Here is a 288,358-nt window from a genome sequence, read left to right on the forward strand (position 1 = left end):
CTGTAACAATGTATATAGTGTACATTTAGTTTGTCATGAAAGGCTAGTTTATTATGTAACATGGTTTGCTTCTGAGGCATTTCTATAAATAAAGTATGGTTTACATGAAATGGAAAGCAAAACCTTAATAAATACCTATATCAACTAAACCTGTGAAAACGTGGTCAGTTACTTAAATGGTCCATATCCCGGTTTCACCATTTAACCACAGTGTGTGATCCTGGGCAAATCATGTAATCGCTCTGTGTCTTATCTGTAGCCCCGGAAGTGATTAGCTTATGTTAATATGTCATGCTATTATTAAAAAAAAAGTCTAATGACTATAGAGGTGCTGCATAAATAATAATAGTGCAATTGAGGTATTTTGCACCACAAAGTTATTTGCCACTTGGCTTACTTATGGCAACTTATTGTAAAGTCACGCCCATGGTGCCTCCAAGTATCAAAGACTAATGATGCTCCTTGCAATGGCCTTTTCTATTAAGTCAATTTTGTTGGTGCAATCCATATGCAAATTAGGAGGTGTGCATGTATTTTGCCCCACAGAGCCTGGACAGCGCTGTAATAGAGGAGTTTCCTGCATCTGTAATCAGGGTCGGACTGGGCCATAAAATTGTCTCGGGCACCAATGAAAAAGTGGCCCACAGTTGCAAATGGCTATTCATTCCTTTTGTGACACTGTTTGAATAGTACACACGGGGGAGTTCTTTTGCAAATTGTGCATTTTAAAGAATATTTATTCAGCAAGACTGGTCAAAACTACTAACCACTTGTTGAAGTAGCTCATCAAACTGGCCCCCATTGGCCAAAAAGGTGGCCCACTTTGACCCAAAAAACTGGCCCACACAAGCATTCTGTGTTTTTGGTTGGGCCATGGGCCTATTGCCCTATAGGCCAGTTCAAGCCTGTCCACACCTGCAGAGAAAAGGATGCTTCTCTCCCCTGATCCAGAACAACAAAGGCATTCTGAGGTACACTGACAGCTTTGAAATGTACATCCGCATCTAGCGTGCGCTTGCAGCTGTGGCAGTGGCCTGCCTTCTGCCCTTCACACCCCTGATCAGCCACGATCAGCCAGAGACCTCTCTACGAGTGCTGCGGGTGGGATTTTTTTCGACCTCAAACTGAGGGAGGCATTGTGAAGTAATGGGATTCTCAGGCTCACACACCACGCTGGAGTCAGGAGGTACGTTACAGGTAAGTTTATTCCTGACTGTGAGCACAGGTAAGTCAGATGATAGAAATACTGTGACATCCGCCTAGCCAGCACAGAAACTCCAACTGTCACTGTAGGAACCCATAGAATCCAGTCACACCAAAACTCCAGGTTCCATGTGACATCGCCATCCTGTATCCACACCCAGATGCCATTACTACACTTCTGCCTCCCTAATAATCACCACAAGGAGAAAATCCACAACACTGCCAATCATTTGTCACACGATCCACGTGTGGCCAGCACGCAGACCAATGAAGACCAACAACAAAACTCCCTGACCTGTGCATGCCAAGCAACTCCCACACCACAATAAAAACACACTGTAAACGTCACACACCCGCATGATGACCCCATGAAAACCCTGTAATGTTATGACCGCCTAAACATGCACATGTGCCAGCGAGGGAAAACTGGAACATGCCTAGATGGCAACAACAAAAATTAAAAACAGGAATGGCGAAACAAACCTGAACACGCCCATGCACCAAGGAACAATAATGAAGACTGGAACTGGCATGCCTAGATGTGAAAACCAACACCATGGCAAAGCAAACCTGAAAACGCACACACTCCAGGAAAAATGGAGAACTGGAACAGGTATGCCTAGATGAAACCACCAACTCCAAAGGGAAAGTCCAAAAGCAAATGAAATCCAAACTCCAGCTAAACTACCCACTGCAAACAAGTGAAACCCAAAGTCAACTTTGAAACACGTCCTAAACACACTAACCTATTGGAACTCACAACTCACCAACTCCACTCCCTTCTTTAACACTCCAGCAACCACAGACCGACACACACCAAATCCAACCCACCAAACAAACCCCACTATACGACTACCAGTAAGCAGTCAAACAAAGGAACATGAAAAATGCTAAGTACAACACAACCCAAACAAGTCCATGGCCTGAGCCTGACGTCTAGCAAAGAAGATAGAGGAGAAATTGCTTAATGCAAGGCACAAAAATAATACCAACCCAGCAGCACCTCATTGCAAAAACAGCCAGGACCCACCTGGTCATCACGAACCCCGCAGCACCTCACTGCAACAAAACTCAGGACCCACCCAGCATCCTGAACCCTGCAGCACCTCACTGCAAAATCACTTAGGACCCACCCGGTATCCTGAACCCCGCAGAACCTCACTGCAAAAACACTCAGGACCCACCCGGCCATCCTGAACCCAGCAGCACCTCACTGCAAAAAACAATCAGGACCCACCCAGTCATCCTGAAGCCCGCAGCACCTCACTGCCAAAATCCTGTAGCACCTCACTGCACAACCACAAAACTCCCAGAGACCACCCGGCCCTTCTGAGAAATGAGTAAAATCCACCAGGGGAAAGTCCCCTACGAACAACACACAAGACATAAAAACATGCAACTACATGGAATATGCTATGCCCAAAACATGAAACCAAAACTCGAATCTCGAGTTCCAGCACTTGGGTTACAGCACTTAAGTCCGAACGCTTGAGTTCCAACGTTGCCCCACACCCTCATGTCCAAAATAGCAACAGAAACAAACGATACAATGCGGAACCCATGTAACCTGGCACCCACATGAACAAGTGTAAGTCCCAAAACAGTCCTGTGCATCCCTGCACCCACGTGTCCACATAGCCCCCTGAAAAAGAAAACATGTAAAGTAATGCAAAATTAAACATCAAACGATTGTTCCAAACCACCCACATGTCTGGTAAGGTACACACACCCTTGCAGAATCTAAAAGCTCCTTAAGACCCTAAACTGCATCCTAAACAGAAAAGGCCACAACATGAACACAAAACACAAAATAATTTTCACCAAATTATAGGCCTTACTCTAACAATAACCCACAATCCTACCCACTGAGCAGGTACTAATATTCCTGAGACCACAACACTAAATAAACAATGCAAAAGCATACAGGCCTCCCCTAAAACAACACCCTATTCCTCATCGGAAATGTTGAGGTCTTTGAGCTGCATGTAGAAATTCAACAAGTCTGGATTCAACTATTCCCAGATTGCTCACAAACCTTTTACAGGGTGGGCAAATATGACCCCCGTGTAGAGCCTTCTCTTTGCACACAACAGACACCTGAACAACATCAGCCTGGCCCTCCACACAGCAAGTCTTTCCTGTCCTCAGACCCCCGACATCAGAACAGTGCTTCTTGCCCCTCACCGCTAATAACGAAATACCTTCTTTGGAAAACCGAGGCATAGGACAGACCTCTCTGTCTGTAACGGTCTCCCACCTCCTCATCAGCAACACGCCCCATGGCTCCTCGGCATGTACCAAAAAGTCCTTCATAGTATCTGTGGAACACCGTCTCCGAAACTCAAGGCACCCTTGACCACTGCACCACATCCTGCACCCAACTCGTCAAAACTGTAGCAGGTCACCCAACTAGAACGTCAGCTGTGTGCGGCGGTTAACGCAGCAGCTGCCATCATCAGTATGACTCCACCCGCGTACCCAGCAACACCTCCAGGGTCACCCAAATTCGCCACGCTCACTCCGAGCTCCGGCTGAGATGCATAGATGACCATGCCTGGCAACTCACCCAAAGACACTGCGGCGGGCCCCAGGACACTCCTACACCACAGCCAAAGGTGCAGCCGCTTCGGTGCAGGTGCTCCAAGGCATTGCGCACCCGTCCCCTGGAGACTCAAACCACAGCTGGCGCCGCCCAGCCATGGATGGACTACTAAACTGCAGCTCTTCCTGCATCGCCCGGCGCCGTAACTCTGTCACAGCCGACTCTTGCCCAGTACAGTGCACCTTTTTGGCCCCCAGCTGTTTGTGAGTCTCCTGGAACCTTATTGCACCGCCTGCCAGCTGACACCAGTCGGCCAGCCCAGACAGCGCTCTGCCTGGAGCGCAACACCTTCCAGGACCCCGGACACCAGCAGCACCTCCACCTGTACTGCCCGCCCGGACAGTAACAACAAAGGCCACCCTTCCTGGGCCTCGTCCCATGTCGCTGCTGGTCATGCCCTGCCTCCCCTGGACTGCCAGCTCGGACAGACCATCAAGGCCGCCCAGCTTGGGCCTTGACCCTGGACAGCTGCTGCTCCTGCATTACCCAGCCTGCAGGATGCTCCGGATCAACTCCTTCTGGCCCTCAAGGAACTGGCACCTGCCTGGCTGGATGTCACACCTGGAGGGCAGTACTTCATCCCCTACTGTCCCCTCCCAGCAGCCAAGACATCCTCGTCGCCAGTGAAGTAATGGGGTTCTCAGGCTCACACACCACGCTGTAGTCAGGAGGTATGTTACAGGTACGTTTATTCCAGACTGTGAGCACAAGTAAGTCAGATGATACAAATACTGGGACATTCACCCCATCCAGCAAGGCAACTCCAACTGTCACTGTATGAACCCATAGAACCCAGTCACACCAACACTCCAGGTTTCATGTGACATCACCCTCCTGCATCCACACACAGATGCCCTTGTTATATCGCCATCCTGCATCCACACACAGATGCCGTTACAACACATTGTCAGAAGGAGCACCAGAGGACGGCTTGGCCTTTGCTTTGTGGCCTAGCCCAGCCTGGCCCTTCTTCAACCATTCGGGGCAGCTGGCCAGCAGTCATTGGGCCTGCAGGAATGGGCTCCCAGTAGGTTCTAGCATACTCAATGCACTCGCTCTTGCCCCCCCCTCTCTCTAATGACCCTGTTTACTCCACAGTAGCATCAGCATTGAGGTGGAAGTAGGAAGCAGAAACTGGGTAACTCTAGAAAGATGTGTCTGCGTTGCTTAGCTGCCTGCCATCAGCAGAGACCAGGGCCTGATAGGCAAGCTGTGGCACAGAGGGAAGTGCTGCGAGATTTCAGTAACCTGTGCAGAAAGCCGGGGTCAGAGAGAACATCTTGCTTGCAGCCCTCCAACAGGGTTGGACAGAGCCATAAAATTGGCTCAGGCACCAATGAAAAAGTGGCCCAAAGTTGCAAATGGCTATTCATTCCTTTGTGACACCGTTTGAATAGTAACCAAGGGGGAGTGTTTTGATAAAATGTGATGCAAATTGTGCATTTTAAAGAATACAGTTACTCAGCAACACTGGTCAAAACAACTAGCCACATAGTGAAGTAACTCATTGGCCAAAAAGTGGCCCACTTTGACCAACAAAAACTGGCCCACACCAGCATTTTGTGTTTTTTTGTTCGGCCATAGGCCAATCCAAGCCTGGTAACGATCCTGCAGTTTTTTCGTTTTTTATGTGTATGTGTTAAATTGCCATCTGCCACTAATGTTACCAAAAACGTTGATTGGGGAGTGTGGATGATACCGTATGGAATCGCGCGCACTACATTTGCGGGGAACGTAGCATTACTTTTTTCGTGCCGCCCCCCTTTAACCCACTCCACAAACACACACTCTTGCAATGCTAGATACTTCTCTTCTAGTACGGACCAGAATATACGTGCTGTAGTACAGTGCTAACGGTAGTAGCAGAGCCCACGATACTGAACTACGTAGCGGGAAGCCACCGGACAGCAAAAGACAGAACTTGTATATGACTGACACCAAAAACTGCAAAAAAACAAAAACACGTTGCCGGGCAGTTTTGAAAAGTATGTAGTGTAAATGCACCAGTATCTAATTGTGATATAGAACATAACCACTAGATGGCAGGATTGAATAAGAAATTGAAAATGTTCTCCCATTTTTGTAAATGAGGGATTGTTTGGCGTTGTATTTTTATGCCAGAGTCATTTATCAGTTGAAACATGGAAAGAGCTACTGCCTATTTCATTGTGCCTTGCAGTGTGCTTGTGTCATTAGATGTGATCTCGCTATGCCGGTGCAACCTTTGTGTTACTGGATTTCTATACAGCCCATACTGCCGGATTCTTTTGACTTCGAAGCTCTCTATATAAGCGATATAGTTATTAGCCAACCAAATGGTACCCCTTTGATACACCTTGATAGATGCAGGCTGGGTTGGCCCTGCTGGGATTTGAACCACTGAATGCAGTGTTCACACTGTATAGCACCTGGCACAGTCCAATAAGGCACCATTACCCATTGAGAATGGCACGTGCCAACGGGAATAAAACGAGCCCACTGCTTATTTACCAGTAACACACAGCCCCACATACGCTGGCACCAGAACTTTAAAAGGACCGACTGATTGTAGTTCTCCAGCTATGGGCAGGCTTATATGATTACACATGGTGAGCAGTGTCAACAAGCATTGCCGCTATCGCTGGCCTTTTTTAAACATACTTGTAAACAATATGGACGGCTGTGAATTGAAAAGGTAAAGTAGTTGAGCGTGCACAGTAAAAGTGCTAGGAATTGTATAACTCGCGTAGGAGCATTAAAGGGGTAGCTCGGTCAGAAACGTTATTGGCCGAATCGATCGGGCATGTTTTTTAAATCATACATCGATCGTTTTTAAAAAACATTCCAATGCAACTTACCAGAGTTTTTCTCACTTTAACACATGTGAAAACGACGCGTCGGGTGCCGCCATCTTGTGCTAATCTTATATGTTGATCCATCGACCTAAATTCAAGTGCCCTTGTGGCACTAATTCAGATCACCCGCCCCTAACGCTGACATCACTAGACGCTCACGCTCCATTTCACAAAGCTGATGCATGTCTCATATCAACGTCCTCTGTGCGCAATCTATTGACGTGTCTCCATGGAAATGCCAAGACGCCTCATTCCTAGACAAGTGTAAACATACCCTTTCTGATCCCACAACGTTGTTAGCTTCTTTTTCCTCTGTGTCAGTGTATTTCATTTCAAGCTTCCCTGACTTGTTTCTGCTCTGTTCAGCTATCTACCAAGTGCGATACGCTCAGAACCGGTACTTACACTGCCTAAAATGAACTAACTCAGTAGTCGCTTTTCATTTCTTTTATTATGTACAAATGTCTTTACCAAACCATACTTAAACGTGTGACCTTGAAAACTTTTAAAGTTTGAGCCTATAAATCTTGCCTTTTCACAATGTGTTTTTGTAACATGGCTGGTTCTTCGCTTGTCTTTCTTTAACATTCAATGTTGATGGGAAACGTCTTTTCTTTACTGTATAGAAACAAAAAAAAAAGGTTTTTATTTAACTCACTGTTGATTCAGTGCTTCCTCACTATTCAGGAACTATGGCAACAATTCAGCCCTACCTGTACGAGCCCGAATATTCAGAAGAGGAAATCCTTGAAAGACAAAAAAGTCAAGACAATGTGGAATCAGATGAAAGTCATGAGGATCAATCACCGGAGCCTCAACCCAGCCGCATGGAACACGTTTCCACCTGGTGTACCTGCCATTGTTGTGAGCTTATGCCTACTCTGGTGGAGAACTTCTGTTGCAGAGAAAACACGGCCTACATTGCCAAAGAAGACACACCACCGCTATGCGTTACCCAACTTCATGACTTCAGGGCCGCCTGCCTTACAAGATCCATGCTGCAAACTATGAGGGTCCTTCTGCATGAACTTCGAGCTACAGATCGCCCTCGTAATCTAAGTAATGAGTATGTTCACAATATATATATTGTGTATTTGACGACCGAGTCGGCTAACATAACATGCTGTTCCTCTACATCAATATAACTTCGATGGATCACTGACAAAAGAATTGTTCTGTAAATTGAATAAATTCATCATTCTAATCTGAAACCAAAGTGTTCATCTTTAGATTTATCATCCGAACAATTACGTTTCTTTCACTTGGATGTATCTCCCAAACAGTTTTTGCTGGAATGTGCGTTCACATTTCTAATTGATCCCTACTTGAAACCAGATGTAATGTCAGTACTTTGCATAAAAAGGTACTTTTTAAAGAATAACAATGCCTTACGTTTTACAAGGTTGTACAAACAAAAGAAATTCAATGATTGGGTTTATTCAAGTAAACTATTTCTGTATCTCTTACACAGGTGGTACAGACTTGTGTCATATCATGTCTTTACATGGTGGATTCATGGAAGACTGGGATTTTGCATTCGTCAAGGCCGCAGTGTTGACTGATGCAGGTGTTTGGCGATGAAGGAGTCTGAGACGTAGACAGTGAGTGCAGATGTTTCACCACCCTGTCTGCGGCCACCAGGTAAGAAGTTGGGGAATCTGCTTGCTCTGCGCTTCTTAGCCCTCCCGACCGTGCCTCATCACTGATTGTGTCTCTCCCTTTCCCCTGGCAAACCTGCACCTCTTCAAAGTACACTAAAAAGGGTAGCTGCAGACTCCTTCACAAATTACTTCTCAATGCAGTTCCAACTGAGTTTTAGCACACGCTGACCCAGGTTGAGCATTGGATCTTGAATTTTTTAATGTATTTGACCTTTTTCTAAATATGCCTGTATAGTATGTCTTATAAATGACCACTCAATATATTGAAATAGTCTGTGAACAGGTATCATACTGAATTGTTTTCAGTTTTTGAGGAATATTTACAATGATATTTTATTACACAAGATCCTTCGTGACACGATGTACTGTGGTTTGTACATTTTGATCTTTAGATTGCTTTGTCTATCCGCACTTTAGAGATACTCAAATAGTTCAGTGCAATGGGAGCCTTTCCATACACTCACTGTCAGGAGTAGGGTTGGCCTAAGGCCAGGTACTATTGGAGTTGTGGGGCCAGGGACCTTGAAGAAGCCCATTTCCAGAAGGGTACTGTACTTTAAAGGGCTGCTATGCCCTTTCTGCAGACAAAATGCGGCTGCAAACTACAAATCCCAGCGTTTGACTCGCCAGGACTACAATCCCCAGCATGCTTCGCGGGTTCGGGAGCCAATGGGAAGCCGCGCTGGGTGTGGCTCGCGAATGCCCATGCGCAAGCCCCGAGGCACGGGGCTTGTGCTCGAGACGCCGAGGAGAGAGGACGTAAGCCCAGCAGCTCCCCGGAATCCATACGCGAGGGGCCTAGAGCCACAGGAACAACGATCCGGCCCCTCGCTGACACAAGATAAGTGCCGCTCAGCCCAGGCAGAGTCTGGGATCCTTGGGGAAGCGCAGGGGGCATAGCCCGACCCCTCCCAGAGCCCCTGCGCATCACGTAAAAGCTAAGTGGGCGGATTGACGGGAAAGTCATATTTGCTAAAGTGAAGGAAGGAAGTGTGCATGGTTTCACGTGCATTCGTCTCATGGGAAAACGCCGGAAGGGCGCGTGAGATGAAGGAGCACTAGCTTGGGGAACCCGGTCTGAGGAAAGGCCGCGTTTGACACCCGGTCTGAGGGAAGACCGTGTTTAGGGGCAAATTGTAAACTTGGGGCTTGATAAGCCACGTGCGGCAGCGCACCCTAAGATTCGTGGAATATTTATATTAAAACGCTGAATGCGTGTTGAGAGAGTTTGTGAGAGAGTGTGAGACCAGCAGAACGTAAGACATACGCTAATGCTTGTCCTTTGTTTTCTTTTAGTTTGAACCTGATTCGAACCTGAATCTCGGACTGCTAGGACGTGGCACAGGACTTGACAGCCTTTGCAGGACAGGACTTCAAAGACTAAAGCAAAAGCTAACTGTGCTAGTGCATGTGACTGTGTTCATGAAAATGTAAATGGGCTAATGTCAACAATTGTTTGTTGCTAATCCTGGTATGCTGCTGTAGTGCTCAAAGGAGCACCTTCATGTTTGTTCTAAGGGTAAGGTGAAGGTGACAACACCTTTACATGTAAAGGTGTTACGGCAGTTCCATCAGCCAGTTATTGGAAAGTGTGCAGACATCGTTTACCCTAAAATCCCCAGCCCCATCCATAACCTCTTCCCAACCCTCAATCCGGTTATCCTAAAATCCCTCTACCTATCCACTCATCGAGATCCTAACCCTCCTTCCCCGCTCTGGTTAAAGAGGTCTGTGTAAGCTCTGTCTTGCAGGCACTGAAACCATTGAGGGGGTGGTTGGTACTGTGTCGCTCCTGCGCCTAGGACCTGAGCATCTCTGACAGAAGCACAAGCCCACATGATATTCAGGCGCCTGAGTGGTGTAGCCAACCCCCATCACCATTATGGAAGAGATTGCCAAGGTCTTGCAGGACCTACAAAGCGAACTAGCGGCGTCCAGACAGGATTATGCCACGCTGTCAGCGCAGGTACGTAGCTTGGCCGCACAAACAGCACCTTTGCCGGGTCACGCACCAGTACAGGTGCAAGTCACCCCAGAGCCCATGATTCCTCTGGCTCCACCTGAGCGGTATGCAGGAGACCCGCAGAAATTCTCTACCTTTATTACGCAATGCCGCCTCCATTTCCTTACGAAACCGGCAGCGTTCCGGTCCAATCAGTCTAGGACTGCATTCGTTATCTCCTATCTCACAGGAGATGCTGCAGGACAATACTATCCTATATGATTGGGACGAGTTTCTCAGTGAATTTGAGAAAATATTCAATCGTAGGGCTGCCACCCTGTGTAAGGATCGGGAATTGCTGACATTGAGGCAGGGAAATAAGGAACTAGTGACGTATGTCACTCAGTTCAACCGATTGGTAGCCGAAGCCGAATGGCCACGCGACAAATGCATGTCCCTATTTTATCAGGGATTGAGGGATGATCTGAAAGATCTTATTGCCCAAGTTGACCCCCAACCCCGAGAATGCTCGGATATGATTGATCTGGCGATGCGGTTGGATCATCGTCAGGCGGAGCGACGGGGTGATAGGAAGAAAGGGGAGTCACGTCCAGCGGCAAGGTTTGACCAATTTAAAGGGACACGAGGGTCAATGGACAAGTCCGAAGGAGACGAGCCGATGCAAATTGGGTCGGTTCGAGGTCCCCTATCAAAGGAAGAAAAAGAACGAAGGAGAAAAGATGGTGTATGCATGTACTGTGGGAAGTCCGGACACTTTGTTCGTGAATGCCCCACAAAGCCCAAGACTCAGGGAAACGCCTCGGCTCGTCGGTAGTGGGGGTCACCCGGCCGAGCCTGACCGACTGTAGGGCCCCAATAGAAGGTTGTCCCAATTTTGCCCCACACATTTCGGTAAGGGGGTGTCTTGGTTTTCAGGGTATATCAAAAGAGGTCACCATGTTGATTGACTCAGGGGCAACGGGTAACTTTATAGATATCCAGTTTGCGGCCAGGTTGGGTATCCCTATCCAGCAAAAGGTAAAACCTGAGCCTGTACGCGCGGTTGATGGTACACCTCTATGCTCGGGACCCATTACACATAACACTCATTTAGTGACCCTGAGTTGTGGTATTGGGCAATGGGAATACATTGCCTTTGACTTAATTGCTGCCCCGCAGTTCGGCCTTATCTTAGGGTTACCTTGGTTGAGAAAACATGATCCTCAGGTTTGTTGGACCTCCGGCTTGGTAAAATTTAGCTCTCCTTATTGTCGGGAACATTGTGAACAGCCGGTGGCCGCGGCCTTTCAAGTCGCAGGCATTACCGGTGTTCAACCCGAAGCGCGCTTAGAAGAACTACCCACAGAGTACTCAGACTTTGTAGACGTCTTCAATAAGAAAGCCGCTGAAACTCTGCCCCCACATCGGCCATTCGATTGCCGGATCGATCTTGAGCCAGGGGCAACGTTACCATGCAGCCGTATATACGCCTTGACCGAGGCTGAAAACAAACACCTTCGGGAGTATATAACAGCCAACTTACAAAATGGCTTTATTAGACACTCTAATTCGCTGGTATCTTCTCCCTTGTTCTTCGTACCGAAGAAGTCCGGGGAACTCAGGACTTGCATAGATTACCGCGGGGTGAATCGGATAACCATCAAAAACCGTTACCCACTTCCACTCATCCCCGCCCTTCTAGATCAGGTCAGGGACGCGGTCATCTATACTAAGCTGGATCTTCGTGGGGCTTACCATCTTGTGCGGGTGCGCGAAAGTGACGAGTGGAAAACCGCCTTCCGAACAAAATTTGGATTGTATGAATATCAGGTTATGCCATTTGGTCTCTGTAACGCACCTGCTGCCTTCCAGCATTTCTTAGATGAGGTTCTTCGGGAATATTTGGACGTATGTGCCGTCGTATACATCGATGACATCCTCATTTATTCCCATAGCCTAGAAGATCGCGTCCAGCATGTACGCGCTGTCTTACAAAAGTTAAGAGAGTACCATCTATATGCCAAACTAGAGAAATGTGAATTCCACCGTACTACCGTGGAATTCTTGGGGTACTACCTTACTCCGACAGGCGTACAAATGGATACAAAAAAGGTGAGGGCCATTCTTGATTGGCCCCCGCCAGCCAATGTCAAAGACGTACAATCCTTTCTGGGATTTGCAAATTTCTACAGACGGTTTGTCAAGAATTTCTCTGTGCTGGTTACTCCGATCACGAGACTTCTGCGCAAAGGCTGCCCGTTTATTTGGGACGCCTTGGCTGAGCAGGGATTTCAACGGCTCAAGAAGGCCTTTACCGATGCACCGGTATTGAAACATCCGGACTTGTCCCAACCATTTGTGATGGAAACGGACGCTTCCAGCTATGCGCTGGGAGCCGTTCTGTCCCAACGCGATCCTCAGACGGGCCTCTTACACCCAGTAGCCTACTATTCGAGGAAACTGCTTCCAGCAGAAGTGAACTACATCATAGCAGATAGGGAACTATTGGCCATAAAGGCAGCCTTTGGCGAATGGCGGCACTACTTGATGGGGGCACGTCACACAGTGACGGTTATTACCGACCATCGCATCCTTCAGTTTATTAGGACTACCAAGACCTTGAGTCCGCGTCAACTGCGTTGGGCCCAATATTTCGCAGAGTTTGATTTTATTATCACATACAGACCTGGAACGAACAATCGGAAAGCTGACATTTTGTCCCGCTAGCCAGACAAGGTCTCTGAGGAAATAGGAACTGTACCTCGGCCAATAGTCTCTCCAGCACAAATAGTGGGTTTAACCGCCGACATTTTTGAGAGCATCCAAAAGGAGCTTTCCATTCATGACCTTCATCAATGGTGCAAACTGGATCCCAAGCACACCATTAAGGATGGGCTCCCGTATCATGGGCATTCTTTGTATTTGCCTACTATACCCCTACGGGAAAAGGCGATGTCATGGTGCCATGATTCCTCCCTAGCGGGTCATCCCGGTAGGGCAAAGACTTTAGAATTGGTAGCAAGACATTTTTGGTGGCCAAGGTGGCGGCTTGATGTTCAGCAATATGTGCAACAGTGTGCAATTTGTGCCCGGAATAAAGCCGACCATCAGAAACCAGCGGGCCTCTTACGTCCCCTGCCAACACCTAATACACCATGGCATACAGTCACTATGGACCTCATAGTCGAGCTCCCACAAGTGCAAGGCTACACCTCCATACTGGTGGTGGTAGACGCCTTTTCGAAAATGGCTCATTTCCAACAGCCAAGGAAATTGCAGATTTATTCTTGCAAAATGTGGTTCGCCTTCATGGCCTTCCATGCCGTATAATCACAGACAGGGGTCCGCAGTTCACTTCCAGGTTCTGGCGTGAGTTTTGCAACATCATTGGAATGGAAGTTCGATTATCCTCGGGTTATCACCCTGAGACGGACGGCCAAACCGAACGTGTGAACCAAGGACTAGAACAGTTCCTGCGTTGCTTGGCCGCGGGACGAGAGACGACCTGGGTTCAACACACATGGCTAGCAGAATTGGCATACAACAATGCTGTTCACTCTTCCACAAAACGATCCCCGTTCTTCTGCTTGTATGGAAGACATCCACGGATTTTACCTTTATCCGTCGGCGCAGAAACGGAATTGCCTACATTGGCAGGACAACGGATCGGAATAGAGCAGGTTTGGAAGGAGGTGCAGGATAAACTCGTAAAAGCCAAAAATACATACAAAAAGTATGCCGATAAACACCGACGTGCCAGCCCAGTGTATCATAAAAACGATCTGGTATGGTTGTCCACCCGAAACTTACGGTTAGAAGGGCCCAGAAAATTACAACCCCGCTATCTAGGCCCATTCAGTATAGAAAAAGTGATCAATCCAGTGGCGGTTCGGCTAGCCCTGCCACCCCAGATGAAAATTCACCCTACTTTCCACACGTCACTGTTGAAACCAGCCCCGCCTGGCGCGAGCATCCAAAAAACACCCCCAGTACTCATACAAGGGGAACCCGAGTATGAAGTTCGAGCTATTCTGAATTCAAAAAAATTAAGGGATGGCCAAGTCTATTATTTAATTGACTGGGTGGGGTACGGGCCCGAAGACCGCTCCTGGGAACCCTCACGCCATGTGCATGCCCCACGGTTGCTGCGCACTTTCCACAAAAACCACCCTGATAAACCAGGAGGACCTGCCTTCTGTGGGAGGGGGAGTGCTGTCAGGAGTAGGGTTGGCCTAAGGCCAGGTACTATTGGAGTTGTGGGGCCAGGGACCTTGAAGAAGCCCATTTCCAGAAGGGTACTGTACTTTAAAGGGCTGCTATGCCCTTTCTGCAGACAAAATGCGGCTGCAAACTACAAATCCCAGCGTTTGACTCGCCAGGACTACAATCCCCAGCATGCTTCGCGGGTTCGGGAGCCAATGGGAAGCCGCGCTGGGTGTGGCTCGCGAATGCCCATGCGCAAGCCCCGAGGCACGGGGCTTGTGCTCGAGACGCGGAGGAGAGAGGACGTAAGCCCAGCAGCTCCCCGGAATCCATACGCGAGGGGCCTAGAGCCACAGGAACAACGATCCGGCCCCTCGCTGACACAAGATAAGTGCCGCTCAGCCCAGGCAGAGACTGGGATCCTTGGGGAAGTGCAGGGGGCATAGCCCGACCCCTCCCAGAGCCCCTGCGCATCACGTAAAAGCTAAGTGAGCGGGTTGACGGGAAAGTCATATTTGCTAAAGTGAAGGAAGGAAGTGTGCATGGTTTCACGTGCATTCGTCTCATGGGAAAACGCCGGAAGGGCGCGTGAGATGAAGGAGCACTAGCTTGGGGAACCCGGTCTGAGGAAAGGCCGCGTTTGACACCCGGTCTGAGGGAAGACCGTGTTTAGGGGCAAATTGTAAACTTGGGGCTTGATAAGCCACGTGCGGCAGCGCACCCTAAGATTCGTGGAATATTTATATTAAAACGCTGAATGCGTGTTGAGAGAGTTTGTGAGAGAGTGTGAGACCAGCAGAACGTAAGACATACGCTAATGCTTGTCCTTTGTTTTCTTTTAGTTTGAACCTGATTCAAACCTGAATCTCGGACTGCAAGGACGTGGCACAGGACTTGACAGCCTTTGCAGGACAGGACTTCAAAGACTAAAGCAAAAGCTAAGTGTGCTAGTGCATGTGACTGTGTTCATGAAAATGTAAATGGGCTAATGTCAACAATTGTTTGTTGCTAATCCTGGTATGCTGCTGTAGTGCTCAAAGGAGCACCTTCATGTTTGTTCTAAGGGTAAGGTGAAGGTGACAACACCTTTACATGTAAAGGTGTTACGGCAGTTCCATCAGCCAGTTTGAGGAAAGTGTGCAGACATCGTTTACCCTAAAATCCCCAGCCCCATCCATAACCTCTTCCCAACCCTCAATCCGGTTATCCTAAAATCCCTCTACCTATCCACTCATCGAGATCCTAACCCTCCTTCCCCGCTCTGGTTAAAGAGGTCTGTGTAAGCTCTGTCTTGCAGGCACTGAAACCATTGAGGGGGTGGTTGGTACTGCGTCGCTCCTGCGCCTAGGACCTGAGCATCTCTGACACTCACACTGTGTCCTTTAAAAATAGGTCATTTATTTTTTTAAATGACCATATCTGTCTTTAAGCAGACCACACTGATGGAATTACAGACTGTTACCATGGAGGAAACCATAGACATGTCGAAGATCCTAATGGTGAGTCCAAGCAACTTGCACACAAACCTTTTTTTATTGTTTTTGATGGGGTCTAAATTATAATACTAATGTCCATTTTCTATTGATCAATAGTATGAATATATACAATGATTAAAGGACTGTGATGCTACATCGGCCACTATTCCGGAGTCAACAGCAACCTCAATCACCTTTCAAGTAATTTTTTTAGAATATTCCTTCAGATGCGACTATACAAAATATTGTTCAGGTTCAACTTAACACATATTGATTATTGCTATATATAACATTAGCTTTTGATACAAACTGGTTTATAGGCGTCTTTGTCAATATCAACCATCTTTTACATGTAATTTCTTTTTTGATGTTACATCTTTATTATCACAATTGCTGTTATATAGGCAGAGCCTGGAACATCAACAACGTACTATTCTTCTAAAGCACCCGGTGTGGAGGATGAGGTAAGAGAAGTGATAATTTATTGATTTATACTAATAGTTATTGATTAACAATATCTTTTTACATTAAGATAACTTTTTTTGATAATTTGCAATACTGTCAGCAATTTCCAAAACATTAGATCAACAACCTTGATGTATTTATCTCAGAAACACATGCAACAATGAAAGTAAACCTTCAGAAAAATGTACTTTGTCACTGAATAACAGACCCTGTCACTATATGAATGGTGTATGTTTTTGTTTATAAACTTTAGCTGCTTAGCGAAAAATGCAATCAGTGAAAGAATATAACATTACAACGCATTAAAGGGGCCATAATTTAATCATGTTCTGCAGGATGATCTCGCACCAACTCCCTGCAACAACTCGGAAGGTTATCAGGTACAGTTTGCAAATATGTCTTTTTAGAATGTTACATGTACACAGTTTTCAACTTTATGTCAATACAAATTTAAACATTTTAATCTGATGACTAACCATATCCTTTTACATAGTTAACTGATATTGTAAGGTCAACAATAATGAAATAAACGTTCTCAAGATGTACTTTTTGAAATCAATGATTTTAACATTAAATTGTTTAACAATTGCATCAATGTTCTTTGAATTTGTTATATACAAGGAATGTACCACTGAAGTTGTCGAAGTTGAAGAGACACATGGACAAGAGGTATACATAGGATATTGTAAAATATCAGTTATCATACATTTTAACTGTGATTTGATTTAATATGTTTTAATGGTTTCCATAGTGGCATTGTGTTATATATGGGTGTATGTATATATCATTCTTTAAGTGGAAGACTACATTTCAAGGTTTATAAAATTTCAAAATGCTGCTTTTTTCAGCTTGGTCTGGTGGTCAGCAAATCCAATTTGACTGTTTCAAGGAAAATTCAGAAAACAAGGATACATTACAGAAAGTTTAAAAAAAAAAATAGATCAGTTATTTAATTGATATTACGTTTTCATGTTGTAATTCATATATTCTGTATGTGTGCTATAAATTAAGCATGGTTTTTTTTCTCTTCGATTAGAGGCCTAGGAAGAGGAGGAGCATAAAAACTCAGACAACTACACAAACTAATGATGTTACTTGCCAAACTGGTGTCTCTTGGGAGCAGCTACATTTTGAGGCTCAGCATGGTCCTCGCAAGATTCAGTGTTGTGATGCAGATGTCCAGTGGCCATAATTTGAATTGAATGTCAGCAGTGACTCATGGAAAGTAACCCTGGATCATTGTTACAGCAAACAATGCCACTCAGAAGAAACAGACAACACAGAAAATGTTTCAGAATTGCTCGCAGAACTGCTCACACAATCCACACCCTCTAAAAAAAAATGCTATCTAAGAAACAGACAATGTTCCCTGTTCCCCAATACATGTGGACAAATCGGCAATATCACACACAGAAATAACCGAAGCATCTTTGCTACTGATTGACAATTGTGCTTGTGATGTGGACTTCATTCTTCCTAGTGTTGAGGACATATCCAGCACCATGGAATTGCAAACCACTATACTTCTGAACGATTGGCTATTAAAGGAAACAAAATACATTTTAATCGAATGCTGTCTGATCGAGATTATGAAAATTATTAAATGTGAACATAAATTGCGCAGGAAGATTTGTGGGGAGCGATTGGTGAAGTTTACTCGTGTAGTCAAGGCACCAACCTGAAGATCAAAGGTAGCTGTGTACACCATCATAACTCATTTTCATGGTCTGCTCAACGTATGCTTGGAAAAGTGCCTGCTGGAAATGTACTTTGTTCATCTTCTTCTTTGTTTAGCAAATCAATGTACAGTACAATTTCAAGTTTTCTAACTTTGTGGGACTCAAGTTCCTTTAAAAATCCCACTAGTACAAATATCAGAAGGCTTTCTTGTTCCCCACTATTAGCCAGGCATGGACACTCAAACAGATGTCAATGGACAATGTTCTCGCTGGAAAAAGGCTCTGGCTTGCTGGTGATGGGCAGTGTGACAGTCCAGGTTTTTCTGCTAAGTAGTGCACTTACCACTTCCAAAACATGGAAACCAATTAAATAGTGAGTTCAGTCATCCTGCAAGTATCTGGATGTACATCTTCTGTTGCCATTTAAAAATATGGTTTCATTAAATCCATTCAACTTCTGCAATCCATAGGAATGCAAATAGACCTGGTAGCCACTGAAAGGCACGTTTCACTTGCCAAGGCCACGCGACAGCAGTTCCCAGACATAAAGCGTCAATATGATGTATGGCACGTCGCAAAATCAATTTAAAAATAAAAGCTGCAGGAAAAAAGGCTACAGAATGTTGTCACAACCTTCTTTGGTGGAGCACAAAAACGTGTGATAGATCTGTAGATATTACGTGTGATAGATCTGTAGATATTCTTATTGGAAAATGGCGTTCATTGATGCACCATTGTTCTAACATACTCTTGGAAAGAAAAATAACATTTCCACAAATGTGCACATGGATCATTTAGCAAGGAGCAGGAGTCTAAGGGAAGGTGGTTGGTTCCAGGCTCCCCCCCTCACACAGCACTGGAGAACATTGTGTATAACAAAAAGCTTTCAAGAGACATAAGGGGGCTCTTCGAGTTCTGCCACATTGGAGATTTGGTGGTATTCCATAATGTGTGCTTATTATTATCTCTTTCGAGATGGGGTTTCATTCAATCCAACCAACTCTTTGAGGTAAAGGGGGCAAAGATTCCTCTATGGTAGAATCATGGTGCAGTTTCCACAATAGACTATATGTTTCTAAAAAATGTGAAGCCGAGAAACATCTATGCATTTAAAGTGGAAATGACGCCACTAAGCGACCATGCTTGGCTCAGCTTCAACAACAGAAGGGGGATGGCAGGTGGCACGGTCAGGGTAGGGCCTACTAATTTGATAATTACTAGCAATAACAGAGTCCAGAAAAGACGGAGGTTCGAAAAAGCCAATCATAATCTGGACCGTTGGTGGGTCACTCTGACGAAGACCAGTGGAATTAACTGAGCTATCTCGTCCAATTCAGCAATATTTTAGCCAAACTGGGTTCCCGAGGGAGGATACAGGGGCACACGCAATGGTCCGTTTGTGCAAAATCATACTTGTATGTATGATCAAAGCATACATGATAAGAAAAAGGAGCTAAGAAAGAAACTGAAAAAAAATCTAATCCACCACCAGAAAAGGGGAACATTTCTTAGGAGGAGTGAAACTCGTCAAAAGAGAATGCAGTTCATGGCTAAAGACACACAGACTAAAACAATACATTGCCAAAAATCAAACTCTATTACAAAAATGGTCGTTAAAAATACCTGAGCCATTTGGCAGACGCTGAATGGTACCCAGAAGCAGCAGTCAAGTCTACAATCCTGCTGCGTATCAGAGGCTGAGTAGTGTGAGTACAATCATAAGAAATTCAACGCTGAGGGTCAAACCCATCAAGGGCAGAAATACACAACACTAAGCCCGAGATATGGAATTTTGAGTTCGATACAACAGACATCTCAATGGCAATCAAAACACTGACTAACTCAAGGGCAAGTGGTCTGGATGGGATGTCTAATCAATTATATAAGGAATATCCTGATCATTGGTCCGACATCCTATTCAGAAGTTTTCAGTGTATTTCAAGGAGCACAGACTGTTCGGCCTCCTGGCGCTCTGCAAACGTAGTTCCAATCTTTGAAGGCGTGAGAGAACAGGCCCAGCCAATTACAGACCAATAGCATGATGGACTTGGCAGCTAACATCTTTGCCAAATTAGTGCTAAGGGATTTATGCAAATGGATAGACAAGGAAAGAATCCTTAGCCCTCTTCAAACTTGATTTAAGAAAGGCGTGGACACTGATGAGTGCTTTGGCTCTGTCTGCTTGTACCTTAGACATTGGAGGACATTTGGGTAAAACACTCTATATAGCTGTACTAGATCTGAGTGCCGCCTTCGATAACGTCAATACTCAAATACTATGGGGGAAATTAAGGCTCTGGGGTATTGAAGAGGGCATTTTAAGAATATTACAACATCTTTACAGGTATAACTCAGTAAGAATCAGACTAAATAGTCAGGGGGACATGTCCAATTCCATCCCAATAAATAATGGGGTGAGGCAAGACTGTGTAGTGGCCCCAACCATCTTTAATTTATATCTAGCCGATTTATGGAAGGAAAGCCTGGCATGGGGAGGATACTCGCCTAGATGGCAAGATCTAAAGGTGAATATTATCGCCTATGCTGACAACCTAATATTAATGGACTACACCCTGGAAGGCCTTCAAAGGCTTCTTGATGGTGTGGAAGCTTGCTAGAAACCTATGAATCATCGTCTCAAATGCAGACTTGACTCTGTAGAAGCATCATGTTTCTGCTGAAGAGACCGCAGAACTGAACTCGGAAGCCATTAATGTGACCTTCTCGAATGCTGACTCAATCCAATGGGAGGCCGCACTTTGGACCAACTTAACTATGCCTCGTCATTGGGATCACACGTCTCAATCGTCTCCACAGTGGGTCGACTATAGCAAAGCGCCCAAAGGTTCTGCTCCATGCTGTCGAGCCCCAAAGACAAGATACAAAATGTGTCTGAAAAGGTCATGTCACGCTGGTTTAGCTCAAAGGACCATAGTGACTTCTAAGTCCCTTCTCTGTCGTCTTAAAGACATTTACTTGAACACTGATATTGCTGCTAAACTCTCTTTGCCTGAACAAACCTACACATCATTCCAGGGTGTCATTTCTTACCAAAAGTCTGCATTCTCTGTGTTTCTCTTGCATGGGTGGGACTGAAGAGGTTTTAATTAGTTGTCTGCATTGATAGTTTCATTAAAGGTCATATATTTGTATAGAACCTTGAATGGACATTCTTATATTTGTGGAATCATTGTACTAATGTTGTTGGGGTTGTTGCTGTTGCCAGCTCACATGCTCCTCTAACAATATATAACCTGCCCATGACCCATGTTACCAAAAGAGGCGAAGGAGGAGTACCATTCTGGTTGTGCCTTGTTCCCCTTTTTGATTGGGATGACTGCTGGTTCAATAGTAGTGTGGGGCTGAGTAGGCACTTTAGTCACTACTCATCTTTGTACGTCTGCAGCAGGGTACTCATTTTGTCACACACAGAGTAAGGAGGAGAGTGAGCAAGAGTGAGAGAGAGAGACAGACAGAGGGAGAGAGAAAAAAGATAGAGCTAAAGAGGGGGCCTGATTTTGATGGGCTGTGATCGCTGTGCTGGGGGAATATTTCTGTAGCCTGCGCTTGCTCTGTGCTTCTTAGGAAATGGCATATTTTAAATATACCATTACAGGCCAACAACATAGTGGAAGGAATGCGCCATAGGGGAGTGTTCTGGCCTTTATATGCCAAAGCTCCAGTCATGCCCCATTAATAGCAGATGCACTATGTCCCGGTAACTCTAATGCAGGGCCAGGGTTCCCATTATACATATAAAACAGTCACAATTTCAAAAATACATAAATGATGCATTTGGACTTATATGGTTGGTTGGTGAATTCTAAACTGGTTGAGGTGTGTACTACTGACATGGTGCAGAAAAATACAGTCCTGCTGATTTTAATCGTAGCATGTTTGCTGAAAATATATGACAAAATGTTTTTCAGGGCTTCACTCTTCCTAGTGTTCTTTAGAGTTGAATGAGCGATGCTTCAGCCTTTAATAAAAAGCAGCCTCTTACATAGGTTCAAACCCAGCAGGTTACTTTCATAGTTTTCACTATCAATTGGTTACAAAAATTAAAGTTGATCTGCAAACTATATTGTTGACAGAAGCTAGGCTAGCACACTCTTCCATTAAAGTGCATTTAGCAGCTGTCTCACATTACACGCGGGCCTCAGATACACCTTCCCTTTGGTCACACAGGTTGGTCAAAGAATTCCTCAAGGGACGGTTTTGCACTTTACCCTCTGCTCGAGCTCCTGCTCCAGCTTGGTAACTGAATTTGGTGATCTCAAGGCAAATATGCCCTCCGTTAGAGTCTCTACATATAGCCTCCCTGAAGTTTCTCTCCTGGAAGACATTGTTCCTCTTTGCCATTACTTCAGCCAGACAGGTAGGCGAGCGGCAAGCCCTTTCCTGCAAACCTCCCTACTTGAGTTTTCACCAGTCTGAGGTGGTTCAGCTTGCAAACCCTTCCTTCATGCCAAAGGTCCCTTCTGCATTCCACTTTAATGAACCCTTGATCTTACCAGTGTTCTTTGGATCTCCTTTGTCTCTGGTGGAGTGATCCCTACACTCTTTGAATGTCGTCCGAGCCCTCAAGTTCTATGTCGCTCGTACAAGGAAGTTCTGAAAGTCGTCTCATCTGTTTGTTGCCTTTGCACCTGTAGGCAAGGGTTCTGCCCTGTCTAGATCTACCATTGCCAGGTGGCTGTCAGCGTGTATTTCCTTCAGCCACCATATAGCCAACAGGCCTGTAACAGGAATACCAGGAGCAAACTCAACAAGAGCTGCAACCTCTACTACGTCGTTACTGTCCAGTGTTCCCCTGCTCGACAACTGCAGGGTGGCCATGTGGGGGTCTATCCATACCTTCACATGGTTCTACTGCGTCGATAGGGATTCCAGGGAGGAGTCCCGAGTCGGCCAAGCAGTGCTTCGTGACCTGTTCAGGTGAGGTGAGTGTTCCAGAGGTGAGTTTTGTTGCTTCTGTTGAGCTGTGCCTCCACTCGTTTTGTTTGTGTATATGTACTGCTGTTTAATCTAGGCATAAGCATGTGAATTTGTTGAAAGACCCAATGATGGAGAAGGAACAAGTTACTTGTAACTCCTGTTCTACAGCATTGGTATCTTACATGGATTCACATGTGACCCTCCTTCCTACCCCTCTTTGGCTCTTTTTATGGCTCATCCTGCCACATTACATGTCCTGCCAAATCTGAAGCTGGCCGCCAGGCGTGGAACTAAGGGCAACTGCCTGATTGGCTTGGGCAGTATGACCCAAAGTGACTGTGATAGAGCATTAAAGTGACAAACCGTTTAAAAGTTTAAAGGTAAACTGCTTTAATATTTCTGAGGATTCCCAGCCTGATGACAGGGAATATTCATAAGCATGTGATTCCATTACATATACCAATGCTGGAGAACAAGAGTTCCAGGAAAGTGACGTGTTCTATACCCGGGTTACAATTACCCTTTACCCAGCAGCACAGGCCTATTGGTGTGATCCTGCTAACTTGAGTTCCCACTGGTTCAGATTTTCAGCCAGAGGATGGCCTGTTATGTAAGACATTTTTCTCAGTGGAGAAACGTGAAAAAAACATATGTAGCTCAGGGCAGTGCAACCCAGAGTCCCAACTGTTTTTCTATTGGATCACTTCAGATCTAAATCCTGGACTAGTTTGTTGTGGTGCAGTTTCACAGAAATTGTGCAAACACCAGAGCCCTCTCATCAAAAATTAATCATAATAAAAATAAAAATATCACATTTCTCCGTAGCACTTCATTACATATTCTTTCCTCTACTAAGCACTGATATAATTGAATTCTAGACACTATTCCCAAACGAATCATATCTGGTGCTGCAACCGCAGCGCGGGCTCTCTGAGGCAGGCAATCCTCATGGTCAGATATTCTCCCAGCACCGGTCCCTTTCAATAGGAAATAGCACTGTCCTGAGGTTCCAGCAGAGAAGTGGCATACCAGACCAGGGTGTGGGGGCCAGCTTGCCCCCCGTGGCTCCTTTAAGAGCCAGACTGGGACATTGAATGAATGGTGTCCTGCTGGCAGGGCAATGTCCCGAAATGACAGGTCGGTCACGCGATCTGCAGACCCCCTTAGTGGGATGGCCAAAGTCTAGCTTTTGCTTTGAGCTGACTGTGAAGGGGTTTGCAGGACGCGGGACCCACCCTGTCATTTCGGCTTTTCTAGCACTCAAACGTTCGTGTTTACGTTCGAGCTCCGCGCATCAGAGGGGCTCTCCCAGGGACCTGACACATTGCTCTGTTTCAACAGAGCATTACAATCAGAGCCATTATACATTGATGGGAGGGAGGGGGGATTATTAGCAGGGACTTTTGTCCCTTAAGAAATGGGAATGGGAGTGATCAGAAGTGAGAAGGCTGCATAATGCTGCATGCTTTATGAAATAATGAATATGACTTTAAAACCCAAGGGGGATTTGTTAGGCTCACATTAATCTGCATGATGCTATTGTGACTTTGCATGTAGGATAGGGAGAATAAAACTAAAACCATACTCTTATTGCTCAACATATTTCTGTAACAATGTATATAGTGTACATTTAGTTTGTCATGAAAGGCTAGTTTATTATGTAACATGGTTTGCTTCTGAGGCATTGCTATAAATAAAGTATGGTTTACATGAAATGGAAAGCAAAACCTTAACAAATACCTGTATCAACTAAACCTGGGAAAATGTGGTCAGTTACTTAAATGGTCCATATCCCGGTTTCACCATTTAACCACAGTGTGTGATCCTGGGCAAATCATGTAATCGCTCTGTGTCTTATCTGTAGCCCCGGAAGTGATTAGCTTATGGTAATATGTCATGCTATTATTAAAAAAAAGTCTAATGACTATAGAGGTGCTGCATAAATAATAATAGTGCAATTGAGGTATTTTGCACCACAAAGTTATTTGCCACTTGGCTTACTTATGGCAACTTATTGTAAAGTCACGCCCATGGTGCCTCCAAGTATCAAAGACTAATGATGCTCCTTGCAATGGCCTTTTCTATTAAGTCAATTTTGTTGGTGCAATCCATATGCAAATTAGGAGGTGTGCATGTATTTTGCCCCACAGAGCCTGGACAGCGCTGTAATAGAGGAGTTTCCTGCATCTGTAATCAGGGTCGGACTGGGCCATAAAATTGTCTCGGGCACCAATAAAAAAGTGGCCCACAGTTGCAAATGGCTATTCATTCCTTTTGTGACACTGTTTGAATAGTACCCACGGGGGAGTTCTTTTGCAAATTGTGCATTTTAAAGAATATTTATTCAGCAACACTGGTCAAAACTACTAACCACTTGTTGAAGTATCTCATCAAACTGGCCCCCATTGGCCAAAAAGGTGGCCCACTTTGACCCAAAAAACTGGCCCACACAAGCATTCTGTGTTTTTGGTTGGGCCATGGGCCTATTGCCCTATAGGCCAGTTCAAGCCTGTCCACACCTGCAGAGAAAAGGATGCTTCTCTCCCCCGATCCAGAACAACAAAGGCATTCTGAGGTACACTGACAGCTTTGAAATGTACATCCGCATCTAGCGTGCGCTTGCAGCTGTGGCAGTGGCCTGCCTTCTGCCCTTCACACCCCTGATCAGCCACGATCAGCCAGAGACCTCTCTACGAGTGCTGCGGGTGGGATTTTTTTCGACCTCAAACTGAGGGAGGCATTGTGAAGTAATGGGATTCTCAGGCTCACACACCACGCTGGAGTCAGGAGGTACGTTACAGGTAAGTTTATTCCTGACTGTGAGCACAGGTAAGTCAGATGATAGAAATACTGTGACATCCGCCTAGCCAGCACAGAAACGCCAACTGTCACTGTAGGAACCCATAGAACCCAGTCACAGCAACACTCCAGGTTCCATGTGACATCGCCATCCTGCATCCACACCCAGATGCCATTACTACACTTCTGCCTCCCTAATAATCACCACAAGGAGAAAATCCACAACACTGCCAATCATTTGTCACACGATCCACGTGTGGCCAGCACGCAGACCAATGAAGACCAACAACAAAACTCCCTGACCTGTGCATGCCAAGCAACTCCCACACCACAATAAAAACACACTGTAAACGTCACACACCCGCATGATGACCCCATGAAAACCCTGTAATGTTATGACCGCCTAAACATGCACATGTTCCAGCGAGGGAAAACTGGAACATGCCTAGATGGCAACAACAAAAATTGAAAACAGGAATGGCGAAACAAACCTGAACACGCCCATGCACCAGGGAACAATAATGAAGACTGGAACTGGCATGCCTAGATGTGAAAACCAACACCATGGCAAAGCAAACCTGAAAACGCACACGCTCCAGGAAAAATGGAGAACTGGAACAGGTATGCCTAGATGAAACCACCAACTCCAAAGGAAAAGTCCAAAAGCAAATGAAATCCAAACTCCAGCTAAACTACCCACTGCAAACAAGTGAAACCCAAAGTCAACTTTGAAACACGTCCTAAACACACTAACCTATTGGAACTCACAACTCACCAACTCCACTCCCTTCTTTAACACTCCAGCAACCACAGACCGACACACACCAAATCCAACCCACCAAACAAACCCCACTATACGACTACCAGTAAGCAGTCAAACAAAGGAACATGAAAAATGCTAAGTACAACACAACCCAAACAAGTCCATGGCCTGAGCCTGACGTCTGGCAAAGAAGATAGAGGAGAAATTGCTTAATGCAAGGCACAAAAATAATACCAACCCAGCAGCACCACATTGCAAAAACAGCCAGGACCCACTTGGTCATCACGAACCCCGCAGCACCTCACTGCAACAAAACTCAGGACCCACCCAGCATCCTGAACCCTGCAGCACCTCACTGCAAAATCACTTAGGACCCACCCGGTATCCTGAACCCCGCAGAACCTCACTGCAAAAACACTCAGGACCCACCCGGCCATCCTGAACCCAGCAGCACCTCACTGCAAAAAACAATCAGGACCCACCCAGTCATCCTGAAGCCCGCAGCACCTCACTGCCAAAATCCTGTAGCACCTCACTGCACAACCACAAAACTCCCAGAGACCACCCGGCCCTTCTGAGAAATGAGTAAAATCCACCAGGGGAAAGTCCCCTACGAACAACACACAAGACATAAAAACATGCAACTACATGGAATATGCTATGCCCAAAACATGAAACCAAAACTCGAATCTCGAGTTCCAGCACTTGGGTTACAGCACTTAAGTCCGAACGCTTGAGTTCCAACGTTGCCCCACACCCTCATGTCCAAAACAGCAACAGAAACAAACGATGCAATGCGGAACCCATGTAACCTGGCACCCACATGAACAAGTGTAAGTCCCAAAACAGTCCTGTGCATCCCTGCACCCACGTGTCCACATAGCCCCCTGAAAAAGAAAACATGTAAAGTAATGCAAAATTAAACCTCAAACGATTGTTCCAAACCACCCACATGTCTGGTAAGGTACACACACCCTTGCAGAATCTAAAAGCTCCATAAGACCCTAAACTGCATCCTAAGCAGAAAAGGCCACAACATGAACACAAAACACAAAATAATGTTCACCAAATTATAGGCCTTACACTCTAACAATAACCCACAATCCCACCCACTGAGCAGGTACTAATATTCCTGAGACCACAACACTAAATAAACGATGCAAAAGCATATAGGCCTCCCCTAAAACAACACCCTATTCCTCATCGGAAATGTTGAGGTCTTTGAGCTGCATGTAGAAATTCAATAGGTCTGGATTCAACTGTTCCCAGATTGCTCACAAACCTTTTACAGGGTGGGCAAATATGACCCCCGTGTAGAGCCTTCTCTTTGCACACAACAGACACCTGAACAACATCAGCCTGGCCCTCCACACAGCAAGTCTTTCCTGTCCTCAGACCCCCGACATCAGAACAGTGCTTCTTGCCCCTCACCGCTAATAACGAAATACCTTCTTTGGAAAACCGAGGCATAGGACAGACCTCTCTGTCTGTAACGGTCTCCCACCTCCTCATCAGCAACACGCCCCATGGCTCCTCGGCATGTACCAAAAAGTCCTTCATAGTATCTGTGGAACACCGTCTCCGAAACTCAAGGCACCTTTGACCACCGCACCACATCCTGCACCCAACTCGTCACAACTGTAGCAGGTCACCCAACTAGAACGTCAGCTGTGTGCGGCGGTTAACGCAGCAGCTGACATCATCAGTATGACTCCACCCGCGTACCCAGCAACACCTCCAGGGTCACCCAGATTCTCCACGCTCACTCCGAGCTCCGGCTGAGATGCATAGATGACCACGCCTGGCAACTCACCCAAAGACACTGCGGCGGGCCCCAGGACACTCCTACACCACAGCCAAAGGTGCAGCCGCTTCAGTGCAGGTGCTCCAAGGCATTGCGCACCCGTCCCCTGGAGACTCAAACCACAGCTGGCGCCGCCCAGCCATGGATGGACTACTAAACTGCAGCTGTTCCTGCATCGCCCGGCGCCGTAACTCTGTCACAGCCGACTCTTGCCCAGTACAGTGCACCTTTTTGGCCCCCAGCTGTTTGTGAGTCTCCTGGAAACTTATTGCACCGCCTGCCAGCTGACACCAGTCGGCCAGCCCAGACAGCGCTCTGCCTGGAGCGCAACACCTTCCAGGACCCCGGACACCAGCAGCACCTCCACCTGTACTGCCCGCCCGGACAGTAACAACAAAGGCCACCCTTCCTGGGCCTCGTCCCATGTCGCTGCTGGTCATGCCCTGCCTCCCCTGGACTGCCAGCTCGGACAGACCATCAAGGCCGCCCAGCTTGGGCCTTGACCCTGGACAGCTGCTGCTCCTGCATTACCCAGCCTGCAGGATGCTCCGGATCAACTCCTTCTGGCCCTCAAGGAACTGGCACCTGCCTGGCTGGATGTCACACCTGGAGGGCAGTACTTCATCCCCTAGTGTCCCCTCCCAGCAGCCAAGACATCCTCGTCGCCAGTGAAGTAATGGGGTTCTCAGGCTCACACACCACGCTGTAGTCAGGAGGTATGTTACAGGTAAGTTTATTCCAGACTGTGAGCACAAGTAAGTCAGATGATACAAATACTGGGACATTCACCCCATCCAGCAAGGCAACTCCAACTGTCACTGTATAAACCCATAGAACCCAGTCACACCAACACTCCAGGTTTCATGTGACATCACCCTCCTGCATCCACACACAGATGCCCATGTTATATCACCATCCTGCATCCACACACAGATGCCGTTACAACACATTGTCAGAAGGAGCACCAGAGGACGGCTTGGCCTTTGCTTTGTGGCCTAGCCCAGCCTGGCCCTTCTTCAACCATTCGGGGCAGCTGGCCAGCAGTCATTGGGCCTGCAGGAATGGGCTCCCAGTAGGTTCTAGCATACTCGATGCACTCGCTCTTGCCCCCCCCCCTCTCTCTAATGACCCTGTTTACTCCACAGTAGCATCAGCATTGAGGTGGAAGTAGGAAGCAGAAACTGGGTAACTCTAGAAAGATGTGTCTGCGTTGCTTAGCTGCCTGCCATCAGCAGAGACCAGGGCCTGATAGGCAAGCTGTGGCACAGAGGGAAGTGCTGCGAGATTTCAGTAACCTGTGCAGAAAGCCGGGGTCAGAGAGAACATCTTGCTTGCAGCCCTCCAACAGGGTTGGACAGAGCCATAAAATTGGCCCAGGCACCAATGAAAAAGTGGCCCAAAGTTGCAAATGGCTATTCATTCCTTTGTGACACCGTTTGAATAGTAACCAAGGGGGAGTGTTTTGATAAAATGTGATGCAAATTGTGCATTTTAAAGAATACAGTTACTCAGCAACACTGGTCAAAACAACTAGCCACATAGTGAAGTAACTCATTGGCCAAAAAGTGGCCCACTTTGACCAACAAAAACTGGCCCACACCAGCATTTTGTGTTTTTTTGTTCGGCCATAGGCCAATCCAAGCCTGGTAACGATCCTGCAGTTTTTTCGTTTTTTATGTGTATGTGTTAAAATGCCATCTGCCACTAATGTTACCAAAAACGTTGATTGGGGAGTGTGGATGATACCGTATGGAATCGCGCGCACTACATTTGCGGGGAAGGTAGCATTACTTTTTTCGTGCCGCCCCCCTTTTACCCACTCCACAAACACACACTCTTGCAATGCTAGATACTTCTCTTCTAGTACGGACCAGAATATATGTGCTGTAGTACAGTGCTAACGGTAGTAGCAGAGCCCACGATACTGAACTACGTAGCGGGAAGCCACCGGACAGCAAAAGACAGAACTTGTATATGACTGACACCAAAAACTGCAAAAAAACAAAAACACGTTGCCGGGCAGTTTTGAAAAGTATGTAGTGTAAATGCACCAGTATCTAATTGTGATATAGAACATAACCACTAGATGGCACGATTGAATAAGAAATTGAAAATGTTCTCCCATTTTTGTAAATGAGGGATTGTTTGGCGTTGTATTTTTATGCCAGAGTCATTTATCAGTTGAAACATGGAAAGAGCTACTGCCTATTTCATTGTGCCTTGTGGTGTGCTTGTGTCATTAGATGTGATCTCGCTATGCCGGTGCAACCTTTGTGTTACTGGATTTCTATACAGCCCATACTGCCGGATTCTTTTGACTTCGAAGCTCTCTATATAAGCGATATAGTTATTAGCCAACCAAATGGTACCCCTTTGATACACCTTGATAGATGCAGGCTGGGTTGGCCCTGCTGGGATTTGAACCACTGAATGCAGTCTTCACACTGTATAGCACCTGGCACAGTCCAATAAGGCACCATTACCCATTGAGAATGGCACGTGCAAACGGGAATAAAACGAGCCCTTCTGCTTATTTACCAGTAACACACAGCCCCACATGCGCTGGCACCAGAACTTTAAAAGGACCGACTGATTGTAGTTCTCCAGCTATGGGCAGGCTTATATGATTGCACATGGTGAGCAGTGTCAACAAGCATTGCCGCTATCGCTGGCCTTTTTTAAACATACTTGTAAACAATATGGACGGCTGTGAATTGAAAAGGTAAAGTAGTTGAGCGTGCACAGTAAAAGTGCTAGGAATTGTATAACTCGCGTAGGAGCATTAAAGGGGTAGCTCGGTCAGAAACGTTATTGGCCGAATCGATCGGGCATGTTTTTTAAATCATACATCGATCGTTCTTAAAAAACATTCCAATGCAACTTACCAGAGGTTTTCTCACTTTAACACATGTGAAAACGACGCGTCGGGTGCCGCCATCTTGTGCTAATCTTATATGATGATCCATCGACCTAAGTTCAAGTGCCCTTGTGGCACTAATTCAGATCACCCGCCCCTAACGCTGACATCACTAGACGCTCACGCTCCATTTCACAAAGCTGATGCATGTCTCATATCAACGTCCTCTGTGCGCAATCTATTGACGTGTCTCCATGGAAATGCCAAGACGCCTCATTCCTAGACAAGTGTAAACATACCCTTTCTGATCCCACAACGTTGTTAGCTTCTTTTTCCTCTGTGCCAGTGTATTTCATTTCAAGCTTCCCTGACTTGTTTCTGCTCTGTTCAGCTATCTACCAAGTGCGATACGCTCCGAACCGGTACTTACACTGCCTAAAATGAACTAACTCAGTAGTCGCTTTTCATTTCTTTTATTATGTACAAATGTCTTTACCAAACCATACTTAAACGTGTGTCCTTGAAAACTTTTAAAGTTTGAGCCTATAAATCTTGTCTTTTCACAATGTGTTTTTGTAACATGGCTGGTTCTTCGCTTGTCTTTCTTTAACATTCAATGTTGATGGGAAACGTCTTTTCTTTACTGTATACAAACAAAATAAAAGGTTTTTATTTAACTCACTGTTGATTCAGTGCTTCCTCACTATTCAAGAACTATGGCAACAATTCAGCCCTACCTGTACGAGCCCGAATATTCAGAAGAGGAAATCCTTGAAAGACAAAAAAGTCAAGACAATGTGGAATCAGATGAAAGTCATGAGGGTCAATCACCGGAGCCTCAACCCAGCCGCATGGAACATGTTTCCACCTGGTGTACCTGCCATTGTTGTGAGCTTATGCCTACTCTGGTGGAGAACTTCTGTTGCAGAGAAAACACGGCCTACATTGCCAAAGAAGACACACCACCGCTGTGCGTTACCCAACTTCATGACTTCAGGGCCGCCTGCCTTACAAGATCCATGCTGCGAACAATGAGGGTCCTTCTGCATGGACTTCGAGCTACAGATCGCCCTCGTAATCTAAGTAATGAGTATGTTCACAATATATATTTTGTGTGTTTGACGACCGAGCTGGCTAACATAACATGCTGTTCCTCTACATCAATATAACTTTGATGGATCACTGACAAAAGAATTGTTCTGTAAATTGAATAAATTCATCATTCTAATCTGAAACCAAAGTGTTCATCTTTAGATTTATCATCCGAACAATTACGTTTCTTTCACTTGGATGTATCTCCCAAACAGTTTTTTGCTGGAATGTGCGTTCACATTTCTAATTGATCCCTACTTGAAACCAGATGTAATGTCAGTACTTTGCATTAAAAGGTACTTTTTAAAGAATAACAATGCCTTATGTTTTACAAGGTTGTACAAACAAAAGAAAGTCAATGATTGGGTTTATTCAAGTAAACTATTTCTGTATCTCTTACACAGGTGGTACAGACTTGTGTCATATCATGTCTTTACATGGTGGATTCATGGAAGACTGGGATTTTGCATTCGTCAAGGCCGCAGCGTTGACTGATGCAGGTGTTTGGCGATGAAGGAGTCTGAGACGTAGATAGTGAGTGCAGATGTTTCACCACCCTGTCTGCGGCCACCAGGTAAGAAGTTGGGGAATCTGCTTGATCTGCGCTTCTTAGCCCTCCCGACCGTGCCTCATCACTGATTGTGTCTCTCCCTTCCCACTGGCAAACCTGCACCTCTTCAAAGTACACTAAAAAGGGTAGCTGCAGACTCCTTCACAAATTACTTCTCAATGCAGTTCCAACTGAGTTTTAGCACACGCTGACCCAGGTTGAGCATTGGATCTTGAATTTTTTAATGTATTTGACCTTTTTCTAAATATGCCTGTATAATATGTCTTATAAATGACCACTCAATATATTGAAATAGTGTGAGAACAGGTATCATACTGAATTGTTTTCAGTTTTTGAGGAATATTTACAATGATATTTTATTACACAAGATCCTTCGTGACACGATGTACTGTGGTTTGTACATTTTGATCTTTAGATTGCTTTGTCTATCCGCACTTTAGAGATACTCAAATAGTTAAGTGCAATGGGAGCCTTTCCATACACTCACACTGTGTCCTTTAAAAATAGGTCATTTATTTTTTTAAATGACCATATCTGTCTTTAAGCAGACCACACTGATGGAATTACAGACTGTTACCATGGAGGAAACCATAGACATGTCGAAGATCCTAATGGTGAGTCCAAGCAACTTGCACACAAACCTTTTTTATTGTTTTTGATGGGGTCTAAATTATAATACTAATGTCCATTTTCTATTGATCAATAGTATGAATATATACAATGATTAAAGGACTGTGATGCTACATCGGCCACTATTCCGGAGTCAACAGCAACCTCAATCACCTTTCAAGTAATTTTTTTAGAATATTCCTTCAGATGCGACTATACAAAATATTGTTCAGGTTCAACTTAACACATATTGATTATTGCTATATATAACATTAGCTTTTGATACAAACTGGTTTATAGGCGTCTTTGTCAATATCAACCATCTTTTACATGTAATTTCTTTTTTGATGTTACATCTTTATTATCACAATTGCTGTTATATAGGCAGAGCCTGGAACATCAACAACATACTATTCTTCTAAAGCACCCGGTGTGGAGGATGAGGTAAGAGAAGTGATAATTTATTGATTTATACTAATAGTTATTGATTAACAATATCTTTTTACATTTAAGATAACTTTTTTTGATAATTTGCAATACTGTCAGCAATTTCCAAAACATTAGATCAACAACCTTGATGTATTTATCTCAGAAACACATGCAACAATGAAAGTAAACCTTCAGAAAAATGTACTTTGTCACTGAATAACAGACCCTGTCACTATATGAATGGTGTATGTTTTTGTTTATAAACTTTAGCTGCTTAGCGAAAAAAAAAATGCAATCAGTGAAAGAATATAACATTACAACGCATTAAAGAGGCCATAATTTAATCATGTTCTGCAGGATGATCTCGCACCAACTCCCTGCAACATCTCGGAAGGTTATCAGGTACAGTTTGCAAATATGTCTTTTTAGAATGTTACATGTACACAGTTTTCAACTTTATGTCAATACAAATTTAAACATTTTAATCTGATGACTAACCATATCTTTTTACATAGTTAACTGATATTGTAAGGTCAACAATAATGAAATAAACATTTCAAGATGTACTTTTTAAAATCAATGATTTTAACATTAAATTGTTTAACAATTGCATCAATGTTCTTTGAATTTGTTATATACAAGGAATGTACCACTGAAGTTGTCGAAGTTGAAGAGACATGGACAAGAGGTATACATAAGATATTGTAAAATATCAGTTATCATACATTTTAACTGTGATTTGATTTAATATGTTTTAATGGTTTCCATAGTGGCATTGTGTTATACATGGGTGTATGTATATATCATTCTTTAAGTGGAAGACTACATTTCAAGGTTTATAAAATTTCAAAATGCTGCTTTTTTCAGCTTGGTCTGGTGGTCAGCAAATCCAATTTGACTGTTTCAAGGAAAATTCAGAAAACAAGGATACATTACAGAAAGGTTTTTTAAAAAAAATAGATCAGTTATTTAATTGATATTACGTTTTCATGTTGTAATTCATATATTCTGTATGTGTGCTATAAATTAAGCATGGTTTTTTTTCTCTTCGATTAGAGGCCTAGGAAGAGGAGGAACATAAAAACTCAGACAACTACACAAACCAATGATGTTGCTTGCCAAACTGGTGTTTCTTGGGAGCAGCTACATTTTGAGGCTCAGCATGGTCCTCGCAAGATTCAGTGTTGTGATGCAGATGTCCAGTGGCCATAATTTGAATTGAATGTCAGCAGTGACTCATGGAAAGTAACCCTGGATCATTGTTACAGCAAACAATGCCACTCAGAAGAAACAGACAACACAGAAAATGTTTCAGAATTGCTTGCAGAACTGCTCACGCAATCCACACCCTCTAAAAAAAATGCTATCTAAGAAACAGACAATGTTCCCTGTTTCCCCAATACATGTGGACAAATCGGCAATATCACACACAGAAATAACCGGAGCATCTTTGCTACTGATTGACAATTGTGCTTGTGATGTGGACTTCATTCTTCCTAGTTTTGAGGACATATCCAGCACCATGGAATAGCAAACCACTATACTTCTGAACGATTGGCTGTTAAAGGAAACAAAATACATTTTAATCGAATGCTGTCTGGTCGAGATTATGAAAATTATTAAATGTGAACATAAATTGCGCAGGAAGATTTGTGGGGAGCGATTGGTGAAGTTTACTCGTGTAGTCAAGGCACCAACCTGAAGATCAAAGGTAGCTGTGTACACCATCATAACTCATTTTCATGGTCTGCTCAACGTATGCTTGGAAAAGTGCCTGCTGGAAATGTACTTTGTTCATCTTCTTCTTTGTTTAGCAAATCAATGTACAGTACAATTTCAAGTTTTCTAACTTTGTGGGACTCAAGTTCCTTTAAAAATCCCACTAGTACACATATCAGAAGGCTTTCTTGTCCCCCACTATTAGCCAGGCATGGACACTCAAACAGATGTCAATGGACAATGTTCTCGCTGGAAAAAGGCTCTGGCTTGCTGGTGATGGGCAGTGTGACAGTCCAGGTTTTTCTGCTAAGTAGTGCACTTACCACTTCCAAAACATGGAAACCAATTAAATAGTGAGTTCAGTCATCCTGCAAGTATCTGGATGTACATCTTCTGTTGCCATTTAAAAATATGGTTTCATTAAATCCATTCAACTTCTGCAATCCATAGGCATGCAAATAGACCTGGTAGCCACTGAAAGGCACGTTTCACTAGCCAAAGCCACGCGACAGCAGTTCCCAGACATAAAGCGTCAATATGATGTATGGCACGTCGCAAAATCAATTTAAAAAAAAAAGCTGCTGGAAAAAAGGCTACAGAATGTTGTCACAACCTTCTTTGGTGGAGCACAAAAACGTGTGATAGATCTGTAGATATTCTTATTGGAAAATGGCGTTCATTGATGCACCATTGTTCTAACATACTCTTGGAAAGAAAAATAACATTTCCACAAATGTGCACATGGATCATTTAGCAAGGAGCAGGAGTCTAAGGGAAGGTGGTTGGTTCCAGGCTCCCCCCCTCACACAGCACTGGAGAACATTGTGTATAACAAAAAGCTTTCAAGAGACATAAGGGGGCTCTTCGAGTTCTGCCACATTGGATATTTGGTGGTATTCCATAATGTGTGCTTATTATTATCTCTTTCGAGATGGGGTTCCATTCAATCCAACCAACTCTTTGAGGTAAAGGGGGCAAAGATTCCTCTATGGTAGAATCATGGTGCAGTTTCCACAATAGACTATATGTTTCTAAAAAATGTGAAGCCGAGAAACATCTATGCATTTAAAGTGGAAATGACGCCACTAAGCGACCATGCTTGGCTCAGCTTCAACAACAGAAGGGGGATGGCAGGTGGCACGGTCAGGGTAGGGCCTACTAATTTGATAATTACTAGCAATAACAGAGTCCAGAAAAGACAGAGGTTCGAAAAAGCCAATAGTAATCTGGACCGTTGGTGGGTCATTCTGACGAAGACCAGTGGAATTAACTGAGCTATCTCGTCCGATTCAGCAATATTTTAGCCAAACTGGGTTCCCGGGGGAGGATACAGGGGCACACGCAATGGTCCGTTTCTGCAAAATCATACTTGTATGTATGATCAAAGCATAAATGATAAGAAAAAGGAGCCAAGAAAGAAACTGAAAAAAATGTAATCCACCACCAGGAAAGGGGAACATTTCTTAGGAGGAGTGAAACTCGTCAAAAGAGAATGCAGTTCATGGCTAAAGACACACAGACTCAAACAATACATTGCCAAAAATCAAACTCTATTAAAAAAATGGTCGTTAAAAATACCTGAGCCATTTGGCAGACGCTTAATGGTACCCAGAAGCAGCAGTCAAGTCTACAATCCTGCTGCGTATCAGAGGCTGAGTAGTGTGAGTACAATCATAAGAAATTCAACGCTGAGGGTCAAATCCATCAAGGGCAGAAATACACAACACTAAGCCCGAGATATGGAATTTTGAGTTCGATACAACAGACATCTCCATGGCAATCAAAACACTGACTAACTCAAGGGCAAGTGGTCTGGATGGGATGTCTAATCAATTATATAAGGAATATCCTGATCATTGGTCCGACATACTATTCAGAAGTTTTCAGTGTATTTCAAGGAGCACAGACTGTTCGGCCTCCTGGCGCTCTGCAAACGTAGTTCCAATCTTTGAAGGCGTGAGAGAACAGGCCCAGCCAATTACAGACCAATAGCACTGATGGACTTGGCAGCTAACATCTTTGCCAAATTAGTGCTAAGGGATTTATGCAAATGGATAGACAAGGAAAGAATCCTTAGCCCTCTTCAAACTTGATTTAAGAAAGGCGTGGACACTGATGAGTGCTTTGGCTCTGTCTGCTTGTACCTTAGACATTGGAGGACATTTGGGTAAAACACTCTATATAGCTGTACTAGATCTGAGTGCCGCCTTCGATAACGTCAATACTCAAATACTATGGGGGAAATTAAGGCTCTGGGGTATTGAAGAGGGCATTTTAAGAATATTACAACATCTTTACAGGTATAACTCAGTAAGAATCAGACTAAATAGTCAGGGGGACATGTCCAATTCCATCCCAATAAATAATGGGGTGAGGCAAGACTGTGTAGTGGCCCCAACCATCTTTAATTTATATCTAGCCGATTTATGGAAGGAAAGCCTGGCATGGGGAGGATACTCGCCTAGATGGCAAGATCTAAAGGTGAATATTATCGCCTATGCTGACAACCTAATATTAATGGACTACACCCTGGAAGGCCTTCAAAGGCTTCTTGATGGTGTGGAAGCTTTCTTGGAGTCAAACCATCTGAAAGTTAACCCACTTAAATCTTATGCCATGACATTTACTACCAAATGCACAGGCAGGAGATATGCTTGGCAAGTAAATCGTACTGCAATTAAACAAGTCACTAGCAAACATTATTTGAGTTTCCAGATATCGACAAAGGAACATCTCAGTATTCAAAAGGGGAAGGTGGAGGGGCAACTTAACTTGTTGATTTCCCTGATGAAAGTCATAAACAAGAAGCTATGCGCATATTCCATAGTGCCTTTAATTGAGCTGTACATACTCCAAAAAACGGCAACAATATTGTATGGGGGTGAACTTATATTATTTGCAGATCAAGCCTTCCTAGATCGCTTAGAAAGCAAAATATGGAAGTCAGTTCTCAACTTATCAAAGTCCACCCCGATCAGTATAATAAGACTAGAACTGGGTTTGAAATCATGGTCGGCACAATATATAAAAAAGATCCCTGCCCCTACTGTCTAAAATAATGGAAGGTGAAGAACATTCTTTGAGGTTTTACATACAAAATCGGATTCATACGTATTCCGAACACAAATCCTTCCTGAAAAAATTCTATAAAAAGTGGAAGATCTACGCAGCTATGATGCAAGTGGGGATCAAAGATAGCGTGTATATAGTTTAGAAAAGAATAAAGAGATGGGACAGAAATTCTGACTATGAAGATCTTAACAGACTGCAATTATACAGAAACAACAAGCATCTATGTTTCCTGGCAAATATGCCAAAATCTTATATACAAAAATGTCCCTCTAAAAAGCATAGGCACTTATATTTAAGATTTCGGTTGAATATTTTCCCAGACAATGGAAGCTATGGGGCCGAAACTCCAAATCAGTAAAGAAATGCGAGGCTGCCGCGCATGTGGCAGAGCTCCAAACAAATCCCTGTATCACCTGGTCTTGGAGTGCCCAGCATTCTGAGACTAAAGAATCTGTCTACTCAGAAACTTTACCCACTCGATCCATTGGGTACTGTCAGACAATTCTTGGGTGGGACTGATGTCAACCACAAATGAGATTGTAATAATAGCTCTCACTACTCTGCTGGCATATATTTTTGAGGAACTAAAAAATAAAATGTTGCAAGGTGAAGCAGGTTGGAGAGCAATTTGGGAGTACGACGACATGGGCTTGCACGGTCCCCAGGGATTATGATCATGTGATACATGAATGATTGTCAGATCATTTGGAATGGACACAACTTAGGTTGAATAGGAAAATTGAGTCTATGTGGAAACAGTTAATTGGGTGATAGCAAAATTGACAAGACTAGCAAATGGAAACATGATTAGATGATGTGACTGTACCATGCTTTGTATGAACGTGCTTCTACACGTACGTTGGTTTATTTTGTATTGTATTGTACATTTTATTCTACGGAAGTGTTAAAGTTTATTATTTGTTGAAGTGTAAAACGTTTATGTATAAACTAAACACACTTGTTCTTGTTCTTAAATAACAAACAACAACAATAATAATAATATGTGCTTAAAGTATAGGCCTAAAAGGTTGCATTTTGGCATATATGGTATGGAGGCCAGAAGAAGACTGGCTGTACTTGCACACAACGAGAACGCTGGAAGAGAACAAGCAAGAACTGCAGGAATTTTCAGGATGCGTCGTTACAACAAGGAGTTTACCAAACAAAGCAAACAGTGGGTGACAAAACCAATCTTCCAGCAGATGGATTTTGAATTTATGGAAGATCTGACATTGAATGTACTGGCCTTGCAAACACATAGAATTTATCCAGATTTTGTTGGCAGGGCCCAGTCTATGCCACGGACCATTCCAAAAGAGGTTTGCCCTCCCAAACTTGAACTTGTTGAAACGTTGACTTCAATAATCAAATGATGTGTGGCTCTGTTCACAATGTTTAACAAAGCCGGTTTCAAGCTTTTGCACAGTGTTTGGAAACTGTTTGTGAAGTAATGTCACTATGCCTTAACATTTCAATTTTTTCTTGATTTATATTACAACAATAAATGTCAGTATGATTATTTCAAGGATGTGACTTCAATCAAATCAAATGTAGAGACTGGTGAGCTTAAAACCAACAGTTACCAGGAGCTACTTTTGGGTCCACAGGCCAACTAATGTAATGCTATAAACTAGCTCCTTGTTCTCTAGTGGTAGCTCCTGGTCACTGGTTACTGCTGGATACCAGGCACTGCTTGTAATGACTGCTTATGCAATCCTAATTATGAGCCCTATTTGTAAAGAACTCACAATAGTTGAAGAAGCAGGAAATTGGAGCAGCAAACATACAGGAACTCAATGTCTTCAGAGCTCTGGTCCTCTCCAGGCTGGACTACTGCAACAGCCCCTTGCTCAATCTGTCTAAATCCTCCCTTTGACCCCTGCAACTAATCCAGAATAGGACTGCAAGACTTATCATTGGGCTCAAGCACAGGGACCGCATATCTCAAGCACAGAAATATCTCCACTGGCTCCCGGTGGCTGCGAGGATCATGTTCAAGACCCTCTGCACCATCCACAAGTCTTTCTGGGGCCAGGGACCCCACTACATCTGACTCTTTCCCTAAATACCTCCCTGCTAGAGACCGTTCAGTCATCTAGCTGCAATTCTCTTATTATCAGATGCTATTCCAAGCACAGAGTGTGGGGTAGATCTCTCCCTCTGCAGGAACAACCCTCTGTAATGGCCTCCCTGCCCCTCTCAGGCGTCTGCCTGATCTCCTCAAGTTCTGGAAGATTCTCAAGACTTAAATGTTCTCTTCTTCATTCCCACCCCATGCTAATGCCCCCCTCTGTCGCGTTGACTGACTGCCTGGTCCCTTCTGAGCTCCACAGGGCAACAGGCCCTCCTCGCTCAGTATACTTCAGCACCCTGTCTTCCTGCCCCCCCCTCACAACCTAGACTTGCCCTCCCAGGCCCCTTTCTCCTGACAAGCTTGGAGGGGTGTGCATCACTACCGAGCCTGGTCCACCCCGTCTTCACGATTTGCATGCGGTCCTCACTCCATGCTTCCCCTGGCACTTGCCCACCTGGCCTCCCCTTAGCACTTGCCTAGTCCTATTGGCCCTCTTTTCCCCCTGCCTTCTGCACTTGTATACCTCCTCTTTCCCCGTATGCACCTCTCTTCCACCCTAGCATTTTCCCTTTAGCCCAACCTACACCTCTCCCCTCCCTACCCCCTCCCACCTGCACTTCTTGTTACTGCTCTTGCACAATCCGAATGACACAAGGCCTAGTAGGACCATTATTGTTTTTTTCTTCCCTGCCCCACCCCCCCTTTTAGTCTTGTGTCACCTTGAAACACCATTTTAAGTAAAGGCACATTACAAATAACCAATAAATAAAAAAAATAAATGAGGTCTAACCTTGCTGGAAAGTCGGAATCAAGATAAGTGGCTGCAGATTGCAATAGACCAAAGGTTTATGTGCCACAGTGTTAGCCAACATTGAAATAATGAGTGAATGAATATGTCTTGCCAATGTGCACTATGAACCATGCGCCTGTGGCCTTTGCACATTTACATCTTACTATGGAGGCCCATATGTGGAGGATAACCAGGCGTGCCTGCATCAATCCAGAAATTAATATGATTGCTGGTATATATACACACAGAAGCCAGTAAGCCTTTCAAAACTGCACTCATTCAAGGCATGCTGGAATTTTAATACAGCTTGCCATTAATATTGTTCATTTTTGTGGCATGTGTTCCCAAAACAAAACTCTCTCTGACACGCTGTGAATGCTGGATGAAGGATCGCATTATTTGTCCTTGAATCCACTGCACTAACAATTTGAAGGACAAAATGTGTTGAATATCTACAAATCAGTGATAAGATTCACTATATTGAAAGCTAATATAAGAAAGTTACATTTTTATTGCTGAGATCTGTCTTTAGAAGCAGTTGGTCCTCCATCACATAGGGAGAATGGAAACACAAGACACAACAGTGCCGGTAAACTACCAGCACTGTTGTTACCGGACCGGCACACTCTGAGTTCAGCGAGCCGATGCCTTTCCGCCCGCCAGGTCTGACCTGGTGGGTGGAATGGCACCCGCTTGCAGACCTTGACGGTAGCACCGGCACCATTATGAATGGTGCCGGTGCTACCATCCTCCCCATTCCCATTTAGTCCTATGGGACTCGAATGGGAATGGGAGAGTCATTTTATCCGGTGCCTGGCTATGGGGAATTGCCGGGACCGTCAGGGGCTGTAATACCCTGGTGATTCCCCATTGTCAGGCGCCAGAAGAAAAACAACTCTGGTGGCAGCCATGCGGTTTCTACCGGCACGATTACTGCCAGGGTCGTAATGAGGCCCAATGTCAGCACAGTTTTAAATAATATATATGCAAGTGAGTATGCAAGTGTGCTGTATGATACATGATTGACGTTGTGACTGATGAATGTTCATTTTGACACAAATAATAGACATCATACATGTTAATTGTAAATTAAATCGATAGTTAACATAAATACTTACTGTGTATATACAATTATAAATTGGGTACTGAAATATATTTTTGCATTCTCTATTTTACATAGTTATACTATACCGATGTGCCTATGTCATGGGTACAGTGTACTGGTTGACAGCTTCTTCAACCGTAATTGGACAATAATCATCAACAACGCAACTGTGATAACCATTATCTGGGATGATCGCCAGACAGGAATCTGTCCTTTTGTGGTTGCAGTAATAACAAACAACATGGCAGCCTATACGGTCAGAAAACTTGTGGATGTGAAAGTGTTGCATTTGAAATTAAAACCACTCATTTCTTCTCTGTTTTGGAATGGCATGTGTGTCGATCAGAAATCAGTAATGGAAGATAACTTTCTGTGAAGAATGCAAAGACTGGAATTAGTCGATCGATGAACGGAATCAGCATTATAAGATCACTGTTAAACAAAAAATCTGCCATGCTAATCAGAAATTGTGTGTGAAGCCGTATGTGAAGGAAACTGACAAAAATGCTCTCCTCCATTATAAAAGTCATCACGCTAAACATGTCCGTGATAATTTACCATTTGGGCAATTTTTGCGGATTAAACGCAACAGCAGTACCAATGAGAACTACGAGAAAGGAGCTAATGTCTTGATCCAAATAATTGAATAATCGAGGATACCCTGTGAGGGTTGTGAAACAGGCCGCTAAGCGAGCTTTTAACAATGATCGAGAGTCCTTGTTTGAGAAAAGGAATAAAGATACACAAAGCCCTCCTTTAGTTATGGTAAATACTTTCAGCAATTTATCCTACAAAGTGAAGGGTATAATTTGTAAGAACTGGAGAAAGATCATGCGTACTCTTCCACCGGTGGTGGCTTTCTAGAAGAGTACTAATATCAGGAATTTGGTGATGAAAAATGATGTTCAACGAACAGAAATTCAACCATGTATAAGAGCACTCTGTGGGACCTACCCCAGGTTGTGGGTCACCACCCGTGTGGGAATTGTGTAATGTGCCCTTTAACACAAAAAGTATCTGTGGTAAATTTAGGGTTGAGTCATGATTGGATCTTGCAAGAACACATGAATTGTAACACAACCAATGTAATTTATATGATTAAATGCTCATGTGTACCTTATAAATATCGGCAAAATCAGTAGGAAGTGCAAGACTAGTATGATCGAGCATAGGAGGTTTCTTAGGAACAATACTGAAAACGCCCTTTTGATAGCTCATTTCAAAGATCTGGGTCATTCTGATAATGATTTTGAATGGTGCATTATAAAAAAGGTGAAAAGAAAGCGCCAAGAACTGATTAATAAAAAAACGGTTGAATCTGGAACAGAAACTTATCTTTTTGACAAAGAGTTATCTTACAGGACTCAACGAAAGTATTGAATGGCATAATGTGAAATAACCAATTATCAAGTTTATATATGTAATAGTGAGAACAGGTCCTGTTGAGATTGTAATAGATGTACAATTGTTTTGAAAATGATTTAAGCATTACCCGACTTTTGGTGATGCTGGGACAATGGAATGTCTGCACCTGATGTAAAGAATTATGACCTTTAGGAATGTTTTCCAATGATGGGGTTCAGTCATATTGGTATCCTTCCACCATCTTTTGAACAGTTGTTGGAGCGGCAGTATTTATACTCTTGTTCTTGTATGTATTAGGGTTACATGCAGTTGTGTGGCCTTTTTGTCGCTGGCGGCTCCTATGGGTCTTTCTAGTGGATTGCGTGTGTGTCTTTTGTGATGGCCACGATTTTGAGACCGGGTGACATGGGAGCCTGATGCATTTTAGACGTGTCTATCAAGAACGAGTAGGAGAGGTCGCCTAGCAACTGAGGTTTGTTTGTGTATCACGTGACACTAACCGTGGTTTGTTTCTGCTTCATGTAACGTGATCATGTGATTTCCGCTGGTGACTTTTTGCAGATTCCACGGCTAATGGCGTATTGAAACCAAGCCACGGTCGGGTGTTTTCACATGTACGTGTACGTGTTGCTAACTAAGGTAAGGAGCGTTTTCTGCATACAGTGGAAGCGGAGACTGGCTGTGAGGGGTATTTTGAGTATTGATTCTAAATAGCTGTTAATATGTTTTGGCAGCATTTGAAAACAACCAAACAGCGAGTCCTAATACTGTGGGGTGAACTAACACACTCTTTGGAACTAATGAAAATTTAAAGTTTTCTTCCGGTCCAGTATTGACAGACAGAGAACAATGCAGTTCTGTTAAGGTGGGGGTCTCAATGGAGTGTTGTCTTTGTCTCTATGTTTTGCGTATTGGACATAGGGGTATTTTTACCTTTATCACGTGTGGATTAGTAATGTAAGCGGTTCCATCTACACGTGTTTTTTGTGTTTTTTTCTGTACAGTTTGACCCAATGTAATGTGTGATATTATGACCAGTGCTCTTTCAACTGAGAATTATAATCGTAATATGGCTTAAGAGATTCACACCCTTTGGCTTTTTGATACAGGTAGAGATAAGCTGTATTACCTACTTGTGTGACCCTTTTTGGTATTGAGGGTTATGGCGAGGTGAAGTTTATCAAACCTTTGACGCCTACATAGTGATATGTATGTATATATTTGTGTACCTACAGATATTGGAGTACCGCTTTGAAGTCAGAACTGAAAATTAGAATCAGAAGTGGGAAGGAAAAGCCACATTTAAGCACAAGATACATGACTGCCCCTGAGGAATGTCCAGTTATCTTATAACATCTAGGACAGAAATTTATATAAGTCGGGCTATGATGGGAACAGCGTTAAACAACAACAATTTATTTTGCTCTGTGTCCCTCCTGTTCTAATAATTGTTTCTGTTTTTTTTTAGTAAATTAATTTTTATGCGTTTTGTATACTGTATTGTAACATGTGTATATGTTTTTTATGTCTTTTTATATTTGGCATGATATTGTTGCTTTGAATACATAATAATTAAAATTGATATGTGAGATAGTTTTGGACATGCACCTTTTAATTTTTTTCCCAAAGGTGTCGTTGTCCATGTACTTACTTTGTCTGTTGGAATATATGAGAGTGGTGTTACTATATGTATACCCTTCCTTTTTTGAGATTTAAAAACACAAAATGAGAACCATGCAATGTTCGATAGGTATATCCACTATTGGAAAAAGTTACCCATGTTTTTGTGGACTTAATTACTTCCTTTCAGCGTTACATCAAAATTAAAAGTACTTGTTACGCTCCCGACCATTGATTTTTTTCGTCAAAATAAACAGTTTTGATCATTTTTGTGAAAAGAAACAAAGGTTTTGTGTCTGTTGTGGATTTGTGTGTTTATGTTCCTGGTTCTGCATTAGATAACATTATGACGTTGGTGATGACAGGGAGCGTTTGGCCATGCTGCCCACTAACGTCATTAAAATAGGTGGAGCTCATTGTGAGCGTTTAGAAATGTCAGCGTTAGGGGCGGGTGATCTGAATTAGTGTCACAAGGGGACTGGAACTTAGGGCAATAGATCAACAGATAAGATTAGCACAAGATTGCAGTGCCTGACCCATCATTTTGTATGTGTTAAAGTGAGAAAAACTCTGACTGATCGAATGGGCCAATAACATTTCTGACCGAACTACCCCTTTAAATGGCATGATAATCATACAAGGAATGGAAACATTAAAAAGTGTGACGTTAACTGGCATGTAATGCGTAGAGGACATTAAGAGGTACTAAGAAGCATTAGTACATGGATTCCAATACTGACCACCTTTCAACCAATTGGAGCAGTCGAAATGCAGTTTGTAATTCCTGGTATAGGCATTGTTCAAACCATTCTGACTTGAGCAGCTGCCTAAAATCATGTACTTAGCTTTTTAATTGCACATTTCCATGTGCTAGTTGCCTTATAGTCCTTGGGTGGGGGTGACTAAACTTGGCGGCTGGTCAATATCTCAGGACAATGAGCCATCCCTACGAATAGAAGGCTATATTTAGACATTAAATGTCTTTAAAAGCCATATCTTAAGCGCATGGGTAGCATGAAAAAGACATTGATAGCGCTACCAATGTGTTACCGTCTCTCGCCAACTGTCTCCACCTCTCTACTTCCTCTCCCTGATTCACCCTGTGCAATTTGGATAGCCAAACTGCTGTAAAAGCAACTAATGTAAAATAACGTAGAAAAGCATAACATAGTGTACCAAACCAATATAGCATAGTGTAATCTTGCACAGCATTAACACATAGGGCAGAATAGCATGGCCTAACTACATAGAATAATAGCATACCATAACATGAATGAGGTGGTATATAGCAAATAAGATATTAGAGGGGGTGCTAGAAGGCGGGGGTTCACATGGAGCAGGGAGATGTAAACCGTGAGGAAGGTAAATAGGAATGCAAACACCCGCAAAAACATCTTTTAAACCACATTTTTTCTCGGCCATTTCTTCCTCCTTCCTGCAAAACAAAAACAGACACACACACAGACCTACACACCCAGCCCTGCTCCAGACTCACCACTTTCAGTGTTGAGGCCTGCTTGCTGGTATGCTGCTGCTGACACCCATGTGCAACCTGAAGCCACATGTTTAGATCCTGACAGGTCTACTCTGCATTATCTGATAAATCCAGGGTGTTCGTCCCTTCTCCCGAAGGGGGAGCCACCCCCTTTGAGGCTAGGGAGGTGAGACCGCTCAGAAAGACACTCCCTAGGGGTATGGGTAATTGACTTGCTTCTCTGGGACAAGGACTCCCATTCCGATAAGTAACTCCTAGCCTGGAACACACTATATGCCTACTTTGGAACTAAAAATACTGTTGCTGTTTTGAATACTTCGGTTTTGAATTCACTGAATAGTGATATTTCTCCTATCTCTTTGGCTTCAGATAATGCTGGATCTCGCCTAAACTGCACAGTCAAAAAAGAAAGACACACCCTTTTTGTTTGTGACAACATACATATAAGTACAAGGAACTTTGAAAAGAAGAGAGACTCCTACCGTGGGAGGAGAACCAATATGTAGAGGCGAGCCTTTCCATCGTTGGAGTCCCAGGAGGTGTGGAGCCATGCAGGGCCGCAGAGCTTGTGGCAGCAAAGAGGGTGAGCGAAGTGCTAGCTGAACACCTGAGAGTTGGGGTTATAACCGAAGGGGAAGCCGAGGTTGGAGAAGAGGCAGAGACGGAAGCACAATCGTCCCCTCTGGTGGCATGACCACGAAGAAGTTGCAGTGGGCCAGCAACCCTGTAACTGACACCAAGACCAGACTGCATGAGGGAGCCTGGGTCCCCGAGCTCCTCACACGCTGGACCATAGCTACCGAGCCAAGTTGCAACGGGGAAAGCCGACGAGGTCACAGGAGCCTGAGGAACTCAATAGAGACATTGAGTGAAGGATACGAGAGCCAACAAGGTTACGGCAGCCTGGTACACCTGCCAGAGACATTGTGTGAAGGCTGCAAGAGCCAATGTGTTTACGGGAGCCTGAGAAACCTGAAAGAGACAGAGTGAAAAGTATGAGAGCCAACAAGGTTACGGGAGCCTGAAAACCCCGACAGACATTGAGTGAAGACCATGTAAGCCTATGATATTAAGGGAGCCTGAGAAACCTGAGTGTGTAAATACCATATGAATGGGGAAATGAGAATGATATGAACCTTGTGATCAACGACTGGAGAAAACTACCCAGGTTACGGGAGCTTGAGAAACCAGAGTGTGCAAATATCTTATGAAAGGGGGAAGAGAAAAGGATCTGAACACTTTGAATCGGAGCTACGAAAGTCACAACATTTATTTTGAACTTCAACAAGCCCAGTGTGAAATAACATCGGAAAGGAAAAGTAACCTGTCCGAGGATAACAAAACTCAAAGGTGGAACAGAAAATAGTTATTTTTATTTTGTTTCCAAGAAATCCTGGAGGAATGGAAATGCTCACATCAAGAGACTATTTTCTTTGTTAAAAAGGGGAGAGTGAAAACCCATCACTAGATACAAAGACTGAGGAGGATATCCTACTGCGTTTCAAGAACATTTTTCGTTGAACATGAAATCCCAGTGTTGTACTAGGCAGAAGATACCCACTGGTCTCCATTCTTTTTTTTCTTTCTAGAGTGGTAGGGCTAGTTAGCTGGTTAGGATCTGGAAGAAGGACTTTTATTTTTTTGGACTTTAACGTTCACTCCTAGCTTTTGTTTTGTTAGGTAGGGAACTTCCCTCATAGAAATAGGGCAAGTTAGGTGTTTTGACTCTTTGATTTCGAATAAAACCCTTGAACATGTCACTAAGTCGCCCGACTCCTTCTTCTGGTTTGCCACAATTCCTTCATTCAGATGTCCCACATTCAATACCAATGACGTGCAGTTATTGGAACACTTCTTAGCCACAGTGATTTGAAGCTTCACGTCAGTGTTAAATACTACCACACACATGGCTTGATTACCCACTGCTGGGCTTCGTTACTTTGAGTTCAAGAGGCCCTCATCGCACTGTGAGAGATCAGAGGTTAAAGACTGAAGAGGGCGATGGGCGTGGCAGGAATGGCCTGATCACTTACCGATAATCTTCATTACTCTAATTACAAGGCTTCCTCGTAACAGCTCTTGGGATCCCGAGTTCCTGCAACACATTGGGCTCTATCATGAGTGGGCGGTATCTTGGTGGTAAATCCACCAGGTTACTGCCCAACACAAATTACGTTACCACAACTCGGTCTGGTGCTATTAGTGTCAGATACCGAGTTGGGGGGAGAGGCAGTTAGTACCCATTCCCAGTGGGTCTATTGGACCCAATGGGGCATTTTGGGCTCTATGACCCGCGGTAATAGTGCTGTAAATGGACGGAAAGTGGTCAGATTTACCTCCAGCTGAATGCTGGAGGTAAATATGCAACTTTCTGCCCAAACTCGGGATTGGGTCGAGCGGTAATGCAGTGGTAGTAGCATTACCGCTGCGTTTTTTCTGCTCTGCCCAAACCGTGATGGCCCACATTTAAAACCGCTTAATGGTCAAATATGAAGCCTTTCTTGAGTGACAGCTGCTTTTATACCCAGCTGCGGTGTCACCCGGGTGAGTATTTACCACATAGAGTAAGGACTGAGTCGAGGACGCCCCATGAGCAGATAATAGTGCAGATATGTGTGTTGCTGTGTGCTGCAGGCATCGTACCGTGCTGTTTCATATTTCTTCAATGGAATATGGGGCTGCACGTTCCTGCACGAGAGGGTCCCTCAGTGCAGTGGAGTAGAAGAACCCATCCCCTCAGCGCCCCCAGATCCCTTCTGCACCCTTTGTGTTAGAAAGTTGGGGGCAGAGGGTGTACTTCAATCGGCTTGCATTCCTGCGGCGAGCCTCTCGTTTGTATCTGCATAAACAGCGGGTTGAACGCACCAGGACACTTCAAAGGCTCACTCGTTGATATTTCTGTGCACCGTTTCATTTCCTCAAAGCATCAGGCTTTAAAGGCATGCCTCTGTAAACAGGGATTAACAAACAAATCGAGACACAAGACATAGGGTTGAAGTAGGTTTGTTTTACAACACAAAATGGGTATTGGGCTAAGGGTGGGCTGAAAGTAGAATGGGGGAGTTTCACAACAAACTAAAAAAGAGCAAATCTATGCTTGCATGAGGAAGGGTAGAGAGGGACCAGGAGACCAGTCATTCTCACAGCAGTCCATAAGTGGGTGCTTTCAGACTTAAAGGAGAGAGTTAACTGCTTGTAACATTGAAGCTGCACTAGAATAGTCTCATTAAAATGCGTAAAGAAGTTAGATGCCCCCACACAAATAAGTTTGCTCCTCCCACACCACACGTGAAGTTAGCGCCTCTCCCAACATTTGAAGGGTTAGCCTCCCTGAAATGTAGGTTTTGTTGAGCCCCTGAACACAAGCAAACACACCATTCACCATATATACACACGCACACCCAGTCATCCATACATTTGAGTTTGTACTCTTTCACCATACAGGCACACCCAGGCAGCCACATATACATTTAAGTGTGCAACCTTTCACCATAAAGGCACACACACCCAGGCGCCCATGCTTTTGTGTGCACCCTTTCATCATACACTCACACAGGCAGCTACCTATACATTTAAGTGTGTACTCTTTCACCATACACTCACACTCACACAGACAGTCACCTATACATTAAAGTGTGCACCCTTTCACCACACAGGCACACCCAGTCAGCCACCCATACATTTAAGTGTGCACCCTTTCACGATACACGCACACCCAGCCAACCATACATTTGTGTGCACCCTTTCACCATACACTCACATACGCACACATCATGGGGTTGAGGGGAGCCATAATACTTCAAAAATAAATTGTTTCTTTTTGAAAAAGAAATTAATTCCGTTAAGGACTGAACCATAATGGAAATAATGTCTTTATGAAGGCAGAGTGACTTCAAAAATAAACTATTTATTTTTGAAGTCATAGGGCTTCCCCACCCCATCACATGGAGGCCTCCAGCCTAGGGTCTTCACGTCAAGGGTTGAGGGTAGTGCCCATACTCCAAAAAGAAAGTTTCTTTTGGTATTCACTCTGCCTTCATAAAGAAATTATTTCTTTTACAGAGAAGCAGATGACGGAATACAGAAATAATGTCTTTATAAATGCAAAGTGAATTCAAAAAGAAACATTATTTTAAAAAAGAATTGACATTTTTTAAAACTCCAAGTCGGGCCCCCTCCCAGGACATGTGATCGCGGGGCTCCCCGGACCGCGGGGGCTCTGGGGGCCCCTGTTACGCCAGTGGTCATAGCAGAAAGCGCTAATGCTAAGAAAGGAAGGAAATGCAGGTCAGAGTGGAGGGCGTGCAATTACTGGGGGGCGTGGGCTCCTGGGCTAGGCGAGTCCAGGGGGAGGCCAGGTGGAAAGAAGAGAGTGCAGGGGAAAGAAGGCCCAGGTGCTAACTGCAAAGGAAGAGGCTGGATACCCTCAGTAGGGGTGAAGCCCCAGCCAGGCTAGTGCAGGGGAGGGAGCAAGTAGGGCAAGTGCAGGTGGGGAGGGTAGTGTCAGAGGAGACCAGGGTGCTGGGGCAGACTGGTCGAGGTCGACCTGGTGCCCTGTAGGAATCAGAAGGAACCAGTCAGCCTGTCAAAAAATGGCAGAGGGGGACATTAGCAGGGGAGGGGGAGAGGGAAGGAGGAAGAGAAAAGGAGCGTTTTGAGAAGCTTCCAGAAATTAAGGAGATCCAGCTCAAGTCTGAGGGTTAGGGAGGCCATTCCAGAGGGAGGCACCTGCGGTAGAGAGAGATCTTTCCCCACTCTCTGCTTGGAAAAGCATTTGACCTGCAGAGAGATAGAGCTAGAAGACTGAAGGCTCTAGCAGAGAGAGAGTTGGATGTAGCAGGGTCCCAGGCCCCAGAAAGCCTAGTGGATGATTGAGAGGGTCTTGCACTTGATCCTCACAGCAACCGGGAGCCAGTGGAGAAATGACAGGGCTGGAGAGATTGCGGTCCATGGGCTCGAGGCCAACGATAAGTCTTGCAGTCCTATTCTGCATTAGTTAAAGCAGGCAAAAGGAGGATTTAGGCACATTGGGAAAGAGGCTGTTGCAGTAGTTCAGCCTGGAGAGGACCAGAGCTATGGGGACATTACGTTTCTGGGGGAAGGTGAACATAAGGAGAATGCCTCTGAGCAGGTGCAGCTGGATGTGAGCCTTTTTGGCAAGGTTCATGATGTGAGGAGAGAAGGAAAGAGAGGAGTTAAAGAGGACACCAACGTTTTTTGCCTAACAAGAGGGTGAGGAGAGGGGGCCCATGGATGGCAGCCAGAGAGTAGGAGGGAAAGAGGGATCTGGGGTCCCAATAAGAAGGATCTCAGTCTTATTGGTTTTAAGGCAGAGATCATTAGCAGCACGCCATGCCTAAATTGCAGCCAGGCAGTCAGGAATGAAAGAGGATGCAGTGGAGGGAATCTTGAAGGAGAGCTGGGTGTCGTCGCATAACACTGGCAGTCAGGAGAGAAGGCAGAGATCAAATAGACTGGAGGGGCAAGGCAGATGTTGAAGAGCCACAGCGAGAAGATAGAGCTCTGGGGGATGCCGCAGGTAGAGAGTGTGATGCAGGACAGGAAAGTGCCCAGTTGAACCTGGGATGGTTGGTCAGCGAGGAAGGAGGTCAACCAGTCCAGTACCAGGTCCATCACAAAGCCGGTTTATAAGGGTGGCATGATTGACTGTATCAAAGGCAGAGGAATGGTGAAGAAGGATGAGAACAGAAGGAGAGTTGGAATCAACATTTGAGAGCACGTCTTCATGGGTGTTCAGGAGTGCAGTTTCCATGCCTCTGGCCAAACTGGTGGTTGTGGAGACAACCAACAGAGTCAGTGTAGTGGATCAGTTGGGAGATGACCAGCTTCTGCAAGAGTTTTCCCGGGAAGAGGGCAATGAGATAGGGCGGAAGTTAGCCTGACAGGTTGGGTCGGCAGAAGGCTTTTTGAGGAGAGGGTGCACAAGAGAGTGCTTGAGGAGTGGCAGGAAGGAGCCAGTGGCAAAGGAGTGATTGCAGAAATCAGCCAAGGCAGGAGGAAGGGAGGCAATTTTGTCCTTGATAGTTCTGGAGGAGCAGGGGACCACCTGTTTGGAAGAGACTTTCATAGAGAGGACTTGTCGGGAGACCTCATCCGGTGATATGGGCGAGAAAGACATGACTAGGCGGGACGGGGAGAAGGGGGCCAAGGGAGGCCTGAGAGCAGGTGAGGGAGAAAGGATGGGTGAAGAGGTGAGTGAGGACAGGATATCCTGAGTTTTAGTTATGAAGTGAGAGGAAAGTGCAGTGCAGAGGGTCAGAGATTGCAGAGGAGAAGTGGAGACTGCAGTAGGATTGGTGAAATCCTTGAAGATTTTGAACAGTTCAGAAGTGTTGTTAGTCATCTCAGAGATGCGGGCTTCGATATAGCCTAGGTGTTGACCCCCACTAGGGAACCCAAAGGATGTCCGGGGTTGAGGGGCAGGCTCTTTAAAATATAATCAGATTTTCTACTGCTTATATTTGATATTACAAGCAGTCACCTTAATCCCTTTTCGAAGAGTCTGCTCCCCCATCCCCTCGGACATCCTTTATGCCCCCAGTTAGAAGACCACTGCTCTAGATGGTCCTTACTCATGGGTTACAGTCTTGTCATACTTTCCCATTCCCTCAGATATCACTGGCTCAGGGAGCTTTACGTTCACTTCCTGGAGTACTGGTGGTAGGCTCTTCCACAGTCATTGCCAGCACTGGTTGGCCAAGTGCCCCCTTTGCAGGACCTCTCTATTTTCCTGCACACCTTTCTTGGATGACTCCTTCATCGCTCTGCCACCTTTCTCTGTTTGCTCTTTGACGTCATGTGGTTGGGTCCTATTTACCCCACTCCTGGCTTCATTCTCCAGCCTTGGATGATTCTTAATTTTGCACCCCTCTTTCTCTTCCTTGCTGAATTTGTTACTTACGTTCCAGTCTTTCTTGTGCTCTTTCTGCCTCCTGCTCTCTTCAGCACATGGGCCTGATTACAAGTTTGGTGGTAGCTCAGCGGTAAAACCACTGAGATACCACAAAATTGATTTACTGTTACCATCACCTGGTCTGTCGGAATTACAGCCGGATCATAAGTGGTGGTAGTCAGTGTTAGACCCCATTTATTGGAGTCCACAGGACTCCATGGGGATTTCATCAGAATTACCCACCAGCACTATCGCTCTCTGGGTTTCTGCTGTTCTCTGCTACTCGCTGGCTCTCTTCACTGCTCCAGGTTACCGTTGCATCCCCCAAAGCCCGCTTTGCCCAACTGAAAGGACAGGCAGATTTTATTCTCCCGTGGACCCACACCTTAGGTCAGTGACTTACAGGTCTCCATCAGCTGCTGTGTGTGGTTTCCTCCATGCAGGGATTGGCTATTGCAATTCAAAGTAAAGTTCTCAGCTGTGTTTCATTGTGCCACCATTTGAAACAGGTTCCTTGCACCAAACTGTTTAGTAGGGCATCTGCTATCTTGCTCTCCGAAATGCTGTCCTTGCCCTTCATATTTGCACACTGCACTGCAAAGTGAGTAAACGCTGCCTGGCATGTTGGCATTCCAGGCAGCGTTTACTTTTCAATGTGAGCACTGCTTGCCATGCTCGCATGGCAAGGGTTTCATTTCAATTGTTTATGCTCCCTGACATGCTTGCATGGCAGGGAGCATGTACACTGGATCCCTATAGGTTCTGCCTGCTTTATGCTGGTGTATAAATATGGCAGACACCATAGCATTTGCACCGGGATGAAAATCCATGCCGGCGCAAATGCTAGAGCATTTGTATGGTGAAGAGGAAGAGAGGCAGCAGAAATAAAAGCTGCGTTCCACCCCTCCTTGCCGCCATACCAATGAATGAAAATGAGCTGTGGCATCAATGGAAGGTGTAAAAGCCTTACGCAAGGCTTTTACGCCTTCCGTTGACATCACCGCTCAATTAAACATGAGCCCCTTAGAGTTTGTTGGGCGTCCAACCATTGGTTCTGCATGTTTATTGTGACTATAGTTACTCCAAACTTTTTTTGGTAGTATTTTTGTTGTTGTTATTTAAATCTTGTTATTTTATGTAGTTCTCCCATGGACTAGAGCTTCAAATCGCTCCAGCAGCTGTCTATATGCAAGCCCTTATGGGACTTCCAAGCTATGCCAATCTGTCTAACATCCGGTTACCGGTTTGGCCATCCTTGGGCATGGAAACATTCCGAGCAGGCATGTCTCCGGCGGACAACTACATTTTGTGATGCCACCTCGCTTTACTCTGCCCTCAGCCTCATGCCAGAATCGCTTAATCACTGCACACTCCTAGAACATGTGAATCATATCTGCCTCCTCCGCTGTGCATCTATGGCACCCTGTGTCTATTTAGCCTGAGAATTGGGATATCCTATACAGCGTCATATATGCTCTATGCAGGACATATAGCTGAGTGAGTTGAAATCTTGCATTTCTGGATACTCCTTTGGTGTATAATAGTGTGTTTGGCCATTCCTGATCAGTGAATTCTTTACCCAGATCTGTCTCCCATTTGAATGTTACCCTCAATGTGCCTGTTTGAAGAATCAATAACAGCCTTTGACCTCTGAAGTGTCATAAGAACCCAAGAGTGTTGTCTTCCTCCAGGTTGTCAGGAATCCCTTCCATCTGGTCCTGACATCATGTAATAATCTTGAGTACGTCAACATCTGGCCAGTGTTAATTTCCTACTATTTCGTGAAACTCCAATAGCTCCCTGTCTGGAATAGATCCTACCATGCCACCAACCCTTTTTCTTTCCATTGAGACCAAATGAGTTTTAGGTCTCCTCCATCCACCCCATACACCGTTGCCAGCAGTATGTTGGGGGGAAAAGGGTTCGCTAAGATTTAGCAGCTTCTTGGTTTGTGTTCAGATTCTCCTGCCTAGTTGTAGTATGTGCAAAGAGTATGGGATTCTGTCATCTGTTAACCACTGCATTTCTTTATATAGCTATGGTTCTATTGCTTTTTGCAGTAACATAGTTTCCTGCATTTCTTCATTCTCCATGCAACATACTGCAGAGGCCGTGCCAAATAACACACCTTCACCCCACCATCCATGAAATCTTTACACAACGTGCCTAAAGTGACTCTGCATCTAACCGAGCCCAATATGAACCTGCTCAGTGTGGCATTTAACTCCCTGAAGAAGGACCCAGGGATATAAAATGGTACATTAATGAAACGGTACAACAAGCGAGGGAGGGCCACCATGTTAATCAATGCCGCCCTGCCCATCATTGAAAGTGGCTCTCTCTTCCAGAAATCAATAGATTGCTCTATACTGTGAGACAGGCATGGCATCAAGAGAGACACAAACTCAGGTGTTGCAGTTCCAAACCCTTAATTTACTATAATGCTGGGGTTGGTGTAATACCTAACTGGCCCCAACTCTAAAGGGATGGTTCCCTCAACTGATGTTTCTAAGGGCTGTCGATGTCTGAAAGTCCAAAACCAAAATCTGTCTGTGTCTACACCTATGCTTGTCCTCACTCTCGGGTAAAATGTGATAGGAAGTCTTTAAATAAGGATAAATAGTGGTTCAAAAGAAAATGAGAAACCAAGGTTGGATTCAGGCGATCTTCCCACAAGGTGTAGTTTGGTCAATGTCACAAAAATGTGTTAAATCGAAAAGGGCTGTTCGTAAGACCTTATCCAAAGGGCCCTTGTGTTATTTTCAAATACTTTCAATGGGCTTCATTCCGAGTGCGGCGGTAAGGGGTTAACGGCGCCAGTAAGGATGCCGGTGCCGTTAACCCCTTACCGCCGCATTCCGAGGTCCTTTAGCGGGTCCCGCTAAGGGCGGCTGGTAAAACCAGCCACCCTTAGAGGGAGCCGCTAAATGACCAGGGAGCTAATAACGGGCCCGATATTAACGGGCACGTTATTAGCTCCCTCCCCAATTCCATTGAGCCCTATGGGGGCTTGAATGGGGATGACTTCCCTGAATGGGGAAATACCGGGCCCTCCAAGGTTGGAATGACCCGGTAAATCCCCATTCAGGGAACCTGGACCTGAGTTTGGAGGCAGCAATGCCGCAAATAGAGGCATGGTTACCTCAAACTCATAATGAGGCCCAATGTCTTTAGTTCCTTGGGATTCCCTTTGCACAAGCTTCAACTTGTCCAGGTTCAACAGAACAAAAGAAATATAAGACAGCTCCTCTTTCAACTTCTCAGGGATCCCTTCCCCAAGCTTCAGTTCCTGTGAATATTCTCACCATAACGCTTCGTAGTTTTCTAAATTCTGCGGAGGTGCCGTAAGGGATACATTACTCACCGTAATCTGCTTAGATTCACATGCTTTGCATAGGCTCACATCTAGTGGAAGCTGTGGAGTATTACAGTTCGTTTTTTTCGAAACTCGAAAAAAGGGGCGTTGAACCAGGGCGTGCCAGTTATACTATCCCTAGTGTGACATCCCCTGTACCCATGATCCTTCACATGTGTAGGATCCTCAGATTGTATTTTTCCTGACATGATGTAGCATGAGGAGTAGTGTGAGTACAGAGTATCCAAGCAGATAAGATAGATAAGACTACAAGCATCCATGCGCCTTCTCTCAGAGGGGAGGCGGGGCGGGCGCATGTGAATCTAAGCAGATACAAGCATCAGAAATACGATTACGGTGAGTAATGTATCCCTTCTCGGGCTTGTGGAATCTGCTTAGATCACATGCTGTGCATAGATTAGCGAGCAGTGTTAGTAGAAGGAGGTGGGATGTGAGAAGGGTCATGAGCAAAAACAAATGTCTTAGAACCGCTTGTCCCACTTGAGTATCTGTCTTGGAATGAGTGTCAATGCAGTAGTGCTGAGTAAAGGTGTCAATAGAGCTCCATGTAGCGGCTTTGCAAATGCTGTCAAGGGGTACATTTGCAATGAAAGCCAGAGTGGCTCCAGTAAATCTTTTAGAGTGGGCCCTTGGCGTAAAAAGGCAGCATTTTATCTGAAAGGGAATAGCACAGTTAGATACATCTGACTATCCACCTAGAGATGGCATTTTTAGAGATGCGATCTCCTTCTCTGCCTGGCGCTATGGAGACAAACAGTTGATCTGTCTTTCTTAGTGGTCTGGTCTTGTCTACGTAGTAGAGGACCGCCCTCCTCACATCTAGTGTGTGGAGTTTCACTCTGCTCTTGGGTTCTTGGAAGAAAGCCGGTAGCTCAATAGACTGGTTAACATGGAATTTGGAAATGAACTTAGGTGAGAACCTAGGATGAGTGCATAAAACCAGTTTGTCCTTATGTATAGTAAAGAAAGGATCCTGCACTGACAGAGCTGAATTCACTGACCTTTCTTATGGAGGTGATGGCTACTAAGAAGGCAGTTTTATAAGTCAGGTGTTTGAGACTAGATTTGTGCATGGGCTCAAAGGGAGGTCCCTTGAGCTTTGCAAGTACCACATTAAGGTCCCAACCTGGTGGTGGGTTAGAAATTGGAGGGTGGTGTCTCTTTATCCCTTCCATAAATGCTTTGACGACTGGCACTTTCCACCATGACACCTTGTTATGGGAAGTGGTGTAGGCTGATAAATCTGCCAGGTGCACTTTTAGTGCGTTAAACACTAACCCTGCATCCAGTAGGTGGAGCATGTAGGTGACCACATTAGAAGGAGTACAATCAATGGGGCTGATTTGCTTATTCTGGCACCAAATTACAAATTGTTTCCATTTATCATAGTAACAGTGCCTCGTGTTCGGTTTTCTTGACTCTTTCAAGATATCCATACATCTTTGAGGTAAATTGAGATGTCCGAACTCTATGACTTCAGGAGCCATGCTGCCAAGTTCATGGAGTTGGGCTGAGGGTGCACTGTTAGCCCCTCGTGCTGGGAGAGTAGGTTGTACTGGCACAAGAGTTTGATGGGGTCGCACACTGCCGTGTGGATACCGTAGTTGTCTGACGCACATAGGAGCAATCAGGATGAGCATCATAGGTTCACTGTGGATCTTGTTCACCACTTTCCTCATCAGAGGGGTTGGTGGAAAAGCATAGGCAAATATCCCTGACCAATTTATCCATAGGGCGTTCCCCTTGAAGCCTGCCTGGGGGAACCTGGATGCGAAGTCTGGGCATTTCCTGTTTTCGCTTGTGGCGAATAGGTCTATAGTGGGGAAACCCCACTGAGAGAAGAGGTCTCTTACGACCTCTTGGTGTAGTCGCCACTCGTGTTCTTCTGGGAGGGGGTCTCTGCTCAGAGCATCCGCTAGTGAGTTGAGTTCCCCTGGAACATGTTGGGATGACAGGTAAATCTTCCGTTTGAGTGCCCATTTCCAAATTTTCTGGGCAAGCTTGGACAGATTTTGAGAACGAGTGTCCCCCTGTTTGTTTAAGTAATACATTGCAGTTGTTCTGTCTGTTAGGATCTGCACTGACTGGTTGGATAGGAGGGGTTCGAATTCCCGAAGCGCTCTGAAAACTGCCAGATGTTCTAGCAGATTGATGTGGTTCTGAGCCACTGTGTGAGACCAGAGACCCTGAGCTGTGTGGTGAAGGTAGTGAGCTCCTCACCCTGCCAGGGAGGCGTCTATTGTGACAACGGCCTGTATCTCTGGATCGTAGAAGGGTTTCCCCTCCGTAACATTCTCTCTTGTCCACCAGCGAAGACTCTGTACTAGTGTTGGCGAAACGACCACTAGATCATCCCACTGACCACTTGCTTGAGACCATTGTTTCACCAACCGTTCCTGCATGGGTCTCATGCGCAGGCGTGCGTGGGGGACCACGTAAATGCAAGATGCCATCATGCCTTGCAAACGCATAGCTTTGCGCACACTTATTTGGCGACCGCCTGATATTGAGGAATATGCAGCAACACATTTCGAATTCTTTCCTCTGATGGAAAGGCCAACCCCACTTGGGTATTTAGGAAGCTCCTAACAACTGTTTTGCTTGGCACCAGGCTTGACTTTTTCTCCTTGATTGAGAAGCCCAATTGAAAGAGGAGGTTGATTGTTCTTTGGATGTTTAGTCTGCAAATTAGGGGGGACTCCCCTGTAATGAGCCAGTCATCCAGATAAGGGTATACTGGGATTGCCTCCCTGCGTAGGTCGGCCGCCACCACCGCCAGTACCGTGGCGAATACCCTTGGAGCCGAGGCTATTCCGAAGGGCAGCACCTTGAATTGGTAGTGTTGGTTGTTTATCTTGAAAAGCAAGAATCTTCTGTGTGCTGGGAACATTGAAATATGAAAATAGGCATCTTTCACATCCAGTGTTGCCATGTAATCCCCCTTTTTTAGTAGAGGGATTACCTCTTGTAGTGTAGTCATTGGGAATTTTTGTGGCTTGACATACTTGTTTGCAGGTCGCAAATCTAATACTGGGCGCATTGTCAGATCTTTCTTTGGCACAAGAAAGTAGGTTGAATAAATACCCCTGTTTACCTGGTTGACCGGGACGACTTCTATAGTGTCCTTTGCTAGCAGAATGGCGATCTCCTCGAGAAGGATCTTCTAATGTTCCAGCAAGTGTACCTTTTGTCGCGGAGGATGGTTGTGGGGGCGCCCTAGCAACTCTATGCAGTATCCTCCGGACACTGAGGACAGCACCCATCTGTCCGAAGTGAACCCCTCCCATGCGTGGGTGAAGGTGGAAATGCGCCCCCCTATTGGGGATACATGAGAGGGGACCTGAAGCGGAACATCACTTTTGGGTGGCGTAGCACCTCTGGCGGGGCTGCCTCTACTCCTAGTGCGGCCCCTTCGCTGCCCTCTGGGGAAGCCCTGTGAGGATTGGGATTGATTGTTGCCCCATGAGTTACCCTGATTCTGGTAATAGTTCGAACCCCTTTGGGAACTTTGGCCCTGAAAGCGGCGAAAATTGTTGTTTCCCCTCTGCCCATAGGGTTTATTGGTGAGTTGGCCAAGAGATTTTAGGGTCTCGTACTCATCCTTTGCCGTCTTTAAATGTTCCTCCACTGCCTTGCTGAATAGTACGTTCGGCTCCACAGGCATATCTATCCGGGTTGCTTGGGTTTCAGGTTTGAACCCTGACTGCCATAGCCAAGCATGACGCTTTATAGCAGTGCCTTCTACAATTAACCTCCCTGCATTATCTGCTGCATCAAAGTTTGTCTTTAGTATGCAATCTGATACAGACCTTCCCTCTGCTGCCAGTTGAGCCAACTGGCTCTTTAAGGGTTTGGATGCGGAGGATACCAAAGCAGATACCTCCTCCCACTGATGACAATTGTAGCTTGCCAAAAGAGTGCCACTGTTGGCAATTCGTGCCTGATAGGCGGAAGTGGAGGCAACCTTTCTACCCAGAGCATATAGTCTTTTACTTTCCTTATCAGGAGGTGCTTCCGAAGAAGCAAGCAGTGTACCTGACCTCTTTCTGGTGGTTGTTACGACCATGGAATCCGGTTTTAATTGCCCCCTAATGTACATGGGATCGTAGGGTGTGGCATGGAACAATTTCGGGTTAACCACTCGAGTGAGATTCAGGGTTACCAGCGAGGGATTAATCCTACGCTGGATGGATTTTAACAGAGGGATAGCCTGAGTAATGGCTCTCTTGTCTCCTAGGATTTCTTCAGCAAAATCCATGTCTTCTTGGACATCCTATGTGTCGATATGAAAATGGGCAGCTGCCTTAGCCAGTACCTCATTGAGGAGTGGTTGGTTATCTACAGGTGAGTCATGCACCGGGGGGTCTTTAGGAATCAGGGAGTCAAGATTGTAGGCTTCAGCCTCATCCTCCTCCTGTTTGTTTTATTCGTATTTATATAGCGAACAACAGCTCGAGGACATTGTGGCACTTGTTACAGTACAAAACTTAGTTACATGGTCATTAGCAATATATATACAGGTTGCAATATAGTTACATAGTCATTAGCATCATATATACACACAGGTAACAATATAGTTATATTACATTTGTGTTATATTACAATATACATGGCAGAAGTGGAGGAAGCAGTCCTCCACTTGCTAGTTGAGGAGAGTGGCCTTGAGGTTGTTGCGGAAGACAGAGATGGAAGTTTCAGTTCTAAGGGTGGCAGGGAGTGAGTTCCAGAGGTTCGGTGCAATATAGGAGAAACCTAGACCTCCTGCTGTGGCTCTCTTTATGCGTGGTATGTGTAGCTGGTTGGTGTACTGAGCTCTGGTGGGGCGAGTGGATGTGGTCCTTGATATTGCTTCAGATAGGTATGGTGGAGCGGTTTTGTTGATGCATCTGTGAGTGATGGTGAAGATTTTCAGAGTAATACAGTCTTTGACCTGGAGCCACCGTGCTTCACGTCTGCCGTGGGATATATGGTCTCTTCTAGGGATGCTCATGGTGTCTCTGAGGGAATTGTTTTGTGTGGTTTGCAGTCTGTGAATGTTTTTGGTGGAGGTGCCAGCTAAGAGGACGTTGCAATAATCGAGTTGGGCTCCTATAGTTGCTCTAGCTATGGCTAAGCCGTTGGGGGTGGATAAGTAGGGTTTAATGGCATTGATGAGTTTGGTGCTGAACGCTGATGCAGAGGCTATGGCGCTGACTTGTTTGTTCATCGATAGATTTGCATCAATGTGAACACCTAGAGCCTTGACAGAGGATGATACGAAGATGGTTGAGTTGTCTATTTTGAAGTTGTTGTATTGGGGGCTTAGTTTCGATAATGTGTTTGTCTGGCCCAGGATGAGAATTTCATTGCGATCCAAGCTTGGATAGTGGCATAGATATTGTGAAGGGCCGTGGCGTCTTGGTGATAGAGTCCAGATAGGGGTAAAAGTACTTGAGTGTCGTCTGCATAGTTTGTATATGCAACACCCATGGAGTCAAGTAGGTCGAAGAGGGGTTTTTTGAAGAGGTTATAGAGGGTGAGGGCTGTACAAGATCCTTGGGGGACACCGCAGTTTATAGTGGTGGGATATGCATTAGCTAGGTCGGATTAGACCTTTATGACTCTTCCTTCAAGGAAGGAGGTGATCCAGGATGCTGCTTGATTAGAGAAATGGGCTGCATGGGTGAGGTGGGTGGTGAGTGTTTTGTGATCTACCAGGTCAAAAGTAGCTAATAGAAGGAAAAGGAGGAGCAAGGCAGGTTTGCCTTTGTCCATGATCTGTGAGATTTGATTTTTTAGGTCTAATAAGGCGGATTCTGTTCCATGCCTGACACGGAAGCCAGATTGTCTTTTGCCTAGCATGGAGTTAGCTTCTATGTATGATTGGATCTGGATGTGAGCTGCTTTGTCCAGGATTTTTAAGAGGGACCGGGCCTGTCGTTATCGGTCTGTAGTTGGTGGGTTGCGCTGGGTCAGGTGTGGCCTTTTTTAGAAGTGGCCGCACCCAGGCTTCCTTGAGATTGTTTGGGACAGTTGCTGTTTGGAAAGAAGCGGTAATGAAGGCAGTAATCAGGGGTGCTAGGTCATTGGCGCATTCCTTGATGATTTTGGGAGGGTAAATGTCTGCTTTGCAGAGGGATGGTTTGAGGTTTTTGATGAGATTAAGGATCTCAGGTTCAGTTACGTCCCTGAAGGAGAATTGAGTGTGATTGAGATTACTATGCTTGTCTTGAAAAGGGCGGTTGGTTTTTTGGTTTGGGAGGGCTTTGCAGTGGTTTTGGATTTTGTTCTGGAGGAGTTTTGTTTTGTTGAGCATGGCGAACTGAATGCTGGCACACCAGGCTTTGTTCATCAGCGGTAGCCGGAGGAGTGACTAATTCATTAAAGATTGCAAATAGTTCTTTAGCTTGGGAGTTGGCCTTTGAGATCCTATCATTGAAAGAGTTGGGTTTTGCTGCTAAGATGGCTTTTTTATATTGGAGGGCTATTTGTTTAAAGAGGCTCTTCTTTAGATCACTCGGATCAGTTTGCCAGTTTTTAAGCGACTGACGCTTTTGAGCTTGGAGGGTTTGGAGTTCTTCCGAGAACCAAGAGTTGCAGTGAATTTTTTTTTTTTCCTTCTTGCTTTCAAGTGGGGCTATAAAGTTTATAGCATTGGTGAGAGTATCATTGAATATAGCTGATAGTATATTTGGGTCCTGAAAGAAAGGTGGTGCTAGGCAGGGGCTTTTAAGGTGGGGACGCAAGCTGTCTGTGCTGAGTTTTTTAGAACTTCTTATTGTGACAGGTGGTGAGTGGGTGAGAGTCTTAGGTTTAGGGTTGGTGGGGATGAGGAATTCGATGCATGTGTGGTCCGTCCATGGAAGGGCGGTGTTTGAGGTAATGTTGGATGCAGTGTTGTGATCCATGACCCAGTCAAGGGTGCGGCCTTTGGAGTGAGCGGGGGTGAGGACTCCTTGGGAGAAACCTAAGTCTCTGAGTTCTTTAGCTAGGGTTGCGGCGGATTTATCCTTAGGATCATTGTATCCTAAATTTAAGTCTCCTAATAGAAGGAGTTTGGAGGACTTTTTAATGTTGTTGCTGAGTTGATGGGAGAGGTGCTCTTGGAAGTCAGCTGGGAGTCCGGGAGGTCTGTATAGGATGTGGATGTTGATTAGATTATTGGGGGAGAGCGTAAGCTTGGCTGATAGGATATCAGCATTACCACCCCATGTACTATGGTCTGCTAATCTAATGGATAGTGAGTCTTTGTGGATAAGGGTGACTCCCCCTCCAATCTTATCACATCTATCTTGCCTAAGGATGGTGTGGCCTGTAGGTAGGGCTAGTGCGATGGCTGGGCAGGAGGCAACATTGAGCCAGGATTCGGTGATGCATATTAAGTGTGGATAGTAGATCATGTATTCATCCCCATAACAAGAGACCCCTGTCTGGTCATCCACCAATTGAGGTTCTGTTTCATCACAATATGAATCAGGGTGGTAAAGTTCAACCACAAAGGAGTCTGTGACCAAGTCCTGAGCCAGGGGGTCAGAGCGGAATTTCTTAGCAGGGGGCTGAGAGGACTTAGGTGTTGCCCTGGACCCCGAAAGGGGCAGAGGTAGCAGGGGTGTTAGCGTAACTATGAAAGTAATTAGGGTCCTTTTCATAGACGTCAGCCATGAATTACATCCTTCTCATGACCCTATCAATGTCTGCTGAGTTTCATTCTTTAGAGCTAGGAATAACAACAACATGTTCTGGTTCCTCATCAACGCCCATATCCTGAGCAGTGGGAGGAATGAGTTTACCTTTAGTGGTAGGATCTGAGACCTTGGACTTCCCTATTGATTTAGGGTCTTTATGCTTCTCCTTATGAACATGGTGTTCTGAAGATGTCTTTTTATGTTGTTTATCCCCCTTCCCATGACTAGAGGAGTGTTTTCCAGAGTTTTTAGGGGCCTCTGAGAGGTTTGACGCCTCGCGTCGGGTTTCGGAGGTGGGATTCGAGGAAGGACGTCCAATCTAGGGTGTACGGTCAGACGCTACGCACCTTGTCTGAGGAGGATAGAGGGCAGAATCATCATCTGATGATCGGGCCTTGGGGACTATTGATAGAGCGACACCTTTATCAATCGAAGACGGTTGACCTTTGTCATGAGGCGAACGGGAACGGGAATGCCCAGAGGACACAGATTCATTGGACCGCTCTCTTGGTGTCTTCCGTTGCCAATCGCTCGACACGTGTGTCGAGTCACGGGCGAGGCTGATGTGCTTAGTGGAGGTAGCATGTGCAGCGCTCTTGCCGCCGGGTGTTGTCCCCAGAACGTGGCCGCCGGCCAGTCCTTCGGGGTTGGGGGCCTGCACATGGGTGTCCGAAGTCACTCCTTTGCCCTCGCCGTCCGATTCAGCAGTGTTGCTGCCATCGCTGAATGTCCCCTCCACTCCCATGGCCTCTAGCTGCCTGGCGTAGTGGGCCAAGCGTTTAGTTGAGCGGTCCTTAAGAGTTTTCGGCTTAAAGAGCTTGCAAGCTCGACAGGTAGCCTCGGGATGGTCTCTTGGGAGACACAGATTGCACGTATTGTGCTTATCCACCCAGGGAAACTTCCTATTACACTTAGGGCAGAATTTGAATGGAGTACTCTCCATATGTTATAAAATGGCAGCGGGCGGGTATATGTACGAAAAGGTAGGAAAGAAGCCTGTATGACCACCCTCCCCACTCTCCCTACTGTACAGGGCTGAGGCCAGAGGCCTTCCAAGGCCCGAAATCTATTGTGGTAGTCCTCGACAGCTGGCTTCCTCGATCTACACCGGCGTCGATCTTCGGTGTACGGTGGAAGTGAACGGGAAGTATTTAACGGTAATTGTAACTATAAATGGCTAAGAGCCGAGGGAACTCCGCAACATGCGTCCGACTAGTACATCATCTTCACCACTTTCGTTCATACTGGGAGGTTCCTCACCTAAAACTTTGTCAAGCTCAACTTTATTCAATGACATTATATGGTGTCCCTTATACTGGTGACACTTACACCAACCGATGACCCACCGGCTGACATAGATTACAACAAGGATAGCGACGAGCAGAGGGACAGTTATTTTGAACGTCGCTACCAACCAGTTGGGCATCCAAGCAAAAAGTGCATCCAGTCAGGTGCTTGACGTAACGTCCTGTGTATCTCTTGTAATTTTCTTGTGTATTGCTTTCATTTGTTTGACAGCTTCTCTGAGTGTTCCATTTGCTGCATCATTAGCGGGAATTGCCATGCAGCAGATGCTGCCAATTTTGTGGCACACGCCCCCTTCTATTGCAGTCATGAGGTCCAAAACATATCTGTTCTGGAGAGCCATCAAATGCAGCGCTCAGAGTTCTTCCCGGAACATTTTCAATCCTTTTTCAGTTTCATTAGCCAATTGGAGCAACTCATACCTGGTTATCTACAGTCATTTTGCATTGGCTGCATTTTGCACTCCAGGCAGCAAGAGAGAGGTGAAAAATATGGATGCCTTGTTGAACAATCTTAGATGGGCCGGAATGTCCTCCAAACTCTTAGCGGATTCTGCCAATAGATAATTACTCTTTGTAATCTTTTGTTGTTCTCCTTTTCTCTCCAGCGTTGATGGTTTGTTGAACGGCATAAAATCTGGATGAGGCACAACCAAAGCAGGGCTCTGAAGGGTCACCAGTGCACATACACCTTTCCAGTCTGGTGGCAGCTGGGCATATGCATTTGTTCCACACGGCCACCATGAGCCCATCATTGCGCTGTCCCCTTCTGCAGTGCTGCAAGGCACATCGCCCTCTTGCAGCGAGTGTTCACCCCCAGCGCCAATGTCTCATTTGCTCTGAAACACAAAGAGTACTGTGTAAGTGGTTATATGTAGACTGGGCAATGGTGTTCATCTATCCAAGTTAAAGCATGGACATTATCGTTCCATATTTTCCTACACCCGGCATCTATCTTTTTTACCACATTCTGTTCAAACCCCACCAGCCCTTCTGCCGGACACTGTACCATCCTTCTTTTTTTTCCATCTGTCATTGTACAGTACCAAACCCTGGATTTGCATCAAGGGCCTGGTGTGGCATCATGGCACATTGTATCCGGTGGAGGTCTTGCAGAATATCCTTTTATGGGTACCTTTATTAAGTACTTGCTTTCCTTTTTATGCCCCTTCGTTTTATATCCAGTACTGTGTGCTTGGTTTTCTCTCCCTGGGCCATGCTTTCCATGTGTATATAATGATCCGTGTACACTTCCTCCTTTTCATCTATCCATTTCACTTCCACTGTGTGCCCCTGGAACATTCCCCTGGTTTTGCACAAGGACATATGCATTAGAGTACCTCCCATCACTTCTTGTGGTAAAAATTATTTTGGTGCCCCCGCTAGGTGTGGGATGAGTGAACACACATAGCATGTACCATTGGTGCTCCCTCGTCCCACTGTCTTCATCTCTTTATACCAGATGTTTCTGATGCCAGGTCCCTTCCCTCCCCTACTGCATTATAGTACTCTGCAATACTTGATATACTTTGCCTGGTGCACATCTCCCCACTACTATCAGCAGCTGTGCTTGTATAGCTCCTATGTATCAAAACCTAGAAGAGGAGTAGAGAGAAGAGAGAAAAGAGAAACACAAACCAACCCAAACCCTATTATATTTACATCACTTTTTGTTCTCCACCCATTTCCCCTAATGTTTTTGTGCCCCTCTCCTCTTTCAATTGCAGCCCTTCTAAGGAGCCTTGCTGACATACATAATCTTAGTGTAAGTTCATAAATACTCCCCATCAGGTGATGCTTTCTCTTTCCAACGTGTTGCTGGTGTCTCTGCGTATGTCTGAAAGTTGAATCCATGTGTGCGTTCTTTGATTTTTACTGCTGTGGGGGTAGAGTAAATTACCTCATAGGGACAGAAGAACCTGGGTACTTTCCACTTTCTTAATGTATTTCAGATTAGAATTTGATCACCAGGATAGAGGGGTTATGCTTGTGGAAAGTCCTCCCTTTGATGTGCTTGCATGTTCTCATCAACGTTGGTTGGCTGACTTTTTGGTCGCTGAACCTGGCGGGAGAAGTAGCAGAGCACATTGGTCATCTCAATTAAGTATTGTTTAATTTCATCAACAAGGATTTCTGAGCTAGTGTTAGCATCAGAAATTGAATGTGTAGGAGGGACAAGGGCATGCATCATCCTACGTGTTACAATTTCGAGCAGAGTCAGGTGATGAACCTCATTGGGTGAGTTTTAGAGAGCAAGAAGGGCAAGAGGGATGCAAGAAAACAAGTTTAGGCATATGGTAGATGTTAGCTTGGCTAGGTGCTCCTTGAGTAAAGCCATTGAGCCTCTCGGCATTCCTGTTTGCTTGCGGCCGGTACACTGTGCAAAGCTTGAGTTTTATCCCTAGTAGATGAGTTATTTCCTCAAAAAGATTGTTGGCAAAGTGCTGGTCATTGTCCGACCTTATCTCTTCACACAGACCCCATCTTGGGAACACTTCCCTTACTAAGAATTCTGTGGCAGATCTCATTCCATTCTTTGCACAGGGTCCTGCCTCAAGCCAATGCGAGACTGGACTGACGACCTCAATGAGGTACCTATAGGAGGTACATCTTTCTTGCATGTCGACATAGTCGACATGCAGGTGTCAGAAGGATTCTTCTGGCCAAAGTATGTTCCTTTCAATTGTTGGCAAATCATGCAGTTTCCCATAAACTCAGACACTATTTCATGCATGTTTGGCATATACCACCCTTCACCCAGTTCTGCTGCTATACTTTTTTTTATGCATGAGTGGGAAAGTGCATTTGTTCTAATGCTACACCTGCATCACCGGCTTCCCTGTTCTATTTGGTCACCACATCAGGTCGGTAGGAGAAAGTGAGCATCCCCTCCTTATCCATAGATGTTTTTCCTTTTTCAATACCTCTCCGTGTAATTCTATTATTTGAACAATGGGGATGGTGTTTAAACTCTCCTCTTTCTTCCACCCCATCTGCTTTCCTTTCTGCTGCCATGTCAGGATATTGTCGAATACTTGTCTAATATTTCCCTCTGACAGATATTCTGCTTCTTTTGCTGCCCTGTCAGCCATAGGTGAAATCCTGTCTTGCCTACCTGTGTGTGTGGCACATATTTTACGGCCACCTCCATTGGTACCTTTAGGGCCTCTATCAGTTGCTTGAGCAATTCTGCATCTTGCATGGGGGACCATCACTCCTTTTGAAACCCATCCTTTCCCATCGGGCCATTCTCGAATGTATTGTTGATGTGACATAGGCTAAGTCTGAAAAGATGTTAGCTGCAAGTCCTTCCATCATATTTAGTGCTCTGATCATTGCCAATCGCTCTGCTGCTTCGGCTTAATAATGTGAAGGTATCCAGTGTAGGGATGCTATTACATATTTACCATTTATGTAGGACACTACTGCTGCACCAATATGTCTTCTTCCTGTCTCCGGGTCAATACTTCATGTCTCATCAATATAGACCATATCAGCCCCTGCTATTTCTTCTTCCTTTACCTGTACATCCCCTTGCATCCTGTCCATGTGTGCAACACAGTCATGTATGCAATCACCTTCCGGTATAGGTTCTGCTATATATGTGGCTGAGTTGACCACTAGGCACCTTACCACCTGTATGGCTGTGTTTGTTAGGATCACATCATATCCTTATGCCCTTTGCGTTGTCAATGTGCTTTTGGCTTTCTATAGGAGGGTGAATTGTGAGTGTTCTACATACAATACTATGGAGCACCCTATGGTTATAGTTGCTGCTTTCTCTATTGAAAATGCAGCAGCTGCAAGCGCTTGTTCATAAGGGAAGTGTCCTTGCATTACTGGGTCGAGAAGACCACTGTAATAAGCCAATGGCTGATGTCCCTGTGGCTTCTTTTGCATGAGGACAGACGTCATCCCTGAGCCATCTGATGTGGAAACAGATAGAATTTTTCTTTGTAATTCAGGGTGACTAGCACTGTTGCGTGGCTAGGTGCGCATTGCAATTCGGTGAAACTCTCCTTCATTTCACATGTCCATTTTAGTTCCCTTTTTTCTTTTTATGCTTTCTTAAGGCCCTGTAGTAAAGGTTTATTGTAAAAGGAGTAATCAAACAACCAGGCTCTGAAGTAATTTCATAGTTCCAGGAATTTCTGCATCTCCTTCACTGTACATGGACGGGTTGTTCAGTGAATAACATGTACCCCGTCTTATCCTATTGTTTGTCCCAGGTAGACAACCTCTTCCTGGCAATACTGTAATTTTGCTTTATCCACATTGTTTCCATTCTCTGCTAGCAGTGTCAAAATGTGTACTGAATCTGCTATACACTCTTCTTCTGTTTCACTGCATATCAACAAATCATCAATGTACTGAACCATTGTACTTGGTATTTGTATGTTACCCAGGTCCATCTGTATCACCCTGTTGAAAATGCTAGGTGACTCGCAATACCCGTGTGGTAAACAAGTGTGCTAGAATCTGGTTTTGCGATACGTAAACGCTGTTAGGTATCTTGAGTCTGGGTGCAGAGGTACGGAAAATAAGGTGTTATTTATCTCAATTACTGTGAAGTACTTTGTCATTGTTGGGATATTACACAATATTGTGGTTAGGGTTTGGAACTACAGGAAATTCATCCTCAAACACTTCATTTAGTGGGTGCAAATTCTGAATAAAGCACCACAACCCATCCTTGAATTCCTTTTTCTGGATATATCGCTGTATTAAATGGCGAGGTGGATGTCTGAAAGATGCCCTGCTGCCATAATGTATGTACGATGGAGTATATTCCTTCATCTGCTTCTCTGGACAATGGGTATTGCCATGTTTGGAGCAATAGCACCTCCTCCCTCAGTTTTATTTTCACTGCACAACCTCTAACAGTACCCCTACATTGTGGGGTCCCTGGGTCAATAACTACCCGGGCACTTTTTTTAAGATGATCTTCTGTATGTCTGTTTTCTCTTTGCACTACCTGTGTTAGAATTGGTACCAGTTTCTCCATTATTTGAACCGAGTAAGGTAGCTGTATCTGAAAAAACATTTCTCCTTCCTCTTCTTCATTGGAGACCAGTTGTTCATCTGATACTCCTGTAATTGTTAGCATTGGGTCAATGCACAGCACTGTACGCCATTCCATATTGTGTACGTCCATCCCATACAGTATCACCATGTTTTTGTGTATCACTACTTCTTCCAGGTGTAGTGCCTATGTGGTTCCCTTCAAGTCATCCTTCTGACACAGTGGTCGGAACAAGAATTTCAAAGCCAATCGGAACACCTTCCCCTGCATTCCCGCAACACACACCAGCAGGATCTTGACCCTGTACAGGAACATGCTTGGGTACAATGGTTGTGTTAGCAGGGTGCTTTGATCATGTGCTGCCAACAGGAGGGTGTCCACACGGGCATAATAAATGGCAGGTGTAGTGAACACCGTCCCCTTCTCTATGAATGAAAATGTGGCATTTATTTTGCTGAGCAAATCTCTCCCTAGAATATTAACAGGAGTGTCTTTGGAGTATAATAAGGGTGCTATGAGGTCTTGTGTTCCTATTGTCAGTGGTAACTCTTTTGTAACTGGAACCGAGACCACCGCCACAGAGAAGCCCTGCATATCCATTACCTTGTTGGATAATGGAAATCCAACCTCTCTGATGCAGGATTGTGTGGCTCCTGTGTCAGTAAGAAAGGAACATTCTCTCAGTCCTAGTTTCACTGCTACCTCAGGTTCTGGGTCTTGACCCATTGAACACTCACAGCTCTAGGATTACGGTCAACTAAGCAACAACCTGCCTTCCAGTCACAATCTTTGCCTTACATGAAGAAAGGCATGCATCATTTGCTCCACATCTCAACTCTTTTGCCACTGAAACTGCAGCACCGGACATGTCTGTCAAGCCATGTAAGAAACTTAATTTTAAGTCTTATGATCATATTTATTTTTTATTTTTAAAAGAAATGTATTATAAAATTGTATTTTGGTTCAACAAAGAACCTTTACAAAACATTAAAAAAACAATCACAGCAAGAAAATATGTTTAGAAAATGCTCATGAAATATACATATTAGCATCAGCTGTTACATCATTAGCAATCAAATGACATCAATGTCTATCATAGGTCAAGTCATCACAAAAAATTTACAAATCCCATCATTTAACTCTCACAACAAATTAGAGAGTTCTGATGAACAAGCGCCTCTTCAAGTTTAAAAAAAAGCCTAGCCAATGCCAAGATCAGTTTGGTACTATCCCCTCTCATTGCTCTAGACCAGAATGATTCACATTTTATTTCTGAGGCCACAGGACAACTTTCGCCCAACAGTAGTTTTCTTATTGGCTCAAAGTTAGAACAGTACACAACCAGATGTTTCAAAGACTCTTTTAGATCATGCGATTGGCAAAAACGACAATAGTGAGCTCTCAACTCTGCTTCACGCAGTTTGTAATGTACGCGTTCCAAAGTCGGAAGTTGATATAATTTAAATCTCATATAAATGTTTTGAACTTTAGGACACAGACATTTCAAAATATAACCTGGACGAAAACTCCTTTCTGTATCAAAAAAGGCATGCTCTCTATATGTTTTGTAAATTGTATTCATATCAATGGTCCCGATCCAATCTAAGTCAAATAGCTTTCTCTTGACATTTGGAAGTCCTAACATCAGGTCCTCAGGGGACGCATTTATAATCACAAGCAGCTGCTGCATTTGATTAGAAAATGTTGTGATAGATCTAACATTCCCCTTATGTATAAGAGCATTCAACTCTTGATATAATGAGTTTTTAACTGGCGCTAGCATTCTCGAATACATTGACAGTTTGCGCCATGTGGCTCTTGCTGATAAAGAAATTAGGCTAAGTTTGTGCGAACTATCGAATTTGACATGGCCAGTGCCAGACCCAACTTTTTTTCCCACAGCTGCCCCTGCAACCTGTCCAATGCATCGTACATGTTCAGTAAGCATAAATCCAAGCCGTAAAATAATTGGTTCTACTTTAAGCACGTAAAAGTCTATTAATGGTTTTAGGGAAAATGTACAGTATTTTTGATGGATGAGTCTCATTTGTGAGAGTAAGGGACGCGATTTGTCTTTCAGCGCCTTCATCCAGTTTTTGAATGAATTTGATACTGCAAGATGGTATCCCAAATAGCACATTGCTGCTACCTTTGAGATATTTGAGACATCCAAGGTCCACTGATAGAATTTAGTTCACCTAGCATTGGAGAACACTATAGTATTAGATTTCTTAGAATTTGCTTGGAGATTTTAATTGCAATCCTGATGGTGTTCTATCAAATAGAATAATGTCATCGGCAACGCTGAGCCAGTGTAGATGTAGAGTACCCAACCATGCAGCAAACATTCCCACCTCTGCCCACAGATGTTCTATGTCAGCTATATAGAGATTAAAGAGCGTTTCCTCAAGGTTACAACCCTGCTTCACCCCTGTCAAAGTTGGAATTGGCCCAGTAACCACACCCTCCTGATTCACTCTAACTTGAAAGGATGTATTAGTGTGGAGTAGTGCAATTAGTTGTACGAAGCTGCTTGAAAACCCCATCTTAAGCATTTTTGCCCATAGTAAGTTTCTCATCACAGCGTCAAATGCGCACGACAGATCTAAGGCGGCCACATATATGAGGCCGGTAGCTGCAATATTAGTGGAAGTCAAAAAGTTTGCAAGTATTACTGCATTCAGGGAAGTACTCATGTTCTTTCTAAATCCTTCTTGCGCTTTAGAGTATATATCATTAGCCTCAATATAACTTTCTAGATGTTTTAACAGTAGAAGCGCAAATATTTTAGCTGCTGAGTCCATCAGTGCAATCAGACGATAATTTCTTAGATCACAGGGGTCACCTTTTTTCAAATTTTGGATGCAAAACCACCGCCCAAAATATGAGGTCTGATTTAAAAATACATGGTGGCATCCCATCTGGCCCCGGTGCCTTTGAGTTTTTAGATTGTCCAATTGCCCATTCGATTTCTTCAATAGAGAATGTTAAATCATTGCTATGTGTGGTATTTAGCAATAAATTATTTGTTACAAGAAACGACACTGGCAAACTAAATTTTGAAGAAATATAGGTTTCCCAAGCATCCACAGTAATTACAGTTGTCATGATGATATCAGTGCATTTGTTAGAGCCTTTTAATATATCCCAGATGTTACGGGCATCTTGTTTACAAATTAGTGAGAGTATCTTCTGATTTTCTGCACAATTAATTTGATGTTTAATCACCTTAAGATTGCACTTATATTTCCTCAAAATGTGTTGTTTACCAATGACATATTGCTCAGGTGCCAAACAAGCCTTTTTTTTAACAATCTTAGCATCTTTTTCTTAATAGATTTATATCTTGCTATTTCAGAGTTAAATGGTTTCCTATATTCAATTATTTCTTCTGTGCAGCCAGCATAAGATATTTCAAATGAGATCTTATTAAGTTCGGATTCCAATTCTCCCTTTCAAAGGAAGAGGTCATACAGTCTTTCACATCTGTGCGCTTCAAATCTCTATTAACCATATAACTCAAACTTCTGCATAATCTAGGTGACCAATGCACAGAAATCGTGGATCTGTGCACTTGCGTCATAGCAGCTTCTAGTTTGACATCAAGCAACACATTACGAGCCACAATTTCAAGACTAATGGGCAGATGATCGGTATACGACGCGGATGCTATCAGCACAGGTTTTACCATTGTTAAAACGTTACATGATACTAAAAGAATAGTCAATACATGCAGGACCCCTTGTCCAAGTTATTGGCACAATATTAGGACAAAAATCAACCAAATAGCAGTTCCAGTTTTCAAGATATTGCATCCAAGCCTTTCCTCTATGAGTCGCAGTAGAAGGGCCACTTAGCAATGTATGAAGAACATTAGTGCGGGAACTAGCCAGACATAAAGCATTAAAATCCCCACCAATGATAATATGGTAATCAGGATTGGCAATTGCTGCTGCTTTAAAAACGAAGTCAAGAAAATCAAAGTACTCTTCAAGGGTAAACTTCAGAGGATTGAAATAAATACATATCACTAAAAACACAATAAGGGAGCTTCTAAAAGCGGGTATTCTTCTGCCAAGATATTGGTCTGCATCCAAAATACTGTTGAATTTGCTTGAATTGATATCTTAATCAAAATAGCCAAACCTCCCGAAGGTCTGCCACTATCACCCGTCGCAGCACATTGCGAATACGTGACAAAACCATCCACATGAATCAGGGTTTTTGACATCGTTTCCTGAACAAACAACATGTCAGGAATTGCTGCCCTTTGACAAGAGTCTAACCATGCCTTTAAATTTCCATAACCACAGCAGTTCCATGAAATGAATCTAATTGAATCTTGCTACGTAGTGTTAGTAGATTTAGGAGCTAGCCATGCCATATTGGCAGAATTACCAGCCAAGGCAGCTAATTGTGGCATGATATTAGTAGTTAGCTGCCCTAAAGCTGCCGTTTCAGTGTGCCCTAACATCGCATGCAGAGGAGACCCTCCACCATAGAGTCAAACAACCGAAACGAAAGACCATACTCCTGAAGGCTTTTATGTGAGATTTTCTCAGCCGTCAAATTTTGTTGGCCTGTATAATCTCCTGGGACTACAGAAGAGTTCAATTTTTTACCAACCAGCACCTCTGATTCCCTAATGTTTGAAACTATGTCAACCGCCCCAACCCTTGAAGGTGGCTCCACAATGGGCGTTGAGTGGTCTTATCTAAGGAAGATTGAACCTCCAAGGGAGATCACACAAAATCAAAGTCATCCTCTTTTTTGACAGACTTTTCTAACACAGCCACATTCAACGAATTAACAGTAGGGGGCATTGTATTCTGTTTTACTGGTGTCTGAGGACTTTTTTCGTTGTTTTGTTTTTTTAAGCTTTTTTTTTGTTTGCCAAGCGTCATCTTGATTCGCTAGATTTAGCATTCTTTCTTACTCATCATTCAATTGTTCTAGATCTATGTGCGTGTCAGTGTTTGATGAGCGTCCCGCTGAACTCAATGTTTGGCCTATCTCCATAGTATCTTGTGAAGAAATATTTTTCGATTTTTTTGTTGTAGGGCCTTGGCATCTAAATTTTGTTTTTTTGGGATTTGACTAAGTTAGATCTTTTTGATGCTCTTGCGTGTTGTCGTTAAAGTTTGCGGGAATACAGTCTTGGATCAGGCTCCTTAACTGAAGTATGCTCAACTGCACTCATTGCTAGCTATCGAACACTCTTCAGCTTTGCTAATCTCTTCCATAACTTCAAGGAGTCATGACGGACTGCTCAGATTTTCGGTAGACTGGGATTGAGCTGTTTGAGGAGGCATTGTCTCAACTATTTTGTAAATGGGTCTTAGTTCCGTCATAAGGAATCTAAAAATATCATCTAATTTTAGAGAGTTTAGATCCAATTTTGAAGTATTTAAATTCACTGTCTCCATCAATGATGGCACAAAGCTTTCTTTGTTCATACAAATATCTGCAGCATCCATTTACACGGCTTGAGCGTATGTTCCCAATGCAGTATTCATTATTAGATCTGTCGCTAGGGTCTGTGTCGCTGCATTTACTATGCGTATAGATGGAATGGGAACTTTAGCCATGATATGATTTTTTTCATCACAGTTCGCAGGGGCCAACATATAACCCTCAATTTTGTTCATTTTTACATTTTGTACTACAATAAAATGCATAATGTAATCAATTGCACTATTACATTTTGTTCTACAATAAGATGCATAATGTAATCAATTGCACTATGCGTCCTCTCATGCCCTTTATCAAGAAGGTTTAACACACGTGACATTACAGGAAATTCACTTAATTCACCACTGCCTAATTGCGGTACTGACATTTTGCTCACATCTTCATCAAAACGATTTTGTACATTAGGAAGGGACCGTGAGGAAGATAGGGGCAACCCCTCATTCTGACTAACCATACTCCCTGGAAAAAGGGCTTTAGGACAATTAGGCAAACTTGTTGAAAGATACCGGGGCTGTTTCGAATCGGGTTCATAAGTCACTGAATGGAATACAAGGTCTTGACCCTGCAGTGAGTGCACACACATTTCTTCTTCTTCAAACGGGACCGCCATCATAGTAGAAGCGTGTGTCAAAGGAACACGACAGCACTTACTGTTAAGATGGATTTCTGAACTCTGACCTGGAGGGACAGAGGTTCAGAAGTCCAGCCTAGTTTCTTGGAACAGGGTAACCTCTGGACAAGCCAGACCAATCAGGGTAGCGATGGCGGCTGTCAAGACTAAGTCTCAAGAGGGGTGAGGGTGACTGAAAGACCTCAATGAGCACACAAAGCAAGGACACTTACAAATTACTCTAGACAGCTGTTATATTAAAAATATAGACACATTTATTACAAGGCCTTTGACCATAGCAAAGAATCACAATAATACTAAAGTACACCAACACATCACAATCAATACAATATATATACAAGACCGCGGGATCTAAGGAGTTAGAAGCACAAAATATGCAGACCACCTAGATGGGGAGGAAAACAGGCAGTGCAAGTAATCGTTAGACCCAGTTCGACACCAGAAATACACCTAACTAGGAGGCAGTCCAAGCAATACGAAGAGAGGAGCCTTATGCTCAATAGTACATGCACACGCTTGTGCCAATGGACAAAATAGGGTCTCTTCAAGGGTCTCTGACAGTTCAGGAAGGTGGATGAAGTGATGAAGAACAAGTCCCCACTACTCAAGCAAGACCTCCACTTGCCGACTTGCAGGCAGAGGCAGGGTGAGAGTGTGGGATGGATTCGCTATTTCGCAACAGCGGTAGAAAAGAAATGGGTTCCTGCGCTAGGTGCCACCGGTTGGGGTATGGACTACTCACCGGTCCCCGACGCAGGCAGACCCAGACTTCGCCAGTTCAGTTCACGTTGCTGGCAGGTTCGGATGCGACAAGCAGGACGTCTCAACACCGTGTAGATTCCGCTGTAGCAGAACTCAGGGTCGAGGGGGTCACAATTGCAGCGAACGTGCACATGTTGTTACACCAGCAGGGTAACACGGCAACCGCGTTTACTCTGATCCGGGCGCACTCGTCTCACTTCAGACCTTGGAATGCCAAGTGTATGAAATTCGGTGTGAGGGTGCCGTGGACACAGAGCTAGCAGTAGGCCACGTTTCAAGGGCTTCCCCGAAACAGCGGCGGTGACAGAGCAAACATCCTGTATAAGCTGGTCAGCCTACTGGTTGGCCCAGGGACACTTCCGAAGAGGCTTACTTGCAGGGTTTGATGAAGGGGCCGAGCATAGTTGTTCCCACTATTCCAATGGGTCGAAGTGCCTTCGCAGACCTTCTAGGACGATCAGATGAAGAGGGGTCTCGCAGGACGACAGCGGGCTCATGGTGCCAAACATTCCAGCGGGTCACCAGTGGTTCCTCGACTCAGCTTCTTGTTGCAGGATACTTGGCTTCTTATCCCTTGTTCAGTGTGAACTCAGGAGATCGACATGGTAGTGGTGTTTTCAGCCTCCTCTTATCCAAAGTTCCCTTCGTGCCAAAACGGAGAGGACCCAATGGGAGATCTGCTCACAAACACTCACTCCATATGTGGACCAATCGCGGACCACAGTGGTCCCAGGCATTAAGGACACTCCAGACCCTCTGACACCCAGGATGTGTATTGGGAACAGACATCCCAGCCCACATCCTGGAGGCACACACACAAGGCATGCACAAGCACGCAAAAGCTTTGGGTTTCGCGGGAAAGTGCATGACCAAATAAGGACTGACCCGGGTCTACTCGACCTGGGGAAGGTGAAGGGGCAAGATGGCCAAAGGACTGGACAAAGAACCGCGTGGCATGGCCATTCTGGAGCCAGGCCACCTATTTGTGCCAAACGCGGTAAGTGCGGATAACATGGCAAAAAAGGGTTAAAAAAATAAGATAAACTATAGCTGCCACCAGTCCTGTCCGTGACACACCTGCACAGTTCATAATAAGTCTGCGAGAGTTTCTAGGGCCTTTGGAATGACTAGAGACCCAAGAGTGCGGTAAAGTAAGTTACATTGCACTCTTGTTACATGTTGCACAAAAGCTGCAGCATGAGGAAAGGACAAAGTCGCCCAGTACTGACTGTCTTAAGGGCATGTCAGTTTCCTCATAAGAATTGAGCGAAAGCCCAGAGGAGTGCAGCTGAGGGCTTTGCTTCTCTGGCAAAGTTTAGATCAGGGTGTAAAACAGCAGCAAAAAGTTTGGGGGTTGCCACATGGAGGGAAAATGACATTCAAATATGAAATCTTTCCTAAAACTAACTCCACTCTGCCTCCACAACAGGAGAAAGAATGGAGACATCGGAGTTGCATAAACCCAAGGCTTTAAGCTGGTGATAACCTTGAGCAGTTTGGCTCAATTGCACCACCAATTTACGATTAACGCCGCTTGTAATAGGGGTTCTATGCTTAAGAGGGTCAGCCAGCTGCACAGTTGAATGATTAGATCATCCCCGCTCCAAGCCTCCACACGGCTGGAGGCTTCCATCGTCCCCCACCGGAGACCGCGGTACGTTATTTTTTTCTTCCTCCCCATCCCCTTCCTTCTGCCCTCCTGACCCCACTTACCTTCTTTTTTCTTCTGGTCTTGGAAGCGAACACGCTGGGAACACTGCTGTTCCCAGCGCGTCCGCTCCCGATGGCCGCCATGGAAAGGGAAAACGGACTACGTTTTCCCTTTCCATGGCGGCGGCCATTTTTTTTGCAGTTTTTTTTTTTTCTGTTCCGAAACGTGTTTCGGAACAGAAAAAAATGTCATTAGCACCCCGATCCAACGGGCCGGGGTACTAATGGCAATAAGACCCTCGGCGGCGGGCCAATACCGCCGCAGGTAATGCCCGGGGCTTCGTTAAGGCCATAGCTACACTCAGGCCTATAACTACGGCCCTGGGCATTACCTGGGGCGGTATTGGCCCGCCGCCGAGGGTCTTATTGCCACAGTAATGAACTGTATGTCTTTAACACTTTTTGAACTATTCTGTTTGCAGCCAAAATCACACAAGAACAAGTCTTAAACCAGAAGCCTCACAAGAGTACAATGAAGAAGATGAAGTCTTGATCTGGGATTTCAGGATGTGAGTGTAATACCTACCCATCTTTCAAATGTGTGCTGGGAACATCAGGTTTGCAAGTACTTTCTTTATCAAATTTTGGGTAAGGATGCAGCACTAGGATGGCAAAGAAGAAGTCCTCCACAAGTGGAATAACAGATTTTTAGTGTTGGTAATCAGGTTTTGTAACACACTAAACTTTTACAGACCTTGTATGGTATAATGTGTACATGAAACAAATAAATGATACTTGTTTGAAACTGTGAGAGCGCGATACTAGTAATGTATAGAAATAAGAACATTAAATGTTTTGTTCCTCTTGAGTTATGCAAGCATTTTGAAGCGATACAGGAAGATGATCAGGTAGCAGTATTTGCCAACGCACTAATCAAACCCCTTTTAAACTTAGCTGTAGTTTCTGAAGGAGATGAATATCGGAGACAAAGGACCGTTTTTGCAGGAATACTGAAGTCCATGAAACAACCGCAAACAGTACAACACAACACATCCTACTAAGGGGAAACCCTGAAGGTAACTTGTCGAATTAGAAGAAAATGCTGAAGGTAAGTTCCAAAATGATTGAAGACTGTGGATGCCATCAACTATAAGAACACATGGTCTGCGGTGAAATATTTTCCCTCCCCCTTCTACCCTGGCTTTCCCTATCCCTATGCCCATGTTCCCCCAGAATGTGAGTTTGCTCTGGAGTCATGTTAAAATAACAGGGCGGATCCACATAAAGCAGGGATTTGGGTTCATACACTTCCCATGGTAACATGGGCCTTGACACACTGATAATAATGCTATATATGATGATCCAGTCTTGTATGAAATGTATGTCACATTACAGTGATGTGATATAACCATATTTGTCTTAGTGTATTAAGGGATGATGCTATGTGATGCCACTTCCTGTGATTTCAAGTAGTGAAAGGAAGTGTACCACCACTTCCTGTGATGTCATTTTGGGGTGGGGTCAAGTAACATCACATCATGTGATGTCATGTGGGGTGGAGTCAAATGATATCACTTCCTGTGGTGCCACAGAGGGTGTGTCAAATGACGTCACTTCCGGCTGCGTCACTTGAGACGGGGTCAAATGCCATCATGTCCTCTGATGTCATCAGGGAGGTCAAGGGTCATGTGATGTCACTCTAGATGCCCCAGTCATTTTGGTGAAATGACGTCCCTGACTCCCAGCAGCCTTACCCAGCATTATCAATGGTGAAGGTTCATGGGAGTCATAGTCCAAAACATCTGCATAGCCACAGGTTGTGAATTGGATAATCCGGTCCCAAGCCTGCTCTCCAGTGCAGATTGACTGTATTGACTGTATTGAATAATCCTTTCATCAGCCAGCACAATGCAATTTTGAATTAAATTTAAAAAACCCTTGCCACAACTCATATTCACGCTGGGCATAATGCTTGCCTCCTTTGTGCATATGTTTCTACATAACTGTCTTTTCTGGTGCAATGTTTGTGTACGTTAATCAATATAGACCAGACTTTTTGTGGTTCGCCAGGTTTTGGCGCAAGCATTTTGGCACCAGCCGTTTTTGTACTCCACTTTGCCTGCAGTTCATTTTCGGCACAGCCAGAATGGCGCAAAAGCCAATTCTGCGCTGGTCATCTGGCGCGAGGCTCGTTTAGCCACGGCTGACATTGCATCCTATGTGTAAACACCCCTTGTGCCAAATGATGAAGCAGTAAGAACAAGGTAAGGGAAACCGTCCAGCATGAAGTTCCCACGTCATCCTGGATTCTGTTTTGTGGGGACGAGTCCCGTACAAGATGATGGCCTGAGGGAGCAGAGAAGAGCAGACACAGCTCGTTAGCACACAGGGAACACATTGCGCATACAGCAAAAGAAGCTCCCTCTTTCTACTTCATGCATTTAAAGTGTTATCATTAATTCTGCCTGTTGATATTCATACAGCGTAGTGGTGTTTTAAAAAAAAAAAGAATGGATCTAATTAGAAAAATGACCAAGCCGCCCCTGGCCAACAATCGTGAGTTCTTCATAGGGTATGGGACTTCTACTGCACTATGCGTTAGCCTTGTGCAGGTCATCTTTCCTCATGTGTTTCATATGTATATTTCATTGCAGTGGTCTTGCTGGTGAGCACCCCTCCTCTGCCACAGAGCTCCTGCATCTCCTTGCCCTCTTGTGTCAGCTCTTGCCCCAATACTCATGAACTACTCATACTCCCAGCAGTCAGGAGAGGGCTGGCGTGGCGAGCTTGGTGCAGCCGCAGTTGATGACGCTCAGTGCTCACAGATTATGACCATCACTGCCAGGGAAGGACCGTGTGAGTTATCCTTTTGATGGGAATAAGATAAGTGCATCGGCTCTTTGGGACATGTCCCCCCCACCATGGGAGGCACAATCCGCAGTTTGCATAGGCTACTGAACATTGAAAGAACAAGTTGATGTGCTGCAGCGCAGGAGCTGTGCCCACAGGAGTGAACTGGGTGATCCCCAGCCCGTTAGGATGTGTAGCATTACCCTTGAGATGGATGGGGATGCAGACTTTATTCATACATCAATAATCAAAACAACTGACGTAGTTGGCAAAAAGATAACTGTTTTAATATCAATTATCTAAAACAGGGGGTACAACGGACATCAACGGACGTCTCAGCGCATAGTCTCTAAATGCATTATTTAAAAAAACATTCTTTTATAGCAAACAATCGTCATTGATGATGTCAACCTACATATTACTAACGTCATCCTACGTGGCAAACTAAAAAAACCTATTGCAGAAAGTGATAGGGTCTAAGGGAATATCTAAGTATACGTTCTATACTAGTATGAGACAGTGAGTGAAAGTAATTGGTTTCTTAACATCAGGTGGGGCAACTAAGCCCTTCCTTCAAAATGGCCACTATGGATGTCACTAAATACACAACGTCCCATTGGTTCTACAAACTATAGGACCCTTATTTACGTGGTCCTCTACAATTGGTTGGCACTCTAACCTCCGTCAGTACTTTTTCACCTACGTCTAGCAGCAGGCAGACTGAACTTCCAGGTGCTGGTGAGCTCGTCTTAAACAGAGCTTCCCACCAATTAGCATATACATCTATCATCACCTCAGCAGTCTGCTGTCAATTAAGGCTTTGAACTTGTCCTTGGGAGTGTTCCTCGCTCTGGAGAATTCAGGGGAGTGAAGGCACGCTCTGCCCTCATGCATAGGTGTGGTCATCATGTTCGTCCAACTTCATCCTTCGACGTGGCTGAAGACCATGATTTCGAGTTTTTGGTGTATTAAAATACTATTTTCTAATAAGACTCCGACGTCTTCCTTGTTTTGTTCATGCCTTCTGAACAGGAGTTGTTCTTTCACACGATTTTGTATCCAATTTCAGCTCACCCCAGCCTGATAAGATCTTGGCTTCTTGGACTCATCCAGCCTTGCCTTTCTGAGATTCGCCTGTAATTCGATTGTTCTTTAACTGCGACACACTGAAAAAGAGGCCTTCCTTTCTTAGCCCAGCTCTGCTATAACATGTAGTGGAAACATCCATCCTTTACTTATTTATGTACATATATATATACGTTGGCGCTTGCCGCAATCTATTCACTATAAAGCTAGCCTCAAGAATACTTTGTCTGCTTGCGTTTCTTTGCATCTGTACACGTGAAAATGACTTGATATCTTCATCCATTCTGTGGCATAAGCTTCTTCACCTTGATCCCAAGATGTCACTTATCTTTGATACTCTATTGATGCCTTATAGAATTTCTCCATTCTCTTGTCTCTGCATCCTTTTTATGCTGGTCAGCTTGGCTCTGTGTAACATCACCATTCGTCTTGGCCATCCATTTGCTCTGCTTCTTCTGGGATCTCATTCAAATGGCCAGCATATTTTCTCGTATGCAGGTATTGTTTTCTCAATGGGAACCTTGCTTCCAGGATTCTCTTTGTTATCAGTATTTTCACTGGTACCGCACGTGTCTCACACTCTTTATAGTTCCCAACATATAGGCAATATGGGTGACGTGGTTGAGGTGGGGGACTTGGCTCTTTCTCGACAGGGGACAACAGTGAATAATTGTGTCAGTAAGAATGTGTCAATTTGTCAGCAGCAATGCTCTGTGTTAACCATACCTGTGTGTCAATTGAAGTGCGTGTCAGTAATAGTGTGATATGTGTCAATTACAATGGGCCTCATCATGACTCTGGCGGCAGCCGTGCCGGTATTCACTGGCACGGCTGCCGTCAGAGTCATGAATTTTCCGGCACCCGCGAATGGGCAATTACCGGGGCATTACAGCCCCAGCGGACTTGATAATTGCCCATTCCCGGGCGCATGAAAACTGTATCCCTGTGTTTCATTGGCCAGTTGCCTGTGGCACAGCAAGTGTGCATGTCCGTCTCACAGTTTGCCTGTAGCTCAGTGACTTGATCTCTTGTTTCAGAAATGTAGAAGCACCTATGGTCCAGGGACAGTGTGCAAGTCATCAACGTGCCTCAGTAAGTGTGTGCCCAAGTGAAAGCAGGAGAATGCCTGGTCTGTAAGTGACCTAGAGCTTGTGTAAACTGCCCACAGTTACTTTTTTTGCCAACTCTGCTAGCTCAAAATGCATATGTCTGTTTCCTAGTGATGGCGTTTACAGCCAGTGGCGCATCCAAGAATCAAATTTAGGGCGGGCACAGAGGGGGCCACAGACAAAAGTAGGGGGGGGCCTATATAAGGGCAAAGTGTATGCTTTTCCCAAATTGATGTGGCCGTAGGCCGGGGGGGGTAGAAATCGTGCATTTATACAGCAAGCAATTCTGTTGTATATAAGTGATATATCTTGATGTTACTGATATTGTCTCATCCTATATCGAAAATATATATCGGTATATCTCCAGAATTCGGTATATCGCACAGCACCAATTAAGTTCACTCCTGGTTTCGGGCCTTTATGGGCAATTTGTTCAGATGTTGTCTGTGGTCATTGGCTGGTAATGGATACCTGCCATTTTATGCACTTTGGAATGATCGTGTCCATATTGTGTCCCAATCGCGTCTGCTGTAGGGGGCCTTTCCCAAGTGTGCCATTAATACCCACGGTTCACAAATGCCTTTTTGTGCATCTCGCATCCAGCTGCGGGTGCTTTCCTGGAAGGTCTGTGCAGATCGCAATTGGGGCTGTGGGTTCCTTTCTCAGCAGTGTCTTTTTGTGGATATTTTATAGTGCAAATGTAGCAAGAGCACTGATATTATCCAGATGGGCATGTGAACTAGAGTAGCACAGAATGTGTCCGTGTGCATGCTATAAAAGCAGCCAACTAGCAACAAGCTATGGTCCTTAATAGTAGTGTCTTCTGCAGAGATGGAGCTACTGTGATGTCTTAAGGGCAGTGTGTCCCTTTCAGGTCAGTAGAAAGAAACAGGCTCAGCAAAATTCTTGCAAACGTGCAAGTGACTGCTGGGGACTGCAAGTGACTGCTGGGGAAAGGAGGAAAGCAGATTAGATCACCGAGCATCCTGCTTCCCTCAGCGAAGCTGGGGGCTCGGCCGGGAAACCCTTGTCAGGGTCGAGCTACTCGCCAAGACCCCAATTTGAATTTCAACAATCGACGGCCGGGCCAATTGTGTAAATTCAAATTGGGGATCTTTTTTCACTGTGTCCTCACTCCCTCAGGCAGGGCAGGGGGCAGGGCTTGCCTTTTCACCTAGCTGTGCATGCCTGCACATGCACGCAATAGCAATGGCAGGTCCTGGACTGCTGACCATCACCCCTGTGCCGCTGTTCTGTGTGCACCTTTATGGTGCGCTCTTCACTGCATTTGCTGTGCCCGTAGCCAGCCCCAGCAGCAGCATTGAGGCCCTCTGTATTATGGCCCTGTGTGTGTGTCCCGTGTGGGTGGACCACAGGCAGCACGGCAGAGTAGCCCAGATAGGGAGGCATGGGAGTAGCCAGCATTGCAAGAGTTTAGGGGCGGGGTATGGAAAAAGTCCTGCTACCCCCCCAAATGCTGTACGCCCAATTCCATACGGTCTCCTTCGTGCCCCCAAACCGCCAACCCCCGCCCCATTCTACTTTTTTGGTAATATTAGTGGCAGGTGGCATTTTAACACAACACAAAACATGAAACTCCAGAATCATTACAGATGCTGGAAACTCATCTATTAGAGCTCTGTCCAGGTGCTCTGGAGAAAAATACATACAAACCACCTAATTTGCATATGGATTGCACCAACAGAAATGACTCAAAAGAAAAGGACATTGCAAGAAGCACCATCAGTCTTTGATACTTGGAGGCACCATGGAAGTGGTTTAGGATAAGTTGCCATAAGTAAGCCAAGTGGCAAATAACTTTGTGGTACGAAATACCTAAATTGCACTATTATTATATATGGAGCAACTCTATAGTCATTAGGCTTTTTTTAAATAACTGCATGATATATTAACTTAAGCTAGGATGTGAATCACTTACAGAGCTGTAGATAAGGCACAGTGTGATTCAATGATTTGCCCAGGATCACACACTTTGGTTAAATGGTGAAACCGGGATGTGGGCAATTTAAGCAACTGAGCACATCTTCCAGGTTTAGTTGTTGTAGATTTTTATTAAGGTTTTCCATTTTATGTGCTTAAATAATGGTCTTAAATAATACTTCATATAAAACTATCCTTTCATAGTAAACTAACTATACACTATATACATTGACATAGAAATGTAGAGCAATAAGAGTGTGGCTTTAGTTGTATTCTCCTCATCTACATGCAAAGTCACAATAGCATCATGTAGCCTAACCAATCCCCCTTGGCTTTTAAAGCCATAACAATGTAATAAAGCATCCAGCATTATGCACCCTTCTCACTTCTGAACACTCCCTCCCATTCCCATTCTAAAGGGAATAAAAAAATCCCTGCAAATACTCCCCTGTCCCCCCATCAGCGCCTAATGGCTCACATTGAAATGCTCTGTTGATAACAGAGCAACGTGAGAGCCCCTCTGCTACTGCCCGGCGTTTGGAAAGAGTAAGGTGTCATGCTGCCAGGACAATGAGCGTGCTGAGCAGGAATTGCTCAGCGCACATCTTTGAGGTGCCTAATGGGAGAGGTGTCCCACTGACAAATATCCCGGTGTTGCCCTCCCTGCCCCCCCCCACTCGGTACGCCACTGTATGGAGGTGACAAGGGAGGGGCACAGGATTTCAATGGAGGGGCCCAGGCCTCCCCTTGCCCCACCTTAGCAACGCCACTGTAGCTATACAGAACTGTTCATATTTTCTTAAAAATCTGTATATCGGACAGGACCGAGAATGCAATCGTAACACGTATGTGCTGTAGGGTGGTCCTCTTGCTTTGCATTTCATCTCTCTGTCGCCTCTCCTTTTACAGTTCCAGGCGATGCCTCGCGCCATGACGGCGCTGTTACTTAAAATTCCAAAATCAAGACCATTGTAAATTAATTTACCATTACACAAGTGAAGCAGCAAAATTGTGCAAACAAAACTGTTCTATTATTACAAAAGCTATATTTTGAAACGTCCATTGTACTTTTAAACCATATAAATGGGCATGTTTTATTTTAACATTTGCCACACATAAGGGGTGTCAAAATTCAACAATTGGCAGGGCATCACTTTGGTTCTTTTCGCCGTTTTTGTTTGATAAATGGCCGAAATAAACTTGCAAAAACGTGGGTTGGAGGTGAAAGATTCCCTTAGATTGCACCGAGGTTAAAAAATGATCTCTGCTTTGGACTCTCAGAAGTATTCATAACCATTTTAATATTTCTTGTTCTCTTAATAAATGGACCACAGAAGCACTCTAGATCAGATAAACCTTTCCTATGTTTGCAAACAGGTCTGATTTGTCTATGAGCACTAGAGGGGGTACATGTCTTATCAATGGCATGTTTCTGTGCGCCGAAACGGCCAGTGCGGCAAAACAGCCGCGTCAGAACGTCATGCGCCCAAACGGTCGCGCCTAAACGACCTGCTCCGGACTTTTTGGTATCTTATTACTGAAATGTCATCTCTGTGCGCCCTCTAGTGGACGACTTTGAGGCATATTACTACATATTAGACACACCAGTGTGAAATCAGCGCTGGTATTTTCAATGCAAAGTTTGTCAGCATTTATTACCTTGCTATTTCCTTACCTTGCAAAACAAGTATCCTAATTAGGAGCAGAATTAGGAGAAACACCAAAATCATGTGTTAAGGCCATCGCATGTCTTCGACAACTATGCACTCTTTGATCTTTCCATGGAAAATGCCTTTCACTTGCTGCAGAACTTTTCAGCATGGCGCCTTGTGGCACATGACTTGACACAGAACTAGGCATTTTTGAGTTCTTCTCAAGAGAATTACAGAGGTCAGATTCTGCCTATTTTTTCTTGGGCTAGTACCTAGCCAACCACTTCCAGAAGCACACCCCAAAGCACTGTACACGTGATCATGCGGCATTTATAGAACGCCAATTTCCAAAAGCTTGCAGCTTCAAAGTGCTACTTTAAATAGTAAATAGTAAATATCGCAATTGTACTACAAAGCTGAATGAGTTAAGCGCTCACTGCTGACATCTGTGTGAAGCACTATTAATTCCGACTGTGTCAGCTCACGCCATCTTCCTTCCGGTGTCAATAAAAAGAGGACCTTTGAGTACGGGCACGCGCGCTACTTACGGAGCTGTTATGATTGTTCCCGCACCCCCACGGGTGTCCGTGATCCCCCTCCCACCACAGACTGCACCCAGACACATCCGCTCGGTTCGGGCTCCCCGGTCGCTCTGCGTGACTGGGAACGCCCCCTTTATTTATACTGCACGCGGCGGAGTGCAACGTCACTCCGCCGCGTGCATGCAGCCCTTAAAGGGGTAGCATTATACTCCTCCTTTTTCATATCAAACAGAACAAATGAACAAAGGATTACTATCTATCACACAATTAACTTCACTGCAAACAAACCCCGGAACCCCTTTAATAACAACCACCCTGGTTCCCCGGACATTCAAGACTCCCTATAATGCGCTTAATACCCAGAGGTTTCTAAGCACGGACCCGGGGATCAAACCTGTGTTGCTCTGTGTCGTCTTGCTTCTAAGGCGAGCATGTTGCCGCTGAGCTATCCTCCCGAGACTCCAGTACATAATCGTGAGACGGGTAGGCTTCCCTCGCCCAGTCCTCTGGGGGTACCCCCTGCTAGCATCTCGGGTCGGAGTCCCTTCCCCAGCCAGCTCACAGGCTGGAGATCCTGGCAGGCACATGGGGCCACCGCCCTCGTCCGGCACCTCCATCACTTGCTCACTCTTGGATTCTCCAGCCGTTTAAAGAAGCTGGCATTCCTGGTCACTGACACAGTTCCGTCAGAGGCTGTCACCATTGACCACTTTGCCGCCATCACGTCCAATGGCTCCGGCTCGTAGGTCAGGGACAGTTTCCCTTGAGGGTGCCTGTTCCTCATCAGCACCTCATCCCCGGGCGCCAGCCTCTGCGGCCTCAGTCCTCTCCGGAGGATCTCCTGCGCTGTCCTTTCACGATGCTCCTGCTCTACTTGATCATCGTCAATCACAGCAGGCTCCCACTCCCCAATTTCTGGCAGCAGATCTCGTGGGCACCGCTGGAACATGGCTTCAGCCGGGTCCACCCCTGTGGATGTGTGGGGGGTAGTTCTGTACCCCCTCAGGAACTTGTACAGCACCCTCTCCAGACACTTGCCCTCCCCTTGGGTAATGCGAAACACCTTGTTGAGAGTCCGCATCATCCTCTCCGCCTCACCGTTGGCCCTGGGCCACAGCGGGGTTACCTTGCGGTGGTGCACGCCATACTCCTCCATCAGCCCAGCAAAGCTTTTGCCCTGGAAGGGTGGGCTGTTGTCAGAGCACAGCATCCTGGGCAGGCCGTGCGTGGCAAACGTTTTCTCAATAGTCACCACCACTTTGTCAAAGGCCACAGGCTCGATGAATTCCACTTCCACCAGGAAGTGTGTGCCCCTTGGCGTGGACCCAAAATCGGCCTGGACCACTTCCCGCGGCTTCGTTCCTCACGGCATGGTCTCAATTTCAGGCTCTCTCGGGTCAGGGGATGCTGCCTGGCACCAAATCCAAGATGCCACAAATTCTTCTACCATCCGCTCAAGGTCCGTCAAGGTCCGGGAAACAGACCTTCTGGCGTAGGCGCGCTTTGGTCTTAGCCGCGCCTTGGTGTGCTTGATGGGCCAGCACGATCATCTGCTGCGCCCTGCTCTGTGGAATGACAATGCAGTCTCCTCTTAACAACAGGCCAGTTTCTGTGAAGGTCAGTTCGCCCGCACTCTCCACAGTTGTTCCAGTGCCGACTTGGCCTCTTGGGTTCTTGCTGCCAGAAAGTCTATCACCATCCATCACGAGTCCTGCTGGATGGCCGCTTTGTGGATCCGGAAGCAGTCATCCTCAGCCGACGCCTGCTCTAGTTCTTTTACTGACACAGAGTTGGGCGTAGCAGCCTCCACCACAAGCTGCACATATTCATCAGCCTGCTCTGCACACCTGGACTGTGCCCCGCCAGTGCCGTCTCGCGGGTGTCTTGCCGGAGGTTTGGATGATGACCCCGCCAGTATGGGCAGCAGTGGTTTGTGATCTGTAACCACGGTCACCGGTCCCAGCACATAGAGTCTGAAATGGCGACAGCCCCACAGCACGGTCAGTGCCTCCTGCTCATTTGGGAGTATTGTTGTTCTGTCTCCGATAGCGCTTTACTGGCATATGCGATGGGGCGGACCTACTGATTCGCATCAATCTGCGTCAGCACTTCCCCGAGGCCAAACGGACTGGTGTCCACCACTATTTCTGACTGTAGGGCGGGATCGAAAAACGCCATTATGTCTTCAGCCATGAGTGCTCCCTTGATGTCAACAAAGGCCGTCTGCTCGAGCGGTCCACACTGCAAGGTTGTTTCCTTCTTAGTGAGGGCCCTGAGGGGCTCAGATTGTGATGCTAAGTTCTTAATGAAACAGCCACAATATGTGATCATTCCCAGGAAGCTCCTCACTTCTGAAACATTTTCAGGGGGCCGGACCTCGACAATGTCTTTCACCTTGCGCGGGTCTGGGGACACACCTCCCTCCCTGAAGACGAACCCAAAGAACTCAATGGTTGTCCTCAGGAACTCACACTTATCGCGGTGTAGCGTCAGGCCCAATGACTGGAGGCGTTCAAAAGTCTTGGCCAGCTTGATCAGGTGTTCTGTTTCCGACTTGGCAAACACGAGGATATCATCGCTGATATTTAGTATGCCATCCAGGTCAGCCAGCACCCCTCGATTTATGTTTTGAAACACCTCCGCCGCCGATGACACACCAAAGCTCAGTCTTTTATATCGGTAGAGGCCCGATGAGTGGTGAAAGTTGTTATACACCTGGATTCAGGGTGCAGCACCACCTGATGATATCCAGCATGGAGGTCAAGCTTCGAGAAGAAGCGGGCACCCTGGAGTTCAGTGATGATATCATCAATTGTGGGTGTCAAGTGTCGTTCCCTCTTAATGGCCTTGTTGGGTAGGCGCATGTCTACACAGATTCGAACAGAGTCAGGTTGTTTCGGCTTTCAGGCAACCACGATTGGAGACACCCATGGTGTTGGGCCCTCCACGGTCTCAATTATGTCCAGCCTGACCAGATTGTCCAACTCCTTGTCCACCAATTCCCTGAGATGAAATGGGACCCATCTGTGTTTGAGGGCGATGGGCTGAACTGAATCATCTATGTGCAACTTCACCGGCTCACCAGCCATTCACCCAATCCCCTCGAAGAGAGCTGCATACTTCTCCAGAAGTACCTGAATGTCTTCGACGTAGACAGAATATGCAAAGGTAACAATGCCCAATGCTTCTGCCGCTGCACAGCTCAGCAAGGTGTTGCTGCTGACTGGGGTAACGTAGACCAAGGCTCTTATCACTGATTCACCATGTTTCACATCCGCAATGAATGCACCATCCAGCGGGATTGGGTCTGTGCCCCCAAAGGTGAATATGCGCACCTTGGGCGTGGTCAGGCTGGGTGGACACACCATGGCGTCGTAGTGCTCTCAGGCCATGATGTTCACTGATGCACCAGTGTCCACCAGGACAGGGGCGGAGGAATCATTCAACAATCACTTGACATTGAGGTTGTCTCCTTGTTTTTGCTTTCAACACTCCCACGTTAGAAACAAAGAAGACATTTTCTTCCTCCTCCTCTTCATCATCCGGAGTTGGGTTGTCTTCAGCTTGATCAACCTGAGAAACATTTGATGGGCGCTGCTGCCAGAAGAACCCCGCCCTGACCGGGCCTCGAGGGACTACTACTGGAGTAGTGGCTCTGCACATTCGTGCATAGTGGTGAGCACCCCCACACCTGCCACAGGTCTTCCCCACCACTGTGCACTCTGCAGGGTGAGGCAGGTCATACCCACACTTGGAGCATGAGTTGACCGGGGCCGACCCCCCCTCTCGTGGATTCATCCCTGAGTGTCTGGCTCCTCTACCACGGCCCACCGCACAGATGTCCTCCGTTTTGCTGGGGCGTACCCCAGCCTCCATGCGGGACGCACGTAGTTCAGAAACCTCCTGGCACAGCCCCAGCTCCAGGATACATGGAAGGGTGCTGCCCGGCTCCCTCAGGACTTTTCTGCGCAATTTACCAGACGTACACCCCTGGATTAGTTGGTTCCTGATCATATTCTCTGGGTCAACGCATGCACAGCTCTGTGCCAGGGCCATTTTTCCTCCCCTGCACCTAAAATTATTTTCTACCTCCTTGATTTACAAACACTAATCCTGTGAACCTAGGTGTGCTCCTTCTAACTCCTCTCTTGTAGTTTCCTTGTCACTGGTCTCAACACCAGTGTGGCACGATTTAGAGGTAGCACCCACCCATAGACAAACACCTTTATAGCATGTCCTTTTCACTAATTAATGAGCTCACAGACAAACGAGCAACAACATAAGCCTTCAACGCTGATGAAGCAAAGCGCATATTGTTGTTGATAAAGGAGACAGAGAAATCCTTACAAAGCAGAGCTATTCCAGAAAGGCTAATATTCCAACTGGAAAAACTCCTTAGGAGAGAAATTTCCCAGAAGTTACATGCCACCACATTGGTGGAATATTATAAGTCTCAAAAAATACCTCGAGGTCTTAGAGTCTACTTACGATCAACTTTGTGCAGCGACAATAAAAAATGTGTGGAGAAATGGGATCAAATTGGGGCGTGGCCTGGCAGCCATGGACTAGGCTGCTCTTCATGTGTGCTCCTGTGATCCGTCAACTGATCCGGCAATGCGCACATATTTTGCACTGGAATCTTAACTAAGGAACAACATCACGGCAATGCGAACATATGGGGACTCCAGCGCTAGCATCTGCATGTGAATCGAGTAAGCAGAACAGAAGTTATGGACTTTAAACGATTGCGCTGGGAAAACGAAACCAACGGCAAAATGGCGGCGGTCCCCGGACAAAGGAACTTCTGAGGTGAGGACCGCGATCGCATACAAGCCCAAGAAGACGGAGGATCCTGCACCCCTCGCGCGTGATGATTGCAGCCTCAGCATGGAACATCGGGAGTAGAGACGGAGGCGGTGCGGTCCAATGAAGTTCGTGCTGGAGGGATCGTAGCTGAGGAAAGTGGCCCCGGGAGCGCGCGAGACGGCGGATGCGACGAACCCTGACGGGGTGTGGAGGTGGCGGCGCGGCGGGGGCCAGGAGATCCGAAGCTGATGCGGAGGACCATCTGTGAGCCGGGACGAATCCGCAGCGGCGTGCGGGCTGGTGGAGAAGATCCCAAAGCACAACGAACAACGGATGCGCGCGCGTAATACGGCGGACATCTCAGATGTAAACACAACGCATCTGCAACGAACGGCCCATGAGAGGGAGAGAGACATGAACCCACGCAAGTGATGGTGGGGCCTGATAATAATAAAATAATTTAAAATGAAAAAGGGGGAAATAAATAAATAAATCAAACGACTACTGCAGGTGGCCTCAGCACCTAAATTCCTGGCCCCCGTGGCCATGAGCACCTCCACAAGAAACGGGGCGCGGGTCCAGTCCCGGGGACCCCTAAGGCCTTGGGCCTGAACATTGCAGTGGCAGCCTGGGAGGCCATATCAATCGCTTCTTGAGGAAAAGAGCGCCAGAGCGCAGATCACGGGTGAGTGCAATTCCAAAGAAGGTGGGAAAGTGCAGCTGAGCCCTGACAGACTCGGAAAACAACAGAGGGCCTGCTGCATGAAGCTGTACCTCCCACATTAATAAGAGGTAGCGGACGGTGGTACTGGTGGCATGTAGGCCAGTTACCCCCTGCGACAGAGGTGAGGAACATTGAACTGCCCAGATTGGGTGCCAGCCAATTGCGAGGTAGGGGCGGCCCCGTGGAGCTCCGCTGGGGCAATAGAGGGTCAAGCTGCCAATATACAAAGATAGACAAGGGCCCCGCCACACTGTATCAGCGGCAGGAGGGCGGTACACTGGCTTGGCCTCCCGCAGTGCACAAGCTGACCAGGACACAGAACGGGTGGATCTGAAACGAAAAGGCGCCCAGTCTGGGCGGTGGGTGGGAGTGTGTGGGTTTGTTGGCTGCGGCAGGCTGATCCAGATATGCAAAGGAGGAGGCCATATGAGCTTCTGAAGCGCTGATGCCTCCGGGCCTGGGTAAGGCCTGAGATATTGAAACTAGGTGTGTGTCCCCCCCACTGGTGGAGCACAAGAGGTGGGCTGAACCACAGGATTTGGCTGCAGCGTCATGTCTAACAAACCTTCAAGACCGAAAGTGAAGCAACCTACGCTGGACGAATTTGCCAGGACACCGCCGGGCCCGGAAAGCGCTAGGAGCAAAGACAAGCCCCTCGCAGGCGGCATGGCCGCCGCGGGTACGAATCGGGAGGTCCTGGCTGCGATTGCAGACTTGAAAGCAGACTTGAAAGCGACCTGGGAGGCCAAGCTCGAAATAGCGGTGTCGGAACTGAAGACAGCGTTAGACCTCAAGGTCGGTGAAGTGCAGGAAGAAGTGAATCTACTCCGGCAGGACGTAAGGTCCCTGGCGGAGCACACAGAGAGCCTTGAGAAGGAAGCGAGCTCGAACACAGCGGATTGTGCCTCACACAAGTCGGAACTGCATGCCTTGATACAAAGAGTAGGCAACCTGGAGAGTAGGGCGGAGGAAGCGGAAGGACGCGCCCGAAGGAACAACATCCGCATTGTGGGCTTGCCGGAGGGAACGGAGGGCCACAACCCCACGGAGTTTGTCGAAAGCATGTTGCTGCAGGAGATACCTGGAGGAGCCCTGTCTCAAGGATTCGCGGTGGAACGAGCGCATAGGGCTCTAACGAGGAGGCCGCCGCCAGGCAATCCACCTAGGCCAGTTATTGCCAAGATCCTTAACTACCGGGACCGAGAGAGGATACTGGAACACTTCCGCAAAGGTGGAACAATTAAGCGGGGGGAGGCAATCATAACGGCCTACCCAGACTATACTCTGATGGTGCAGCGGAGTCGAATGAACTTCGGGGCTGTTAAAAGGAGACTGAGGGAAGCAGGCCATAAGTATATGCTACTTTACCCGGCGAAATTGAAAGTTTTTCACAGAAACAAGACTTTGTTTTTTGACACTCCAGAGGATGCCATGGGATGGCTCGACATGCAGGGTTCCCCCCAGGAGCCTGACATCCAGACGAGAGAAGAAGACGGACGAGATAAGTAATGAGTAATGAGAACATTGGGAGAGGGAGTGGTTTAAGACTATGAGACTTGACTATAGTCACTGATTTGACCTGCCAGTAGATGAGACCAGATTACGATAGATAAGGTATGGTGTGCACTGAGATTGGTGCTTTACTAAGGAGCCCTGCAGGGCTAGTCTTAATACCCCCATTTAGTATTAATAGTTAGGTGGCCATTAGGGCGACTTCACCCTACTGAGCCCTGAGTATATTAGACAGGGCTAGATGTGGGGGTGCCTGAGATCCAGGGATGGAGCTGGGCAACAGTTGGGAAGGGTGTTGTTGGGGAAGGGATGGGAGGGGCGAGGGGAGGCAGGCGGGGAGCCTGATATGTATATAGTTTCGGGGAGTTTGAGTTGCAGTTTGAATATGAGCCTATATAGCAAATTTGTAAGGTTGAATCTGTGTCGCGCAGGAGGGTGGGATTTGCTGGAGGTAGATAAGGAGGACGGGAATGAACTATGGGAGATCTTAAAATAATTACGTGGAATGTCAGGGGACTTAACAGCTACCTGAAAAGGAACAAGGTCATGTTGTATTTGAGGAGGCAGAGGATAGACATCGCGCTGCTGCAGGAAACGCACCTGACACGGGAGAAGATGGAGCTGATTGTTAAGAAATGGAAAGGGGTGGTGGTGGGCTCGACATACTCTGCGTATGCTAGGGGAGTACTAATCTGGGTGGCGCCGCATGTTCCGTTCCAACCATTGCAAGAGGTGGCGGAGACGGATGGGAGGATGGTCATGTTGAGAGGATTGGTAGAGAATAAAGAGATCAGCATCATAAACACATATGCCCCCAATCGGGATACAGCGGCCTATTTCAGGACTCTAAATGCCAACCTCGGCAAATGTATGGGTAGTGCAGTGATTTGGGGTGGTGATTTTAACTGTGTACTGAATCCCAACGTAGACAGATCCGACGGCAGGGTTGATAGGCCCTCCCCAGCGGCGAAAGCATTGCAGACACTGTTAGACGATTTTCACCTGGCCGACGTGTGGAGAACTAGATACCCCCAAGAAAGGCAGTACTCCCATTATTCCGCCCCTCATCAGCTGCGTACGAGGCTGGACTATATCTTTGCCACGTCGGATGTGATGGTGGATGTGACCCAGGTAGATTATAAGGCGAGGGTCCTCTCTGATCACTCGCCATTGGTCCTGGGGTGGCAGTACCGCCCCCCGAGGGCACGGATCCCGACGTGGCGCCTTCGTGCTGAAGCGCTCAAGGATCCAGTCTTTAGAGAGGACATGAGAGAGGAGATTGCAAATTACTTTGAGGAGAATACGGGCAGCGTTGACTCGGCAGGTACATTATGGGAAGCCTTCAAGGTAGTGATGCGAGGGGTTGCAATAGCAAAATCAAAGGGCCTGCAGGGTGGGGTTCTAACTGATCTACGACAGACAGAAGAGGAACTAGAGGGAATATTGAAGGGTGGATGCGAAGACATGGAGCGAGTACTGGGGCTGCAACAGAAATGTGCGGAACACTGGGAAAGGCTCAGCAACCTTAATTATAAGAAGTATATTGAGAGACAGCATGCGGGTGGTGATAAAACAGGACGGTTGCTGGCGTGGCTGTACAAGAGCGAGGCGCCAAGGCCCCCGATTAGAACAATAATGAGGGAAGATGGTAGCGTAGTAGACACCCAAGAGGGTGTCAACGAGGAGTTTGCAGAATATTATAAAGCGTTGTATGCGGATGAGATGGGGGGCAGCCGAGAGGAAATACTGGAAACATTAGGAGATATAGGACTACCCATGATAAGCGAGGAGGAAAAGGAAGAGCTAGATGCACCGATCACCTTGGAGGAGCTAGAGGGAGTAGTGAGGCAATTACCTACCTGTAAGACCCCAGGGGCGGATGGGTTCCCGAGTGAATTCTATAAGACATACAAGGCAGAGGTGCTCCCCCCGATGTTGGATATGCTCAACGAAGCGTTTGAGGTGGGCCAGTTGCCGGAAACACTCAGAGAGGCGGTCATAATACCGCTCCCCAAGCCTAATAAACCTGCACACAGCTGTGGCTCCTACAGACCTCTCTCAATGTTAAACCAGGACAGCAAGATATTGACGGCGGCCCTGGCAAACAGATTACAGAGAGTGATCAGCAAGCTGATACACCCAGACCAGACGGGCTATGTCCCGAATAGGAATATAACCCATAACCATAGGCGACTCCGACGGGTGATTGAGTGGGGTAGTACGGCAGAGGGCGAAATGGCGATCGTGTCCCTGGATGCGGTCAAAGCTTTCGACTCGGTCAAATGGCCGTGGTTGTTGGCGGCCTTGGAGAAGTATGGCATGGGGCCCGGTTATGCGAGGTGGGCGACGATGCTATATAGTGAGCCACTGGCCAGAGTTAGAACGGGTGCAGTGGTATCTGAGAGGTGGCAACTGAGTAGAGGCACTAGGCAGGGGTGTCCTTGGTCCCCGATGCTCTATATATTAGCCCTAGAGCCCCTAGCGATATACCTCAGACAGCAATACGACACGATAGGTATTGAAGTGGGAGGGGAACGACACCTGATTTCCTTATACGCAGATGACTTGTTGCTATACTTAAGATACCCAGAAGAAAATCTCCAGTACATACTGGAGGTGATGGCGAGGTATGCAGAACTGTCCGGCATAGCGGTGAACCCTCAAAAATCCAGCATGTTTCCACTAGGCGACTATAAGGGAACCCCTGAGACGCGGTTACCGGTGTTACAAATACCGTGGGAGGTTAGCTCTTTCCGGTATCTAGGGATAGATGTGTACCATACGGTGGAGGAGGAGCACAAGCATAATACCGAGGTGGCACTCAGGAAAATTGAGAAGTGTATGCAGTTTTGGGTTAAGTTGCCCTTAGCAATGATGGGACGGGGTGCAATGCTGAAAATGGTGGTCCTGCCGAGGCTTTTGCACTACTTTAGCAATGTCCCATACATGATACCCAAGAGGTTCTTTGCTAAACTTAACAGTATGTGCAGGGATTTCTTGTGGCATGGTACCCGGAACAGAGTGGCGCTGTGGAAGCTGCAGAACTTTTACGAAAAAGGGGGGATAAGACTGCCCAATTTTGAGGTGTATTATGTAGCAAGTCAGCTGCAGTATGTGGCTCAGTGGCTTTCGGACGAGGCGACCCCTGAATTTAGGTTATTCGGATATGATTGTACCCCATTTTACTTGAGAGAGATGATCTGGTTGCCCAAGGCCGAAATGAAAGGGCGCCCCAGGATGATGATGCTTGGGTGGCAGATGTGGCGTAGGGCGGGCCGGATGATGGAGAACCCATTTCCTTGCTCCACGCAGGTGCCGCTGGTGGCGTTGGCAGGGGAAGATATGCAATTGAGAGCTATACTCAGGACCCATTGGGAATCTGTGGGGCTGGTGACACTAGGAGATGTCTGGCAGATGGGGCCATTTTGGATTTTGAGGTCCTTGGGGAAGAGACAGGATTGCATGCGGGCCAGTACATTACATACCACAGAATTGTTCAGAGAATCCGGGGGACGTGGCCTGAAACTGTGTTAGGAGAAGAACCAGATGCCATCATAGAAACAATATATGATATAACAGAAGGGGGGCATGAGATTTCCAGGCTGTACGAGATGGTGATGTCTAAAGTTGGGAAGGACCTGACGCAGCTGAGGCTAGACTGGGAGGCGGAGGTGGGAACCCCGATAGAGGATGGGATGTGGGAACGGGCACTCGGACACCATGAGAAGGTGTCAAGGAATGCTAGACTTAAACAAATACAGCTATATATAACGCACAGAGCATATATGACGCCCTTGAGGATATCCAAGTTTGAAAACGCTGGACGACAAGCATGTCCCAAATGTGACGAGGAGAACGCGGATATGACACATATGTTTTGGTCATGCCCAGTGATTGAGCGTTTCTGGGGAGAAGTGGCACAAAAGCTAGCTGAGAAAGGGGTCACGCTGATTATAGACACAGCTTGGGCTTGCTTGCTGGGAGGGTTCCCCAGGTCGCCAAAACGTAAGCATGTTAATAAACTGAAAGACCTAGCATATGTGCTTGCTAAACGGAGGATCGCCATGGGATGGAAGACTTGTCACAAGCCGCGGGTGGAGGTATGGTGGAAGGAGTTACAGAAATGGGCAGAGGCAGAAACAATAGTATGGCAAGAGTCGAATGCTGTAGGGGGGGAAGAAGAGATAGGGACCCTGATGGCATGGAAATCACTAATAGCTGAATTGTTTGGAGCAATACAAGATCGGACCGAATCTACAGGAAGCGAGACCCAGCCGCATGCGGCGGACACAGAGAACGATGAACAGACAGGCTCATGAAGGGGGGTGGGAAGGGGGGAAGCAGTGGCCAAGATTAAGAGTTAATATGATTATATTGTTGTAAAATGCACTGCGTGTTTGGTTGTATTTTGGTTTTGTTTTGTTTGATTAAAATTAATAAAAAAATAAAATAAAAAAAAAATTAAAAAAAAGAAAGAAAAAAAAATGGGATCAAATTCTGAAGAAATGTTCACTAGATTTGATACTTCTGACATTTGAAGAGCTTTCAAAGTCCCTTACATCTATAGACACTGAAATAACCACCCTGAAGAACCAGTTGAGCAAATTTAAATCTACTGAAGAACTCTCGGATCTATTAGTTGACATTAATTTGAAACTCAAAAATTACAAATCTGAGATTGAACAACGTAAATTCAGAAAATTCAAAAGGGACACCTTTGACTACCTGAATGAAATCATCTATACATGGCAGGCAAGAGTATTATCATCATCGTAACCAAAGGAATAAACCGAATAATCTGAATACAACAAATTCTGGTAGCGATAGCAGCAACAGCAGCATTGACGACCCTATACAACCAGAAGAAAGACGGCGACCGACAGATAAGGACAGTGGCAATACTGAATTGGAAGACTCCACTTCAAGTAATTCTGCAGTACCACCGACATCAACTAGCCCAGGAACATGAGGTGTTTTTTTAGGAACACGGTACAGACCAAAGGAAAAACGAGGAGAGGTAAAAGGAATACAAAAAAGAAAAAACAAAAAACAGAAAACCTAGTAGTTACTATATCAAGTGAAAATCTCACAAGCGGCCAGCTTGATATGTTGAACCGCGGTCTCTCCTTTGTTCCTATCAGTAACACAACCTTGTTTGAAGAGAAAGTCTCTTTCCATAGACCATTAAGAAAACTGAGACTAAAAAATGTTTTCAATTCCGAAATGGACATGGAACCGACTACTTCAGATGATGGGTCATTAGAATTTCGCCCCAAAAGCAATTTTGACCCCTACATCCAGAATTAAATGCTTCACCTATTTGAAAAAAACAGTCATTTCAGATTTTGAAAGAATCCATTTCCATAAAACATTACCAATTAATGTAAAACAAATTCAACTAGAACACATCGAACTGTTAGCCAAGGATGAGGAATTGACCATTAAGCCTGCTGACAAGGGAGGAGCAATCGTAGTAATGGACACCAAGGACTACACACAGAAATGCCTGGAACTCCTCAATGAGGTGAATACATACACAAAACTGGACAGTGATCCTATACACTAGATCAAGATACTCATTGAAAAAACCATTCAACCATTCATAAAGAAGCATTAGGCCACAGTTGGATCAATATCAAAACAAGTGAATTCTTGAGAAATCCTCACCCGATCACTCCCGTCTTCTATGACCTCCCGAAAATTCATAAGGATCCAGTCAACCCTCCACTTAGACCTATAGTAGATGGCTCAGACAGCATTTTTGACCCATTGGCAATATACGTTGACAGATCCCTACAACAACTTGTACAAGAGACTACTACTTATCTTTGTGACACAACTGGCTTCCTGAACTGTATCAATAACATCTCAGCTCTAAGTACAGACTGTATCATCTTTAGCATGGACGTATGTAGTCTATATACGTCCATAACGCACAAAGAAACAAAGAAGACATCAGAGCAGTTGAATGGCTCCTTTTGAATTCATCAACTACAAGGGGCAACACCTGTCTGATCCTGAAACTTTTAGATCTCATACTGTACAACAGTTATTTGAGATTTCAAGGAAAGTACTATTTGCAAATCACAGGAACATCGATGGGCTCTTCCATGGCCCCTGTCTATGCTAACACATTTATTTATAGATTTGAACCTCAATACGTATTGGACCTTCCGGAATGGTCATGTAAGATACTAACATGGAAACGTTACATTGACGATATTTTTGGCATTTGGTGTGGAACCCGAGAAGAACTTGATTCCTTCTTTGACCATCTCAATACAGTTGATGATCACATTAAATTCACCATGAAAGTGGGGGCACCCATATTACACTTTTTGGATGTCAATTTGGAGATTAAAGACAATCGGATTAAAACATCTGTATATCACAAACCCAAAGATGCTAACAATTTATTACATTTCACAAGTTCCCATCCCAAATCAATGTTAAAAAGTCTACCATTTAGTGAAATTCTAAGACTTAAGTGCATCATCTCTGATCCAGCGGGACTCCATACAGAATGTTCTATGCTAATGGAGAAATTTGAGACTAGAGGTTACCCTGACACAGTCTTACAAGGGGCCAAATAAAGATCAGACTCGATCAGCAAAGAACATCTATTGACTCCAAGAAAGAAGAACAATGAGACTTGTCTACTTTACATTTCAAAATGTTCCAGGGAGAGCTTTCAAGTGGGGAAAGCCATAAGAAAACACTGGAGCATCCTACATAATGATCCCTTACTACATGATCTATTCCCCAAAGCATCTATGATTGCGTTCAAACGTGGGCAGAACTTTCGTGATAAAATTGTGAGAGCAGAAAGACCCCCCCAGAGACAATCGACTGATCTTCAAAACAAGAAAGACTGGCACATTCCCGTGCCTATGTTGCTCACATTGCAACAATGTGACTAAGGGGGACATGATTTCCCATCCCCATACAGGGAAGAAAATCAAATTGAGAGATTATGCGACATGCATGTCTACAGATGTCATACACGCCATCAAGTGCCCATGTGGGAAGCTATACGTGGGACAAACCACAAGACCGATTAAGGAGAGGGTAAAGGAACACAAATCCAACATTAGATGTAAAAACAATAAATCACCTCTTGCAAGACATTTTCTAGAGAACAATCATACCATTGCTCAGTTTAAATTTCAAGTTCTTGAGGTAGTGAAAAAACCATACAGAGGGGGTAATTATCAAGCAACTCTATCCCGCAGAGAACATTTTTGGATACACTACCTTGACACCCTATTCCCTAGAGGGCTGAATGATGAATTTTCATTGAAATGTTTTGTGTGAACTGGTTACCTTATTTGTCTGCACTATAGTATGGTGGCTTTGAGACCTGATGTTGACCTCAATCTTTTGATTGCTCTTCATTGAATCATCATCACAACAATGAATCTACAAATGACCTAATATTGAAGACTCCGTCAGCATCTGTACCCTCCATTCATGAGTATCTTCTCTGATGTTTTTTTAAATGGAAATTTTCTGTTAAACCAAAAATGTTAGCAACTCTAAGCAACTCAATAGTCGTACAATCAGACTCTGTTGTTGACCTCAGGATACCAAACATCTTGTAACCCATAACTTTACTCAGTAAGACATATTCTAATTAAACAATACCTGGTTGTGTATCTGTATTCAAATTATATGTAAATCCGAAGTCACCACCAACATGTCACGAGCATCTCTTTTTACCACGTACGTCCTGTCACTCTTTTTCTTTGAATACCATTCCTTTTAATTTTCTGTTACATCATTATTATTCTGGTCAACTTTGTTTATATCTTCTATTTCTATTCATTCTGCACTGACTCCCATGCGGATACATTCTAACTAGATTGACAAAACATGCTTTTTGTATCCACTCCACTATGGCCGCCCTCACAGCATTCTCTTTTACCTGACTCCACACGGGATTCTTGTCCTCTTTCAGTTTTTACTGATCTTGTATCCATCACGTAGTGAATGCCAGGGTCAAGCTCTAGGGAGCTTGCGTCTTTCCCCTAGCAACTATTTCCAGTGGTTACACCTGACGAAGCACACCTCACAAAGGAGATTGCCTCTGCATTCTCGTGCACGGGCGAGCATGTCCACTATATGAATCACGCGACATTAAAATAGACTGTAAGTCATTTTCCTTATAGCGCACACAGCGTACATGTACTACTCCTGACTTTAACTGGATCCATTCATTCCAACTCCTCTAAATCCATCACCTTGTTTCTTTTACAGTTTTTCATGTGACACACTGCATCGCCCTTTGATGCCACTATTAGTGCACGTCGTCTCACGCTCAAAACATTTCACTGTATGACAACACGTGTGTGACTCAATTTTTTTTATATCGGTGAGTTACACATTTGGCCCTCGATTTCAGATCCACTGATTTTGCTGTATGTCCGCCGAATCACAGCTTCCACTACAAGGGACCACTCTGGACAAAGACGCATTGGTCCTGCCATTTACTAGCTCGTTGAGCCATAGAACTCAGTCACTGGCTGACTCCATGGGCTTTGGTGAGTGACATACTCAGTTCTTCATTCCCTGTTCTTTTTTTCAGCTATTAGGCATACAAATTCGGCTGTTAATATTGTTACTATACCCACACCAATGGAGGTGATATTAGATGACAGCCAGCATCCAGGCTGAGATTTATTTCATTCCTTAGTATCCATCATAGAGAGTCGTTTGTAGTGACTTCGGATGAGTTTCTTTGTCATGCATGACAACCAGTATTATGTGAGCATGACAATATTGTTATGTGCTATACTTCTCTTACAAGCACTCCCCAGTTACATATCTATTCAATACAGCCTTATTATTTCTCTCCTATAGCTTTAATCTACAGTTCAGAAACCCCATCTGGCTCTGGAAGAAGAGATCATTATTCTCGAAACTCTTCAGCCATTTTATGTTGAACTGAACTTTCTCTGTCTTATGTGTTTTTTTGCATTAAATTACTAAACACTTTTGTGTACTACAGTAAACTTAATATGTGTTTCTCTTTTTTGATTTACTAGACAATACATAACCTTGTGTGAATTCCTTTCATTAATGAATGATTTAACCGTCTATTGACGGGATTGTAAGTTGTCCAGGGGACGGGAGGGTTCCATCTACGGATCCTTTTTTCTCTGTGCTAGTGTATTTTGGTGGCTCTGTGCCAGGGCCCTTTTTCTTGCCCTGCACCTAAATTATTTTCTACCTCCGTCCTTTACAAACACTAATCCAGTGAACCTAGGTGTGCTCCTTCTAACTCCTCTCTTGTATCAACCCAGGCACAGGGCACCGCACAGCCTCCTCAATCTCCAATAGAAAGTGTCAAGTGTTTCATCCTCTTTCTGGCGGGCTGCCCCCATGAGGAACCTCTCATAGTCCGCGTTTGCACGGGGGAAAAAGTAGTCATGGAGAGCGTCTTTCGCCAGCGCTTAGAAAACATCACGTGGTTGAAGAGACAAAAATACCTTGTGCACCGCCGGCCCAGCGCAGTATGGCAAGGTGGCCAACTTGCTGTCATCATTTGTCTCCATCGTGGCCCTGAAATACATTTCAAGTCTGTCCATCCACATCTTCCAGAGTGGCCCCAGGCTCGAAGGTGCACCTGAGATATCAAACTCAGGCATTGGTGGGAGAGCACCTGGAGGTCTTATCCCAGGTGGTTGTTGGGCAGCCATTGCAGGGTCTGCGCTGGAGGTTGAACCAGTGGCACGGGAGGCTGCCCTTGAGGTGGAATGGGCAATGCAGGGGGTTGCGTTGGAGGTTGAACAGCCACACCAGGAGGCTGTGCTGGAGGTCGGCCTGGTAATACAGGGGCTTGCGCCTGAGGCTAAACCTTGTGCCAGAGGTTGTTGTTGGTCCACTTGCTGTTGAGGCGCTGCTTGTCTGTCACCATCCATGGCACTGAGTGCACAAGCATCCTTGTAATAGCACACAAAGGCCGCAACTCATGCCACCTTCCTTGCAGGCTGGATGAGTATCACCTTCCCTTGACCAGCTGATTCATAGGCAATGTCCAATCCACCACCAGGAGGAATCACCACCAAATGCAGAGTTAGTTGGTTGTACACCCATGTGGGTTAGAGTCCCAAAAATGGAGCCAGGTGGGCCCAGGGTTTACACCATTAGCCTAGCAGGCATCCCCTGGATCCACCTTACACTCGGTGAAAACACGATGAAAATAGTCAAAATCCTCATCAAAACCACATCATGTGGTAGAAGCAGCCTTCTGTTTCCAAGCGTTCCAGAAATTGGCCCTGGGTGGCCCACCAATACTTCAGAAATGAAGCTGCGACCTTCCTAGGCCTGGTTCACAAAATTGCCGCCGACCGCGTGGTTTGCATCCTCCCCTCCGGCATTATCAGACAGTGAAGTTGTTATAAAAGAAAAAATAATAATAATTCACCGCTGATGTGACCGCCCGGCCCGGGATGCAATCCTGCTTCGTCGTCACTTTTATGGTTGTTCCTGCACCCCCACGTGTGTCCGTGAGCCCACTCCCGCCACAGACTGCACCCGGACACGTCCGCTCGGGTCGGGCTCCCCAGTCGCTCTGTGCGGCCGGGAATGCCATCTTTATTTATACGGCACGCGGCAGAGTGCAACCTCACTCTGCCGCGTGCGTGCAACCCTTAAAGGGGCAGCATCACAGGAGCCATAAAAAAGCAAAACTGAGGTGGCGGTGCCATTTAAACAACATTATTATGGCTAGGTAGCCAGCAGAACTCCAATGAGCTACCAAAGGCCTCTCCTGCCTGACTAGGGAGAAACTGGGGCCTGTTTTACAAAAGCATTGTCAATGGGAAAGCCCCATTGAAAAACGCTTTATAAATCATGGCCAAGATCTAACAGGGCCGGTGCATTGATGGCATAGCATCATGCCACAGAACTGATTGAATTAATATTAGCACCTGGGGGAAGCCCTAGGCCAACCAGGATGCATGGAACAGGGGCTGAACGGCCAGTGACAGCCAGCGTTCATCCAATGCCACTCTTGCGTTTGCACTCGTTTCATTAAAAGTGTTGTGTAACTGCCTTTAATCCTCGCCACACATCCCCTTTTCCATCCCACATCTCTAATCTGCCATCGCACATCCACATCCTGGGACGGCATCAGGGCCTTTCAATCATTTCGGTTGAGATGGGCCGCGGGCCTCAGAGGGGTTCCCGAGCACCTGCCCTCTTATTGGTAGTGTTATGGCACAGCCTCATATTTTTAAACTCCAACGGCAACATCATTAAATGTGTGGTTTGCAGTGCGCATTTGACAGTCTGCCTTTTCAGTTACCCTCAGGCTGTCACCTCAGCCTCACCCGTGTAGCCTTTTTTCTCGGGTGTTGTCAACATTAGCCCCGTGCTGAGACACCAATCAGTAGCTTTTCAATGGACATTTACTGTTTCAGTGCTCCATTAGCTGCCTGTCTGTGAATGATCTGCTCCCATTAACGCCTTCCTACATTCCTTTGTCTCTATTATAATTCAAGTACCCCACAGGTGCCTCAGATTGTTTATCCTACACGTAGCAAAGGGGCCCCCAAACATCATGTTGAAATGGGCGCACAATCATCAATCGGCCCTGTCCATGTCCCTCCACTCCAATTACCAAAGGGACGATGTCGCCTTTCTACGTCATAGCCTGCCATTTTCAGTTTTTAGCCTTTTTTAAGGGGAATCGGCTGCACACCAACTGTGCAGCCCATTTTTCCTTAAAAAAATATTGGTACCCCGGAACAAAAATCCTCTAGATCAATAGAATAAACTACCTTGTTAGAAGGCAGGCATGGGTGGTAATTGCTGTTATCCATTGTTGAGGCCCTTTCATTGCTCAACCCTATCTGGCGGGCCGTTAATGGCAATGTCAAACCCAGGTCAGTAGTTAAGAATCTATGAATGTATGGGCGTGGCTAAGCGCAGTGCGAGATGGCAGTTTAATCCGTCTGCTCCCGGTCCGGCATAAAAGCATTATCCCTTTTATTTCTTCCCGGCATATAGCACTCTCGGTAAAAGGCCTTTTTACCTTACTAATATCCCTGGTGGTCCGTGGAGTATCCTGTTTGCATTGCTGTGGCTGTGCACGATGTCCTGCATATGCCTAAAAGCCGCGAGGTCCTGTGACTCTGGCGCTGACGTTTCAGTCAGCTGATGCAGTTTGCATGTCGGACGAGGCACACTGTAAGAGGGGGAGGCTACTTTCCTCACAACACAGGCTCGGCTCCTTAATGTAGTTCTGCAACCTTCTTGTTCCACGGGATTTAAAGGTATACACAACAATTGGTGAATTATAACCAGTTCACATAAACGCATGGGTGCCATTTTATGATACAGTAGTCAAACGTCTTCAAGAACATATGACTGAATATTAGCGTGCTACTTATTCTTATAACCCGGCGCGGTCACCAGGACCGCCTTTAGAGTTGAAAACTCACCTGATAAGAAGGTATCCTTAACAACTTAATGAGCATTTGATGGAATATAGTTATTTCAGATAAAAGCAGAGGTGCTACTTTAAAATATAGCGGTTAAACGCTTTCAAGAATTTATGGCTGAACATTAGCAGGCTACAATTCTTACAACTGGACGCATCCATCAACGCTGCATTGAGAATTGAATACTACGTGTTTAGTTGTTTTAAACTGATGCCAATATTCCCTCGTTGAGCATTTGCCATGACACGCTATTGCCTTTAGGCATTTTATCTGTGAAAGAGATACCTGTTTATGAAACAATTGTACCAAAAGGCAAGTGGAGTTCAAGTGTACAATGAATCGTAGGTGTGACGTTGGATTTACTTTCTCAATATGGCATCAAAGAAAAGCCAAGTCAAAGAAATACCCATCTCTCCATCAAACAAGAGACAGACAAGGCCAATGCCTGAAGAAGACGCTCCTGATTCTACCATGCATGCTATTCTTATGGAAATAAAAGCTCTGAAATCTTTTATGGAGGCAAACAACGTCAAATTACAACAAATCGATGACAAATGGTCTGCTTTTCAAGCCAGGATCACTGAAGTTGAGCAGAGAGTTAGAAATACTAAAGATGTTAAGGGGTAGAGTTCAGGTGCTTGAGAGTACTCTTAAATCCCTGCAGAAGCATACCGAAAATGTGGAAAATCGCAACAGAAGGAATAACTTACAAATTATTGGACTGCCAGAAGGTATTGAGGGAGATGATCCAATTCTGTTCCTTCATGCTCTCCTAACAAAGCTCCTTGAACTCCCATCGTCAGTTCAATTGAACATTCAGAGGGCCACTGGATCCAACCAAGGAACTCAATACAGCCCTCCAACAGTACAAGCAACAATTCATCTAGAACCATCATTTTTGGTCTATTGGACTACACTCATATGCTTCTGATTTTACAGAAAGCCAAATCAATAAAACAACTTGCATGGAATGGTAAAAGGATTTTCATCACCCAGGATATATCTAATGCTACAGCGGCTAGAAGGAAAGAACTACTTGCTCTTAGACCTGATCTTAAACAGCTCGATGCGAGATATGGCATCATACATCCAGCCATTCTTAAAGTGGCTCTCAATGGCCACATATCTACGTTTCATGACCCAGTTGCCCTAAGACACTTCAGCCAAAGTCAGAGGATAGATGATATGGATACATCGATACCACTTACTTGATCATTACTACTCATGCTTCTTTAACCACTACTGATTTTTGCCATAAAGTTTTCTCACCGGAGTGGGGTGTGAGGATGGCTGTCTCCTCTGAGGCTATCCCACCCCCATTATCTTCTTTTTGCTCAACAAGGAGTGGAGTGGCCACTTCCTGTTAGCCACAACTGGTATCAATGTTTTTCTCTGGTTTGATGTTATCCATGTTGATCTTGTTGGTTAACCCACTCCCCTTATGTATCCTTCCTTATGTGTCCTTGTCAAGTGCGCTCGTGAAGTTTACCCCCTTTTTTAAAACAATATCGAGTTCTTGGTTTAATAAGCTCCCTACAGCATTTCTTGTACTGTTCATAACTATAGCACTCCTAGGCTTTGTTTCATGTTTACTATCCTGCTGTTATTTCTTACATTCAATGTAACAATGTGTAATGTTACATAACCCTATTAAAAGGCGGAACATTCTTTCTCATTTTAACAGAAGCAAACCCTCCATTGCCTGTATTCAGGAATCTCATCTTTCTAATGCAGAAGCGCTAAACTTAAGCGTCATTGGGTTGGCCAAGTCTTCCCATGTGCCGCTAATGGAAAGAAAAACAGTGTTATAACTCTAATTAAGAAATTCAATTGTCAACTATAAGCAAATGAATCCAGTGACATAGGCAGATGGCTAATGGTAAACCTCTTAGTCAACTCCACTAAATATACTGTCCTCAACATCTATGTACCTACATCGCCAGATCCCTCTTTTTGGGTGCAACTAAAAAACCACATCTTTCTTTCTAATCCCAACAATTTTATTGTTTGAGGGGACTGAAATGAGATTATGGACCCATTCTAGGATAGGAAATCCAATATTCGCTACAAATTTACCAAATCTCATATACAATTCACCAAATGTATTTCAGAATTAGGCCTTATAAATACCTGGCGCATTACTCATCCCTCTGACTCTGAATGCATGTTCTTCTCCATCCCTCACAAAACTCTATCTAGATTAGACTATATATTTATTTCTAAACCCCTTGAGCGTTGCCTTTTGGATGCCAAAATTGACTGTATAGCATTATCAGATCACCCACCTGTTCATATCCAATTATCTTTCCTATAAAAGTTTAGAAACTGTAACAGGTGGAGATTCAACTCAGCCTTCCTCAAGGATGAGGCATTTACTCCCTTCATAACACAACAACATTATAACTACTTCTCAGAAAACTTAAGCCAAGACACTTCAGTTACTAACAACTGGGACTGCTACAAAGTGGTCCTTCGAGGACATATTATTTCCTTTGTAGCGAATAAAAAAAAAGTTGCTCAATCAGGAGTCGGAGAACATTTTGAAAGAACTTAAGGCCCTGTAATCTCAATACTCACATTAGAATTCTGAAATAATCTTAAATTACATTATTGAACTTAGAATTCAATACAATAAAATCGTAACACAATACTCCTGTGATAACCTTTTAAATTACAAAGCTAAAATCAACCAACTTTCTAATAGATTGAGTAAGTCTCTAGCTTTTTACCTGAAACTTAAAAAAGGGAAAGCCACAATTGCAGTCATTAAAGATTGCATAGGCAGTGGGAAACTTTCTGATAAGAAAATTATCAAAGTCTTCTCTGATTTCTATAAGAAACTATATACCTCTGAAACATCTCCTAATAATGAGCTCATTCAGAAATGTCTTCATGATACACCTCATTCTACATATCCATTAACCAACCTTCAGTCGCCCAATGTGTCAGTACTTATGTACAATAGGTCAGAAAAACCTGGAAGTCGACTGGACAACTCCGACTAATACCGCCAAACACGACTTGAACCCAAGAAATGTCTCCTCAATTGAGGGAAACCTTTCTTTTGATACACCGTGGTACATGTAGTAAAGAACGAGTACCGCAGTGATTCAAATGAAAGAGCAGGGTACAACAAGTACACGCCAGGCTGAAGGTAAAAAAGAAGGAATGAGGTATCAGATAAGGTATACTTATTGGAAAGTAGAACAGAATAAGATTGAAGTAACACTAACCTAAGTAAGCAAAAATCCAGCTCCAGATGTGCGCTAGACATGTTATAGCCAAAACCTTGTGGGCAAAGTGTAGAACACAGTGAAATGAGAGGGACTGGATGGATTAGTGATTAGTTGGTTAGTGGGAGCTAACCTGAACGGAACAAGGGCACACTATAGTTCAAGGGACTTACTAGAAGGAAAGTACTGCATAGTGTCCATGTCCCAACGGAGGATGAAGTCCAAGAATCCTTCTTTGTAATCCAGTCTGTAATGGGTTCAACAAGGTTGAGGTGAAGTTCCAAAAAGGCACTGCAAAAGTAACAAGGTGGGGATTGCAGGTGAGGACTGACTGTGGAAGGCCCCTCTGAGTAAGAGGTAGGAACTTGCGGAAGAAATCAAAACAGGGAACAGAAAGGGCAGTTCATGGAGGTTCCAGAGACAGAGCACTAGGAACTTAGAGAAGAGTAAACAAGGAGCAAGCAAAGCAATCCGTGGGCATTACAGAGTCTGAGCATTCGAAATGCAGGACAGAGCTGACAAGGAGCGAGCAAGGTAGTCCGTGGACGTTTCCAGAGTCAGAGCATTGGAAATACAGGACAGAGCCAACAAGGAGCAAGCAAGGCAGTCCGTGGTTGTTTCCTGAGTCTGAGCATTGGAAATACAGAACAGAGCTGACAAGGAGCGAGCAAGGTAGTCTGTGGACGTTTCCAGAGTCAGAGCATTGGAAATACAGGACAGAGCCAACAAGGAGCAAGCAAGGCAGTCCGTGGTTGTTTCCTGAGTCAGAGCATTGGAAATACAGGACAGAGCCAACAAGGAGCAAGCAAGGCAGTCCGTGGTTGTTTCCTGAGTCTGAGCATTGGAAATACAGAATAGAGCCGACAAGGAGCAAACAAGGCAGTCCGTGGACGTTTCGGAGTGAGAGCATTGAGTGACAAGCAAAAACAGCAATCAGAGCAGAAACACAATACAGCGTACAGGACGTCAATCAGAAGCGCATTGGTCAGGGAAGGCAGAAGGAAATAGGGTTTTGTGCGGCCACATGTTACGGAATCTTTCATTGTTGCCCAGGCGACAGGACGCTGGGAGGTCTCTGTGAGCATGCCTGGTGCTGATGAAGGCGCCATGGCAACTGCCGAAGACGCAGATACAAAGGACGCCTAACAGGCATTTGGCCCGATGTGAAGCGCACCGAACCATGCTTTGTGACAGTATCCCCCTGCAAGGACCGGCCCACCCTCCACAATGCACGGAAATGGGCTAAAAGGCGTGGGGCTTGAATGTTCCCTGCAGGTTCCCGAGATCTATCCTCAGGGCCGTAGTCTTTCCTGTCAATGAAATAGTAACGCTTTCCCATGTGTACTTCGGTGTCCAGTATAGTCTGTACCTCATACTCATTCAATCCTTGCATGGTAAGTGGGGCTGGGCGCACAGAAAAATTAGTAGCAGGGAGACAGGGTTTCAACAGAGACACATGAAACACCAGATGGACCCGCCAATGTGTCGGTAAATCCAACCGGATGGCAACAGGATTGAGAACATGAAGAATGGAGTATGGGCCAACATAAAGTGGAAGAGGTTTTCGCTTGCCCGGTATACTTACATTTTGTGTGGATAGCCACACCCTGGAGCCACTCCGGTAGGGACGAGCCAGCAGGCAGCGGGCATTAGCAAACTTCTTAGCTCGAGTTTGGGCTTGTACGAGATGGTCCTGGACACTAGTTTGAACAGTTGTCAGATCTCTGATATATGCATTAGCTGCCAGATTATCGAATGGAAGTGATGGGTCCAAAGGAATCGATCTGGGATGTTGGCCATAGAGACAAAAGAAGGGGGATGAATCAGTAGAAGAATTTCTTGTCTTGTTGGAAGCAAATTATGCTACAGATAGTAAAGATAGACAATCTGTCTGGTATTGGAGACAGAGGCAAAAGAGATATTGTTCAAAAGTTGAGTTGAACCGCTCAGTCTGCCCATCATTTTGTGGATTATAGGCACTGGAATACCTATCCTCGATCCCAAAGGAAGATGTTAGGGTTTTCTAAAAACGTGAGGCAAACTGAGAACCACTATCTGAAACGATACCAGAAGGCAGACCAAAGAAACGCAAGACGTTTTTGAAATATAGATCGGCCACCTTAGGAGCAGAGGGGAGATCCACACATGGAATGAAAACAGCCAGTTTGGTGAAGTAGTCTATGCCGACCCAGATTGTGTAGTATGTCGAAACGAGTGGAAGTTCAACTATAAAGTCCATCGAAATCATGTACCATGGTTTATGTAGAATGGGAAAAGGGTGCAAGAGGCCCACTGGTTTACCCATTTTGCCCTTACACTGAGCACATGCAGAGCAAGTTTTGACATAGTCTATAACGTATCATGACATATTGGGCCACCAACACCATCTGCGTAACGAATCTAGAGTCTTCAATCTGCCAGGATGAACTGCGAGCAGATAATTGTGACACCATTGCAGGGCAGAGGCACAGATCTCTTCATTGGGCATGTATAGGGGATACCATGGGTGATAGATCCAATTCTACCAAAAGATCGGGGTTCTGGCATACACATTCCTGTAGTTTTTCTTTGAGTGTGGTTTGTGGGGTACAAGCACAGACTACATGTTGTGGTAGTAGGATGTTGGCGTCGCTTTTGTGTAATGGACCAGAATCACCTAAGGCATCGGCTTTGGTATACAGTGCAGCCAGTCTATATGTAATGGTGAAATTGATCAGTGAGAAAAAGTAATGCCAACGTGCTTGTCTAGCGTTAAGACATTTTAAGGATTTGAGGGTCAGAAGGTTACGATGGTTGGAATACACAGTAACAGGATAATGGGCTCCCATTAAGTGATGTCTCCATTCAGAAAAGGCATCCTTAATTGCCAAAAGTTCCCGGTCCATCACCGAATAATTCCTCTTGGCGGGGGTGAGTTTGCGGGAATAGTAAGCCATTGGGTGAGTCTCCCCATACATGGACATCTCTGTGAAAGGATGGCACCTAAAACCATGCTACAGGTGTCAGCTTCCACCCAAAACAGTTGTTGAGCATCAGGGTGTTGCAGAACCGGGGTGGTGGTAAAGGCCAGCTTAAAGGCATCAAAGACTTTCTGGGTGGCATCGTTCCATTCAAAGGACACCTTGGGGCTGGTAAGAGCGGTAAGAGGTACCAGTATAGCTGTGAAAGCATGGATAAATCATCTATAAAAGTTGGCGAACCCAATAAAAGACTGTAGTGCATTTCTGGAAGAAGGGACAGGCCATTCAGGATGACCCTCACCTTGGAAAGGTTCATTTGCAGCCCCTCACTGGTAATGTCATAGCGCAAAAACCCAACCCATGTAGCATGAAAAACACACTTTTCAGATTTAGCGAAGAGATGATGATCCTGTAGCCTCTGGAGGACCGAACAGACATGTTTCACATGGTTCTCAAATGAGTCTGAATAGATCAAGATATCATCTAGGTAGATGACCACATAGTGGGTCAACATGTTGTTGAAAATTTCTTTCATAAAATGCTGAAGGTCACATGGGCATTGCAAAGTCCAAATGGCATAACCAAGTATTTATAGAGCCCATACCGTGTCTAAAAAGCGGTCTTCCACTCATCACCCCTGCGGATATGCACCAAGTTGTAGGCCCCCCTCAGATCTAACTTAGTGAAAACTGTGGACAAACCTAATTGGTCCAGCAACACCGAGATGAGAAGTAGGGGATACTGGTTTTTAACGGTCACAGCGTTGAGGGATCTGTAATAAATACAAGCCCTCAGATCACCGTCATTTTTGGGCACGAAAAACAGGCGTGCGGGGGCCAGAGATTTGGAGGGTCGAATAAATCCAGTAGCCACTACCTTGTCCAGGTATTCCATCAGAACCTGGTCCTCCTTAGCTGTCAGCAAGTAGATACGATCAGTAGGGATCTTAGAACCCAGAATAGGTCGTAGGACAATCATAGCTGCGATGTGGCAGGAGTTGTTCAGCCTGTCCCTTGTCAAATACATTGGAGAATGTGTTATACTCTTTAGGGATACCCATACCAGGGCAAATTGAATACTGCTCCAATCAATGAGACGGAATCAAGGATGGCAAGACTAGAAGCTGCAGTATTGTCGATGCTGGGGTCAAAACAATTAGCGTTGCACTATTCAGACATGAATGTGACCTCCTGCGTCTCCCAGTCAATGTGAGGATTGTTTTTTTCAACTTTGTCATACCAAGTATCATTTTGTATAAGGGGGCAGATATGAGATCCAGTGTAACTGTTTCCTGATGTTCAGAACCCATGGTCATGGGGATGGGTCGTGTCTGCTCTGTAACAAGACCAGAAAGTAAGGCTGTACCATCTACGGCATTTACCACTTCGGGTTTGGTTTTCAGCATAATGGAGGCATCTATCTATCGGGCAAAATCAATGTCTATATAGTTGCCCATAGCCCCAGAATCAACTACAGGTTGGGTTTGTAAGAGAGTATGAACTGACAACTGGAGATTAAGGCATGATGGGTAAGAAAATGGGAGTCCAGAATCTCATCACTCGACTGTCGGACCCCTTTTACGACTGAGTTCTGGCATTTCCCTATTTCCTTGCGGGTTTCTTAGGACAGTCCTGAAGGAAGTGGTCGGGAGAAGTATAATACATGCATAGATTGTTCTTTCGTCTGTGTTGGATCTCAGTATTTGACAAAGGCCCTCTCAGGGCCCCTATCTGCATAGGTTCTGCACCATTAGAGGAGGACTTTAAGATGTCGGTTTTATGATCGGCGGGTAACATGGTTCTCCTTACACCCCGTCGCTCATCCTTACGGGTGTCAATTTGAAGAACCAAATCAAGTTATTCTGGGAATTCCAGAGGAACCACAGGGACAGTCTCAAGGGCATCCTTTTGTTCCTCAGACAGTCCTTTATAAAAGACAGCTGCCTTCTTTTCCACAGGCCAAGCCGTCTCTGCAGCCAATTGGTTGAACTTGGCAAGATAGGTTAAGAGCAATAGCGAACCCTGTTTCAAGCCCAAAAACTCAAGATCACTTGCCTGAGTCTTGTAACAGGTATCAAAGACTCGATTCATTGAGTTGATCAGAGCATCACAATCCTAAAGATGGTAACGATTCGACTCTAATAATGAGTTAGCCCATGCCGCTGCAGTGCCCCCTACATAGGACAGAACAAAGGCTGCTTTAGTGGTTCAATCAGGAAAAGATGCGGGGCGACACAGAAAATGAAGCTTGCATTGATTAATAAAGGTGCAGTATGTTCTGGGATTGCCTTGGAATCTTTCAGGAAGTGCTAATGGGAATTGTGTTGACATTAACACCGGAACAGGGTTCTGTGGCAGGGTAGGATAGACTGGCGCGGCAGCTGCAGAAGCCCCCGCATAGTCAGCACCTTGGGGTGGATTTTCATACAGATTGTCTATCCTATGACAGAGTGGGCCGTGGTCATATCAGTCCTATGGTGAGCAACTTATTGCAACAGACTAGCCAGCGTGTCAACGGTTACCATGGCTTCTGTCAGAACTCACATGCAACGGGTCAGAAAAACCTGGAAGTCGACTGGAGAACTCTGACTAATACCGCCAAACACGACTTGAAACCCAAGAAAGGTCTCCTCAATTGAGGACGACCTTTCTTTTGATACACAGTGCTACACGTAGTAAAGAACGAGTACTGCAGTGATTCAAATGAAAGAACAGGGTACAACAATTACACGCCAGGCTGAAGGGAAAAAGAAAGAGGTATCAGATAAGGAGTACTTATTGGAAAGTAGAACAGAATAAGATTGAAATAACACTAACCTTAGGTAAGCACGAATCCAGCTCCAGATGTGTGGTAGACATGTAATAGCCAAAACCTTGTGGGCAAAGTGTAGAAGACAGTGAAATGAGAGGGACTGGATGGATAAGTGGGTTAGTTGGTTAGTGGGAGCTACCCCGAATGGAACGTGGGCGCACTATATAGTTCAAGGGACTCACTGGAAGGAAAGTACTGCATAGCGTCCATGTCCCAACGGAGGATGAAATCCAAGAATCCTTGTTTGTAATCCAGTCTATAATGGGTTCAACAAGGTTGAGGTCAAGTTCCAAAAAGGGACTGCAAGGGTAACAAGGTGGTGATTGCAGGTGAGGACTGACTCTGGAAGACCCCTCTGAGTAAGAGGTAGGAAGTTGCTGAATAAATCTAAAGAAGGAACAGAAAGGGCAATTTGTGGAGGTTCCAGAGACAGAGCACTGGGAATTCAGAGAATAGTAAACAAGGAGCAAGCAAAGCAATCTGTGGGTGTTCTGGAGTCAGAGCATTGGAAATACAGGTCAGAGCCAACAAGGAGCAAGCAAGGTAGTCCGTGGATGTTTCTGGAGCCAGAGCATTGGAAATACAGGACAGAGCTGAAAAGGAGCAAGCAAGGCAGTCCGTGGTTGTTTCCCGAGTCAGAGCATTGGAAATACAGGACAGAGCTGACAAGGAGCTAACAAGGCAGTCCATGGACATTTCAGAGTCAGAGCCTTGAGCAACAAGCAAAAACAGCAATCAGAGTGGAAACACAATACGGTGTACCAAACTTCAATCAGAAGCGCCGTATTCAGGGAAGGCGGAAGGAAATCGGGTCTTGCGCTGTCACGTATTACAGAATCTTGCGTCGTTGCACAATCGACGAGACGCTAGGAAGTCTCAGTGAGCGTGCCTGGTGCTGATGAAGGCGCCATGGCAACCGCCAAGGACGCGGATACAGAGCACGCCTTACAGGCGTTTGGCACGATGCAAAGCGCACCGAACCATGCATTGTGACACAATGCTTCCATATCCATAAGTAAAATTCATAAAGACATCAAAGACCTCAAAAAAGGCAAAGCTCCTGGACCTGATGAATATACCAGCGATTTCTATGCACACTTTAAAGACATTTTAGTACCTAAACTTAATGAACTCTTTTCTCAATATATCCAGGACGGTGGGGCTGGGGGAAAATTTTTGGAAGCCATGCTCATAGTATTCCCGGTATACGGCCGCTGGTATCATTTTTTTTCTGGCACCCGTGAATGGGCAATTACTGGATCATTACGGCTTTGCTGGACCCGGTAATTGCCCATTCGCGGGTGCCAGAAAAAAATGTCCCCATTCCTATTTGAGCCCGATAGGAGGCCGGATGCACCAGCACCATTTGTGAATGGTGCCGGTGCATCCGACATGCTCTGCTCGCGGGTTCCAGTACGCCCGCCAGGTCAGACCTGGCAGTCGGGAAGGCACCAGCGAGCAGAACTTGTAGTTTGCCGGTGCAGTAACAACAGTACCGGTAGCTTACATATATTGTCTCTCGGTGAACTCAAACTACCATGGGTAGCTGGAGGGGTTGGATTTCCTGACTTTAAGAATTATCATATAGCCTTTGTGTTAAAGAAAGTTGAGTTATGGTTTACCTATGAAAGGTCTAATGGAAAACCCAATGGTTATGCCTTGAGAGAGCGATGGTATCCCCCTAAGTCTTGTTGATTGCTCTTTTATTAAAGCAAAAACTAGACTCATTAAATGTACGTGTACCATTTTATCTGCCTGCTACCTCAGAATGTATTTATTCCCCCTAAATCCCAAGTCCCATCATTACATCTCATTGTATATTTGGTTAAATTCTTTAATTAGAATCAATAAAAAATAAATGTTTTGGAGCCCACAGCTCTCTCTGGGTACCAAATAGCTTGATCAGCTATTTGTTCAAGGTATTCTAGTCAAATTTAATGTACTTGTCGAACAATTCAATGTCCCATTCTCATTTCTGTGACAATTCTTGCATAATATTGATGCAATTGTTGAGAACTATGATTCTCTCATCAATAAAATCATTGTTCCAAATGCTGAAAGGCTACAATTTCTCAAAAAACCGACTATGTCTGCTTCTTTCAAAACTCTTCGGCAACATTCTTCTACACATACGTTGCATGACTGCTTCACAGCCTAGCAACAAGACTGTATACTCATGGATAATCAACTGGAATGGCCTAAAGTTTGGAACCACGTATCTAAGGTCGCAGCATCGGCAAACACACTGCAAACTATGTACTTTTTTCATCACAGAATTTGTATTACTCCTTTGCATCTTTTCAAGTGTGGCCTTATACAAAATGACAATTGTTGGAGCTGCCATCAATCTCCTGAATCCTTTAAGCATATGGTTCTTGATTGTAGATTTGTCGTATCCTTTTGGCTTGCCGTTTGGAAAACCCCCAAAAGTAGTTTTGACATAACAATTGACTTCCGTCCTCAAGCTCTTTTTGCTGGAAGCTCTATTGTTCATGATGTTACTAGCAGACATGAGAACTTTTTTGTTTGATTTGTTTATTATGCTGACTATCAGAACTATTTCTTGCAACTGAAAACATCTAGATAAACTTCATTACAGAATGTGGTGCAGTACAATATGTAAAACTTATAGATTAGACAGGTGTCTCCATTATGAAAACATGAACTAAAATGGAAACCTTTTATTGAATTTCTTGCACATTCATAGGTGATTTAACTGTCATTTATCTGATACCTGTCACGCTCTCTCTCTCCCATAGCCCCCCCTCTTTAAACTCATCATTTCTCTTGTGTATGTTCTGTTCCTGTCATGTTCTTGTTAGTAAATGTATCTCTATCCCCCCTGTTCCCCTCTAGAATCGAAATTTTAATGATTAATGAATATGTATTCATGCAAGGCTGTCTCATATTTCAATAGTTACGTTTATATTGTTAATCCTTTATGCTCAGAATGGATACAAGATATAACATGATCCTTTTACATGTATATGTGTGAATATGTATATTCCTTTCAGTTGTACATGCAGAGAGCGTTGTGCATTAGACACCAGTGCCAAAGCCGGCTGTAAAAGGTACTGCAGCTGTTGCAGGCGCTTTTTGTAAGTATTTCAGAATTGCTGGATGCAAAGACTACACTGCTTTGCATTTTTAAGCTTTTAAGCTATCATTTTAAGTGGTGTGCCAAATCTTAGAGCAGAACAAAAGAAGTGACTGGCAGAAAACAAAACTAATCACAACTATTTTCCTTTCTTTGCGTCGCTGGCTAACACAGTGAGCTTTGCAACAGTTTTTGCATATAGAGGTCTGTTTTTGTCTACTTAGATTTTTTTCTGCCTGTGCTTAAGCCTCCAGTTAGAGGTCTGCCCCCTCACAGACCCGAGGGTGTTTTATATATATATATATATTTTTTTTACTTTTCTTTTTTTTTTTAGAAACCAGGCCATGGCTGTTAAAGCATTCTTCATCAGAACAGTTATAAACCAAATAAATGCCCCGATTCATAGAAAGCAAAACCCCCTTGGGAAAAGCTCTGTGAATTAGGCCCAAAGATTCATTTGGTCGGAGGTCCACTACCAGCCCCGACCCCTCTAGGCCATGCCCTCTCGGGCACCGGGCCCCCAATTCCTCCCCCACCCTGGCCCTTGTGGGATCCCCACCACATTTTTTCCATGTCCATCACTGCAGATAGCAATTCCTCGCACAGACATTTTTTCTTTATGTATTTTTTAAAAAGAATAGGAATGCAAGTGGCTATGCCTGGCTCCGCAGGTTGTATGTCATGAATTGTGGAGCCAATGGGCCTCATTATGAGGAGGGCTGTTAGGGGTCAACGGCGCCAGTAAAGGTGCCGGAGCCGTTAACCCCTTACCGCCCCATTACGAGGTCCGCTCGAGGGACCCGCTCAGGACGCCTGGTAAAACCAGACGTCCTGAGCGGGTCCCGCGAGCGGCCCAGCATGCTAACAACGGGCCCGTCATTGACGGGCCCGTTGTTAGCATGCTCCCCATTCCCATTGATCCCTATGGGAGCTCAAATGGGAATGGAGATGGACTGGGTCCGGGTTTCCTGAATGGGAAAATACTGGGCCCTCCAAGGTCGGAATGGCTCGTTATTTCCCCAGTCAGGGAACCCAGACCCGGGTTTGGGGGTAGCCATGCCCTTATTAAGGGCATGGTTACCTCCAAACTCGTATTGAGGCCCAGTGGGCCTCATTATAAGTATGGCGGTACTATACCTATGGGGCCGAATGGGGATTGTGAGTCCCCTATTACCGGCACCCGCGAATGGGCAATTACCGGGTCCGCCAAACTCGGCATTACCCGTTAATTGCCCATTCGCCGGATTTTTTTGCAAGTTTGGAGGTAGCCTGCCTGGTTTACAGGCATGGCTACCTCCAAACTTGTAATGAGGCCTGTCTTGAGCTGCTATTCACGTTGAGTAGTAAATACAATAATTAGTGACTAAGCTAAGGTTCTAGGTTACACAAATGCACTAAGAAACACAAACATTAACGATACAAATTTGATAAACATGTCACGCATTCGAAAAAAAGTGTGTTCTACACTAATACATGCTGAGTGACCTTATTTATTACAAAAACACTTATGTAAACAATACATTGTGACACCCTATACGTTTATGACAATGTTGCAGGCTAGAAATTAGCAATTAAAAAAAGATTTCAATCCAATGGTTTCTGAAATGGTGAGCTAGGAATGTTATGCTTATGGTGGAGTTGTGCCTGGCTCAATCACGTTGTATACACAACAATGCGATTCTCGCCAATTTGTTTACATGCCGGAATTGGCGGGCGTTCTACAAAGCTGTTTGGGGAATCTTTCTCTTGCAAATTACAGACAGGGGTCTTGAGGTAAGCATATTCAAAATTCGGAATTAAAAATACTCAGAAATGACCAAATCTTTATGTTCTCGACAATTGTATATATTCCGAAAAGCCCCCTGAAGTATAGCTACAATGAAAATACATGACCTTTCATTCAACATAAGTAACGACCATTGTGGTAAAATATGCCTCTGTTTGACAGAACTTTTAAACCATAAATCCTATTTTTCTAATCCCTACACTTACTTCTTGTCATTTTGTTTACTGTGGGAATAAGATTAAAGAGCAAAGACTGATTTTAACAACACATAAGGAAACATTAAAGAATCAGAAAGCAACAGGCCTGGCAATGCTTGCTGAATAAATCGAACATTTTCAACACCACCACAATACATTGCTGGTGAAGATGTGGTGTGTTTTGTTGTACCTACAGGCTATTTTCCCAATGTAAAGAATAAGGAGGAGACGTAATTGATGAATTCAAACCGCTATGGTACCTTTGACAAAAAGGAGAAGGTACTGTCGTAAATTCAGGGAGATCGTCACCTCTCCCCAAGGGGGAGCCGCGTCCTTTGGGACTAAGAAGGTGAGTCTGCTATGCTTAACACCCCCTAGGGGACAGAGTAAGAGGATCTCTCTGGAGATGACTCCACCTTAGAGAACAGGAACCCTGATAGGGTTACATGCCACCATCCCTTAACCCCTATTACTAACACCTTTATAGGGTATCTACGGACTAGGGTTTATAATGAGCGCATACACCCTTTTGTTATAGCTGACTTGGCTTCTTAACGGACTTGTGTCCAATCTCCTGCGAAGACTCTGGAGAAACGAGTGTCCCTGCCCCCTGGAGGAGCCTCCCTGGTAGAACCAATCACGAGAGGTCCTCAACAGACACTGTGGAGTTTAACTAGAAGATCCAGAGGAGATGTGGCCGGAGAGAAAGGAGGGACACCAGTGTCGGCGGTGAGGCCCCGGACCCATACCCAGAGAAGCTATGAGAACATGGAAAAAGAACCGCAGAAGGCCATCACGGAGTCCAGCTAAGAATTCACAAAAGAGATTCTGTGCAGACCGAGCTGCACGACCGAAGAAGTTGAGCCTCTGCAGACTGATGTAGAGCCCAGTTGAAAAGTTTCATAAGTGGCTCTGTGATGGGAGGAGACCAGAAGAGATCCAACGCCCCTCCCAAGGAGCACCACTCGATGCCATCCGGTATGCAGTGGCTCCCCTGGGGAGGAAGGCGGGCAAAAGTGAGAGAAAGAAGGAAAGGAACCCAGACTGGGGAAAGAGGAGGAATACCCCACAGTTGGGGAGTACGAAAGAGAAATGCCCCGGAGTTGGGAGAAAAGGAGGACACCACAGAGTCGGGGCAAAAGCTTGCAACCCCAGAGTAGGGAGTGAAAGGGAGAAAGGCCCCTCAGTGGGTAGAGAGTGAGAAAACCCCAGAGTGGGGAGTGAGAAAGAGAAGCACCACAGAGCAGGGCAAAGGGTGAAGAACCCAGAGTGCGGTGTGTGAAAGAGAAGTACCCCAGAAAGGGTAGAAATGGAAAAGACTCAGAGAGTGGGGATTGAGAAGGAGAAGAACCATAGAGTGGGAAGTGAAAGGAGAAGAGCCCCGTAGTGGGGGAGAGACTGAGAGAACCCCAGGGTGGGGAGAGAAAAAGATGGACAGAATCCCAAAGAAGGGAAGAGAGACAAAGAAAGTGGCCTGGGCTGGTGACTTCTAGACAAAGTCCAACCCACCAAAATCTGGCTATACTTTCGTACTTAAACTATGGGCATAATGTGTTACTAAAATGGAACAGTTTGGGGGTCAGAAGACACCAGCCAGCCCTTCCAGTCCATAGTTTCCCTCTGTCTTGCCATTTGCCCGTTATCATGTTCTATTGAAAGATGGGGAAAATGGGTAGGTTACAATAGGATTCCGAACTGAGAGCTTGTGAATTTTGATTTGACATCCCGATGCGTACCCTTGTGACTTTCTTTTATAGAATTAGGTTTAAGATTAGGGAAAGATTATTTTGATTGGCAAAATAAAGACCCTTGAAACAATGGGCCTCATTACACGTTAGGCGGTAAGGGTTTACCGGTACCGGTAAGGGTAAACCCTTACCGCCTTACTACGAGTTCCCTTTGCGGGACCCGACCTTAACGGCTGGTTTTACCACAAAGGGATCTCGGTGCTAGTTACGGTACCGCAATTTGCGGTACCGTAATTAGCTCCTTCCCCATTCCCATTATGCCTTATGGGGGCAAAAATGGGAATGGGGAAGTGCCTTGGTGAATGGGGAATTACCGCCCCCGCTCACCTTGGAGTAGGGCGGTAATTCCGCCATCCACCAAGGCGGACACGGTAAAATACCGGCGGCAACCATGGCGCTAATAGCGGCATGGTTACCGCCTACCGTGTAATGAGGCCCAATGTCTGGTAGTCCGAGTCCTGTTTCTGACCTGCCACAGTATACAATTTTTTCGACCCTTGGGAGAAAAGCAATTATCTGTTAATTCTTCACAATTAATCTGTATTAGGGAACTAAAACACCGTTTTATGCCTTTTTGATATTCACAGATTAAAAATATGCAAATTAAGAAAAAAAAAAAGAAACCCAATTTAAGAAGAGATTGAACTCATAACATGTTATATTATTCACGCTAGTGAAGTGAAAATAAGAAAGCAATACGTATGAGCTCAACCTGTGAAGAATGTCATGCATGAGAAGCAGTACAGGACAGAAACATGTCGGCTACAGAATGAACCACAAGTAGGGTCCCATGGAGCTTTAGATTTACATCATACTCTCCAGTAAAGGTTCTTACACCACAAGCCTAACATGTTCACTGTTTCAGAAACAATTGGATTGAAATCAATTTTTTTAATTGTTCATTTCTGGCATGCATCGTTTTTTGCTATAAACTTATACTGTGTCATAATTAATTATTTACATAGTTTCTTTGTAATAAGTAATGTCAAATCAACATGTATTTGTATAGAGCACACTTGCTCGAATAAGAAACATGTTTACCAACATCGTATAATTAACTTTTGTGATTCTTACGGCATTTATGTAACCTTGAATATTAACTTCATAACTAATTAAAATCATTGGGCCTCATTATAACTCTGGCAGTACCCGTGCTGGTAAAAATGGCAGGCTGCTGCCGGAGCTATGCTTTTTTCCCGGTGCCTGGCAATGGGGAATCACCGGGGCATTACAGCCCTGCCGGTCCCTGAAGCCATGCGCCGAAAAAAGTAACTCTCCATTCCCATTCGAGTCCCATAGGACTCGAATGGGAATGGGGAGGACGGATGCACCGGCACTGTGTGCAACAGTGTTGGTGTGTTAGGAAAGATTTCGTAATTGTAGGTAATTTTCCTTCCATGTGGCAACCCCTAAACTTTTTGCTGTTGTTTTTCACCTTGTTCTTGACTTTGCCAGAGAAGTGCAGCCTTCTGCCGCACTCCTCTGGGCTTTCGCTCCTTTCTTACGGGGAAACTGACATGCCCTTAAGACAGTCAGTACCGGGGAACGCTGTTTCCCGTAGTTTCTTTTATCATGTTGCGGCTTTCGTGCAACATGACACAAGAGGGCACTGTAAGCTAAGTTACAGCTCTCTTGGGTCTCTAGCCTTCTACAGGCCCTAGATACTCGTTTAGGATTGTATCTGATCGGTGCAAGTGATTCAGGGACGGGAATGGTGGCAGCGATCGTTTCTTGTGTTTTGAGCTCCTTTTGGCGTTTTAAGCGCGTTTCTCGCGCTTAACCCAAAATGGTGGCCTGGCTCCCAAAATGGCCAGACCACGAGGCTCCTTTGTCCTGTCCGCTGACCGTCTTGCTCCCTTCACCTTCCCCAGGTCGAGCTGACCCGGGGCCTTCCTTATTTGGGCATGTACTTTCCCGCGAAACACGGATGCTTTCGCGGGCTTCTACATGTCTTGTGTGTGCCTCCAGGATGTGGGCTGGGATGTCTGGTCCCAATACACATCCTGGGTGCCAGAGAGTCTAGGGTGGTGTGAATGCCTGGGACCACCGTGGTCCGTGATTGGTCCACGAATGGTGTGAGTGTTGATGAGCGGATCTCCCATTGGGTCCCCTCCGTTTTGGCGCGAAGGGAACTGTGGATAAGAGGGGGCTGGAAACACCACTACCAGGTCGATCTCCTGAGTTGTCACGAACGAAGGAATACAGGAGCCAAGTATCCTGCAACCAAGAGGCTGAACCGAGGAATCGCTGGTGACCCGCTGAAGGACTTCTCCTCTGCACTGCTGTCGTCTTGTGAAACCCTTTTCACGTTTGATCGAACCAGAAGGCCTGTACTGGTACTTCGACCCTTGGAATAGCGGGAACAGCTATTCTCGGCATCTTCACCATCTCCTGCCAGTAAGCCTTCGGAAGCGTCTCTGGGCCATCCAGCTGACTGACCAGCTTACACGGGAGTCTTGCTCTGTAACCGCCGCCAGGTTGTGTAGTATTTCGAGTCCTTGTCACTCTCACACGCTTCGTACACTTGGCGTTCCCAGGTCTGAAGTGAGTAGTGTACATTTGGCTCAGATACACACGGCCGCTCCGTTGCCCTGCTGTGGTAACAAACTGTGCGGGTTTCTTCGATTGGGACGTCTTTTTACTCAACACGACGATGAGGCGTTCTCTGCTCTTCTGAACCTGCCAGCTGCTGAAACTGACGCGGAGAAGCCTGGGTCTGCTTGCATCGGGGACCGGTGAGTAGCATAGCTAGGATCTGGTCGCCCTCCTGCAGGAGCCCATTGCTTTTCCCCGCTGTGTCAAACAGCACCCTTTTCCATACTCGCGCTCTGCTTCTGCCCACTGTGGAGGCTGCGCTTGAGTCGCGGAACTTGTTCTTCTTCTTTTGTGCACTAAACTGAACTGCCTGATTTCCCTCGTTGGCACCAGCGCTTGCAGGTACTTTTGAGCACAAGGCTCCACTCTTCGCAGGGCTCGGACTTCCATCTAGTTAGGTGCCTCTGAAGGCGAACTGGGTCTAAGCATTATTGCTCACTGCCTGTTTTCCCTCCCTTTTAGGTGGACTACACATTTCGTGCATATAACGCTTGAGACTTGTTGTATTTGTATATATATTGTGTTGATATGGTATGTGTTGGTTTTCTATCGTTATATTGTGATTTTCTCGCTACGGTCATTGTTTTAAAGGCCTTGGAATAAATGTGTATATATTTTTAATATAACAACTGTTTGGAGTAGTTTGTAAGTGATCTTGCTTTGTGTGCTCATTGCGGGCTTTCAGTCACCCTCACCCCTCTTGATACCTAGTCTTGACCGCCGCGATCGCTACCTTGATTGGTCTGGCTCGTCCAGAGGTTACCCTGTTCCAAGTAATTAGGTTGGCCTTCTGAACTTCTGCGCCACCAGGACAGAGTTCAGAAATCCGTCTTAACAAATTGGTGTACAGCGGTGGGATACGACTGAAGGTATCCAGTGTTGCTCACGAACTAAGGCATTTCAAGTTATTCCAACCAGGACACGTAGTGAATTGTTGTAGTATAACTTTAAAAAGGCCATAGTCCTATCTAACAGTATGGAAACAAATACCTTGTTAACTTTAAGTGCTTCCAAATCAGAAACATTGAAAAAGATGTGTGCGGAGAGAGGTGTTTCCTCTCAAGGCACGAAATTGGAAATGATCCAAAGAATCGTGGCGTGGCAAGAAGCGCAGCTTGACGCTATAACTTCTGAGGACAGTGCGGAAGGAGGTGGGGCTGCTCTCACTGGTAGAACCGACGGTTCTGCCGCTGCAATGATCCATCACGACCACGAGGACAGGGAGGACGAGATGTCTAATGTTTCCTCTGCCAGTACTGATGGGGAGGCTATGCTTGAATTCAAGAAGCAAGAGCTGCGGTTTAGGCAGCAGGAGCTTGAATTCAGCATAGCCAAACTAAAAATCGAACAGGCAGAAAAACAAAAAGACAGGGATCACCAGTTGGAACTGGCCAAGCTTCAGTTTGCAAATGGGTCCAAGGGTCCTGGACATGGGTCTGGGGCTTCCTCTCATCCACAGTTTCCGAAAGATCTGCTCAGTGTGTATGAAGAAAGGAATGACATTATGGACTGGCTGAATGCGTTTGAGTATGCATGCGAAGTTCAACAAGTTGACAATGCTGATAAGATTGCCTGGTTACTCAGCAGACTGCCCCATTCTGGCTGTAGTGCCATTATGGAAATGTCGAAGGCTGAGCGAACTGATTTCGCAATGTTAAAGCAAACTCTCATTTTAAAGTTTGGGAAGACTCCGGCCCAATATTTGAAACGTTTCAGAGAGTATAAGAAAAAGGAAGGTGGTACTTGGGTATCTTATGTCACTGACTCCTTGAAAAACTTAACTGGCTGGGTCGAAGGTTATAAGGTTTCTACCTTCGAAGGCATGATAAATCTTGTCATGCTGGAACACATTTTTGCATCTTCTTCCCCGAAGCTTAAGCAGCATTTGGCCGATTCGAAGGAGATAGATCCTAAGAAGCTGGCCATTGCAGCCGACTTATGGTTGTCACATCGAGTGTCCCAAAAGGACAAAACTCATCCTGGTAAGCAGGAGGAAGGGAAAAAGTCCAAAGATAAGGAGGGTGGAGAATCTGATAAATCTTCTTCTCATAAGGGCCACAAAAAGAAAAATAAGGGTAAGACACAAGAGAACTCACAGGGTAGTGGAGGTCAGCCTCCGAAACAGAACTCTGGTTACAATAAGCCTCCCTATGTAAACAGACCCAATGGATCTTGTTTTGCTTGTGGAGCAACTGACCACGTGAAGGGGGAGCCCCGGTGTAAGGTTAGACCTTTGGGGGTCCACTCCGCTAATCTGGCCTTCTCCTCCTACGAGGAAGAAGAGATTACAGGAGCACCCTTCTCCTCAGACTCATTTCCCAGCGGGATAGAGGCTGAGGTAGTTTTAGTTTCCCTGGGTTCCTGGGAGCCTAAAGTCGCAGAGGCTTATGCTAGGATTCCGGATAATACCAAGCACTACTTTAAAGACAGCGTGCTGATCAATGGAGTAGATACTCCAGCTCTTAGGGATAGTGGGTGCAGTCGCACTGTAGTGGATTCTACCTTGGTAGACTCAGAGGAAGTTGCCAGAGCTACTCTGATGCCCACTAAGTTGGCTGACGGCCCACTCCGTATGTTCCCAGTAATACCTGTAAATCTTACTTTAAATGGTACAGCAGTCAGGATTCCAGTGAGCATTCAGAGAAACGTCCCGGGAAAGGTCTTGTTAGGTAATGATCTCAGAGCTTTAGGGCTCGTAGGAGACACTGCCGAAAGACCCTACACACGGTCTCAAGCACGGGCAGCATTGGCCAAGACCAATACGCTGCCCCAGCCGAAGGGGAAACCCAAGGCGAAAGGAGTCGACAAGTCAAGACGAGGGAAAGAGAATATTCCCCCGAGCTCGCCTACCACTGCGGTGGAGGAAGTTGGTCAATCGCCCGGGCCTGACGAGGAGGTGGCGATGCCTGAAGTATTTGACCCCAACGATCATCCTGAACTAAAAGACTTATTAGTTGAAGGAGGTCCTGATAGGGACGAATTCAGTAAAGGCCAACGTGAGTGCCCATCTCTGGAAGGCCTAAGGAGACAGGCCTGCTCCCAGCTTGAGGGTGAACCTCCTGGGATGCATAGGATTTATTGGGAAGGTGGACTCCTGTATAGTGAGCCCACAGAGTCTACAGAAGGAGACCATAGGAGGTTGGTGGTTCCCCTTGCTGTTAGGCCCTTCCTCCTGCAGTTGGCGCATGAAGTTCCCCTTGCTGGTCACCTTGGTATGAAGAGGACCAAGCAAAGGTTATCCATGCACTTCTACTGGCCCAAGATGGGGGTGCAAGTAGAAAGTCACTGCAGGAGTTGTGCCTCCTGCCAGTTGTCTGGTAAGGTTGGCGCGACAATCCAAGCTCCGTTGGTACCACTCCCAGTTGTGGGGGTACCATTTGAAAGGGTAGGGATCGACATTGTTGGTCCCCTTGACCCGCAAACATCCTCGGGCAATAGGTTTATCCTGGTGCTGGTCGACCATGCAACCAGATATCCTGAGGCCATCCCATTGAAAACTGTAACTGCCAAGTCAGTTGCAAAAGCTTTACTTGGCATATTTACTAGGGTTGGCTTCCCTAAAGAAGTTGTGTCGGATCGTGGCAGCAACTTTATGTCGAAGTATATGCAGGCTATGTGGAAAGAATGTGGGGTCACCTACAAGTTCTCTTCTGCATACCACCCCCAGACCAATGGTCTGGTGGAACGTTTCAACAGAACGTTAAAAAGCATGATTGGGGCTCTGGAGGAACCTCAGAGAAGAAAATGGGATCTTCTTTTACCATGCTTACTGTTTGCCTACCGAGAGGTACCACAGGAGGGTGTTGGCTTCAGCCCCTTCGAACTTCTGTTCCGTCATCCCGTACAGGGACCCTTAGCCATTGTCAAAGAGGGATGGGAGATGCCCACTCCCCCTGTTACTACCAACGTAGTTGATTATGTGCTAGGGCTCAGAAAACGGATGGTACTTCTGATGGGCTTGGCTAGTGATAAATTGAAGGCAGGACAAGCGCTGGTGAAACATTGGTACGACCAGAAAGCTTCCCTCATCAACTTTACACCTGGTCAGCAAGTCCTGATCATGAATCCCATAAGGCCTCAAGCTTTACAGGACAGATGGTCAGGCCCTTACACAGTGGTGGAGCCCCTGGGTGAGGTTAACTATTTAGTGGACCTTGGAAGGCCTGGAGAGGCTCCAAAAGTGTTTCACGTGAATAGGCTGAAGGCCTTCGTCCCAAGAGTCGAAATCGCAGCACTGGTACTGGCTTCAGATGTTGAGGAAGAGGAGGCTGAACCTCTCCCCGACCTGTTCCAAAGCGGTCCTTCAGATAGCTCCTTTGAGGGTGTCCGAGTGGCCCCTCACCTGACTTCTGATCAGCAGGCTGAGGTGAAAAGTTTGCTTAGGCAGTTTTCCCCCCTGTTTTCACAGTCGCCTGGTTTGACACCTTGGTGCAAACATAACATTGACACAGGAGACAGTGTACCTACCAAAAGTAGGGGATACAGGATGTCAGATAAAGTACGGTCTTATATTAAGACCAAGGTCAACAAGATGTTAGACCTTGGGGTGATTGAACCCTCTAGTAGTCCTTGGTCCAGCCCTGTGGTTTTGGTTCCAAAGGCAGGCACTTCTGAATTGAGGTTCTGTGTGGAGTACAGGGCTCTGAATGCTGTCACCAAGACAGATGCACACCCCTTGCCTCGAACAGATGAGCTGGTGGATACTTTGGGTGCCTCCAAGTACCTCAGCACGTTTGACCTCACTGCTGGCTATTGGCAAATAGCTTTAGCAGAACATGCCAAGGAGAAGACAGCATTTTCTACTCCAGACGGCCTTTACCAATTCCGGGTAATGCTGTTCGGGTTGAAGAATGCAACTGCCACTTTCCAGAGGCTTGTGAATCATGTGTTGAATGGGTTGGACGAATTCTGTCTTGCATATCTGGACGATATAGCAGTTTTCAGTGCCACCTGGGAAGACCATGTGAAACACCTCGGGATTGTGCTCCAGGCTCTTCAGAAAGCACTCCTGACCATAAAGGCTAGTAAATGCCAGATTGGACAAGGCTCAGTGGTTTACCTTGGACATGAAGTAGGTGGAGGGAGGATACAGCCTCTTCCCAGTAAAGTACAAGCAGTACAAGACTGGCCTACCCCCACTACGCAAACCCAAGTGAGAGCCTTCTTAGGACTCACGAGGTATTACCGCAATTTTGTGGCAGACTATGGCACCATAGCTGCCCCTCTGACTGCCCTCACAACTCAGAAGAAACCCAAGAAGGTAACTTGGACCGACGAGTGTGAGAAGGCCTTCAATGGCTTAAAAGACTCCTTGTGCCAGGCCCCTGTCCTCAGGGCCCCTGATTATCAAAGACCTTTTATCGTGCAGACGGACGCCTCTGACACTGGGATAGGAGCTGTACTATCACAAGTAGATGAGAAGGGTAAGGAACACCCTATTGGTTTTATTAGCCGCCAGCTTAAGGACAGAGAGCTCAGATGGTCCACGGTAGAGAAAGAATGTTTCTCTGTTGTGTGGGCCCTAAGGAAGCTGAGGCCCTACCTCTATGGGACCCACTTCACTGTGCAAACTGACCATAAGCCCTTAAAGTGGCTAATGAACATGAAGGGGGAGAATCCAAAGTTGCTTAGGTGGTCCATAAGTCTACAAGGCTTCGACTTCACTATTGAGCATAGGCCAGGTGTCCAACATAGCAATGCTGATGGGTTGTCCAGAATGTTTAACCGACCTGAACAAGAGACTCATCCAGGGGTGGATTAGTTCCCCCTGTCCATAGTCTGGGAGGGGCGAGTGTTAGGAAAGATTTCGTAATTGTAGGTAATTTTCCTTCCATGTGGCAACCCCTAAACTTTTTGCTGTTGTTTTTCACCTTGTTCTTGACTTTGCCAGAGAAGTGCAGCCTTCTGCCGCACTCCTCTGGGCTTTCGCTCCTTTCTTACGGGGAAACTGACATGCCCTTAAGACAGTCAGTACCGGGGAACGCTGTTTCCCGTAGTTTCTTTTATCATGTTGCGGCTTTCGTGCAACATGACACAAGAGGGCACTGTAAGCTAAGTTACAGCTCTCTTGGGTCTCTAGCCTTCTACAGGCCCTAGATACTCGTTTAGGATTGTATCTGATCGGTGCAAGTGATTCAGGGACGGGAATGGTGGCAGCGATCGTTTCTTGTGTTTTGAGCTCCTTTTGGCGTTCTAAGCGCTTTTCTCGCGCTTAACCCAAAATGGTGGCCTGGCTCCCAAAATGGCCAGACCACAAGGCTCCTTTGTCTTGTCCGCTGACCGTCTTGCTCCCTTCACCTTCCCCAGGTCGAGCTGACCCGGGGCCTTCCTTATTTGGGCATGTACTTTCCCGCGAAACACGGATGCTTTCGCGGGCTTCTACATGTCTTGTGTGTGCCTCCAGGATGTGGGCTGGGATGTCTGGTCCCAATATACATCCTGGGTGCCAGAGAGTCTAGGGTGGTGTGAATGCCTGGGACCACCGTGGTCCGTGATTGGTCCACGAATGGTGTGAGTGTTGATGAGCGGATCTCCCATTGGGTCCCCTCCGTTTTGGCACGAAGGGAACCGTGGATAAGAGGGGGCTGGAAACACCACTACCAGGTCGATCTCCTGAGTTCTCACGAACGAAGGAATACAGGAGCCAAGTATCCTGCAACCAAGAGGCTGAACCGAGGAATCGCTGGTGACCCGCTGAAGGACTTCTCCTCTGCACTGCTGTCGTCTTGTGAAACCCTTTTCACCTTTGATCGAACCAGAAGGCCTGTACTGGTACTTCGACCCTTGGAATAGCGGGAACAGCCATTCTCGGCATCTTCACCATCTCCTGCCAGTAAGCCTTCGGAAGCGTCTCTGGGCCATCCAGCTGACTGAGCAGCTTACACGGGAGTCTTGCTCTGTAACCACTGCCAGGTTGTGTAGTATTTCGAGTCCTTGTCACTCTCACACGCTTCGTACACTTGGCGTTCCCAGGTCTGAAGTGAGTAGTGTACATTTGGCTCAGATACACACGGCCGCTCCGTTGCCCTGCTGTGGTAACAAACTGTGCGGGTTTCTTCGATTGGGACGTCTTTTTACTCAACACGACGATGAGGCGTTCCCTGCTCTTCTGAACCTGCCAGCTGCTGAAACTGACGCGGAGAAGCCTGGGTCTGCTTGCATCGGGGACCGGTGAGTAGCATAGCTAGGATCTGGTCGCCCTCCTGCAGGAGCCCATTGCTTTTCCCCGCTGTGTCAAACAGCACCCTTTTCCGTACTCGCGCTCTGCTTCTGCCCACTGTGGAGGCTGTGCTTGAGTCGCGGAACTTGTTCTTCTTCTTTTGTGCACTAAACTGAACTGCCTGATTTCCCTCGAAGAGCTTCTCCTTTTGCCCGTTGGCACCAGCGCGTGCAGGTACTTTTGAGCACAAGGCTCCACTCTTCGCAGGGCTCGGACTTCCATCTAGTTAGGTGCCTCTGAAGGCGAACTGGGTCTAAGCATTATTGCGCACTGCCTGTTTTTCCTCCCTTTTAGGTGGACTACACATTTCGTGCATATAACGCTTGAGACTTGTATTTGTATATATATTGTGTTGATATGGTATGTGTTGGTTTACTATCGTTATATTGTGATTTTCTCGCTACGGTCATTGTTTTAAAGGCCTTGGAATAAATGTGTATATATTTTTAATATAACAACTGTTTGGAGTAGTTTGTAAGTGATCTTGCTTTGTGTGCTCATTGCGGGCTTTCAGTCACCCTCACCCCTCTTGAGACCTAGTCTTGACCGCCGCGATCGCTACCTTGATTGGTCTGGCTCGTCCAGAGGTTACCCTGTTCCAAGTAATTAGGTTGGCCTTCTGAACTTCTGCGCCACCAGGACAGAGTTCAGAAATCCGTCTTAACATGGTGCATCCGTCAAAGTCTGCGAGCGGTTGCCTTTCCGCCCGCCAGGTCAGACCTGTCGGGCGGAAAGGCACCCGCACGCGGAACTCGGAGTGTGTCGGTCCGGTAACAACGGTGCTGGTAGATTACCGGCACCGCTGTTACCGGACCGGCATACTCTTAATGCGGCCCATTGTATATTTACACAAGGGCCTCATTCCGATGTTGGTGCTAGTCATAGCGCTATTAGCGCCATGACTAGCACCATTACCGGTACTGTGTCCGCCCTGGTTCAATGGGGATTTACCAGTCTAGTCCGACCTTTGCGGGACCGGTAAGTCCCCATTGAAAATGTCAATCCCCATTCCCATTTGAGCCCCCATAGGGATCAATGGGAATGGGGAGGGTGCTAATAATGGTACCGTAAATTACGGTACCGTTATTAGCTCTGAAGTCCTCTTGCGGTCCCGTCCTTAACGCCTTCTAAAACCAGGCGTTAAGGAAGGACCCGCAAAGAGACCTCGGAATAGGGCGCAAAGGGATTACCGGCACCGGTATCATTACCGGTGCCCGGGATCCATTTGCGCCCGGGTCGTAATGAACCCCATAACACTAAAAAACTGTTTTTCCTTCCTTTCTGTGTGTAGCATTATGACTGTACCCAGCTAGTAGAAAGGTTTTAACAAAAATCTGGGTATTTCTGGTGGATTCCCTTCAATGTTACTGGCTATGATTCTCCTTCCCACATGCTCCCCTAACCTGGCTGGCCTGCAACCAGGATTCAAACCAAGGTACCCTCAGCTGTTTCTGGCACTGCAGCACTTTACTTGAGTGACAATGCATCGCCCTGGAAAGCTCCAAGGCGCTTCTAATTACCTGTCCAGATAGCATGTGCTTCTCGATCGTCAGGGTCTGGGGTGGGGGATATCCCATGGACCGGCACATGGCCAAATTAGCTGGCCAACAGGGGAAGGTCCAAGAAGGGACAACAGGCAAACCTGCCCACAGGTGCAAGACTGAACCAGGAGGAGAGGAAGCCACTGGACCATCTGGGAGATGTGGAATACAGGGCTGGTAAAGAAAGACGCCTATGGTGACATTGGGCCTAGAATGTACCTCAGGAGAGACCCCAGGAAACAACTGGTTGATGGGATCGTACCTGGAAAAATGAACGATAACATATTATAATGATCCCAGCAACTCTGCACTGTATCAATAACAAAGAAATCTAAATGTAATCGATAAGTGAGAAATTAATAACATACCCATCTCAATTTAATAACTCACTCAATACGGTTCTAAATCCAACCAGCATGAAGATTAAATACAACGGGCGTCATTACAACTCTGGCGGTAGCCGTGCCGTTAAAAACGGAGTTGCATGTTTTCCGGCACCCGTGAATGGGCAAGAACCGGGTCATGCAGAGTTAGGCGGACCTGGTACTTACCCATTTTCGGGTGCCGGAATCAAGGGCCTCCATAGGGCTGAATGGGGATGGGGACGTCGGATGCACCGGCACATGCAGAGTTGTGCCAGTGCATCGGACGTGCTGGCGAGCTGTCAGGCACCCGCGAGCACAGCCTGTAGTATGGGGGCCCCGGAACTACTGTACAGGCATGCTGTCCGATACCGTAGTTCCCGGACCGCCATCTTTGTAATGAGGTCCAGCATATTTTATTAACATTCTTTATCATAAAATCAATAATATAAAAATACAATAATTCACTCTTTAAAGTGACGTGTAAATAGTATAAGTGACTTGTGCCAAACTCATCTATATAACCAAACAATAGATACGTACATATAACAAAATATATTTATCAAAAAGTTAGAGAACATAGCCAAAAAATGTACATACTACCTAGAGAACACAATTGGATTTCGAAGCATGTTTTACTTTTAAATCGTACTACCCTTTTGAAGGTCTTATAATACGAATGTTACTAATATGTAGCCCACATCAACCTAAATGTTTGATTGAATTAACAGCTGATCACTGCAGTTGAACATGTTTCGTTCTTCTACATGTATTTATACAAATGACAGAACTTCTTTAGGGGGCCAATTTCTCTTGACGTAGAGACAGTTCTCAGAAGATATTCTTTCCTTAATCAAAAACGCTCTTGGCAATGCCCAGAAGAAATCAATTATTTAGTACTGTGGTGTAGAATCACCACCAGATTCCAACTTTCTCAATAATGGTGGGTCAAGCCTCTTATCAGTAAACATATCCTGGAATCCTATTTAAGAACTTAGCATTCTTCATTAGATGTAATAGTTGGTGCTGTCATGGATATTTATACAGGTACTAATCCTAGAAGTGGAGCTGGATGTCGAACAAACACTATATAGACATCGGAAGCATGATGTGACTTGCAGTATTACTGACACATCAGCGTGCAATTACTGCATTTAGCATTGGAATACGCTGTCATACGTCTGTGCCGTTGGACATTGTTTGCATTAGTTTAGTCTCAGTTAGAAACACAACTTGCGTTGGATCAGCTGATATTACCTGTGCGTGAGCCGCGTGCAGTAAACTGGCCAACAGGGGAAGGCCCAAGAAGGGACAACAGGCAAATCTGCCCACAGGTAGAAGACTGAACCAGGAGGAGAGGAAGCCACTGCACCATCTGGGAGATGTGAAATACAGGGCTGGTAAAGAAAGATGCCTATGACAACATTGGGCCTAGGCCTGAGGAGTGGTGTGGCAGAAACTGCGCTGAGACCGACCTATCCTCATCAGCCTCCTCCTATCAGGGGCCAGAACAGATGGGAACCCTTCCTGGGTTCAGGGATGAAAAGTGGGAGTTGTGACAACATTCACCTGACATCCGGATGCAGCGACCAAGTGGGGAACCAGGGCGCCATCTAGCAGAACAATATGTTGGCATGGAGGGGATGGCGGAAACATCCAATTGGAATCCTGGGGGAAATAAAAGAGAGTGTCAAAAGACCCAACCAAACTATCAGGAGGAGGAATGAAGCAGAAAGGGGGTTTAAATAACAACAGATCACTGCCTGAGCCTTCTCTCTCTCTCGGTTTCAGTAGCCCACAACGGAGAAGGAGCGGCCCGCGTGCACCTGGGCTTATTAGACCTGGCAAGACTACCTACTTCATACAAAAAGGCCATCAGAAAAGTTATCACCCCTATCACAGCGTTCAAGGGAAGTGAGACAATGTGTGCATCCCTTAGTAAAGGAAGTGTGAAATTCGCTGCTCTAGCCTCAACTCTCTATACTACAGTTCCATTAAAACAATTTCTGGTAAAAGTCTCTGATGTAGTTTTGTGGTTCAATACAATTTTCGGTGACATAGACATTGTTGCTGGTTTGTATCCCTCATGTTAAACTGACTGCCGGTGCCATGGTCAGGGATGTAGCGTGTTCACATGGCCGTCCATGTTAAAAGCATGTCTCGAACAGCTTTGGAAAATGTGTACAGATATGAGCACAACGTTGTTTGGGCCAGCTGATCTATGTGAGACACTCTTTCTGCTGAAGCGAAGTGGGTTGGGGCGTGGCATGTCTAGTTTGATGGCAACATTGTATTTCCCCAGTGTAACGGAAGGATTGTCTACCCTCAAGGGGGTGCCATCCTGTCATGGCCAACCTCCATTCTTTGGCTACTTGATGGATTTCCTTGCTCCTATCCCAGTTGCCTCGTGTTTCTGAGAACCTACCCCTTGCAGGGTCCTATCCTATCTCGGGGTCGACACTGTTAATGGATAGGTAACTTGTTTAAGGGTGGTGATAGCCTGGGGAATTCCCAATGTACCTCATCTGTTGCCTACATCATGGAGCGGGCAGTAGCACCCGAAGCCCATGGGCCCCAGTTCGACCATCCAGTCTAAAACATTGGATATCGTCACAAAGGGTTTACCTCTACAGCAATAGGAAGCTGTTGCCTTATCCCTCAAGATAATAATGCTGAATGGAGTCCTTCACATCATCTGTTGGCATAAAGGGGGCATCAACCAGACATCATCGCTGCCCAAACACGCCTGAAACAGGAACACTGACAGAACTATAACCCACAATCCCCCGCCGAGACTGCAGACATCCTGCAAGAAGTGTGCAGGGAAGGGAGACTTCCAATTCTGGGGATGTGTTTTTTCGGCTGAACATTGAACTGGACAGATATCTGAGAGCCTGGATTTGATGTTTTAGAAAAGGGGTGGACTTCCGACCTTGGGTCCTTTGAGATCCGCACCACAGTCCTCTAGACTAGAAATGTCCTCCTGAATTGTTGTGTTTTCTACTGACACCTTGTGCTGATTGACATAGCTAGCTATCTCACCCATAAAGTACCAAAAGGCCATCCTCCAACCATCGCTTCTTGATGCATTTTAATACAAAATGTGACCCTATTCTTGTGTTGCCTGGTCCTATCATCGCCACCCGTGGCAAAATGGACTTAGCATTGCAATCTACAATGGCCATTGGGTTCACCCTGGCAAGACTGCTCCTACTACCACTTAAATGAACATTGTTGTCACTGAAAGCCAAACTTTTATATATCAAACTACTTCTTGGTAGCCACATTTATTTGTAGAGTGCTGTGGACATTGTAATCTCTGCAAGAAATGTGGTCTATGCACAGATCATCTTTGAGTATACTAATGCTCAGCGGCACATGTAGACGAATAACCCCTAAGTCAGGGTTAGCTGCTAACTATGGGATATAGATGTAAATGCTGGGGGGGGTACATGGTTTACACAGTAATGCTATGGCATTCCTAATTATGAATTGCCCCAGTCATTACACTGTAGAGAGTGGATACCTTATTGCCCAATGGATATGCAAGTTAGTATACTCCAGATGTACTGGAAGGCCCAGAGTTACTAACTATATGCAGAGGGAGGCCTCCAAAACTCCTGCTGTTTAACTTAAGACAGGCCTCCCCAATGCCAGTGACTTTACTGTGGCCCAGGGGAAGGACTGCATCCTTACAGAGAGGCATTAACCATGTCTCCCCAGAGACAGGAGGTCAGGATAAGTAGTGTCTCCTCTTTGTCGAGGAGCAACTAGTGCAAAAGGGGATGTGGAGGACCGATTCCAACTGCTGCTATCCTGACCCTTTCAGCATCCAGGTATGGAGATGGCCCATTCCCACCTTGGTGCAGGCCATTTCAGAGTGGCAAAGACGCAGGGCCATGTGTTATCTGAGTTTTACTGGCTAGGTGTATATTGCCACCTAAAGTATACCCAGAAGTGTTCCATATGAGTGTCAATACATCCGAATAGATTTTTAAACACTGTGTGCCATTTTTTACTTGGGTGGGTTTCATACGGACATTAATAAATCATCCGCAAAATGATGGCCTGATAGAAAGATTCAAGCAAAACAAAAGGAATGATGCTGTAAGGATTTTAATGAATCTTAACCTTTGGCACTGCTCTGATCAATCCTCCAGATCATTATTCTTCATCCTGTCAAGCCATTACAGGAAGGGTAAAGACTACATGCAAATCAGGCTTGGCGCCACCGTGAAAGGTCGAGTACAGCCAGGACTGCTCGATCTCATCCCTTCTGCTCCAGACCACAAGCATCTCCAGCCATGCTTTGGACTCAGTGGGCCTCATCAATGAGCTGAAGCTTGGTTCTCATGCCTGGTAGTCTTGGGACCCATGTCTGGGTATGCCAGCCCCACCCGGGGTGACTTAAGCAAAGAAAAGAAGTGATGGCTGGAAGGTTCTGAATTAATCTTAACCTGTGGTGTTGCTCTCGGCAACTGTCCAGATCATCACTGTTCAGCCTCCCTAGCATTTACAGAAAGGAGAAAGACCATAATGAAATAAGGCTTGGTCCCACCCCAAAAGTTGAAGTCCAGCCCGAAATTCTTGTTCACATCACTTCTGCACAAGACCACAAGCAACCCCATGCATGTTTCGGTCTAATTGAGCTTCATCAGTGAGGTGCAGCTTGAGTCTCTAGGCCCACATTGGGGAGTAACTTAAGCAAAATAAAAGGAATGATGGTTGGTAGATAGATTCAACTAACCCCTCAAAAACCTACTTAGATGTTGGTAGTCAAAGGCAGGAAAAACTGGGATGGGCTCCATCCTAGGTCCTTTTCCCAGTCTGGAAAACGCCTCAGGCATTCAGAAGTGTTTATATCATTTGATATGTTATATGGGAGGCAATCCTATGATGTTCTGACATGTCAAAAGAATTCTGGAAACGAAGACAGACCTGAGTGCCAATACCTCCCGGTATTTTTACAAAGAACCAAAGGCAGAATGATGCCAATTCGAGATCAGGTACATCAGCATTTACAGAAAGCCCAGGTTAAACAAAAGCATCAATAAAATATCAATACCAGGAAGTTCCAAGTAGGAGCTAAATCATTGTATTGCTACCGACCCTTGACTATAAACTCTTATCTAGACACAGTGGCACGTATGTGATGACTAAAGCAGTGGGAGATATTAACTACAGGGTACAGCAGTCAGGTAAGGAAAAGATATATCAAATCTACCATGTCAACTGGCAAAAAACATGGAAGATAGTAATGGCATCCTTATGGCAATCACCAAGCTGATCTAGTTGACTATGAGTCTTACCTGAACATCTACTCAAAGACCAAAGGAGAGATTTACATATTTCTCCATCATTTTTCAGATGTGTTTGTCGGAGTTGCCAGGCAGTGTTCAGGGATTTTACCATCATATAAGTAGCTTTCCCAAGAAATATGTCAGGGCTCAGTGGCAGATTGTCAAGGACGGAATTATGGAAATTAAGGAAATACTTATAGAACGATCCTATGGCCAATGGTTGTCCCCAATAGTCGCAGTGGATAAACCCAATGGCAGGGTGGATGAATTATTGAATTTAATTGATTGTTTGTTTGTATAGCGCCTATACACATTGTGTTTCAAAGTGCTTCAAGAGGGAGGGAAACATGGGAGAAATAACAGTTACATTCTTACAAGTCCTTGAAACAAATCAGAATGTGAAAAAAAATAAAAATAACGATCTTAATCAGCCTGATGACATTTCAGATAGTGCAAGGAACAAATAAGGATGGTGGGGGGGGGGGTGAGACAAAACAGGCGGTTACATTACTATGCTAGACGACAATTGACGTAGTGCCGGAAAATTAAACAAGAGGAGGGGAGGGGGCGGGGATATGGAGTGAAGGGAGTGAAGGGAGAAGGAGAAAAGCAACACAAGCAGCTAACATACCAGGTCTGATGATGATTCAGAGTAGTGCTGGAGGGGTAAGTGGGAGGAGAAACAAGGAGGGGATGGAGGAGAGACAAACAAGCTGCTATCACAAGGTCAAGGGACAAATGATAGAGTAAGTGCTAATGAAAGTAAAGTGAGGGGAAGAGGAGAGAGGATGAGAAAGACAAGCGGCTACAATTACTATGCCAGAAGGCAATTGAGGTAGTGCCGGAATAAAACAAGATGAGGGGAGGGATGCGGAGGAGGAGGAAGAGAGGGAAGGGGGATGAGGAAGAACAGGCGGCTAAAATGACTATTCACTATACTTAAGGTAAATCCAATACCCCAAAATGAACCTAACTCCACGGTTCGGGGTTTACCATCATTATTTATACAAAAAATAGAAAGGGTGCATAACAATTAATCTAATAAGTCTCTCATCTGTCTAACGAAGGATGTTAATTATGAACTATAACCATTGGCCCTGAAAAAATGGACTTGGTACACAAAGCATTCTTATAAATGTGACCATTTTAATTCTCCAAAATCAGTAAAACACTACTGAAAAACCTGTTAAAAACACATACAATATGACCCAAGATTTAGACCCACATGGTGGGTGTAACAGCAACCTAATGGGATAATTTACATTACAATTAACAACATGTAAAATTCAATAACCACAATTACAAAGCACTGTGTATTTAAACAAAGTGTAAATTCACAAACAACCATATCCTGACATGTTTCAGTTCTTTATAGCTTCTCAATGCTTGAACTGTCTTCAGGGGAAATAAATGTTGGGGAAAAAAATTTTTTCACATAAATTCTTCACCACCATGTAATCCTGGGTAGAGAGCGCAGCGATCCCAAATGAGGCCACCTGCACAGAACAAAACGAACACCTCCATATAAGACAGTGGGCTACGTTCTCAATGTAACACACATCACTTCTAGACTACACCAATGCGTTGGCTAGAAGACTAGGACCAGGTCCTAAATAGGCCTGCCCTAAACAAGTTATAACTACCATACCTCTAAGTGTGGCTTTAGTAGTGCTGCTGTCGATATTAATAGCTTCAGACTTCTTCAATCAAGTCTATTTTAATAAATGGGTTCTCAAAGTACCCCTTCCAATTCCAAGGTCTGTATAGGTGACAAAAAATAATAAACAGGAGACACAAATAAAACAATATACTAAATACCAACAAGTTGTGTCGGAAAAAGAGGCGTCTACACCTTATAACCCACATATTTGCCTAAGTGTCTGAAGACTACCCCAAAAACCATAGTGCACCAAATAACTACCACCTAGTGGCTTAGATGTCCAAAAGTCACACACACACCACCTAGTGTGCCAACTAGATACACTGTGACAAAAGAAAACAATCGTATCTTACCTTATAGCCCCCAACTTAAACACCCTGAATATATCTACATCCAAAGTGTGCGTACACCACACAGTGAAAATTGATGTTAAAACTACAATACCTGCAGCACCCAGATTTTACAGACATTCACTTGGGAACAGCTTTGGAGCTGGCAATACAACACCACGTGTGAGTAGTCTATGAAGTACACTCAACTCTGCAACAACAAATAAATCTGCGTGTCAATACGTGTTATAAACAGAGCGGCTGGAAAACCAGCACGTTGATACGCCAGTATATTACTGTGTCTATACATGTTTAAAACATAACACAACATTACACTCTATAACTGGAATGAAACCACGCATATAAAAGAGTTTCAAAGGGGCAGTAGCCATTGCATTAAAACGCTATGGCTCAAAGTACGGCATATTGAAAACGAGACAGCGTATCAAAAACGTGTTTAAAACAAACGATAAGCAATGTCGGCGTATCAATGCATTTAATTGCCATTACTGCTGTAGACAAAGGTACGGAGCATTAAATACCTGATCAAACAGAACTCCAAACGTTCTCTTGTGGCCGCGGCATGTACGGGCAACAACGCACCGCAGCCATGCTGCAGATTTAAACCGGCACAGAAACAAACAATGGACTTCTAAAGCCAGGACACAATAATAAAACTTGAGAAAAGACTCACCCACAACAACGATGGATAGCGTGGGAACAACCCTAATCTAAGTGTCACATCCAAACAAATGAAGGGGTGCACCATGGCCCAACCAATTAGAAAGCAGATTACAAGTTGGTGAAAAAACAAAAGATAAATGTCACATGTGTCCAGGTAAGCATTGAATGGACTCCTCCCTCAATTAATTTACTAAGTTACATGTCAAAATGCTTGCAAAATTCTAACGTAATAAAATAAAACGTTATACAAGAACATAAACAAAGAATCAAGAATTTGAAATTTGAAATTTGAAAAGGCATGTATATAAAACCAAGTCTTACACAAAAAACTTCAAAAGCAGGCTTATACATAGATGTCATATACCTAAAAACCATTTACAAGTTCATTTACAGAAATGCAGTTTCATTTACAAGTTCATTTACGAAATTGCAATTCAAAAAATAGATAAACCCGTCATTGCAGTGATTAAGTACGTCAAAAAGGGCAGAGTAAAATCCCATAACAATTCATAAATTGACATGGTGCCACACCACCTCCTCGTTCAGTCCTCTAATATGACTCCGGCACTTAAAAATCATTTTCTGTTCGAAATTCAAAAGTCTGCGGTCTATCTCCTATTTAGAAGAGCCATGAATTTTTTTGAGGATGACCCATCTGAAGTCTTCATGTGTGTGTTTCATTTCTAAAAAATGTTTCACCATAGGAGCAGCAATCACTTTATTTTTAATGCAGCTCCTATGTTCTGTCATTCGTGTTCTACATTTCCTATTCTTTTTTCCAATATATTTCAACTCGCAGGGACAAGTTATCAGGTACACCACATTTTCAGAATTGCAATTAGTCATTTCGTTCAAAACCCAAATTCACGATTGATTCAACTTAATTTGTTTGATCTCTTCCGTATATCCACACATCAAACAATTACCGCATGGAAAATGACCTTTGACACTGGGTAAACCCCACAGAGTGGTCTGTCTGGGTGCTGATATCTGTTTAACTGTAATGTCATTCCTGAAGAGCATGTTTCTTATATTTTCGCTCTTTTTGAATGCTATAAGAGGAGGTGGGGTGACGCCATTTTTGTATACATTTTTCCAAGCTTTTTTGATGATACCCTTTATCTTGTAGGACAGATTGGAAAAAGTATTAACAAACACAATACCAGTTTTTTTGTTTCCTCTCTCCTTCTTTTCCAACAAGGACTCCTGATTATTATTGAAAGCTCTTTTGGATGATTGTTTTACGAGTCTGGCTGGATATCCCTTACTCAACAATTTGTCCGAAAGCTTAGCTGCACTGTCACTGTAATCCTCCTTACGACTGCTATTCCTCTTCAGCCTCAGAAATTGGCCAAATGGGAGTTTGTTTTTGATGTGATTGGCATGGTGACTGTTATAATGCACTAGTGCATTCTTATCTGTTGTCTTCCTATAAGGTTTTACTTTTAACACGCCATTGAAGTGAAAGATCGTAATGTCCCGGAAATTGATTTCCTGTTCACTAATTTCTTATGTAAACTTTAAGAAAGGATTACATGTATTCAGCCAATCCACAAAAGAAACAGCCTCCTCTTTCGTGCCACGCCATAGCACAAAATATCGTCTATGTAGCGTGGCCACTTTACAAGGTTAGATTTAAAAGTATTAGCGTCAGTATAAACCGATACCTTCTCAAAATACTCGAAATACAAGTTTGCCAGATTTGGTGCCATAGCCGCCCCCATTGCAGTGCCCTCTGTTTGTTTATAAAACACGCCCTGAAATTGAAAAAAGTTCTTGGCGAGCGCAAATTCTGCACACCACAAAATGAAACCATTACTGACTGGAAGGCCTTCTTCTCTTCCGTTCAAAATTTCTTCAATAACCTCCAGGGTAGCTCTCTGCGGAATGACGGTGTACAGAGATTGAATATCCAGACTGATCAAAAAATGTTCACCGGGGACAAAAGGGAGGTTCTCTATCTTGTTAATAGCGTCCATAGTGTCTCTTAAGTCACTCTCCATTTTTAAGACAAAAGGTCTTAAGTAAAAATCCACAAACTTGGATAGTGGTTCCAGAATAGAACTCACTCCAGATACTATCGGTCTTCCAGGAGTATTAATTAGACCTTTATGGACTTTAGGCAAAATATAAAACACAGGCACCCTGCCCTGATCTCGAATGAGATAATCATGTTCTTGTTTACTGATCATCCCTAACTCAAAAGCTCTGGCGACCTTAGATCTTATAACTTCCATGAGGTCCTTAGATGGATCATTAGGAATACGACAGTAGCTTCTCTCATCGCTCAGAAGTCTCAAACACTCTTTTACATAATCTGAGCGATTTAGGAACACTATAGCTCCTCCCTTGTCTGCCTGTCTCACAATAATATCATGATCTTTAGCCAACTTGGAGACCACTGTACTTTGTGCGGTACTGAAGTTGGAATGGTTCGGAATGCCAAACTGTTCCAGCTTCTGTAGTTCCAACAGAACTTGCCTCTCAAAGACTAGCGATTCTGCTAAAAAACTATTGGAAGGAGCATTAAAAGTCGATTTATTCCTCAACCCAGTACGGTTGAGATTTACATAGTCATTCTCTGACTCAAAAAATTAATTTAGATGCAATTTCCGCATGAAAGCTTGGAACTCCAATCTACATTCAAACGGATCATGAAACTTCGTAGTAACGAAGTTCAATCCTTTGTTAAGTACATTTTCTTCATCTTGACTAAGAACATGATCAGAGAGGTTGATCACCACTGACTCCTTGCTCTGCTGCATGTCTGTATTTGGTTTCCCCAGACTCCACGGCTGGGCCCCTGTCCTAAAAAAGGACGGCCTTGTCTTTGGCGATTGGGATACCGTTGTCCTCTGCCTCTACCCGGTCCTTGTGGATTTGCAGGACCACCTGAACCTGTACTCCCATCATCACTAGAGCTGTTGGATGTATTCCGAAAGTGTACCCTTTTCTTATTGGGATTTGTAGGACTTTGGTAGGTTTTACCAAATGTATACCCATCTAAGGTATATGGAAATATCTTTTCATGACTGTAATTTAGCAAGTATTTCTTCATTCGTTTGACACGCTCCAATGTGGTGTCATTTTTAAAATCAACTAACTCTTTCAAATGTTGTTCTAGTTTAGTTTTAAAAGTTTCCAAATCAAGATCTTTTTTTTATAACTTCCTGTAATTTAGTAATATCAATTTCTATCTGTTTGGAGACTACAGTGGCAGTGGCTAAAATTACTATGCCTGACATTAATTGATATAGTGCTGACTTTAACAGGTGAGGGTTGGGGTGAGGAGGAGGAAGAGAGGGAAGGGGGATGAGAAAGAACAGGCGGCTACAAATACTATGGCTGACGGCAATTGAGGTAGTGGTGGACTTTAACAAGTTAGGGGTGGGGAGGAGGAGAGGGCAGGGTTATGAGAAGCCAAGCAGCTACAATTACTATGCCTGATGGCAATTGAGGTAGTGTCAGACTTTATCAGGAGAGGGGAGGGGTGGGGAGAAGGAGAGGGCAGGTGTCACGATTCCAGTGCAGGTACAAGGCAGATGGGTCAGGAGGATCTTCCCCCATGACAGTGTAGAGAGATGATGGGTTTGTGGGATGGCTGGCTGGCAGAGGCGTATATGGAACAAGGCAGCAACCCACCCCAACATGGCTGCCAAGGGGGAGCCCACTGTGGAACCCAAGATGGCACCGGATAGATACATGGATCTGACATCATTGGTGGTCTAGTGCTGACAGGGCATGGTCCGCGGCTATAAAACAATGCCCCGGACCACACCCTGTGCTTAGCGTTTCGTCTGCTTCCTAACAGAGCAGTGTCATGCTTACCGCTCCTGTTTCTTATGCACGTGCAATCTGCACCTATGCGAGTTTGCAGCATTCTTACCTGGAATTGAAGAACGACTTGCTCCAGCGGGCTCCTGCTTCGTGTTCGATCTTGATCCTTACTTTGACCTATATAGACTTGTGGCGTCCCATCCTGGTAACTCAGTGTCTCCAGTCCTCCGTCTGCAGTCCACAGTAATCACAGTTCCTGGGAACCTGAAATCAGAAAATGACAATAGTAAGAGACTGAAATACCACGTACCTCCCAATTCCCATACCCGGTTTAACTTGGACTCATTTGCATACAAGTTCCATTTTTTTCGCTCTGCGTCTAGACAGCTTCCGGCGTGTCACCTAGAAGTGAAGGAATAAAGAGACTATTAATATTCGACGCATCAACAAAAACATTGTACATACAAGCTATGCTTCACATTGAGAAGCAGCCAGGATCTAGCATAATGCCTCACCAGAACTTACCTGTTCATCAACCGTATCCAGTGTGTCGCAGCCGGTCTGGACCACAAGTCTTCAGTGTAGTAAATGGGGTCGGATACTTACCGGCATAACCTAGGCCGTCATTCCTCAATTCATTACGGTGAGCAATACCCGCGATGCGCCAGCCAGCCAGCTATCTCAGGGAAGGGGAGGGACGGTAGGTGAGAGAGAAAGCAATAGTACTAAATACATACACTTACCTTTAGGTTATCCAGGCTCCCCCCTGAACGCCATTTTCCAGAGGAACCAAGCTCAACCAGGTCCCTCCCAGCCTCACGGTCCTCTGGAGGTTAATCCACCGGAAGACCGCTGGGGAAGAGAGTGGTCAGGGTATTCTTCAGTGCAGAACTAACCCGAGTGAGGGGGCAACGTGTCAGAACAGTCCGGACCAGGCACTCCTGCAGGGCACCAGAGGTAAGAATTACAGCAGGAGGATGAGAAAGCCAGGCGGCTACAATTGCTATGCCTGACGGAAATTGAGGTAGTGCTAGACTTTATCAGGAGAGGGGAGGGGTGGGGAGGAGGAGAGGGCAGGAGGATGAGAAAGACAGGTGAGAAACGCCAGGTGGCTACAGTACTATGCCTGGTGGCAGTTGAGGTAGTGCCGGAAGTAAACAAAAGGAGGGGAGGAAGGATAAGGGTGAGGGGGGGAGGAGGGGGCACACACACCATCAAGGCAGGCAGGGGGGCTCACAAACAATAAAGGTGCGCAGGGGTCAAGCAGATCAAGAGGGGTGGCGGGGGGTCTAACACACCATGAATGAAGGGGGGCAGGGGGAGCATATACACCGTGAAGGAGGGCAGGGGGAGCATACACACCATAGTGGGGGGCAGGGGGAGCATACACACCATCAAGAGGGCAGGGGAAGCATACACACCACAGCGGGGCCAGGGGAAGCATACACACCATAACGGGGGGCAAGGGGAGCATACACACCATCAAGGGGGGGAGCATTCACACCATAGCGAGGGGCAGGGAGAGCATACACACCATCAAGGGTGCAGGGGAAGCATACACACCATAGCGGGGGACAGGGGGAGCATACACACCATCAAGGGGGCAGGGGAAGCATACACACCATAGCAGGGGGCAGGGGGAGCATACACAGCATCAAGGGGGCAGGGGAAGCCTACACACCATGGCAGGGGGCAGGGGGAGCATACATACCATCATGGGGGCAGGGGAAGCATACACACCATAACGGGGGCAGGGGGAGCATACACACCATCAAGGGGGCAGTGGAAGCATACACACCATAGCAGGGGGCAGGAGGAGCATACACACCATAACGGGGGCAGGGGGAGCATACACACCATCAAGGGGGCAGTGGAAGCATACACACCATAACGGGGGCAGGGGGAGCATACACACCATCAAGGGGGCAGTGGAAGCATACACACCATAGCAGTGGGTGGGAGGGGGCATACACACCATAGCAGGGGGCAGGGGAAGCATACACACCATCAAGGGGGCAGGGGAAGCATACACACCATAGCAGGGGGCAGGGGGAGCATACACAGCATCAAGGGGGCAGGGGAAGCCTACACACCATGGCAGGGGGCAGGGGGAGCATACACACCATCATGGGGGCAGGGGAAGCATACACACCATATCGGGGGCAGGGGGAGCATACACACCATCAAGGGGGCAGTGGAAGCATACACACCATAGCAGGGGGCAGGAGGAGCATACACACCATAACGGGGGCAGGGGGAGCATACACACCATCAAGGGGCCAGTGGAAGCATACACACCATAACGGGGGCAGGGGGAGCATACACACCATCAAGGGAGCAGTGGAAGCATACACACCATAACGGGGGCAGGGGGAGCATACACACCATCAAGGGGGCAGTGGAAGCATACACACCATAGCAGGGGGTGGGAGGGGGCATACACACCATAGCAGGGGGCAGGGGAAGCATACACACCATCAAGGGGGCAGTGGACGCATACACAGCATCAAGGGGGCAGGGGAAGCCTACACACCATGGCAGGGGGCAGGGGGAGCATACACACCATCATGGGGGCAGGGGAAGCATACACACCATAGCAGGGGGCAGGAGGAGCATACACACCATAACAGGGGCAGGGGGAGCATACACACCATCAAGGGGGCAGTGAAAGCATACACACCATAGCAGGGGGTGGGAGGGGGCATACACACCATCAAGGGGGCAGGGGAAGCATACACACCATAGCAGGGGGCAGGGGGAGCATACACAGCATCAAGGGGGCAGGGGAAGCCTACACACCATGGCAGGGGGCAGGGGGAGCATACACACCATCATGGGGGCAGGGGAAGCATACCATCAAGGGGGCAGTGGAAGCATACACACCATCAAGGGGGCAGTGGAAGCATACACACCATAGCAGGGGGTGGGAGGGGGCATACACACCATCAAGGGGGCAGGGGAAGCATACACACCATAGCAAGGGGCAGGGGGAGCATGCACACAATCAAGGGGGCAGGCAGAGCATACACACCATAGCGGTGGCAGAGGGAGCATACACACCATCAAAGGGGACAGAGGGTGCATACACCATAGCGGGGGCAGGGGCAGCATACACACCATCAAGGGGGAAAGTGGGGAGCATAGACACCATCAAGAGGGTTCAAAACACTGGACCTTTCTCAATAATATGAACCCTAGTTCTTACTAAAGTATAGTGGTGGATTCTCCTGGCCCCACAGGATAAAGAAGAAATCACATTTTGCACTATTGGATCACTCGCTATCAGTTCAGCATCTTACTATTCAGGTTGCATAGGGCTCCAGCCATCTTCCAAGGCTCATGGGTACCTTGCTGCAGTGTTAACGGTCTTTTGCAGCTGCTCATATAGATGATTTATTTACAGCCGATCATTGGAGGAACAAATGCACCATTTGTATTTAGTTGGGCAAGCCCTAAGGAAGTCAAACCACAGTGAACCTGGCCAAATACCAACTGGACCAGTCCTTGTTTAGGTATTTCGGTTGACACAACCTAAAAGTGCAGTTTTTCACAATGTCCCATGTCTAAGCAGCACGAAAGAACTAATAGCTTTCCTAGGTCTCGCTGGGTACAGACCACTTATTGATAAATTGAATGCCGGCTATCCCACTCAATTTACAGAACTGACAGTCTTCCGGACACTCCGAAAAGGTCCTGTTTCTGCCCCACTACTAGTCATGCCTGATTTCTCACAACCATTTATATTACAGATCGATGTTTCTAAAAATGGGCTGTGGGCAACTTTATCAAGAAGTAGAACAAGCAAAATAATAAGTAAGCCGGAAACTTGTTTCCTGTGAACAAAAACAATGCCATCAAGGAGTGAGAATGCTTGACCATCAAGTTGGCTAATGAGGCACTGAAATATGATCTGACTGGGAGATAATTCTGCGTACTCACAGATCATGCTCCTCTGAACTGGTTGGCCCTTAATAAGGATATCGACCCTTAAATTATGCGTGGGGTTTTGAACCTTCAAAATTATTTCTCCTGTCGAACATAGAAAGCAAACTTCAAACAAATGTAGATTACCTCAGTAGATGTCTTATATACAATACCAAAAAAATGCAGGGTGGTGTGTACTCAGAAGGGGTGAAGGTGTGTGACAATATCACTAGTTTTGTGGTGAAAAGGAGGGATTTGAGAGCTCTGAGGGTCAGTGGGAGCCACCCTCTCTGTGAGGAATCCTCTGGCTGTGGTACCCTCAGAGCTCTCCCAAACAGGGCTGGATCTAGAACTTGCAAGGTGCTGTACAGCAAAAAACTCGAGTGACCCCCTAATGGCCCCCTAATTTGTATTTATATTGGCATTGCCAAGAGTGACAAAACAAAGAATGACATCACATGGAGAGGCAACAGCCTGTTAAAGTCTGGTGCATCGTGGGAGGTTACATGTGTAGAGGAGCAGCGGCATGCATCTGCAGGAAATCCCGCTCCCCTGCCTCTATATGTTGGAAGTCGGAGACTGTGCCATGTTTGACACCAGCAGTTGTGCCAATACCTCAGCGAGTATTTGAGAAAAGGTATCCACTGAGAAAACCCTATCAAATGTATCCCCGAAGAGACGACAATCTGAGGGAGGAACTACCTGAAGGAATATGAAAAGGAGTAAAAAGAGAGAAGCTAGTGATGTCACAAGAGACAAGCGTGACGCACTGAGAATACTGGCTGAAGAGAATGCATGGATCTTACAGAAACTGATGATGAAGTTAAGAATCGTGTAAACTTTCATATGCAGAAACAAAGATTGCACTTATGCAAAGTACTACAGAAATGCAACAGTTCAATAATTGTACAGATGAAGAAACGCAGGTAGATTAAGTAATGATAGAAGCTGGCTGTATGTAGTGAATAGATTGCCAGCGAAACCGCCATTGTATAGAAGCTGGACATCAGTGTCATGAATTTTAGTGAGCCAGAACCCATTGATAGGGAAGACCGAGAATTGTGTTGCAGCAATAATAAGCTGAAATCGTGATGGTGACTGGCGAGGCTGTCTGGCCTGGCATTAAAACAGAAGCAGCCATGGTCTGTTATCTATTCTTAAAAGCATTAAATGTTAGAAGGATGAATCATCCCTTATTAAAGGGCAAATAAGGAACACCAAGGGCATCATTAGGACCCTGGTGGAATGGGTTTAACGGCACTGGTAAAGGTGCCGGAGCCGTTAAACCCATTCTGCCTTATTACGAGGTCCCCTTGTGGGCCGCTCTGGACGTCTGGTCAGACCAGACGTCCTTTGCGGGTCCCGCAAGAGGACCAGGAAGCTAACAACGGGCCTGTTATTAACGGGTCCATTGTTAGCTCCCTCCCCATTCCCATTGAGCCCTATGGGGGCTCAAATGGAAATGGGGATGGGTAAATTGAATGAGGAATTACCAGGTCCTCCAAGGTTGGAATGGCCTGGTAATTCCTCATTCAAGGAACCCAGACCCGAGTTTGGAGGCAGCCATGCCCTTATTAAAGGCATGGCTGCCTCCAAACTCCTAATGAGGCCCCAAGAGTGCCACGTTTTATTCATTTAAGACATTTAAATGCTGCAGAATGGACCAAAATCATCTCCTGTCAAGTGAGCTGAGGATGGAAATAGAGTTGAGCTTGGAGTCCTAGAACAATGATCGTGAAAGCCTGTACTCCCATATATTCCCACATACAAGGATACTTTGCAAGGCCAAGTTCAAAAACAATCTGCATGGCAGAAGGCATGGGTGATGAGAGATGTTGGGCTAAATGGGTGGGGGGGGTAAAGTCAAGTCCACCACCTGGCACTTGGGTATGAGCTTATGTGCTGCTAAGTGAACTGAATGTTCCAGACATTGCATGAGCGTGTCAACCAATTGTAGAGGGCAGTATAACGAAGGGCATTATAGTTTGAGAGCCAATGATAAACCGTGTACTTAGTAGTGTTGAAGATTTCATGTTTTAGAGGTAGGCATAAGTTGTCCACCTGACCGTAGGGCAGACATACACAATCCCAGTCCTTGTAGGAAGTATACTTAGATGTTATCCTTGAATCAATTATAATCAGTTGTAGGCTTTTCCTATTTTCCATGTAGCATGATGTCACTGCTGATGTATTTTTTGCATATAAGGATATTTTTATGGGAAATGTGTCGAGAGCTGAGCGAATGTCTGTTGGTGTACGTTGTAACCTCCCTGTTTTAGATAATTGTTAATAAAACAGCAACCTTTGCCATCTTTCTGAGTTGGTTCAATTATTTGGACTCAGAGTTCTTCTGTGAACCCATCCATTGTATGCACGTTACTAAAGAACAATAAGTTCACGTGGTAGCAGTGCGGATGGTTGGAGAAGATACAAACGAGTTTATCCCCAGTCTTTCGGGTGATAGGACATCCTCTGCCATTAACCAGAAGATCACAGGGTTTCCTGTGGAGATCAGCCGATAGAAATATACGTGCAAGAAGAACCGAGACAGTGGGCAGGTCCCCCTTTGATGAAATCCGTGCCCGGTTTCCACAGGTGCTCTGCGGACGGAAGGCCAAGTAGTCAGATTGAAGGAGGAGTCGATATCAAAAGCCTCGAATCGATTAACAAATGAATGGTGAGTAGACTAAGGGGAATTGCAAATGAAGGGGATGGGATTGTGGTCATGTTTAAGTAACAGGAAATATTGTGTGAACTAACGGTAGCGCCTAGGAGTCCTGACTCAAGCGAGTTTCAGAAGGAGATGTTTCAAATCCCAACAGGGGTAGAGCACAAACATAAAACACGTAATTAGAATTACGTAAGGTGATGTCTCAAACCCTGTATAGGGTATAAAGTAACGGCAATAGAGAAAAAGGTGATCACAGTGTTTATTAATGTGTAATGTCGACTAGTCTGTATGATGTTTGTTGAATACAAATATCGAAGAGCGATAGAAGTTGTGAATAAATTGAAAAAGTTGAGGAGCAACAGTGATTGATCATAGCGAAATGATTGGCGCCAATCAAGAGAACAGATAGCCAATTAAAAAGGTAGAGATAGCTAATCATCAAGAAATTAGAGGCTTGAGCAGCGATTAATGGTGCATGCTCATATTTTTTGTTTTAAAGACGTTGAAAAGTGGTAATTTAAGTAGAAGTATAAAGGTATAAAGGTTATTTCATAAGTCTGGTATTGACAGTCATATGAGACTTGTCATTTTGAGAGATACTCCTCTGATGCACTTAGGTAAAACATTACCAAAGCACATTCCCACGCTCAAACAGGATTATGTGGAATGGGTGAAAGGCACGGCAGATAAAATGTTCATGCCATGACCACAAGAGGTATCATTGTCAAAAGCGGTATTGCAACACATGACCACATATTTGCACGCTGCGTACACAGGGACAACATTAGGGAAAAGATTAGCGATTTTAGAGCCTCCACCTGATGAGTGGATGCTTAGTCAGCAAAAGGAGGAAGGTGTTTAGCCTCCAGCTCCCCTTAACTCGCCCGAAGTAAAAGGTGCTAGCACAGAAGAACTAGGGTTGTACCCTTTAAAGGAGTTGAAAGTGGCTGATTCCAAGATGGCCGCCAGCGCAGGGAGACGTGAGTGAGTCTCGCTCCGGCCGGGCCAGACATCAGCACCACTATTAGCAACGACCCTGAGGGTACCGCTCCAGCAATAAGCGGCCCCACATGCCCAGGGACAGTGGGCTTGATCGGGAAGTGATCTCCAAGCCGTACGATCAAAGGCGACGCTGCGGGAGCGGAATGCCCATCCCCCACTGCGGCAACAGCACGGCACAGAAACCGAGGGCGGCCGCGTCCGGGAAGCCCGAAGGCAGAGAGGAGAGACTCCGTGGGCACATCGGAGACACTGCGGGGGAAGGCACAAGGTGTCAGCACAGATCGCTAGAACACCGCGATCGAGCAGTAGCGGGACCCCCCCTCCCCTCCCTCGGAGATCATCGAAACCCACTCCGAGGAAGGAGCGGGAGAAGGCAGGATGATATGCGGAGGACGGCAGAGGAACACAGGGACAGAGGAGTGAAGTCAGAGGCGCACAGGGACAGAGGCATACGGCTACCACCCCCTCCAGTAGCGCGGAAGGCCCCGGGGAGGAGGCAGACAGACAGCACTGGAGACAGTCTGACGCTCTGGCCCAGAGGTGGGAGACTCTCGTGGCAGTACCCGGAGCGGTTGACAGACAGGTGAGAGGCTCGCCCTGCCCCCCCCTCCAGCCCCAGCATAGAGAACACGCGACTCACAGAGCAGGGGGGTGACCTCCATACACCCCGTATAGCAGATAAAGGAGGCTCGCACCCCCTGAGTCAACAGGGGGCAGGCCCCCCCTCCTACCCCAACATCCTGCACACTGTCATTGAACAGAGAAGGGGCAAGTGGAACAGAGGGGCGTGACGGGGCGAACAGGGCCTCAACACTCACATCCAGGGTAACAGAGGCACTACCAACAAGCTTGAATCTCAGGCACCACACAAGGGATTGGAAGCCCAGCGGCCAGCAGAGGCACAGTAACTCCAAGGGGTCATGTCCAAAGCGAAAGGAAAAGGGGGGATCCCAACAGAACCCACTACCCCCCAAACAAGACTCGAGTCTGCTTCACATGTGGGCAACAGACACCCCGGTGGCCACCAGGGGTAGATCACAGGAAGACCCAATAATGCCTACCACAGACTCCACCCACTCCACCGGAGGCAGTCAGCCCCCATCAAAGGACGATATGCACGCCTGGTTTGTTGAACTACAAGACAAGCTTATGTCGACAGTGCAAGACCAATTCGCCTCAATAAAGAACGAAATGAAACAGGCAGTCCAAGACTGTAAACATGATATTGCCAACCTCGAAGAAAGGACAGACACCCTAGAAAAAATCATGCAAAACGTCGAAGACGAGGCAACACAGAACAGCGAAACACAAGAACACCTGGTACGTTTAACTCACAACCTGGAAATACAATGTGAAGACCTAGAAAACAGGTCCCGCAGATCGAACATCCGCATAAAAAACATGCCAGAAACAGTCCTAGACAAAGACTTGAAGAAAGCGATGCAGGAAGTGTTCAGGGACATCATTGAAGAACAAGGACCAGACAACATCGGGATAGACCGTAGCCATAGAGTGGGCCCAGAACGAACAGGGGCACCAGGGGAAAGACCACGAGACCTGCTGGCAGCTCTATCTTCATACCCGCAAAAAGAACTCATCCTGAGGAGAGCGAGGCAGATGGATCAAATTAGGATGAACAGTGTGGGCATTCAGCTCTACCAAGACCTGTCAGCCGTAACACTCCTAAAGAGAAGAGAAATGGCCCCACTGATTAGGGTACTGGTCTCGAACTAGATAAAGTACAAATGGACATTCCCTTTTGGTCTACTGTTTGAGTGGAAAGGAAAGCAAAGGAGGGTGACCACATGGGAAGAGGGACTACACATTATGGACATACCGACTGCTGAGGCTCCTAACGAATGTGAAAAGGCAAAAGGGGACCAGCAAAAGAGGCCGAGAGGTTGGGATATGGTTCGGCAAAAAAAAGAAACGGAACGGAAGGGGAAACAACATCCCGGTCTCATCAGAATAAATGCAGCAACTCTGCAGTGACATGAAGGGGACCATCACTTACCCGAGGAACGCGGAGTGGTACCCTATGAAGGGTATCAAATTCATCGGACTCACAGGCCCAGTGCGGATCAGGAATGAGTCGCATTAAGGTCTGAGGAAGATGCAGGGTTTAGGACCCCCCGCAAATGTAGTCTCGAGCCTACAGAGGGCAGGGAGCGATTGGCGCAACGCCAGAGCTACCATAGGTACCCGGGCCCTTCTCGGGAGCAAAGTTGTTATACGGTTATTGGCTGGGGAACTGTTGGGGTGTTATGGGGGTGGATAGGGGGGGTTTATCCGGAAGACATTCAAGATCATTACTCCTGGGCTAAGTGGAATTCCAAGAAGGGCCGGCTGAAATGGGGAAGATAAGAATACCAACCCTAAATGTTAGGGGCCTAAACTCCCCGGTGAAAAGGAAAAAACTAGAGAATATGCTCAGGAGGGAAAGGGCTGAAGTGCTTCTGCTACAGGAAATACACATTAGAGCCCTGGACAGGGGGAAAGTACGCCTTAGAGGATACGATGTACTAGCACAATCAAACGCACCAGGGAAAAGAGCAGGGGTAATGATTGCAGTAAAGGGGGGAATGGAAGCAACAATGACAGATAAGCACACAGACAGGGAAGGGAAATATGCATTTGCCAATATTAAAATACACAACTCCATGCTCACTCTGGCATCCATCTATGCTCCAAACACGGGCCAGGATGGTTTCTTGATGGATTTTATGTGGCGACTGGAGGGGTTCGCGAAAGGGGAGCTAATAATCGGGGGTGATTTTAACTTGGCATGGCACCACCCTCAGATAGATAGGAGCACGGGTGGACCCCACAACCAGGGCGCCCCATCTGACCAGCTCAAAAAAAGGATGGAATGTATGGCACTATGCGACGCATGGCGGGAACTTAAAGGCCTAAACAAGGGGTTCACATACTACTCGCACGTACACAATACGATGTCGAGAATAGATTATTTCTGGGTTTCGGCAGGGATACTGGGTAAGATCCAGGGAATGGCACTGGGCCCCATAGCACTGTCAGACCATGCACCACTTTGGATAGATCTAACGACCCCAGGGAACGAGGGAGGCCTTTGGCGATGGAAACTACCGCAAGAACTGCTCTCCGACCCGGTGATGGCCGAGGCCATTAGAGATAAAATCTCGGATTTCTTAGAGCACAATGATACGGACGACGTCCCCTTGGGCACCGTATGGGAGGCGCTTAAGGCAGTAACCAGGGGACACTTGATTGCCCTGAAGGCCTCCAAGGACAAGCAAAGGCAAGGATGGGAACGAGAACTCGAAAAGAAACTGACGGAGATCCGAGAAGAACTGTTGACCCACCCCACCAGAAACTTAAAGAGGGCATTGAAACACACGCAGGGGCAACTGGAACTCCTCCGTAACAAAAAGGCAGAGAGATCCCTCCTCTACCTCAAGCAAAGATACTACCTTAAAGCCAACAAAGCTGATCGACTTCTCGCAAGACAACTCTCTGCAAAGCAGAAATCCATGATCATCCTCAACATCAAAAACGCATTAGGAGATACGCTGACGCGGACCGAAGATATTGGGGAAACATTCAAGGAATTCTATCAGGAATTATGCACAACAGATCACCCAGATGAGGAAGACCAAAACAGATTCCTGCGGTCACTTCCCATCCCAAAAATATCAGAAGAAGACAAAATAGCACTAGATTCCCAGATAACGGAAAGTGAAGTAAAAAAGGCAATAAAAGATCTCCCACTCAACAAGGCACCTGGCCCTGATGGGTTCACGGCACACTTCTATAAAAAATACACAGACATCCTAACCCGAATTCTCACTAGATTGCTAAACTCCTTCAAAGACAACGGCAATGTCACCGCATCCATGAATGAGGCAAAGGTCCTGGTATTCCATAAACAAGGGAAAGACCCCGCCCTCCCCGCCTCGTATCGACCCATTGCACTGATAAATCTGGACTCTAAGATATACACGAGAATTCTGGCAGCAAGGCTCTCCCCGCTACTGCCCTCTTTGATAAACCCGGATCAATCCGGTTTCATCCTGGGGAGGCAAGCCCACGATAATCTCAGAAGACTAATACACCTAATAGAAAAAATAAACTTTACCCACACCCCAGCAATATTACTATCACTCGACGCCGAAAAGGCTTTCGACCGGGTGGAATTGTCCATACTCTTTAAAACCCTGGAACACCTGGGATTTGGGAACCACTTTATAAACATGGTCAGGGCCAACTACACCTCCCCATTGATAAGAATAGCGGACAATGGGGTCATCACGGATAGTGTTAAGATCACTAGGGGGACGAAACAGGGCTGCCCACTTTCCCCCCTCCTGTACGCAATATTCCTGGAGCCGCTGTTAATCAAAATAAGGGAGACCTCCCAAATCAAGGGGATAGAGATGGCGGGCAGACAGCATAAGGTAATAGCCTACACAGACGATATGCTATTGGCGCTAGAGGACCCAGTGAACACACTTCCTTGTGCAGTACAGGTTCTAGAGTCATTTGGGGACATCTCGGGCCTGAAAATAAATAAGAGAAAATCGGAGATCCTACACTTAGCAGGGAGTAGAGAGCCACTGGAAGGGGAGGCGGTATCATGGGGCCTAAAAATAGCGAAAGATGGCATAAAATATCTGGGCATAGTGCTTACGCATAAAGTAGACGTGCTCTACAGACGGAATTACCCCCCTCAACTAACCAGAGTTAAAAAAAGACTTGGAACGCTGGTGCCCGCTAAATATCTCTTGGTGGGGGAGGATACAATCAGTGAAAATGAACACACTCCGTAAGCTGTTATATCATTTCCATGCCCTTCCGATTATAATCCCAAACTCATTCTTTAAAGAACTGGCAAAAACTATCTCACGCTTCATTTGGAATGGGAAACCCGCAAGAGTTGCCAGAGCAGTCCTCATGACCCACATCAGAGAGGGGGGACTAGCACTCCCACACTTCAGAAACTATTACCACGCGGCGCAACTTTGGGTCCTGAAGGAATGGCTGGGGAAAACCAAAGATCGATCTGGGTGACCCAGGATAGGGCAGTAGCTAGAACCACCCTAGAAGACCTCTTATGGAAAATCAAGCAACATAGACACCCAAACCTTCGAATCAGCAAGATCACGAAAGCCACAATGAACGCCTGGGACGAGCAAACGCAGAAAGGAAACATAACTACGGCAACTGCCCCTTTCACACCGATATGCAGGAACCCACAGTTCCCACCAGGTCTTGAGCACGGGGCCTTCGAAAAATGGGAAGAGGCAGGGTGCAGGAAAATAGGGGAAATGTTCCAGGACAATGAAATAAGACCTTTCGCAGAATGCAAGACTATGTGGAAACTAACGAGTGCAGACAGGTACAAACATGAACAACTCAGACACTGGCTAAGTACGCCGGAGATGGCCCAGGTGGCGAACAGGGAACTGGCCACATTTGAAAAATTCCTCCTTGCCAACTCAGGGGACAAGAAGTTAATCTCCACACTTTACAACTTCATAAACAAACAGGAAGAATATGTAAAATGGGCCTACATGAAAAAGTGGGAAAGATCACTGGGGGAAGAAGTCACGAACCACCAATGGCAGGCGCTTTGGGCGGTCATCCCCAAACTAAATCGAGCAGCCCAGACCAGGGAAATGTGGATAAAAATAGTCACACAATGGCACTACACACCAGAGAGGCTCAACAGCATGTATCCAAATTCGCCAAACCGATGCTGGAGAGGCTGCACAGAAGCAGGCACGTGGAGACACATCTGGTGGGACTGTCAAAAGGTCAAAGGCTTCTCGACTGAAGTGATCTTAGAAATGAAAAAGATATTCCCAGAGGCTGATCAGGTAGGGGAGAAAGTTTGGCTATGCGGACTGAAAGACCAACAAACCCAAAAATACACCAAGGCGCAACGGAGAAGCTTCATGGGCCTGGTCATTGCGGCATGGGCCACAATAGCACAGAACTGGAAGAAACAAGACCCACCACTGTTATACTCTTGGCTACAAAAGGTCTGGTCGCAAATGACCATGGAAAAAATCCCACATAATCTTCAGGGAACAAGGGACTCCTTCATGAAAGAATGGGGGGAAGTACTAGAATACCTACAATCGGACTACATGGTACAATGGTGCCCACATAACATTAGAATAACAGACATATTCACCTCATAGATTAGCCCGAGGACAACAGAACATTGATACTTCTTCCGGAAGGGGGTGAGTAGGGGGGGAGGCGTGATGTTCAGGGGGAATGTTGGTATTTTGTAATTGGTTTATACTATGAAAACAATAAAAAAAGTATTTAAACATTTTTTTTAAAAAAGGAGTTGAAAGTGGCAACGAGGTATAGTAATCTGATATACGAACCCCCAGCTTACAATAGTGACAATAGTCCAGAGGAGAGTAAGAGAAAAGAAGAGATCTATAAGATCATACAAGACAAAGAAGAAAGGAGTGAACGGTTGAATTTGTCGACAGGAATAGATAGGGAAATTAAGAGATGAAGGAGTGAAGGATAAAGCTGATGAGATAGCACTCATGCAGAACGAATGGATGGGAGGACAGATCTTGCTTAAAATAGATGGGAAGAGTATCGAGGAAGTTAGGCAAAGAGAAGAGAAGGATGACAAGAAAGAAAGGATAAAGAATGAGAGAAGAGATTGAGAGAAGATGAGCAGAAAAGGAAGAGCAGAGAGTGACAAGAACAGATATATCAGGGGGAGCAGGAGAGAAATGATAAACAGAAAAACAAAGAAAGTATGACAATAGACAGAGAGTGATAGAAGAAGGAGATAGACAGGAAAGGAAGAAAAACGAGGAGGAAGCGCAAAGACTAAGGGACAAAAGATTACATGGAAGATGGAAGAAGAGGAAAGACGGGAAGGACTAAGGAGAGGGGAAGAACGAAAGCAAGAGGAAGAAAGATTTAGAAGGGATGCGAGAAAGTGAAGAGAGATAGAGGAAGAAATGGAATGAAAAAAGATGCAACAAGGTCTTGATACCAGTCTCACTCGTAAGGAACCAGTTGGGCAAAGCCCAGAAATACGATGGGATAGAATAGAAGAGTTCCTTCTGCTAAAGGAAGCAACATCAAGGGCATCTAGAGTTACATTAGACAAAGAAAGATTTGATGTGGAAAGCATTGGAGAAAGGATCGATAAGGTCTATCAACAGTTGAAACGAAATAGCGAGTATGAAACTCGAGGGAATGATGATCGATCTCCAATGCCTTGATCACGAAGAGAGAAGGGAAGCATAGTCAGTGATGAACATCGAGCATTGTCTTTAAGTAGATTGAATTTGGATAAGGGTGAAGGGGATGATAGTTACACTAGCTGGGGACAAGACATGTCAGACGAGGAAAGAGAGTCAACCCTCGAGGTAGGAGGAGGGAGCGTGTTCGGCCATGAAGGGAGCTTGCTGATGGATAAAGAAATGAGATGGTCTGATCTGGAACAACCTAAGGATAGGATGCCAGATCCCATAGCATATCCTGAGCATCCTCGAAGACGATCATACAGTGAGAAGGGAGAGTCACCCCCGTATGTGAGTAAGTTAAGGTCTTTACCCACAAGCAGACAGACAGGGACGATCGTCCCGGCCAGGGTTTACGCAGTTTCCCTTATTGCAAAAAGGGATGCAAGACCACAGTATAGTCCATGGCGGCAGATGGACAAGGATAATTTAAGGTGTAAGCTCCCGAGTTTGACGTTGGGCACTGGGCAATGGATATACGAATTAGAATAAAATACCAGGAGGAAACACGTTGGCCATAGGGGACATAAAAGGTCTCCTGGTAGCTATTATTGGGGAGAGAGCTGATAACATATGGAGAAGAGCGGGGGTATTCAAGTGTGACCGCACAGAATACAGCGCATGATTGAGTGGCGTTTAATAATTGTAGAGCAGATGTTTGTAGAGCACTCAGGGTACAGGATCCTGTCACATCAGATATGGGTGCCATTATGACATGTAAGATGAAGGAAGATGAATACCCTATTGCTTACATTCAGGATATTCAGACGAAATGTCAACTTGAAACTTGCGAGCCATGGGAAAAGACAGTGGCATTATTTTACCACATTTTATGTCAGGGTTTGCCTGAGCCAGTACAAAGACAAATGAAGAAACAAGTGGGGATGGAAGCACAGCCTTGGGCTGAGATACAGCTGACAATAGTTCACCATTGTCGGCTATTAAAAGAGAAAAATAAGAAGAAAGATGTGAATAGGAAAATCGAGGAAGCCAAGTTAGTTCAGAATAAATTGTCCAAATCTGCCATAGAAGGGGCGGTATTGGCAAGCGGAGAAGGATTGGGAATGCAGGAAGCAATGGGTACATCGCAGGTGAGTTATCGCGCCCCATGAATCACGGTGGATATGGGTTTGTGCCACGTGACAGAGGTATAGGCTATAGAGGAAGAGGGTTTCAAGTTGCGCAAAATGGGAACCAGAGTGCTCAAGGAGGGCTTGTCATATGGGCTGCCCCAGTATGTTGGACCTGTGGGATGACAGGGCAAATTGCACGCATATGTGGGAGCCAAGCAAATATACAAAATGGCCAATCTTCAAGCTTATCCTCCACCATATAGCACACAGACTAGAGAAGGGTTCGCCCAAGATCAAACATTGTATCAGACCCAAGCACTGCTAGTGCAGTAGGTGCAACAGCAAGAATGAGTGCAAATGAATACACCGCTAGGGCAGTTGCAACAAGCCCCCATGCAGACATAGCAGTATGCAAATACAGGACAAGTATTGACACCCAGAAAAGGAAGTGTCACTGTGGTAGGAGGAATCCTTTCATAGGGACGGGGATGAGCCTGTACCCACAATAGGACAGCTCACAGGGTGACTTGATGTGTTCAGTACTACCTGTGGCACAAGACGCCCAAGAGGACCCAAGGTTTGATGTGACAAAATGAGGCAAATCTTTTATTTTCCAGTAGACACTGGAACTACTCGTTCATGCATACGAGAGGGAAAATATCCAATGTCGGGAATTGCCATGAATGCTCAAGGGTTCTCCTAAGCTATGAGTCGAGTTCCTTTTACTAATGAATTACCAGTCTCTATAGGAGACTGTGAAATGTCTGTTCCTTGGTTATATTCACACCAGACACTGGTTAACATTTTGGGAAGAGATTTAATGACAAAACTTAACATGACGATTTAATTCACTGATCAAGGAATAGTGTGTTCCACTCCGGGAATACATTATTTGAACGTGGGAGAATGTATACTGGCATTCACAGGGCAAGTGGCTGTCCAAGGCATCCCAGTAGATCCAGAGATGTTTCTGTATAGGGTGAGCATTCTACTGACATGGCTACCTGGTTTAGTGGGAAGAATTGCGAGGATACCTGACAGGTTTTTGTTTAGACCACGAATACCTATGGATGAAGAGGGTGGACAGACTATCCCTACAGAATTGGAATCACCCATAGCACAAAAGGAAATGGCAATGCTTGAGGGAGTAGATGATGAGGGTAGACCATGGAGAACAGTAATAGCTCTTGAGGAAGGGCACAGATTGAATGACATCACTGATGACGACATGTTCAGGGAAGACCAAACAGATGATGAAGTAGTGTTCTTCATGAGCATCACATGTTTGATAAAGATAGAAAAGAGGGAAGTCTCACAGTGAATGGTGATAATGCAGCAACGTCCAGCATTTTTTTAGGAAGACTTGGAAAAGGTGCCAGGCTTCGTTTGGACCACAGGCCCTTATGATGTAGGTTTATTGAAGGGAATATGGGAGGTTAAAATAAGGTTTAAGGCAGGAGTGATTTTGCCTCGAGCAAAGCCGCATCCCATGTCTCGAGAAGCTGATGAGGGTATATTTCAGACTATCTCAGCACTGATGAAACAAGGAGTTCTAGTACCATCAAAATCACTGTGTAATACCGCTGTGTATCCAATTAAGAAATCTAAAGGAGGGTCGTGGACAGTTATACAAGATATGAGACCGATTAACCAGATTATAGATGCAGAGTTTCCTTTGGTTTCTAATCCGGCGATGATACTATGTAGTATCCCAGTGGAAACTCGATTGTTACGATGATCGATTTGACAAATGCGTTTTTCTCGATCCTGTTGCACAAGGTTTTGCAAGACTTGATGTCATTTACGTCCCGCCAAACTCAACTGAAACATACTCGTTTGCCCCAAGGCTACTGTGAGTCCCCATCAATCTTTAATAGAGTCCTAAAGATGGATTTAGGCAATATTGATCTTAAGAGTGCAGTGATACAATACGTAGATGACATTTTAATTTTAAGTACCACAGAAGATGACTGTAGACAAGATTCTGTTCAGCTGGTGACTATTCTAGCTGACAAGGGATATAAGGTAGACAAAGAGAAGTTGCAATACTCTCAAGAAGAGGTGTTATACATAGGTCAATTGATTTCGCATAAAAGAAAGAAAGTGACACCTGAAAGAGCCGAGGAGATTATGAAAACATCAAAACCAAACACAGTGAAACAGATGCAAAACTTCTTGGGGTTATGCAACTTTGTCAGATCCTGGATGTTTAATTACAGTACGTACCTAAGACCACTTCTGCAAGCTTTAAAGAAAGCACAAGTGGAAAAAATAAAAATAGAATGGACTGAAGAAATGGAGGAAGGGTTTGAGGTGCTAAATATGCGATTTGTACAGCTCCTGTTTTAGGAATTCCCAATTATGCTGAGGAATTTTATTTATTTTCGCAGACAAATTGGACAGTCATGACAGCAGTGCTTACACAGAGAACTACCTTGGGATATAAACCTTTTGCATATTACAGTGGGATTTTAGACCCAGTTATGAGAGGACACTTTCCTTGTGAACAATCATTGGCTGCTGCTGCGTTCACAATTGAGGAATCTACAACTATTGTCATTGGCTGCTCTATGACCCTCTTCATGGAGGATGCTCTATATGCTATTTTAGAGAAACCCAAAGGCACATTAACATCCCAAAGACCTTCAGCTTATGACATAATGATTTCTAACCCAACGATTAAGAATGTAAGGTGTAAAATAGTGAATCCTGCCACGTTTGTAGCTGAGCCAATAGAAGAAGACGATCATGTGCATGATTGTGCAAATTATGTTGAAATATAGGATGATATACCCTGCTTGAAGGAGACTGCTTTAGCAGGAGGGGAAATTCTCTTTATTGATGGTTCTTTGAAAATTGATCAGATTAGTGGGGAAAGCCATTCGGGTGCAGAAGTAGTGAGGCATAGATTAAATGGAGAATTTGAAGTTGCAGCAAGTGCAAGGCTACCACCTCACTTTTCAGCGCAAACAGCAGAATGAGTGGCGCTCATTGTCACGCTCGAGAAACATGGAGGACAGGAAGGGACAGTGTACAGTGACTCCGCCTACATGACGTCAACCATACACGCAGGGTTTGCACATTGGAAGAGGAAGGGCTACCTCCACCCAGATGGCACTCCAGTACAGCACGCATCCTTATTGGATAGGCTTATTAAGGCATTGCAACTGCCAGTAGCCATAGCAGTCGTTAAATGCGCAATGCACACTAAGTGAACAGAATCTCTTGTGGGAACGAAGCCGCAGATGAAGAAACCAAAACCAGACATTTTGGGGGCAATTCATGGAACAAACGTGCACCAAAAATCCCAGCTCAAGCAGGCGCAAGGAGGCGCAAGCGTGAGAAAGCAAGTGCACGCGTGCTATTCAAGGAAGGCGCTGCGCTACTTTCCCACTGGTTGTGCGCCAAATCCGTGCATGGCGCATGCTGGCGCACACGCCTCCAAACTGCGTGCGCTAAGCGCACAGCGAAAGCGCACATAGCACAGCGCAAACAACAAAAGTAGGCGGAACAGGGGGCATAACACGCGGAATGGGGAATAACGCATGAAAAAGAAGGCGTAACGGGGGAAGTACTGCTGGGAAGTACACGGAACGCCCACATGCACGCGAACCACACGTATTCATGGAATCGAATAGGGCAAACCCGCGCACGGGCAAAGACACGCACAGGCCTAAACACGTCCGCCACGCGTCCCTGCGCATTACAAAAGTGTGCACAAATAAAAAGCACGCATATACTGAGTGGGGTACGTGTATTCCTGGGGGAAAGGGCCCTGTGCGAGTGGGGTACGTGTATTTCGGGGGGTGTGCAGGAAGTTTCACATGCGATTTCAGCAGGGTACGTGTATTTCGGGGGTGCGCGGGAAGTTTCACATGCGATTTCAGCAGGGTACGTGTATTTCGGGGGTGCGTGGGAAGTTTCACATGCGATTTCAGCAGAGTACGTGTATTTCGGGGGTGCGCGGGAAGTTTCACATCCGATTTCAGCAGGGTACATGTATTTCGGGGGTGCGCAGTGTGTTTCACACGTGATTTCAGCAGGGTACGTGTATTTCGGGGGTGCGCGGGAAGTTTCACACGTGATTTCAGCAGGGTATGTGTTTTTCGGGGTGCGCGGGAAGTTTCACACGCGATTTCAGCAGGGTACGTGTATTTCGGGGGTGCGCGGGAAGTTTCACACGTGATTTCAGCAGGGTACGTGTATTCCTGGGGTTCGTGGGAAGTTTTACACGCGAATGGGCAATGCCCGTGCGCGATACGTCACAGACGCGCTTACGCGCTAAGGGCCTTTGGTCCAATGAAATCGCGTACGTGTGCTGCCACGCTTACGCACTAAGGGCCTTTCCTTGAATTACACGCTGACATGCAATTTTTTCACGTGCCAAATCACTCCGTATCAAGCTGGCCACGCGAAAACACATGGAAGACCACACTCCTGCCCTGAAGGCCATTTTCCGGCCCCATAGAGCCCCGAGCACGCTCCCATCTGCCATCTGCTGCTGCCTGACTGCCTGCTGCCCACGTGCCCTGCTATTTGGTGCCTGCACATCAGCCATCTGCAGGGGTCCAGTTGCTGTGTCCACCCCTGCTGGAACAGAAGACTCCCGACTGGGATACCATCGCTCCACAGCCCAGCCCCAGGACACAGTTGCCCACCCATGCCTGCCTCGGGGGTCGCCATGTCAGGGCAAACACCATCTGAGACCACTGGCGACCCCCAGCCAGAGGTGCAGAGGGCCACCAGCTTCAGTCAGAAGGAAGTTGGTGTCCTGGTGGAGCATGTCCTGGGGCATTATGATGCCCTCTTCGGAACATCACGCGCCAACAAGGAAGGACGGGATAGGATCTGGGACGACTTTGTGGTTGCCATCAACGTGGAGGGGGCGGCAACCCGCAACATCAAGCAAGTCAAGAAGCGTTGGGAGGACTTGAGGTCCAGGACCCTCATAAAGGCCCGGCGCCTCATGGAGGGGGCCGGGCAGCATGAGTACCATCCAGATGAGGGTCCTGGAACGCGTAGGCCCAGCGCTCCACGCCCAGATCCTTCAGAGGCAGACCCGTCTGGAGTTGAGCGGTAAGTGGCCAAGCATTGCTGTGTGAGACAGGGCATGTTGCAGGGTGCTGTTTGTCTGATACTTGCCTGTATGTGTGACATAGGCCATGTACGTATGTGTGTGTGCAGGGACATCATGGTCATGCATGTGAGACCAGTAATGTGTGAACCACATGGTAGGTGCATGTGTTACAATGCAACATGCGGAGCAGCATCCAGAATGCATGCATTAATGCATGCCTGTCTCTGTTATTGGACATGGATGGGGTGTGAGAGATGGGTGCTGCTGTCATGGGCATGTATGGTGTCCATGTCTGTGTGTCTGACTTGCGTGTCTGTGACTTGTAAATGCCATGGATGCATGACACATGTCTGTGACAATGTTCAGATTCACTGATGCAGCTTACTCATCCTTGTATCCACTGTGTCTGGGGTGTACGAGGCCAGATGGATGAAACTACGGTGAAGTGTGTGCATGTGATAGGCATGACCCATGATGCATGTGAGTTTCAAACCAGCATTGTATGTTTCAAGAGTCCCTTGACATGTATGCTAATGTTCATAGCATGCGCCATGCCTGTTACTGCATGTATTTTGCCTGCACTGACCCATGTGTTGTGGAGGGACATGATGGAAGTGATGTTTGACAGTGCCACTCATCTGCTATTGCTTCCTGTCTAGGGGACCATTGTACAGTACCCTGATGCTTGTGTTCTATGTCTCCCTCTACACAGTGGCAAGTGATGAAGAGGGCGGAGATGGCGCTGTGGAGCATTACCATTGTCTGGGAGTGAGGGGACTGGTGCTGCGTCTGCCACTACGGCTGCAGCAGAAGGGGTGGGTAAGCCCCCACAGGGGCTTGCAACGGCGGAAGACGGTGTGGAGCCATCCAGGTTGGTGGTTTCCACAGAGGAGGAGGAGGCCGCTATTGAGCCACACATGGGGACTGGTGGGGGTGGTACCACTGGTGCAAGTGGTGCAGTCCAGGGGCAGGAGGCAGCACAGGTCGCCGTGGAGGGGCCTGTGCATGTCACTGTCCCTGACACTGTGACTGCACCACCATGCACCAGCAGGGATGCCCCATCCCAGGCCCGTCTGCAGTTAGGGGGATGTCCATGTCATCTGACACTCCTCTACCTGCGGACGAGGGGACCCCTGGCCGTATGGAGAAGGTCCTGATTGGTGTCGCATTGTGCACGCGTGACATTCGTGATGACGTGCATGCTTCCCGGGGGGAGCACGCACGTCATCACGAAGAACAGCGTGCCAACGTGGCCCAGTTGGGAGTGTCCATGGTCAGGGGTTTTGTACATGTGTCAGCCACTTTGGTGGCCCTCTTCTCCTCTGTGAAGACATTGCACCAGTCGTTCTCCATGCCGTCTTCCGGCCCAGATGCCACCAGGGCCCCCTGTGGACCTGCCCTGACCAAAGCAGCCAGCTCGGTGGGGATCCCATCCTTGCCACAGTCGGGAGTCGGAGGTCCAGCAGGACCCCAGCAGATGGAGGATGTGCCGGCATCATCGGGCAGGGCACGTGCACGACGGCGTCGGTGGATTCAATCAGCCTGGATGCCGTTGTGCTCGCAGAGGCAGTTGCGTCGAAGGCAGCGGCAGGCTCAACGTGGGAGGCATCATGGCTCCGGGCCATCTACATCAGAGGGGCAGGCATCGGTCGGAGGGCAGGAGGACCCTGGAATGGGAGTGTCTTCCGTGTGGCAGCGGTTGGGCCAGCAGATAGGTGCGGAGCGGCGGCGGGCGGAGGAGGCACGGCTCACAATGTTCAGGGCGGAGAACTCCATGCGCAGGGCGCTGCGGCGGGCTGAGTGCCTCGAGGGAATTCGCAGGGAGTTGGAGGTGGACATGGCGTTATCCCTGCGAGACCTCGGGGCCAGAGAACAGGCCCTCCTCCAAAACATTGAACAGGAGTTCGATGATGCCCTGGCCCATGACATCAACAAGTGAGCCGTTGGACTTGCCCGCCACCATTGTATATAGTTCATTAGTGTTAAGTTTCATTTCTTTTTTCTTTCATTTGGGGCGCATGGACTATGCCCCACATTTTTGTATATAGTTAGTAATTAGGTAGGTTTCATTGTCGATTTCATTTATGTCATTGGGCTCATGGACCCTGGATTTTCTATTTGTACATAGTTTTACAGTGGATTTTTCTCCTTCATCTTTTTTTTTCCACCGTAGAGCAATGGATATTATGCTTTTCTTTCCCTTTGGATTTGCTTTGTTGGACGGTGACTTTGGACACATTTTCATTTGGATTAATTTGGATTCTCATTTTATTTATTTATCATTTTTTGGGACATGCTGCATTTTGATTATTATTGGAATTAGTGTGTGTTTTTATTTCATTCCCTTCATTTTGACTTGAATACATTTTTGTTTCTTACTTCAATGTGTGGTCTTCTCTCATTGGTTTCATGCATGTCACAATGTGGGTTTTCTCAGTCATGTGTTGCCATTGTGTGGGTCTGACAGACTTGTACTCATGTGCATACTGCTTATTTGTGATCTATCATGTAATGGGGATTTCAATTTGGTGTGGATGTAAAGCTTGGTTGGGTGTTTGGACTGGGGTGGCGTGGGGTGGGATTTGGGTCGCCATAAGAGCCAGGGATCTAGATTGTGATGACGTGTTGGCTGGGGGACATGTGTCGGAGCCTGCTGGCAGGTGCCTGTCAATGATGGGGGGTGGGGTTGCTGGGGGACATAGTGGGTGCCTGCTGGCAGGTGCCCCTCACTGCTGGAGGGTGGGGGTGCTGGGAGACATGAGTTGGTGATCATAATGCAACGTAACATGTGGCTTGGCTGGGGGGCATGCCCATGGTGGATGGGCTGTCTGCGGGACATGACCAGGGGTGCAGAGTAGTCCCCTGTGGTGTGGGCTGCCTGCAGGGGCCGTGGAGGGGGTAGAGGGGACACTTGGGAGGACCCACACTGCCAATTCACCTGTAAGACTCCCTGCGCACCACCGAAATATGCGTTCCCCACTCTGACAGCAAAATCGCGTGTGAAACCCAGTAATACACGTACCCTGCTGAAATTGCGTGTAAAACTTCCCGCGCACCCCTGAAATACATGTACCCAGGCCAATCGCGTGTAAAACTTCCCGCGCACCCCTGAAATACACCTACCCAGGACAATCGCGTGTAAAACTTCCCGCGCACCCCTGAAATACACGTACCCTGCTGAAATTGCGTGTAAAACTTCCCGCGCACCCCTGAAATACACGTACCCTGCTGAAATTGCGTGTGAAACTTCCCGCGCACCCCTGAAATACACGTACCCAGCCCAATCGCATGTAAAACTTCCCGCGCACCCCTGAAATACACGTACCCTGCTGAAATCACGTGTAAAACTTCCCGCGCACCCCTGAAATACACATACCCAGCCCAATTGTGTGTGAAACTTCCCGCGCACCCCTGAAATACACATACCCTGCTGAAATCGCGTGTGAAACTTCCCACGCACCCCTGAAATACACGTACCCAGGCCAATCGCGTGTGAAACTTCCCGCGCACCCATGAAATACACGTACCCAGGCCAATCGTGTGTGAAACTTCCCGCGCACCCCTGAAATACACGTACACAGGTCAATCGCATGTCAAACTTCCAGCGCACCCCTGAAATACACATACCCTGCTGAAATCGCGTGTGAAACTTCCCACGCACCCCTGAAATACACGTACCCCGCTAGCACAGGGCCCTTTCGCGTGTGAGACTTCCCGCGAACCCCATAATACACGTACCCTGCTGAAATCGCGTGTGAGACTTCCTGCAAACCCCATAATACACGTACCCCGCTCGCACAGGGCCCTTTCGCGTGTCAAACTTCACGCGAACCCCAGGAATACACGTACCCCACTCGCACAGGCCCTTTCATGTGTGAAACTTCACGCGCACCCCAGTAATACACGTTCCCCGCTTGGCTTTGCTGTTTGGCGGCCCTGTAAACTGGTCCAGGGTTAGCGCAGCCCTTTGTGCTGAATTGGGGATTTTGATGGCTTTTCCTTGCATGAGGGGCATTCTTGGGGGCGTAACTGGCGCTGCTGCAGGGTCGCTGCGCCACTGTGCGCCACGGCTAGTTTTGATAGGTAAAATCCATGAATACGCTGTGCGCGGAAATGGATTTTAGTGCACGCGTCTGGCGCAGAGATTCGCACGCGCACACTGTGCACCAGCCGCGTGCGCCACTTGTGCATTGAATTCTATGAATTACCCCCTTTGAGTTTTGATAATGAGAATGTTCAAGAAAAAGTAGTCACAACTATGTTGGTGCAAGAAGGGTTTAATAAATTATCGATAACCCAGCTAATGGAGATTCAAGGGAGTGCACCGGAGGGAGAGCAGGAATTATGGAAGCAAAGGGGGTGTTCTTTATCCCCCACAGAAGTATTATGATGACAAGACAGCACTGGAAAGTCAGTGATGCCAGTATCATTATTGAAGGTCACTCTTAAACAGCTGCATTACCCCAAACATGTAGCTTGGGAGAGTCTTGCTGCTACGGTTGCAGAAGACTGGTTCATCCCAAATTTGTTGGAACACATTGCACTATTTATGGTAAACTGTATCATGTGTCAAATGTTTACTGCTGGGCATACACTGGGAACGATTAGAGGTGTGATACCTCAACCGAATGATCTGTTTCAGCATTTACATATCAGGCATGTCAATATGCTGTAGGTGTGTAATGGATATAGGTATCTATTAGTGGTGGTGTGTCCCTTTTCTAGGTGGATCGAGGCAGGTCTGTGAACACACCCTGATGCCACTTGCACAGTGAAGTTTTTAATGCGTGAAGCCTTTCCAAGATGGGGTGTGTGTGAAGTGCTGAGATCTGACAGCGGGCCACATTTTGTAATTGAACTATTTGAACATATAGGGCTTCTATTCAGTATAAAACACACGTTTTTGTCTGCTTTTCACCTGCAAGTGAACGGAATATGTGAGGCACTCAACGGCCTCCTTCAAGAAAGGATTGCCAAGATTAAAATGATTTTGAAGAAGGAATGGCTATATTACATACCCCTAGCTTTGTATGCCCTTCGGAATCAGCCAGGATCAGACCGCCACCTCACCCCTCATGAACTGGTGACAGGGCGGCATATGGGAACACCCCTCACACCTCCATCTAGGAGTAGAAGTGATGCCCAGAGTGTAGCTGAAACCTTAGGTGATGAAATGCACGACTATTTGACATGTATGACCTCTAGCATCTCTCTCATTTCAGATCAAGTCAAGCACAATGGGGTTGGTCTCAAAACACAGAAGAAGACAATTCAACAACCAACCCAATTAATTACTACTGGCACCCAAGTTATATGTTGGTGACCTAGTCTTAATTAAGAACTTTACTCGACAGTGGCATAAGCCACGTTTTAACGGTTTCTTTTGCATTAAGAATTTAACTTCTTCAGCTATGAAAGTCCAGGGGAGACGAGCTTGGCTTCACCTCTGTGATGTAAAGACCTATAAAGGTGAGACCCGCCCTCCCACTGTTGCCGATCCACAAGCACCACAAGAAGAAGAATTTCAGCATGTGCAGACTCGATCGATGACGAAGAAGAAGGACGATAAAGCAAACAGCGGTTAATACAGAATTATGTTGGACTGAAATTCAAGAGGACACTCCTTTATAGATATTTTAGCAGAGAGTGAAAAGACTTGCAGAGATTTCAGCAGTTTGAAAATGAAGTTTTAGAAATATTCATTGAAGCATCAGAGTTATGCCTAAACGTCAGTTCTTGATTCAAAATTGGAAACAAGATCAGTAATCAGATATATTTTGTGGAGAATACCTGTTCTAAACAGTTAATCATATGGTGATTACCGACCATGACGTTCATCGACTTTTGCTTGCTGTCTTTTTGTTTATACTTCAAGAGTACCCTGCTCTTGTGAGAAGAAATATTGAAGTTTGCACTTTCTTACAGGATCCTAAAAATGGCCCAAGTGATAAGGAGGCTCCTTATTGCCATCATCGAGCAGATTTTGCAGTTACAAGTATAAAAGAATTTGATGATTGTATTAAAAATGATTAAAGAGGAGAATGGCACGGTTCTAGGAAAAGAACAAGTGCAAAGAGTAGTAGGATGGTACGAAAGATGGATGCCTATGTTTTTATGCATAGTATATCCTTTCGTGATTGTTCTCTTTGTGTTTCTGTTCCTCATCTTTCATACTCTCTATTATGTTAGTACTTTCACTGAAGTAGAGGTTCCTACGGTTCTCCCCACTATGAGATCTACTTATGGTTTGCTTCATGATTATTATACAATATTTGCGAGACACATGAGAAATGCAGAGGAAGATAGTGAGGGGATACATACCTATCTAGATAATGCAGCACATTTGGGGAATAACATGTGGTATCAGTAGAGTAGAAAGGTGGCAGAAAAAACGTCTAACGAGAGTTGCTATGTCTGCTCTCTCATACCCTATTCCATGAATACACTGTGAACTTTCATTGCCAGAGAAGTTCCAGAACACAATGCTAGGTGCCTCAGCCAACTTGCACCATGCATGACCAGAGAACAATTTCAATGAAGTTGGGCCACTTTGCAATGGAGATCGAAATATTTGTTTCCATACCAGGATGACTATATATTTTTTTTTAACTGTTTTATTATTTTCAAATAATCATTAAACATTGTATCTGGACAATAAGAAATCAAAGGAGCAAAAACAGTGAGTCTTGTGATGTGCATCATCCCTCGTGCCCCTTTTGCATGACCATTCTTACTGCTCCAGTGTACTTTTCCTCAGTCCTGCGATTCTTTCCTCACCCTTACCCGCCTCTCCAGCCAGGCACATTACTATCCGGGCACCGTTCACCGTAGTCCAATGTGACTCCTATGTCACTGTAGATCATGACCGGCTCCGGTCACTCCGGAATCCCCTTGACCGGCCTGCTATACTTTCTATTTCAAATCAACTTGTCTCCTTATCCGACAAACTCCCGCTTCCCTCCCTCCCTCCCTATCCCCAGTGTACCCCCGTCCCCATTTTTACTGACATCCTTCCCCATATCCCTCAGTGCCGCACCATCCCACCTTCTCCCATAGGTCCCTCCTTCTACTCCCTGTTATCATGGACTAAGGGCCGTTCCTGTGCCCGCCAGTTCCAGTTTCCTCTTTATTTCCCACCTGCACTCGTAGTTCTGTCTGCATTTAGGGTGGTTTTAAATCTTGCGTGGATGCAAGCTCATTTAGCAACTGACCCCAATCCACCAACAAAGCACTTTCCCCCTCCAGATCGCTGTGCTTATTTAGGTATTCCATTTCTGCCATGCCCCAGCGGCCTACGTCCTGTAATTACTGTTGCACTGATGGGCCAGTATCCCCTTTCCATTCTATCGCTATGCGTCTCCTAGCCAATATTAAAAGGAATTCTTGCGATTCTGTTCCTGTTTTTGTGCCTCTTTGCCCCCGGGAGGAGCCCCCATAGACACACCTCATGAGTGCACCAATAGTTACCTCCTACTTTGGCATTAATTTTGGTTACCACCTCTTCCCAGCATTTCACTACCACTTGGCAAGCCCAGACCACATGCCAGAAGCCTGCGTGTTCCCCCTTGCACCTCGTGCATGCGTGTGAAGCTGCAGGGTTGATCGCGTGTAGTCTTTCTGGTGTCATGTATGCCCTATGCAGGTAATAGGATTGGGTGAGATGGAATCAGGCATTCCTTGATGATTTCTTGGCCTGCTCCCACATCCGTGACCATTGTTCTTCTGAGATAGATGCCCCAGAGTCCCTTTCCCACTTACTCTTAATTAACAGTTCCCCATCCACTCTTGCTGTCTGCAATGCTCCATACACCCTCGATACTCTACCCGTGCCCTCCTCTAATCCTAGAAGTGTCTGCATTTCTGGGTGTTCCTCCGGTTCCTCCAGAATGCCTTCTTATAGTGCTGCCATACGTTTAACCACCTTGGCATAAGTAAGGAAGTGGCCCTTAGATATTTAATATGCTTGCCTCCACTCCTCAAACGTCAGCATTTTCCTGTCTCTGAAGAGATCCCCCACTGTGGCACATTGTCTGTCTATCAAATTTCTGAGACCCACACTCTGCAGTGCCGTTCTGATGGTGACATCAAATACGGACGGGAGTCCCTTACTATACTGTTGTATTAAATGCAGTTTCTTTAGCAGCCTTGTCCAGATCTCCCTGACTGTTTTAAAAACCACTGTTTCCCCCTTTCCACCCATGCTCCCCTCTAGAAGCTCTAATCCCCTTCTCCCTGGCGGTAGCCCCCCCATTAGTCCTTTCAATTCCCCCTCCGGCCCATCTTGCCATCTTGCGTCACTTGCAATTGCGCCGCCATGAAGTATAACTCGAAATCCGGCATATTGAGCCAGGATGACTATATTAAGACTATACAGATGGGAAAGGAACATGGATGGAAAAGCTAGATGCTTGTGAATCCTGCAACAGGACCGGATGAGGTGGTGAAGAGATGAAGAAAATGAATTGCCTAGACATGACAGAAATAGCTGGATCACCTGGATGTTGGGAGCAAACTCAAATCCAAGAAGGGATGGGAAGAAGGACTGATGTCCTGTCTAGCTCATCTACTGAAGCCAGAATATGTAGAAGAGGTACAGAGAGTAAATGATGGGTTTTAAGTCATGGGCCAAGTATGCTAAACTGCTGACATGGGTAGAAGATGAATCAGGCCTCATGGCTGTAATCCCGTTGGCTAATGCGACAGAGGCCATCATTACGAGTTCGGCGGTAGCCGTGCCAGTAAATCCGGCAGGCTGCCGCCGGACCCGTAAACAGTTACTGGCGCCTGGCTTGCCGGTAACACCGGGGTTTTGCAACCCTGGCTGCCGGTAAATCAGGCGGCAGTAACTATGTTGGTCCCCATTCCCATAGAGTCCCATAGGTTCATATGGGAATAGGGACCACTGTAGCACAGTGACAGTGCCAGTGTTACAGTGAAAGTCTGCAGACAGGTGCCAGTCCGTCCGCCAGGGCAGACCTGGCGGCCGGGAAGACAACCTGCCTGCAGACTCATAATTTTCCCATCCGGAAACAACGGTGCCGGTAAGCTCACTGGCACCATTGTTTCCAGACCGGCAAACTCGTAATGATGGCCATTGTGTTCCCGAAGATATGGAAAGAATCATGTGGGAGACAACAAGGACTGTAGAACTACAGTTGACGTTTCCAGGATTGGAGCAGGGACAGCCGTCCTGATGGATCGATATTGGGCTTGTGGGTCTGGGGCCTACATGAAGTTGCCCAAAGATTGGGGAGGAACGTGCTCCTTGGTGCCTATTCATGTTCCAGCATTAGTGATTCCTCAGAGTGACCTGAACATTGGAGAATTTCCAAAAGCAGATGCCTATTTGAGAAAGAGAAGATCGCTTGAGTTTCTCAATCAGACCAAGAGAGAGAATTACTTATCAGCACAATCAATAGAAGCATATGATGCCATTTCTTATGAACACAGGTTGCTCAGCAAGACTGCTTCAATATTCACAACTATCTTCATGCCTGGGATCCAAACAATGGCCAACGCCAAGTGGTTGCAGATCACAAGATGGGAGCTCCTGCAGACGATCAATACCACCATAAAGGGATTCAATGCTATCAAGCTGAGGGCCATAAGACTAATGACCCTGCAAAACAGATATGTCCTTGACATGATTACACCGATGGAAGGAGGAGTTTGTGACAAAATCGGGTCTTTATGTTGCACATTCATACCTTCTCGTGATGATGAGAATGGGACCCTGACAGAGGCCATAACGTTGTTCACAAACCTGCATAACAAGATGGAAGATGAGACAGAGGACGTTACAGATGACAGTTGGTTTGCCTCCATATTCTCAGTGGTTGGCAAACATATTCAAGATCCTTGGAGCAATATTGGTCATGGTGATGTTTGGATTTGGTGTGATCAGGATAATAATTGCCCAATGCAAGAAGACAGCAAAGAAGGCAGTAGCAATGAAGATCATGATTGATGATGTTGAATCTGGATTTGGACCTAAGGAGTTGATGGATAAAGATGCAGGGATGACATTTAGGGGTCGCCAGTGGTCACAACTGCGAGCCCTGAAGTCTCCCTTGCTAACCCTGTGGTCTTCCTTGCTACTCATAAGAAAAATGTAAAAAAAAACATGTGGCTCTTTGTTTCTAGAGTGGCTGGTTCTCCGGTAGCTATTGCCGGTAAGATAGCTCAGTGGGTAGAGTGCTCGCTACTACAATCTGTGTGTAATCTTCAGGTTGCAGATTCAATTCCCGGCAAGGACAACTCAGCCTTTCTTCCTGCTAAGGTTGATAAATGAGTACCAAAACAGGTTGGGTGATATTGTATGTTGTTCTATATGAAGCACTTAAGCATAAGTACTATATAATAACACATAATTATGGTTTGGCCTTGGACGTCTGCTCGCATTCACAGTAATTTGTTAATTTGGGCCTGTAAACACTGATATTAATGTTACATATGGTGATCCTTTCTTGTATGCAATGTATATCACTTTACAGTGATACCGTAACCATATTTTCCATAGTGTACTGAGAAACCATGCTATGTGATGCCACTTCCTGTTTTGTCAAGGGGCAAAAGGTTGTGTTCCATCGCTTCCCATGATGTCACTTTGGGGCAGGGTCAGATGACATCACTTACTGTGATGTCATCAGAGGTCAAGGGCCGTGTGGTGTCACTTCTGCTACCCCTGGCATTTTGGTGAAATGCCGTCCCTGTAAAGATGTCTGAAAATACACAGAGATCAGCATTGTAGCACCCAAGAGAACAAAGTTCCTGTATCCCAAGAATCTCAAGAAGTATGTGGGACGATGGGTCTATTGTAATGCACATGGACAGTGCAACTATATGACCTGGAGTGTAGATTAACATGTTTAGTCAGCCAGCAACCTGAGGGGGGTGATGAAGATTTGGACTCCAAAGAAGCACTTCTTCAAAAGAAAATACCAAGAAGTGGAGACCATGGAAGAGGTGGTCGAGGACTCCACCAGAGGGGCGAATGTAGAGGAGAAGCTGCATGCCTCTGCAGGAATTCTCACCCCTATGCCTCCTATATATTGCAAGTCAGAGAATGTGCCATGTTTGACACCAGCAGTTGTGCCAATACTGCAGCGAGTATTTGAGAAAAGGTATACACTGAGAAAACCCTATTGAATGTATCCCCAAAGAGACTACAATCTGAGTGAGGAACTCCCTGAAGGAATATGAAAAGGAGTAAAAGAGAGAAGGTAGTGACATCACAAGAGACGAGCGTGACGCACTGAGAATACTGACTGAAGAGAATACATGGATCTTACAGAAACTGATGATGAAGTTAAGAATCAAGTAAATGTTCATATGCAGAAACTAAAATTGCACATATGCTAAGTGCTACAGAAATGCAACCGTTCAATAATTGTACAGAGGCAGCAACGCAAGTAGGCTAAGCAATCATAGAAGCTGGCTGTACGTAGTGAATAGACCTCAGGCGAAGCCGCCATTATATAGAAGTTGGACATCGGTCTCGGGAGGATAGCTCAGGAGCAACATGCTCGCTTTGGAAGCATGTTGACATAGAGCACCACAGGTTTGATCCCCGGGTCCGCGCTTAGAAACCTCTGGATATTAAGCGCGTTATAAATAACCTATCATATCATATAATTAATTTTAGTAAGCCAGAATCCATGGAGAGGGAAGACCGAGAATTGTGTCGCAGCAAGAATTATCTGAAATAGTGGAAGTGCCAGGTGAGGCTGCCTGGCCTGGTATCAGAACAGAAGCAGCCTAGGTCAGTTATCGATTCTTGAAAGCAATAAACGTTAGAAGGATAAATCATCCTGTATTAAGGGTCAAAGAAAGAAAACCAAGAGTGCCAAGTTTTATTCATTTAAGACATTTACATGCTGCAGAATTGTCCACAATCATCGTCTCCTGTCATGTGAGCTGAGGATGGAAATAGAGTTGAACTTGGAGTCCTAGAACTATGATAGTGAAAGCCTGTACTCCCATATATTCCCACAGACACAGATACTTTGCAAGGCCAAGTTCAAAGACAATCTGCATGGCAGAAGGCATGGGTGATGAGAGATGTTGGGCAAATTGAGTGGGGAGGTAAAGTCAAGTCCACCTCCTGGCACCTGGGTATGAGCTTATGTGCTGCTAAGTGAACCGAATGTTACAGACATGGCACGAGCGTGCCAACCAATTGTAGAAGGCCGTATAACGAAGGGCCTTATAGTTTGACAGCCAATGATAAACGTGTACTTAATAGTGTTGAACATGAATTGTTTTAAAGGTAGGCATAAGTTGTCCATCTGACAGTAGGGCAGCCAATCACAATCCCAGTCCTTATAGAACATATACTTAGATGTTCTCCTTGAACCAATTATAATCGGTTGTATGTTTTTCTTATTTTCCGCATAGTATGATATCACTGCTGACATATTTTTTGCATATAAGGATGTTTTTATGGGAAATGTATTGAGAGCTCAGCGAACGTCCGTTGATGTCCGTTGTAACCTCCCTGTTTTATATAATTGTTAATAAAACAGCAACCTTTGCCATCTTCCTGAGTTGGTTCGATTATTTGGAATCAGAGATATTCTGTGAACCCCATCCATTGTATGCACGTTACTAAAGAGCCATAAGTTCACAAGAATGCAACAACAAGCCACAAATAACTTTGTGATGTGCTTACGAATTGTCACTATTATTGTGAATGAAGCAACACCATAGTGTGTTAAAACTATGAGTTGAGCTTTTTTCGAATAGTGTACACTATACAATGAACCACTGTTACAGGCTCCACATTTTGACAGATAAGGAACAGTAAGGAAACACGTCTTTGTTTGATTGGTGAATTTGAGATTTGAGACTAATCCGTAAATTAAGCCCATGACTGACTCCCTTCCTTTTAAACCCTGGTTGGTAAAAAATATATTATGAACCAATCTATAAATATATATTAGTTATAGAAATATGTTAAGCAACACCAGTATCATTCTAGCTTTATATCCCCATACTGAATAGGAAACCACAGTAACAGAATGCAAAGAAATACATTAGAGAGTTTAAAAAGTGGTCAAGGAGTTATTTTGTGTGTCTGCTTGGATGCCTTGGAAAAGGCACAGGGCCTCATCACGGGTTGGGCAGAGCAGTAAAAATGTGCTGGTAATGCTATTTCTGCCGCATTACTGCTCAGCCTAATCCCGATATTAGGTGGAATGTTGAGCTGGAGGTAAATCTTGCCACTTTCTGCCCATTTATGGTGCAATTTATGTGGCGCTATTAGCCCAATCCAAACCAAGTCCTGTGGGGATCTGTGTGATGTCAGTCTCCCTTTATTGATTGGGTGGGCCGGTTAAAATAAATCCTTACCACTTTACTAAACAACCATTTAATGAATTCCCACTTAGCCAAATTACATGGGGTGATTTTGTTGAAATTCGAAATTAACAATATCACTTACAGTGTGGATAAAAATGGAGTCTGTAAAGTAATTAGGTACTCTTATTTATTTTTGCCAACCCCAACATTCCCAAAAGGGAGGGGTTCATTAAAAACGAAATTCCCTACTGCTTCTCATTCCCCTGAACGCTGCCTTAAAGCAGAGGGGTTCAAATGATCAACTGAATACTTGGGTTTTTGTGTGATGGGCCAGAATAGTGTCTTCCCCAAAATGAAACATAGTGGAGCCACTGATTTAAAAGCACACCTTCTACTGAAAGTGAGAAAGTGGCTCCTGAGTGAAAGGAGATTTTGCCTTGAATAGTGGTGAAAGAAAAAGGGTTTAATATATTTTAAAAAAGTGTTTTTTCTGAGAGGTCTGTTGTGTTATGCTATAAAACTGCTAGCATTGCTAAGAGTGCAGCGTCCTTAAACAAACATTTAACATGTGATTAAGTTAAACAAAACTGCTAGTATTTCCAAGTGTGCAGGGTGATTAAACAGACAGAGCACTGTATGTGTGAAATTGTTGTTGCCAAAAAAAAGGGTTCCATAGTGTTTAAATTAAACTTCATATAAAGTAAAGTGTCAAGTGTATGATCTTGTCATGTTTCAAGGTGCTAGCACCAGAAGAAAGGGTGCCTTCTGTCTGTACCTGTCTGTGTGTGCCCATGTCCACCAGCCCCAGGTCTACAGTCTACTTACATGCAGCTCTATGCACGATTCCCGTAATTTCACACACCAGAGCCTCAGCAGCTGCACATCTAAGCTGTGGCTACCAAGTGTCTGTGCATAGAGGTAAGAGGATCACCTCCGCTGGTTCCCACAGTCCCACTGTTGTCTTGCTCCATGCTTTGCTTGCCGATTCTCCCATTCCCTTCCTCCCACTTCCTGCCCCATCCTTGGCATAATGCCACTTTGATCAGCTACCACTCTGCACTTGTTCCTAAAGACAAATCTCCCATCACGTACCACCATATGTGACACCATATTTGCCGCCCATATCCGAAGTAGCACACAGCCCCTTTCTGGGACCTCGACACTGACTGACTAAACCTTCTCAAATAATATGATCTCTGTCTCACCGCTGCATCCTTGACCCTGCACAGTTGATGCATTCCCCTATCTCTCTGGTGTGGCTTTCCCAGCAAGCACCACTAAGGCCCTCAGCGCTGTACGACCGGCTACCCTGTTAGCGGTATTACAGGAGATTCATCTACTGTGTGATTATTCCTCATTCAAACTGGCTGTGGACACCCTTTTTTTTATTGATTTTTCCACCAACAAACAACATAAAACAAAACTTGCAGTACTTATAATAGTAATTTGAATTTTACATTTATCCATCAATGTCTGCTGCCAACTTATTTCCCCCCCCCCATTCGAGCCTACTCCACCTCGCAATCTGCATCTATTCCTTAAGGGGGTCCCTCTTCCGTGTCTTCGGCAGAGTCCGGGTCACTCGCCCAGTTCTGGGTGGGCCCATACAGTGTAGCCACTAAGTGTTTCCAAGCCGTCAGGGTTTCTGTTTCTTCCTCCCCTCCTCTATTCCCTACTTCTTGCCACTCTGCTGTTTCAGCTTCTGTCCATTTCTGAAGGTCCCTCCACCAGACTTCTATCCTAGGTCTGTTGCATGCCTTCCATACCATGGCGATTCTACGCTTGGCAAGTATGTATGCCAGGTCCTTTAGTTTACTTACATGTTTCAGTCTGCTTGGCCTAGAGAATCCACCTACCAAACATGCCCACGCTGATTCAACATTTATCTTTATCCCTTTCTCCTCTAGGTCGGTGATCTACTGCTTCCCAGAATTTCCCAATTTCTGGGCATGCCCAAAACATGTTTGTCATCCCAGCATTTTCTTCCCCGCATTTGGGGCATGTTTGCCGATCTGCGTTCTTGAATCTCGCTATTCTCTGGGGAGTCATATATGCTGTGTGGTTAACATATAGTTGTATTTGCTGTAGCCTTGCATTCCTAGACACTTTCTTGTGATACCCTTGGACCCGCTCCCATATCCCGTCACTCATAGGTACCCCGACATCTTCTTACCAGTCATGTCTTAATTGTGCTATTTCCGTTCCCACTTTGGACATCAATAGTTCATATAGTCTAGATATCTCATGCCCACCTTCCGCTATATCGTATATCGTTTCTATGGCAGCATCGGGTTGCTCTCCTAATGTGATTTCGGACCAGGTCTTGCTAATCCGCCGTATCATTCTGTTATATGTGATATATTGCCTCACATGTAACCCTGTTTCCTCCACCAGCGTCCCGAACACCTTTATCTCCCCTTCCTGTCATATGTCTCCCATTGTTGCAATCCCCACCGGTTCCCAGTGCCTCCTAATTGTCTTCATTAGTTGCCCATTCCCTCCCGCTACTGCAACCAACGGTACTTGTGGAGAACACACTGTTGGATTCTCTATGACCTGACAAGCTCTTCGCCACACCTCCCATCCCAGTACCAGCATCTTTTGAGCACTCTTTCAACTCTAATTGGGGCAGCTATATCACTTCTTTTAAGAAGAACGGGGCACCCTCCAGCCTCAGCAATCTCAATTCTGAGGTTGGGTCTTCTGATAACCACTTGGCCAGATATTGTAGTTGACTGGCTAGGTAATAGATCTCATAGTTCAGCAGTTTTATACCCCCTTTGTCATGTGTATTCTGCAGCTTCCAAAGGGCTATTGTATTCCTAGTCCCGTGCCATAGGAATTCCCTGCATATGCTCTGTAACTTGATAAAGAATCGCCTTGGTATCAGGTATGGAATATTCCCGAAAAAATGCAATAGTCTTGGCAATACAACCATCTTCAACAGTGCCCCTCTTCCCATCATTGCCAAGGGGAGTTTAGACCAGAACCTCATACCATTTTCAATGTTCTTTACCGCTTTCTCAGTGTTATACTGATGTTCTGCCTCTACCGTATGATAAATGTCTATTCCCAGATATCTGAATGTGTTTGACTCCCATGGTATTTGTCGGATTGGTAATTGATCTTGTGGGACTCCTACACACCTTCCCAATGGGAATATACATTATTTTTGGGGGTTCACCACTATTCCCGATAGCGTTGCAAACCACTCCATCACTTCCAGGATATATTGAGGATTCTCTTCAGGCTATCTCATGTACAGCAGTATGTCATCTGCATATAGAGAAACTAAATGCGGCTCCCCTTTAATGCTGATCCCTATATCTCATACTTCTGCCTCAGGTATATCTCCAGGGGCTCCAGTGCTAAGATGTACAGCATCGGAGAACATGGGCACCCTTGCGTAGTACCTCTACTCAGTTGCCACCCTTCAGAGATAGTCGCTCCCGTTTAGACTCTGGCTAGCGGTGCACTATACAGCAGTTTAACCCATTTGAGGTACCCTGGCCCTATACCATAGCTAGTCAGGGCTGCCATCAGCCAGGGCCATTTGACCAAGTCAAAGGCTTTTATTGCATCTAGTCATACAATTGCAATCTCACCGAGTCTTCTTTTGTGTACTCTATAACGCGGTGGAGTCGCCTAAGATTGTCGGATATAGTCCTACGCGGAACATATCCTGTTTGGTCAGGGTGTATTAGTTTATTAATAATCCGTTTCATTCTGTTTGCCAACACCGCCGTAAGCATTTTGCTATCTTGATTTAACATTGATAGCGGTCTGAACGATCCGCAATCCTTACCTGGCTTATTGGGTTTGGGGAGCGGGATAATAATCGCTTCTCTCAGGGATTCTGGTAGCCATCCCATCTCGAATGCCTCATTTAGCATTGCTAGCAGCAGGGGGAGCACCTTGTTTCTATACATTTCGTAAAATTCACTGGGGAGACCATCAGCCCCTGGGGTCTTACTGGTGGGTAGTTGCACTACCACCTCTTCCAGTTCTTCTAAAGTGATTGGGGCATCTAGGTCCGTGGCAGGCCTATGTCCTCCAGAGTGTCCCTTATCTCCCTGCTATCGCTCTCTTCTGTATCCCCATACAATTTACGATAGTATTCCAGGAATTCTCGATTTACCCCTTATTGGGTGTCCACCAATTGCCCATCTCCCCCCGTTATTGCTCTAATCGTGGGTCTGGGGGTCTCTCTTTTGTACAACCATGCCAACATCCGTCCTAGTTTGTCTCCGCCCGCATGTTGCCTTTCTACGTACTTTTTATAGTTCAGATTACATAGTCTCTCCCAGTGTTCTGCACATTCCTGTTGCAATTGGCTTATAGTTTCGGCATCCTCCTTCGTACTGCCCCCCCTGCCCAAGACTGTCTCTAGCTTGGTTTCAGCTTTCCGCAATTCCCTTAATATGCCTTCCTGCAACCCTTTAGATTTGGCTTTCGCTATCCCCATCACCACCACCTTGAAAGCTTTCCATATTGTACCAGTCAACTTGACACTCCCAATATTGGTCTCAAAGTAGCTTACAATCTCTTCTCTCAGATCCTCCCTAAACATTGTATCCTTCAGCACTTCAGCTCTAAGTCACCATGTTGGAATCCTGGCCCTCAAGGGTCGATATTGCCATAATAGGACCAAGGGTGAGTGGTCCGATAAGACCCTTGCCTTGTATTCTGCCTGTACTATTTCTGCAATTACCTCCTCCGTGACATGTAGTCTAGCCTTGTGTACAAATTCTGTGGGGCTGAGTAATGCGAATATTGTCTGTCTTGTGGGTGGTGCACCCTCCATGTATCCTGTAGCCGAAACTCTGTTAACAGGGTCTGCAGGGCCCTGCCAGCGGGGGCCGGCCTGTCTTGTCTATTATCTGACCTGTCTATCTTCGGGTTTAATATGCAATTAAAATCATCTTCCCAGATCACTGCCCCCCCAGACACAAGCTCAATTTATTGTAGAGGGTCTTGAAATATGTCACTGCATTCTGATTCGTGGCATATGTGTTTACAATGCATATTTCTTTATTTTCCACCAGCCCCCGTATTACCACCATCCTCCCATCTGCTTCGACTGTGGACTGTAGTAACTGAAATGGGACATGCGGTGCTACCCAGGTGATCAGCCCTCTGGCATGGGCCGAATACGTTGCCCCAATGAGGACCCCCCTCCACTTTTTCCGGACCACCTCTAATTTATCTTTTGTGAGGTGAGTCTCCTGTATTAAGGCTATATATATTTTCTGCCTTCTCAGATACATCATGACCTTATTCCTTTTTAGGTAGCTATTAAGCCCCCTGATGTTCCAAGAAATTACCTTAAGATCCCCCATGTCCCGGCCGCTTCCCACCCACCCCCCTTTGTATCTTCTTGACCCCCACCTGACGCGCCAACGCTCCCGTGTGTAAGCTTGTTCCCCAACTTAAACTACCCTTAACCATTAGCACTGCAACGTCCCCAACTTCCCTCCCTCCCCCTCCCTTCCCTGCCCCAACTCAATCTCCAACTCCCTCATTTCCCTCCCCACTCCCAACTGATGCCCAGCTCCATCCCTGGATCTCAGGCATCCCTGCATCGAGCCCTTTTCTTGGTGATTGCCAGTACTCAAGGCACAGCAGGGAGATAACGCCCTATGGCTCTTCTACTACTCTACCTACTGGGGATAGGTCATCTACATCCGGTGTCTCCTATGTTAACCATAGATCGTAGCGCACTTGCCACTCATATCTACCTTATACAGTCTATATTCCAGTCCAACAAGTCCAACTGTTAGATGTAGCAGTAACTTAGTGTTCACATTTCCCAACGTGCCCATTGCATCTCTATCTGATGTCTCTGCTGCAGTTACCCCTGCCCCAACAATATCAAGCATGGCGCTGTGTCACTTATCCTGTTCATCTCGCTCCTGATCGTCTCCATGCTCTGGGCAGCCCTGGGCGTCCAGCCAGCTTACCGCCTCTTCCGGGGTTTCGAAGAAGTGTGCTTTGTCTTTGTGTAGGTCCTTGAGTTTCGCAGGGTACAGAAGCATATATTTGAATCCGGCTGTGCGCAATCTTCTTTTCACTGCCACACAGCTATAGCGCTGTCTCTGCACCAACATGGTGTAATCCGGGTATGCAGTGACAGTCGCTGATGCCTGTGTTATTGTTCCTCCTTTCTGAAGAAATTCCAGGATCTTTTCCCTGTCTCTGTAGTTCAGGATCTTCGCTATAATTGTGCGGGGAGGAGCCCCCGGTTGAGGCCTTCTCATCAGGGCCCTGTGTGCACGTTCAATCACAAACCCCTGGGAGAACTTGCTAGCTCCTATTTCCTGGATGATCATGTTCTCCACATAGTCTGTAGGGTCCTGGCCTTCTTCTCCGTCCCGTAGGCCCACCACGCGTATGTTATTGCGTCTTGCTCGCCCTTCAGTCTCCTCTGCTCGGTTCTCCAGGTTGGACACTTGTTGTTTCAATATGTGGACCTCCCGTTAGTTGTGCTGACATCCGTGTTGATTTTCACAGCGCTCTCTAGGCCACTCGTTCATTCCGCCAGCGCACTCACATCCTGTCTCAGTAAGTTGACCTCTATCCATACTGCGTCAATTTTAGTTTCCAGTGCTGCTTTCAGATCCGCCATCGCTGTCCCCCACGAGGATTTTAGTTCTGTAATGGCTGCAAGGATCCGGTGGTCGTCCCTCGGCGAGGTCGCATCTGCCGGTGTAGTGGCTATGGCTTGTGCAGGAGTGGTCGGGGACTGTTGCGGTTTGGTGAATATGTCCATTGTTGGCTGTTTGCCTTTAGCTTTGCCCCCCTTAAGAGCCATTGCACTGCCTGTCTACTGCACAAGGTTGCGTCTCTTTGGTAGTATGCTGGGGTTTTTTTTCGACCCCGTCCCTTTCTTCGCAGGTGCTTGGCTTCCTATGGCACTACCTGCTGTGTGCTCCTCTTTCTCAGTGTGCCGGTCCACCACGTGGGGGATCTGCAGCTCTTGCCCACTGACCTTTCTTTTTAGTTATTCAGTGTGGGTCCTGGCACTACAACAGTCCGGTGCTAGAGCCCTGACTCAGCCCTCTCAAGGCACCACCCTGTGTTTTCCGTCTGTGCCAATTCTTCACAGGCAGCAATGCGTAATGGCTATTTGTAATGTGTCCAGTCCTTTCTCCTGGGATAGGGCGCCGTTGTGCCAGTGTAAGACGGGCCAGGTATTAGCTCTGCCAACCTGATGTCATTTCGCAGGGCCACCTGTGCCCTGTTTTCGGTTGATGCCCACCTCTGGCGGTCCCCTGTTCCTCTTGCACCTCGCCTTGGGTGTCTGTTTCTCTTCTTCATGACCTTTCTCTTTGCCCTCGTCTATTGATTGTGGGGGGTGTGTCCTCCGGCAGCCGCCTCTTTACACCTCAAGGCCTGTTACTTGGCTGCCTCTATCTGGGGTTTAGCTCTGCCGTCCTCCACCCCCGTAGTGTTGCACTCGCCCGGTGCTATGTGCCTGCGCACCATCTCCTCTTTGACAGTCTACTTAGTCCATTACCCACGTTATATGCTACTCGTTAGGTAACCTGAGGGGGGCACTATAGCAGTGCTCCGCAGCGCTTCTCTTCAGGCCGGGCTGCTTCTGCCCTTTACTTATCTTGTCTCCGTTTTGCGATCGGAGTCACCATCAATGTCTTGGCTCCGCATTGCGCGCACTAAATTATATCCGATGGAGGTCCATCCCGCTTCCTCGCTGCACGTCTCACTTACTGCTGCAGACGCGCATATGCTATGCCTGCATACGAGGCGTCCGCTGTATCATTTGCGGTCACTCCAGACCCCAGGCTTCCACAGTGCCCTCCAGCTATGCTCAGCGCTGTTAAGGTCTCTCTGGTTTGCGGACGCTCCGTACCTTAGTTGCAGTATTCCTTAGCTTCCGCAGCGCCGGGGGTCTCGCTTACTGCCATCACGGGTGCCCTTGGGTGATGCACCTTGGCAATGGTCCCACGGGTGCACAAGGGCGGGTGACTGCAGGCAGTGGAGTCGCCTGATGTCCTTGCCAGATAATTATTACACCGATCAGCTGCAACTGGCGCCTGCAAGGGGTGCCAGCTCCACCGTTCTCATCTGCTCTCATTCCAATCGCGGTCCTCACTTCTGATGGTTTCTTTGTTTCAGGGCCGCCGCCATTTTGCTTTCAACTCCGAAGTGCTTGCGGAGGGCAACAAAGTTACAAAACTCTTGTGTCCTCTCAATCCGTATGAAGCCACGTGCATCAAAGCCTCCCTATGTTCCCATTGCATTGGCTATGTTTTCTTGTTAGATTTTCTGCTAAAAGTGAGTGTGCTTATCCGGATTAATGTTCGGATCCAGGGAGCTCACTCGAAGAGCAGCCTAGTCCATAGAGGCCAAACCACGCTCCCCGGCTGTGGACACACTTGCTGATTTTGCAACAATGTTATTTTCCAAGCAAGCAGAGTTTTGTCTTGCTTCTCCTTTAGGATTGATTCACAGTGTTTAGATTGTCTGTAACATTGCTTTATCTGTACCCGACAAAGTCTCTTAGCCTCGTGTTGGAAATGTTTATTTTTCTTGTACCCACATATTCTACCGATTATGACCTTTCAGCCTAGTACTGGAGTTGTAACCTCCTTGTAACTTCCCAGTGCATGTCTACTAACAAAACCTATTATGACCTGTGCAGCCCTGTGCTGCAAATGTAACCTACCATTATGACTTGTGCAGCCCTGTGCTGCAAATGTAACCTACCATTATGACATATGCAGCCTTGTGCTGCAAATGTAACCTACCTATCATGACCTGATTTACCCTGTATACCTGATGTAGCCCCTTATACCATGACGCATGGCTTTGCCAGACTATGCAGCTACTTGATTGACCCTGTATATCTGGTGTAGCCCCCCCCCTTACCATAAGGTGTGGCTTGCCAGGCTATGCTCCTACCTGATTTACCCTGTATATCTGTTGTAGCCCCCGTACCATGAGGCGTGATTTGCCAGACTATGCTTCTACCTGATTGACCTTGTATATCTGTTGTAGCCCCTGTACCATGAGGCGTGGCTTGCCAGGCTATGCACCTACTTGATTGACCCTGTTTATCTGGTGTAGCCCCCCCGTACCATAAGGCGTGGCTTGCCAGGCTATGCTCCTACCTGATTTACCCTGTATATCTGTTGTAGCCCCCGTACCATGAGGCGTGGTTTGCCAGACTATGCTCATACCTGATTGACACTGTATATCTGTTGTAGCCCCCTCACCATGAGGCGTGGGTTGCCAGACTATGCTCATATCTGATTGACCCTGCATACCTTTTGTAGCCCCTGTACCATGAAGCGTGGCTTGCCAGACTATGCTATTACATGGTTGACCCTGTATATCTGTTGTAGCCCCCGTACCATGAGGTGTGGCTTGCCAGGCTATGCTCCTCCCTGATTGACCCTGTATATCTGCTGTAGCCACCCGTATATTGAGGTGTGGCTTGCCAGACTGTGCACCGACCTGATTGCCCCAATATATCTGATGTATCCCCCATACCATAAGGCGTGGCTGTGTTAATGTATGCTTCACAGGAACTACCTGTATGCTGCCATCCGTATGCCTGGGCTTGCACGTTGAAGAATGTTTCACTTTGCACTTACTGAAACCAGCGCCCTGATGCCTGGGGGTTTGGTGCACTGCTATAAATGTAAAAATAAATAAATACATATTTTAGACTCACCAATCAGGACTGACTGGACTAATTCTGGTAATCACACATGTAAGAGGATTCAATTCAACACTACAGCTAAGTCAACGCCTAGTCTATAATACTGAATGAAAACCCTTATTGATATATCTTTATGTCCAGTTCATGCGTTCTGGATGACTACCCCTATATAACACCCCTCTCTTGGAATCCTCCTGACCCCACTGAGCCAAGAAGTAGTTCTGTTTTGCAAGTTAAAAGGTTTATTTGAGACTTTAAACAATATAGATATATATATCACACTTTATAATAAATTAATAATTGATATCACACTTAATCTGATATGATAAAGATTAACAACGGAGAATCTGGCACTAACACGCTTCTCTATAATCAATAAGGAGTTGACATGAAATGGATAAGGTAGCACACAGGTGCATAGGAACAAAAGAAGAAGGTGGTACAGAATGCTTTATGTAAGCTCAGGTGGATGCAATATTCAATGAATGCAGTACAGAAAATACTCAATATGATTTCAACCAAACAATGTAATCACTTTTCTCTGGCTATTCACTCCCCCCCTCTTTATGCAATGCAAGGAAATGGAAGGAAAACACACAGTTCTCAGAAATGCAATCAAATGTGGTTCAGTTCACCCCAGCAAGCTTAGACTACCGAAGTTTGAAAACACAGGCCCAAATTGCTTTGATATGTGCTGGCAATTCAGTGAAAAGTATGCTAAAATGCTTTTAATTCCCTTTCAGAGGTTCAGGGTGAGTGATAGCTACTCTCTATGAATTCAGGATCACCTTAACAATGCTTTAGTAGTAACTAGCAGGTAAACAAAGTTTTTGGCAAGGAAAAACAAAACTGCTGTCTTTTTACACGTGGAGAAATTTGCAAATCGCGGCAAAATTTGCGAATGCGCCGAGCGCTATTACAGAGGAACCACAATGACTATCTCTATCGTTTTGGGGTCCTAGGAAAGCCTAGGATCTAAGCTTCCAAATGAAAGTTACTGCAAGTCTCTAGCACAAACGGTCGCGGAGATATGAGCGATTTAGTAAAGGTCATTTTTCAGATTTTAAATTTTAAAAGCTCAAAATGACAAGTGCAGATTTTGCAGCTAGAATGACAGGTGACAGCTTTGCAAATGACAGGTGACAGTTAGGAGACAGTTCTACTTAGATTAAAATAGGATTGAATTATATTATTTTAACTAGGAGATTGGTTCTGCACAGTTTTGCTATGTACTCACACTATATTCTTGAGTGAAATGGGCCTCATCACGGATCTGGTCAGGGTTTTAGACTCGCCTCTGGTCTCTGCACTTCACAGTGATCTGGGTCTCTCTCTCTCTGGGTCTCTGGTCTGGGTCTCTAGTTCTGGATAGATTGAAGTCTCTAGTTTGGCTCTCTGGAGGTTTGATGGAGGTAAAGTATGGATTTTTCCGGCAGAGCTTCCAGCGGCAGATGGATTTGAAAGTCTCTACCTGTCCTGTCTCTCTGCTTTTATGTGTTTTGAATGTGGGTGTGTTCTAGCATCACTGACCCTACCTCTCTCTCAGCTTCTAATTGGTCAAACTTCCATTTCTCATTTGATTGGGGGAGCTAGGTTGTGTCAGAGTGATGTCATTTTACAGCCTGCAGAAAGTCCACTCCTCCTGTCATCTGTGCACCCAAATCTATATATGATCAAAATACATATTTCAGAGTTACACAGTTGTTTGAAATTACATATACATGGTGTGGCTGAATTTAGCCATGTCTCTGTCCAAATCTGCTGTTTCTAAGAGCTTGCATTCAGAAATGGCACATAATTGACTTTTTAACTGATTTTTCAATTTCTGACATTGACCCAACTTTACATACATGTGCGCAGGGAGTATGGACATTAGCTGATGAAGTTTCAGATTTTTAACCTGCATATATTTAGAGTAATATCCACTTTTCCGCTGACACCCCCCTGAACATACCACCGGTTCTAAAAACCTCTTAAACTGTGGGCAGAAAAATCACAAGAATTATGGTATCATTTATAAAATTTTCACATGTCCGCTCTATGAATGATCCATCTTTTTAAAGTTATGTTCTGGCTCCAAAGGGGTGTGGTTTCCTCTCAGCACAAGGTTGAATTTCTGGTTTTTCCAGTTCTGCCAAGCCAGCTTGCTCTCACAGGCAGTGCCCCTCCCCTTTCCTCAGGAGGAAGCCACTTTTTACGACCATTTACGACTCCTGCCAATAAAACCTTTGCCTGAGCCAGGACAGGGCTTTGTTCACTTTCCTGCAGAGCACAGGTAATTCAATTATCAGATAGATGGCATATCCTTAGTGTGGCCAGCAAAAAGGCAGATGGGCCTGGGAACACAGCTGTGACTCAAATTTCACTCCTGATGGGGGTAGTTGCCAGGCAGAATTCAGTTCCTTAAGCCGGGTTTCAGATAAAATGTCACTTTTTGTTCCCCAGTTTCTGCATTCAAATAAAACTAAACATTTTCACATATGCAGCTAGAAGGCTGATTCTAAGTGCAAACCTATGGCATTTAAACAATTGAAACCTATGTGACACACAAAAGTAAGTCACTCATTTCTTTTAAACATTTAGATTTGTAGTGTCTTTCAGTCCAAATTTACTTAAACTGCTGACTGCATAGCAGTTTTGTTATAAGCATTGTTCTAGGCTCTTCATTTCCCAGATTTTGTAGGCACACAAAACTCCATTCTGCCAAATGTCTGCTGGTGTTCAGTGAATATTTTGCACATATTGTAATGTTTGAAAATAGGCATTTTGACCTGCCTTCAGAGAAACACAGGGTGGTTTTAAAACGCCGGCTTTTGGATAGTGGTGAGTACTGGTACTGCACCCATTTTTGGGATTTAACAAATGAATTCCCCACAATTCTAAGTTGCATTTGGCAATCAGCATTGCCATTCCCAATGGTTTCAGACTACTGTGCGGGTAGTCCAATGGTGGTTTTAAAGCGCTTTGAAGCTAACCGGCGCTACTGTTTTTCCTTTGGCAACCCATTTCCCTCATGGCAACCCGGCCTTTCATTCTCGCACTGGTGGGTGACAAGTGAGGCAACCATTTTGGTGTGCGCACAAACTGCGCAGCTTTCCTGGATTTCGGCGCACATGTGGGTTTTCCGCCATCTTGAATTTTCTAAGCCCACAGCACCAAATGTTGTAGCATGATAGCTTAAACGTGGGTCAGGACACCCAACAAGCCCCCCCACGCGACTGCACTTTGAATTTGAGTCGATGGGGAGTCGCGTGCCCAAGGGTTTTGACCCACGCACCGGTCTGTCCGCATAATCTTCTTCCTACTCTGTAGATGGCACAGTTCAGCATCTTCTTCTCCATCCGGTACTGATCGATCGGTTCTCCTCGCCGGTCCTGATGGGAATATTGGGCGGTCCACTGGGCCCATTGGATCTTCGTTCCCGGTCTCCGGATCGTCCTCCTTGGCCAGTCTCAAGGTCTTCTTTCTCCTAGGACGACAAAGGAAGAGCGGCAATACCTACTCATAGACGTTTTTCCACCACTGTTGAGATAGTGGGGCAGCATATACATTTCATCATAACGAAACATTACATTCTTTTTTGAAAAAAAAAAAAACAGTATAACTAAGAGACAGTTTCATGCAAATCACAATATTTTAGAGACTAGATGTGGTATGTTTTATGATTGGAACAGAATTAGTCTGAGACAGTACCCGCTAGGATTCCAGAGGATTCCTCCAGTTGTTGCAGAGCGTGCCTGGGATGGCAACACTTCAACTGGTTTATGTGTACCCACTTGTCTTCCCCCGCTGCCAAAGGACCTTTGGGGATGTGGATTTTGTAGGCCACAGGGGAGATCTTGTCGATGATCTCCAAGGGTCCTTTCCATGTAGGCAAAAATTTGCGCTGCTTGGCCTGGTTCCTTTGGAAGTTGTATAGATAGACCCGGTCTCCCACCTGATATTCCTTCCTGGAAGTTTTCAGGTCATAATGGGTCTTCATGCTATCAGCTGATCTTTCTAGATTCCGCTGAGCGTAAGCAAAAGCATGTTGGAGGTGTTTCCTTAAATTCTCCACATACTCATGAGTAGTGGAGGCATTTATCAGTGTCTGCTCTTGGGTCCACTTCTTTAATATGCTCACAATTGTCCGGTTATATCTCTCTACTGCCCCAGAAGAAGCTGGTCTATAAGCAATATGCAGCTTTCTCTTGACCCCCAGTATCTCCCACATCTTTGTCATTACTTCACTGGTGAAGTGGCTACCTCTGTCTGACTCAATCCTTTGAGGTAGACCAAAACGGGAAAAGATGTGGTTAATCATCAAGGCAGCTGCAGTTTCTGCCTTGCAATTTGGGGCTGGGAGACATTCCACCCACTTGGTAAACAAGCATGTCACAGTCAACATGTACTTATTCCCCCTAGCCGAGCGAATCACAGGGCCTACAAAGTCGATTTGTAAATCTGACCATGGCAGTGTCATCCCCCTCTTTTGTAAAGGCGCCCGGTGTGTGAGGGATGTCGGCTGAAATTGTGCACACACAAGACAACCCTTCAAATATTGGTTGAGGTCCTGGCCCATGTGTGGCCAGTATGCAACCTCTCTTAAGATTTCCAGTGTTGTGTGAAACCCCCTATGACCGGCGGTGGCCGCATCATGGGCGTGACTTAACATCAGGCTTCGGAATGAGGTAGGAACCACCCATTGATCGTGGCCATCTTTGGTTTTCCTTACCAACAAACCGTCTTGGATCTGGAACATTTTTGGACATTTCATCAACACTCTTAGGTCCTCTTTCCCAATGTAATCGGTATCCGTCAGGGGAAAGTTCTCAGGGTCCTCAAGGTGCTGGTAAAATTTACCAATTATTGGATCCCCCTTCTGAGCGGTAATCAAATCAGCATCAGGGGTCTCCTTACTCCATTGTGCAATTGAAAGGTCTTTGTGAGCATTTGTCTGGGACCTAGTGATAGCAGTGACCTGGATTTCCCCCAACAGGGACTCAATCTCAATTAGATCCCCTTGGATGGCCCCGGTTTTGGCCAGCTGATCAGCTAAGTCATTTCCAGTTTTGTCTGGTCCCTCTACTTTGGAATGGCCCTTGATCTTTTTCCAGTAGATGGTCATCCCATTCGATGTGACCAGATCATCAATGTTTTGGATCAACTTCCCATGTTTCAAGGGTTTGTTGTTAGCACATAACATGCCTCTGGTTTTCCAATTAACCAGGAGCTCCACAAACCCGTTCCGTACATAATCCGAATCTGTGATTATGACCAGTTCGTGGAGTTGATGCTGGACAGCAGTGAGGATGGCCTGATGCACAGCCATCAATTCTGCCACCTGACTACTTCGGGGACCAATTTTGTATCCAGCGGAGGGTTCTGGGGACTCATTCACCCATGCATTCCCTACGCCAGCCACCAGTTCTTTCTCCCCGTTGTTGTCAACATGGTAAGAGCATCCATCCACATAGACAGTGGGCATTCCCTCACACTTGTCCTCTTCAAAGACTTTGTGTGGGGAATTAAGGTATGCCTCCATGTTGTCCTTTATTTTTAGACTTTCGTCCTCGAGACAGTTTTCTCTGGCACAATCATGCAAGTCAGCCAGACCTTGCGCGAGGGGACTCTTCTTGTTTTGGCCATATCGGACCTCCACAGGAAAGCCTTGCATTGACAGAATCCAGGAAGTAATTCGGGAATTACTCACATTTCCGGCCCGGATTCTGTCACTTTGGAGATATTGCAGAGGCTGGTGTGGAGTCTCCACTATGATGTGTTCCCCCTGGATAAACGGGCGGTAATTCTTCAATGCCCACACCGTTGCCAGGAGTGCCTTCTCACAATCGTTGAATTTTTCCTCCACAGAGGATAAAGTTTTGCTCGCATAGGAGATTACTTTATTGACCTTGTCATGCTTTTGGTATAATACTGCCGTCAAGCACATATTAGAAAACCCCGTCTCCAGGAAGAACTCCTTGTTTCTGACAGGGTAAGCTAGGCAAGGCGCTTGTGAGAGGCTTCTTTTGAGTTGTCTTACTGCCTCGGATTGTTCTGGACCCCATTCCCACTTGACCCCCCCCTTCAGGAGATGAATCAGGGGTCTGGTGATCTCTGCGTAGCCCTCAATGAGCTTTCTGCTGTAATTAGTCAGTCCAAGGAGGCTCCTTAGTTCCCGCAGAGTTGTGGGGTCTTTCAGTTTCTGAAGTGCTTCCACTTTCTTTTCCTGGGGACAGAGACCCTGAGGAGTAATCTCATGCCCCAAGAAATTAACACGGGTTCTACACCACTGTGCTTTCTGAAAGGAAAGTTTTGCTCCGGCGGCCCTCAACTGTGTCAGAACATAACGGATCTCCGCTATGTGTTCCTCCACAGATGAACTTTTGATGAGGACATCATCTACCTAAGCCAGGTTACCCCTTGCACCCAAGTCGGGCATGGCCTTGTGTAGAAAAATGTTGAATTCATTGCCGGAGTTGAGGTATCCGAAGGGAGTCCGGGTCCAGGTGTACTGCTGGCCCCCAAAGGTAAAAGCCAGCTTGTATTGGTCCTCCCTACTGACAGGCACAGTCCAGTATCCATTGGTCAGGTCTATTGCTGTGAATACCTGTGACCCCTGAATCTGGGCCAGCCCTTGGTCAATGTAGGGCAGAGGCCATCGGGAAGTATGGACCCGTTTGTTGAGCTCCCTGAGGTCGGCGCAGAGTCTCCACTGGCCGTTTGGCTTCAATATTCCCAGCACCGGATTATTGAAGGTGCTGTGGACTGGACGGATTATTCCCCGGGACTCAAGGTTCTTAATTATTTCAGTAAGGGACTCCATGGATGCGAGAGGCAAGCGATATTGCTTCACAAACACTGGGGTCATGCCAGGGTCCGTGGGGATTGTTGTTGTGTGGATGTCAGTGCGACCGCAGTCATATGAGTCTACCGCAAAGAGATCTTGGAAATCCAAGAAAACTTGTTTCAACTTTTGCTTTTGTTCCAGAGTCACACAGGCATCAGCTAGGTTGACTCTCTCTTCCACCATCTGCCTGAAGCCTGGAAAGACTTCTGGTTTGGTTATTTCAGCGGCCTCCTCCAGCTGGGTGGAGAAGTCCCTGGTCAGAGTGCTGATTTGGACTGGGGGCTTCAGGTGGAAAAGGCAGCCCTCATGGACTTGGAAAATCACCTCCTCCCTCCTGAAGTCACAAGTCACATCTTCCTTACCATAGGGGCAGGAAGTGTACACCAGGAAGTTCCCCCCATGCCGGGTAAAAATCCTGTCTGGTGTTGTATTGTCATCACTGTCACTGTCAAAACAGTCCTTGGGGATTGGTCCTAACAGTTCATTTACTAAGTCGATGGAAAAATGTCGGTCATCAACCGCCATTCCAATAATGGTGCCTGCGGCTAGAGTAATACTCTTTAAGTCACTGTTATCCACCTCTATTAGAATGGTGTCATGTTCTATGTTGACTAATGGTGTTGGGTTTGCCCCCAACCCTTGCTGTTGGAGAGAAGCATTTAGATGTATGTAAGCATCAGGGTTTTTCAACTCTTGTCCCCTTTTAACTTTCACTTCCAGGGAGAATTGTCGGGTCCTTTCTGGGATGGTGACTTCCTCTTTTACCTGAATTTCAACTGCATAAGGTAGCAATTGAGCTGACCTAAATGCTTTTTCTGGATCATCAAAGCCCATGGGATTATCCGCTAATCGGGACCAAGCTTTGAAGTTTATTAGGTCCAAACTAATGGCGAAGCGATTGAGAATGTCACTGCCTAAGTAAAAGGCGGCAGGGACGTCTCGCACGACCCAACAATTGTGGACTATGCTCTTGTTGCCAATGGAGATTTTGAGCATACACCTGCTTGGCAGGAGATGTTTGGAATTAGGTGCTTCCAGGTCCATTTCCCATTTGTCTATCAGTTTGAAGGTGGGAATGGCTGGATCTTTTGGGAGTTGGCGGAATATGGCTTCGCTGATGAAGCTCTTACCGTTGTTCACACACACTCGAGCGAGAACAGAGTCCTTCCCATCATTTAACTGAACAGGGATGAACAACTGCTCTCCAATTTGCTGAATATCAGCCAGGCTTTGAGCTGATTTCACATCTTTCTGGACTATAGGAGTGGGAGTTTCTGATTGTGGATTGGTATAGAATTTCAGAGTGTTTCCTTCCAGCGTGGAATACCACCTTAAACTGGAAGGAAGGTTGATTTTCAGAAACAGAGAGGACCCCCCATCACCAGTCTGTTGTCCTACTGCTATTACTGTCACGTCTGGAATTTGGCTATTCTGGAAGTGAAATTCTACTTGGTCAGGTTTTTGTTCAACCATGTGGCAGGTGCCGTTTAAACTAACATGGTTGACACTCTGTTTTAATTTTATTGGTCGGCTAGTCTGGGTCCAGAGGACCTTGTTTACACAATCTATTAGGGGTGACAACCTTCTCAGGAGGTCATTCCCTAGTAAACAAGGGGTGCCCTCTGGGGTCACAACTATGACCGGGTGTTTCAACTTATGTCGCCCAATTTTAATGTCCAAGTCTGCCGTCCCCTCAACGGGAATTTCCTTCCCGTCAAAGTTCTGGAGTTGTCCAGGAAGAGAGGTGAGAGGAATTTGGTAATTCTCTCCCCTTCCTGCATTCAGTTCGTCAAAGGCCCTTCTGGACAGAAGGGTAGCTTGAGATCCAGTGTCCACCAGTGTCGAGATTGTACCCTGCCCCTGTACCTGTACCGGGGCATAATATCTTCCCTCCTTCTCCTCAAGGGGGCACAGGTAATGTACATTTTTGGACAACTGGTGGGCTAACTTTCTGGTTTTGGACATCGCTAGCGAAGAGATTTGAGCAGAATTCTGTGGAGAGCCTTGGGAATCTGAAAGAAAAATTTGGCAACTGGAGATCAGAGCCATTGTGGGTTCCCCTGGCTCTGGTTCTGGGCCGCCCCCCCCTTTTTGGAGGCAGTCACCAGGATGGGTTTGAACCAGGGGATTTTCTTGCTGTTGGTTCTGGGATGAGATGGTGGGCGGCGGTAGCTCAGTCTCCACATCTCCCCAGTCTGGATTTGCATCCCTAGGGACCCATTTTTCTTTGGGAGGAGTTCCCCCCTCTCTGAAGGAGAAGATCCTTTTCCCAGGATCCTCTGAGGATCCCACTCCCTCAAATTGGAAGATCTGTACCTCCTCCTCAAACTGAGTCTGTTTGGGTCTTTTGTTTCTCCTACCCCCCCTCTGCTCCTTAGGAGGCAGACTTTCAGGGGCAAGAGATTTTGTTTCCGGTTCCTGGGTTTCCAGGGGCTGTTTACAAGTGAGGAAGGAAGCTTCCTCCAAGGCTTTACACCCCCCTTCCCTTTGTGCCTCCTCCCTGGGAACCGGTGAGTTATCGGGGTGCTGCCCCCGTCATTGTTCTGGAGCACCAGGTCCAGAGTTGGGTGCGTTCTGCGCCGGCACGCCCATCTGAGGGTTCTGCTGAGCCCTCAGTATGTGACCCAGATCCCGCGCCATGTTTTGAACCTGGCGCTCTAACTGGGAAACCCGCTCAGGCTGATACGGGGCCCTGTTTTCTCCCCTGGGCTGATCCCGGGAAGGGTAGCTGTCCCTCCTCTGGTAATACCCCGGGTTGGGAAGATTTGGGTACCCCTCCACCCTTGGCCTCCCCTCTCCCGGATTCAGTGGTCTGGGCTCAGGGAATTGGGGAAAGAAGGATGGATGGTTTTGGGGCTGAAAGTCGGGTGGATATCTGGGGAAAAAGTTCTGCCCAGGGTTTGGTAAATTTCTGCCCTCCTGTGGGAAGTTTGGAGGGAAGTTCCCTGGGTTAGGTGCTTGGCTGGATCCCCCCCCTTGGGCTGGAGGAGTCCACACATAACCCAGGATGGGTCAATTTCCCTTGTAACGGGGACTTACATAATCAGGAGAGCGAGGGACCCCATTTGTGGGGCTGCCTCCTTGGCTCCCTGTCTGTGACTGGCCCGAAGACCTTCTGGGCCTAGCATTATTAGGTGCAGGTAGGTTTTTAGGCCCCCCCATCTCCAAATCCAAAACGGGGGTGACCTTTACCTCTGCCACCTTGGCAGCAGCAGGGGTGCTGTTGGCTTTGGGGTTTTTCTGGGCATTACTTTTGCTATCTACCGGTTTCTGCACCTCATAGATCCGGGTAGCCTGTTCAATGACCCAGTCTAAGGATCTTTTCTCGTGAAAATCCCTCACGAGCTGGGTCATGATGTATTTGGGCAAGGCATGAAAAAATGTATTAACGAATTCTCGACTGTCTGTGCGCACCCTTCTGGTGGTCTGCGCAAAAGCACGCTTTAACTCCTGCACAAATTCTTGTGGGGCCTGATCCTCCCCACATTGCAAATTGTAGGCTGCCTTGCGAGCCTCTTGAGGATTTCTGTGAACAGAAAAATGTTTCAAGATGGCCGCCTTATAGGTGGACCATCTTAAATGATTTTGGTCCTCCAGCCCTGCAAAGAAACTGGAGTATTCCGGGGAGAAGGTCCACTTTACATACTGAATACAGCTTTGGCTGTCCTTCAAATGGAAAGTCTCCATCATTTGTTCAAACAACTCTAAGTGCTCCCAAACAGAATACTTAGCGTTCTTATGGTAAGGCGTGATGACGCTCCTGATCGCCTTAATCTGCTTTAAGGGGTCCTTTAGCAAGGCCCTTTTTGCCTTATTGGCCTTTTTAGTTCGGGTAACCCTTGTCCATTCGTCCTCGGACTCAGAGGCACTGCTCCCAGAGGTTCCCGTCTGTTCTTCCAGGTTTTCCCGGATTCTGCGAGCCTGGGAATGGCTGGCAGAATGTGGGGACCTGGTCTCCTGTGTCCTGCGCAGTTCAGAGGAGTCTTCAGATTCCTCCTTGCTGCCAGGATTTGATGGGTACCCCCTCCACTGACCTAATTGGGCAGAGGTTTTCAGGATGCCCTTAATGGGCCTACTCTCCTGGGGTTCCCCACTGAACTGTACTGTACTTGGGTGCCCATACCCGGATGCCCACCCCTCCATTCCTGGGTGGTACTGGCCTATGAGCCCCATGCTTCTGGCTGGATAGTAATCTGCCAACCCTGTGGTCCTGTGCTCACGTGCGCCAGGGGACATGGGGGTGGCAGAGTCCAGGGACTGAGAGGTATGAGGGCCTCTGGTACTAGGGCTCCTGAGGTTATGCTCCGGAGTTTCCATTTCCCAGCGAACCTCATCTCTATCCGCCCCTGCTCCCTGTTGCAATGCAAGAGCCTGCATTTGTGCTTTCAGTTCCTCTGTTAAGGCCTTACTCGACTCTATCAGTCTCTCCTGCATCGCTACCTGTTGTTGGAGCCTATCATTGTGTTGGCAGAGAGCCTCATTCTCTCTCTGTGCTTCCTGGTTGGTTCTGGAGAACTGGGCCAGTCTTTGCTGCAGGAGGTTTACCTCCTGAGTCCCATCCCTACTGGCCTGCTCCTTTCTTGCCAGAGCCTCTTCCACCCTCCTGGTGTGCTCTACCAAGTTCTGGTTTTCTTTTTGGAGGTCACCCAGCCCCTGGAGGGCCAGGTGATTTTCTTCCATTTTCCTTTTTAAATGGCAGACTTCCTGGCCTAAAGTGTCTCTTTCCTGACTAAGAGCCTGCATTTGTGCCGCCAGGTGTCCCTCTGCCTTTGGAAGGTACCAGCTTTCTGGCGCTCCTGGTCAAACTCTGTCTGGGTATCCAGGTCTTTCAAAATCAGTTTATTGCTCTCTGCCTTCTCTCTATCTAGGTGGCTTTGCAGGGTGACTACCTGCTCAGCACATGCCCTATTGAAGTCTAGCTGTTGCTCCAGCTTTTTCTGGCTTTGCAGTAGGGAGTCCAAACCTTCTTGGTGTTCCTTCTGCAAGGCCAGAAATCTGGTATCCTGTTCTAACTTTTCCTTTTGCAGCACATCCATATCCTCCTTCATTTTAGTGATGTACAGTCTGCTGTCATTTTCTGACTCCTGGCTCCTCTGCAGCCTCTGCTCAGAAGAGACCAGGTCAGATTGGACCTTCTCTAACACCATCTGTTGCCTATTTGCCAGATTTTGGCTTTCAGCACATCTATCCTGCATGTCTCCCATATATAGGTACAGGTATGCTGCTATCCTGGCAATCTTATTGTGTTCCTCTTTGGCTTTAGGAGCCATATATAGTTCACTCAGGGCCACATGTAATGGACCCTGATCTCTCCATAAGTCTGACCCTGTTTCAGTGACCTGTCGCGTGATGGCCTGCAACCAGGCATCCTGGCCCTGCTCAACCCATTCACCTCTCACAAATAGTTTATGTAAGAAGTGCTCTCTGGCTATTTTCATATCTACCAAGGTCGTCATTCTAGAGATTGGTCTCTGTCCTGACTTACAGCAGTTAGTGTTTTATTTTTGCAGAACAGAACTTTTCTTGGAGTGTCCCTTTTGAGGAATGCTTCACAGCGTAATGCAGCGTGGTGATCCGACCGGATGTATGTATCCCGTCAGTTAGCACACTGTATTAAGCTGCACAAGTGGTAAATCTAACCCAACGTCTCGGCTCGAGCCCCCAATTTGTAAGAGGATTCAATTCAACACTACAGCTAAGGCAACGCCTAGTCTATAATACTGAATGAAAACCCTTATTGATATATCTTTATGTCCAGTTCATGCGTTCTGGATGACTACCCCTATATAACACCCCTCTCTTGGAATCCTCCTGACCCCACTGAGCCAAGAAGTAGTTCTGTTTTGCAAGTTAAAAGGTTTATTTGAGACTTTAAACAATATAGATATATATATCACACTTTATAATAAATTAATAATTGATATCACACTTAATCTGATATGATAAAGATTAACAACGGAGAATCTGGCACTAACACGCTTCTCTATAATCAATAAGGAGTTGACATGAAATGGATAAGGTAGCACACAGGTGCATAGGAACAAAAGAAGAAGGTGGTACAGAATGCTTTATGTAAGCTCAGGTGGATGCAATATTCAATGAATGCAGTACAGAAAATACTCAATATGATTTCAACCAAACAATGTAATAACTTTTCTCTGGCTATTCACTCCCCCCCTCTTTATGCAATGCAAGGAAATGGAAGGAAAACACACAGTTCTCAGAAATGCAATCAAATGTGGTTCAGTTCACCCCAGCAAGCTTAGACTACCGAAGTTTGAAAACACAGGCCCAAATTGCTTTGATATGTGCTGGCAATTCAGTGAAAAGTATGCTAAAATGCTTTTAATTCCCTTTCAGAGGTTCAGGGTGAGTGATAGCTACTCTCTATGAATTCAGGATCACCTTAACAATGCTTTAGTAGTAACTAGCAGGTAAACGAAGTTTTTGGCAAGGAAAAACAAAACTGCTGTCTTTTTACACGTGGAGAAATTTGCAAATCGCGGCAAAATTCGCGAATGCGCCGAGCGCTATTACAGAGGAACCACAAGGACTATCTCTATCGTTTTGGGGTCCTAGGAAAGCCTAGGATCTAAGCTTCCAAATGAAAGTTACTGCAAGTCTCTAGCACAAACGGTCGCGGAGATATGAGCGATTTAGTAAAGGTCGTTTTTCAGATTTTAAATTTTAAAAGCTCAAAATGACAAGTGCAGATTTTGCAGCTAGAATGACAGGTGACAGCTTTGCAAATGACAGGTGACAGTTAGGAGACAGTTCTACTTAGATTAAAATAGGATTGAATTATATTATTTTAACTAGGAGATTGGTTCTGCACAGTTTTGCTATGTACTCACACTATATTCTTGAGTGAAATGGGCCTCATCACGGATCTGGTCAGGGTTTTAGACTCGCCTCTGGTCTCTGCACTTCACAGTGATCTGGGTCTCTCTCTCTCTGGGTCTCTGGTCTGGGTCTCTAGTTCTGGATAGATTGAAGTCTCTAGTTTGGCTCTCTGGAGGTTTGATGGAGGTAAAGTATGGATTTTTCCGGCAGAGCTTCCAGTGGCAGATGGATTTGAAAGTCTCTACCTGTCCTGTCTCTCTGCTTTTATGTGTTTTGAATGTGGGTGTGTTCTAGCATCACTGACCCTACCTCTCTCTCAGCTTCTAATTGGTCAAACTTCCATTTCTCATTTGATTGGGGGAGCTAGGTTGTGTCAGAGTGATGTCATTTTACAGCCTGCAGAAAGTCCACTCCTCCTGTCATCTGTGCACCCAAATCTATATATGATCAAAATACATATTTCAGAGTTACACAGTTGTTTGAAATTACATATACATGGTGTGGCTGAATTTAGCCATGTCTCTGTCCAAATCTGCTGTTTCTAAGAGCTTGCATTCAGAAATGGCACATAATTGACTTTTTAACTGATTTTTCAATTTCTGACATTGACCCAACTTTACATACATGTGCGCAGGGAGTATGGACATTAGCTGATGAAGTTTCAGATTTTTAACCTGCATACATTTAGAGTAATATCCACTTTTCCGCTGACACCCCCCTGAACATACCACCGGTTCTAAAAACCTCTTAAACTGTGGGCAGAAAAATCACAAGAATTATGGTATCATTTATAAAATTTTCACATGTCCGCTCTATGAATGATCCATCTTTTTAAAGTTATGTTCTGGCTCCAAAGGGGTGTGGTTTCCTCTCAGCACAAGGTTGAATTTCTGGTTTTTCCAGTTCTGCCAAGCCAGCTTGCTCTCACAGGCAGTGCCCCTCCCCTTTCCTCAGGAGGAAGCCACTTTTTACGACCATTTACGACTCCTGCCAATAAAACCTTTGCCTGAGCCAGGACAGGGCTTTGTTCACTTTCCTGCAGAGCACAGGTAATTCAATTATCAGATAGATGGCATATCCTTAGTGTGGCCAGCAAAAAGGCAGATGGGCCTGGGAACACAGCTGTGACTCAAGTTTCACTCCTGATGGGGGTAGTTGCCAGGCAGAATTCAGTTCCTTAAGCCGGGTTTCAGATAAAATGTCACTTTTTGTTCCCCAGTTTCTGCATTCAAATAAAACTAAACATTTTCACATATGCAGCTAGAAGGCTGATTCTAAGTGCAAAACTATGGCATTTAAACAATTGAAACCTATGTGACACACAAAAGTAAGTCACTCATTTCTTTTAAACATTTAGATTTGTAGTGTCTTTCAGTCCAAATTTACTTAAACTGCTGACTGCATAGCAGTTTTGTTATAAGCATTGTTCTGGGCTCTTCATTTCCCAGATTTTGTAGGCACACAAAACTCCATTCTGCCAAATGTCTGCTGGTGTTCAGTGAATATTTTGCACATATTGTAATGTTTGAAAATAGGCATTTTGACCTGCCTTCAGAGAAACACAGGGTGGTTTTAAAACGCCGGCTTTTGGATAGTGGTGAGTACTGGTACTGCACCCATTTTTGGGATTTAACAAATGAATTCCCCACAATTCTAAGTTGCATTTGGCAATCAGCATTGCCATTCCCAATGGTTTCAGACTACTGTGCGGGTAGTCCAATGGTGGTTTTAAAGCGCTTTGAAGCTAACCGGCGCTACTGTTTTTCCTTTGGCAACCCATTTCCCTCATGGCAACCCGGCCTTTCATTCTCGCACTGGTGGGTGACAAGTGAGGCAACCATTTTGGTGTGCGCACAAACTGCGCAGCTTTCCTGGATTTCGGCGCACATGTGGGTTTTCCGCCATCTTGAATTTTCTAAGCCCACAGCACCAAATGTTGTAGCATGATAGCTTAAACGTGGGTCAGGACACCCAACAAGCCCCCCCACGCGACTGCACTTTGAATTTGAGTCGATGGGGAGTCGCGTGCCCAAGGGTTTTGACCCACGCACCGGTCTGTCCGCATAATCTTCTTCCTACTCTGTAGATGGCACAGTTCAGCATCTTCTTCTCCATCCGGTACTGATCGATCGGTTCTCCTCGCCGGTCCTGATGGGAATATTGGGCGGTCCACTGGGCCCATTGGATCTTCGTTCCCGGTCTCCGGATCGTCCTCCTTGGCCAGTCTCAAGGTCTTCTTTCTCCTAGGACGACAAAGGAAGAGCGGCAATACCTACTCATAGACGTTTTTTCACCACTGTTGAGATAGTGGGGCAGCATATACATTTCATCATAACGAAACATTACATTCTTTTTTGAAAAAAAAAAAAACAGTATAACTAAGAGACAGTTTCATGCAAATCACAATATTTTAGAGACTAGATGTGGTATGTTTTATGATTGGAACAGAATTAGTCTGAGACAGTACCCGCTAGGATTCCAGAGGATTCCTCCAGTTGTTGCAGAGCGTGCCTGGGATGGCAACACTTCAACTGGTTTATGTGTACCCACTTGTCTTCCCCCGCTGCCAAAGGACCTTTGGGGATGTGGATTTTGTAGGCCACAGGGGAGATCTTGTCGATGATCTCCAAGGGTCCTTTCCATGTAGGCAAAAATTTGCGCTGCTTGGCCTGGTTCCTTTGGAAGTTGTATAGATAGACCCGGTCTCCCACCTGATATTCCTTCCTGGAAGTTTTCAGGTCATAATGGGTCTTCATGCTATCAGCTGATCTTTCTAGATTCCGCTGAGCGTAAGCAAAAGCATGTTGGAGGTGTTTCCTTAAATTCTCCACATACTCATGAGTAGTGGAGGCATTTATCAGTGTCTGCTCTTGGGTCCACTTCTTTAATATGCTCACAATTGTCCGGTTATATCTCTCTACTGCCCCAGAAGAAGCTGGTCTATAAGCAATATGCAGCTTTCTCTTGACCCCCAGTATCTCCCACATCTTTGTCATTACTTCACTGGTGAAGTGGCTACCTCTGTCTGACTCAATCCTTTGAGGTAGACCAAAACGGGAAAAGATGTGGTTAATCATCAAGGCAGCTGCAGTTTCTGCCTTGCAATTTGGGGCTGGGAGACATTCCACCCACTTGGTAAACAAGCATGTCACAGTCAACATGTACTTATTCCCCCTAGCCGAGCGAATCACAGGGCCTACAAAGTCGATTTGTAAATCTGACCATGGCAGTGTCATCCCCCTCTTTTGTAAAGGCGCCCGGTGTGTGAGGAATGTCGGCTGAAATTGTGCACACACAAGACAACCCTTCAAATATTGGTTGAGGTCCTGGCCCATGTGTGGCCAGTATGCAACCTCTCTTAAGATTTCCAGTGTTGTGTGAAACCCCCTATGACCGGCGGTGGCCGCATCATGGGCGTGACTTAACATCAGGCTTCGGAATGAGGTAGGAACCACCCACTGATCGTGGCCAGCTTTGGATTTCCTTACCAACAAACCGTCTTGGATCCGGAACATTTTTGGACATTTCATCAACACTCTTAGGTCCTCTTTCCCAATGTAATCGGTATCCGTCAGGGGAAAGTTCTCAGGGTCCTCAAGGTGCTGGTAAAATTTACCAATTATTGGATCCCCCTTCTGAGCGGTAATCAAATCAGCATCAGGGGTCTCCTTACTCCATTGTGCAATTGAAAGGTCTTTGTGAGCATTTGTCTGGGACCTAGTGATAGCAGTGACCTGGATTTCCCCCAACAGGGACTCAATCTCAATTAGATCCCCTTGGATGGCCCCGGTTTTGGCCAGCTGATCAGCTAAGTCATTTCCAGTTTTGTCTGGTCCCTCTACTTTGGAATGGCCCTTGATCTTTTTCCAGTAGATGGTCATCCCATTCGATGTGACCAGATCATCAATGTTTTGGATCAACTTCCCATGTTTCAAGGGTTTGTTGTTAGCACATAACATGCCTCTGGTTTTCCAATTAACCAGGTGCTCCACAAACCCGTTCCGTACATAATCCGAATCTGTGATTATGACCAGTTCGTGGAGTTGATGCTGGACAGCAGTGAGGATGGCCTGATGCACAGCCATCAATTCTGCCACCTGACTACTTCGGGGACCAATTTTGTATCCAGCGGAGGGTTCTGGGGACTCATTCACCCATGCATTCCCTACGCCAGCCACCAGTTCTTTCTCCCCGTTGTTGTCAACATGGTAAGAGCATCCATCCACATAGACAGTGGGCATTCCCTCACACTTGTCCTCTTCAAAGACTTTGTGTGGGGAATTAAGGTATGCCTCCATGTTGTCCTTTATTTTTAGACTTTCGTCCTCGAGACAGTTTTCTCTGGCACAATCATGCAAGTCAGCCAGACCTTGCGCGAGGGGACTCTTCTTGTTTTGGCCATATCGGACCTCCACAGGAAAGCCTTGCATTGACAGAATCCAGGAAGTAATTCGGGAATTACTCACATTTCCGGCCCGGATTCTGTCACTTTGGAGATATTGCAGAGGCTGGTGTGGAGTCTCCACTATGATGTGTTCCCCCTGGATAAACGGGCGGTAATTCTTCAATGCCCACACCGTTGCCAGGAGTGCCTTCTCACAATCGTTTTATTTTTCCTCCACAGAGGATAAAGTTTTGCTCGCATAGGAGATTACTTTATTGACCTTGTCATGCTTTTGGTATAATACTGCCGTCAAGCACGTATTAGAAAACCCCGTCTCCAGGAAGAACTCCTTGTTTCTGACAGGGTAAGCTAGGCAAGGCGCTTGTGAGAGGCTTCTTTTGAGTTGTCTTACTGCCTCGGATTGTTCTGGACCCCATTCCCACTTGACCCCCCCCTTCAGGAGATGAATCAGGGGTCTGGTGATCTCTGCGTAGCCCTCAATGAACTTTCTGCTGTAATTAGTCAGTCCAAGGAGGCTCCTTAGTTCCCGCAGAGTTGTGGGGTCTTTCAGTTTCTGAAGTGCTTCCACTTTCTTTTCCTGGGGACAGAGACCCTGAGGAGTAATCTCATGCCCCAAGAAATTAACACGGGTTCTACACCACTGTGCTTTCTGAAAGGAAAGTTTTGCTCCGGCGGCCCTCAACTGTGTCAGAACATAACGGATCTCCGCTATGTGTTCCTCCACAGATGAACTTTTGATGAGGACATCATCTACATAAGCCAGGTTACCCCTTGCACCCAAGTCGGGCATGGCCTTGTGTAGAAAAATGTTGAATTCATTGCCGGAGTTGAGGTATCCGAAGGGAGTCCGGGTCCAGGTGTACTGCTGGCCCCCAAAGGTAAAAGCCAGCTTGTATTGGTCCTCCCTACTGACAGGCACAGTCCAGTATCCATTGGTCAGGTCTATTGCTGTGAATACCTGTGACCCCTGAATCTGGGCCAGCCCTTGGTCAATGTAGGGCAGAGGCCATCGGGAAGTATGGACCCGTTTGTTGAGCTCCCTGAGGTCGGCGCAGAGTCTCCACTGGCCGTTTGGCTTCAATATTCCCAGCACCGGATTATTGAAGGTGCTGTGGACTGGACGGATTATTCCCCGGGACTCAAGGTTCTTAATTATTTCAGTAAGGGACTCCATGGATGCGAGAGGCAAGCGATATTGCTTCACAAACACTGGGGTCATGCCAGGGTCCGTGGGGATTGTTGTTGTGTGGATGTCAGTGCGACCGCAGTCATATGAGTCTACCGCAAAGAGATCTTGGAAATCCAAGAAAACTTGTTTCAACTTTTGCTTTTGTTCCAGAGTCACACAGGCATCAGCTAGGTTGACTCTCTCTTCCACCATCTGCCTGAAGCCTGGAAAGACTTCTGGTTTGGCTATTTCAGCGGCCTCCTCCAGCTGGGTGGAGAAGTCCCTGGTCAGAGTGCTGATTTGGACTGGAGGCTTCAGGTGGAAAAGGCAGCCCTCATGGACTTGGAAAATCACCTCCTCCCTCCTGAAGTCACAAGTCACATCTTCCTTACCATAGGGGCAGGAAGTGTACACCAGGAAGTTCCCCCCATGCCGGGTAAAAATCCTGTCTGGTGTTGTATTGTCATCACTGTCACTGTCAAAACAGTCCTTGGGGATTGGTCCTAACAGTTCATTTACTAAGTCGATGGAAAAATGTCGGTCATCAACCGCCATTCCAATAATGGTGCCTGCGGCTAGAGTAATACTCTTTAAGTCGCTGTTATCCACCTCTATTAGAATGGTGTCATGTTCTATGTTGACTAATGGTGTTGGGTTTACCCCCAACCCTTGCTGTTGGAGAGAAGCATTTAGATGTATGTAAGCATCAGGGTTTTTCAACTCTTGTCCCCTTTTAACTTTCACTTCCAGGGAGAATTGTCGGGTCCTTTCTGGGATGGTGACTTCCTCTTTTACCTGAATTTCAACTGCATAAGGTAGCAATTGAGCTGACCTAAATGCTTTTTCTGGATCATCAAAGCCCATGGGATTATCCGCTAATCGGGACCAAGCTTTGAAGTTTATTAGGTCCAAACTAATGGCGAAGCGATTGAGAATGTCACTGCCTAAGTAAAAGGCGGCAGGGACGTCTCGCACGACCCAACAATTGTGGACTATGCTCTTGTTGCCAATGGAGATTTTGAGCATACACCTGCTTGGCAGGAGATGTTTGGAATTAGGTGCTTCCAGGTCCATTTCCCATTTGTCTATCAGTTTGAAGGTGGGAATGGCTGGATCTTTTGGGAGTTGGCGGAATATGGCTTCGCTGATGAAGCTCTTACCGTTGTTCACACACACTCGAGCGAGAACAGAGTCCTTCCCATCATTTAACTGAACAGGGATGAACAACTGCTCTCCAATTTGCTGAATATCAGCCAGGCTTTGAGCTGATTTCACATCTTTCTGGACTATAGGAGTGGGAGTTTCTGATTGTGGATTGGTATAGAATTTCAGAGTGTTTCCTTCCAGCGTGGAATACCACCTTAAACTGGAAGGAAGGTTGATTTTCAGAAACAGAGAGGACCCCCCATCACCAGTCTGTTGTCCTACTGCTATTACTGTCACGTCTGGAATTTGGCTATTCTGGAAGTGAAATTCTACTTGGTCAGGTTTTTGTTCAACCATGTGGCAGGTGCCGTTTAAACTAACATGGTTGACACTCTGTTTTAATTTTATTGGTCGGCTAGTCTGGGTCCAGAGGACCTTGTTTACACAATCTATTAGGGGTGACAACCTTCTCAGGAGGTCATTCCCTAGTAAACAAGGGGTGCCCTCTGGGGTCACAACTATGACCGGGTGTTTCAATTTATGTCGCCCAATTTTAATGTCCAAGTCTGCCGTCCCCTCAACGGGAATTTCCTTCCCGTCAAAGTTCTGGAGTTGTCCAGGAAGAGAGGTGAGAGGAATTTGGTAATTCTCTCCCCTTCCTGCATTCAGTTCGTCAAAGGCCCTTCTGGACAGAAGGGTAGCTTGAGATCCAGTGTCCACCAGTGCCGAGATTGTACCCTGCCCCTGTACCTGTACCGGGGCATAATATCTTCCCTCCTTCTCCTCAAGGGGGCACAGGTAATGTACATTTTTGGACAACTGGTGGGCTAACTTTCTGGTTTTGGACATCGCTAGCGAAGAGATTTGGGCAGAATTCTGTGGAGAGCCTTGGGAATCTGAAAGAAAAATTTGGCAACTGGAGATCAGAGCCATTGTGGGTTCCCCTGGCTCTGGTTCTGGGCCGCCCCCCCCTTTTTGGAGGCAGTCACCAGGATGGGTTTGAACCAGGGGATTTTCTTGCTGTTGGTTCTGGGATGAGATGGTGGGCGGCGGTAGCTCAGTCTCCACATCTCCCCAGTCTGGATTTGCATCCCTAGGGACCCATTTTTCTTTGGGAGGAGTTCCCCCCTCTCTGAAGGAGAAGATCCTTTTCCCAGGATCCTCTGAGGATCCCTCTCCCTCAAATTGGAAGATCTGTACCTCCTCCTCAAACTGAGTCTGTTTGGGTCTTTTGTTTCTCCTACCCCCCCTCTGCTCCTTAGGAGGCAGACTTTCAGGGGCAAGAGATTTTGTTTCCGGTTCCTGGGTTTCCAGGGGCTGTTTACAAGTGAGGAAGGAAGCTTCCTCCAAGGCTTTACACCCCCCTTCCCTTTGTGCCTCCTCCCTGGGAACCGGTGAGTTATCGGGGTGCTGCCCCCGTCATTGTTCTGGAGCACCAGGTCCAGAGTTGGGTGCGTTCTGCGCCGGCACGCCCATCTGAGGGTTCTGCTGAGCCCTCAGTATGTGACCCAGATCCCGCGCCATGTTTTGAACCTGGCGCTCTAACTGGGAAACCCGCTCAGGCTGATACGGGGCCCTGTTTTCTCCCCTGGGCTGATCCCGGGAAGGGTAGCTGTCCCTCCTCTGGTAATACCCCGGGTTGGGAAGATTTGGGTACCCCTCCACCCTTGGCCTCCCCTCTCCCGGATTCAGTGGTCTGGGCTCAGGGAATTGGGGAAAGAAGGATGGATGGTTTTGGGGCTGAAAGTCGGGTGGATATCTGGGGAAAAAGTTCTGCCCAGGGTTTGGTAAATTTCTGCCCTCCTGTGGGAAGTTTGGAGGGAAGTTCCCTGGGTTAGGTGCTTGGCTGGATCCCCCCCCTTGGGCTGGAGGAGTCCACACATAACCCAGGATGGGTCAATTTCCCTTGTAACGGGGACTTACATAATCAGGAGAGCGAGGGACCCCATTTGTGGGGCTGCCTCCTTGGCTCCCTGTCTGTGACTGGCCCGAAGACCTTCTGGGCCTAGCATTATTAGGTGCAGGTAGGTTTTTAGGCCCCCCCATCTCCAAATCCAAAACGGGGGTGACCTTTACCTCTGCCACCTTGGCAGCAGCAGGGGTGCTGTTGGCTTTGGGGTTTTTCTGGGCATTACTTTTGCTATCTACCGGTTTCTGCACCTCATAGATCCGGGTAGCCTGTTCAATGACCCAGTCTAAGGATCTTTTCTCGTGAAAATCCCTCACGAGCTGGGTCATGATGTATTTGGGCAAGGCATGAAAAAATGTATTAACGAATTCTCGACTGTCTGTGCGCACCCTTCTGGTGGTCTGCGCAAAAGCACGCTTTAACTCCTGCACAAATTCTTGTGGGGCCTGATCCTCCCCACATTGCAAATTGTAGGCTGCCTTGCGAGCCTCTTGAGGATTTCTGTGAACAGAAAAATGTTTCAAGATGGCCGCCTTATAGGTGGACCATCTTAAATGATTTTGGTCCTCCAGCCCTGCAAAGAAACTGGAGTATTCCGGGGAGAAGGTCCACTTTACATACTGAATACAGCTTTGGCTGTCCTTCAAATAGAAAGTTTCCATCATTTGTTCAAACAACTCTAAGTGCTCCCAAACAGATTACTTAGCGTTCTTATGGTAAGACGTGATGACGCTCCTGATCGCCTTAATCTGCTTTAAGGGGTCCTTTAGCAAGGCCCTTTTTGCCTTATTGGCCTTTTTAGTTCGGGTAACCCTTGTCCATTCGTCCTCGGACTCAGAGGCACTGCTCCCAGAGGTTCCCGTCTGTTCTTCCAGGTTTTCCCGGATTCTGCGAGCCTGGGAATGGCTGGCAGAATGTGGGGACCTGGTCTCCTGTGTCCTGCGCAGTTCAGAGGAGTCTTCAGATTCCTCCTTGCTGCCAGGATTTGATGGGTACCCCCTCCACTGACCTAATTGGGCAGAGGTTTTCAGGATGCCCTTAATGGGCCTACTCTCCTGGGGTTCCCCACTGAACTGTACTGTACTTGGGTGCCCATACCCGGATGCCCACCCCTCCATTCCTGGGTGGTACTGGCCTATGAGCCCCATGCTTCTGGCTGGATAGTAATCTGCCAACCCTGTGGTCCTGTGCTCACGTGCGCCAGGGGACATGGGGGTGGCAGAGTCCAGGGACTGAGAGGTATGAGGGCCTCTGGTACTAGGGCTCCTGAGGTTATGCTCCGGAGTTTCCATTTCCCAGCGAACCTCATCTCTATCCGCCCCTGCTCCCTGTTGCAATGCAAGAGCCTGCATTTGTGCTTTCAGTTCCTCTGTTAAGGCCTTACTCGACTCTATCAGTCTCTCCTGCATCGCTACCTGTTGTTGGAGCCTATCATTGTGTTGGCAGAGAGCCTCATTCTCTCTCTGTGCTTCCTGGTTGGTTCTGAAGAACTGGGCCAGTCTTTGCTGCAGGAGGTTTACCTCCTGAGTCCCATCCCTACTGGCCTGCTCCTTTCTTGCCAGAGCCTCTTCCACCCTCCTGGTGTGCTCTACCAAGTTCTGGTTTTCTTTTTGGAGGTCACCCAGCCCCTGGAGGGCCAGGTGATTTTCTTCCATTTTCCTTTTTAAATGGCAGACTTCCTGGCCTAAAGTGTCTCTTTCCTGACTAAGAGCCTGCATTTGTGCCGCCAGGTGTCCCTCTGCCTTTGGAAGGTACCAGCTTTCTGGCGCTCCTGGTCAAACTCTGTCTGGGTATCCAGGTCTTTCAAAATCAGTTTATTGCTCTCTGCCTTCTCTCTATCTAGGTGGCTTTGCAGGGTGACTACCTGCTCAGCACATGCCCTATTGAAGTCTAGCTGTTGCTCCAGCTTTTTCTGGCTTTGCAGTAGGGAGTCCAAACCTTCTTGGTGTTCCTTCTGCAAGGCCAGAAATCTGGTATCCTGTTCTAACTTTTCCTTTTGCAGCACATCCATATCCTCCTTCATTTTAGTGATGTACAGTCTGCTGTCATTTTCTGACTCCTGGCTCCTCTGCAGCCTCTGCTCAGAAGAGACCAGGTCAGATTGGACCTTCTCTAACACCATCTGTTGCCTATTTGCCAGATTTTGGCTTTCAGCACATCTATCCTGCATGTCTCCCATATATAGGTACAGGTATGCTGCTATCCTGGCAATCTTATTGTGTTCCTCTTTGGCTTTAGGAGCCATATATAGTTCACTCAGGGCCACATGTAATGGACCCTGATCTCTCCATAAGTCTGACCCTGTTTCAGTGACCTGTCGCGTGATGGCCTGCAACCAGGCATCCTGGCCCTGCTCAACCCATTCACCTCTCACAAATAGTTTATGTAAGAAGTGCTCTCTGGCTATTTTCATATCTACCAAGGTCGTCATTCTAGAGATTGGTCTCTGTCCTGACTTACAGCAGTTAGTGTTTTATTTTTGCAGAACAGAACTTTTCTTGGAGTGTCCCTTTTGAGGAATGCTTCACAGCGTAATGCAGCGTGGTGATCCGACCGGATGTATGTATCCCGTCAGTTAGCACACTGTATTAAGCTGCACAAGTGGTAAATCTAACCCAACGTCTCGGCTCGAGCCCCCAATTTGTAAGAGGATTCAATTCAACACTATAGCTAAGGCAACGCCTAGTCTATAATACTGAATGAAAACCCTTATTGATATATCTTTATGTCCAGTTCATGCGTTCTGGATGACTACCCCTATATAACACCCCTCTCTTGGAATCCTCCTGACCCCACTGAGCCAAGAAGTAGTTCTGTTTTGCAAGTTAAAAGGTTTATTTGAGACTTTAAACAATATAGATATATATATCACACTTTATAATAAATTAATAATTGATATCACACTTAATCTGATATGATAAAGATTAACAACGGAGAATCTGGCACTAACACGCTTCTCTATAATCAATAAGGAGTTGACATGAAATGGATAAGGTAGCACACAGGTGCATAGGAACAAAAGAAGAAGGTGGTACAGAATGCTTTATGTAAGCTCAGGTGGATGCAATATTCAATGAATGCAGTACAGAAAATACTCAATATGATTTCAACCAAACAATGTAATCACTTTTCTCTGGCTATTCACTCCCCCCCTCTTTATGCAATGCAAGGAAATGGAAGGAAAACACACAGTTCTCAGAAATGCAATCAAATGTGGTTCAGTTCACCCCAGCAAGCTTAGACTACCGAAGTTTGAAAACACAGGCCCAAATTGCTTTGATATGTGCTGGCAATTCAGTGAAAAGTATGCTAAAATGCTTTTAATTCCCTTTCAGAGGTTCAGGGTGAGTGATAGCTACTCTCTATGAATTCAGGATCACCTTAACAATGCTTTAGTAGTAACTAGCAGGTAAACGAAGTTTTTGGCAAGGAAAAACAAAACTGCTGTCTTTTTACACGTGGAGAAATTTGCAAATCGCGGCAAAATTCGCGAATGCGCCGAGCGCTATTACAGAGGAACCACAAGGACTATCTCTATCGTTTTGGGGTCCTAGGAAAGCCTAGGATCTAAGCTTCCAAATGAAAGTTACTGCAAGTCTCTAGCACAAACGGTCGCGGAGATATGAGCGATTTAGTAAAGGTCGTTTTTCAGATTTTAAATTTTAAAAGCTCAAAATGACAAGTGCAGATTTTGCAGCTAGAATGACAGGTGACAGCTTTGCAAATGACAGGTGACAGTTAGGAGACAGTTCTACTTAGATTAAAATAGGATTGAATTATATTATTTTAACTAGGAGATTGGTTCTGCACAGTTTTGCTATGTACTCACACTATATTCTTGAGTGAAATGGGCCTCATCACGGATCTGGTCAGGGTTTTAGACTCGCCTCTGGTCTCTGCACTTCACAGTGATCTGGGTCTCTCTCTCTCTGGGTCTCTGGTCTGGGTCTCTAGTTCTGGATAGATTGAAGTCTCTAGTTTGGCTCTCTGGAGGTTTGATGGAGGTAAAGTATGGATTTTTCCGGCAGAGCTTCCAGTGGCAGATGGATTTGAAAGTCTCTACCTGTCCTGTCTCTCTGCTTTTATGTGTTTTGAATGTGGGTGTGTTCTAGCATCACTGACCCTACCTCTCTCTCAGCTTCTAATTGGTCAAACTTCCATTTCTCATTTGATTGGGGGAGCTAGGTTGTGTCAGAGTGATGTCATTTTACAGCCTGCAGAAAGTCCACTCCTCCTGTCATCTGTGCACCCAAATCTATATATGATCAAAATACATATTTCAGAGTTACACAGTTGTTTGAAATTACATATACATGGTGTGGCTGAATTTAGCCATGTCTCTGTCCAAATCTGCTGTTTCTAAGAGCTTGCATTCAGAAATGGCACATAATTGACTTTTTAACTGATTTTTCAATTTCTGACATTGACCCAACTTTACATACATGTGCGCAGGGAGTATGGACATTAGCTGATGAAGTTTCAGATTTTTAACCTGCATACATTTAGAGTAATATCCACTTTTCCGCTGACACCCCCCTGAACATACCACCGGTTCTAAAAACCTCTTAAACTGTGGGCAGAAAAATCCCAAGAATTATGGTATCATTTATAAAATTTTCACATGTCCGCTCTATGAATGATCCATCTTTTTAAAGTTATGTTCTGGCTCCAAAGGGGTGTGGTTTCCTCTCAGCACAAGGTTGAATTTCTGGTTTTTCCAGTTCTGCCAAGCCAGCTTGCTCTCACAGGCAGTGCCCCTCCCCTTTCCTCAGGAGGAAGCCACTTTTTACGACCATTTACGACTCCTGCCAATAAAACCTTTGCCTGAGCCAGGACAGGGCTTTGTTCACTTTCCTGCAGAGCACAGGTAATTCAATTATCAGATAGATGGCATATCCTTAGTGTGGCCAGCAAAAAGGCAGATGGGCCTGGGAACACAGCTGTGACTCAAGTTTCACTCCTGATGGGGGTAGTTGCCAGGCAGAATTCAGTTCCTTAAGCCGGGTTTCAGATAAAATGTCACTTTTTGTTCCCCAGTTTCTGCATTCAAATAAAACTAAACATTTTCACATATGCAGCTAGAAGGCTGATTCTAAGTGCAAAACTATGGCATTTAAACAATTGAAACCTATGTGACACACAAAAGTAAGTCACTCATTTCTTTTAAACATTTAGATTTGTAGTGTCTTTCAGTCCAAATTTACTAAAACTGCTGACTGCATAGCAGTTTTGTTATAAGCATTGTTCTGGGCTCTTCATTTCCCAGATTTTGTAGGCACACAAAACTCCATTCTGCCAAATGTCTGCTGGTGTTCAGTGAATATTTTGCACATATTGTAATGTTTGAAAATAGGCATTTTGACCTGCCTTCAGAGAAACACAGGGTGGTTTTAAAACGCCGGCTTTTGGATAGTGGTGAGTACTGGTACTGCACCCATTTTTGGGATTTAACAAATGAATTCCCCACAATTCTAAGTTGCATTTGGCAATCAGCATTGCCATTCCCAATGGTTTCAGACTACTGTGCGGGTAGTCCAATGGTGGTTTTAAAGCGCTTTGAAGCTAACCGGCGCTACTGTTTTTCCTTTGGCAACCCATTTCCCTCATGGCAACCCGGCCTTTCATTTTCGCACTGGTGGGTGACAAGTGAGGCAACCATTTTGGTGTGCGCACAAACTGCGCAGCTTTCCTGGATTTCGGCACACATGTGGGTTTTCCGCCATCTTGAATTTTCTAAGCCCACAGCACCAAATGTTGTAGCATGATAGCTTAAACGTGGGTCAGGACACCCAACACACATAATATAACAAGTTGGAGGAGAAATCTCCTAGTGTAGGCGATACGTTGGGAGGGAGGAGGGTGCTCCTAGAGACAGATCAGAGAGTGAAGACAAAGGCGAGCAAAGAGAAATTTGAACTGGCATCTAGGAGTGAAGGTGAAGCACTAGAGAGGCCAAGCCAAGAAGATCAAGCTAAGGACCAGATACAGAAAGGGAAACTGCTAGACCGACTGAGCCATAGTTGAAGCAAGGCTAGGAATAAGTTAAAGGCTAGTTGGAGAAGCCTATGTTCCCGAGCTCAGACACTGGTGGCGAGATACGCTTATACATAAAGGGTAAGCAATGGAAAATAAGACTAGGAGCAAGAACACTAGCTGGGAAGCTGGGTGTTAGGATCCAGACATTGGTGGAACAGCAAGGCTGCCAACAATTTAAGAAGGCTTTCTAGAGTAAGATAACATAAGTTCATTTTTTGTGCAGTGTTGCATGAAATGTTACACCTTTAAGGAGCTGGACCATTTTGCAGCCCCTCAAAATGAAGCTTTAAGCAAAAACCCCAGATGAATGAAATTTCAGGCAGGAAAACCCCAAAATTGCTAATTTTGCTCCGTGGGTGAAGTTTGCAAAGCATGCAGGTTTTGCCTGGAATTTGGCAATGTTTATTTGGAGTGATTTTTTTGTTGGTGGGCCACCTCTAGTTGAGACCGGGTAGAGGTCAAGCAGATTCTACCTAGATGTACATAAGTGGGGGGTGGGTGGGTACCATCACCTGATGATCTCTGATCACCCAAGGGGTAAGGGATGGCAGGGCTTGTCTAAATATCCACAGGATACCATTGCTGCATCCCTTGGGATAAATTATTGGCATGGTGTCGACACCTAATTCTTTGGGATGAAGAGTCCACTCACCAGACGTCATCGCCATTCGAACGAGCCTGAACCACAAGCACCATATGGACTGCAACCCAGCCATGGCAAGACAGCGTAATCCTGAAACAAGTGCGCGGGGGCACGCCAACCTCTGACTGAGTACAGCTGATTATTGTCCTGGGAAAACACCTGTGAACCTTGATTTCATTTTTTTAGGCTTGGGATGGACTTTAAGATCAGGCTCAGATTCGGGAAGGACTTTGGACATCCAGTCCTCTAGACTAGGGGTTCCACGACAGGCTTTGGTCTGTCTCCTGATACCTTTCACTGTTTGACTTGGATCACACTCCCAGCAAGTTACTGGTACACAGTAGGGAATCTTTACCATTGAACACATGGCATAAACACATGGAACGCTGGCCCGATGCCATGCAGAGGTCTCAACCTTTATGGAGGGGTTCATTCTCAGCCGCACATAGTAGCAGTTACTTTCTCCATACGTCCAATAGCAGCAAGAGGAGAGAATGAGGAGTAGTTAGAGGGAGCAGCTGGGCCAACAGGGCTTTTAATGAGGATAGCAATAACAACTTCACATTTGGTTAGATGATGACGTAGCCGTTGGCATAAGCATTGTGGCATGTATGAGGTGTCTGTTTAAGATACGGCACTTGGCGTCCAGCTGAACTAGAACAGTGTGTAAAGACTGGGCTTATTTCATAGGGCGCTCCCTAAAGTACTTAGGCATGTGGGGTTGGGTGAGATAGTACCCTGCTCCACTCCAGTTTCACCCCAAAAGTGTTGGTCTCGCCATTCCAGCTATTTCGTCATCTCCTGAAACCACGGGCCTCCATTTTAAAGTAAAGGAGATTGAGTTCACAGGATGAATGCCAAATAGGATGTTAGAAAAGTACCAGGTAATGGAACATTGTAGCACCTAGAGACCATGCAGATGGCACTAATGCACATTGTAAACCCCAGTAGCATATCATAACATAACATGCGGCTTGAAGCACCATTTGCTGTATAGGCGCATTATAAATACCGAATAAATGAACTCAAAGATCACCACTTTAAGGGAGAATGTTCTCTATGCGGAGACAGAGCAGGGCAGACGCTATGGCACATTTTCATTCTGTGTCCGGCAGTGCAAGATGTGAGGGTGCTGTATTTGAAACGCTTTGTTGATAAGATCGGATGGTTGAATACAGAGATTTCTGGGGAAGTCTATCCTCGGGCCATGAAACGTTTTTAACTATGGAAGTATGGAAATTGTTGAATTGTCTTGGTTTCATTATGCTACATAATTTTTCAAATACATATGTAGAGAGTTGTACATTTTTGTTGAAGTGATGTTTCTGACCCGAGGATTGGTTGGGTAAATGAATTGTATCGTATTCATGTCTTTCCTGTTCTTTCTTTTTCTGTGTATATGTAGTATTCTTGACTGTAAAACGTTATCAATAAAACTATAAATAAATAAAAATAACTTAATGATATGCCATCGGGCCAAGGGATCTCTTATGGATTTCACATAATGACCTCATCTCTAGTCAGCTTCTGACACCACCCACCACCAAACTCAAGTGTTCTCCCATGTAGGAAACAGGCAGGCATCTCACTGTGTGACGGGTGTGACTATTCTTGGGGCTGCATTCATGGCACCCCACTCGTTGCTCACTCTTTCATACTCTCGAGAAGCGAATCGGAACTCACTCTAGGGGGTTGTCTCTGCACACTTGCGCTCCCATTCCTGTAGAATCCAGCAGACCTATCCAGGCCCCAGAATAGGTGTTTCTAGAGTAACTCGTGCATAGCCTCAGTATTGTCTGTGAGCTCCAGGCATCCGTTTATTTAGTAAAGCATTTATCAGACTTGTAGTATAGGTTTTCAATATAAAGCACCTTTTGTTTCATAGGAACACAGTTTGGTTTGACAGCTGTGCTGACTTTTCCATTTCCTGACCCTGAAAAGTAAATGGCTAGCTCTTACCAAGGTCACTGGTCGGCCTGGTCGGAGAGCTCAGTGCAGCGTGAATGCCCTCTACAACACAGGATCAGCAATTAAGGACTTGGGCCGGGAGCAATAACTTCACGTATTTATTGGAAGGTGGGTTGCAGCGTTACCCCACTGACTTTTAGGAGGTGGATGGGGCATAGCACCATTTAATTTAACAGAACAGACGGTGGCAGCATGCAAATAGCAATTTGGTAGGTGGGCCACAGAGGGTTCCTGCCAACCAATATCCAACCGATATCTGAGGGATAATTACACTGGCGATTTGAGGGTGAAAGAATATATCACCCAGGGTTTAGAAGTTGGAGGGGGGGCATGCCATCAGTTATTTTGTGTGCATGTGATAGCTAGCATCGGGTGGTTAGTACTGTACAGAATAGAGCACTCCTGAATGTAGGCCCATTTTGTCAATATTACTGTGGCCCACAGAAGCCCTTTATAGCTGGCTGTAGCCTTCTCCCTGCTCCATGTAGGTGGGGGCATCTTAGGCCGCACGTAGGGCCCGTTTCCACTCTATTATGCAGGGGTTGTATGAGAAAGCGTCCCGGCTCCTGGTGTGACCCCGTGTCACACGGAGTAAAAACCCGCCCTTCTCGCTCAGTGCCCCTTTTCCCCACAAATAAAGCCCAGTCTCTTGGCCCACTTCTTGAATCGTAACTCAAGCCCACCGTGCCTCTAATCGTAGCAGGTTTGAGACAGACCGCCAAATAATCAAAAGGCCTGGAAGGCGTGATTTACGAGGCTTTCCCGCTCAATGCGTGTTCGCCGTTTCAATACAGTCGAGCCGAGGCAGCACAATGGCGCACTTGCGATGCATGTCACTCCGCTGAGAGAAAAAGGCGCGCTTTTCATGCGCATTTAAAGCAGTGCCGAGATGGACCCGAGCCCGGACCATAAAGGCCTCTAATGAACTCTAATGGAGAGCCACAATTACTGCTGAGTTCTAACTGCAAACAGGGACTTTACACACTGATGAGTATCGCGCTCGGGCCTGGCGCGGATTCTATGCACTGTTTTGACGGTTGCCCGGCGACGAGGCTCAATCGTCCCCGGCCTCTTATCGAACAGAAACAATGCTCCTTATTGACGCCAAGGGCTATAAAATGTCTGTATACTTTTCTTTCCTCTGAGTCAGCGATTGTCTCTGCAGAGTCTGCATTCTGGGTGCTTATATACTTGGACCGCGACTGTCTAGGGATGCTGTAGTGGAGCCGGATTGCATAGGGCCACATTATCAACATTTAGCTCGTTTGTAAAAAATACGAGGTCTATGAATTTAGACCCGTTATGCTGCTTGCATACGGCTAACATTGACCATTCCATTCGGGAGATGCTACTCCAGACCTGGTTTTAACTTTGCATTCTGGGACTTGTGCTCCTGGTGTCCCGCATTATAAACCCCGAACGACAAGAATGCAATGTTAAAACCAGGACTGGATTCCCATCATCCGAATGGAATATGACTTTCACCCCCGCTGTGGAGGGTGGAAATGGCCTTTAACGGCTTGCCAGCCCGAGCCCAGGTAGACCCAAGCGAAGTGAGGGCCTTGGCAAGGGCTGTCGCCTGTTAAAGGCCATTTCCGCCCCACACAGCAGGTTTGAAAGCCGTTCGCACCCCAGGGATTTTCCAGGTGCAAATGTTTTTTTTGTTCCTTCGGGAGATTGCCATCACTTGCACAGCCAATCTCCTGAAAGAAAAAAGAAATGATGACAAGATGGCCACTGTCATAGGGGAAAAGGACTAAGTCTCTTTTCTATTTCTTTGGCAGCAACCGGGGACAGGAGGAGTTCCGGTCCAGCAGGTAAGTGGGGAGGGAGGAGGGAAAGGGTTAGAATTGTTTTGGGGAGTGAGGAGCCAACAGGGAGAGGCTCCCTGTCACCTGCCCACATTCATTTTTTAAAAATGGCAGCACCCATGGAAGGGCCTTGGTTGTGGTGTCACGTGACCCGTTAGCCCGGGGCACGTGACGATAAGGAAATAAAGGAATCACCGGAACTGGCGTCAGCGCGCCAGTCCGGGTTTATGCACCTTAGCGAGTGGTCGTGTCTTCCTTGCCGCGCTGCGCCCCGCAGCGCTGCGCACTGGAGTAGGCCTCTGTCAGGGCCCGTTCCATAACTCCGCTACTGCCCACATCACCGGCGGCAGACAACATCACACTGGCGACGAGGCCGTGGAAGAATCCACGTGAGACCGCGCCTCCCTCCCGCCTGTACGCGGAGCCGCGCGGTCATACGCGCTCCGGTTGCCGTGCCTCGCACGCAGAAACAGTGACGATCCTTCGGCGAGGCCACGGACGGCCACAACCAACGCTGACACTCCATCAGGAAACATCCTGCCCACGCGTCGGCCACTACAACGTCGGCAGCGGCATCCCGAACATTCCATGACGCCGCTTATTAACACGCGCACCAGCAGTGAGGAAACCCCGCCTCACACACACACAACGTGCAAGACTCCTGACTGCCTAGTGGCCACACAAACGACAGGTACCTACGTTCACCACCCAGCCATCACGACCTAGACACCGGTGAGTGGAACAACCACCCCATCCAGTAAGGCCGCACAGCGACACGCCCTTCCACTAGGCCCAGTCTACCTAGTGTGAAGCCCACTGCCTTAACAACATGTCGAGCTCCGAAAGCAGCCCCGTAAGAACCAACACCGACTCCTCCATCAGAAAGAGCCCCACCACAGACCACCCGGACCCAGCACTCACAACGTTCATGCCACCATTTGACCCATTTACCACAGGGGCTGCCATCAGATGGGAAATCTGGCTACAACAATTTGAAATGCACCTTGACGCCAGGGACATCACCATAGCGAGAAAGAAGCGCACGTTTCTCTTACTCAATGTCGGAGCGGCCACCCTACGCCTCTTCAACGCTACCCCTGATTGCGGAGACCACAACAACTATGACGCAGCCAAAGCAACCCTCACGAACATGTTCAAACCCGACCTCAACCCTGATTATGAACGCTTCCACTTTTGCATGGCCAGACAGCGTGAGAAGGAAACAGTAGACAAATTTCACGCTTGCCATCGCAAGATGGCAGTTGGCTGTGAGTTCCCGGACGAAGAGTTTGCAATCCGCCTCAAAATAATCAACGGCATATCCTCTGAAAAGCTGAGAAGAGCAATACTCTCGGAAAGAAACATACGGCTATCCCGCATTCTAGAAATGGCGCGCCTTCGCGAGCAAACTGAAGACCAGGTAGCAGTGATCGAAGCAGCGATCCAAAGGCTCCCGTTAGACAACCCTAAGCCATCAGAAGAGGTAGCAGCTTTGTCTACACATCAAAACACTCGCATGAAGCACGGCCAAAGAACACAGATGCTGCAAGAACGGAATAAATCCTGCAAATGGTGCGGTGGCCCGTGGCACAAAGAAGAATCCTGCCCGGCATGGGGATCCACGTGCAGGAAATGCAACCGCCTCAATAACTATGCAGCGGTCTGCATGAACCCGCCAAACCGAAGCGACAGAGAAGCGGCGTCACGACCACCACCCGAGCGACAGAAAAAGTTCGCCCCGAGAGAATATTCACACCAACAAGACAGGAAAGGAAAAGCCAGAGCTGTCGACCACTCTCAAAGGCCCCCAGACACGAGCGACAGCGACGACAGCGACGACAGTGTATCCCCGGAGAGAAAAGAGAGACGGAAGAAAAGAGGCAAACGGATACACCGAGTACACCTTATATCGGCCGTCGAACCACACCGATCACGACGAAGAAAGAGACCATTGTGTACCGTCATCGCCAACGGCGAACCACTGAAAGTGGTCATCGACACTGGCGCAATAGTGAACGTAATGCCAGCGACTGCATTCAGCAAGCTTTGCCCGAAACCCACACTCCACAAGAAGAAAGTCAGACTATACGCGTATGGATGTAAGAGACCTCTACCCGTACAAGGGTCTTTCAAGTCTGATTTTGCCCACAATAACACTAGCTGCAGGGCGCGCATCTATGTAGTGGATGCTGGCTGTGAAACACTGCTCAGCTGCAAGACTGCAGATAAACTAAAGCTAATTCATTTTGCATTTAGCCTTCAACACAACGAACTTGACGATCTACTACAGCAACACAAGAAATTGTTCCAAGGCATCGGGTGTCTAAAAGGCAGCACAATCAAACTCCACATAGACCCCACGATTGAGCCAAAAGCAGTACGGCATCGGCGGATACCATTCCATCTGCATTAGGCCGTAGAGGAAGAACTAACCAAACTCGAAGAAGCAGGGATAATCGAAAAAACATCAGGTCCTACCCCGTGGGTGTCACCAATGGTGGTGGCCCAAAAACCGAAACAGCCCAATGCCGTAAGAATTTGTATAGATATGAGGCTCCCCAACGCGGCGATCGGAAGAGAACGCCACATCACCCCAACGATAGACAAGCTCATTGTAGATCTCACTGGAGCGACAATCTTCAGCAAACTAGACCTAAGATCGGGCTATCACCAGCTCAAACTAGCTAGAGACTCAAGGTACATTACCACATTTTCCTCTCACCTTGGGCTAATGAGGTACAAACGACTTAATTTTGGAATATCGTCGGCGGCCGAGGTCTTCCAGCACGAAATCCGCAAAGTCATCACAGGCCTAGATGGCACCACGAATATCAGCGACGACATTCTCGTGTACGCCTCAGACGAGAAAGAGCACCACAAACGCCTAGCAGCAGTCCTGAGCAGGCTAGAAACAGCAGGCCTAACGCTGCATGTGGAGAAATGCGAATTCGCAAAAGAGGAGCTATGCTTCTTTGGATATATTTTCAGTGCCAAAGACGTATCCCCTGATCCATCAAAGGTAAACGACATTAAGAACACCAAAGCACCTCAATCAGCCACGGAGGTGAGAAGCTTTATGGGAATGGCGACATACTGTGCGCGTTTCATTCCAGAACTTGCTAACATCGCAAGCCCACTACGTGAACTGACCAAAAAAGACCAGAAATGGGAGTGGACATCGACCCACCAACAAGCCTTCCAGCAGATCAAAGACACATTATCAGCATCAACAACCATGGCCTTCTTCAACGTAGACAGGCACACCGAACTACTGGTAGATGCCAGCCCAGTAGGCCTAGGAGCTGTCCTAACCCAAACGGACAACGAGGGTAATGTGTTCCTTATTGCGTTTGCCAGTCGGGCGCTCACCAAACCAGAGCAAAACTATGCTCACATTGAGAAGGAAGCCCTTGCCATCCTGTGGGGATGTCGTCATTTCAAGGTATACCTGCTCGGAAAACAAGCAAAAGTTTACTCCGATCATAAGACACTGATCCCGATATTCCGAGGCTCTGATCCCCACCCCCCGGCACGAATTGAGAAATGGATGCTGCAGCTACAGCCCTATAACATAGAGGTCGTCTACCGCCCAGGGACAGACAACCCAGCGGACTACTTGTCCCGCCACCCAAGACCTGCCACCAGGGGAGAACAACATCACTCGAAAGAAACGGACGAACACGTATGCCACGTGGTCGCCTGCGCCCGACCACGCGCCCTTACCTTAAAAGAAATAGCCGATGAAACAGAAGCAGACACCATCCTGCAACACACTACAACCGCCATCCAATCAGGCAACTGGAAGACATACCTCACTTCCATAGCCCAGCGCACCACATCGGCCCAAACCAAACTCCGGGCACTGTTCGGGATACGACACGAACTCTCCGTTGCTCCGGAAGGAGTGATCCTCAAAGGCCACCGCATCGTGTTACCCGAGTCATTGGAAGAGAGAGCCCTATGGCTAGCCCACAGCGGCCACCAAGGCATTGTCAAGACCACCGCATACCTCAAATCTAGAATGTGGATGCCCAACATGCAACAAAGGGTAATGGAGCTGGTGGAATCATGTGCTGCGTGCCAAGCATCCAGGAGACCAGAGAACCCGGAACCCATCAGCAGCGCTCCGAGAAGCAGCAAGCGGTGGGATGCAGTCAGCATGGATCACTGCACAATCGCAGGCGAGGGATACCTACTCGTAGTGATCGACGAGTTCAGCAGATACCCTGAGGTAGAGCACGTCGCATCCACAAACGCGTAGACCACGATCCTCACACTGGAGAAGATTTTCGCGACACACGGAATTCCGAGAAAGGTGAAGAGCGACAACGGCCCATCATTCACCAGCCAAGAACTGCGCGAATTCTTCAAAGAAGTGAACGTAAAACACCAGCGCATCACCCCCAGATGGCCCCAGGCGAATGGCGACGCAGAAAGATTTATGGGGTCGCTGAACAAAGTCATTCGCATCGCCAAAGGAAAAGGACACCCATGGCTGAAAGCTGTCTATCGATTCCTAAGAACACACAGGCAAAGCCCTCATTCATCCACTGGGGTCAGCTCTGCCGCCCTCATGCTCGGGGTACCGATACAGGCAGAGCTCCCCATACACCCTCGATGGGTAGCCCCCGACCCGGACATCCCAGCCATAGAAGAGACGCGTCTAAGGCGGAACGAACAAGAAAGCACTGCCCGGCGGGCCCGCCACAGAGAACTAAGACCAGGTGATACAGTAATTGTCAGAAACCGAGAAACACCCAAGAAGATGTCCCTTAACTTCGAGCGGCAACCATGGACAGTTAGCGCGACGAACCACAGCATGGTCACCGCCCCGCGAGGAAACGAGACCGTGACAAGAAACGTGTCGCATTTCAGGAGAGTACCAGCTGAATTGTGGGAAGAGCAACTAGGATCTTCAAGGAGCGAGGCGACAGCACCACTCACGCCCCAGAACAACACACTGTCAAGAGCCCACGCCACAACACCCACCTCCGAGACACCGCCCCAGCAAGAAGACTCAGCCTTGCCGGCAGCCCCGAGAACAGACACACCGGAGAGAAGCAGCACTCGGTACCTTCTAAGAGAAAGACCCAGACCGTCGTCCCGTCTTCAAGGATACGTGGTGGACGGAATATACAGGAAACCCTGCCAAGACAGACTCTAAGACAGCGGAGCTAATGATATCTTGCTAAAATCACGTATGACAAACAGTTGGTTAAACACCTCCAAGTTGGGGAGGAATGTGGTGTCACGTGACCCGTTAGCCCGGGGCACGTGACGATAAGGAAATAAAGGAATCACCGGAACTGGCGTCAGCGCGCCAGTCCGGGTTTATGCACCTTAGCGAGTGGTCGTGTCTTCCTTGCCGCGCTGCGCCCCGCTGCGATGCGCACTGGAGTAGGCCTCTGTCAGGGCCCGCTCCATAACTCCGCTGCTGCCCACATCACCGGCGGCAGCCAACATCACATTGGTTGGCTGTAAGCAGCGGGTGGAGAATGTGTATTCTCGCCCACTGTTCCAGCCACCTAATTGGCTAAGCATTCTTCCCCAGGTGCGAATTGGCTTGTATGTGCATAGATAATGCATAATTGACCCTACAGTCCCTTCTCTCTGCACTTATGAGCCACCCGCTGGCTGCACTTGTGAGTTAACTGCACTTCCCTTCCCTTCCCCCCTGGCACTTCTCCCCTTCCGCCTTCCCCGCACTTGCGCGATCTGAAAGACACAAGGCCTAGTAAGATCGTTATTTTGTCCTCCCTTGTTTCCCCCTCCTTGTCTTGTCGCGCCTAGAAACGCTTGTGTACACGCGCTATAAATTTAAATGCCACATCATATCATAACATGTTTAGCCCCAATCCACATTATCTAAATGCTTTCACTTGGGCAAAAATGAAGCAGACTGTGTTATTTACTGTTTTTGATCCGTGATAGAAAAATAAATGCAGGGAACATGTTTTTTTATGTTATGCAGCAAACATAGTAAAAATTATTTTCCGTAGTCCACACTTTTTTTTTTTTAGATAATTTGGATTGTGACAACTCATCTTTTCTCCTTTCTTTGCTGAATTATTCCCGCCAGGGTCATTGCTTAGATAATGTGGATGCAGATGGAGAGGTCTGTGGTCTGGTGGAACCAGGCGACATCAGTTCCAATCCTGGAACCAGGCGACTTCAGTTCCAATCCTGGAACCAGGCGACATCAGTTCCAATCCTGGAACCAGGCGACTTCAGTTCCAATCCTGGAACCAGGCGACATCAGTTCCAATCCTGGAACCAGGCGACTTCAGTTCCAGTCCTGGATAGAAGGTTGGAACCTGCTCCGCACTGGTAGCCCCACCATTCATACCACCCCCCTATGTATATGTCTTTGGGTGATGGGAAACCCAGAGTCCCTTAATTCAATTTACAGGGGATCCCACCATTTTGTGTTACACAACAGCCTCGGTTGCCCACTTAATCAAATGGTGTGATCCTGGACTAATCAAGTTATGGCCCTAACAGTATCTAAAACGCGTTTCCAAGACCCTTATCCGAGGGTAAGTCCACAGGTGCATTTGTAACAGATCTGCGTCTACTGGCAATGACTGTGGGAACTGGTGCTGCTGTTGCCGTGTCTTCTTGTAGGTTTCTTTACATTTATCAAGGTGGCTGACCTGTTCAAGGTCCGCCAGCAGATACCGCACCAGCAACGTTTGATCCCAAGGCCTCTCTGTTCCTTTCAAGCAGATTACAGGGCACCGAATCTGGCGGGAAGAAAGACCTCGATATGACCGAGAACATTGTATTTTGTTTAGTGTGGGAGTGCGTGGGTGGGGTGGAAAGCTGCAGGAATTTGATTGGCGTGCACAATTGTCTAATAGTAGGTCTCCCCATTTGATATTTTTTGCCCTGGATAATAGCACTGCAACACGTCGGCCACACACATATGAAAAACGAACTCGTAAAGCCATTCTCAACCCGTCATGCCCCCTGTGCAAAATCAACCCGAAAATACCCACATTCATTTATATTAAACACTAGATCTCCTGCCAAAAATGGGTGCCGACTGCAGGATTTGATCTCAGGCAGGCTCAGGCTTCTTCTGAGTAGTGGAGACTTAGATAAACGTGGAAAAAGTACGTGATCTGAATGAAGCAGCACTTCGTATTGACCGCATACACTACAGGCTTGTTCTTATAGTTCAGGCAGGGACAGTCTGTAGCAATGCTTGCTACAGCACAAGAGCTTGCTAGGCTGGGAGGAGAGCGCAGGGGCAAAGCGCGTGTCTTGGAAGCAAGGCAACGCGTGGCAGCACATGCTTAGACACAGTCTGTAGCAATGCTTGCTACAGCACAAGAGCCTGCTAGACTGGGAGGAGAGCGCAGGGGCAAAGCGCGTGTCTTGGAAGCAAGGCAACGCGTGGCAGTACGCGCTTAGAAACAGTCTGTAGCAATGCTTGCTACAGCACGAGAGCCTGCTAGGCTGGGAGCAGAGCTCAGGGGCAAAGCGTGTGTCTTGGAAGCAAGGCAACGCGTGGCAGTACGCGCTTAGAAACAGTCTGTAGCAATGGTTGCTACAGCACGAGAGCCTGCTAGGCTGGGAGCAGAGCTCAGGGGCAAAGCGTGTGTCTTGGAAGCAAGACAACGCGTAGCAGCATGCGCTTAGAAACAGTCTGTAGCAATGCTTGCTACAGCACGAGAGTGCTAGGCTGGGAGGGGAGCTCAGGGGAAAAGCGCGTGTCTTGGAAGCAAGGCAACGCGGGGCAGCACGCGTTTAGAAACAGTCTGTAGCAATGCTGGCTACAGCACGAGAGCCTGCTAAGCTGGGAGGAGAGCTCAGGGACAAAGCGCGTGTCTTGGAAACAAAGTAACACGTGGCAGCGCGCGCTTAGAAACAGTCTGTAGCAATGCTTGCTACAGCACGAGAGCCTGCTAGGCTGGGAGGAGAGCGCAGGGGCAAAGCGTGTGTCTTGGAAGCAAGGCAACACGTGGCAGCACATGCTTAGACACAGTCTGTAGCAATGCTTGCTACAGCACAAGAGCCTGCTAGGCTGGGAGGTGAGCGCAGTGGCAAAGCGTATGTCTTGGAAGCAAGGCAACGCATGGCAGCACATGCTTAGAAACAGTCTGTAGCAATGCTTGCTACAGCACGAGAGCCTGCTAGTCTGGTTGGAGAGCGCAGGGGCAAAGCGTGTGTCTTGGAAGCAAGGCAACGCGTGGCAGCACATGCTTAGACACAGTCTGTAGCAATGCTTGCTTCAGCACAAGAGCCTGCTAAGCTGGGAGGAGAGCTCAGGGACAAAGCGCGTGTCTTGGAAACAAAGTAACACGTGGCAGCGCGCGCTTAGAAACAGTCTGTAGCAATGCTTGCTACAGCACGAGAGCCTGCTAGGCTGGGAGGGGAGCTCAGGGGAAAAGCGCGTGTCTTGGAAGCAAGGCAACGCGGGGCAGCACGCGTTTAGAAACAGTCTGTAGCAATGCTGGCTACAGCACGAGAGCCTGCTAAGCTGGGAGGAGAGCTCAGGGACAAAGCGCGTGTCTTGGAAACAAAGTAACACGTGGCAGCGCGCGCTTAGAAACAGTCTGTAGCAATGCTTGCTACAGCACGAGAGCCTGCTAGGCTGGGAGGGGAGCTCAGGGGAAAAGCGCGTGTCTTGGAAGCAAGGCAACGCGGGGCAGCACGCGTTTAGAAACAGTCTGTAGCAATGCTGGCTACAGCACGAGAGCCTGCTAAGCTGGGAGGAGAGCTCAGGGACAAAGCGCGTGTCTTGGAAACAAAGTAACACGTGGCAGCGCGCGCTTAGAAACAGTCTGTAGCAATGCTTGCTACAGCACGAGAGCCTGCTAGGCTGGGAGGAGAGCGCAGGGGCAAAGCGTGTGTCTTGGAAGCAAGGCAACACGTGGCAGCACATGCTTAGACACAGTCTGTAGCAATGCTTGCTACAGCACAAGAGCCTGCTAGGCTGGGAGGTGAGCGCAGTGGCAAAGCGTATGTCTTGGAAGCAAGGCAACGCATGGCAGCACATGCTTAGAAACAGTCTGTAGCAATGCTTGCTACAGCACGAGAGCCTGCTAGTCTGGTTGGAGAGCGCAGGGGCAAAGCGTGTGTCTTGGAAGCAAGGCAACGCGTGGCAGCACATGCTTAGACACAGTCTGTAGCAATGCTTGCTTCAGCACAAGAGCCTGCTAGGCTGGGAGGAGAGCGCAGGGGTAAAGCGCATGTCTTGGAAGCAAGGCAGCGCGTGGCAGTACGCGCTTAGAAACAGTCTGTAGCAATGCTTGCTACAGCACGAGAGCCTGCTAGGCTGGGAGGAGAGCGCAGGGGCAAAGCGTGTGTCTTGGAAGCAAGGCAACGCGTGGCAGCACATGCTTAGAAACAGTCTGTAGCAATGCTGGCTACAGCACGAGAGCCTGCTAGGCTGGGAGGAGAACTCAGGGGAAAAGCGCATGTCTTGGAAGCAAGGCAACGCGGGGCAGCACGCGCTTAGAAACAGTCTGTAGCAATGCTGGCTACAGCATGAGAGCCTGCTAGGCTGGGAGGAGAGCTCAGGGGCAAAGCGCGTGTCTTGGAAGCAAGGCAACGTGTGGCAGCGCGCGCTTAGAAACAGTCTGTAGCAATGCTTGCTACAGCACGAGAGCCTGCTAAGCTGGGAGGAGAGCGCAGGGGCAAAGCGTGTGTTTTGGAAGCAAGGCAGCGCGTGGCAGCATGCGCTTAGAAACAGTCTGTAGCAATGCTTGCTACAGCACGAGAGCCTGCTAGGCTGGGAGGAGAGCGCAGGGGCAAAGCGTGTGTCTTGGAAGCAAGGCAATGCGTGGCAGCACATGCTTAGACACAGTCTGTAGCAATGCTTGCTACAGCACGAGAGCCTGCTAGGCTGGTAGGAGAGCGCAGGGGCAAAGCGTGTGTCTTGGAAGCAAGGCAACGCGTGGCAGCACATGCTTAGACACAGTCTGTAGCAATGCTTGCTACAGCACAAGAGCCTGCTAGGCTGGGAGGAGAGCGCAGGGGCAAAGCGCGTGTCTTGGAAGCAAGGCAACGCGTGGCAGTACACGCTTAGAAACAGTCTGTAGCAATGCTTGCTACAGCACAAGAGCCTGCTAGGCTGGGAGGAGAGCGCAGGGGCAAAGCGTGTGTCTTGGAAGCAAGGCAACGTGTGGCAGCACATGCTTAGAAACAGTCTGTAGCAATGCTGGCTACAGCACGAGAGCCTGCTAGGCTGGGAGGAGAGCTCAGGGGAAAAGCGCGTGTCTTGGAAGCAAGGCAATGCGGGGCAGCACACGCTTAGAAACAGTCTGTAACAATGCTTGCTACAGCACGAGAGCCTGCTAGGTTGGGAGGAGAGCGCAGGGGCAAAGCGTGTGTCTTGGAAGCAAGGCAACACGTGGCAGTACGTGCTTAGAAACAGTCTGTAGCAATGCTTGCTACAGCACGAGAGCCTGCTAGGCTGGGAGGAGAGTGCATGGGCAAAGCGCATGTCTTGGAAGCAAGGCAATGCGTGGCAGCACGCGCTTAGAAACAGTCTGTAGCAATGCTTGCTACAGCACGAGAGCCTGCTAGGCTGGTAGGAGAGAGCAGGGGCAAAGCGTATGTCTTGGAAGCAAGGCAACGTGTAGCAGCACGCGCTTAGAAACAGTCTGTAGCAATGCTTGCTACAGCACGAGAGCCTGCTAGGCTGGGAGGAGAGCGCAGGGGCAAAGCGTGTGTCTTCGAAGCAAGGCAACGCGTGGCAGCACATGCTTAGACACAGTCTGTAGCAATGCTTGCTGCAGCACGAGAGCCTGCTAGGCTGGTAGTAGAGCACAGGGGCAAAGCGTGTGTCTTGGAAGCAAGGCAACGCGTGGCAGCACATGCTTAGACACAGCCTGTAGCAATGCTTGCTACAGCACAAGAGCCTGCTAGGCTGGGAGATGAGCGCAGGGGCAAAGCGCATGTCTTGGAAGCAAGGCAATGCGTGGCAGCACGCGCTTAGAAACAGTCTGTAGCAATGCTTGCTACAGCACGAGAGCCTGCTAGGCTGGTAGGAGAGCGCTGGGGCAAAGCATGTGTCTTGGAAGCAAGGCAACGCGTGGCAGCACGCGCCCTGAAACAGTCTGTAGCAATGCTTGCTACAGCACGAGAGCCTGCTAGGCTGGTAGGAGAGCGCTGGGGCAAAGCGTGTGTCTTGAAAGCAAGGCAACGCGTGGCAGCACACGCCCTGAAACAGTCTGTAGCAATGCTTGCTACAGCATGAGAGCCTGCTAGGCTGGGGGAGAGCGCCAGGGCAAAGCGTGTGTCTTGGAAGCAAGGCAGCGCGTGGCAGCACACGCTTAGAAACAGTCTGTAGCAATGCTTGCTACAGCACTAGAGCCTGCTAGGCTGGGGGAGAGCGCCGGGGCAAAGCGTGTGTCTTGGAAGGAAGGCAGCGCGTGGCAGCACGCGCTTAGAAACTGGTCTCCGGTATTAGGTGCGTTATAAAACAACAATTATACATTACTGAAGGAAACACCTGTTGCTAATGCCCTGCCCACAAGTGATCAGGACTTAAGAGGGCATTAACAGTCGATATAGCCTCAGGTGGAAATGCTCTAGTGCTGGTAGTACACTCCATCCAATTAGGGCAGAATGTTCTGTTAGAGACAAAGGAGAAACATTGGAATTATGGAAGAGAAGGCTTCTGCCAGCTAGTGTTGTCTATTGTCTGCAATGGGGCTGTCAGCATTCCAATGTTCTAAAAAATCTATTATGTTCGACACACACAAGTCCATAAAGAAACACATTTTGTACATGTGAAACCCGGCCTCTTCCCTAAGGCCACATTGGAGATGCGAGTTGGAAACCGTCCAACGCCGAGCAGGCTTAGATTCAGACTTGTATTAGTGTTTATATAGCAATCCATCACACCTGTGTTTCTTGGAGAGTTTAACCATCGGCTGGAAGACCAAGAAGCCTTGAACACTAGTACCCTGGCGGATGCCTTGGAAATCGGAACACAGAGTGTTAACATGAGAATGGAGGTGGCAGGCACACCCTAGTGGGGCTTTCCGCCAGAAGAAACCATTTCCATGAAAGAAATTAGGGAATAGAGCTGGGCAGAGCAACACTATGTATGGCCAATGTGTTTTCATTTTTTTTGTTTAGACATGACATGTCATTTTGTAGATCGTATAGTGTGTAATAATTGTGTGTGTAGATCATATATATTTCAACATAGTTCATATTTCAATAACATTGTATTAATTTGTTATGTGGGTTCTAATTTTGATTTTTATACCAGTGCTGAATGCAAGATGGCACACAATTCCTTATCCAGTTTATACTCAATAGGTTTTTGTGCAGCGGCAATCTGCACCATCACCATTGATAAGGCAAAAGGCTACCCTAGTTCCAAAATGGTCTGACCTGACCTCTGGAAACTTAGCACCTCACCTCACTCATTTTATCAATACATCTCTGAAACAAAAACACAGCCCAAAAAGATGTATTTAATTGTTTTTCTTTATAACACGACTAATACCTGAGTTTGGTTTTTGTGCCGGATCCGGGATTTGAACCTCTGTTGCTATGTGTGGTTTTGCTTCACCTTGCCCCTGTGCTATCCTCTGTTCACAAGATAGTGTGCATTGTAAACACATTACTACATCATGCACTGAAAGAAAATAGCACATGTAAAACTACGTGTCCCAAAATCCCAGCCATGGTACAACCAGGATTTGACCAGATGAAAGCTGTCCACCAGGCAACTTGGCGTATGCTTAATGGGGACTTAAAACATGCGAATGCACGTTGTCTCTATGCCCTGCAGTCAAAAACTAAGGAATTCAAATGATCAATGCTAGTCAGTCTTCTTGAATATCAGATTGCCTCCTCAAGCAATGCCGCCAAGTTATCAAATTAATAAATGAAATGCAAACATCTTTTGTATGTGCTCCTACAATGGAAGCTTCAACAGAGTCCTCAGACATAATTTCCTAACTCCTTCATAACAGACTTGAAGATATGAGAATGCCCTAATGTTGAAAGCCCCCACTGCCAATTTGGCTACACTGGTTCAAATGTGGGATCCCTTTAACTAACTTGTCCAGTTTCCTTCATTCAGCCCAGTTTCAGGCTCCGAAATGGATTTGGGCCTGAAGAAAGCTAATGCAGAGGCGTCATCACATGATCAATGCCCTGCCAAATCCACCTGTCCTCTGTGGATTCTATCAAACATTTAATCAATCAATAACTTTGAATTAAAACAGTCCCTTCAGACTTTAAGCATGTGATGATTCTACCTTTCATCAAAAAGCCATGATTGGGTGCTGCCGATATGGAGAGCTTTAGACCCTTTTTTTGTCTGCCTTTTCGGGGAAAGGTAGGCAACTCCAGACCAGTGAGGAGGAACACCTGCTCCTAGAGGACTACCAGATTGACTGTCAACTAGCAGGAGTACTTGGCCATCACATGAGCTCTGACAGATGATATTCACAGACTGGAGGATTATGGTGTCCGGAGGTGCCGTGTTCCTACTTGATCTGCCCGCAGCGTTCAACAGGGTCAACCCCAATATTCTTTGTGGTTGATTTTTCGTTTTGGTATCTCCAGGTTAGCATTTTGCTGGATCCAATCCTTTTTGAGAGATATAACTCAGGTACAGTTGACTCTGTTCAATCAAATATTTGTTTTCTATTTTGTGCTGCGCACTTCAGGGTTCAGCCCTATCACTGTTGCTTTTTAACATATACCTTTGACTAGACTTCAGCATTCTCAATGAATTTATTTTTACACCTACACAGACAATAGTCAAATCCTTATGGATCTTGACACCGACCCATCCGCTACACATGGTAACTTTACAGATTGCATAGCAGTGGTTGGTTCATGGATATATACCAATAGATTATGATGCCTCTGGGCGACCGTGCGCTGTACAAATATAGGTAACATAAAATAACATTATGAGGATAATGGCACCTGGTAAAGGCTTGCTTTCCTGGGGTACTTGCCAGGGCGGGCCATTACCAGATGATAAGCCAGCACCAAAGAACAATATATCTATTAGATTCGGTCAAAGTTGCTCATGGTGGTTAAAAAAAGAGAAACAAAAATAGCATGCAGTGCATGCGGGATGCGCGCTGTGAGGTCCATGCAGGACACGCGTTGTGAGTTCCATGCGGGACGTGTGTTGTGAGCTGCATGGATGGTGGAAATAGCCCTCGTCCTCTGCGACTCATGGAGGATTGATATGCGTGCATTGAGGAGAGGGGCAGATGAGCAGACAAGGAGAGAGACCTTTTCTTGCTTTTGGACACGTGAGACGGGGAGAGGAGCAGAGTCGTGGGAGGTGGCCCGAGGAGGTGTGAAGACAGAGCAGAAGGCCAGCAGGTGAATGGATACCGGTGGGGCAGTGGGAGATATGGCATAGGAGTCAGTAGGCTCTGCATGTGGGTGGGGCACTGGCAAATAATGCCTGAAGATTATGAATGACTTTACCTCCGACAGAATAGACTATTGCAATTAGGTCTAGTTAGGGCCCCCCATACAAACACTACAAAAGCTCCAGAGAAGTCAATGATCGATCAGCAGTCAGGCTAACATTGAGGATTCCCAGGAGAGACAACCTATTTCCATCCCTGAGACGGTTATATGTGATTTTACCAATGGTAAAATCAGAGTCGTAAATTTCACAGTGGCCAAAAAATACCGAATTGTTGTGCCCCCTCCGCCCCTCATTTTTCTACCCTTTTAACCCCACCCCAACCTCATCCCTCCCGTTGTAACCCCTTACCCCACTACCATATATATATTCAATTAGCATTTTCGATATTATTCAGTATATTTTATTTTCGGTAAAATTACTGGGTACCCCCTGAGACAGCGGCACTGGTTGCCAGTCATTGCACAAATTAAGTTCAAAGCTTTACAATTGACGTTCAAGGCCTTTAGAAATGTAGTATAAAAAGTCCTTTCTAGGAAAATCTTTTTCTACAATCCAACAAAATGACTCCACTCACAGGGCTTAGACCTAACTGTAGTGCCCAAATTCCAACCTACTAATTGGGGCCCCAGGTCTTTTCCCTACTAGGTGGCCAACCTGTGAAATTAACTTCTACAGGAACTTAGCAAACAGAAGGACTACACTTTATTCAGTAAACACCGTCACTCTCACCTCGCCACAGAACAGCTCTGTAGTTCTCCTTGGGGGAGATGGTGCTTTCTTTGGTGTCCACCCGCACACTGACCCAATTTGGCATGAATTAGACGTGGACACGGAGATCAGGAGCATAAATTCTTATTCTACACCTTTCCACCATTAACTGCCCATCACTTCCCTTACTCCTCCCTTTCCGTCCGCCCCACAACCCGTGCCCGGAGGCTCCCTCCCTTATCACATGGTTCCCCATCAAAACTTCACTTGCATCATTACAACATCCTCATTTTTTAAACATAATGGGCCACATTACGACCCTGTCGGTAGCCGTGTCAGTAACTCATGGCAAGGATCTCCTTGCCCTGAGTATCCTGCTCACGCATTTCCTGGCCTTCCGCCTAGGGTTCTTCCAGGACCTTTACGTGAGGTAGCCACATCTGGATGTTACGGCCAAACATGACCTCACATGGTGCTCTCCCTGTAGTGCTGTGTGGGGTATTCAGGTAATCTCGAAGTAGTTGATACAGCCTCTTTTCAACCGGCTCCGGTTAGATGGTCGATCTGAATGTTTCGCTTGATGTTGCTCATGAAACGTTCCACCATCCCATTGGCCTGTGGCCAAAATGGTGTAACGTGCTGATGTTTAAACCCCATGTATTCAGTGAACATTTTGAAGTCCTGTGCCATGAAAGGGGATCCATTATCTGATTTTACTATACTCTGTACCCCATAGGCCGTGAACATCTCATCCAACACCGGGATGGTATGATACACAGAAGTCGAACTTACCAGTTGGATGTCGGGGAAGCAGCAGCGTCCATAGTTACCAATATGTATTCCCCTCCTTCAATGGGACCAAAGAAGTCAATGGCTATCTCGTCCCATGCTTTCTCTGGTAGGTCTGTCATGCGCAACAGTTCAGGTCTTGTGTGAGGGTTGATGACAGCACAGGTGGGGCAGTTCTTTTTTAAAAAACATTTTTATTTATAGAGTTGGCGATTTACAGGTACAACAAAGAAATGGGGGCATCCCATAAACAGTGGTCATGTACAGCAAAAGCATTCTCATCAGTACGGTCATCATCACACATATAGAGAGTACATCAGATGCAGTAAACAGAAAATATTAGCAATATCAATCACAAGTGTCTTCTCAGGCAAGGTAGGAGCGGAAACTTCTCCAGATGTCCCGGGGCCTGGACGCAGAGGGAAGAGAGTGGGCATAGAGATTCTCATTTTCTTGAGCTCAAGTCAGTATTGACCTTTTAGCTATCATACAGCCCACATTGGTGAATGCACGGTCGTTTCTACCTAGTGCCACAGACTAAACAGTGCGCCCAGAGGGTGTTTCTCCAAGGAGGTGCTTTTTACGTCTGATAAAGCATCTATCATTTTTGGCCAGAAAGTTTACAGTTGCAGGCATCCCCAGAACATACGGAGATGATGCGCTGCCACTTCACCACATCTGGGGCAGCCGTGTTGCATAGGAGGGGGCATTCTGGATAGCCTTGCAGGAGTGTAGTACATGCGATGTAGGATCTTAAATTGCATGAATTTAAGGCGAAAGTTGAGGGAGACTCTCATGGTGTGGGTGCACATGTGTGTCCATTGGGTGTCCGTAACTACAGTTGCTAGTTCTTCCGACCAGCGTGTGCATGCTTTCTGGGTGGGAAGGGCCATCCCATCCAACAGCATTTTATATAGTGAGGACAGTAAGTGGCTACTATCTCCTGAGTTGGCAATGTAAGCCAGAATCGGTGTCTCAGGTGGTTCGTAGGGGTGCTCGGGCCAATGGGATGCAACCGCAGAGCAGATCCAATAGTATTGAAATAGGTCACCCCCAGTGTCCCTGTGGCCCGGTTTCCAGGTCTCCAGCGTGATGAACTCCCCATTTGGGAATAGGTCAGCCAGTGCTCTGTAACCCAGTGGGAGCAGCCTTGGAAAATTCCAGATAGGAAGCTATTTATAGAATGGGTGTTTAGCCCCCACCTGGGCAAAGATCAGCTTCCAGGCCTTTAGCGTGGAGGCCACTGGGTCCAGCAGGGAATCATCCTTGTACCGAGTCTCTAGCACGATTGTCTTGAGGGTGTGACCAGCAGCCAACGATTCCAGTTTGACGTGCGGGGGGGGGGGGAAGCTCTACTACATACCAGTATGAGGCATATTGTGCCTGGCCGGCCATCCAGTACAATTTGGTGTGTGGTGCGGAGAACCCCCCCTTATCATATGGGGCTGTTAGTTCTGTCCATTTCTTCGGACCGCACTGGAGTTCCACAGGAACTGAGCAAAGAGCGAATGTAATCTGGAGAAGTAAGGTTTACCAGGCCAAACCGGGACATTAGAAAACACATAGAACAGTTTGGGTAGCAGTGTCATTTTTATGAGTGAGAGCTTGGCCGGGGCGGAGAGAGGGAGGTTTTGCCACTTACGCATTTTGTCCTATACCACCGCTGCGGCCGAGTCATGGTTATCTTTCAATAGCTCGTGCCATTTTCTGGACACAGTCACCCCCAAAAATGTTATATGCGCTGCCGACCAGCGAAGGGAGAAGAGGCCCAGGAATATGGGGGTGGTGTATGTAAGCGGAAATACTTCCGACTTAGATGGGTTAATTGTGAAACCAGAGAATTGACCGATATGAACATTGTCTTGCAATATGGGGTCTAGATTAATGCGTGGATCGCGGACATACAGAAGTACGTCATCAGCATATAGAGACACTACTTCCGGTCGGCCCATTAAGCGGAGGCCCCAGTGTCCATGTCGTTCTCTGATGAAATCTGCCATGGGCTCAATGGCCAGGGACAACAGGATGGGGGAGAAGGGGCATCCCTGGCGGGTGCCTCCACTGAGAAGGATTTGCCCAGACGTAAAGGAGTTAACCATCACTCTAGCCACCAGCTGTGTGTATAGAAGTTGAATATACTGTATCATATTCGGGCCAATCCCCATCTTCTCAAGGACCACTCACAGGTACTCCAGGACACCATGTCAAAGGCCTTCTGCGCGTCAATGGTGACTGCTACCGCTTGTGACTGAGGGTTCAAACGCAAAAAGTTGTCTGATGTTGAGAGAGGTAGATCTCCCAGGAATAAACCCGGCCTGATCGATATGGACTAAATGTGGCATTAGGGGAAGTAGCCGATTGGCGAGAATTTTGGCAACCATTTTAGTGTCACAGTTCATTAGGAACAGGGGTCTGTAAGAGCCGCAGAGGTCGCCAGGTTTGTCTTGCTTAAGGAGTATTGTAATCACCACTTCACGGAGTGATGCGGGAAGTATACCTACCTGCAAGGGTTCCTCCCACACGTCGAGAAGGACGGGGCCCAACTCTGCTGCATGTTCATGATAAAATTCTGCAGTTAGCCCATCTGGGCCAGGAGCATTCCCTTTGGGCAAGTCAGAGAGAACTCCCATAATTTCCTCTAGTGAGATGGGAGATTCGAGTGCCTCCCTGTTTTCGGGGTTGAGACGTGACATTGGTACACCCTCAAGGAGAGCATGTAGAGCCTGGAGGTCCTGGGGAGGCCCTGCCATGTATAGGTCCTGGTAAAAAACCCGGAAAACCTCAACCACCTCAGTGCCCGCCCACACCTGCTCCCCCTTCCCATCTAGTATGGATTCAACGTGGGATCGCTGTCTTTCCGCCTGTACTAGTCTGGCAAGAGTCCTACCGGCCTATCCCGCTCCCCATATTTCTTAGCGGCCACCGGACGAGAGAAGTAGTGAACCTTGCGCACAACATGTGTTTTTGAATGCTTCTAGTTCTGATCTGATTTGAAGCAGAGTATTTGGCTGGGGGAATGGGCATACTCGGTTTTCATTCTCTTGAAGGAATTTTCAGATTTCTCCAAGTCTCTGCGTATGCATTTCAGGACCCCGGCTTCCCTGGATATTGCCATACCCCTAATGAACACTTTAAAGGCCTGCCATCTAGTTCCGTGTGAGGTGTCCCCTGCAATGTTGTTGACAAAAAAGGTGTCTATGGCCGCCTTAATATCTGTGCGGAAAACAATATTGGTGAGTGCAGCCGATTTAAACCTCCAGGGACAGTTACCCTGTCTACGCTCTATCTGCAGTGTCAGGAATATTGGGGAATTGGTCAGAGAGAGTGCAGGGTCTAATATCTGAATCAGTGACACTTCCCACTATTGCGTCGGAAATCAAGAACATATCAATACGGGAGGACATATTGTGGACAGAGGAGTAGAACGTATAATCCCAGGTGTGTGGGTGCATAATATGCCATGGGTCACAGAGGCCTAGTGAAAGCATGAGGGAGTGTAGCCTGCAGGAAGCCCTAGACTGTGGTCGCAGGGTTGGATTGGGGCGTCGGCCAATCGGCCCGTGGCCGGCCCAAAATCATAACCTCATGCATGGGCTGCTTTTTGCCCATGCCTGGGGCCGTTTTTAAAAAATTTAACTTACGTTACTTCAAGTGACGTAAGTTACATTGATTTCCTTTGCAACTGTGCTCAGTGCTGCAGGCACCCTGAGCCGACTGCCATGACACCATGGCACGGCGGCGCCAGCAGGGTTTATTTATTAAACACTGGGAGCGGCCTCAGCCCGGCCCACTCCCAGTGAATTCTATTAAGTGGCTGTGGAGTTGCGCATTTGTAACTGAAGTTGTAAATTGCTTTGCTTTGGCGCCAGCCCGGGGGGCATGGCAGAGGAATTTCTGAGCACGCCACACAAGACACAACCCCTGCTAGGGGAGGTTCCAGCCGTGTGGCAGCCCTCGAGTTGAGAAGGAGTCCCGGGTGAGAGAGACAGAGGGGCACAGGGCCAGGGCAGGTCCAAGGACTCGCTTGGAGATACTTGGGGCTCTTGTGAGAGGGGATCACGTTCACAAAAGGAAGTTTGGAATAGAATATGTCCTTTCAGGGCCGTTGTCCTGTCCCAGGAGTCCCGGGTCTCTGTTCTGGGGCTCCATTCTGCTTAAGGGGTCGCTCTCTGGATTACAGGGGTAAGGGTTCCTTGTCTACAGGGGATCTCCTTCCTAAGGGAGGAAAGCGGGTGCATGGTGTTCCACGATGCTCACTTGCAGGAGGCGGCAGCGGATCGGCATCTGCCTGAACGAGGAGAAGAAAAGAAAACTGAATTTCCATCTGTTCGAGGAGTTCTGCAGGTACCTGCCTAGAAACACAGACTGCCACTGTGCACTCTGCCAGTGTCTAGCCTGTGTGCATACTGCCGCTGTGCTATGCACCATATGAAGACTGCCACTGTTCATTCTGCCAGTGTGTAGCCTGTCACTGTGCAGCAAACCAATATGCAGATTGCCACTGTGCACTCTGCCAGTGTGTAGCCTGTGTGTAAACTGCCACTGTGATGTGCACCATACAAATATGAAGACTGCCACTGTACATTCTGCCAGTGTGTAGCCTGTCACTGTGCAGCATACCAATATGCAGATTGCCACTGTGCACTCTGCCAGTGTCTAGCCTGTGTGCATACTGCCGCTGTGCTATGCACCATATGAAGACTGCCACTGTACATTCTGCCAGTGTGTAGCCTGTCACTGTGCAGCATACCAATATGCAGATTGCCACTGTGCACTCTGCCAGTGTGTAGCCTGTGTGTATACTGCCACTGTGATGTGCACCATACAAATATGAAGACTGCCACTGTACATTCTGCCAGTGTGTAACCTGTCACTGTGCAGCATACCAATATGCAGATTGCCACTGTGCACTCTGCCAGTGTGTAGCCTGCATGCATACTGCCATTGTGCTATGCACCATATGAAGACTGCCACTGTACATTCTGCCAGTGTGTAGCCTGTCATTGTGCAGCATACCAATATGCAGATTGCCACTGTGCACTCTGCCAGTGTGTAGCCTGCATGCATACTGCCACTGTGCTATGCACCATATGAAGACTGCCACTGTACATTCTGCCAGTGTGTAGCCACTGTGCAGCATACCAATATGCAGATTGCCACTCTGCACTCTACCAGTGTGGAGCCTGTGTGCATACTGCCACTGTGCTATGCACCATATGAAGACTGCCACTGTACATTCTTCCAGTGTGTAGCCTGTCACTGTGCAGCATACCAATATGCAGATTGCCACTGTGCACTCTACCAGTGTGTAGCCTGCATGCATACTGCCATTGTGCTATGCACCATATGAAGACTGCCACTGTACATTCTGCCAGTGTGTAGCCTGTCATTGTGCAGCATACCAATATGCAGATTGCTACTGTGCACTCTGCCAGTGTGTAGCCTGCATGCATACTGCCACTGTGCTATGCACCATATGAAGACTGCCACTGTACATTCTGCCAGTGTGTAGCCACTGTGCAGCATACCAATATGCAGATTTCCACTGTGCACTCTACCAGTGTGTAGCCTGTGTGCATACTGCCACTGTGCTATGCACCATATGAAGACTGCCACTGTACATTCTTCCAGTGTGTAGCCTGTCACTTTGCAGCATACCAATATGCAGATTGCCACTGTGCACTCTACCAGTGATTAGCCTGTGTGCATACTGCCACTGTGCTATGCACCATATGAAGACTGCCACTGTACATTCTGCCAGTGTGTAGCCTGTCACTGTGCAGTATACCAATATGCAGATTGCCACTGTCCAGACTGTTATTGGGTAGCTTGTCACTGTGCGTAGGATGTATGTCAATAGTATCACACATTTTTGGAACCTGTATTATACGTGTATATACTCCTAAAGATGAATAAGAGACAATGAGATAAGAGTTTGGTGTTTACGTCTTTTGCTGTGAAACACTGCATATTGCATTGCTTAATTGGAACTTGGTGGCTAGTCATTCTGGAAGAGCACAATCCAATTTTGTGATTACGTTGTATTAACTCTTTTGTGTGAAATGCTTGCAATGTAAATGATTAGTCATTTGGTTGCATAAGGGCATGTTTAGATTACATTTTGACTTGAAACACTTTTTCGTGTCCACACACATTTTGAAATTGAATGGGTAAAACTATATACACACTAGGTGTGGGCGTGCAGGTAGGGTTCTATACCGTTTAGGTACAGACATTCACATCGGTATTTTCGACATAGGAGTAGGGAGCCAACCCCTTTTTGACTACCAGCACATCTGTGAACAACTGTGTATGTATTAAATATTTATTTAAAGGTGTAAAGTTCTCTACCTAATGAGTGCAGTCCCCATATGTGATTGTTCAGATTGTCACTGTGCCAACTATCACGCTACAGACTGCCACTATTCAGAATACCAATATGCAGAGCAGATTGCCACGGGACAGGCTGCCAATGTGTAGCCTGTCACTGTGCATACTGCCATTGTACAGCATACACATATGCAGACTGCCACTGTACATACTGCCAGTGTGTAGCCTGTCACTGCGCAGAATACCAAAATGCAGACTGCCACTGTACATACAGGCTGTCAATGTGTAGCTTCTCACTGTGCAGATTGTCACTGTGCATACTGTCACTGTGTATACTGCCACTGTGCAGAATACCAATATTCAGACTGTGAATAGTGTTACAATATGCGAGGTTGATCAATGCCGCGGTTAGCTGGTTTGGACTTTGCAGCACGGACGCAACAGCCTGTTTCATACAGTGCCAGGCAACTGTTGTGCTCTTTGCTAGGGTTCTGGAGAGGGATTTGTAAAATGGCAGCTGGTGAAACCCATGGCACTAAATCTAGCTAGTTATCTTTTGGCTGTCTTAATTGTCAAATCCTGCCCATTTTGGTTTCACTAACTAAAAAATAATAAGCCAAAGACCACCTGTTTACCGCACTGTCTTTTTGGTTGTGTATCCAACCATCGTCACCCTAACTCTCCTTCCCTGCTGGTGTTGCGGAGCCCAGTATAAGCATCGGCTTGCAGCAGGTCTCAAAATCTCAATGGGGGTGGTTGGTTCATGCCACTCCTGCGCCTCTGAGCTGTGGACCCTGTCACAGAACTGTATGCAAAGTTATGTTATTTTATGAGTTGTGTTGTAATGTAACAGACAGACGCTCCATAAGTAGCATTTTCTGTAAAATCGTAAATTGACGCGATTCACGGATGATGGTTTTGAGGGCCACATTTTTTGAGGCGAGGGGTGGGGTAATTTTTTTGATGCGAGGGGTGGGCCACTATATCTTTTGGATGTCTGGGCCGATTTCTTGTACCAGTCCGACCCCGTGGTCAAGAGGCTGTGTTGGTTCTGTCGAGTGTGCGGTCCAGTATCAGATTCATGTCCCCTCCCCAAAGCACAGGCACACCCACATATAAAGACAACAGTCACTCCAGCACCTCCAAAAACTTTGGGGAGTCGATATTCAGGCAGTAAGTGTTGACTAGCACCATTTCCATGCCCTCCGATACACAGTGTAGTACTATGAATCTCCCCTCAGGATCTACATGGGCCTTTTTTTCCACAAACCTAAGGTTTTTGTGCACCAAAGCTGCAACTCCCCAAGATTGGGAAGAGAAAGTTGTGAAGTATCTATTCGGGCCCCAGCCAGCGGCCATGCTCTGGCAAATTGCTTCCTTGGCATGCGTTTCCTGAAGGAGCAACACATTGGCTTTGTGTCGTATAGCATATGAAATGATCTTACGAGTCTTGACTACATTCACAAGTCCTCTGATATTCCAACTTTGAAATCTCAATTTCTGTGCCAAATTCTGTGTGCCTTTTCAACACATGCCTGATAAACTGTACCAACCTTCCAGGCTGCGAGTATTGAGGCCTCCCTTTCAAAGCACCCAATTGCTAACCGATTTAAAGTTTTCTCCCAAGAGCTTCTAGGAGGCAAGCCAGGAGCACCAACATAGCTACCTAGCCGCTCACTGGCGGTGCCAAAAAAGAAACCCTCCTCTCCCGCCCCCACTGCTAACCCCAAACTGGCATTGCCACCCCCATCCCACACTCCCCCTTCCCACAAGTAATGGTCCAAACGGAACCAGGGGACCGCTTAACCCTGAACACAAACATTGCAACTGCAAGGGGATACACCATTGCCGCAACCACAAACATCAATAGAGGGGGTGGATACCCCAAGCTGAAATATGAAATGGCGGCAGTTTCTTTAGTATGCCACCATCGGCTCATACAGATGAAATAATCAGATGGCTGATATCACAACGCTTGAACCATGCACCCTCCCTCTTGTCAAATGTCCTCAATCCGATTAGTTGCTGAGCTGGGCTAGGCATAGGGATTTGTGCCTCAATAAATTTCATCGCTTCACTCGGGACAGTGAAGAAGTAGAGTTTGTCTTGAAAGGTGAGCTTTAGACGAGCTGGAAATAGCATGGCATACAGGATATTTATTTCCCTGAGCATCTTCTTGACCCCGCTGAATAGGCGCCGTTCTTTTTGCACACCAGTGGAAAAATCATGGAATCTCAGCCGTAGTTCCCCTTTTTCACGTGCCAGTCTGAGAAGCTTATCCCTGTCCCGAGAGACGTCAGGATTCTCCAGGATATCTTTAAGTAGGTTCTCGGTGGCCACCTCCATCTTCCCCTTAAGGGCGTCCTCGGGGACACCGATAATGCGGACATTGTTCCGTCATGAGCGGGACTCGAGGTCATTGCACTTGTGTTTTACAAACTTCCTGTCCCAGGTTAGGTTCGATCACTGTATCTTGAAGGGCATGCAGACCATCTTAATTAGCTCCTATCCTGGTCTCAGCCTCGGTGATGCAGGCTCCCTTGTGAGCCAGTTGTGTTCGGAGTGATGCCACATTAGCGTTAATGTCATCTAATTTTACATGGATGGCCGCAAAAGTTTTGGCCATGGTCTCCATCATGTTGGTAAGGTAAGGAGGCAGGGCAGAGGATGAAATGGATGGTTCCCCAAGAGCGAGTGTGAAGGTGCCCTGTTCCGACCTCGTGGTCGACATGGTAAACTTGTCCGTGGCACCAGTTTTCCTTCCTCTCTTGGCTCCCTTAGTTATGGCTCAGAGATCAGGCCTTTTTCAACCCTCCCCCTTCCAACAGATGCCTCTGGAGGAACAGAGTGGTGAAGGGGTGCCGGACCGGACTGATGGTACCAGGTGTAGCCCACCGAGGAAGGAGTCTGGACTCTGGGGTTGCTGTTGTGGTATCAGTAGCTGAGTACTTGTGTACTCTGGCACACCCACCGAGGGATGACTGTGGGTACAAAATGAAGGGCTCAGGTTTGGAAATTGACTAGGCCCAGCAGCCATCTCGCCACCAGCCAGCAGAAGCAGCACAACCCTCCCAGGGTGCCCCAGGTGCACCCCACCTGCCAAAAGGGGAGTGGCCCCTCTGAGGGGCAGGGCAGTACAGGTGAGTCCGGTGGGGGGAGCCCCAAACGAAAAGATGAGGGTCACAGCAGGACGCTGAGGGAGACAATCAGGCTTCACCTATGGGGGCCGCCCTCACCCCACAAGGGCCCCGATGCACCCAGCCAGTCAGCAAACAGTAGAAACGTAGCACAGTCCTCAGCTCCAGGCGGCGGGCATTAGATACAGATCCAGGTGGGGAGAGGTGGCTTGAGCCGATGCAGTGTAGCCGGCCACACTAGGAGGAGCAGGGCATGAGGAAGAGGGAGACAAGTGGGCTGTCTCACCGCATGCCACTTACCAGTATAGCCGGCCTGGGCCGACCCCGCCTGGGATCATGGACAGCAGATATAAGTGCATGGAAGGCACCCACCTGAGCGCCATGTTGTGGGGAGTAAGGAGCGGCCTGCAGCTTGTTGTGTAGAGAGCGATCTTGTAGGAGACACCCCAGTGTTGTCCTGTGTCTGCTGCAGCTTGTCGCGGCTCCGGAGCAAAGCCAACCCCAGTCTGGAGTCCTAGGAGCGGAGGCAGCAGAAGCCCGGGTAAGCAGGTCCGCCTGGCCGGAGGTCCAGAGGAGGTGGGATGCGGCCAACAAGCCAGTAGGTGGGGGTCCAATGTGGCCGCAGGGCTCAGGGCCCAGGGGTGCAGGACAGAGGGACCGCCGCCAGGCAGGAGCCAGGGCCTAGGCGATCAGGGCCGGCAAGGGGGTGCCACTCCAGTAGATAGGGTTTGGAGCCCCGCACACCAGGATCAATGTCCGCTGGCTCTCCGATACAGAGCGCACAGACCAGTGGTCACCGCAGGAGCCCAGCCTCTCCCCCCACCAGGGTGCCGCAGCGGTGGGAGTCCCGCAAGTGGAGTTGCTGCGCCAGCTGAACAGGCACCGTATAGACACGTGGGTCACAGAGCACACCACCCGTGCCCACCCTGTATCAACCAGTGGTCCCGCTCCACCCCACAGAGGAGGGCCCGGGTAGGCAAGGGTGACTAGAGGTGATATTCTCAGCAGCTCGAGGACATGGAACCTCCCAGCGATGGTGGCAGATGGGGGGGTCGCGGCTCACTCAGCAGAAGAGGCGGGCTACTCTGAGTTTGGCATGGGAGGAGCCCAAAGTAAGACTCCACTGCGGACTAGCAAAGACAGGGTCAGCAGTCAGCATGCAGGGCCCCCAGTGGGCTGAAAGTCAGGTCGCCAGTGCCCAAGTCTTTCAGCAGCCATATGGTGAATTATGAAATATGGATCATCAAGGATTCCGCCTTCTTTCTCAGATAATGTGTGCTTGTGGCGCAGAGCTGTAAAGCTAGGCAGCCACTTTCCAGGCTGCTCAACAGCGCCCCTCCCCGTGGGGCAGTTCTTGAGGAGTGCATCCACTTGAGCGTCTAGTTGAGGAAACCACACATTTTGCCTCAACATTCTCTTCGTGGACACTATCCCTCTGTGGCCTTCGTGACCCAACTCTAGAACCCTCCTTTGCAGTGTCTGTGGAATGACAATTGTGGTTCCTTTTAGTAATATGCACTCTTCTGACTGGGTCAATTCCTCCTTGACCAAACTCAGACCTCCAATGGCTTCCTGTACTTCGGGCCTGGCGCCCTTTCCCGCCAGTTTGGGCTGTTTCCAGCGACATGATTCAATACACCTTAGGATAATTTAAATTGCCAGGTCATTCTCAGACTCCTGAAGAATGTTTGATAGGTCAACGCCCTTTGGGCCGCCACCTGGATGATGTAATGTGGGTATTGATCAGCAATTGAGGTGCTCGAGGTGGCTGATGTGATGGGATGGCGGGACAGAAAGTCTGCTGGGTTTTCTTCCTTGCCAGGTTGATGGATGATCATAAAACTGTAATCTTGAAGCTGCAAACACCATCGTGCAATCCTGGAGGCATCTTGGCCTGCAGGTTTCCATAAACTAATAACAGTGCCTGATGGTCTGTGACCACTGTGAACTGTTTTCCATATAGGAACAGGTGAAAGTGTTCACATGCCCATACTACAGCCAGTAATTCTTTCTCAGCCTGTGAATAGGCTTGCTCCGTTTTTGAAAGGCTCCGGCTGGCATACGAGATGATGTGTCATTTTCCTTCATCAGCTGGGTCGATTTGCATTACAATTGCGTCCAACCCCACGCGCCTGGCATCGACAATGATCTCTGTCTCCCTTGCAGTTTTGAAATACACCATGCTCTCTGCTGATGAGCTGCCGAATTTCCTCAAATGCTTGCTGGCAGGGCTCAGACCACACAAAGGGCACTTGCTTATTCGTGAGGGCTCTCAGTGGTACGCTCACTAATGCAAAGTCCTGAATGTAACTAGCTGTTAAGGATTCTAATTGGGCGTCACACACCGGACCAGGACCCTTGCCCTTAGCCTAGGATATAGCACTCAATTAGAATACTTTTTGTTTATTTCCTAGAATTCAGATTGAGCTGGCACCCAACCTCTCTCACACACCCTTTTTTACAAATACCCCGGGACACAATGGACCATAAACAAGGTCGGTGGGTGGGAATACAATATTTATTTATTTTAAAATTAAAGAAAATCACACAAATTTAATATTGGGCAGCAATCACCAATGGGGTGATAATTACGATGTAAACTGATTAAATACACTTGGTTGACCTTCTCCTAGAACATAGCCAAAGCACAGATGAATAGGAGCAATTTTGTCTGTTCAGGTAGATAGCACCCGAGTTAAGATTTACCCCTGCAATAATTAATTTAAATGTGCAGTTGAAAAAATGAGTGTAACGCTCACCTGACTCCCACGGAGGTGCTGGCCTGGTTCGCGCTGCTGTGACCTCTTCTAAGGTGATGCGCAGGGTTCGGAAGACGGACTGGACCGGGCTCGCAGAAGTATCCTTCTGTAGGCGAAAATAGGGGATTAACTGTCTGCGGGGTAATGCAATCAGCCTACCCCTTTCTTCTCTCACCCTCCTCGAAACCCTTCTGTGATTCCCCGTAGCGTCTGACCTTAGGGTCTGGAAGGACGAGCTCTCCATCCTGCTTCTGATGCAGGGGCGCGTTGGTATCCAGTTACTTCACTGGATTTTCGAATTGGTGAGAACCAAACTTGCTTGGCTTCCAGGTAAGTTTTTTGATAAGAGGTTCCCCTTGTGTCCATGCATTAATGTACTAATGCTAGTGTCTTTTTCCCCATAGGGGCCGGGGTACGGAATGCCGGGGAACAGGCACCAACCCGAGATGAGAGGTGAAATCCTTGTAGAAATCAGGTAAGTCTTTAATGAGCGTTTTTTGGTAATGTCTTTTCATTCGCTCATTAACGCTGATGTCTCTTTTTCCCCTTAGGGGCCGGGGTCCGGAAATGCCAGGATGCGGCGCGGACCCGAAATGAAGAGGGAATGAATCAACAGGTAAGTCTTAACATGGAGATTTAGCTTTCCTTATTCCCTTCTCTCTCTAACCTTTTGTTCTTGCCTTTTTCTCCCTAGGCGCTGGGGTGTGACTGCGAATCCGGATGATCGCTGCTGAACATGGAGGCGCCCTGTAAAGGTGAGTGGAATGCGGCGCTGCAGCGATCGACGCGATGAGCTTTTAAATAAAAGTCTTCCTTTTCAGGATTGTCGGCGAGATTTCTCCGGGATGCGGCTTTAGCAGGTAAGGACTTTTCCTTCTTATAATCTCTTCTTCTCTTCCTTTGCAGGTGATCCAGGATGCTGACAGGCGTGGCAGAAGTCAGGATGCAGGAGCAGACACGGTGAGCGTCCAGCTGCTAGATGCAGAACAACGCGAAGCACGTGTGGCTGTTCGGGTGGGGTTTAAATAGCCTTGGAAGAAGTTCCAGGTATGTATCCTTCCTCCAATCAGGTATGTATCCTTCCCCGACCACGCCCGGATGGTAAATTAGTCCCACAGGTAAAGTAGTTCCTTTCAGGCCTCAAGGAGGCCGGGATCCTGCAGCATGGTCTGCATCAGCTAAGCGCACCCAAGCACTCCCATAATGAGCCTGGCACCTATGGTGCCAGGACTGATGTCTTTTATGAGCCTGGCGCCATAGGCGCCAGGACACTGTCCAAAGGGCCCCTATATGGGGTTGCTGGGTCTTTCCTTGGGGACTGGATGTCCGTTTTCGGGGACGCAGGGCTTGAACCGGCTCCCCGGGAGCGGGCATCATGACAATGAGGTAAACGTGATTTCTAACAGTATCTGCGATGTAAGAACACTAGCAACTATAAGGCAAGGACTAACAAAGGGCATACAGTTCAAAAATCAACTTGAAAGTAAGAACACAGTGCAGCCAAAATTACACATTGGAAAGTTGCATTTTCTGCTTTTTTACAGTTTTAAATGTGAAAACGGTTTTGGAAAAAAATTGGTGAAATTGACAGAATCGGAATCACAGGGATAGTATAGAAGTGAAAGAGTGACTGTAGCTGAATAACTGGATGAGATTTTTACTGTGAAAGGAGATTCGGTTTTGGGAAAATAAAAGCAGTTAACAGAGAAAATTGGTTTGGAAAGAAAGGACAAGTTTTACTTAAACTAGATTTATCAAGAAGATAGCGCTGCCCATGAAACAGGTTAAGCAGCCGTTTTAACACCCTTCACACTGCGTCTCTTCATGTGGCAATTAATTAATTTACTCCAAATATTATTAAAGACTTTACAAATGACAAAAATGAGTGGAAGAATTGCGCTAACACTAGAAAATCAAGGACAGGATGCACAGAAAATTCATACTATCTTAAACAAATTATCAGGGTATGGATGGGATTACTTAAAGGGTGGAACCAAGACAAGGTATCAAGATAGGGTAGGCTATGTGTTATTATGGGATGGGGAGGTACTCACAATCAGAGCTGAAGTTTGGAATTTGGGATATCCAACTGAGTTTCTGGACTCAAGGCAATATCTGGTCACTGGTCATTGTGGGGCTCTCCTAGCAGAAAACAGCTGGGCCTGTCTGGTCACGGCACAGCGGCATGCAGGTAGTGGGGCAAAAAGCTGGCCTGGTCACAGGATACTCTAAAAAAAGGGTACCACAGCTTTTGCCCCTTCTCCCTGAGTTAGTGGGATTTTGTTATGGGGTTTAGTTCTGAAGGGTCATCCTGCATGGATAGGGTCAGCTATGATCTGGCCTGGCAGTGGGTCTGGAATCTACAGGATGAAGATGAAATATCTGGATACGCAGGTGCTGAAAAATTCAGGAGAGCGTGTCCTTTGCCTCTGAGAGATCCCCCTTTTTATAAGGCAGATGACATCACAGGATTATACAGTGGGGCAGGCTTAGGCTGGGCATGCCTCTAACAACTGGATTGGTCAGGGGTGATTGTTACTGCCTTGCTGTCAGCTGGTTGGATTTCAGGGGCATGACATTAGATGTATGATGTGTGCTTTACAATGCATAGGATCACCCCATAGTTACTTTTGCTAAAACCAGTTATGGCACAAACATGCACCTTTTTACAGTCGTGGCACTTTTGAAACTTACATAGGCAGATTGCATATTTCACACAGAGCATGGCAGTCCAACTCCCAAGTTTGTAGGACTTTGTCCATCTAATAATTTTTCATCATTTTCAGTGAGAAATATTTTACCTAAAAATCTATAACTTTATACATGTGTACATATTATCCTAAGGCATGTTAGTATTGATTTTCAAAGGAGCACCATATACACTTTCCTCAGAATATTCAGTTTTCTGCCATTTCCGTCCCCAATATGCTAGTGAAGGCTACCATTCTTACATTAAAGCCACAAAAAATGCATTTTAACTGTGAAACTTTCGCATTACTCAGTTGTCCAATAGCAGAAATAACAGTCTTAAAGTTTATTAATTAAAATAGTCTTTTAAGCCAGATGGCCAGGATTGTCTCCCAAATAAGGGCATAGCTTACAAGGCTGTTCTGGGGCTGGCTTTGAAGCACCCCAGTTGAGAAGAGGTGCTATTGCAATTTCACACCTAAGTGTCTTGGAACTCTATTGTAACAGACTAGAGCCCATACACAAAGTCTGACGAGCATGTTACATTCTGCCGCTTAGTCCATTCAGAGTATCCAAGGGTCTGGCCCTTTGGGGGGCCATAAATTCTGTTCCCAGAAAGCAAATGTCCTTTGAAGCCAAAGGCCTAAAAACCTGTTTTGCTGGTTCCCCAGTACAGCAAATGCATTTATTTATTTATATAATCTGTATTTCTGAGCCAAAAACAAGGCTGTTGGAATAAAACATTATATTAGATTTCAAACAACACTCCCCCCCCATTACATTTCTAGGCAATGACAGGGCCTTATTCAACATTACACTTTTAAAACAGAAATATTTCTTGTTTGCAAAAGCAATCCTTTTTACACGTGGTGAATTCTGCTGGGGTGTCACTTTCAAATGGGGCCTTCCCACATCCATTTTCTGAATCTTTCAAAGCCCCAGTCATGTTTCCAATGCACAAGCATCTGCCAAAATAAAGATCAGTTGAAACGGACATATGCACAGAGAGATAGGGTTTCTTTTGAAGAGTTTATCTGGGATATTTTGTAGCAAAAAGTCAAGCATTTTTCCATACGGCTGGGAGTAAAGTTGTTTGTGATTTCACAGATTTTTCCTGACACAGCCTGTCATTCAGTGAGAAATGCTATCTTTAGCTAGGGCATAACCTGAATATGGCTGGGCATAGCTCGGTCTCACTGGATCAGGACTGTGTATTGTTGAACAGATGAAAAAGGGCATGAGGGCGGCATCATTTTAAATGTAAAATATTTCCTTTTTCAATGGGAAATTCTGAGCTAGCAGCAAAGCAGCGCTGCTTTTCAATTCTCTTCTTTGGTGCACATCAGGAAACACACTGGCAGCCTTTCTTGATGTGTCCCTGGTTCCATCTTGCCCCATATGTGCTTGCCAAAGACAGCATAGCCATTATTTTGGTGACTGTAAAACACAGTTTTTAAGGCAAGGCGATAGTGCTCAACAGTGCCAGCACAACCATTTTGCCAGTAACTGCTGAAGTGCAGATTGGTGATGCCGATGAATCCTGCTGGGTGGGTATATGTACCCCATATGGTGCAGTAGCAGGCAAACCCCAAGAATGATTGCAAGTCCTGTAACGCTCACCTGATTCCCACGGAGGCGCTGGTCTAGGCAGGAAGGAGTCTGTGACTCGAAAAGTGATGTGCAGGACTCGATTGGCTTCTGGGGCTGAGCCTCTTCGCACTGTGTGTCGAACTCGAAGGGTGAGATTTCTGCAGATGAAAGAATATATGGGGTTAAAGATCTGGGCAATTGTGTGTCCTTCTCTCTCTCTCTCTCTCTCGTCTAGCTTCTCCGTAGAGCCCCCAGGTAAATGTGCTCACCTTAGATAGGTGAATGCTGGGCTCTCCATCTGCGTCTGGTGCAGGGTGCCGTTGCCAGTTCCTTCACTGGGTGAAACGTAGGCCTCTTAACATCAGAGGATCGCAACCGCCGTTAACAGCACAAGCGGTGAGTTTCCGGACACCTTTTAGTCCATATAGTCTTTAGGTGCGTGGACACGTAAGTATTGAACAGGGCTCGGAATAATGCTTTGTTCTATTTGTTTTGCAGGGCTCTAGCGTTAGAAGATGGTATGAAGAGAGCCAAAGCTGGAGCCAGAGCCTTGGAAAGAAGCGCTTGGAAATGCGTGAGTATATGCAAGCGCTTTAACTGTCTCTTTCCTTCACAGCTGTGAGTTTGTGCTGAAGAGGTGATGAAAACGCCGGAGTAGTTGCAGGCGCTCTATTGTGGAGATCGCGATGGGCGTAAGTAAATACCTGTCTAATGTCTCTTCTTTTGTCTTTCAGATGCTGGGTTGCAGTGTTGAAAACATCCGGAATTCGCGGATTGCCGGTGAGTAATAACTATGCTTTTGTCTCCACAGGCGGAGGTGCAGCGTGAAGAAATGGTCGCTGCCGATGGACCAGGTAAGGAATGCGTTGCATGTGAAGTCGTCGTGCTAACCTGTTGTTTCTTGTCTTTTACAGGCGCTGCTGAAGACTGGATACTGGAATGGTAAGTATTGTTCTTGCAGGTACAGGATCGGAAGAAGAAAAGCTGGAACAGACTCGGTGAGCGTTCTGCTGCAGATGCAGAATAACGCGAAGCACGCTTCATCAATCGCGTGTGGTTTAAATAGCCTAGGAGTGATGAGGCGTCTTCCTCCACGGCCCCGCCTAGGTAAGAAAAGAGTTCCTGTTCCAGAAGAGTTCCAGTGTTGTATCCAGGGCGTGGAGCTTGCCCCACCCAGGTAAGAAAATAGTTCCGGCTTACAGAGGATTCCTATGTAGCTGGTAAGTAAGCAGCATTGTCTGCTGCAGGTAAGTCCACCCAAGCATCTTCACATATAGTATGAGCCCGGCGCTTCCAGTGCCGGGACCGATGGCTTTGATGAGCCTGGTGCCACTGGCGCCAGGACAAGGTCCAAAAGGTCCCAGTAGGGACCGGCTGGTGCCTAGGCTTAGGATTAGGGGCCTGCTTCCAAGGACGTTGGGCTGGTCCTGGCTCCTTGGAAGCAGTGATCATGACAGCACCCCCCCTCAAGGCCCCTCCTAAGCGTGTCTTCTCCGGGGGTTTTGGCTTGTCGGGGTGATTCAGATGGAATTTCTTGACCAGACGAGGTGCGTGGACATATTCTGAGGGTTCCCAAGATCTTTCCTGGGGGCCGTATCCTTTCCAATCAATCAGGTAATATAATTTAGATTTGGCGATTTTGGAGTCTAGGATGTTCTTTACTTCGAATTCAAGTTCTCCTTCTACCAAAACAGGTTCTGGGAGTTTAGTCAATCGGGTTTCTGGTTGTACTGGTTTTAATAAGGAGACATGAAAGACTGGATGTATTTTCATATGCGCAGGTAATTCCAATTTGACAGCCACCGGATTAACTATGGCAGAGATGAGATAGGGTCCAAGGTATCTTGGGATGAAGGTGCGGGGTCCTTTTAGAGGCAGGTGCTTAGTGGATAACCAGACCTGGTCTCCTACTGCGTAGTGAGGGGCTTCTTTACGGTGTCGATCTGCTCCTTTTTTGAATTGAGCTTTAGCTCTTTGCAGATGGGCAGTGGCTTCCTTAAAAGCACGAGTGATCTCCGAGTGCAAGTAATCCACAGCAGGTGTTTCGAATTCTTGGGGAGGATCCAGGTTAGAGGTTCTAGGATGGTGTCCGTATAATAGGAAGAAGGGAGTCTTCCCGGTTCCAGAATGAGTCGAATTGTTGTAAGCGTATTCAGCGATCCAAAGAATATCCTTCCAAGGGTTTTCAGTTTGTTGGAGCATGCAACGTAGATATTGCTCTAAAGTCTCGTTTGTCCTCTCGGTTTGTCCGTCAGTTTGGGGATGGTGACTGGTTGAAAGTCTTACATCAATTTGGGCTAGACGACAGCAACTTCGCCAAAAGTGGGAGATTAATTGACTTCCCCTATCGGAGACCAAAACCGAGGGAAAACCGTGTAACCGAACGATGTTTTCTAAGAATTCTCGGGCCAATACTGAAGCTGAAGGTAGGCCCTTCAGGGGAATGAAGTGAGCCATCTTGGAGAATAGATCCACGACTACTAAAATGGTATTATACCCTGAGCATGGAGGTAAGTCCGTGATGAAATCCATGGACAGGGTATGCCATGGACAGGGAGGGATGTCTAACGGGTGTAATAGGCCGGCTGGTTTCTCCTTCTGACTTTTATTCTGGGCACACACACCGCAGGAGATTACAAAGTCTCTAATATCCTTCTTCCATGATGGCCACCAGAAATGTCTTTTGATCTTTTCCATGGTTTTGGTAATGCCAGGGTGACCCTCCATTAGAGAGTCGTGATAACAGGAGATTACTTGTTTTTGTATTTTCTCACAGGGCAAGTACAATCGTCCTCGGAAATATGGTAGGTCTTGATCCACTGAGAATTCTTTTCCCTTTAATTGCCAGTCCTGCGAATCGGCCGGATTTAGGAGTGATTTGACTGTAGTCTTGATGTCTTCAAAGAATTGAGCGCTGACCAAACCCAAAATCCTTTGTTCTGGGATTATGGGTATTGGTTCTGGATTGGTCAAATGTTCATCTACTCCCATTCGGGAGAGAGCATCTGCTTTTCCGTTTTTACTGCCTGGTCGATAAGTAATTATAAAGTCAAACTCAGCCAGAAACAGAGCCCAGCGAAGCTGTCTGGAAGACTGAGCTTTGGCTGTCTTCAGATATTGTAAATTGCGGTGATCAGTCATTACGGTGACTGTGTGTCTGGCTCCCAAAAGATAATGCCGCCAGGCTTTAAAGGCCGATCTGATGGCTAAAAGTTCCTTGTCTGTAATTGAATAGTTGATCTCGGGAGCCGAGAATTTGCGGGACCAAAAGGCTACAGGATGTAATTGGTGTGTGACCGGATCTCTTTGTGATAAAACTGCCCCCATAGCAAGACTAGAAGCATCCGTTTCCACGATGTAGGGGAGTTCTGGACGAGGATGTTTTAGAACAGGTGCAGAAATGAATTTAGCTTTTAAGTCCTGAAAAGCTTGTTCTGCTTCAGTAGACCACTCAAAACGTTTGTTCTTCTTTAACAGAGCGGTGATGGGCTGGACTATCCGAGAGAATTCAGGAATGAATCTGCGGTAAAAGTTAGCGAAGCCTAACATGCTTTGAACTCCTTTTACAGAGGTTGGTGATGGCCACTTAATGATTGCATCGACTTTCTTTGAATCCATATGGACTCCGTCAGGTGACAATATGAATCCCAGGAACTCAACTTCAGTTACGTTGAAAACGCATTTTTCAAGCTTAGCAAAAAGGTTATGTTGACGCAATCTCTCGAGAACCTCTTTGACGTGTCTCTGGTGTTCCTCTTCAGATGATGAATAGACGAGGATGTCATCAATGTAGACAACAACACACACATCTATGAGTTCTCTAAGGACATCGTTCATAAAATACTGAAAAGCGGCAGGAGCGTTACAAAGTCCAAAGGGCATCACTTGATATTCCAACAGCCCATACTTGGTGCGGAATGCCGTCTTCCATTCATCGCCCTCTTTTATTCGTACCAAGTGGTAGGCTCCTCTGAGATCCAACTTTGTATAAATACATGCGTCTTTGACTTGGTCCAGGAGTTCAGGGATCAAAGGTAACGGGTATCTGTTTTTAACGGTGATTTGATTCAGGGCGCGGTAATCTATGCAAGTCCTAAGGTCTCCTTCCTTTTTCGGAACGAAGAACAAAGCCGAGGAAGCTGGAGATTTTGAAGGACGGATAAACCCGTTAGCTAGGTATTGGTCCAGATATTGTCTGAGGTGAAGATTCTCTGGCTCGGTGAGGGCATAAATCCTACTACAAGGAGGAGTTGTTCCGGGTATCAGGTCTATTTGACAGTCGTAGGACCTATGAGGAGACAGGGAGTTAGCTTGGTCCTTCCGAAAGACGTCTTTGAATTCCTGGTATTCGGGAGGTAATTTGGGAACCTCGGAAGAGATCGCTGCCAGTGAAACATCAGGCCGAGGATAACAAGTGGTAAAACATTCAGGAAACTGAACCGTCTTTGCTCGCCAATCGATCTGAGGATTGTGCTTCTCTAACCAAGGAATTCCCAGAATGATCTGGAACTGAGGGGCCTTGATTACATCGGACACGATTTTCTCCCGGTGTCCATCTTGGCTCACTAACGTCACTTCTTGGGTGGCATGCGTTACTGGTCCGGAGGCTATCTCCGTGCCATCCACTGTAGTAATGACGTCTTTTACTGCCTTAGGGACAAGAGGTAGATTCATCCTTGATACCATTTCACGGTCCACATAATTACCGATTGCTCCGCTGTCGATGTAAGCTTCAATTGCATGCAAACGATCCGGACGTTCTGGGCTAATGAGGACCATAGGCACCACGAAATGCGAGGTCACGGGACAGATTTTAACGCTCGGCAAGAGGACCTCTACACTTGTCGGGCTAGGTCGTTTCCCTGCTCAGAATCTTGGGTACAGGTATCTGCGGCTCCTACAGCCTTCTTAGCTGGCTTCACTGGGCAGTCTCGAAGAAAGTGCCCCGAGTTCCCGCAATAGAGGCATAATTGCAGCTGTCTTCTTCTTTCCCGCTCCTTTTGAGTTAAAGGTCCTTTCATGCCCCCTAGTTGCATGGGTTCCACGGTGTCGGCTCCCCTAGTAGAGGTCTGTGGTTTAGAAAATACTCGGGTATCAAATTTGGAACGATCAGCCTTCCTGTTCTGTAATCGGTGGTCTAATTGGACAACTAAGTCAATATAGTCTGAGCATTCTTGTGGAGGATTCACAATTTGAGCTAACACATCCTTGAGCTCTCCACCCAGGCCTCTGTAGAAAAGCGTTATTCTTTTATCCTCCGGCCATTGAGTTTCCACTATAAGTCTATTGAATGAGGCAATATAAGTCAAGAGGTCTTGATTACCCTGTCGTAACGAAAGGAGTTCATTGTACAAGGCCTGCCCCTGGGCATGTCTTGCGAACAGTTTCTCCATGCTGGACTGGAAGGCCTGAAAATCGTGAAGGACCGGATCATCCTGAGTGACCAAAGGGATTGACCAATCTGCGGCACTGCCACTGAGATAAGAAAGCACGAAAGCCACCTTGGTCTGGTCTGTTGGAAAGGCAGCTGGGCGACATAAGAAGTGTAGGCGGCACTGGTTGATAAACACTGCAAATTTCTTTGGGTCACCAGAAAAGCGTTCGGGTGGAGCCAAAGGCACATTACCGGGTAGATTGATTTGCACTGGATTTGAGGATGCAGAAGGGTAACTTACTCCTGGAGCGGGCAAAGGAGTCTGTCCTGCCTGTGTTTGTAGTAATTGCCTAGCGAGGTCCTCCGTTCGCTCCTTGGATATTATCAGCTCTCTTCTCAAAGAGTTTGTTTCCTGACGAGCTGCATGTACCTCTGCTCTTAGTTCCCCAAGCAATCGGGCCAGTTGGTCTGTGTCCGAGGTTTCCATTGCGACTGGGTAGGAGTTTTGTGGTGGGCTTCGCGTTCTGTAACGCTCACCTGATTCCCACGGAGGCGCTGGTCTAGGCAGGAAGGAGTCTGTGACTCGAAAAGTGATGTGCAGGACTCGATTGGCTTCTGGGGCTGAGCCTCTTCGCACTGTGTGTCGAACTCGAAGGGTGAGATTTCTGCAGATGAAAGAATATATGGGGTTAAAGATCTGGGCAATTGAGTGTCCTTCTCTCTCTCTCTCTCTCTCTCGTCTAGCTTCTCCGTAGAGCCCCCAGGTAAACGTGCTCACCCTAGATAGGTGAATGCTGGGCTCTCCATCTGCGTCTGGTGCAGGGTGCCGTTGCCAGTTCCTTCACTGGGTGAAACGTAGGCCTCTTAACATCAGAGGATCGCAACCGCCGTTAACAGCACGAGCGGTGAGTTTCCGGACACCTTTTAGTCCATATAGTCTTTAGGTGCGTGGACACGTAAGTATTGAACAGGGCTCGGAATAATGCTTTGTTCTATTTGTTTTGCAGGGCTCTAGCGTTAGAAGATGGTATGAAGAGAGCCAAAGCTGGAGCCAGAGCCTTGGAAAGAAGCGCTTGGAAATGCGTGAGTATATGCAAGCGCTTTAACTGTCTCTTTCCTTCACAGCTGTGAGTTTGTGCTGAAGAGGTGATGAAAACGCCGGAGTAGTTGCAGGCGCTCTACTGTGGAGAGCGCGATGGGCGTAAGTAAATACCTGTCTAATGTCTCTTCTTTTGTCTTTCAGATGCTGGGTTGCAGTGTTGAAAACATCCGGAATTCGCGGATTGCCGGTGAGTAATAACTATGCTTTTGTCTCCACAGGCGGAGGTGCAGCGTGAAGAAATGGTCGCTGCCGATGGACCAGGTAAGGAATGCGTTGCATGTGAAGTCGTCGTGCTAACCTGTTGTTTCTTGTCTTTTACAGGCGCTGCTGAAGACTGGATACTGGAATGGTAAGTATTGTTCTTGCAGGTACAGGATCGGAAGAAGAAAAGCTGGAACAGACTCAGTAAGCGTTCTGCTGCAGATGCAGAATAACGCGAAGCATGCTTCATCAATCGGGTGTGGTTTAAATAGCCTAGGAGTGATGAGGCGTCTTCCTCCACGGCCCCGCCTAGGTAAGAAAAGAGTTCCTGTTCCAGAAGAGTTCCAGTGTTGTATCCAGGGCGTGGAGCTTGCCCCACCCAGGTAAGAAAATAGTTCCGGCTTACAGAGGATTCCTATGTAGCTGGTAAGTAAGCAGCATGGTCTGCTGCAGGTAAGTCCACCCAAGCATCTTCACATATAGTATGAGCCCGGCGCTTCCAGTGCCGGGACCGATGGCTTTGATGAGCCTGGTGCCACTGGCGCCAGGACAAGGTCCAAAAGGTCCCAGTAGGGACCGGCTGGTGCCTAGGCTTAGGATTAGGGGCCTGCTTCCAAGGACGTTGGGCTGGTCCTGGCTCCTTGGAAGCAGTGATCATGACAGTCCAACACGTTAGATGGGGGCTTTGCATTGTTAAGCGCAGCTACCTTCTCAGGATCCGGGGTCATGCCCTGAGCTGAGAACATGTGTCCAAAAAATGAAGGGTGCCTTTCCTGCACTCACCTTTCTCCCTGTTGAGCGTGAGATGGGCTGATTCGAGTGCCATGCATACCATCACCAGGGTGTTGTCGTGTTGTTCTTGGTCTTTCCCAAACACCAGTATATCGTCGCTGTAGTTGAGGCATTTGGGAATTTGCTTGATGACATTTTGTCTCAGCTTGGAAAGTTTCTGTGGCAGACGACACCCCGAAGCTGAGGTGCTTGTACCTGTAAAGGCCCAGGTGATTTACAAATGTTGTGATGTATTTGGACTCTTCACTGAGTTGCAACTGGTGGTAGCCCTTGTTTAAATCCAGCTTGGAAAATACTGTAGCCCCATTTAGCAGATGGACCATGTCTGCGATCCTGGATGCTTGATGCCATTCTCTCAGGATGGCCTCATTTGGGCCGTGCATGTCCACGCATAATATGATGTCATGTGAGTCCTTCTTGGGGACCGGCACTATCGGGGAGACTCACGGGGTGGGCCCTACCAGCAGCTCAATAATGTCCTGCTCCAACAGCTTGTGCAGTTCTTCTTCTACTTGCCTCTGTATGTTCAAAGGGATTACCCAGTAGTGTTGGGCCACTGGGCGTGCCTACTGGTTGATAGGCAGGGTGATCTGGCAGTCATTCAGCTTGCCTAGACCTTTAAAGAGCATGGGTAACAGGTGTTCAACTTTTGCTGAGTGGTAAATAAACTTATGGGCCATGAGCTGGTAAAGCATGTGTATCAACCCCATGTCCAAAGCAGCTTTAAAGCTTAGGATGCACACGCTGTCTGTGGCGGCCTCCGACAAGTACATGGGTATCCGTTTGGATTCAGTCTTGTGTTTGCATTGGGCCATGAAGTATCCTTTGCAAGGCAGCTGGGTCTTTGACCCCTATGTGTAGATGTTCACCTGCGCAGGTCTCAGTTTCAGGGCATGTGGAATGTTGCCATAAACGTCCTTGCTGATGACATTTACGGTGGCACTCATGCCAACCAGGAACTCGGCTGGCATGTTATTCACCTGCAGTAGCAGTATGGGGCAACATCCAGCTGGGTGCAGTGGAGCTCTCACTAGGTTCTTTGTGGCTGAGGTGGCTTGAATATCTCAATAGCAGTCAGTGGTATTGAGTGACTGTGAATGGTAACTTGCCTTTCCTGCACATGCACTTTTATTATCTTTGTGGGGAGCTCTTACTAGCTTCTTTGCACTTTGTGGCTGTGGTAGCTTGCAAACCTCAATAGCAGTCAATGGTATAGAGTGACTTGACTGTACACATGCCCTTCCTGCACATGTACTTTTAGTATCTTCCTTTCCTTTGGGAATGGTTGTTCTGGGGCCCTTTTTTTCTATCTATTTTTTTTCCACCACCTTAGTATGGCTGGAGCTCCTACACCATTATCAGTGCTCTTCTCCTCACCACATGGTTGCAGGGGCCGCTTCCCAATATTGCCTGCACTCAGTGGGGCTTGCGCGATGGCAGTCTTCCTTGCTCGCTCACCTTCTTTCACAGTGCAAATCCGTAATGCTGGCAACACCCCTTGCAGAAGCCATGGACACCTGCTGACATCTAGCGAGGATTGCGCTTCTCACTCTGCCTGCAGCGGGATCGCGGGCGGGTGCTTCTGGGATAGGCCACTGGCAGAGGTGTTCTCCACTCCGGCAGCACTCGCTGACACTTATCGCGTGATGGACCACACCACGCAGCGCAGTATGACACGAGCGGGCCGACCTCTTCATCCCCAATGTGATGTGCACCCACACTGCAACCCAATTTTATATAAATCAGGCGCAGACACAGAGATCAGGAGCATACATCTTTATTCTACCCCTTTCCAGCAGTAACTGCCTGTCCCTTCCCTTACTCCTCCCTTTCCGCCCACCCCACACCCCGTGCCCACAGGCTGCCTCCCTTATCACATGGTTCCCCATGACAACTTCCCTTGCAACATTACACATTCTCAGCTAAAATCCACATGCTGGCTCATTTCATTAAACTGCTTTTTTTTTTACACGATTTACACCAATTACACTTAAAAATGGAACCCCTCCAGACAGGCCCACATGCAAAGTCTAGGGCTGTCGGGCTCTCCCCATTGGTCTGACTGGGACTGGGCATCACTCTAGGAGGCTGCAAAGCCCCATGCAGCCGAAACTCCCTCAGCAATCCCGCCAATGGCCTCAAGCATCACTTCTACGTCATTGGATGACGGTGAAGCAGCTGCAAGGTGACCAGAGAAGCCCAGTGCAATCCTTGCAAGATAACTGTGGCTGACCCTGAAGCAAAACACTTACAGAAAAAAACAAAAAGTAATGGGCATATATATCTCTAGGTACCGTTTTTTTTAGTGAGTCTCCCAGTGCAGGCCAGGTATGCTCAGATGTGGTTCTCGAGCTTGCTATGCCAATGGGGCTCAGGCTGCACCTCTTTGAATGAGCTCAACATGGCCGAAGCATGCTTTAAGTTGTTTGTGTGCCTACACAGTGGGGGTAGGGCTGGATTAAAAGAATAGTGCACTCAAAAATGTTATTGTCCTGAGCCTTCGGGCATGTGATTTCATGCAAACGGTGATCGATCGTAAAAACATTTCCTATGCACCTTACCTTAGTTTTCCTCACTTTTACACATGTGCGTAATCAACGAGCGGGCACGGCCCACTTGTGCTAGTCTTATCCGTTGCTGCATCACCCTAAATTCAACTGCCCTTGCGGCACTAAATCATATCACCCACCCATGAAGCTGACAACACTAGAGGCGTACGGCCCATTTCACAACGCAAATGTTCAGCTATCTTCGTTGCTCAGAGCCCGTGCGAACAGATACTTGTACTAGCATTATTATCGATTTTCATTTTGTCATATAATGGCAACAATACAGCCCTACCCTACCAGTACAAGCCAGAGTATTCCGAGGTGGAAGTAGTTGAAAGAGAAAGACAGTTGGGAAGACGAATCACTGTCATCCTGAACCAGAGCCTAGTCGCATCGAAGACACTTCCACCTGGTGTACCTGCAATCGGTGGAAGGTCATGCCGACCGAGGAGGAGAACTGCTGCTGCCGAGAAAACTCTGGATGCTTGGCCTACATATTGGAAGAAGACACACCACGGCTATGCGTTACCGAGCTGCATGACTTCAGGGCAGCCTGCCTCACAAGGTCCATGTTGAGGATTATGATGGTGCTTATGCACGAACTTCGCACAACAGTTCGCCCTCACAATCCAAGTAACATGTAAGTGTACTCTAGATTTGATGTTACTTTCACCATTGAGGTCACTAACATTTCTTGTTTGTCTCCTATATTGACAACACTGCCAAATGAATGTAGTCTGGCAATTCAAAACATCTCTCACGCTTTGGGGAAATCATAGTGGTCATCTTACGTGTCTTTCAATTTCAACTAAGAAACAATATTTCTCTGTGCCCCAAACGTTATGGATTACATGGGTGTTCACTTTTGTAATGTGTCTACACTTTAAAGCCCAAGTTGATTGATCCATGAAGTAACATTTGTACGGGCAACTATGTCATATGATACACTATGCATTTTAAACTAAGGTTTGTACATTTATCAGGTTCGTTTAAACACAGTATGTTTGTTTCTCTTCCACAGGTGGTACAGGCGGGTGGCCTGTCGTTTGTTTACATGATAGCTTCATGGGAGGCTTGGATACCACATTCAATGAGTAATACACCCTATGTCGTTGGAGCCATTCGCAACAAATTCCCCAGTGACAGCGGACAGTACAGGGGATTTTCCCACACTGTGCTGCAACCCGAAGTATACAATGTGTATTACATTTGTGCCATCAACATCAGCAACAAAATAAAATACAAATGATCTTTTATGAATAGTTGTTTCCCTTTTTCAGTGAATCAAGGACACGCTCACTTGTCTATGAGTGACATGCAACAATGGTTGGTGCCCTTTTATGCCCCCCTCCATTACAAACGGCCAGGGCGCCAAGCCCAGTGTCCACAGGCTCCCCTGAAGCAGACCACGCCCCTGCAATCCACATAAGTGTGTCTCTACCTTCAGCAGTGTTCCGGGCCTTGTCTGTATGCCTCTTGCCCATCCATCCCGCCTCCACTATCAATGGCAGTTCATGCCTGAGGATGTTCGCTGCCAATGGAGCTGGCAGGGATGGGTACGGCCGAGGTGTCGATCACCATGTACACTTCAAAGGTATCTTCTGCACAGGAGCCATTCTTCACATGGCCTCCCCAGACGCGGTGCCTCCAGGCTCCCCTAAAGCGGACTGTGCCCCTGCAATCCACATAAGTGTGTCTCTCCCTTTAGTAGTGTTCCAGGCCTTGTCTGTACGCCTCTTGCCCATCCATCTCCCCTACACTATCAATGGCAGTTCATGCCTGAGGATGTTCGCTGCCAATGGAGCTGGCAGGGATGGGTACGGCCGAGGTGTCGATCACCATGTACACTTCAAAGGTATCATCCGCACATGGGCCATTGTTCACATGGCCTCCCCAGACCCAGTGTCTCCAGGCTCCCCCAGAAACATGTCACACATTCACATACACACCCACTTTTCTAATCCTTTATAAACCCCTTGATATTTATCCGGAGAACATCTCTGAGCACTGGAAGTCAACTCTTAATATTGCTACCTGGGAACATGTGTGAGCACTGGAAGTCAACTCTTGATCGTGCTACCTTTTCTCCTACTACTAACTCCCCTGCTCGCTGAATTTAATTGTTAGTCAAGGTAAGGGCATGTCACTTATTAACTTCACTATGTTCATCTCTTTCTGATCTCAAAATTTCTATCTATTTCGACCAAATGTACCCAGTAGTGTAATGTTCATTCATCTCAATGACTTTACCATTGTCTAATGTTTCAAGCGTTCTGATCTCGATATATAGTACATTTCATCATTGTCAATTGTAATAGAATCGCATCTTTCTCGGACCATGTCTATAAACATGTTTCCTTTTGATACATGAAATTACATTCAACGGATGAGTAACACGTTACGATTTGTGTCATATCAATCAATTCTGTATGTATGTCAATTCTCTATGTATGTAGTATTCAACTACGCTACACAGGTTTTGCTTCTTTGACCAAAACAAACATTGCACAGAAAACTGTGATATAATTCCATCAATCTCATGCATTCAGTACAATTTTTTTGTAATTATTTATACTTTTTGTATACAGATCTTATTGATTTTTCAAGAATGCCTGCTTGTAAGGTTTTAGGTTGCCGTTCTAGGAGCCATGTCAAAAGTCAGGGCACAATCCTGCATACATTCCTGAAGGATATTGATTTAATAAGAAAATGGGTTCGACATTGTGGTATTGCGGTGGACGAGATTGAAAGTAGAGCCCAGGCTGTCTTGGGAGACTTGAGTGCCAATTGATTCCGTATCTGCAACCTGCACTTTAGAGATGATATGTACGACCAATCTAAGAACACAAAAAAGGGTTGAGCCAGAATGTTTCGTAAATTGCTTCCAAATGCAATTCCAACTCTATTGATGCACACGCTGCCTCAGGTGAGTCCCGGATGATGAATTAGCTGTAGGTGCTGGGGTACTGAACAGGTCACTCCATGAACGGATTGGTGGTTTTGGTGTAAATATGTCTTACTAAAGTTTGCATATGTACCAGATTGTATTACATTTTAACTATACCCCATTTTACCATACATTTGTCCCTGGTTTATGGAGCCTTGAATAAAGTAATTATGACCATGGAAAACAATGCCATATTGCCCTTCACAAGAAGCATAATGTTTTCGTAATCGGTTGCTTGACATGTCCATTTTTTTAGGAAACTATACTGATGGAAGCACAGACCCTCGCAAGTGACGAAACCACCGACACGTCCAGTATACCAATGGTGAGCTCTGCAGACTTGCAGAAGTTTATATTCTCGACAGTTGCATTTTCCAACATATCTAATGCAAATCTAATTTTCCCTTTTACCACTTCATGACAATGCACAGAAAATGAAGGAGCAGGATTGTGCATCCATTTATTGTCATGAGTCAGCAACAACTTCAAGCGCCTATCAGGTAATTTTATTTCACTTTTCAATTAGGAGAATGTATTATGCTTGGAATGTCAAATTTTTGGGTTTCTCTTTATATGTACCGTTGTCTGCATCCCATTGTCTCTGTTCCGTTCTGCTGTTTTCATCCATACTAAAACAGGTATTTTGTTACAGGGGGATGATGGTACGTCGACTACAATTACATTGTCCTTTACAGCTGGTCAAGAGTATGAGGTACTAGTATGCGTACTTTCAGTTCCCTTGAATGAAATAAAGTAAATCCTACATAGGATACTATTAGACAGTGACATTCATATAAACGTACAGTGTTTCAAACTTTTACGATTTCAGTTCTAACGTTGCACTTACTCCCTAATGCAGAATACATTTCAAAATGTTTGAGGGCAACATTACAATCAGTATGTTTTGCACGATGATCTACGATCAAGTACACTTGCAATCAATCAGGTGCAATTCGAAATGTATATTTTGACTAAATGACATGCACTCTTTGCGAGGGTATGTGTGTAAGCGATGTGTGCGATGAAAGATTTTAATTTCCAATACAATTGACTTTTCTTTGTTTTATGGAATATTCTATTGAGGGAATGTACACAAGGTGTGGAATTAGAAGAGGAGACACATGGATCAGAGGTGGTGGATCAGCTTGCTGGTGAGGTTGTTACAGAGAAGACCACAGTTTCACAGAAAATAAAGAAAACAAGGGTAACTAATCAAATTCCTTTTCTAGAAGTGTTGTGGGCTGGTGTTTTCTTCATAACATGTTTTTTTATTTAAAGTGCTATCTACTGTATGTGTGCTATACATTAAACATGTTTTACAACCCATGGGTTTTACAACCCATCTCCTAGAGGCCCAGAAGGAAAAGAAGTATAAAGACACAGACAACAAATTAAACCAAAGATGTTGCTTGAAACAGATTTCACCATGGATCACCTACTATTTGAGGCGCAGCGTGGTACAGTCACTAAGCAGACTTCTGATGCTTATGCCCAATTGCCTGAAACTGAATGCAATGTGACTGGCGAAGCCAGCAGAGTGTTCTTGGGCCATTGCTACAATGTGAGAAGTCGACAAGATGAAACTGAATATAATGAAGATGCTTTGGAATTCCTCGTTGACCACTTGACAGAATCTACACCCTCAAACAAAGGTCCAATCAATAAACATTCAATGTTGATGGTTTCTCCAATTCGTGTGCAAATAACACAAGCTGAACTAACAGAGACTGAAGCTTCAACGCAATTGACTGAGGAACTTACCAAAGATCTCGACTACAGTTTGTCTAGATTGGGAGATTTGCCCACCACAGTTGAGTCACAAATCACATGCATGCAGGACGATTGGTTAATAAAAGAGCATAAATACATTGTATTTGACAGCTGCCTGGAAGAGATTATACTAATGTTGAAATGTGTCCATCCAGTGAGGGGGAAAATATGCGGGCAGCCATTGGTGAATGTGACTGGTGTATTATAAGGCACGAACCTGAAAATCCAAGCCACCTGTGTCCACCTCCATGATTCCTTTTCATGGTCCGCTCAACCAATGCTGGGCGAAGTGCCAGCTGGAAATCTACTGTTTTTAGCAGCTTTACTTTTCAGTGGTTCAACTTTTTGTAAGTTGTCCAGTTTCTGTCAATTTGTGGGAGTTCAGTTCCTTGCTAAAACGCGGTACTACAAATATCAAAGAGAATTCATATTCCCTGCTATTAGTTAAGCCTGGAAAATTGAACAAATGTCAATTGAAAGCACATTCTCTGGCAAACGGTTCAGGCTAGCTGACGATGGACGGTGTGACAGCCGCGGATTTTCAGCAAATTGCTGCACATACCAGTTTCAAGACATGGAAACTAAAAAAATGGTGAGTTCAGAAATCGTGCAGGTGTCCCAATGTAAATCCTCTGTGGCCATGGAGAAACATGGAGAAACATGGTTTCATAAAATCCCTCGAACATCTTCAATCGAAGGGAATGCAAATAGACCTCATAGCCACTGACAGACATGTTTCAATAGCCAAGGTCACGCAAGAGCAGTTTCCAAACATTCATCATCAATTTGATGTATGGCACATTGCCAAATCGGTCAATAAAAAAATAGCAGCTGCTGGTAAAAAGAAGGGATTGGAAAATACTTTTGGGATAAATGGCTCTCATTAATGCACCACTTTTCCAACGTACACTCATGGACAGAAAACCAACATTTTCACCAATGTGCACATGGACCTTTATCGGAGGAGCAGGAATGCAAGAAGAAGTGGTTGGTTCCATCTTCACCTCCACACAAAGCTCTTGAGAAGATTGTGTTAGATAAAACTCTTTCAAGAGACCTAAAGGGACTTCTGAGAAGAGAATTCTGTCACACCGGAGATTTGGAGGTGTTCCACAATATGTGCCTAACGTACAGGGCCAAGAGGTTGCATTTCGGCATAGACGGGATGCAAGCTCGAACATTACTAGCCATATTAGTACATAACGATAACCTTCATAAAGAGAAATCGAGAACTGCAGGAAACTTTAGGATGCTTCGTTACACAATGGCCTTTGCAAAACGAAGCAAAAAATGAGTGGCTAAGCCAATATACCAGGAAATGGAATTCGATTTTGTGAAAGATCTCACTTTGACTGTGTTGGCCATGCATACTCATGGAATCGACCATGATTTTGTTCCTAGGAGACATACATTGCCACAAAAAACTGCAAACATGCCCTGTCCACCAAAAGCGGATCTCATTGAACAGCTGACTTCCCGGTATAAATGATTTGCAGCAGTGATCGTGCTATTAAACTCGAATTTCAAAGCTATTAAAAGTACTAAGAAGTATTTAATTATGCACATTTAATCTGGTTTATGATTCATTAATTTATATCTCAAACAATAACATGCATGTCAGTGGTTGCTTGGTGTCTGTAAAGCTCATAGGTGGCCATAGTGTAACTCAGTGTTTTGCCCCATCCCACTTTCGCCCTGTTCTTGTGGGCCCTTGACTGATCAGGGCACGGGAGAGTCAGATGGATATCAGCATGAAAGGAACTGCGGGGTCTGAGATGGTGGGCGGGGTGTAGGTTGTTAGTGCACAGGAAGTTCGGTGGAGATGAATTGGCACTTGGATTTATGACTTGTCAGTTCCTCTCGTTATCCGCAGAGCACATTCTTCTGCGAGAACAGAGTGTGCGCAGACATGGTGAGGACATGGGGTGGGCTGTCTGATCTAGGCGCTGGGGATGGGAGAGTTGCATTTGTACAAAGAAAGATGGATTTCGGGCCTAGTAGAAAGATGTCATTGGGCCTATTTGAAAATGGTTTCCTCGTTATCTGTTTTACTTACCCTAATTGTAACTGTTTTCCAAAACTGTTTTCCAAAACTATTGATGGCTAAAAAAGTATTCACGATAGCACAGCATTGGTGGATGCCAGCAAACAATTTGTTTATTTTCTGAGCATATTTTAAATGCCACGTTGGTCGGCTGGCGGGTTAATCACTCCCATGGAGTGAAGGTCACTTCGTTTGATGTAGCTTGTGTGTAGTTAACACCAATGCATCTTGTACAGTATGTTTTTGATTTGTGGCTTTCCTTCACAAAAACGAAATTTACCATACACACTCCTTAGAAGGTTCAATTGTTATTTGACTTTGGAAGAAAGGGAGGATTTGCTATGGATTTAAGGACAGAAGTTGTGCAATACCCGAAGAAATGATAAGGTTCACTATTTTAAAACCTGACATTGGAACATGTTGTTCTGAGCGAACACTCTGCATTACATCGAGAGAATGGAAATACCAAATATCATGTAAGTTTGACTAAATCTGAGTTTGTAGACGAACGAGTAAAGGTTTAATTTTCTGACCAGTATTGCTTGCTTACATTGTTATGGGTTGATGGTTGGGGCATATTGTGACGACACGCAAACACAACCTGTATGCAGGCTAGTGATATCTAAACCACTTTGTCCCATGGCTTATCAGTGTGTGCTATCAACATTGTATTATTGGGTAGCAGGCGCCCCTCTATAGAAAGAACATGGCATGATAAACTGTTATGTGTTATTTTGACACTTTGAGTGTCCGCAACCATCGCCTTTAGCTCAATGTACCTTTCACAGATGGGAAATAACCATTTGCATATTTGTCTTTATCCCGTGCACATGGGCGGTCCAGCACCAAACTGCTATGGCAATTCCCTTCTCAACCAGAGTACCTACATCAACCCCATACACGTGTTTCCGCCTTGTTGTGCCTCATCAATGAGGTGCAGCTGTGCCTCTTTGAGCACAGTGAGCATGGAGTCCACGTCTGGGTTCCCCCAGGTTCCATCAACCCCAAGTTCGTTGCTAATATTCTGTTATAATGCTGTCTATGTTTTGTTCGAGTTTTTCCATCAGCTTCCGCATCCCATTGGGAGCTTAACATACTCTACAGCGCTAACCTCTCAAGCACATTGCAGACTCCAACTTTCCCCGATGTTTTCTGTGTATTTCCATTGTTTGTGGTTTGTGTTGGTTATTAGGTTTCACCCAGTGCAGAATTAAATGGTAAATGGATAAATTTGAATAAAGAACAGCCACTGAAATATATTTGTATTCTGTTTTCTACACGACTACATTCTTCCTTTCTGCAAATGTCATCATTTCCAGATGCCGAGTGACGGTTTCTTCAACCAGCAGTGGCACATACGCCTAAATGGATGGATGTCAATTACACTGATCTGGGACGATCGCCCGAGACCGATATGCCCTTTAGTGGTACCAGCTACAAGGAGCAACCTGTCATCATTTACGGTGGTCTAGCAAGAAGCTGATGCCGAAGCCTTGCGAATCAAGGTGCGTAGAATGTGCATCTTCTCCCGAAAGGAACACTATGTGCCTCATCATAACGTTTTGATGCTGTAACCCAAGGACATTCAAAAATTGGTGTTAAATGGAAATCTGCTGATCTTCTCAGAGCATTATTTGTGAAATAAAAGAACATTGTAAATTGCAGAGTATTGATGTTTGCTTAAAAAATAGTGTTTTCTATTCCGATTTGGGACGCGCTGTACTGTGAGAGGATGTGATTGTTGAATTTCCGGGTTCTGCGTAAACTGACGTTAAGACGTAGGTGATGACTGAGCACGTTTGGCTACGCTGCCCACTAATGTCATGAAAGTAGGTGGAGAATATCGCTAGGAATAGTGATGTCAGCTTCAGGGGTGGGTGATATGATTTAGTGCCGCAGGGGCGCTCAAACCTAATCCGATCAATCAACGGATGAGATTATCACAAGATGGCCACACCCGACTCCTTGATTTCGCATGTGTAAAAGTACAGAAAACTAAGGCTAGATGCATAGGACTTTTTTACACTCGATCAACGTATGCTTATAATGACTTGCCCGAAAGATCGGGACAATAACATTTTTACGCACTATTCCTTTAAGCATGAGGCAAAAGGTTCATCTGCGCCAGGCCCGCCTAATCACAAAGGACCCCCCGCCTGATGCAGACAGTGGCGTCGCTAGAGGGGCCTGAGAAGGGCGGGGACCTTCCTCTGAAATCCTGGGCTCCCCCTTTTTCCCCCCTACCTCAGCTGGGCTACTTTCTCTGCGTTGTCTCCAGTGCTGTGTCCGCCAGCACAGCACACACACAGGGCCGCAATCAATGCTGCCGCACATCAATGAAGAGCTGTTAAGTCACCCTGCAGCCAAGAGCTGACACTCAGAATGCACAAAACCACTAATGATGGTCATTAGTGACTTAATGGTTTAGTGCCTAAAATGCTAATGGGAGGGGAGGTGCACAAAAGGAGTGTGGTAGTTGGTGTGCACAAAAGATTCTCTGCAGGAGTGCTTCTGACATCACACATTGCCCTTGCAGCCCCCCTACTTTTGTCAGTGGCCCCCTCTGTGCCTCTCCTGAATTTGCTTCTTGGCGATGCCACTGGATGCAGATGAATTTGTAAACATTATTATTTTTTACTTGCAGTCAGACTGTTGTTTGTGAGAAGTAATTATGCAGTTATCTGCCATTAAGAGCATGTTCAGTTCATTGCACATCTTTTCGTGAAATGACCGAAATGTGAGCACTCTATCTGCGGTCATGTTCTGTAGCACACAACTTTGCTGCCAATCAGGTTAGTATTTTCTCTTAAGGTGATAGAGAAAGAGAAAAGAGTCTGCCAACATTTTATAAACTGTACTACACAAGACCTCATTGCTTTACATCACTAAACTGAATTAGCAAATAGATCATGTGGGAGAATTCAATTTTTTTCTATTTGCATTTGAACTGCGACCTATTAAAGACAGACCACAAACGTTCAGGTTTTTTCCTCACAACTTTCATCGTGCACTTATCTGGCTGGCAGCCAGTACCCCAGCTGTCACATTCCAAATGTGTTATTGACATCTACATGTTTTCTTTCAAAAAGGACAGTTGGCGTATGTTTACAATGGTAATTCAAATCATGAAGTGTGTGTGTCATTGTAATGAGGAGTTATTTATATAGTGCTTTTCGCCAAAGTGCTTTACATACAACATATTTGCATGCAATGTCACCCAACCAAAGTTGGTACTCATTTATCGACCTAAAAAGGCTGAGTTGACCTTGCCAGGATCCAAACCGGGACCTGCAGAGTACCCGCCAATCGTAGCCGCGAGCATTCACCCGCTGTGCTATCTTTCTGGCTAACACTACGGCGCGAAACTAGAATGCAATATGAGCAACAGCTAGTTTTATTAAGCTATAATTTATGTACTTACACTTAATAAGTAGACATGGCAAAGTAGGAAACTATATTCCAACAAACAATTCACTGTTATTATTGCTTGTGTAGGTTTATTGTCAAAACCACTTTCTCCTAGATTTTGCTGCTGCAAAAGTGTTTATTGCGGTTGTGTAACCGATGTTTGCGATGATTTTGCTCTCAATTGAATGTATAACCGGAGCCAACAACTCCACTTCAGCCAATAGACACTTTAACAATATTGTTTTAACTGATTTAATTTACTGACAACAAACAGCAAAAGCACCTGTAAACAAGATCTTCAGGGTGACACACATATTCGGGAACATCACATATTTCTTTATTAGGTAAATATGCTGTACGAACGGAAGCATTTTCGCTTCACAACCCAAAATTGTTGGATTTGCTAAAAGGTGTAGTGTAGTAAACCATGAGTGAGCCTTTTGTTTTATAGCACTACAGCCGCTGCAACTGAATGATTTCTAGGAACTCCCAATTTTGGTGGCGGATGCACAGTAACATTTGATGAGCCCAGTCTGCCATTTAGACACTAGCTCACGTATCTTCCAAACTCTAGTTGCTACAGAAATGTATTAATGGGAGCCTAAACACATCTTCTCTGTGTTTGACTGTAGTCTTAAAAGCACCAGCAGAAGAAAATGCAAAAAAAGGTCACCTGCTTGTAGCCTGCTTTGGAAATGCCCAAACAGACTGTATCCATATGAACGAATGGTACAAAAGTCCGAAAAAGGCCTGTACCATTCGTACAAATCTGAAAATACCGAACATGAGGAGCATGGGTTGCAGGGATGTCCCTCGCTCCCGAGGTTCGTCATTTGTCGGATTCGGAAGTTGCGGGGATGTCTCCCACATAGGGGAATAAAGTAAAAAATAAAAAATAAAGGAAAGGACCCTGTGGCGCTGGTTCCCAAGCACGTAAGTGAAGGGAATCAGTGTCGCAGGGAGTCGGCGGCACAAAACGAGGTATGCCGCCAAAAGCAAACAAAAGGTAAGTAAGGGAGTATGGGGGAAGTGTATTTGTGGGGTATGTTTGGGGAGGCATTTACTTTGGGTAGTCTGACCATAACAGTCAAGTTAACTACAGTCTTTTCGGTCGCAAACCTTGCCATTACGGGCAAACAACCCAAATCCGCTTGCTTTCACAGCATTTTATGCACCTCTCCCATTTCATATCATGCAGCAGTATCACTCTTAAAGGCACATCCCACGACCAATACTAACTGCTAATAACCCACTGACAGCTTTGCCTGCAGCCATCTGCCACAAATTGTTGTAAGCAAAGCATTTCAAATGGAGAGCAAAGGCATTTTATAACATAGCTGACAGATTTGTGCTGTCCTGTTTTGTCACTTTGTAATTGAGATGCAAAGCAACAAAAAACAAAGACATGAACAGGAACAGCTCTTAACATAGTCCCAAAAACCTGGCTGGGAATAGCTTAACCTGCACCCTCAAAGCACCTGTGCCCTGGGCAGCCACCTGTCTTGCTCGCCCTAAGGGCTTGTTTGGTGCCTCCATCTACAAAACAGAAAGCTCTTAACACTCATTAGCCAACTGTGCAGATGTTTTACTTCATCCTTGACTTTCATTTAGTCAGTGTCGGATATAACCAATGATAATTCTCATGAGATTACTTTCTAGGTTGTTTGCAGCACTTCCTTAAAGCTGCAGCACACTTTGGCGGGTCATGTTCCCATATGAGGAGATGCTATCTTCAGAGGCATTCCTGACAGGTCTGTGCCTTGTGTAGCATGGGCTAGTGAATCGGAGTTAGTTCCAAGTAGATGACAGGGAGGCTACCCCATTCATTACAAACACAAGAGCTCTGCCGGGCAGCCTCGTTTGTCAACTATGTCTTCACCCTATCATCTGTGCTACAATATGCACTGCTAACCCCCAGCTTTTTATGTTACAATATGTGTGAAGTTGCAAAGTTCTCACAAATCCCATTCCCTGCGTTTCACATGTCAACCTTTTATCCTTTCCAGGATGGTAAAATAAGTGACATTCTAAAGGTAATCACACCTGTTAGCAACAGCCTCAAGCACAGGGTGGCACATCGGCAGAGATTCAACTGAATCTCACATCATCGTTGCCTCCGATGACTCCTTAACTCGAACCACATGCCTTGAAAAAGACACAGCAGGGTCGAAACACGTGTTGGCTGACATCTCAACTTGAAACAACATCTATGATCAACTTCATCTGACTACAACAAGTTCCTATTTGCATATCCAATCAATCAGTGTGGAAAATATTGCTGACCCAGCGCCTATGTGATCAAGGTTCTACCTTGCTTTACAATAATAGGTGTAGAACATGGTGAGGGAAGCAGAGAATCAAGGGAACGACGTGCTACATTGGGAGGTGGAGGGTAGGCAATTTGCGAGCAAGGGATCTATAAGGAACCAGGGGAGTAAATGAACGTAGCACCAGTTTTGCTGCTTGTTTAAAGAGAATGTTTAGCTCAATCCATATTATCAATTTTTTTTTTGATAACTCAGGCAAAAATAAACAATTTTATGTACAATATTTTCTGCATAATTGGCGCTTAGACGATGCACTAGAATAGCCTGTCTTTTGCACTTAGTAGCATTTAGCCTTGGTACGGACCTAGATGATACATAATGTTAGCCTGTGTATTGCACTTAAAAGATTTATGAGGATAACGAATGAATTGCACATAGAAGATATATGCGAGTAGCCTTGATATTGCACTTAGAAGAGCGGAGGGTAGCCAGTCCCTTGCGCTTAAAATATGTATTAGGATAGTCTGTTTATTGCGCTTACAGGATTTTATGGGGGTAGCCTGTCTATTATACAGACAATGTGAGCACACAGCTACATTAAAGACAAAGCTCCATCTGAGCCTCAAGGTACTTATTCATGCACCACTTCGGTTGACATCTGCCGCAGGCACGCTACCCGTCTGCATGCATCAGAATGCAGCGACGACCTTCGACAAAATTCGGTTTAGCTGGACACATAATGATTCACCAGCATACACCATACTAAAATATGAAGCACAACACGTCAGCCATCAGAATACAGCAACAACCTACAGAAATAATTCGGTCTATCTGGACACATTACAAATCTCTTGTACTCGCGCACTCTCCTGACCTCCTCAGCACCCATCCACATGCCTGACCTTCATGGGAAGCTTACGGCTGCTCGGCCAGCCCAACTAATCCCCTATCTTGGCCAAATGCACACACGCATTCTAAGCCTTCTGTCAATTTTCCCGTACTTTGGACTTCGCTCCCCCAAGGGCGTTCCCATCACAAACGTGTTGAGGCCATACTAATGGGGTAAAGGTGCTTAATAATTGACAAAGTACTACTACATAACATGAAAAGAAATGCAGTAAACAGATTATTTTTATGTTCGCAGCAAACATTACAAAACACAGTCTCATTCATTTTTGCCCTAGTTTAACATTTTTTAGATATTATTGATTGTGACAAAAACTATTTGCTTCATTCTGTATTATATAAGCATTTGCTCATTTTTTTGCACCTGTGTAATTGTTTGTACATTTTTGTAAGGGCTCTCTTGTCCAACAGAGTCAACACTTGTGATGATGGCTGCATCGGTCTTCCCGAAGCGTGTCCCGCTCATCTTCTAACAATTCCGTATTCCACTAACCTCCCACCGACCCACTTTGGCATTCACATGGCATTGACTATTCCCACGTTAAGCAGCACTCAGTTTATTTTGTGTACAATAAGTCCAATTCATGCAACATCATCTACCAAAGAATTGAACACTGCATAAAAGACTGATATTTTCAAGCAGCTATCCTTTCGAGCGAGCTTAGATTCTAATATATTGTATTCTTTTGAAGCCTTTTTGAGAGTTTATTTTCTTTAAAATCATACTTTTCTCTTTATATGATCTAAAAGTCTCAGTGTGTCGACACCAAATTTGTTTAGTGCATCATGGTTTCATGGCATACATCCCGTAATCTGTTCTGCTGTGGTTTTGTGGTGAGATTGGTTTTCTATACAAATATTACATTTATTTATTTCATTTTCTTTGTACCCATAAATATTTCACTGTATGCCAATTTGGGGTGATGCCAAGACGGTCATGTCAGATTCGTATCACACTAGTTTCTTCGCTGCTTCTTGGGCTGGTACATGTGTTTGCATCAGTACTTTTGCATCGTTAAACATTTACATCATTCAGTGCATTTGCATCAGGTTTGCTTATTTAGGGAACCAATAAAAACTGTTGTAAAAAAAAAAGGGTTAGAGAGAACAGAAGTTTGGGGAGTGTCAGGGGCAGGCCTGCGATTTAAAACACACACACAAAAAAAAACCGAATCAAATGCACCAATGCTAATGTATCAATGCAAATGCATTACAATGCAATTGCTTCAAAGCAAAGACATGGACGCTCTTCAGCAACCTTCCAATGATGCCACAACTAAGGACATTTCAACGAATAAAAAACAACTTAAAACAAAATAATGAATTTCTTTTTCTGGGGGGGGGGGTTCTGCCTCCCCCAAAGTTCCCCCTTTTTTTTTATAATACTTTTCCCCCACCCCCAAAACCACTATTCCCACTCCCAACCCCATTTTTAGTTTTTTCCAAAAATTCGTTGTTCCTGTTTTCGTTGTCATTCGTTAAAATTACATTCGTTGTTTTCTATTCAATATAATCACTGCATACCATGTGGGATGCCCCGGCGCGAGAACAGTTTCTCTGGGATGAAGCTCCAGGCAGTTGTCTTCATTAGAAGACTTCAGAGACCAGACAAGCATTGACCAAGGAATTAGGGTATTGTAGGCAGTCATGGAAGTAAGGAGCAATCAGAGGGAATAAGTCAGGTTGTGATAGGTCATCCCTCCACCCCCACAAAACTATCCCGTGTGACAGAAAAGGAGGAAGCTCAGAAGTGCCTAAATCAGTCCCTCTGAAGAAAGCAAAGGATAGAAACATGGCAGACATCTTGGAACATTCTGCATTTATTTGAAGTATATGTGACTTGCAAAATGACACTTGCAGAGATATATTTTTGATGTATCACTCTTTTCGCTACCTGACTATCACCAATCTAGCATCCCTTAGTATACAGTCCCACCGCACAATTTTGGGACAGTATCCAGGTTATTTTTGATCAAAACTCAAATCCCAAGTGAGAATGACTCCTCCCCAGGTCTACAAGGCTATTAGCACATAGATGCAGTAGCAATACATGATTTAGAGTTTTAGTGGTGAAGTAAAAAATGTTACGTTAATAGTGAGTAAATACACAAACTAAGTACATTAAATGTGGTTTTATTCTATAATATTTCAATAACAATGTTGCCTTCATAAGTTAAGAATTTCAATTGCTAAATTGGTTGAACTGAAACAGGTTTAATATGAGCATACATTTGATATCATGTTTAAGTAAATGGTTTCTCTATAAGACAGTGAAAGTCTTTTCCCACGTTTCAGCTTTCTCTTGTGTTAAATAGCATGTTGCAACAAAAGAGTCATCCCAGAGAGGAAGTGTCTTGCTGAAAGAAATCTTGCCTGGGAAGTGCATTGTGTTTTCCCTGTCTGCTTCTGAAGACAGAATGTCCAGAATGCAGGCAATACCATCAGTTATTGACTGCACTCTGAACATTCTGATTGACTGAGACATGATAAATAACAATCTCCATGTGCTAATATGATTTAATGATTACTTTGGTGCCTGCTCTATGGCCACTGGTCTAGAAAACATTAGAGCAACTTCATTGCAGGCAGTCTGCATTGGTACAGAACTGTAGCGATGTGGTGAAATGACTACTGCTCTGCAGGAGTACCGGGATGAATAGTGGTTAAACCGCCTTCTCAGCCCCCACACTGCTGCTAAACCAGCAGTAATCCCAATCATAAAGGCGAAACAGATAGAGCCGGAAAGGTACTCCTCCTTCGCCTCTTTTCGTAACGTGGACCGAGGGCAGGCTTTATATACAGGAGGGGTGTGGGTCATATCAATAGCAATCCAAACGAATTTAGTACATTGGTTCCAAAATAAAAGAATGGCTTTACTCTCAGGGGGCCGGAGGAGAGGGGGGAGACAATGTTGGAAAAGTTGTGAAAATGCTAATAAAAAGTTACATGAAAAAATATATATATAACACAAACTCAACCAAACCGGGGTCTGGTCAGGAAGTTCGACTGAACGTAAGAAGTGGTGGTTGGCTTTTGAGCTCCACCCAAATGTCTCTATAGTTTCTTCCAGGCCACTTGTCAGTGAGGTGGTTCAATGTTCAGGTTTGCCCAATGTCTCTTTATTCTTCCTCTCCCGCTTGGGTTACATATCTGTCTATTTAGGTTGGCTTGTAATTACTCAGTCCTGAAATAAAGTGTCTCTTACCCAGCCTTGGGGTGTTTCTGCCTTCTTCCCACCTGGGAGGTTTTTTGTTCACACCTTGACTCTGTGTCCTGCTTCTCATACCCCACCTTGTTGTTCGGCTTCTAACACCCCGTCTTGGTATCTCCTGTCTCTCAGCCTGCCTACGGGTTTCCTGTCTCTCACCCTGTCTTGGGCTGTCATGCATTTCCCTCCCTCTTGGGAATATTGTGTCTTGCACCATCTTGGGCTATCGGTTTTCTCACCCCTTGTTGAGTTATTTGGTTTCTCACCCCCAACTGGGGTATCTGGTTTCTCGCTCGCCTTGCACCATCAGGCTTTACACCCCTTCTTGGGTCATCTGGTTTCCTGCCCCTTCTCGGGATATCTGATTTCTCACCCTTTATTGGGCTATTGGGTTTCTCATGCCTTCTTGTGGTAATTGGTTTCTCGCCTGTTCTTGGAGTAGGGGCAGGTCTCTCCACTCTCCTTCAGGTTCCCTGGATTCCCTGCGTTGATTCCAGCATGCAACGGTCAACTGCTTCGTGAAGGGTCATGTCTCTTCTTCATTCGGCGAACCCGAGCTCCTCTGGCTCCCGGGCTTGCAGAAGGCGGAAGTGCCCTGCAGGTTTTCTCGCGCCTCCACTCTCCACGCCACCAAAGTGGTGCTGCTTCCTGGCTCTGCTTCGAAAGAAAGGGGGATGTTCCCTCTTCTGTGTTACTCTGCAGGCTTGCATCTCTCTTTCTCTCTGTCAGTTTCATGGGAACTTTATGTTCCTCCCTGCAATGAGATGGGGCAATCCATGGTCCCGCGCTTCATGCAAGGATGGCAACCATAAAGGATCAGGAAACACATCAGCCACTACTCTAGGGATATTTACACAGTTGTCTCTTGCAATCCTCATATATCCAACAAAGATATTAGCTTCATGAGAGAAGGGAGGGTAACAAATCAGGAATTGCCTGTCCTCTAAGGGGGGGGGTGTAACCCCAAGTCGCATCCGGTTTGCCCTGTCCCTCGTGGGTGTAAACCTTAGCAGGTGCACCTCCATAGTCCCAAAGTGGATGGCTCCCATTTGGGGGGAAAGAGGACAAATTCCATGGATTCATCACAGATTTTAGTCGTCACCATGCGACAACCAGGCAAGGCTTAAATTTGAAGATTTACGTGCTACCTGACTGTGGTGCACAATTCTTAAGTATTAAATCAGAGGTGAGAAGTTTGAAAAGCCATGTTTCCCTGATGTCACTTTTTGTTCCAGCAGCTGTCAGGAATGCACATGTGACCTTTAAACCCCTGCCCTGTGCCACTGCATTTTGTCACAAGAGCTAATCAGAATCCCCCTTTGCTTGTGTCCAAATAACGATACCTTAGGCCATTTCAATATATATCGGGCAGGTGACCCCAAATGGCCTGTTGAAGCTTGGTCCCAGGACAAATGATAGAGAAATGATTGCTTTCCTCATACCACTTCCGAAGGCACCATCGTGGTTTAATCCCTACGCAGGAGTTTTTGAGGAGCCTATCTAAGAGATGTGGGCATTGGCTAATGCAACCATGTTGCCATTGTTCAAATATATGAGCAATCAGCTGAAAAGCGTGGACCTTGACCATGTGGGCACTCCCTCAAATGATGGCATCTAGGACCCTTGGCATTCTTAAGAGAGCCTATTGGGAGAGAAGGCTGACCAACCTTCTTTAGACGGGCACTTTCTCTTTATTGGATGTGCTCTATGTAAGGGTCACAAAAGTGTTCGGGTTGGGAACCTATTTAAAGCAACATACCCAATGAAAACTCTAATATATATGTGCGATTTTAGTTGGGATGCCTGCAGGTGATGACAGCATCACGATGGGTTAATCAAATGGCCACATTTCCTATTGCAGTCATTATGGTTTGTCGTTTGAAATGTCTGCATTTTTGATTAGCAATCTTGGTGGATGTGTCAGCCATTACCTTGATCAGAACATCTGATGTATCGATTGATCAAAGCACGAGTTCTGAACAAACTAAGCGCTTCAATCTCCCACCTGGCTGGCCTCCTTCTGCTCCACCCCCCCCCATGCCTCCAACTCTTTCACTTTTCCCCCCCTTCAACATGTCATCTCCTAAAAGATGCCACTTCTCTCCCTCCTCCCAAGGCCACTCTCCCGCGCTCTATTGCTCACATGCTCCACCTGGCCTGCCATGCAAAACGAAGCCTAGCTGAGCTCAGAGCCATGGCTTCCATATCCATGGTGGCAATCTAAGGATTATTTGTAATGTTGTGAGTCTGCACATTCGCTGTGGTTGCCCGTGAAACAATGACATTCAGGTCCCTGCAGGATGTTAATAGTCACAGTGCCCCCTTTCTTGGTCCATTCCGCCTGGTAATCACGCAGATCCTTGTTAAAAGCCATTGCTCCACTAATCAACGTGGGCTAGGGGCCATTACTACGCAATAGAGCCCTGCAAATGTGGCCTTATTGCTGAACTCTTTTATCACTAAATAAAAAAACCCTGAAATTGTTGGATAGAAAAACAATCGTCCTGCAACTGCAGCCTGGCCTAATCGTGCAATGAGCACCCTGTGATTGGTTCCACGTTTTGCCACTCGCAGATTTAGACTCCATATATGTTGGAAATTCTATCACTAAGCTGCTATACATACATACATAATTCCCAGAGGTTTCTAAGCGCGGACCCAGGAATGGAACCTGTGCTGGTCCGTGTCGTTTAGCACGTTTCCCCTGAGCTATCCTCCCGAGACTATATAGAACTGATATACAGGTAAATAGACAATGAAGGCAGTTCTGTGTATTCTGCGTATTTGCCTGACTGCTGCAACCTTGCAGACTCCACTTAGTCTGCAGCTCTGTGCTTTCTTTTGCACTATACTTTCACAATCATAATCTCAAACGAACCAAATACATCTTAAGGTTCCTTTAATTATGAAGAGAAATGTAATGCAGTATAAGGTAATATAGAGTGGTCTTACAAAGCCAGGCCTGTAGGCATTATCAATGTCTGGTTTATAAAACAGATTACTACTTCAGGTTACCCTGGCCCTAAGCACGTCTAATTTTTGACGATTGCAGCTCTAGACGGCTTTCCTAAAAACCGGCGTGCAAAAGTCTGTGTCAGGTTGCGCGACACGGTATAAATCTGTTTTTCGGAAAGCGGTCTGAAGGGAGGCCAGAAGAGAAACATTGCTGAAAAGGTTGGGGGGGACATGCCATCTAACAGAAAGGAGCCCCTGCCAAATGAGGAATACAAAATGGTGTCAAACAACAACCAAAAAAGTGGTGGGTGGAAGGTTTTTAATAAATCTAAACCACTGGCATTACTCTGGCAACTTACCAAACCACCGTTTTTAGCCTGTCTGCACCATTGCAAAAGGGGTCCAGCCATATGCAAATCAGTCAGGTACTGCCACCAATGGTAGCAGCCCAGCCCGAACTGCTAGGCCAGGTCCCCACTGCACAGAAACACAAGCAACCCCAGACATGTTTCGGCCTTGTTGGGCTTCGTCAGTGAGGTGCAGCTTGGTTCCCTATGGCGCAGTGAGCAAGGGGCCCACGTCTGGGTATACTCTCTCTCACATATGGAGACAAACTACAACCCAAAAAGTGATGGGTGGAAGGTTTTGAATAAATCTGAACCACTGGCATTGCTCTGAGCAACCTTCTACACCACTGTTTTTTAGCCCGTCTGAGCCATTGCAAAAGGGGTCCAGCCATATGGAAATCAGTCAGGTACTGCCACCAAAGTTAGGGGTGGGACAAACTCCCTAGTCCACCTCTAAAATTGTGCCCATGCAGTAGAGACGTTGGTGGCCGGTAGAGGTAAATAGTGCAGGCGGTGGGAGCGTTAGGGGGCGTATGGCTGAGGGACCATTCAGCAGGAGGGTGAATGTGGGGAAATGCACCCCAATATGTACAGCAGGAAGGAGGGGGAGGCAAAAGACCAGCCTTGCGAACCCCAAACCATTTTTCCATAAAAGTTCATTTGTGCACGGGGAGTTAATAGTCTTTTATTTGGATTAAAACTACTAGGGCAAGTGGGGTAGCCTGGATTAGAATTGGGGGTTCCCTGCCTGCAAATTAACCACAGGACCAATGGTGGGGCATATTGCAGTACCACTCATAACAGCCAGTCTTCTTTCTGTCACAGGTGTCGGAGAATAGACTTCCAAGTGGTAAACCATAGAAAAAAAATACTCATTCTGAAAATAATTGTTGGCGAATATATTTCCAGTCCCTAAACATGCTTTAGGCCAATCTAGTGTCCAATCATGGGCGATAGCCAGTGCCCCAGGAGCTTCAGGGGTGTCTGTTACGCCATAAAACAGCACTATGATTTGCAAATGGATCATGTAATTTGTCACACTGTAGCACGTTCTGCCCAATATGCAAGTACCCTACCTGAGGACAGATCAAAGGCCCTTGCCCCATATAGTCGCTCTGGCCTCATCCTCTGTGATATGCATACGCCTCTGGCTGTGTTGGTAGATGGAGACCCAATGCAAGTCCATAAACCTCAGGGGGGCTTTGTGGAAGCACCTCCCTACAGCATTGTACCATGGGGGGGATGTTGGGACCTTACACAGCCCGCTTCACATAAAATCTGGGATCTCAAAGCTGCTCACGCTGATTTACAGTCCCTAGCTTCACACCCAAGTACACTCCCGCCACGCCCAAAGACTTCCTTCACAGCATGAATGTATGCCCTCCCCTTTAAAGACCCCCATGCACATTTAACAAACCTGGGTAAACC

The sequence above is a fragment of the Ambystoma mexicanum genome, chromosome 14 (genome assembly GCF_040938575.1).
Source record: "Ambystoma mexicanum isolate Mex_15411 chromosome 14, UKY_AmexF1_1, whole genome shotgun sequence".
Taxonomy (NCBI): Eukaryota; Metazoa; Chordata; class Amphibia; order Caudata; family Ambystomatidae; genus Ambystoma; species Ambystoma mexicanum.